The sequence below is a fragment of the Coloeus monedula genome (genome assembly GCF_965178545.1).
Source record: "Coloeus monedula genome assembly, chromosome: 1".
Lineage (NCBI taxonomy): Eukaryota > Metazoa > Chordata > Aves > Passeriformes > Corvidae > Coloeus > Coloeus monedula.
Window position 1 is genome coordinate 130,022,989 of NC_138781.1, and position 288,358 is coordinate 130,311,346.

Below are 288,358 nucleotides of genomic sequence, written 5' to 3' on the forward strand. Positions count from 1 at the left end.
AAGAGAAACCTCTGAGGCTGCATTTTTGTTCCATTCAATCCAACCAGTTTGCTGCCAGGCCAACATGCATGTGACACACTTAAAACCCCTTCAGCCTGTATGCCTGTAGAGGACAGTTCCTGAGTTTAGGAAGATATGGCACAGCTCAATCCTGCTGGCATTTAATTGCCAGCACCCTCTGTAGCAGGTACCACAGTCACCATTCCCACCTGTCTGGCTAACCCCAAACCAAGCACTGGGGCTGCTCATCCCACAGGGCATCCCACCAGGAAATGTCTGACCCAAGGAAGCAAACTTCAGTTCAAAACAGTGGCCCGTGGCTGTGATTGGTAAGGAGCACTGCCCAATCTTCCTCTCATGGAAAAGAAACTGCTCAGCCTCCAGACCTGTCAGCAGGGTTAGATAACATAAATTACTAGAGAAAAATTAAGTGTCAGATAAATGATTTCAGAAACTGAATGTGGCTAGTGCAATTTGGAGAACAGACTTGCCAAGAATATGAGAAGAGGAAAAGCAGTAGAGAGGCCAGAACACCATCAGGTTTAGGAATAACCCAGCATGCCTTGGGCATCTGATGGATCCTCAGCAGCACATGGCCAGACACACTTGTTCATTTCAAGAAAACACATCTAAAGTAGGACCATCACTGTGCTTCTTTTTAAACTTCAGTCACCAGATGCAGATTTCCTTCCACAAGGGCTCAAGGATATCTGCCACCCTTCACAAAGCAAACAACAGTAGATCCTATATGACCTTTTTTCTGGGAGCAACATGTACTTTCCACATCCACCTTTATGTCTGCCCCCAGCTGCATGTCAGTACAGCTGTTGGGAGAGCAGTGGAAGGAAACAGAGAGCCAGGAGAGACCATGGAAGGCAGGGCAGGACCAAGGGGAATCTTCACCTTCTTTGACACTAACATCCCCTCTCTCTTATCTGCCTTAGCTGCAACCCCTCATTCTTCATCCTTAAAAACCTCCTTTGAGTCAGCCAGAGCTGAAGCTTGAGTCAAAAAGCAGCAGGTAGACTTTAGTTTGTGTTAGACTATTGCGGTCCATGGTGGTGGTGATGAGGGTGGCAGTGGCCATGGTACAGGGCTGCCTGAGCCTGGGTGCAGTGAGATCCTGCCAGAGCAGAGCTGAAGCAAATGCCAAAGCTGAAGACAAGAAGGGTGCCAGGAACACGTGAAGCAACTGAAAAGTCTCTTGGGGTAGCTGTCTCCCCTGTTGTAGTCCAGAGGCAGCAGTGGGAGTTGTTCTGGTGTCTGTGGAAGGGAAAAGAGAAAGACAGGAAGGTGAGAAGAAGATCAGCCACACCAACAAGTGGGAAGGAGAAAGGGGCTCTGCATGAGCCATATGACTGCTGAATTTTTCTGTACTTTCTCCCAACTCTTGGCACTGATAAGAGAAATCCTTTTCCAGACCCTGCCAAGCTGACATGCCAATCAAGCTCTTTTCCATCCACATGCTGATATGTGCAATTAAAAGTTTCAGAAAGATCTAGTTAAACTTGATGTAAACCGCAGATTCATATTTTCTACCAACCTCCCACAAAGCCTTTCAAATCTAACCTAAACTTAACTGCCAACTCTCCTGAGATGTTTCTTGATAATGTCTTGTGATAATGGGTGTTTTTCCTAAAGCCCCAGCTCCCAAATGGAAATCATTACACAAGAATCTCAGCTTTCATTAAAAAGTAGATTTCTATCCCTCAGGGCTGTGAAAGAAAGCTCAAAGTTGTGAATCAAGCAAATCATTCTGGCTTAGAAGGCCAAACAAAAGAAGCCAAGGATAACTACTGTGCCCATAGCTCAACACAGCCCCTCGACCAGGACAGCTGGGGCAGTCCTTGCAGGGCCATGACCCCACTCTCAGGTGAACTGCCCTATGGCACCATGCACTGCAAAATAAAGGTGCATGAACTTTTCTTCAGCAGTTGTTGGGTGATTGGGCACCCTCATTATGCCTTATTTTGGAGGGCACAGAGGTAAAAAGAGATTCACCAATAGACGTGCACACACAGGCACACAGGCACACATCCATGTCACATATCAGGCTTGCTGGCGTAGACACAGTCACACCAACATAAAACCCAGATGAATCCATCATCCTCACAATCATCCCACTACAGAGATTGTTCAATTACAATGAGGCTACAAAAATAGCCCAAAGATTCTTAGTTTTCTGATCACACTATTCAGAATAAGCATTACCCAGCAAAAAATGGCAAGTGTTGACATTTTGCCTCCTGACTTTTCTAACTAAATTCCTCCCCAAGTACAAAAAAAGGAGACAGAAAGAAGCAATTTAATCCTCATCCTAATATGAAAATACATTCAAAAGGAGAAGAAAGAACAGAATCTGAAGCTTTTGCTTGGCATTTCTGTCACTCATATATACAGATTTCACTTAGATGCATGGTTAAACTGTTGTATTTTAATTTTTATAGCATAAACATCTGATTTTCCACACAGAAAGAGCTGGTTGTTCCCAGCTCTTTCTGCCAGTGAAGGACAGTGTTTCTTAGAGCAAGGAGATCACTAGCTTTGCTGCCAAGATGCAGTAAAACACAGAGGTAGGGGCTACACTCCTGCCCTGCTCCTGTCTTCTTCAGGACTGAAGTGAACTGCCATAGAAAAGGAGCAGGAAAAGAAATTTTGGATTGCTCAAAAAGGCAAAATGTTTTGTGACCTTTGAAAAAGCACTGCAGAAATGCAGCTGTCTCACGAACAAGCACCAAACACAGCAGCATTAGCAAACCGTGCACTGAGGGGCTCAGCCCGATAGTTTGCTTAGGGAGGAAATTGCTCGTGTAAAGGTTTTCAAAGCTCAGCTCACATGTACACACACCCTGCTCAGAAAAATATATTCTGAGCTTTTTCTCTTAACACTTCTCATTTTCTAAGATAATTGAATGACTCAGTGAACATGGCTGGCATTAAAATCTTGGGGGAGGGAAAAGCAGAGGTAGCAAGCACTAAATCCTCTGCCAAATCCCCTTTTCATAATTTATAGTCTGTCACCAGTTTATCACCGAGAACTGTCCCTCTTTTTCTCATTCTCCAGGCTCCTTTCCCAGTGGACAGTCCATGCCAGCTGTCTCGGCAGCAGGAACGTCCTTTTTTTCCCAAGCCTCGACCTGTGGGAAAATCTTCATTGGCCAGTAATTGATTCCACCCTGCCAGCTCCATTACTTTAGTCTACAGTCAAACTGCCAGCAAGCTGGAGACAGGCAGCCTCAGCCCTCCCCTGCTCCCGCTATTGAACCCGCTCCTGCCCAGCCTGTTGGCTACCGGGGCTCTGAGCTGATGTGTCAGCCCGCCCTGCAATTAGCACTAATCTGAAAATTGGCCTTTGCTAGCAAAGCCAAGCACCTGACAGCTAATTGTTGATGTCAGATTGATGTGCATTTAATATGGAAAGGTTATTTATCAAAGAGTACGGGGTTTTTTTCTGTTGGTCTTGGTTTGTCCCTGGATTGCCACAGGCGCTTACAGCCCACAGACCAATAAAGAACTTATACTTCATTTAACTTAAGGAGCCTTCTAAATACCCTTTTCAAACACTCGGTGTAGGGCAGTTCAGTACTCATCTATTTATAGTGTTTATAAAGAAATCACTGCTAAGCAAGCAATTATTGTTTTTAGTCTCTTTTTTTGGAATCAAAATATTGGGGGGTGAAGAAAGGTTTATAACAGAATAGCAACTGCCGGCCAGCTCTGGGATTAAAAATGAAGTTTTGACTCATCCCCAGAGTCTTGCCAGCCTTTCCTTACACCAGGCTACTTCAATGTTTACAGTATTATTTCTGATTTCCATGACTGTGTGTGTCATAGGAAACACATGGGGAAAAACACAGGTCCTGTTGATTTTAACACAGGTTTTGCCACTCATGACAACAGAGCAGGAACTTCCCTGGCGGTTTTGTGGAGACAAAAGGACATGATCCTTCATGTCCTCATCCTGGCACCAGGTGGCAGAAGGTGAAGTCACGTGCACATGAAAACCCCTCTCACTGCAGTGAAGTTGGCTGACATCTATGTACGTATGTATGTATGTATCTACCTATCTATCTATCTATCCATCCATCCAAGTATTGTAAAATGGGTTCTCTTGATGATGAAAGCTGTAGCTAAATGTTTTCCATGAGTGCCAGGCAATCACTAGACTGAAAACAGGCTGCAGTACAAGCATTACTATTGGGAGCCTGATGCTGCACAGGTTGCCATCTAGCACCTACATAAATAGCCTAAAAAAGCAAATCCATCAGACATTTGAAAAAAATCACATTTTTTCAGACTGGACACATATTTTAGGTCATGATAAAGTTCTGCTAAAAACCAATAAGGCTTTGCAAACGCTTAGAGGAAATTAATATATCCTATGGAGCCTTGGAGGTCAGCAAAGATACTAGCGGTGCATGTAAACCTCTGCCATAGAACCTACTGTAAGAAAAAAAGATGAGGGTTTCAAATGAAGCAAGAGGAAAGACAGCCTCCAGCATGAAAAGCTATGAAAAGTGGTAAATCAGAGGGGACACAAACACAACAACAGTTTGATACAAATCATATTCTGACAGGGGAATGACAAGTACCAGTATGAGTTGTGTGAAGCAATTGCTCATATTCATTCCACAGGTGGAGGAAAACATTGCTTGTATATATCAAACACATCCCCTTTTTGAATGAAGGTAGTCAAGTATGTTACAGTCTCCTGACCTCTAAACTATCTCTAAACTGACTATCTTTTAAAATATGAAAGTATATAATTTGTATTCTTCCACTAATTTCACACCACAAAAATTTAAGTGGAAAGTACCCTACCATGCAGGATCTAGAGAAGGACCTTCACTGCAAAGAAAAACTTTCAAAAGAAAATATTAATTAATTAACGTTTCATCATTCATTAGGCATTGCCTGAATAACAACATCTGTGCTAAGGTAATGACTGGAGCAATGTGTGCAGACAAAGTGGAGGCAACCAACTTACTGGGGCTGGGTGTTGGGGCAGGCAGAAGCTGCTCTCAATACCCAGCATCCAGGAGAGTTGGCAAAGTCCTGCACATCCTGGTAGTCCTCAAACAGATGGACAAAGTTACACCAAACTTTCATCACCATCAGGGCTGCCACTTCACCAGGCCTGCTGTGCTCTGCTCAGGCCAGAAATCACCCCACGTGCTCTGCCTAGCCCTGGGCATGGTGACCCTCTTGGGCGGAAACTCCAGGCCAGTGTGGATTTAGGAAGAGCAGCTTGTGGGCAGAGCTGTGTGTCCCAGTGTCAGAGCTGTGTGCAGGGCAATGGGCCACCAGCAAAGGATGGGTGCATCCTGCACACACCCACCATGGCATGTCCTCCTTCTGGACAAACACTGACTCCAGACACCAAATTCCCCTCCTGGTGCCCTTGCAGCCAATATGGAAACTAAGCAAATGCTTCGTTTCAAATACGTGCTTTAACCCCCTGGGTTGCTCCTTGGTGAGGCTTTAAAGACATGTTGGGAAGTTTTGGCAGCGTTGCTTTCAACTTGGCCAGCAAGGAGATGTTGAAAGTTACACGACTGCATCCACACTGGAGTTCTGAAATGTGTTAATTAAGACATTCTGTTACCAACCCTTTCCTTCCTACGCAAGACAAAACCCACCGGGTGCTAAACGTGCCTGAAATGTTTCGTATGTTTTAAAACTCCCCTGAATATGGATCAATTCTAACACTTTTTATAACGCCTGTATCCTAGCCAAGACAAAGCCTATGACTCCAGTCTGAGTCAAGCACACGTTTAACACCCTCTGCTGAATAGGTCCTAGAAAAGGAGAGAGTTCAAGAAGTCAGGGCAGGATAGCAGCTGAAGAGATGTTTGTCTGAGCTGTTCTTAAAGACTTCCAGTAACAAAAGCTGCACAAGTTCCCTCTGGCAACTTACCCTGCTCCTTCAGTTTCCTTACTGATAGAAATTATTTTATGAAGTCTAATGCAATGCTCTCCTACTGCAATTTAAACCGTCACTACTTTTCTTTCCTGTCTTCCATGGACACGGAGAACACTGCTCCCCACAGCTGATGTGTACTTTCTTGGAGCCCTCTGTATTTTCATTAGTCCAAACAACGCTGATTTGTCAATGCTTCCTCAGAAATGTATCCCAGGTCCCTGAGTACTGTCTTCCTCTGCATTCTCAGCAACTGACCTTTTTGCAGTGCTGAAACTGAAACTGGAACTGTTGCCCCAGTGGAGGCCACACAAGCGTGAGCAGAGGGGAAGGTCCTACCAGGCCATTCTCCTATTACATGTCCCAGTAGGACACCTGCCTTCCCCGCCACAACATGACAAAGCGGAACTGTTCCCCTCTGCAATGCCACTTTGCAGAACTATTGCCTCTCACTTCCTCACTTCACAAGTCAGGAGAGCCACTGGGACCAGGCACTTCCCCACCACCCCTTTGTGCACTGTTTGGGCAGAATTCCTTCAAATCTTCCTATTCCCAAGGGGTAGGCTCTTCTCACCAATCCTTCCTCAATCCAGAAATCTCCTGCTCCCTGCTCTCCCATTGCTTGGTTGGCAAACTTGGGCACCTCTGTGGTAACTGCAGGTGAGTTTCCTTCTAATTCCTCCATGATGAATCCTAAAGGATGGCTCTGGTGAGAGACTGTCCAAGTATCATACTTGTCTGCAATTTACATAACATAAACATTTTTTGGACACCCACCAGCACATGTTCTTCTATGGAGTACAAGAGCTGCTAGCTGAGCAAGAGCTTCAGCAATAAAAAAGGGGGGGAATTTTCATTATATCATTTTCTCTTACTTAAGTATTAATATCACTAGATAATACATATCCCTGTTATCTGGAACAAGGGCTTACTTCTTAGGATATAAAAACTTCTTTCTATCGGATTGGAACACGTCTGTCTTGATCAGCTTGTATCTTGAGATACTTAAAAAAAGAAGGAAAAAAATGCAATTTTAGCAATAGCTAAAATAAGGAAAAGATCTCAGCCTGTCCAGCCAAAACAATAACCTGATGCAGAAGTCAAGTCTATCAGGTAATGCTCAAGGGAACATTTTAAATAAGGAAAAAAGAGTGGAAGTGGGAAAAAAATATCATCATTGTATTCTTATGCAGTAATGTTCCTCCACTAGCATTAACAGCTTATCTCCCCATCTAAGCACTTCTCAATAACAGACTGGGTTTTATGTCGAGTACAGGCTGTACCAAGTCACTAAAACTATTCTATTGTTAAAGATTATATAAAATGGTCAATCAAAGTGTCACTTCTTCCTGCCCATCCCCCAGGCTGCTGCTGCAATAATTCTATATAAAAGCCAAGCGTGAAGGGGGAGCAAAGCACCAAGAGACGGAGAAAATGGCACACAGCAGAGCCAGCAGGCACATGGGACACCCCACCACCACAGAGGGTTGCACTGCAGTGTCACCTAAGCAAAAACATCCAAATAAAAACTTTAGTGAATGTTTCCTTGCAAAAAACCATTTGTGTTTAGCAGTCTGTGTGCCTGCAGAGCTACGGAGCATCTTTCCATGCCTTGTCTGGTACAGTGGGTCCCAGCACAACACAGATGTGGGAGATGAAGCCAGAACAGGCTCAGGAGAAGTCCACTTTTCTAGCATTTCAAATGAGATTCCTAGATAACCATGCTATATCCATGGCTCAGAAATAAGCTGTGTCAGATCAAAAAAATGGAAAACCATGACATTTGGTAACTGAATTTTAAAAGCTGCTTCTTTTGGTGGTGGTGGTGGGTTGGGATTTTTCCCCCCCCAGTAGGTTTTCATACCTATTATAGTGGAATTTTGAAGGGGCTTTCTGAGAAGGCCTAAACTGGTAAAAGGTGGCAGTTTTGAGCTCAGTGTCCAGTGTTCATGTGGGATGGGAAACAGCTCCTCTAAGCTTGAACAATCCCACAGGCATGATGAGCAGCAGGGCTTTGGGGACAAAGTCCTTGTATGCACAAGGGCAAAGTAATTGCTTACACTGAAAGATCAATCCCTAGCATAAAACAATATAATAGATCTCCATCACACCTGCCCTCAGTCATCTCTGTTTCTCAGCACCAGAAGGACACAAAACGGTTGCATCTCACCCTTAATGCTCATATTCCTGGGAAAACTGAGTAGGCTGGAGAACTGCATTCATTTGTCCAGGCTTGAAATAAGCCTTTGTTAAGTATTTGCTTAACATACAAATGCCTTTCACATCTCAAGATAGACAAATCAAGCTTATGTTCTAATTAAGGAAGGGATCAGATGAAGTCCTCCCTCCAGCAGAGATTTTCCAAAATTTTTGCCTGGATTCAGCTGCATATTCTAAGCACATGGATTGACAGGGAGGGGAGATGGGTAACAGAGGGCTTGTGCTATTTGTGAGTTGTGCTAGAGAATACATAAAGAAAAATAATTCCCACTTCTCAAACGCCCTAGAGCTGATTGAGACCAAATACAGTTTGCATCAACAAGAGCAGCAAACCACCAGCATATCTCATTTTCATCTGCTATCCATGGGGGTCCATCATGAGAGCTTTAAAGGAAATCTGCATATCATTGCACCAGGATCCATGTTCTCTCATACACAGCTTGCAGGCACACACAGGCATAGCTGTATCATGTGCTGGCAAGTAACAGAGAAGTTGAGCAAACATACCTGAAATAGCTCTCATACTTAGAGATGCCAAACAGGCTCCTTGCACCATTTCCAGAGGGGATTTTTCCCGAGCTCCCTGCATCCCCCAGCCACTCAAACAACAGTTGTTCCTGTGGGCTTGCTCTCTCACGAAGTCATCAATTACAAGGTGACGACTTGAAGAACAATCATTTGTCACTGCAAGCCAAAATGAGCAGCCCTGCTCCTTTGTGCCCAGTCCTGATGAGGAGCTCCCCCAGGTCCAGGCTTGCTCCAGGGCTGTGTGTGCTCTTGCCCCACTGTCCAGTCCTCTTGCCTCCCCCGCTTCTTTCCTTGTAGCCTGTTCTCCCAGGCTTTTGCAGGGAGTAAAGCTTTCTCTCCTCTTTTCTGCCTCTTCCCCATGCCCAGCTGTGCCACCCATCCTCCCAGGCACTCAGGACGCTGTGATAGGTGAAACAGAGATACAAACACCCCAATCAACATGATTGCTGTGTCTTGGGAGCTTAATCCTGCTACTGTCCCATTGCAAAAGCACCCAAAACTGAAAGCTAGTGCATTCACAAGGAGTTGGTTGATCAACAAAGGAGACTGAGGACCAAACCTGCTTTGCAGAAGAGCCAGGAGGGTTTAGGAAGTAGAGAAAATACCTGAGCAATGCAGAGAGGGTATCTGAGCCATGGTACGGGATGGCTCAGCTAAGGGTGGGGAAGATAGTCTGGAAATGGCACATGAAAAAGAGAGGCTGGGCTGTTATGAATAAGCTTACTGGCAAAGAAGTCTAAGGGATGAGTCAGGGAGCAGATGCTCCTTTGCTTTAGATGTTTCAAACAGGACTGATGATCATACGAGATGCTGCATTGCAGGGCAGTGGGGAGGCCCTGGGCGACAGTCCCCTGCCAGCAAGATGAAGCTGGTGTCCCCATCCCCTGCAGTGGGATTTGTGCCAGGGAACCTCTTCTCCACACACAGCGTCCTGCCTGCCACTGGGGCAACCATCACAACCCCCTCCGGAGACAATTAGACTCCGAAGCCACTGCATTCCCCTGGGATGGAGGCTTCCCTGCATGGCCTGGGGGCAACAGCATATGGGAGTCACCGGGTTTGGCTTTGCAGTTCAGTTAAATAAAAATAAAAGCATGAAAATTCCCAGGTTCCCTCGCGGGGGAGGACAAGGACGGGGACGGCGTTCCCGGTAGCTGCCTAATCGCTCACAGGGCGAAGGCCCCACTCCTGTCAGCACAAACCAGCAATTACGATTAATGGGCTGTGGCAATCGGATCCCAGCACTAACGGAGACAGCAGGTCCCACCATTTGCATGCAGTAAATTATTCAGGCTGTCAGCTGCTCGGATGTGGCTCGGTAATGCTGCGGTTAAACGCCGGCCACATGGCTAATCTGAGGTGTGCCCGCCAGCCCCGCTCTGCGCTGGGGCAGGCAGGACAGCTGTGCCACCGGCACGGCCCCGCAAGCCCCGCGCCAGCCCGGCTGTCACAGCAGGCACATGGCTAAAAGCGTGTCCTTCCGGCGGCAAAAAGCACCAGGAGAGGCTCAACAGTGTTTCACTTAGCTTAAATTTCAAGGGGTTGTGAACCTGGGAATTCGGGGAGGGTTGGATGCCGGAGAGCCAGCTTCAGTGACCAAGCCTACCTGAGCCTCCAGATATGGACATGTTTCTCAGGAATTAAATGAATGGCTGGACTCAAAACTGGAGTATTCCTATACTGAAAACACAGCATCATGTAATAAACTCAGGGCTTGCCACTTAAACCTGGTTTTTATAAAGCCGAAGGTAGTGCTCTAGAAGGACCTCAGTTCAGATGAGCGCCCAGTGAGTACCTGTCATGAGCACCCACAGACCATGACGGATGAACTAGATGTGCACTGCCAACATCCCCTTCTGCCTACCTGGCTGTGAGAAGTGTGTTTTAATGTACCCTCCCTCAGGCAAAAAATAACTAATTCAGAATAACCTTTTAGGGTGGAAAGACTGAACTCTCCGAAGCTCGACTACTTTTTTCTTGGAGCACAGCATGAAGAATAGCAAATGTGGGGCAGAAGGGAAAGGGTTATTTGTAAAGTGATGTGAAAAAAAAAAAAACAAAAAAACAACAACCCACCCCAGGCAGTTATCTACGAGGCAGCTCTTCATCCCTGTTTTCCCACGAAGAGAAGTGATGCCAAGGGACCTGACACAAACACAGCACCAAACTCAGACGGATGAAGTTGTTTCTTCATTAGCACCTCAGTGTGGACAACTGCAGCAAAATCCTGTAATTTACATTCAAATCAGACCTGCTTCATGCAGGGGTCTGCCCACATTCACTGGTGCACAGCCTGAGAAGGGCTGTATTTCATGTCAGGAGCTTGAAATGGTTAAGAGTTGTCCCACGTGGCTCAGTACCCCAGAAACACCTGTACCCTTGCTAAGCACCATCCCCCCCAACAAACATGCTGGGCTGCAGTACTGGCAGCTCTCTTGGGTGCTCTTGGCTTTCTCAAACGTGCAGGTCTTTTAGTGGAAAGGAAACATTTGATTAAGGAATATAAATAGTGACAGGCATTATTCTAAGGAAAACTAAAAAAACCCCAAAACACCATAGATCAGTCCTCAGGCCTTGAGAGTCTGAAATTTAACAATGAAGAGAAATAAAAGAGAGATGGGAAATAGTAATACTCTGTGTGAGCACAGTAGCATAAATGGGTAGGAAAGGCATGATAATGGATAGCAAAACTGAAGCTTAGGAGCACGAGGGCACTTTGCTAAATAAGTACCTACTTCAGAATGTACAGGCAGATCAAGGTGCCCATGTTGTCCTGATCTCTTCAGCACTGAGCTCACATCTGTTTAAAAATGTCTAGGCATATCCCATTCAGTCTGACTGTATTTAGGACAAGTAATTAAGAGTGTGATTGTCAGAAGGTCAAGCTATTTCAGATCTACAAAGACTTAAAATTCATTCAAGAGCTCAAAGGTTTGCACTGAATAGTCCTATTGTGACCAAAGGGCCATGTAGCAGCACAGAAATTTAGGCAGCAGTATGGGTTTTCACACATCAGAGCCATATTTTTATCCTCATTGAGGTCCAAAGTACTTATGCATCTATACACTAGCAGTAAAACAACAGAGTGATCCTTTATGACAGTATGACCATAATCTAACTTGACAAATGCAGTTGTCAGCATCCCTTAAAGTAAATTATAACTACGCCCCCTTGGCTAAATCCTGAGCCCTTTCAAATAACAAAACAAAGAGCTCTCTCCCAAGAGTTGTGTTCTCTGCATTGTATTTTCTGACATGCTTTCCCACCATCAACCTTTCATCCTGTTGAACTAATTTCCATTGTAAGCGGCGTAGGGCAAGGAGGATAACTCCCGTTAACTTCACGCTGGTGAAGTGTGGGCCTGCCTGGAGAAAAGGCAGTAGAGAGGGCAGAGAGCCCTGGCAAGGCTGACCATCAAGTCCCGTGTCCTGCCGAATCAGGCAATACTTACAGACAACTGTGCTTTTCTATAAGGAGCAGGGAAGCTGGGACTAACGACTGGGAAAAGGTCCTCCCCAGCTGCCCATCTTCAGGGCTCACAAGGTGCTATGGTGGTTTGCACCAAGGTGTTTGGTTGCAGCTCTTCCAGCCTGCTGCTCTCACTGCTACCAGCAAGCAAAGTACCCAAAATAAGATCAGAGACATTGAAACTGACCCTTTCACACAAGGGGCTCAGCTGAGCTCTGGATCCTACCACGATGCAGACAAGAGATGCAGCAAGGTCCTGCCAGAAAGCACTGTTGCAGAGGGCCAGCAGCACACTTTTGTCTGTGTAAATGGAAGAAGGAAGCCTTTTTCAGCCTATTTTCTCCCCTCAAAAAACATGTACATTTGTAATCTTTACTGTATACTACACACCTCTCTGGCTTGCACAAGCTTCTGCTCTGCCCAATTTCATGCACCCAAGACTCAATCCTGCTCCAGGAAGACCTCCTGCCCTTTCAAAAGCTCTTAATAAACGTGGAACATTTAATAAGAGCACTTCTTTGTCATGAATACAGGGCCTCTTGGTCTGTGTGTCCCATCTTGGCCTGGTTTTGCCCTCCAGCAAGAGGGAAATGGTAGTGATGCTCTCAGGGACGCTTGGGTGCTTTATCACCAGAAGACTTCCCATGCAACACTATGCCTGCAGGGAGGGTGGATAGAGCCCAAGGTGAGCAGGAGTTTTGTTTGCTTTGTTTCCACGTTGTTCTCTGTAATTTCTTTATCCTAATGTTTTGGGTTTCACCCGAAGGAATTCTTTAGGTGAACCCTGCTTTCTGCATAAACATTAGATCTCAGCTCAGCTTGTGTGGTTACAGTTTTAGAGGGAGAGGAAATTGGGGTCCTACTCACATGCATGGATTACTGCACCAAGAGAATGGCTGAACCTCACAAACCCTGATCCTGGGGTTGCATCCTGCCCCTAACCTATGTCTGGTAGTCTCACCCATGGGCATCCTCTTGCCCCAGTGTTCAGTAGTGCTCTCCTCCTGGAGACAGAAAGGCAACAGCTCCAGCTTGTGCCAGATGCTCTCCCTCCTTCCATCTCCCCAACCCTCTACCTATAAGCACATCTTCCAAAACAAGCAACCAGAATGATTAACTAGCCTTAAACTGAACAAACAGCAGGGTCAAAATCATTTGGGAACTCACCTGGGAGTGAGTTTCTTGGGTGGGAAGTAGCAGAGCAGCTGTGCAAGAGCAGCAGCCCCTCCAAATGGCTTAGCAGGACCCAGGGAGGATGTGTCCATGGCCTTAGCACACTGCATCTCTGTCAAGGTACCCAATATTGACCTTGGAAATCATCTTAGGTAGGGGCCTCTCCTGCTCCCATGCTTCCAGTGTACAGCTTTCAGCAAAAGGACAAAAATCTGGAGGACTCACAGGTTTATCAAGTCATGCCTTAGACCTTGCTGTACACATCAGCCACTCCTATCGCTGCCAAAAGACATGGTGAGAGGTTTTGTCAGACCATCCTGCTTCCAACACGGCCAACTGCTCGTGTGAATGGCAGGAGCAACAAAAGCACTCTGCCGTCCTGCCTGCGTGAGCCCTTGCCCAGCTGGCAGCAGAGCACAGCTCCTGTCCACAGGGTACAAGCAGGAGACAGCAGAAATCCTTCCTCCTCATCCTAGACCTGAGGATAAATAAGACAGCCTGATGGGCCCGGTCACCACTGCCTTTCTCCCATCTGGGATCTCAGACAGACAGTATCCAGACTCAAAGAGGAAATCTTCACCACGTCTCCTAAACACAGCTCACAGCAGAGATCTCAAAGGCATAGACTGCAGCCACCTGGATGTGCCTAACTGCAAGGCTGAGCCCTGATCAAAGCCAGGAAGTATTCAACCAGCCGGCCTGATCCCACACACCATCTCAGGTCTCCTTGGAATCAGTGGTGCTCACAGACACACGACCCTGGGGGGTAAATGTTTACAGCTGCAAGACAGCTTCTTCTCACTGCTGCTTTCAGAGCCTCAGCAGATAGAAAATAGCAGGTGCATTAAGCTCCAAAATAAGATTATAACATGCTGTAAATTAAAGTATGATGAGCTCTTTGTGTTCAGTCAAATAAGGAATGATGCATGGAAAACAACAGGGGCTCACATTCATCTCTGAATGATCATTCACAGGATGCACAACAATACAATTTCACACATAGAAATCAGAGAATGTCTCTGAAATGTAAGATCTGCTCTTCCCGGGTGTATTTTTTTCTTTTTCAGTAAAGATTTCCAATGTGCTGAAACCACTTATAATAATAATTGGGAAAAAAGAGTCTCTGGGAAATTATTGGCATGAACTTTTAGGTCTCTAAATTAAGGCCAGCCTAATTTTCCAATTAGGCAGCTTGATAGGCAAGATGACATGTGCAGAGTAGAAGGGCAGGCTCTAAACGGCATTTTTATGAACATTTCTCATGCCTGCAGCAGCCTTTCTATACCCAACAGCTGAGGAGTGCACTTTCCCATGCCGTCAGGGGTGAGGAGGTTACGACTCCAGCATTGTGCCCCTTGTTTTTCACACAAGAACCCGGCGCGCCGCAGCGCTTGAAAGGGTCCAGCGCCGGAGCCCCCCAGCGCGCTGCCGGCTCCCCGCTGCCCCAGCCCCGCGCCCACCGCCCGGGCAGGCGGCTCGCTTTAACCTCCGCTGGGGCGGGCGGCCGGCAGCGCTAATTGGGACGGGGAGGACCTTTTTCAGAGTCGTTCAGTCGGTAAATGAAACTTCAGCTCCGCGGTGATCCAGCGTGTGCAAAGATGCCACAGCCCGAGGAGCAAAGGGCACGGCAAAGATTTTGAGCTGACGCTGCTCTTTCACAGCTCGAGCTGTCAGGCAGCTGCCTGTCTGCGCTGGCTCCCGGCCGCGCCTCGCCACTGCCCGCCCGGCCGAGGGAAACCCCAGCTCCGGGCTGCACATCCTCCCTAAGCATGCTGAAGAACCAAATACCACTGGGAAGTTAGCAGTGATTTTCTAGGACAAACAGGAACCCAAATCAGTGTGTGAGGCCCTCAGTCACTTAGAGCAAAGCCTGGCCCCCAAGAGGTAATGAAATCACACACCAAAACCTGCTCTTAGGTGAACCCGAGCAAACCATGTCTGGCCTATTCAAAGGTCCTTCTCTGGGTCGAGGAATTCAACAGCTAGACCCGTGCTGGCCTGCCACAAGCCAGAGTAGCTCATGCAAGGGCTTTGGCAGGCAGGCAAGGCAGGAGGTAGCCAGTGACTGCCAGGAGAGGACCATCACCCCTCCTTGAAGGACAGTTGCCAGATGCTTCTGCCAGCCACACTGGTAACACTGCTCATTACTTTGGCTGGCACCAAACTCGGAGCTGGGATAGACATCCTTTCCACACTGTACAGTAGCCTGGACCTATAGAAATCTGTCTCACTGAGCTTATTCTCAGTTTGCCCATACATACAGTAGGAATAAAGAAGGAGGGATGATACCTGCGTTGGAAGTGGGAGAGGGCAGCAGCCACATGCAATAGCCACAGTCTCCCTTAAGACTGCAGGGAAGGCCATGCCAAACAAAGAGCAAACCAGCCTCGAGGACACACAGAAGGTACTGATTTCCACCTTTCCTACTTCTGGAGAACCCCAATGCCCTGCAGTCTTTTAACAACTGGATCCCAAAGTGAAGACTGTACCCTCCTAGCTCAGAAGCAGATCATCTCCAGGTCAGGGCATTCAGAAGCTCTGAGCTTTCAAAAAGTTAGAGAAACAAAAAGAAGCAGTGTTCATCCAGAGTGGCCAAGTAAGATGAAAACAGAATCACAGAATGGTACACGGTCGAAAGGGACTTCTGGAGGTCATCTGGTCCATTCCTCCCTGCTCAAACAGGGCCCCATGGTCCTTGTTGCCCAGGACCATGTCCAGACTTTTTTTTTAAGTATTTCCACCGGGGGAGACTCTGCAACCTCTCTGGGCACCCTGCGCCCATGCTCAGTCACTGTCAGTGTAAAACTTTCCTGATGTTCAGAGGCAACATCCTGTGTTTCAGTGTGTACCCACAGCCTCTGGTCTTGGCACTGGGCACCACTGGTGTCCTCCTTTGGGCCCTTTCTGAAGACAAGAGTGACATTTGCTTTCCTCCAATGCTCAAGCACCTCTCTCAGTCACCATGACCATCCAAAGATGTTCAACATGGTGCTCAGACACTCCTTCATGAGGCAGGTCAGGATGTATACAAACTCTCTTCTCTGATGTGTTTGTTTGTATGTTTTGGTAATTGGCATATTAGACCATGACCTTCAACTTCAGTTAGTTTTGGGGTTTATTTGTATTCAGTTGAGTCATCTTGACAAGAATTGAACAACTCCTCTCCCTGGGAAGAGAAGCATGAAGCCCTTAAAGTTCTTCCCCGTGCTACGGGACTGAGACCGTGAAATAGCACTTAAGTTCCCATATGTGTCATGTCTTAAACACAAACCAGGTTTGAGGTTGAGAAGCTGTGCAAAGATTCAACCAGCGGAGCTGCTGTTGTGTGAAAGACATTAACAGAGCTGGTATTTCAGTAATTCTTTGATTTCTCACAAGTTGGGAGAAAAAAAACATGATTTACTACTTTGAAAGTCAACATTTTAAAATAATTTTTATATGCCACCACTTTCAGAAGCTAACCCAAACTGCAGAGTGACTACAGAACCTACCCCAAGGATGCCTAGGATCCCTTAACCCAGATGGGAAGTGTGACTTTTGGCTGCTCTTGACACGCAGCCTGCTGCAGACAGAAGTTAACAAATGGCAGATTTCCTCATTAGAGCCACCATGCAGTGAGTGCATCAGGGTGCTTAACTCTGATTGAATGAGGCACAACCGAGAAGGCAACAAGAACACTTAGAGGTGTTTAAGATCTTACTCATGTTAGTCTAATGCAGTCATACCAGGGATAATATTTATTTTGGGTTATGGCCAGATGACAATGTAATAGCCCCATTTGGGCAGTCTAGACCCTTCATATGCAATAAACACTTCCCCAGAATGTATAATGTACTAAAAAAACACATGTAGAGTGCATGCTTGTATCTAGTAGAAATGCTCTCTAGCCAAAACAGAAGACTGGAATAGCTTTCCCAGCATTTGGGATTAATGCTGCCAGAGAAAGAGTAAAAAGCTCAAACAATAATTTGCCTGATTTATAAATGTGACAGTATTAAGAAATGAGGAGGAACCCAAACTTTCCAGAATGCCCCAAAGTAAAGTAAAATGTGAAGTATTCTTTTCTTTAGAAACGAGCTCAGTGCCAAAGCTTTGGTGGCAAGATGCTAATTTGTTTTCAATAGGCAGGCCTGATTTCTTCAGTGTTTCCCTTTTTCCCCATTTCATCACCTAAAGGCCTGGAATATGAAAGGGCAGACAAGCCTAGGAGGATTTACGAGATCTTGTTATAGCACATCAGTCATCAAAGGAACATTGAACTCTTCTCATTTTTCTTCCAACTCCACATCATGATAAAGATATTTTTTTCCAAGTATGTATAAAGTGTTTTATGTTCTGTTCATAAAAGGTAGAATTCTAGGACAACTTATTAAAGCCTTCAAAACAGGACAAGAATAAACACAAAAGAGAAATTACTGCTTCAGCTAAAACCCAAACCAGCTTTGATTCAGTTTTTACCAAAGCTAACTTTGCTTATAAGCACATCTGTAAAGCTAGAAAGCACTTCAGACATGCAAGTACATGTGAGGAGTGAGAAGTGGACGTGGGTTAGGGTGAAGTTCACAAGCACTTCAGTTACAAGTCTAAAAAAGGTAAGTGTCCTCCCAGCAGAATGTGTGGAAATATTCCTTGCTTGTGCAGAAAGGAAGATTTGAGCCTGCCCACAGCCATTTGCTGCAGAATCACCCCTACAGAGAGTGCCTGACCAAGTGGGGAGGCAAGGCTGGGATGGCAGCAGCCTCCTCCTTCCTCTACTGAGGATGCATTCCATGCTGCTCTGTGAGCACTCAGCATTACAATTCTGAGTGCAAATTCTACAGCAAGCATGAATTACAACTACTCAAAGTGAATCTGTCATGCTCATCCAAATCTAAGTGAGAAATTGGTCAACTAAGAGAGATGTGGGCAGTATGCAAAGCAAAATATGACAGAAGATAATGAAAGCTCAGTATCTGCTAATGAAGTGGGTTTGTGTTGTTACCTGAAAAATTTCAGAGCAAAAAAAAAATTCAACACTTTCAAAGCTCAAGACTGTTACAGGAAAAAAATAACTTAAATGTCTGAAAAACAGATGAAGAAACAAATGTCTTCTCAGCTGCATAATCAAAAAAAGGTGAGAGAATAAATCCATATGATTTTAGTAATGAACTTTGCTCATCAGGTCTGTGCTTCAGAGAGTAAGACAAAATTCCAAAATTCAGAAGAAAACGCAGCATGGCATGTAGAGAAATTCCTGATTTTGGCAGTCAGAAGAACATAGCTGCAGAACTTGGTTTATACTGCCCTCAGGATTCTCAGCAAAATGATGCATTTCCATTTACAGCTGGAATCTTGGTATGTATAAGTAGCATTCATTTGGTTCATATTAGTTGTACATATATAGAGTGATAAGAGTATTCCAGGCAGTGCTGTGGGCTGGGCACAGTGCCACAGGAGCTGCTGGGCTGGCTTTAGCCTTTCTTTACGTTAGCAGGATTTATGTTAGCAGGAGCAGCTATCCTCTTACCTGCAATAAGAAAGACCTCCAAACAATAATTCAGATTGATACCACTGCCCAAAGCGAGACACACACAAGGCCTCTCAGGGATCTGTACCATGTGGACAAGGAGATTTCACTGTGCACAGCTCTTGTATATACACTTGTGCACATTGCACAGCAGAAAATGCAGAGAGAAGGAGCAAAAGGAATGTGACCATGAAGAAGAAAGGGAACTCCTGGGGACAGGGAGCAACCAGCAGAAAAGTGTCTGCATTTGTAATTTTTCTGTATGGATGGCCCTAGAAATACCTGCTTGCATTATCAATTTCTACTGTGATAAAAGGCTGGAGTAAAAAATAAGGATAGCCTTACAGACACAGGTCATGCAATTGTGCCATCATGGCTGTTCAGCAGCGAACACTGGTGGTTTCTTACTCGGTGTTAAGGACATGTAGTCTCCACATATTCTTGGAATATGCAGGTATTATAGCTATGAAATGCAATTGCAACAACCCACCACAAAGACATTTCAGAATTCCCTGCTCTGCCTTTGCAATTCTGCCTTTGGGAGTTGTACAGAATTGAGGCAACGTGCAATGGGCACAGGCTGCCCCAAAGAGAGACTCCTCCATGGGACAACTCTTGTATGAAGAGTTTGGAGGGCCAATTAATAACTGATGGTCACCAAAGATGGACTGGGACAACAACTGGTTCATCAAAGGCCACAAAGACTAGCAGCAGCCTAAAGCCATTGGAGGTCCAACCGTGCAATTTGTATGACTGGGTCAGTTTATGTCAACCCTTGGGTTTCCAAATAAAACAGTAAGCTGGATTTGAAACAGCAACCACTACAGCCTCCAAAAGCTACTTCTCTAAAGATTATCTGGAGGAAGGTTTGATAAAATCACTATTTGTTACCCTACTGTGAAGTAACTCTTATCCTGCCCAAAACATTAACACATATACTTCCTTCCAGATCACTCTTACTGAAGGTTGACCAAGCATGTAGCATGAGTTACCTTCAACAGAGAGGATTTCTTTGATATTTTAAATCCCTCCTGGCTTCTTAAAAAGGCCTTATTTTCCTACTGTATTGATAGGATAACTCTTTACCTGGAGGCTAACACCCAATGAAATTCATGTCCAAAATCCCCTAATTAAGATCATTGAGATGAATGAGCAAATTAAAGCAACAAAATAAGCTCACATTGCTTGTTTCCTTCCTCTTGCTTGGATCCATACTGATTTCAGAAACAAAATTTCAGTTTGCAAAACTATAAAAGGATCTGCTGGAACATGCCCATTCCTTCAGAATGGTTATGCATTTACTGTGTGATTCCTCCTAGTATTTGGGTAAATAAATACCTTATACTAAAAATATTCTTCTTGACAGATCATGCATAAGATGTGTCTTGGAAACTACCCGTATCAGGTGATGTCAGACATTGGAACAGGCTGCCCAGACAAGTGGTGGAATCACCACCTCTGGAAGTGTTCAAAAAATTTGTAGATGTGGCACTTAAGGACATGGTTTAGTGGTGAAGATGGCAGTGTTGGGTTGACAGCTGGACTCAATGATCATGGAGATCTTTTTCAACTTTAATAATTCTATGATTCTGTCTGCACTGTACCTCTTGGTTCAGTGTTATGAGAGGGCAACAGTAGGAAATGAGTTTTCTTTTGTTTATTTGGTCAAAGGTTTTCTTTTAGCCAGAGGTGTAAGGAATAGTGAAACCACTGTGCCATACGGCTGTGGTTCCAGGTAAAAAGGCACTTCAGCTTTCCTTTTGCTTTTCTTTTTATATTTAAAAAAAAAAAAAAACCAACCACCCAAACCCAAAAAGCTTTTAAAAAATTAAAATGTTTAACCTATAAACAGGTTAAGGCTTTTGTATCCTGTTTTAAACAAATTTTGTTGGACCATATAAAGACTTGGGTGGCAACCTGACCTACCAGCCAGCTGTGATCTAACAGAATTGCTCCCCATTTCTGCACTGATGCCATCTTATCCAAGCAACTCCCAGGTGAAGGCAAGGAAAGGGATGTATGAGCTGTGGCGGCCTGGAACTGGCTCTCTGGTACCCTGCTTCTTTAGGGATCCCTTACCTCCTCTTCCCGTACATGACTGAGACACCTATGTACTCAGTCATGAGAGGCAGAAGGAGCTGCACCACTGCTCACATGGCCTGCTCCAGCAGAAAGATGAGGTGTCTGTGGATTTGGGTAATACACGCTTAAGCCAGTGTGTGTTTTGCTGAATTTTGTGCAGTTTGCTGAATAACATACATCTAAAAGAAACACGGTGTCACTGGGCAGTCACTGCAGACAAACAAGGCATGCTATCTTAACAAATCTCATTTCATTCCAACATTTGGGGAAAATATTTTAAAATTAAACAGGCTTTCTTTTGAAATTGAGTGGTATGAATGGCATTTGCCTCAGCACACCTGCTAGGCACTATGCAGATCACAAATGACTGTGCAGAATTCAGGCTTGGATATACCAGAAATCAAGAGAAATGTTCTCTGATAACAAAAGCTCCAAAAAGATACAGGATATACCATTACATGATTCTTTGGTTGTGTGTTCTAATACCCATTATATTTATCTTAAATATATTTACAGAAAACTAAGACCTACACTTGGCCAACTGCATTAAAACAGCTTCTTTTCATTTTTATGAACCACCAGAGAAAATTTACTAACATGCATTGGAAATGCGAGCTCTGATTAAAGCAAAGAATAATCTCTAGTTCCTCATGCAGATGGAGATAAAAGTTTGACGTACTGTAACAGATATTAAACCCAGTATCTGCAGTAAAACAGCCTGCACTGCAGCTTGGAAATCAGGAATGCTTGATGTTGTTCTGTATGAAAAACCATCCTGCAAGCAGCACCACGACACCAAACTCTGGACCTCCTCCATGGAAGATCAACATTCCTTTGGGATAGTATGATGGACTCTGAAATTCTTTATACAAGAATATGAAAACATTCAGTTAACCTACAAAAGCTCAGTTAACCTTTCACCTTTAAATTGAAAGGCAAAGAGCTAGAAAGATGAGTGAATAAAAATGGAGCAAGAATTAGGTACAATGTGCTTATTGTCTTTTATTGACCTCATTTTTTTACGTAAGTGGACAGAAAATTTTCATTTATTTCCTGAGGAAGTATTTATTTTATGTAATTTGTTATAGAGCACGAAGTGCATCTCTCTGCAGTAAATTTACTCCTTTTGCTTTGTTTGCTTGCTCTCTGCAAGCCCTAAAAGTACTGCATCAGCTTCCAGCAATGTTGTATCACTGGCTGCCCCCAAGAACCTGGACGTCAGTTCAAGATCCAGCAGTCTCAGGCGTACCCGGGTTCCTCTCTGATATTTTCTGTGAAGAAAAGGGGAGAGGGGGAAGAAGGTAAGTTTTGTTAAACAATGGCTCTTGCATCCCCTAAGGCTCTCTCCTCTCTGCAGACCCAAGTAGTAGCCCCACAGAAAACAAAGCGCTGTAATGAAGCCCAACATTGTTGTAATGCATCAGCGCTAAAACTGCTGGGACACACTCTGTACCACCCCAGAGCCAGTCTCTGCTGATACAACCCTGCCCATCGAAGAACAGACACCACCAGCTCTCACTGTGGGAATGCAGGCTCTACAAAAAAGCAGTTTATTATATGGGAAACTGTTTGTGTCTTCCACCAAAATATTTTACTGTATCATCTGCTATCATGACATCAATTACCTGCAGAACAACATATCATCAAAGGGGAGGAAAAGTCATCATTAGCTCACTGGTGACATTGCTATTATCAAAAAGTTTAATGCCAGCTAACCATGGTTTATATTTCCAACCCTGGGCCTCAGGCAAGGAACTTTTCTTGTCTTACCCCCTCATCCAAAGAGTGGGCATCATCTGCAAGATTTTTATTACATATAATTAAAAAGAAACCCCACAACTATTGTAATGAAACATTCTGCCTACAGGCTTGGGTTTTATTGTTTTATGCTCTCTTTTTTGCTTTCCTTTCCCTTTTAAGTCAGAAGATGTGAGCATTCAACATGTTTTTAAAACAGACCCTGTGTTAAGATGGCCATGCCAAATTAGTGAAGATTTTTAAAATAATAGTATGCTTTATAATGCACCTGGAGACCTACTGATTGAAGTTCAGCAATAAAACTGAGAATTATTCTTCTTTTGAAAGTTCAAGTTGTACTTTTTTTTTCCCCAAGTCAAACATAAAGAGCTGAAGATCTAGCAAGCTTGACTACCTCGAGCAAAAGCAAGAGAAAGTTTGAAACATTTTCCAGTTACCAACAGAAAAAAATGTAATAGGGAAGTCTGGTTGCACCATTTCCACCTTGCTCATTTTCACCTCCATCTTGGACAGACAATCTTCTCTGTCTGACAGTTGTTTGCTAGCATGAAGCAAAACTGAACCAGATTTCAACTTTCCTCAGCTCATCAAACCAAGATTCATTTGGAAAATGACACATCTTAAGACAAGATCCTGAACTTGCATTTATGGTGGGTTTTGGGTTTGTTTCATTTTGTTTTCATTTTCTGTCAGTGCTATTTTACATTCGTTTCCCATGCCTCTTGGTTAATCCTGGGTAATACTCGGTATCATCCAGACTGCAAAAGATCTTTTGATACCTCCACACTGAGAAGGTATGGGGGGTACATAGGGTACTCAGTCAGCAAGGGTTCTGCCAACACTTGTCCCAACAAATCCTGTGATGCTCTGCATGAGTCCAGTGGAAATAACACACATTTTCTTGGAAAACATAGAAGTGAAGGCCCTTACCAGTCCAAAATGCAAGTAACCACTGCTGCAGTGAAGAGCATGGCACAGCTGCCAAAGACAGAGCACAGCTTATGTCTGGTTGTTACCTAAATAGCTGGAAAGAATAAATTCTGGCCCTTTCTCTTTGAAATATATGCATTTCAAAACACAACAATTTCACAACTGATGAGAATTATTTATGAAACCTAACGTGCAACATTTCAGTGTTGTGAAATCAAAAGACAATGCGTAAGACCAAAAAAGTGGATGGTATCTTCCAAGATTTTTTAGGCTTATTGAGAAGAGAGTTCCCCAAAAAACATTTTGGGATAAGAAGGAGAATGAAGAGGAAAGCTCCTCATTAAAGTATCTTAAATGAAGACCAGCTGACTAGTAGTTTCAGCTTTTTGGGTATATGGTAGCATGAACCAAACCTTCACCTTACTGACAGCTGCTGGCTGGATGGGTTGCCTTTGCCTCTAACCATGAAGTTATCCTGATCCCTAACAATATCTTCGGCATAAAATATCAGACTTTACTGCCTTTATCAATGTGTGTGTGGGGAGGGATTAGGTTTTGAGAAAGGGAAAAATAAGAGGGAGAGAAGGAAATCTGAGAGGGAAAAATGCCCTGTGGAAACAGAAAAGAAGGAGCAGATACCTTTTAATGAGAAAATAGGAGGCTTGGAAAGACAGAAAAGAAGGGATAAATGTGAAGCATGTGACAAAAAAGCACTGAAAACACTGCAGGTGAATCGTGTAGAAATCTATACAATATAGACTAGAGCCAAGAAGAGGAAAAAGTCACTGAAAAGACTGCATAAAACTATTAAAATCTGACTGACACTTAACTCAGATCTTTGAACTATGCCATTATGTACTGCTTTAAAAAAATCTTAATATATTTTAAACCTAATAAAACTTAAGACTAACACTAGTGGTTCTGGAACAAATTGTAAAGACCAGTCATCCCTCTGCCTTTTTCTCCTCTCTTTCCTCCTACAGGAAAAGCAGCTCACCAGTTACCTAAAGCAAGATGCTGTTCAGAAAACTACCTTCAGGGTCCAGCACTCTTCTACAGAGATCGAACTGAATGAGGTTTAAATTGAATTACAAGTCCTCTCTCTATTTGACAGCACACAATGGGAGAGATATTGAGCTCCATCTTTGTAACTGAAATACAAAATATTATTTTCATCATGCATCAGTTCCTTCTGGGCTGGTTGCTTGACTACAGTGATGTTTTACAAGTGAACAGATGAAACTAATTTTTTCTAATCAAGCCTTTAAAAATACTATTTATAACCAGGGAAGTGCATACGGAAAATCTGTGAAGAAACTACTTCTCATGATTAATGCATCTAATTTTATAGAAAATAAATGAATAAATAAATAATCTTAAGCATGACTCCCCAATTGTACAGTCTGTACAGAACTTTGCTCAGATTTCCAGACATGACTTTAGCATATATTTGTAATGCAAAATCCAAGCAATTGTATTTTCATAAGAAGAATCACAATCTTCAATGCTGCTTCAGTAACTGGAACAGATTCCAGATACTTTAATTGTACTTAACACAATTATTTAAGAAGCTTTTCCAGTCACAGCACATCTGCTTACAAAAAGATCACGATGAACATCTCTTTGAGGAGCTGACACAACTGCCAATTTTTATGAATATAAACATTTGGGTCTGTGACAGATGTTCCCTACAGCTAAAACACTTCAAGAGTATGTAGATTATGTAGAAAAAGCAGAAACATGAACACAACATGCAGTGGTGGTCTATCCACCACATTTTAGAGCAAGAGGAAATGATAGGTTGCTCTATGCATAGTAATCATATTCTATCCACAAAGGTATTTATCCTTAAAACATATAAAACTATCCTATGGTTAAAGCAGAAGCTTAAAGCAGGACCCAGAAACAAAGCAGGCATTTTATTATTTTCAGGAATAGTGGTCTAGGAGACACAGGACACCAGTGTAAAAGGAAAGAAACCTTTTACTTACTCCATTTTGCAAAAGGACTTGCTTTATTTTTAAGTAACAATGCTGGTATTCAAGATCATCTTATCCAAAGACCATCAGCAGATACCATTAACCTTCAGCCAACCCCCAAGCATGGTGTTTCTCAAGGATCCATGTGTTTTCCTCCTACCACTTCCTACTGCCAGGTAAAAGTATTAAATCCACTCAGAAGTAGACAAAGGTGTTTAGTTACATACATAAATGAAGATACAAGATTTCTCTAGAACTTAAAAAAAAAATTTTGCAAGTAGACTCAAAGCTTGATCCACTTCCATAGAATTTATTTACAATAGCTATGAATTTTAACCCTTTGGGTACACAAATTTTGAATGGAAGGACTACACCTAACGCCCACATTCAGAGGTGGGAATCCACCAGCTACTGCTGCTGAGCCATGACCCTTCTCAAGCCAGTGTCCAGAGCACCCACTGAAGCACCACCAGAAACCTTTGCCTGAACTTCAGCCAAGGAACAATGGGTCCCAAAAAGCTTTCTCTGTTTTAAATGTGTACCTGCAGGCTTCTCTCCAACTCTTCTGGAGTGGGCAAAGCACTAGGTACAAGGTGTACCTTCCCTCAAACATCCACTTCCAGAAGATGACGTTTAGTTAAGTTAGAGGCAACCCAAATAACTGCCACAGTGCTATTTGTAGTTTTTGAACTGTCATGGAAAAGAACTAGAAAAAGAAGCAAAATGATAATCCTTTTTCTTATTTGAACCGTAAGTCTGTGCAACCACACATCACGAATGTAACACAGAATGCAAGAGCACAGAGAAAGCACGCAGCATAGCCTTGCTAATGGTGTTAAAGAAATTTTAAAAACAAATACAAAAATTAAAGTTTATGTCCTATTACTACATTCAAAATAGGCTCTATTATCTTTGCATGCAACTATCAAACTACTGTGCCAACTTACAAAAAAGTAGGTCTTCTCTTTGCTAATCACATGAGTAGCACAGTGTGCACTTTCAAACTCAAGCAACTTGGAAGCTTCCTCCTGACTCTGTATATCCCTTCCATTGCCATTTGGTCTCTATGCTGATCCTTCCACTTTTGCATGGAAGCTTTAAATCTCTCAAAATCTTAATGGTAAATTAAAGGGTTTAGCCAAAACTCCCCAAACTCTTCAGTCAAGATTTTAAACTTGTAATTTTAAAGTCATTTTACTATGTGAAAGATATATGAAGGAAAAAAAACCCAATATTTTTACATAATAAAATTGGAGGGGGAGGATATGGCATAACATATTTCAGCTCCTGCTAATTAAGAATGCTGGGGGGGGAAGTGTTTTTTTAACTTAAAAGTCATTCAGGGTTACAGTGAAAGATCTACAAATGGAGTTACCTTGGGAAGTGATGAGCATGTAAAAACACTGAGGCTGTAACTAAAAATGGGGATCCTAATTATACCAATTTCGGCCAAGAAAATGGGACAGTAGTTTTGCAGGTGTGCAATTTCACATGCAAAGGAAGCATCCTTATTGCTAAATGGCATTAAGAACTTTATTCAAACTCTAAATTATAGGTGTAGACATTAAAGCATTTTGTTGAACTATCCAATATTTAAAACTGCATCTGATCACAAATTCGCAAGCAGTCCTTTTTCTATTAAAACTACTCAAGTTATTAGTTTAAAATTTAAGGCAACAAAGCTTCTCTTCTTGGAAACACTGCTACAAAAATAACAACACAATTACAGAAATGGTTGAGTATCACCAGGTCTTCGCTGCTATTTCCCATTCATTTCAAAAGTGCATTCACAGATATCTTCTGTTTTATACTATAAAAATACAGGACTGATATTTTGAGACCAGCCGAATATTTTGGTTCACACACCCCCTACTTTGTTACTGGTTTTCAGTCTCCATTGCCTCCCTTTCAAACAGTAACCTGTGCAATACAAAGCTGAATGAACTTCCTAGGGCTGGCTATGACCACTCTCATCCACTGTCAATTCCTCCATGCCCTCTGTCCCACCCCTCAGGTACGTGCACTTCTAAAAGGAGTAGGAAGGCAACTCTTAAACCTGGGGTTTAATTCCTACACTGAGGGTGTAACTTAGAGAATTTAATTTGACTTTTACATTTTTAGCATCATTATTTTTTAATGTCTCCCAGCACAGTCTAGTGATGGCTTTTGAAAACTGCAATGAAAGGAATCCCTGGATTATCTTCCATACAAAATCAATTAATATAAAACACTCCAAAGACACGGTTAGAGTTGAGCCATGGTACTCTCAGTGAATGCCATCAGAAGTCTTGATGCCTTTCATTTCTGCACTGTGAGAATTGCAAAGTGTGTTTTTCAGATCCATTATTCAAGAGGTTTTATTTCAGTTCCTTAGCACAGTACAGAACAGTTTACAAAATTTGTAAACGTTTCACTTTCTCTTTATTATTATATGAAAGACACCACATTATCAACCTCAGAAAAAATACAAGAGCAGCAAAGGTAGTGAAATAAATTGACCATCACTTTCCCTCCAGATTTTTTGTTCACCATTCTTACCACCACTCAAATCCACTCAAAATCACCCTGTAGCTCCTCATTAGTAATATTGAAATGATAAAGCATCCCCAGAAGCAAAACCAACTCTAACTAACTGCAGACAGAAGCAAAGCCATGCAGCTGGCATGGAATGAAGTTGTGTGCAGAACGATTCATCTTGTTTCTAAAAAATGTTTTGAAGCATTCACAGATGCTGCCTGAGCCCACAATGGTCTCAACTTTATCAGCAAAGGGATGCCCTACAGCTGGCTTAAGGAGCACAGATCTGTATGAGTTTAGTACAGGTCACCCTCTGAAGCCCCACAGCGCAGGAGCTCTGCAAAAGCACAACACTTCCCAGAAACTTCTCCCTCATTGCCAGTGTACACAAAATTCTCATTCAGAAAATATATGGATGAAAAGAGCAGACTGCTGTCAAGCTGAAGGCAGCGCATTTCTATGTAAAAATCTACATCTTGTAAAGTGATTTTTTGCAGCAAAGTACACATTGCACATGTAGTGATGGGGCCAGCAATCCTGCATCCAGCAGGTCCAGACAGTAGTCATAACACACCCTCCCCCTCAGAATGAGCTCCTAGGCAATGCTGGGGCAAAAGGGGCAAATCCCGGTTTTGTACATAGCAGTGATGGCAGAAAGTGGCAGAGGAAGGTACCGTGAATTTTGCACCGAGCAGAACATGGACAGTGAAAGAGACACTGGCAGAGTAGTATCGTGGGGTAGTATCCTGCTGACTGCCTTTCTTTAAAGGCTACTGAAGAGAGGACAAAGAACATGCATAAAACTGAATAACCACATAAAGATCTTGATCTGTTATTAAAAAGATTGAGCTGTCTATACAGAAAGAAAATACTAGTATTAAAAGGTGCTTAACTCTGTCTGGGAAAAACATGTAATAATCAGGAAAGCAAAGTACAACTAATGCAGATGAGAATGACAATTTGCAATAATATTGATGAACCAATACGAAAAAGCTCCAAGCACTGAGACTTTTCAGCCATTGATGGCTTCAGCTGAAGAGATGTCAAAACAGATGTGCTAGTTCAGTTCAGGATAACCTGCTGAAATGTCATGTCTCATGATACAGTGAAGTCCTGAGAGAAGACCTGAAGGTCTCTTTAGGCTTAAATTTTATTCATCCATTATTTATTACCACAGCATCCAGTCATTCAAATAAGGGATGGATGCTCAAAATAGGATTTTCAAGGCATCTCTGTTCTCTGCAATCAAACACTTCACAAAAATGCTCCAAGGTTGCTGGCTACATTCTGTCAGAAAATGCAATCTCGCTTCTTATGTTTCATCAACCCATTACCACTTCAGCTGTATTTGTTTCCTACTCATTTTGTTTTCCTCTTTCCTTGAACTAAGAAAGCAAACATGGTCTCATTTCTTCTGAGCAGTTACTGCTTGTGACACCTGCTTAGTAATTTTTCAGAATATTTTTGCTCCTTGTGCCAAATCCATACTTCTACAAGGAAATAGGCTGCACTCTGCTAGACAGAAGCAGAGATCTAGATACTCTGCTAGATAAAAGCAGATAAAAGCCTCTCATATTATTGGAAGCTTTTAGCAGAATGCTTTAGGAGTGTATGAAATGATTAACTTAAACAACAGCCATTGTCACCTGGTATTTTGGAACAACAGTGCATAAGCAGATCCTATGGCAAACATCATTAAAACCAGCAGGTTTTATGCACCTGAGGAAGTCCAAAGCCAAACCCCACTTTGCACTGACCACCATCTAAAGCAGAAATTTGAAATGAATACTGTCATGGGTTAGCAAGCATAGCTCCGGATTTTCTTGCAAAGAGGTGCTTACAGCTTCCTCTATGACCTAACAAAACCTATCAACTGGCTAGTTTGAATACTGACAATTTTTTAAGCCACTTAAGGAGCTTGACATACTTTTGTGGTCCACATTTAAGAATGGACAAACCCCGGGAAAGCTCTCTCTTGCTTCCAGCCTTGGGACAGGTAACTGGGCTGGGCCCATGTGGGGCCCAGCGGGTCTGGGCTGGGCCCTGCTCAGCCGGGACACAGCCATCCTGGAGCTGTGCAGCCCCGTTCCATCCACAGCCCCCTCCCCTCCCCCCCCCATCCCTGTTACATGCAGACAGCGCAGCCCAACTCCACACCCCCCGCCTCCAGTGTGGCCAAGATTCAGCTGAAGCTGCCCTGTGGCCGGCAAAGATCCTGTGAGCAACAGCGATAAGCGAACTTCAGCTGCAAGGCCCAGGTGAGATTAACTCTTTTAGTGCTGCAAGCTTCCTCCAGAACAGATGAAACCTGCAGACATTAAGTAAAGAAAGAAGAGCTGAAAACCTGAGGGAGGAGAAAGAGGAGATGCTTAAAGCTGAAATTCTGTTGTAAAGCTATGGTGGTGATGGACTACGATATATCAGAGTACCCGTTGCAATTTCATGAAAGCACGCGGGATGGAGCGTTCAAACTGCAATTGTGAGCAAAAGTACCTGTGCTGGAATAAGCAAATACTGAAGCAGCTGTAATTTGATGAGAAGTTTGAACAGGGAGAGATGGAAGTGATGAGGACCCTTTTGCTGCAAATCAGAAGGAGAAAGACCTCTGTTCCTAGAGATGCTCCCAGAGATGAAGATGATGAGGACCCTTTTTCTCCCAGGGAAGGGGCAGGGCCTCTATTCTTAAAGATGAAGATGCTCCCAGAGATGGGTGAGGAGAACCTTTGCTTTTGAACAGCTCATCCTTAAAATGGTACCCCTGTAGCTCAAGATTGGACCCTCGAAAGCCATTGTGGGAAAAGCTGTAAGTTGGGGGAAGGGACTCTCACATGCGAGCAGAGAACCAACCCAGGCGGCTGTCTTGCTGTGACATTGAAGCCATGAGAGAACTTCTTGTGGAGATGTCTCCATAGCATGAGCAAGAGAGACTCCTCTCCCTAAGTGAACTGAAAAAGGTTATTATAGAGGTAGTAAACTGACTGAAAATCTCAAGGGTTGTCTTTTTACATTGTCAGTGGGAGAAGGGAGAAAGGTGGGGGGAGGAGAAGTGTTCTGAAGGGGTTTTTTTTCCTTTCTTTTAGGTCTGTTAATAAACTTCTATTCCTTTAAGATTTGTGCCTGCTTTGCTTTCTCCTAATTCTTATCTCATAGAAGGTAAATAAGTAATGAGAATTTTGGACCAAACCACTACACTAAATTGGTGTTTCCGCCTGGTTTTCAAACTGAACCCGCTACAAATACACAAAAGAGTTTGGGCATATTAGCTAGATGCTGATGTGAAAAACACCATGAAGCACTTGAATATTCCCCCGGACAATTGGAACTTACAGAAGTGATAATGTCACTGCATGTATGGGGAAATGAATTTATTGGGGGAAAAACTACTGAACAGATTGGTACAAGCAGCAGAGCTTGGGAGTCAACCCATCGTTAGGGGGTAAAATATTAGCTCTTAGTTATGCTTATGGAGCTGTTCAAAGCCATAATTTATTGGTCAAGCCTTGGCAGCTTCATTCTGTGGGACCCAAGCGCAGGGACCTTCCCTGTGTCTCCACTGTTGGCTATTGAGATGACAGATAGCTGACTGAAAGTGGCACAGACAGAGGTGAATAAACATGTAAGTTTTCATTCCTACTGCTAAAAGAAGGTAAATGCAAAGCCTGACAGGAATTGTTTATAACTGTCACAGAAAAGCATCAAAAAAGCCATTGTGAAGACACTATCAAGCTCTGCTATTACCATGATATCAATAATCAATGGCATTTGTGTCTGTGACAACAAAAGAATACAGCCAAAAATGTCAAATATTTAAATCTAATTCTGCTCCAGTATGGACATTTAGAGTCTCAGTAGAATTCCTTATTTCTAAATCACTTCTAAAAAGTGACAAGCTTGTCCTCAATTCAAACAAAACCCAAAGCAGACAATATTTAATTACTAGAACAAACAAAAAAATCAATCTTGCTGTAACTTTTGCTACAGTATCTGCAAGAATCAGTTTGCATTCACTAAATCTTTTGGTACAGGATCATTCCTTTTTTTAGGGAAGGAATCCACAGAATAATCTGTGTTTTAAAATGCACTTCATATCACATCAAAGATGAATGCTGTAACCTTTTCTCCATGGCACAGAGAGGTAAGCTTTGACAAATGAAACTTGCAAGAGGTGGCTCCTGTCATCTAAGAACTTGTATCTATAGTCATGTCATCAGTAATTTATGCCAGTTGCTTTCTCAGTCTATAATGTAAAGCATATCCTTTAACTTGAGAGGAAAATCAAAGAAAAAAGAAATCTGAGTCTTTAGACCAAATTTTTGTATTTTTTCCACTGTTTAAACTAAGAAATCAATTATTTTGGTTAAAATATTTCTTTGTAACTTACAAAATGTTAAAAAATAAAGACTACATATTTAAATATATATTTAAAAAATAGCCAATTATTTTACAAAACACTAAAAAACCCCATCGCCCTTTATGCTTACAGGCACCAGAAGCCAGGCAAACTGCTTAAAAGATGAAAGGTAGCCAAGTGGAAAAAACCAAAAAAACAGACTCATGTGAAGTATGCTCTAGCTCACATTCGTCGATCCATCTTTCCACAAGTCATCTTATTGCAATTCCTACCCCTTCTCTTTCCCATGCTGAGACCTTGTATGAGTCAGATACTTTTCATGTACATAGTCCTAAACCTTCAGCCCTCCACAGTTCAAATTCACTTTCCACAATACTATCCTAGTTTTCTTAATAGATGTGGTCTCAAATTTACTCCATTTCTACACCTACTCCATTTCCTAAATCATAACTTCTCCGGCCTCTTGCTGTCTCCCTGAGATCTTAGACCAGGCACTTCCAGTCTTCTTTTTCTATCCCACGAAAAACTATTACATACATTTTCTTGCCCCCTCTTACTTACTGCCTCCTCAACTCATCCTAGTCCCAGCCCATTTATCCAGCAAACCTCACCTTCTTTTCAGTTTCTTACCCCACCACAACTTTCTCTCTCACCAGTACCAACTAAGTTCAGTTGTCTTCTCTTTCTTGCAGTGCCTCTCAGTTTTCTCACTCAGCTGATTCCAGTCCACTCGCACCAGCCATCCTGGCAGGTCTCTTGTAAGGGATTATAAATAGTACATTTTGATAATTCAGACATGGTTCTTATCAAAATTCAAATCAGACTCCCCCTTACTATCTATGGGAACAATGACAATGAATTTAAAAACCTGCCCAGCTTTGGTGCTCAACCCTCAAGCTTTGTACAGCCTGGAGAAGCTGTGACACAGGAGAATCCTCAGCAAACCAGGATAATTGACATACTGTCAGCAGGTTTTTGCAGACACAGCTTCTAACCCTGCTCTGATACTCCCATCTATACTGATGGAAAGTAGTGTCCATGTCCTTTATTTGTATTTAAACCTCATCATAGCCATAATTTGGATTTATTCTTCTCTTGGGAGAGCTGGCTGCAGAAGACATGTAGGGAGGCTAAAATGACTACTTCAGTGGCAGTGAGTGCTGGTAACCATGTTAATGTAAGGGCTGGCATACAAAGACAGACAAAAAAAAAAAAAACAGAAAACAGAGCTGCTGAACAGCTGAAGCAGATACCTGAATTCTCAGTTGCAAGTGAATGCAACAGGAGAGATGCAAAAGGTGCTAAAGATGAGGGAAGGCTGGGCACTAATGGTTTGGAGGCTCAGATGAAGAATGCGCAGGGAGAGAGGGGTCTGGAGGAAATACAGGTTGAGGAATACATCTTTGGAGAATGTGGTGAGGTCTGTAGAGAGAATTGATGGGCTTGAGCGAAAACGAGGAAGAACTAAATGGGATTCTAAGACAAGAGGAGCTGGAGTATCACCTAGTCCCTCTATCAACCAGCTAAGGCCAAGGGAGGACTGCTCCTTCCCAAAGGGCTCCTGAAAAGTACCAGCCTCTTCCCTGAACCTCCCTGTTTGGGAGCCTTTCCTCAACTCTCCTTGTGGCTGTTGGTGCCTGCACAAAGCACTGCCTGTCACATCTGCCCTCTGGCTTGCTCAGTCACTCCTACAGTTCACAGTGGCAAAAGTCAAGTCACATTTACATAACAGCTGGTCTGTAAGATGCAGCATATGCAGATTGCTCAGCCAACTGCAAGACACTCAGCTAAAGATTTTAGCTAAAAATGTCCGACAGTATGGTCTGAAAAAGCTAAAAGAAGATAAAATGGGATCTTGCAGGGAAAAAGTCCCCCTGTAACAACAGATTATAAACCTAACTATTTCCAGTGCTCTCAAACCATCTTGAAGCATCACCAAGTGTGCACACCTGTAACATACGGCTGCATTTCTACACCAGAGAACATTACCCAACATTTTAAGGTCTATCAAATAATACTTCTTGAAGTTTCAATTCCTTGCTAGTGTCCATTTTTATGAATGCCTCAAGAACAATCTCAGCTACTTACATTTTAAATGAACAATATGGACTAACACTGAGGAGACTTTTTGATGAAAAAGAGTTCATGGTGCTCCAGTAAAAGGAACATTTTCAGATTTGGTCAGGAACATTTCTGTGTAGGCTAACACTTGCATTATTCATTCCAATGGCTTTCACAATAAAAGTTTATTCAGAGACAACATGAAAATCTTATTGGGGAATGATGCCATTTTGACACTGTCAGTTTGATTTTCCAGATACAGCAAGGAAGAGTGTGAAGCACAGGGAAGATTCACTTCTCTGCAGAATACTATGCACGTGCCTTTGAGCAGAGCAAATATTTGATGGCTCCACTTTCTGCTAAAAACCCCTAACATATCAACAGATCTTAATCAGAGTCGGGCGAGGGACAGTGTTCAGATGTGTTTCAGATTTTTAAAATATGTCCTTCATGAAACTGTGAAACAGATGAGGAAAACATATAAAGAATATTCATGAAGAACCTGGCGGGTCTAAGGAAGGTGTCACCAGTGAGAAAGGTCACCTAAAAAGCCACTCACCTGTTGCACACAATGATGTCAGGAGTGAGCCCAGATGGCTAAGGGCGGCTTTTAGAAATACTAAATGGAGGGAGAAACCATCCAAAAGAGCATGAAACAAGGTATCACCAGACTATTAAGATTCCAGAAATTACAAAGGTTGACCTAATGTTTGTGGTCAAGGAAATATGGACTATCAGTGAATATAACTATCAAAAGGAACTTTTCAGAAAAAATAGTTTTGGAGGCAATAAAGAAGAAATGAACAGTTGGATAAATCAAAAAACATGCAGGGAAAAATAGCAGTTGCAGGTTGGAAATAGACAGGGAGGGACTTCCAGGGAAATCTAGGAACGAAACCATGCTGCTGGGTACCACATCAGAATGTGTCCTGGCTTCCTAACACCAAAGACAGCAGAAGGACAAGAGGAGTTTCCAAAGAGAATTCTTTTTAGGGGACACTGACACTGAAACAGGAGCATGCTTTACGATTTTAAAAGGGGGAATGAAAGAAGAGGGAAAAGTTTAGAGTAAGTATAATGTATGCAATTCAGTGAAACCGGTGACACAAACAAGAAATAAGCCTCAAAGATGAAAAAAGTTTATTTAAAAATAGTGAAAAATAGCTGTAATCATGCTAGCAGATCTGCATTCAGTACGTGGAGTACACCTGGAAATGAACTAATAACAACTGTCGTGACATTGTACAAGGACAAGAGCCATCTTCCTGATCTACTCGTTTTGGCTTATACCTTTTTCTATAACCACTTTATTGTCTTCTGGTCAATAAAGAACCACTGCTAAGTTTTCATTAAACACAACACACAAACGTGAACTGAGAAAAAATACCAAATAAGGCTGTGGAGGTTTTTTTCCTAGATGTGGAAAGATAGAAGAACTACAGAAACTTAAATTATTACATCTTTCTCCACAATGAGAATACTAGAGATAGATAAAGGTATCTAGGGGAAAAAGGAATGAATAGAGATTCTGTCATTAGAGGAAGCAACTGAGAAATAAAAGAATTAATGGTTGTTATACAGAGCCAGGTAACTTTCCCCTCTACAGTCCCACCTCCAGATTCTTCCTAGAAGCAGCTTCTTCAAGGAATTTTTCACCTATAAGCTCGTTTTTGACCCCATTTTCTCCAACTTAAACTGTGCTATCTTTCAACTGGATCTACATAGGTAGACCTTTCACATCACAGATTTATTATGGGGGTACAAAACTGTCAACCAAAAGAATCAAAGTCATGACAAAATATGTGCATATTTGAAGAATGGAGATAAAAAATAACACGATATGAACAAAAGGAACTTAATCTAGACCTCCAACTTCCAGGTCTGTGTTCCTCTTGCTTGATACCATCAACAAGAGAAGAGCTGGATTCAGAACTTTATCAGCTGTGCCCAAAGAAGAACCATGTTCTCTGGCAGACTTCAGCAAAAGAAACAATTTGAACCCTTTTCTGTATACAAGTTCAGACAAACACTTAATGCTATTAGTTTCTAATTTTACTTAGAAATTAATTTAAAATTTTTAAGCTGTTTTCTTAGACCCTTTATACAGAAAACCCAGAACAGATGTCCTAAAAATAATTTAGGAGGCGGCCTGTATAATATCAGATCTTCGTAACACTAAAAAACGAAGTACAACTGCTCTCTCTCCATAGTCAGAGTACTCTCGTTAGCTGATCACATGCAGCTGCTAAGACTTGTACTCAAGGCAGCAGAGCTGCTACAGATGCCTGGGACAAATCCTGTGACCATCCAAACTATGCCAACCATACCTTGTGTGACTGCTTGCCAAGGAGAGGGTGCTACTAGCCAGGCTTGGCTCAAACAATTCACTGCCCACAAAGCTACTTTAATGTACTGTCTCTACTGGGGTAAAAAACACAGTAATCCAACAATACATTACGATACTTTCCCATCACTGCAGCAATTCCCACCACAGGCAACACTTTGTCTCCAACAAAGAAGCCTCACATTCTGTGCCTGCAAAAAACCCCCTATCCATACTGTAGGGATGCCAAGAGGAACATCTGTGTGCTCAGAAGGACACAAAATTGGCTTTTTGTGTGCGTGTGTGTGTGTGTGCGCCTGGGTGAAAGAGACGGGGGCAGGGAGCTCACAGACAATAGCTTGTGTGACTGCATGGTAAGGAAATGTTCTTTCATTCCCTTCCTCCTTCTTTTAATTTATTTTTTAATCTGAACAAGGGAGTCTAACAGCCACAGCAGTTATCAGCTACTTCCCCAAGCCAAGTGAAAAGGGTTAAGTTTCTCCCACATGACTAGTTCTAGCCTGGATTTATTTTTACCAGAAATAATTTCTTTAGGCATTAAACACATACATTCACATTTCATCAAATAATATGAGGATTCTGGGTCTACTTGTCCCTTTACCATAAATTATTATGACTGTAATAATGAAATTGATGAAATGCTGAACTACAGATAGTAAAATGTCTCCTACATGATGGATGCATTTGTGAGCTTTGATTATTAACAAATTGAAGCTTAAAAAGGAGGAAAAAATAATCAGACAAAAAAAGTACAAATACTATAGCCTTTCTGAATGCTGGGTCAGTCACCTGCAGAGCAGCATAAGAGAATGCAAACCACGAACTTGCACTACCATGAAATTAATGCTGTAAAGCAATAAAAACCAGTTCAGTGGAAGTAAATTATTATAAAAAGTCCCTCTACATAGGGCAAAGACCACCACTTACCAGTAAGCATTTTTATTTTGTTTTTATCAGACCTACTTAATCTACAGTTTAAACAATCCAACAGTTCTTTACTGATGGATTGTCCTGGCCCAGTCTCATTTAAATATGTTCAAGTTCCTGGCTACATTCAAAAGTCAGAAGAAACTGTAAGGTTTTTTTTCCTGGAGCTATGCCTGCTCACGCCACATTCTCCTTTTCTTCCTGCCCATTCTCCAGCTACTCTGTTCCAACATGTGTGGTGCCATCTAATCACCTGACAGAGACCATTAACTCAAACTGCTTCATGCCTCAGTTTTAATGCCAGCACCTCCAAAACTGGAGGATGAGGCCAGGGAATCAATTAGCAGCGACTTATCTGTTTCCCCAAATATTTGTATTTCTTTAACCAAGGGTCTGAAATTACATCCCCTTCCCTCTGAAGGGGAAAATGGAGCCAGGAGATGCAAATCTGGAATAAAACTCAGCCTTTCAATCCTCCTCTCTAAGATTCACCTTGCTAGGAACGTGCTTCAGCAAAACAGGCAGGTTTTGACATACCTGTTACACATCAGACAAAGAATTTTCAGGTAACAGTATGCACTATTATCTTAGTGTGCCTTCTCCAGAGAGAAAACTCAGTTACAGGAGCTCCTACAATTCCTGTCCACAAAGCAAGGGAATAAAACAGTTCTGTCATCTGGGAGAGCTGTCCACAGCATTTTACGCGGGATTTGGCAACATCAGTCTAGCAGTTTAGGAAGCTCAATGCAGAGAGGAATGACTCAGCTGTGCAGAGTTCAGGTCTGGCAGGGCTCCTTGGGTGTAGAATTAGTCCAAACACCTCTGACAGTCTCTTGACTACTCAATCACACAGATCTAAACTGCTTCTCTATGGTGCCAGACCTGATACAGCTGCACTAGCTAGACTCCCACTATCAGGGGCTCCAAGGGGCACAGTGAAAACAGCTTTTCAGAGAGTCAGCTCAGGACAATGAAAAGTTTTTAGCTTATTTAGCCAATCAAGAATGATTACACATTTTTGCACTGGGTTCCACTGTCCAGAAGGCTGTACTGACCCAGGTCTAATGATACCTGAATGGGAAGAGTCAGCTCTAGGTCAGCCAGTATGTCCTGCTGGAGCTCGGGATAAGAATGGCTACAACACAGCACTGCAAAAAACCAGCCCACACCTGGAGGGGCTTGAGGTGAGTGGGCATCAGCATCTGCATGGAACCACCTGGGTGCCCTTCCTAATACCTCCTGTGACAGCTCTGAGATCCTGACAAATTGAATGAACTGGATATCTCCATCCCTATCACCTTGGAAAAGAGGTGACTGCAAAGAACAATGTCCAAACTAGGACTCATTTAGATAAAACACAACTAAATATTTTACTAAAAGTGGAGCACTTACTTGAGCTTACAATGCGTGAAAGAAAAATGTTTCACCTGTTGTGTGCATGAATAAAAATTACCAGAAAATAAAAATAATTGCTTAATACAGAATCTGTGTATGAACAGACAATATATTTTAATTCTCATTTTGCATTTTTCAGTGAAAGTAGTAAGTTTAGCCAAAACCCCCAAAACCACGTAAAATAATGAAGAACAAATGAACAAAGCAGGGAGGCAACATCTCTCATTTGCTGGACTTATTTTCAGAGCAGTAACTCTTTTTTATGAATATAACACATTTCCACTCTACTCTTCATATTTTCCACCAAACTTTAGACATTTTAACTGGAACTCCCCATATAACTTCCTTCACTGCCTCCCTTCTCCTTACCAGCATTTATTTGATATTAAAAATGGCACCAGAAGTTTCTCTGGTGTCGTGGGATACAAGCACTCAGTGAGAACATTTTTCCTAGCGAATGCTCACACCAGCTTCTAGAAGACCAAGGACTTTGGTCTACATCCTGCATTCCTGAACTGGAAAATGGAAGCTGTTAAGATGTTGTCTCATTTTCTCTCTGTTACCTGCAACTGCTGTACATTCTGTATGTTCCTTGATAACATGCAAACAATATTCAAGTCCCCTCCCCATTTTTCTCTGCAGAAGATTCTACTGAACATTTATGTTTATATTTTTAAAAATTAATGAAAAGATATTTCAATAATGTAAAGATTTAAAGAACTTATAAAATCCACTATGCCTTTTTATAGATGCAGGAAACTGTTTTACAGCAAACCAATCATGTGTCTGGTGTGTTCACCTTTAGTTTCTGAGAAGTAAGAATGAATTTTGTATTTTAATAGGTTTCAAAGATGTTCTGGAATAGTAAACTTTATACATTCTGCCAGTGAATTACTGCAGACTTAGAGTGGTGGCACACATGAACCAGAGTGGAAATAATTGTAAAGGAGCCCAGCACATCCACCCATCACCCTTCCATCTACTTCTCCAGGTCACACACACCCTTTTTGTTTTCCATTTTAAACCATTTACCCTGATTTTCTTTCTCAAGCTGCCTTGAAAATCTCACTGCTTAACTTACTACCCCAAAAGACAACAAGCTTTCCCAGTGTTTCATATTGGAGGGGTCTTATTAAAGCAAATGAAAGCCAATGGAATATTCACAGTTTATAAGCCTGGAATAAAATGGGAACCCAAAATGTTGGAAACTAATCTTGTACTAAAGGCAGTCCTCCTTTCAAATGCCAACTTTATACTACAGATTCAGTAATACTAATAAAACAAAGAACAGACTTGTCCCAACCGATTTTCAAATAAGTTCTGCCACTGAAAAGGCACCTGCTTAACACTTCCATCTATCTCAGAAGCTGGAGACTGTGGTTATATTTGTTAGGGAAAGCAACGGAGATCTCAAGACTGCTTCCATACCTTTCACTTGTTAGTCTTTTCTTTCCTGCTATCGCATCCAAGAATTCCAGCTCCTGTTATTGCTTACTTACTGGTGGAACACGGTAAGATGCAATTAATCATGATAACAAAATCCTATTCTTGCTTGTGAGTAAAACTAATTGTAGTACAGTATTTCTTTTCCATCACCTTAGAAGGCGCCTTGCAGCTTTCCCACAGTATCAAGTTCCCAATACATGCGCACACACAGAGCACCGTGGCGATGACTCATTCCAGCTTAACCTACCTTTTCAAACAAACTCCTCCAAACAATGTATTATCTGCATTTTAAATGGCAGGTGAAATTCTACTCTCCCTATAAAAAGCACAGGGAGGTTTATTGTACTCCACACAAGATTTAAGGAAAGTACTGATGGTCCAAGCAATTCGTAATGCTCTTGGGGTGGAAACAATCATTCTGAAAGTTTTCTCACATAGGGAAAAGTAAAAACTACACATAAATGATTTTGCCTATTAATGTGTCAATTCCATTAAAATGTTACCGACTCTGAAAGGATTTACTTGTGCATTTTAAAATATCATGCCTGCAGTAAATCACTTTTGAAGCTAGTGGTGTTAGTTATAACATTAATGACCATACAAAGCAAGAACAGGCATTCAGTCACCCAGGACAAATTCAGTTTCTCTTATACTTGGGAACAAGCTCAGATTACGTGGGTGATAAAACACCCGCAGAGCCCAGAGCAGGGTGGAGCACCAGGAGACAGGTACAGGTTTCGGCTGCTACAGGACTGATCAACAGTACCTGCTCAGCCATTTATCACCTCCAGAAATTTAACCTGCAGCCAGGACACGGTGTATAAGTCCCTGGACACAGAGACACACCTCCAGTGCTGTCACCACCACCGCACCACTACGCTGAGGGACCCAAACCTTAAACTGAACTCCAGTGAGGCTGACACTATTCAGCTCCTTGTTTATGTAACAAGCACACTGCACTTACAGCACGCTGCACTTGCACCCTTTCAGACCCTGTCCTGGCCACATCTTCCTCTGTCCCGTTTCAGCATTGACCACGCTTAGGAAGTTACACGAACCACCAGAAGAAACACAGAAGAAAGCATGCTAGTTAAGGTGAGGTTATTCAACCCCATTACTGATGGATGCACACAAATGACACCAACAAAAACATGACAGTTAAAAGGCCCACTACTTATTCCACATTAGAAATAAAAAGTCTTAAATGGAAAATTTTAAATACTTGGTTTAACTTTCTTTTTACAGTATCTAATCTATTTGTTTTGCCTTTCATAGGCAGAACAGATTCGATCAAATCAAAGCTTCCCGGTAATATGATTGGACAAAACAGGAGCAATTACTGAACCTTAAAGTCTTGCTTTTTGCATAGGAATAATTTTAATTTATGAAATGTAGTTTTGTTTATAATATATAAATAAAACTTAATGTATAAATATACAAAAAATTTAATATCTAAAAAGTCAGCCTTATTTAACATAGGATTTTAGCAACTTGCCACACTTAACACCCAATAAAACAGCAAATAAATGCAAGATTGATAGCTTTGCTTCACCAACTGCAGTAAAAATCAGAAAGAAGCCACACAAGTTTTAGAGTTCAGCTAGCACTGCAATTACTGTTGGGTAAAAACTGAAAATCCCTGTGAGGGGACTTAGATTTGTCTGTGCATTGGATTCTCTGTCCCAAGAGCAATTTTTTGCAGCCAAGAACACAGCAGCATCATTTCTGAGTGGCAGTGAGGGGCCAGCCACTGCAGAGCTGGAGTAATGGTAAGACAGCAGCTACTGTAGCCTTGGTGCTGCAACAGAGACAGCAAAGTGGCTCTGGAAAGTCCAAGGGTTCCCTTCTGCCACCTGAACAGTTAATGCCTCGCACTTGTCTTGTGTAATAATACAGAGAACAGATTTAGCTCCAAATAATTATTTCAGTGGTTTTCTTCTAGCTTTATCAGGCATAATTTGAATGCTGCAGCCTCACTCAGAAAACCAAATTAGTTTTGCTGGAAGGACTGGGGAAGAGACCAAGGTAGTATATAGTGAATGTTCCTGGAATACTGTCATCATAGTCTGCATGTCAAATACATCCTTATTCATCTCTGTGATGTAAAAAGAACAATAACACTTTTGTCATTTGATGGTACAGTACAAGCACCACTCTGATTACAGCCTACATTTTATCTTCATACATAACAATTGTCAAAGTAACAATGGACTAAAAATGTTCTATAGAACTAATAGTTTGTAGAAATTTTTACAAAGTAAAAAAAAAAAAAAAAAAGCCCACATAAAAATGAGGACTAGTGAAATTAAAGAACTTAATATTCAAACAGCTAGGGTTTATCCTTAGTTTATGCTGTGGATGCTGCAAAATAAAACGTTTCACAGCAAACTGCTTTGCACAGTAACTGCGCAGGTTGTGCAGTAATACACAGATTAGCTGTTTGATATCACACACAGGTAACTAAACTGCATCCTCAAAAACAATAAAAATGCTTAGATTTTTCAGAGTAGCAGTGTATTAGTCTGAAAAATGCCATCCTCCAACACATGGCAATGAGACTGCTGTAACTCAAGCTGCTTGAGTGTGTCATACTAAGTAATGGGGAAAAAAGTAAGTTAATAACTCTTAAGTATTTTCAAGACTTATTTCCCGATTTTGATATCTAAAGAGCTTCTATAAAATGACTAACTGATACATTCAATTATAACAATATACCTTCTTAAAGAGTTTCCCTTTCAGGAGTCAAATGGTTTGTGCATGTGTGCACACACAAGTATTAAAGGAGTGACAGATTTTAATTAAACTATAATGTGTGTGTAGGCTCATACCAGATACTGCTATTTGATTGTGGACGCTCACATCTTTTTGGGTTTTGTTCCCTAACATCTTCAAGCTTGAACAGAAAACAATCCAGGTACAAAGCTGTGAGCAGTATTCATTCTTCAGTAAGAAGCACAGATGAGAAAAACAGGAAATTGGAGGGCCAGAAGTTGAGAAACCACAACAAAAACTTATTTCTTGTTAAATAGCGCAAGCCTTCGGTGAGCCAGAAGATATTTACTCAAGTTACAGTTTAGCAAAGCCTGAGAGCAAATTGTTTTAGAGATAAGGTCATATGATTGACCACCTCAGCTTCTTCCAACAATTATCGAGCAAATGGAAATGAATGAGAGCTGACTGAAATGCACAAAATCAAACTGAGGCGGCAGAATCAGTCCCAGGTAATAGTTGTATCAGTAATTCAGCCAAAGGCTTCCCCATCTCACTCCTAATTATTTCATGGTCATTTACAAAAGAAGTTGAGTAAATATACTTTGAGACTGTATTTATGAGCATTTCTCATTCATCTGGGTCACTTACAAGGTAACACAAACTCTTTGATAAACAGTATTTGATAAGCAGCACAAATAAATATTTATTTCAGGAATTTTGAAATGTTTACTGCACTTACTATACTGAAATGCTAGATTTTCTACTGTACTTGCCTCAAAATGTCTCAAAAGCAAGTCTTCTTTAATGACCAGCTACTTTCTAAATACTTGACCAAAATCAGAGAAATTAAAGGTGGGATGAGACATCAAGCCTTATCTTTTACACCAAAGGTGGCTACCCCTGATGAAAAATTAATCTAACTTGTTTTCAAGAAACTTCTGTGAAGGAAAGTTTTTTTACAACCGGCCCTGGGTAAACCCTCTGACAGTTTCACCATCCTAACAGCTAAACTTGTTTACCAAATATCTAAGCTAATTGTATAAGCTAATTGTCTAAATCAAGCCAACTTTTTTCTGCTCTGTGGGGATCTGCTAATCCCTTGCTTTTCCTATTTCACATGTTCTCTGCCCTAGCCCTGGCCACTCCCTCGTTTTCTCCCTATTTGCTCCAACCCCGCCCAGGGACCGCCCCTGGGCCCCTGACAAAACCACCCCGCACTCAGACCTCGTTGTCTCTCCACCTCTGAACACTGCAGGTACAAGATGTGATTAAAGCCATCTCAAACCCTCAAGAGAGATCCTTCTCGACCTTCTTTACCATCCACTGCGTTGTAACGCTGCTGGCTGCCGGAGCCAGATCGTGGGGCTGCCCGAAATGGACTGCAGGATGCGACTGATCGCATGGCCCCAGGAAACCCTCGCTGAGCTCTCAGGGAGCAGCAGCCTGCTAGGCAGAGTCCAGCGGTTACAACACTGTTCTTCCTCCAGCCAACATCAAAAGATATGACTGAATCATCTTCTATACTAGAAATAGGATTCGAATCCATGCATTAATTATTTTCATATTGAAATAATTAAAAAAGAAATTACGAAATAAACTTCCTTTAATACTTCAATAATTCTGGTATTTATGACATGACGGAAAGCTGTAAGAAAGTTCAGGTGGCAAAAAAAGCTTTCAAAAGCTAAAGATAAAAATGAAAAAAGTTTTTCCAACATTTGCAATTCAGCCCCTTAGGTAAACATTCAAGTTTAATTCAACACTGGTGGTTTTACTACTATAGAAGTATAGAATAGAGCAGAAAGAAGAGCCTAACTCTTCTAAATCCCAGTTCAGTTTTCTCTTCTTCCCCTGAGAGGATCAGCACTACTACTAGCTGTTACTCTTGGCACCAGCAGAAATCACCCCATGCAAACTACCCTCTGACAATAAAAGTGGTACTTGATTCTCTAATCATATGACTAACAACTGGCACGGTGATCAAGGGACTGTGAAATGCAAATCATTCTTTTCCTGACCAGGAGAAACAAAACAAGTCTAGAAATTACCATTTCTTCCTCACTATTATCAATCCTTCCTCACTGGGCTGTAAGATGTGGGTTTCTGCTGTTAATGCTCCAGTTGCCTTTGGTCTGGGAGGAGAACAGTAGACACGAAAGACATCCATGTATGTGCCCAAATGTCTGCTGCCTTAGCTCAGTCTACATGGACTATCGAGCAAGTAGCATAAGACACCTCCCTGATGAAGGTCACCCCTCTCAAATTGCAAGGTATTGTCCAGAAGCTGGACAGGATAACACTACATAAAAAAAGGCAATGTACATTCAGAAATGCTTGACACTTTCTGCAGCACAGAAAGGAAAATAAACAACCAGCAAGGGAAAATGACACTGGGTCATTTAATTCCAAGTATTCACAATCTGACAGAATTCAGCAGGACAAGTAACAGGTGATATAGACCACAAGGTATGAGACAAGCTTACTTCGGGAGCACCACAATCACTTTTGCCTACATGGTACAAACAGATGAATACGTTTAACAATTGCTTGCTAATAATGAACTGCCCTGAAGAGTTGCTTTGCTATGGGAACAACCACCCCACATCAAAAGAACCTCATTTGTATATCAAAGGAGAAATTACACTCAATAATAATGTTTCTTTGAATTGGCACCTAAAAATAGTATTAGACAAACTTAACTTTTGGTCTGAAGACTTTTTGAAGGGAGAAGTGATTTTCATTATAGCAAAAAAAAAAAAAAAAGAAAACTTTCACTCGACATACTGCAAATACCATAGGAAAGAACTGAAACTAATTTTAACTATGTGGTGTGAGGAGGTGGGTGTGAAAAAGAGGAAGACTACTTCTTACATGTACTTCAAAACCTCTCAGCAACATCAAAGGCAAAGCATGCCACATTCTTCCAAGAGGTGTTTGTTTACACTCCAAGAGCAGCTTATGGTGCGTAGGACTCCCAATCCCATAGAGGAGTGTGCTCCCGTCAATACTGAGATCCTCTCACGCTTTCCTATTTACTCCTCAAAGACCTCTTTTATTTCACTAGCCCCATATGAAAGCTTGCTACATACTCAAGAGGTGCACAGTCCTGCGCCATTGACGCCTGCTTTGCCCACTCAACAGAATATTAAATATCGCCTTGCTTACTCTCTCTCCACTGCTTTCCTCTTTCCAGAACCACTTTGGTGCACTCCGCAGAATTTTGCTACTGCATTCAACACTGTCCACAAAGTCTGAAGTAGCTCAGTCATGGGCTTTATGTCAGTTACCAATGATGGCATAGCTTTATGTCACACACAGCACTTTCAGGCTTTTCACTAATCCCCATTCTTCTTTTCATCTAAGCCTTATGTTACTCAAGAATTTGACAGGAGGAAGTTTCATATGGACAAGGCCTTCTAAAACCAAGCTGCCACTGGCTGTTGATGCCCAGATGAAATACAGCAGAGTAGAGCTTTCATCTGTCAAAGGCTGCACAAACCATAATGCAGGCTCTCAGTCTTTTTCTCTAAATAAGGGCAGAAATAAGAGCTCAAGGTTCAAACTCAAATGAGTCTTTAAACCCCACAGGAGTGCCCTGAACTAACAGCCAAGTGCTACAAGCAAGGATGGACATGCACGACTTCCCATTTTACCTCTGTGTATGAAAATCACAAAAAGATGTTAAGACTTTCCTGAACAGATACGAACACTAATTCTACAATTAAAGAAGGTAGGGCTACCAGGTTTTAAATTCAGTATAAAACTTTTAACTCACTTGGTTAAATTTAAGCAATATAAACATTTCTGCTGTAGGGAAAATCAAGTCACATGGTGACTTCTGTCACCAGTCTAAACCCATAAAATGCAGAAGAAAGAAATGGTAGGTAACTTCAACATATTCAATTACTTCCATTAATTGTATACACTTCCTAATGAAATCACACAGTTTCGCAGCCCTAAGCAATACAGCTTAGAGATGAAAAGCCAGGCCATACCCTCCTTGTTTTGAAGTCTCTCCACTCCTATGAGCTGTTCCTAGTAGGAAACACCCTTCCTCCAGCTGTAAGGGCAGCTGAGCAGCTGCCTTAATAACCAATGCCAGCTCCACATATTAATACATAAAAGCAGCTGCCTGCCTGCCTATGCAGCTGAAGGAAAAGTGCTGGAGGCACAGGCCAGTATCTAATACTGGCTCTGATTGCAAAGGCAGCTGCTTGGTTCATACAGCTGCAGGAAGAGTGCTAGGTATCAAAGTAAGAGGAGAAATGGAAGATGAAATGGCTCAAGCTGTGTAATCATAAGTCCCAGAATATATAATAGATACTTGCATCCTTAATCTCTGATCCTTAGTTGCCCATTTGTGAACTGGGGTAAATATGGGATAAGTATGCCTCTCTGCTCATAGGATCCTGAAAAATTACATTCATTTGTGACTGTGAAGCATATTAATATAGTGATACCCTACCAATGCCAAGAAGAAATAGGGAATTCTATCTTCTTTGTGAACTATTCAAAGCATGCCATAGCTGTTCATTACATAAATACCATTCCCTCTATGCATTAAACAATATTAAGGACTTCAAAAAATCTAAGATGAAAATGAAGCACTTCTCAGTTCCTGGTGGCTGGTCAGATTTTGAAAACAGCTATAAGGATCTTTGGATTTCTTTTTGAGCATGTTTGTGCATGAGAAAAAGCACACAACACATACAAATTAGAGAAACATGCCCTGTTTCTCTGCTCTGACTCGGTAGGCAGGTGTAGCAGTCTGTATTTACTGCATAACATAAATACTGTATGCAGCTTTTACTGCTTTAGGAAAGACCAATCTCCATCAATATTCTGCAGCTGATGACAAACACTGGACAAGCTATATTCTCAAACTGGTACAGAAATTGCATGTAATTACTAGCACAAGGGGCTTTCTGATCCCCTTCCTTGTTGAAAGTGCAACTACAGGGCTAGCAGAACTGACCAGACTCTTTGAGCTGGAAAGGAAGAAAGGCCACAGAACTGGAAAATAGATGGAGGCATCTAAGAGTCACAGGATCTACGCTGGACTTCAGTATATGAGGCACAAGAATCAGAAGCAGACGGAAATCTGAGGGCAGAAGACAGGATGAGAAACTTAGTACCTCACAGTTTTTTCCTCTTGTGCCACCTCTTAACTTCAGGTCTCATTTCCAGAGTGAGACCAGGGGGATGCTTCTGGGTTAGAAAGTTCTTATTCAGACAAAAAGGACCTCTGTGGGAACCAGCACAGGGCTGGCACAACTGCTAGGTTTCCATGCAGTCAGGCACCTCTGACTCAGTCCCACAGTGTAATCCATAGAACCAACACCATGTCTGCCACAGTTCTCCAGAACACCCCAAACTTCATTTAGCTCAAGATGAGATGACCCACCTTCCTGTGATTCTGGCTTAGTTTCTGAACAAATGTCCAGGAAATCATTGGGAAATTGCCATCTCTATTCTCAACCAGTCATATACAATCACTGGCTGAGAAATGGCATAAATGCAACTTAATAGCTCCCAGGGCTGCTGGCAGAATACAGTGACAGCCAATACCTGTATACTGGCTTATCAGAAACTGGGCCTTTCAAATGTTTCCACAAATCATCAGAAATATTCCATATCCCCTTGGATTATTCCACACAGCGGTATTAAGAAAAGCAATAAATTGATCAAGAAGTTTTTTAGATAAAGAAGTCCTACACTTTTCTTCACATTATTAAAGAAGACAAGGAGAAAAAAAACATAAAGAAAATGAAATATTAAAATATTACTAACTCAATTTTTCTAGGCTTTTGGTGAAGTTTAAAGATCTGAAAATGACACACCAAGAAAATGAACAAAGCTTCTTTACAGATACAGATCCCAGCCTTGGTCACCTGTAACACATTCATCCTCAACTTCATTGCAAAGTCACTACGAACAAGTGAGCATTGCAGGCTGCTGCTGCAGCAACCCATGGCTGTGTGATGACCCATCACATAAACCTCAGGTCCTCCTGTTCATCTGCTCAAAGCAGTCTCATCAGGTCAAGTCCCACAAGGGGCTGGGTTTCTCCCCAGTGCTGATAGCACAGTGTAATACCTCAGAGATGGGCCCTTGCTCAAAGATGCTGTGTAGGAAACATTCATATTCACTTGCCTACTTCCTGCTCAGTAATACTGCTACTGCAGATAAACCAGCACTAACATAAACAGCTGTATACAAGACATCAGCCAGCAGATAACACATCATGCTCATGAGTAACAACTGTCCAAATACAGTTCATTCCCCTGAAAAGCCCACCCCATCAGAATCTCACAAGGAATAGAGACCACGCAGAACTCATGTGGCATAACCAGCACATAGCGTAACCAAAGAAGCTCAGGTGGGCTTTTGTGGTTTCAATCTCCTCCATCCTTCTCTTGCCTTTCAAGTTATATAGTTACATATATCCTCAAACTGAGGCTATAACTATATATACTGCATAAAATGTACATTTAAGTAATTGGTACCATTATGCATGCTTGCAATGTACTGTTTTAATACCAAATAAATTTTTGGTATCAACTCTGGTATCAAATTGAGTGAATTTATGAGGACAGCTCTTCATTGTGCTGCTGGCTGTGTTTTTGTGTTTCAGAACTGAAGCATACAGTAAACAAACCACTCGCACTTCTCATTATAAGCCCAATTATACATAAAACTGTGGTTGATAATTAGTGCTTCCTACTCAATTCTCTGTCATTTGCACAACACACTTAATGAAAGGGAAGACATCAGTGTGTGACATGCCACATTTTTATCAATAGTCTACAAACAAAGGTAAAATTAATTCACTGCCAATAATGTTATCTTCCATTACTCTATTAGACAAGAACTCCCTTGACTCCTCTCTCGTAAATGAAAGATTCTTGTAATTTCTTCCCAAAACAGGAATGGCATTTCCTTCTTTCTGGAATACATCTGTTGCATTGAATGCTAAAATACACTGAAAGAATAGCTGAGGAAATCAAGTAAAAACTTTCAAAATATTTCCAAAGCCAAAGATTCAGAGCAGAAGAGGAATGGCAAGCTACACAAGCTGAAAGACAACATTAACAGGGGCAGCAGGTCAAGGAAGGGGATTCTGCCCCTCTATTTCGCTTCACTGAGACCCTACCTGGAGTACTGCATCCAGCTCTGGGGTCTCCAGCACAAGTGACATGGACCTGCCAGACCAGGGGAGGATCATGAGAATTACCAGAGGGCTGGAACACTTCTACAAAGAAAGGCTCTGAGAGCTGGGGCTGTTCAGCCTGGAGAACAGAAGGCCCCAGGTGAGACCTCATTGCAGCTTTCAACATATAAAGGGGGATTATTGGAGAGATGGGGACAGACTTTGTTTAACAAAGTCTGTAGTGATGGGAAAAGGGCCAAAGGTTTTAAACTGAAAGAGAGGAGATTTAGGTTGAGCATAAGGAAGACATTTATGATGACGGTGGTAAAACACTGAACAGGTTGTCCAGAGTTGTAGATCCAAGGCCAGTTGGATGGGGCTTTGAGCAACCTGCTCTAGTGGAATGTGTCCCTGCCCACGGCAGAGGGGTTCGAACTTGATGGTCTTCAAGGTCCCTTCCAACCCAAACTCCTAACTGAAGACCAGACTCCTAATGTGACAGTCAAAACACACCAGTTCTATGAAAAGGATGACTTCCCACATTCACCCAGAACACCAATGAATGATATGGAAATTTTTAGCACAGTTTAGGGCTTTCTCTAGTTTACTTAGGTTTAGAGAAATAATGGCAAGAATATCCTGCTGTTGGGTACTCTCCTGCTCTCCTAAACACTCTCAATTTGATTACCATCAGACAGGTAGTGGAGTATTGTCTCTACAGTAAAGGAGACACAACAGGAAGAGTGGCTGATGGGGAACTGGAGGATGTACAATATAGGGAAGAAATAAGAACAAAACTCTTCTGCCTATCTCTGAAACAACAGCTGTCAGCAAAATATGCAATCCTAGGTAGCAAAATCTCCTACATGAAGCACTCCCAGGCACACTGCAGAGAGGGGTCAATCCCCAACAACCCAGTACACAGCAATATGCACTCTGTGGAGAACAGTCTTAAGCTGCTGCTTCTCCATTCATAGCATAATTACTGTGCTGCTTCATACAGGTTGTTTTCATTATAGTCTACAAGTGGCAACTCCTGCCTGTACACAGGTTGGGAGAATAATCTGACTTTCCCCATTTTCTTTCCCTAGGTACCATGTGTTTCTACAGATCTCAGGAGGAGCTCAATACTCTTACTAAGCTTTTTCTTTTCTGAAATGAGTTTTAATAGGAACCTTTCCCTACAGACAAGTCTAAAATAGAAAAAGCCCACTAACAATTACAATACACAATGGACAATAGCTACAGGATTTATAGCAAAATCTGCATTTTTAAAAAAAGACATGCAATTCTGTATACATTTGTATCCAAAACACAAGAAAACACCTGTTTACGGGACCATATACAGCATTTCTATCTTAGCATTCAGAAATATTTGTTATATTTGTTAAAACATCAGTCAGTGTTTAGCAACTGGCTGAGGGATGATGAAATAACTACATACTATTATGCAGTACGTTACACATATTAAAATATTAACCCTCCTAGCTTATTCTTAAAAACCTTAAGCCAAAAAACCATTTAAACACTAATGAAGAAGGCAGTGTTGAGTTCTTCTTCTTGCTATAAAGCAGAGGAGAAGAATCCTTCTGACACCCTCCATTACATCACAGTTCTGCAAATTGGTACAAGCAGAGGTAGATGCTTCACTTAACTCCAAGCTGCTCCACAGTCTGACTGCCAGAAAACAGATGCTGGGAAGCCATTGCAACATTTATGCCATTTATCAGAAGAGTCCTTTGCAATTATGATGTGAATCAACAAATTTCAGCCAGGAAGAATAATGTCTCCTGGTTAAAACACAGACATTATAAATTCAGTTACTTCCTGCTCCTGCCAAAAACGTTCATATTCATGAGCATCTTACAGTTTCCACACTGTAATTTTTTTTTTTCATAAAATGGGAATAATAGTTTACTATAGCACTGGGAGATTGAAAAACATGTTTCATTAATATTTACAACATTCCTCTTAAGAACTGCAAAGTCAGCAACAGAAATTAGTAATTTGACATGACAACATGTACAGAGATACATCTTATTGACAGCTATTCGTACAACCTAGGATATGCAATAGGCTGTATTCCCTACAATGTCATCAACCCCTCATATGAGCCTAAAATCACATATAAGAAAGGCTATTTTATTCCACAGATGCACCAAACAGGCAAGGTTTATACGATTTCTATCCCATAAAGTCTACAAATCTTTAATGAAAAGTTAATTGAGCTTTAATAGCAGGAGGGAGGACAAGAAAAAATGACAAAAAGGCCACAGAGTTACTCAGGATGTATTTTAAAAAGTACACATCATGTTAATTCAGAACAATTTAAAAAAAATAAATAAATACAGACTGAGGTTCATTGGGATTATCTATACCATGAGGAAGTTACAAATAAAATTGTAGGGAAAAAAAAAAACATTTCTAACACCAGTCAATAAAAGAAAGTAAGAAAAAAAGTAGAAGACGTGGACAAAAAAAACCCCACCCAATTTGTTCTGCAGTCAGCATAGCTGGGCATATGTTTTTAGGCTTCCTATAAGTGTGTATCCATATATTTCTGCACCACAGTCTCTGCTGGTCTAATGCAACCTAAATATTCAGCAACTCACCCCATAGGCCAGCGAGCTCTCCTTAGGCCCTGGCTCCTTAGCTTTCCTTCTGGTGGGGAAAATGCCCTCACAGAAGCACCACTCTCAGGAGGTTTAGCCGAGTGGAAACAGTGGCTGCAGGTTGTGTCTCGTGCCCGGCCGTGAAACCCAGTGGCTGCTGCCACGTTTCATCTCCTGTGTCCCTGCTCCCACCATGGGCCACACAGCTACACATTTAATGAAAAGGCTTTTAACCTTCAAATGCAGTTTGTTTTCTTACAGAAAGCTTACAAAGGAGGGCATGCTGATCCATTTCATGCACTAAAAGCTATTTGGAAAAGAGTTGGGTTTTCAGGAAGTATTTCTGGGTGCAGTGGAGTCACAGTTTACAGCGAGACACTGCCAGTCCCAAGTGAAAGCAGGAGAGATCCAAGGCTTTTATCTATAACAAACTTGCTCAACTTGGCTTGTGCTCACAGTGCGCTGGCGAGGAGGGCTGGCTCTCCTCGCACAACGGCACTTGTGTCTTCCCAAGGCTCCTCAAGTTCCCACCAAGCTCTTACTCCACAGGAGAGAACAGCAGTGTACTTGTTTGCTTCAACATACTTTTTTATTAGACAAGAAACATTGTTTTCAGGGGATGTCTCAAAAATAATTACATAGAACAAAAGCATCTCTTCACTTCAGGATTACTACCTATGAAAACTTTAAATTTTAACAGTGTAACAGCCTATATAAAAAATTATTCATAATATTTTGGATGCCATCCTTCACCAGCCCCCCTACTACGTCTTCTCCAATTCCAACATATGTTTGTGTCTCTGCTTGAGATAATTTTTGATAGCAGGCAAACTAATTAAACATTCTTTAGAAGCCACAGGGCTGAAGTCACCACGCGGTGACTAAACATTGCAGCTGTCAGGAGAGGCAAAGTGGGTTCCCATCCTAATCCCGCGCTGACCTCGGAGCCGAGCCTGAGAACCTGTCAGAAAGGTGCTCTCACAGCACAAGACAGTGAGCAGCAGCTGCTTATGCTAAGCAGGCTGCAGCCAGTCTTATTTTCCCCTTCTTTTTTTTCTTTTTTTTTCTCCCTTTTATTTTTTTTACTGTCACTCTGGATACGCTGCATGGCACTTGCACATGCACATCCCTGCTCCTGGTGAGAAGGAGCTGTCTGTGAGCTCAGTTTTTGACATGCTCAATCTCAGACTGAGATGAAATCAAATGTCCTCTAGTCAAACTGCAGGCAAAAATCCAGCACCCACCCTGTGCGTGGGATGAGAAGCATCAAAGATACATTTAAAGGCATTTCCAATTAATCCAATTAAATCCAGGTATTGAACAATGTTAATTCTTTTATGCAATTAACAATAGTATTAAGCTTTTTTCCCTTGACAAATAAAGAATATTAATTTGAAAACTCTATGAATAATACAAGCAGAATTCTTTAATCATGCTATATTAGTCACTAAAGCATGAATATGTGGCAGAATATCTAACATATATCCTCAATTTGAAGGTGTGATTTTTAAAAATACAAGGTAGAAAGCACACAGAGAGCAACCATTTAAAAATATTTTAAATATTTAATGCAGATATAATATTAATTCACAATGAAAAACCTGACAAACAACAGATCTAAGAGAGCTGGAAAACCTGAATCACAGAATTAGGGATTCGTTCAAATAAACAAACCTCAGCAATTCAACCAGGTAAAATTACTAAATTCACCTGAGGACAGCTGTGTTCTGCCTGAAGATCAGTAAAGGAGGTGGCTATCAGTGGTGACAACACTGGTCACCACGATTTTATCTCTCTTCATGGCACCTTAGAGCAGCTTAATTTTCTAAGAATACAAATGTGATGACTGTTTATGGACAGCTAATTCTAAAAGCAAGAGACCCAAAGAGGACTGAAGAGACTGAAAAAGGACACTTTTTTGTAGAAGTTACTAAAATACAATCTGAAGAATAACTCAGCACCTCAGTATTACTCAGCACTGCCTCATCAATTCTGCTTCCAGTTCACTGCACAGTCTGTTTCTTGTCACAAGTATCCAAAATCTTCCTTTGGTACCATAAGTCCATCCTTTCATCACTAGTTAAACAACTCATCAAGTCTCCTCCAGTTCAGTCATAGAATCATAAAATGGTTTGAGTTGGAGGGACCTGAAAAATCATCTAGTTCCAAAACCCCTGCTGTGGGCAGGGACACCTTCCACTAAACCAGGCTGCTCAAAGCCCCATCCAACCTGGCTTTGAACACTCCCAGGGACGGGCATCCACAACTTCTCTGGACACCTGTTCCAGTGCCTCACTACCCTCACAGCAAAGAATTTCTTCCTAATAGCTAATGTAAATCCACCCTCCTTGAGCTCAAAGCCATTGACCCTTGTCCTATCAATGCCCTTGTAAAACATCCTTCTACAGCCTTCCTGTAGCCCCCTTTAAGTACTGGAGAGTGCTATAAGGTCTCCTTGGAACCCGCTCTTCTTCAGGCTGAACAATCCCAATTCTCTCAGTCTGTCTTTATAGAAGAGGTGCTCCAGCCCTACAATCATATTCATAACTCTCCTTTAGACCCACTCCAACACGTCCAAGAAACCTTGAATACGTAAGGCAACAATGAACAAGCTTATGTGTTTTCAATCCAACTTCTGCAAATTTGACCCACATATTTCCTGGTTTTGTACTAGTGGGGCATCTTGTGACTGAAGACTTAATATTGGTTTCAGTGAAGAAAAACTTGATTACGGATAGCAAAGTCCTAACTGCACTAAAGTCTCACATAAAATTTAAAGCACTACCTTGTGATATCCAAGACCAAGATACTGAAAAAATGGCATGACTGATAGTGGTCTGAGCTCAGAAACAAATACATCTTAAACTAGCCAAGCAGGGTTACTGCTTTTTTCTGAGGCCATTTTCGACACTCTGCTTTCTTACTGTTTCTCAAAGGTATATGACAAATGTACCTTAAATGACAAAATGGTCAGATCTCCTCTAAGTGCTGGGAATTGAGGAGAGCACTTGAATTCCACTGTTACCTGTGAATAGCATTTCCCTGCTCATTTCTGGGACTGCATCAAACCACCCAAAGATTCAGACTTCTCAACTGTCAGAGAACAGGAGCAAGGTGAGTAACAGGTGCTTAGCAACAGCACCATCATTCTTCCAGGCATTAAGCCACGTTTGAGGAAGCAACAGCTATAAGTTCCTTGGCAAAACAGGTTACCAGAAGTTTATAAAATCTCTCCTGTGATCAGACCTGTGACTTATGAAACAAAGCACTGTATTAGAAGATATTCATCCCTTGACTTAGAGGTATTTCAAGACACGGAGTTTGGATATATAAAAGATCTTCTAGTGGGCAGACTTCTATTATTTAAAGGTATTCTTGACACTGAAGCTTGTGGATTCATTTATTCCCCAATCAAAACTTAAGTCCTCAAGACACAGGCTCTGAAAAGAGTGCCTGCCTACATGAGAATCACCCTGCAGCACACCTCTGTGTTTCAATGAAAGCTGCATTCCTTCAGCTGGGGCTCCTTCTAGGAAACAAACTTAACAAATGAGATACAAATTAAAATCTTTAAAAACAAAATTCCATATGAAACTTGACCCCTGTGAAAAAGAAAGAGAAACAAGAGCAGACTGCCTGTGACAGATGTTAGCCATGCCTCTCACGGCATTACTGGAATGTGCACACGTACGTGGTAATGGGTGCAGGAGATGGGACCTAATAAAATAAAAGTCCACTGACCCTAATCTACACAGGGATGTGAGCAAAACTTTGCTTTTAAACTTCACTGTTAAACTTCCAAGTACAGTTGTTATCATTTTCCATCATACTGAACTAATACTCAAAGTGACTAAAACCTCAAGACAATAGGTTTATAGACTGTGAGCAGCTGAACCGGGATGCACTGACTGTACAACATAAGGCTCACTGCTATGAACAACCCACAAAATACCTATTAAAACTGTGAGAGAAGTTTTAGGCTTGATAACATCAGTGTGCACAGATCAGTTCTTTTAAATAATAAATTTTTCTTGCCACAAGTGAGAATCCTGAATAAGTGCATAAACTGTTTTCAACCAGGGATTTTTAACAGCCTCATTACTATCTGAATTCAAAGATGTTTTTCTCATGAATCAAAATTTTTACTGTAAAAATATATTTTTTTCTTAGAAGTTATCTGATTTATTAAAAAGAATATTATATAATTAATGCTTTCTGCTATGATTAAAGTTGGCTACAAAGCAACCTTCTGCAAAATGCCTAGAAGTTGTACTTTCAAATCAAGAAAAAGGGAGTACCAGAATAGAAGATAGTCTGTTAGGGAAATGGTTGATTGATAAAATGGGGTATGTACTATACTGCCAGCTGCTCCAGGTGTTTGCCTTCAGAGGGAGGCTGTACCACTACCCACATGACTATAGTAGTTTGTCAGTGAATACCTGACAACTTCAAGTCCGGGTAAAACAAAAGCATTCTTACGAGCAGCACTTTGATGATCATATCCTTCTATCAGCTGCAGGATGCAAGAAGCTAAAATAAACTATTCAGGGAGAAGGTAGCCACTCTGCTAGATTGCGTTTGTATGCATTAACTATCAGTTTCTCCAGTCAGAAAGTTTTGAGTATATGTAATATTTTAAGGGGAGAAAAATAACTGATTTGAGGAGGGGGAAAACACAGTATCTGCAGTGGGTCTTTTCAAAATTAAACCTTCTCAAATTTCATTTTCTATTCATTATATTGATTGGCTAATTACATTTTAACCCTCTTCCTGCTCAAACAATAGCAACTCCTTATTTCATTTTCACATAGAAACACAGAAGTGTTCTTGCTCTCCATCTGCTGGCTCTGCAGGAGCAGTTGACCATGACTTCCAGAATACTTTCATTGCTGATAAGGCAGCAAGGAAGAGCAAGGAACAAAATGCAAAGGCTTTATCCTACACCCCTTATTATTACTATTTGATGAAGTTGTGTCTGTAATGAAATGAAAGCAGACATAACAGAACCAGGAATAATCCCAGAATTCATCAGACAGAAAATATGAAGGTGATGACCTGGACTTTATGACTTCAAAGAATCCACTGCTTTAATCATATTTATTTCTTCTGAGTAAATTTACTCCAAACTGGATATCTGTTAAGAATGCTATTTATTTTTATTTACTATAATAATAATTGTGATTATCATTGATTTATATTACTGATATAACATTACTGACCTCACAGGTTATGTTGTGGCATACCCTGGAATCTTTCTACTTGATCCAAGTGTTAATTTAATAGTTGTCTTCAAAATAATCCCACACACAGAGCCCACCACGAGAGCTGCTATCCAATCTCTTATTGACAGTTTCTAGTAACCAGTACACTTAAGTTCTTTTTAAAAGCTAATAGCAATTTAAAAATTGTAGTTATATATTTGCATTCTTGCATGTTTATGAGAGATAGACATACTCCAGCACACAAGCTAACACAAGCTAAAACAGAGCTTTAGAAGATGGACTCACAGACAGGCTGGCTGGGCTAAAGGGGCAGACAGTGATTAAACAAGGTGGTTTCACCTATCCAACAACCTCTGATGTGCAGCATGAGCAAACTTCCAGTGGAGTCAATGGGACTACTCCAAAGAAACTGCTTCTCTGGCTTCCCTAAACATTTCTGTATCACACAACATTGCTCAAGCTGTGGACACGAGTGGCCCAGGTGCCAAGGAAAAGGTTACTTTTAAAGCACACTAGCAATGACTGCCAGCATTCCATTTAGGTTCTTTTAAGTTTTCATGGATCTCATTTCTCACTTGCTGGATTTGCCTCAAATTTCCTTTTCCTCTTTCCCTAGCCCAGGACACTGGTTACCTTGTAATAATGGCAGTCTGTCCAAATGGTGCTCCAAGAGCCACTCCAGCTTCTACAAGGGAAGGAGAGGCAGTCCTCAGATGCACTCCTGCCTCCTTTTTCAGTGGGAAAACTAAGAGAGACTGTGTAACTTGGATTAGATGGATTGGTGCAAGGCTGAAAACAGTCAAACTACAAATCTGTTTACTTGAATTTTGAGAGCATTTCAGAAGGTCTCTTCCATGGAGATCATAAAAAACCCACCCCACACAGAACACCATGCTAAGTTGTCACGGAATAAGAAAGATAATGATCGTATCAATGAGTGGAAATGCTAAAATCAAGCATAAAGTGGTTCATTTTCTCAGTAAAGGGAAATCTTCAGTCAAGTCTCACTGAAATGCAATACTTCAATCTGTGTACAAATTGTCTCCCCTTAAAATCAGTAAGAAGGTTAAACTATTTACATTAATAAAAATACTGCTAATCAGAAAGAGCTACATAAGCACCTCACAGAGTATATAGTGACAAGGATATAAAGTGACTAATGAAATTCTCCACAGGTAAATGTGAAGCAGGTCACATTGAGGGAAAAATATCTAAACTTCATGTGCACACTTTAATACTTTCTATTGCTCAGATAGAGTATTGTGGGGTTACAAGAGACAATTTTAAAGAAAACATTTTTTTCAGACTTTGCTGCAGTGAAAACCCAAATCGAGTATTTGGGTTTACCCAAGAAAAAGAAAGCTAAACCGACAATATTTTATGCTGCTACACAAAATAATGGCTTTAAAAAGTGTCCCCATCCTTGGTCCTCCTGCCTGTGAAAGGATATAGTTAAACTTCCAAGTGTGGAGAGAACAGTGAAAAAATGTCTGTGACTATTCAGCGTCAAAAAGAAAGGAGTGAACAGTGTGACCAGTAGCCCCTGACCCTTGGTAAGCTTCAATTTTGTGTGAGGAACAGGAATGTATTTGAATCTTGAGTCACGGAAAGCTCCAAGTGGGTAAAATTGTTCATTGTTGCTTCTAACGCAGGAATAAGCAGGCATTAAATAAAACTGGCATAATAAGCTAAGAAAAAAATAACTTCATTTATCACATACACTGCAGTACTCTGCCATGAGTTACTGCAGGTGCTGAAACAGTTGACAGAAGTTCAAGGAGTGTTTTACTGGGGCAGGGGAGACCAGTGAAGGGCTATTAACCACAAGAACACTACCTCTTGCTCTGGAAGCCCCTCCAGCTGGAAGGTGAACAAAAGCACTGCACTGTTATTGCCCTGTCTATAAACTTTCCCCAGGCACTGGCTATTGCTGAAGACTGGGCACTGCAAGAGGTATTGCTGTCTTACACAAAATAGGTGGTTTTATGTTCCTCTTTCTGCCACAAGAAGCCACAGGCGACCACAATGAGAAGCTCTGAGGGTAGGCAATCAGCTCCCAGGCAGGCTGGAGGGAGCCGATGCAACAGCTCAGCTGGGAAGTTCTTCCTTTCCTCTCAATTCTGTGTCCTGCATCCACTCAAAACACCTTAAAAACCTCAATTATTTTCAAACATCCCCAGACACAAGTTAAATGGTTATGATTAAAGGGAACTTTACAGTTAGCTTTAAAAGCTACCCTTAAACAAAAGCATTCAAAGACCAGGAATCTCATCACTTACCTGGAAAAAAACTTAGTCATTGAAAAAGGAAAACACAGATGCCCTGGAACCTTTCTGTTGTTCAAACAAAAATGAAAAGCTTCTAAAAATCACTGGTATAAAAATACTGATATAAAAATTAAGTATAAATCTAAACTGAAAGTAAATCAGCAAAAAGGAATGCAACCTTTAATTGGTTTAAATTTTTAAAAACAATTTAAATTTTTTATACTTGTACAACCTCTTTCATTTGAAATAATAAAAACCTAAAGAAGCAACTGAAAAATGCATGATGAACAAACTATTATTCCTTTTAAGTACTTATACCTATTAAAATGCATGCAACTGACTCCGCATTTGTTTTAACACAGTTTAATCAAAACCAAGAGATCCTACATTAAAAAGGTACTTTTGCACTGAATAGTTGTAGGTAAGTGTTTGCCCAGAGCTAACCCTTTATTCTGAGGGAAACCCTAGATACCATACTTCATTCACTGCAAACTCACTGTGACTGACATTCATCTGACATGGCACGAGGTCACGCCCAGCATCAGTACTTCAGTGCATTCAAACATTCTCACAGAGCAGTCTGAAAGGCCACAAGTGTTTTTTGACCAGTGACTCTCTGTCCCGACTTGAGGAAATCACAGATACACCACGATGATGGCAGCTATTGGGCTCCTCCCAGTGAAACAAGGGCAGGTCAATGCCACCTTCCCAACCTGACCCATTTTCATGACATCTACAGACTTGTCCTGCCCAACATTGTCCCACCACCAGGTCTACGAAAGCCTCTCAACAAAATTAAAATCCTCTTGACAAAAGGACAGACTCACTGGTTTCTCAGCTGGAGATGAAGGATGGAGTAAGGAGCTTTATGGATCACAGTCATGGGAAAAGTGAAAAAAGTCATCATGGATCAAAATAATAACACTAATCAAAAATACCCTTTATATTTATCCAGAGAAGTTATTGCTTATTACTTTCTTTTTCTGGGGAAGGGAGGGAGGAGTAGACACACATGATTTTCTTTCTTTATATATAGCTTTTTAACTACAATAACAGCAAGACCTTACTCTGCAGAATCACTGTCTACTATTCGATCCCCATCTCTGCCTATGTCCAACACTTTGCAACTGTACCTTCTGATTCCCAATGGGTTTTTTCAGATGCCTCCTCCAACTTGTCAACTTAATTTTGAAGTCTAAGGCTATATTAAAGTTTAAAGGAACCTCAAACTGGATTAGCAGCCACTCTCAGCTGGACATCACCTCCGTGTTTAATGAGCACATTCAGTATTCCATCACCCTGGTCAATAATGAAAATACTGGCAGCTACCATTAAAAAAGGCAGCATCCTATGGAAGCAAACTTACTGAACCTTTTCATTCAGACAATTACTGCAGTATAATTTTAAAGTGAGTTTCACATGTGTTGTATAGCTCCGGCCCTCCTAGTTTGCTACCAGAAGGCCAGGGAGATGGCACAAAAACATTTATTGATGTCAAGCTTCTGACATTGACTTTTTCCTTTCTGTCCACAAAACATGTTGACATTAAACACTGAGAGTCTGAGTGAAATACATGCTATACACCTAATTTTCAAATAATTTAGCTATGGAATTTTTCACTGTAAATCTTCATTATACATTCAAATTTGTATTTTCTCATGGTAGGTCTTCATTGATCCTCAGCAGTTCTTTCATAAGGCAACTGCTCTCAGACACCTGGGTCAAATCGTTATTTTTACAAGTGTCTAAATACAATTTACATAGATCTTCTACATCCCTTAGAATAAACAAACACACATGCAAACAGTTTACAGAAATATATTTAAGTACTGACTTTGCTCCATTTTTATTTAAAATAATTGCACAAATATTTGAAAAAGCAGACCAGACCATTGACTATCCAATATCTCTCCTAGAAAACATATCCAGAAAATGTAAGCACGCAACTTCTGCAGTAAAATTAACTTGAAAGTAGCTGCATGTACCCAAGACCAGACTGGTCAGAAGAAAACGTATCCATGCTCAAGGATGCTGTAGGAAGGGATAACCCACATCTTCACTAGGCAGGGACACTTCAACTACCCATGGCATACAACCAAGTGGCCACACAAGAAGAGCTGGCTGTCTCAGAGACGTAATGCAGGTGGGTAAACCCAAGAAGCTCAATTCCTTAAATTCCAAACACATACTGGAAAATCTTCCATAGGACTCAGAATTCTTTGCTATCTGTGCTTTCTGTAAAATAAAAGAGATCATCTTTTTCAAGCAGAAGGTGACCCTTCTTCACGCAGAAAGACCTAAGCAGGTCATGTTCTTCACAAAGAAGGTCCTCATCTCAAGCAGTCAGGGCTGTGATTGAATGCTACGGAACACCTCATATTTTTTTCTTTGCAGGGTGGACTATCACTGCCAGAAAGTTGTGATGGGTTCATCTGAGGTGATGCATAATCCCAGGCAAAAAGTCAAACTTGTGAATAGAAAGCATAAAACAAGAGATAGCCTTTCAGAACCATTACCATCTTATTCCAAGTGGGTTTTTATCATGGCAAACTGCAGATTCCAACTCACAGCTGTTTTTCATATTTCTCTATACAGCAAAAACCTAGTTGTACAGGTCCATAATGGTACCCACCAGCCTGATACACACGTAGATAACACTGGCACTGCCACTCTATCTCACTCAATAGGCGAGGTTAGAGACTCCAGAAATGCTCCAGTGAGGTGCTAAAGTAACACATTATTGTTGTGCACACAACTGGCATGGATTAAATGACCATTCAGTGCCTCAATAATTAGCAGGACTTGAACTCAGCCATGACCTGCAAGTCCCCTCTGATGTGATTTACTATGTAACACAGAGCCTGGATGAAGTGAAGTAAACCTCTACCTAGAGATTTAAAGAGACACACAAGTGTGGTTTTGATTCAATCTTGTTATTGATTGTGTCATGGTTTGACGCTGGCCTGACACCAGGCACCCATGAGAGTCGCTTGCTCACCCTCCCCTGCCACAGCTGGGCAGAGGAGAGAGGGAAAATAAAACTAATGAAGGCTTCATTAGTTGGGATAGGGACCAGGAGAAAACACTTCAAGGGCAAAACAGGCTTAACTTTAAAGTTACAAAGTGAATTTATTGCTAACAGAGTCAGAGGAGGATAATGAGAAGTCAAACAAGCCCTTAAAACACCTTTTTTCCCCCAGCCCTTCTCCCTCCTTCCCACCGACAGCACAGGGAGACAGGGCATAGGGGTTTGGTCAGTCCATTACTGGGATTTCCTTCCCCTGTTTCAGCAGTGTTCTCCTGTGAGACTGTGGGGTCCCTCCCACGGGAGACAGTTCTCCGCAAACCTCTCCAACACGGGTCTGCTCTCATGGGTCCGACTGCACCTGCTGCAGCGTGAGCCCCTCCCACGGGCACACAGCTCTCCCAAAACTGCTGTGCCGTGGGTCTCTCTTTCCAAAGCATGCAGTCCTCCAAGGACAGGCTGCTCCAGCCTGGAAGCAAGGGCCCTCTCCCTCTGCTGGGTCTTCCACTGGATCACAGCCTCCTCCAGGCATCCACCTGCTCTGGCAGGGGCACCTCCCCATGGGCTGTGTGTGGATCTCTGCACCTGCTGTGGATCCCCATGGGCTGCAGGGGCACAGCTGCTTCACCATGGTCTGCACCACGGCCTGCAGAGGAACCTCAGCTCTGGGGCTTGGAGCACCTCCTCTGCCTCCTTCTCCACTGACCTTAGTTCACCATGTTGTTTTCCCTCACATGTTCTCACCTCCTCCTCTTCTCTGACTAGAAGCAAAAACTGTGTGACTTTGATTTTCTTCTTAAATATGTCATCACGGAGGCATTACCAACCTCTCTCATTGGCCCAGTTTTGGCCAGCAGCATGTCCATCTGTCAGAGCCAGCAGAGATTGGCTATGCTAGACATGGTGGAAGTTTCCAGGAGCTTCTCACAGGAGCCATCTCTGTGGCCCCCCTGCTACCAAAACCCAGGCCGTGCAAAACCAATACATATTGTTAAATATTAATACCAGTAAAGACTATTTTTGGTACTCTGGTTTTGTATAGTGAGACTGCAATGCATTATTGATGCCGTTGTACCTAAAAGGAGATAATTCTCACGCCTTCACAAACTGAATTTAGATGTTTAATTTTCACTGAAAATCAGTGAGAAATAGAAGAGCTCAATTACTGTTTGTACCTCTGGAAAACCCCTCAAGCTTACAACACATTTTCTTCTTTTTTCATACAAGTATGGGAAATGTCAGCATTCACAGAGATACCAAGGTGCAGTCTTACAAATTCTGGGCTTTTTCGTACATTCTGAAAAGCCTTTCTACACACTTTATGGACACACCAGCTACAGAAGTACCCTACTGTCTCTCTGAATGTGCGTCTCTATAGATACAATGTTATCAGCTCAGTTTTATCCCAAATTCATATCTTTATATTTCTCATTGTAAGATCCAGCAGCCTTGTCCTGAAACTATAAGTAGTTTTACATTTCATTTTTTAGTAACAGATTTGATGTTTTGTTTTACATTTAATCTGCATCATCATCATCCTATGACAATATAGGATTAATCGGGCAACCTGATATTATATTTTTCCTATCAAGACTGTAAATAGGCTATAACCTTGGCAAAGAAGTATCTATTAATAATTCTTAAAAGGAAATCATCCTCATTCTTCAAACACATGCAATAATTCCCAGTTTGAAAAGCATCACCAGAGGTCATCAATGTTTTAAAATCTTCTCAGCCTCAAACTTCAAATTCTCCCATTTTTCTACTTTAAGGCAAGTATTGCACTCAATCCCTTCAGTGTGCAAAACCAGATTTGCTCTGCAGTTTTCATTTGCCTTTCCTTCAGCTGCAGGCCACTACGTGCAGCGAGTGGCTGCAAAAGCTACTTTTATTGACAGGTATCTCCCCCCTCTCCCCATCTCCACATCCTTTCTTTTAAAGTCTACAATGGTGAAGTTGGATGGGAAAATGCTCGGCTGCTTTGTTTCAGGTCTGAGCAGTATCTTGCTTTCCCACAACAGGTAGGCAGAGACAGAGTGTGTTGCTGAATGCAGGAGACTTCGCCAGAGACTCAAACCACCAGTTATTGCTGCTGTCTCAGGCACTGTATATTTCTATTGACCATGGCTCTTTGCCAAGCTCTAATTAAGACACTTCAGTGTGTCAGGGAGTTAACCCTCCACTGCACATACCTTCTCCAGAAGCACCAAGGTATAAGCATCTTCTTCCTAAAAATCCCTGAGCAGCTTTCCTGTTACCTGTGCTGTGCAGTCTCCAAGCCCTTAACATTTTTACCTCACCAATTCCATAAATGAAGATGAATTAATGAGGTAGTTGGCACTATAACTTTTAGCAGCATTTCTAAAAGTGAATATGCATTCCTCCCACACTAATTTGGTGTGTATTGCCATGTATATTTTCCTTCAAAGAAAAATACCTTAATTTGTCAAAGAGCAGAAATTCCTTTAAAAAAAATAAAGCAAGAATAGGCTGTTACAAATTCTTAACTCTCCAAAGAGTTTTTTATTTTATTTTTGAAGGTTGCAGAGCAGCCTTCAAATGTTCTTAATAAGGAAAATGAGGAAATCTGAAGAATCCAGAGCTGCATTTTTATTTTACAAGAGATGAAACATAAGCACAACATTTGCTGATCTATCAATACTATCTATTGGTCTTACACAAAGAACAACTGCCACTGGACTGAATGAGGGGAAGCTGTGACAATAGTCAGAGGGGGTAAAAGGAAACCCATGCTGAGGCTGTTTGCATCTATATTTTATTGTTTGAAAACCCTGTTTAAGCACTGCATCCTGTCTGTACATGGAAATCTTCCCTAATGAAAAGCAGTATGTCAAGTGTGACTGAGAGAAAAACTAAGTTAATTTCATTCTAGTAACTAGAGGGAAAAATCATCTGAACTTGAATATGAGAAATGTCCACCTGCAATAAAACCAACAGGAAAAAGCAAACTGTGTCAACTTTAGTGAGTTACAAAACCAGAAAAAGTAGTTGACTAGCCAGCTGCCCTCATACTGCAGAGTATAAAAGGCATTCGCAATGGAGCCTTTGATTACTTTGCAGAAATAAATCTTGAATTTTACAAAGTATAAACGAGGTAATTTGTAAACTAATCCCACTTCTTTGCTCTTACTGTGCATTAGCCCCAGTGGCAGGAAAACCAGAGCTGTCTTCCAAAGCCATTACTGATCTGATCTCAGTTATGCACAAGTTTTCCCTTTTTGAAATTATTTGCTTCAGACAGCATGTTAACAACTAAAATATCTGATCCTCCCTATAGCTGTGTTTCTCTAAAGCAACACTGAGTTCTTCATTTCAACACATCCAGAACCCTACATATGTTACATGAACATGTTCATAATGTTGTCTCATTATTAGACGATGCTGCACATCACCTACTGGCCTTAGGAACTGAGCTGGTTTTAATTTAGTAAGAATAATTTCAAATGTTTCGTGCTATTTCAGTTTTCTGCTGAGATAAGTGCACTTTTTAAAAAACTGAAGAAAATTTTTGTAAGGAAAATGGCTAACATTCAGCTGGATAGAGTTTACAGAACCATAAAGCCTTTCCCACAGGCTGTATGAAGATAAATCCTGGAAGGAGCAGTGGTGGCAGGAAAGCCTTCATCTATAGGTACTGTACATTCCTATGCTTCTCTGCCATATTTTCTGTATAGCTGTAATCCACAGATGTCATGTATCAGAAAAGGGCTGTCCCACTTGCTGCTATTGGAACATTATTTCCCGAACTCAAAGGGTACGCCCTCAAATACAGTTTTAGAAAGGTCATTTCAGTTTCCATAGAGTTCTTTTGAACTCACAGGGGCAATGCATGCCAAGCATGCTGGATTTTTTTACACATTGGTTATGATATCCTGGGGCCTTTGTTGAAACAAGCCAACTAATTTCTCATAGAAACTTTTTTTCTTTTTGGCTCACACTTCATTCTCCTTCTAAGAAAGGTACATGAACTAAGGCCATTTAGATTATGCCTACAGATGCACCATATGTAAACTGCATAAATATGCATCATATTCAGGGCTGACTTTACAAGTACAACAACTTCAGAAAGAACCTCAGAGCCCACACTGAAGTTATTTTCCACCAAGTGAGGGCCAGGATCTTGAGTACACATATTGCATGTGCAGGTAATCAGTCTTCAGTGCATACCCAAGAAGTCTGTATTTCCGCTCTCTTATTTTGTCTAGAACTATAAGAGTTTTGTCTATAATGCCTTGTTTGCTGAAGCATGAGGCTAAACTATGTATACTATGCAAGACTTCCCCTGATTACATTGATGTTACTACCTTATTGCTCCAAACTACTGAGCCCGTAATAATTCCTACATCTAAGTTTTCAACTTTTCTACATTATGCAGCACCACCTTCCAAACATACAAGAATGCTGAAGTGGTTAATGCCTATTTCAGTAAGTTAGGTGACTTATCTAAAGACAAGTCAACTCTGCCTCTTTGAAAAGTGTATTCTTATAACTCCTTTTGAATTACATAGAGACATTCAGAATTACACCTGAGACATCACAGGATGCACATGACATCAAAACCAGAGTACCCAAATTAAAAGTTTAATCAAGTTTTACTTATTAGGTAACACAGGGAAAAAACCAATTTAACCAGGAAGCTTCTTGATCTCTGCTAAGAATTCTCATTTCAAATTCATCCTGACTTTTCATATTTGAAGTGGAACGGGTTTTCTCAGTTATAGAATTAAAGTGTATTATAGAATTAAAGTATTTTAAGGAGTGTAAGACATTTACAGACCTTTACAGGATAAACCTTCAATCTTGTTTGTCTCCTCTACAGATAATATAGCTGAGGAGAACACTCTTTCAGACAATTGAGTTCTTTAGATTTACACCATTCCTTGGTGTTCCTTTTACACTAAAAAATATCAGTGGATACTGAAAAGGAAATACTCTACTTTGAACACTTATTTTTTTAAGCAGAGAAATGGACAAGGGGTTTAGAAGACAGAGCTACATAAGAGAAAAACAACAAATTCCTAAGACTATTTAGTATTTTTATGAACTTAATACATCTACTGAGGAATGCACAAATAGAATTTTATATATATTTGGAAAAAAATGTGTTGACGCAGAGGCAGCAAAGAGACTGTACATAGTCCTGGTATAGCCTAGAAATGTTGCTAAGAAAATTTATTCTTTCCTACAGCAGTAAGTATTGAAGAGTCACAGAATCAAACAACTGTGAAGATGCAATTTAACTGTCATTTGCTGGTAGATGGACTTGGTCTTTCCCTACTAGTCTCTGCCTGAAAAACATGGTAATGCCAACACATTTCTAGATACACTTGAAATATTTTTGGTTTGCACATTTTAACCTTGCTTTTTCCATAAGAAAGTCAGTCCATTCCCTAGAGGCCTGTAAGGAGTAGAAAAAGGTAGAAATCAAGTAAAAGTCAATCCACAAAAAAAAAAAAAAGAAAAAGAAAAAGCTGATTACATAACAGATGCCTATCCAAGGTAATTTTAGAGATCAACAATACAAACAGGTTCCCTTGAATCTGAGCAGACCATCTTTTTTGCCTCCCTGCTCCATGAGTGAAGAACCAGCTCTCTGCTCTGTAACAGAGGACGTAGCTTTAAAGGAGAACATTTCACTCTTTTGGCAATTACAGTCCTCCCAAAATGTTACAAGATCATATATTGGAAGATTACATCCATATATCTGTACCTATATACTTTTATTGTAACATGTAGTACCTACTCTCCCTGTTACATGACAGTCCACATAGCAACAGCGCTTCAGAATAATTGACTCCTAAGGAGCAGCACTGGGATGCAAATGCAAGGAGAAGCAGATAACCATTCATTCCTGCAAGTGATCCCTTAAAGGAGGGATTTATCAGCTGGCTGCACTCCTCTCCTCCCCTGCACCCAGGGCGGCCCAGCACTGACTGTGCTCCCAGCTTTGATGTGCCATGGAAGTCACCCAGGAGCCTGTAACCCTCTCTCCTAATTTCTATAGTGGTTATTTATCCCACAACTGAAAGTTGCACAGGACAGAAAAGCAGGCTGTTTTAATAATTCTGTATGTTATGTAGACATCTCTTCCCTCTCAGTGGAAAGGGAGAGAGCAGAGGGGGATGAGAAAGAGCATGTGTCAGACTAATTTACATGCAAATACTATGCCCTCAGTTCCAAAGTACATTAAAAGAAGAAACAGTTTCCTAAAATAATTTATGGCCAGGAATGTTTTATCACCCTTGTACACTTACCACTAAATTTTGAAATGCTGGCTTATTGATAATGAAGGTTTGTTATCTGGAAATCCTGGCAACTCTTCCTATGGGGACCAGAACCACTGTAAGTTGCTTGCTTTACCAAAAAAAAAAAAAAGTGGCCGTTTACAGAACTGTTCCGCACAACAGGATGACAGAAGTATTTTGCCACTTCTCCTGATCTAAAACCCTTAAATAATAACAGGTTCTAGAGCCCAGCCAAGCCTGCAGCTATGGGAAAAATCTGATGCATAAGGCAGCAGAGATACCCAAGCAACTGCACTCAGACTTATTTCTGCCTGCTTGGATAAAGTATCCACCTTGTTGACCTGTCAGTCTTGCTAATCCACCTTCTATTTTCAGTTAATATCATTAAAGTTCAGCGCTTGAGAGTCTGGAGGGAGAGGCGAGCACCCCATCCCCTTTTTCCACGGGGCGGTAACCAGATGTCAATGGCTGCAGCTGTGACTACATAATTACCTGTTTGCATGAACGCGGACCGCAGTTTAGATTTAATAGGTCAGACGACAATGCAGCAAAACGCATTTAGCCCACGATTACCCCTTTTCAAACATTCTCTCGCTCGCAACTTCGACCCTGGGAACATTGCGGGCACAGACTCGGGTCAATAAGAAACATTGGCCGGCACAATGGGGGTGGCCTCAAACAGCGCTGTTGACAGACACCGGCACAAAGGCGGTGAATAGAGTCCCCCTCAGTTCTCACACAGAGCGAAGAATGAGTCAGTGTACTGCCGCTTTAGTGCTCTGTTTGTACAGTGTATACAGCTTTTGTCCCCCGCCACTGTTCCACGCTCAATGGGGGCTAAAGAGCCGAGGAAGTGAAGGCGGAAGAATGGCTCCGCGCTCACCCCGGCAGCCAGCGGTGGCTCGCCCTGCGCTGGATGGCTGCAGCAGGAAGCCGGGAGATGCCGGTCACGCGGCTCCCGCCCCACCGCTGCCAGCGCTCACCGCGCTCCTGACCTCGGGAGCGGCCTGCGTGAGATGGCGCTGCTCTGCAGACAGCCTGGCACTTTGAGCGAACGTATTGATCTCCTTCAAAAACACAGTAACGTGCCCTCCCGCCCCTCCCTCCCACCATCACCCAATTCAAGGCTGCCACTTCGACCAAGACCTAAAACTGAGCATGGGATTTGGAATTACAGAAGCCCTATGTCCCTTCAAAAGGTAAATCAAAGACAGTAACAACGGAGTTGTAATTTTAAATCCCCACCGCAAAGGCTTAGCGGAACTGAGAAGAATAACAAGACACCACAGCTGTACGTCTGTATTTCACAAACATTTAGCTTGTGCAAATAATGGGTATGGGAAAATTTAACACATCCATGATATTGCACATGCACCTCTATTATTAGCTATCTATCAGCAGAAAAAAAAAAAAAATCACTTCATGTAGATTATTGCTACTCTTCAAATAATGATTTTTGTCAACTTTCCCTTTATGGAAATGGCACTTCTGTTATTTACATTACCATCCTTGGGAGCATGTTTAAGACACCAAAGTAGCCCTCTAGCACAACATCAGAAGTGTTACCTTCTTCTGCTTGCTATTACAGAATCATCAAATGGCCTGGGTTGGAAGAGACCTTAAAGATTACCTAGTTCCAAACTCCCTGCAGTGAGCAGGGACACCATTCACTATACAATATGCAAAATATGCAGACTTTTTTCTAAGGACTGAAATTTTTGCTTGCAGAGTATTACGATTTTTCAATGGTTAGCATGAAGCTAGTAAGAGAACTAGCAATTGCTCTTTAACTCACGCAGACCATACTACAGATAAAGTCATACATAATGAAGTCAAAGAGAAAGAAATGTTTAGTATGTCTTAAGACTGTGAATTAGTGAAAAAAAAAAAAAAAAAGGAGGAGAAGAAAATTGTATTCTAAAATAAACAAATCCCCGGATTTCCATGAATGGAACACAAATAATATTGTTCATTTTATCACTAATAGCAAAGATAGTAACAGCATGCTCTCTACCGTTCTTTCAATTTTAGTTTTTAAGCTAAAAATACTAGAATGTTACTATGTTAAGCAGCTACAGAAGAAAGCTCCAGAATACTAAAAAAATGATGTGTTTAATGCCAGAAAAAATAATTGAACCCACAAATTGAATGTTTCCTTATGTGTGAGCTAGTCAGAAAGATTTTGGAAGTCTTAAAGTTATGATTTCTATTCTTGGCAAACAAGTTGAGAGCAAGTAACCTTAAAAACTTGTGAACACTTCATCCTCAGATACTTTATTTTAAAACAGCACAAGAATTTCTAGTACTTGTATCTACATAGAGCCTTATTTAAATAAGGCAGACCTGCCTGCTCTGCACACTAGATAACAAGACATATGACTGCACATGAGTATACTGGCACTGACTATGTAAAAGTACAGATGCCAAAGTATGCCTGCAATCTTATCAAGGATCTGATCAATGATGTTCCTGAACAGTTTTTAATTCACTTTAAAGGAGGAAAATCCTCACCTTTCAACTAATATTAGGGTTATTAAATACCTTGCCACAGGAATATTCATAGATCTAAAGGCTGATTAACAAAGCTAGAAGAAGAACTAACATCTAGCATGATTATTTTTTCTTATGTGAATGGAAAATTCTCAGAGAAAGACCTTTCAAATTTGATCTATGGTGCGAAGAAAATGGAGGCAAACTCTACCAATTCTAAATGGGAAGGGATGAGGAGCAGACCAAGAGCTTATGGGTCAGGACAGCAGGGACGAGTGACATTACAGTGGTGGCCTACTCAAGGTCACCTGACCAGGAAGACCAAGAAGATGCAACGTTCACAATCCCTGACCCTCAAGGGGGGACTTCAACCACCCCAATACCTGTTGGAGAGAGAGCACAGCAGGGGATAAGTAATCCAGGAGGCTCCTGCAATGCATTGATGGTAATGTCTGTCTTCAGTGATAGGGGAGCCAAGGAGGAGCAGTCACAGAATCATAGAATGGGTTGGGTTGGAAGCAACCTTAAAGATCAACTAGTTCCAACCCCCCACCGTAGGCAGGGACACCTTCAACTAGACCAGGCTGCTCAGAGGCCCATCCAATCTGGCCTTGAATGCTTCCAGGCATGGAGCATCCACAGCTTTCCAGGGCAACCTCAGTTGTGCCTCACCACCTCAGTGCATCACCACCCTCACAATACAGAATTTTTTCCTTATATCTAATCTAAATCTACTCTCTTTCAATTTGAACATATTCCCCGTTGTCCTGTCACTACATGCTCTTGAAAATAGTCTTGCCCCATCTTTCTTGTAAGTTCCCTTCAAGTACTGGAAGGCTGCATTTAGGTCGCCCTGAAACCTTCTCTTTTCCAGGCTGAACAATCCCAATCATTCCCAAGGTGCTGTGACAGTCCTTGTTATCACCAGCAAGGAGGGGCTTGCAGGAAATGTGAAGCTCAAGGACAGCCAGAGCTGCAGTGACCATGAAACAGTGGAGTTCAAGATCCTTAGGGCAGTGGGAAGGGCACACAGCAAGCTCACTACCCTGGACTTCAGGAGAGCAGACTTTGGCCTGTTCAGAGATCTGCTTGGAAAGGACCATGGGATAAAGCCCTAAGAAGGACCATGGAGAAGTGAAGCCCAAGAAAGCTGGTTAATACTCAAGGATCACTCCGATGAATTTAGGCAAAAACACCAGAAGGCCTAAGTGGATGACCAAGGAGCTCCTGGACAAACTCAAACACAAAAAGGAAGCTTAGAGATGGTGAAAGCAGTGGGACTGAGTGCACCATCAGCAAGTTTTCCAATGACACCATGCTGAGCAGTGCAGTTGACACATTGGGGGGAAGGGATGCCATCCAGGGGGACCTCGACAGGCTTAAGAGATAAGCCCATGTGAACATCACAAACGCCAACAAGGACAAGTGCAAAGTCCTGCACATGGGTCAGGGAAATTCCAAGCACAAGTACAGGCTGGGCAGAAAAGGGATTGAGAGCAGCCCTGAGGAGGGAGTATTGGTTGACAAGACACTCAACATGATCCAGCAATGTGCACTTGCAGCCCAGAAAGCCAACTGTGCTCTGGGCTGCATTAAAAACAGTGTGACCAGGAGGTCAAGGGAGCTGATTCTGCCCTCCTACTCTGTCCTCCTGAGACCCCCACGTGGAGTACTGCATGCAGCTCTTGAGCCCAAAACACAAGAAGGACGTGGACCTGTTGGACTGAGACCAGAGGAAGGTCATGGAAATAATCACAGGATGGTGAGATACTGGACCAGGTTGCCCAGAAAAGCTGTGCATGCCCCATCCCTGGAGGTATGCCCCATCTCTTCAAGGCCCAGCTGGATGGGGCTCTGAGCAACCTGGTCTAGGGAAAAGATGTCCCTGCCCATGGTGGGTGCATTGAAACTACATGACCTTTAATGATCCTTCCAACACAAACCATTCTATGATTCTACAATAAATCACCTCAAACCTCCTTTCTTCATTTTATTTGTTTAAGCTTAAATCACTGCTGAGCAAGTTAGCCTATAAATCTACTCTTGCCATACATTATTCCTTCCCACTCGCTTACTATAGTTTAATTTTAGCTAAGTGCAGCACTGATGTATACTCCAGGCCCAAGCTTAGCATTCTCTTAATACGTCTTGCAGAAGCAGGCAAGTATTTCAGAAACCTCCACATTACAGCAATGCGTGATTCAAGTCAAAGTCCCAGTGGAGGATATTGTATTTGCTGCCACGCATCACTGCTGCTTTGCATCCCCTCCCAGGCTGGCAGCAGCAGCAGCTCTGCCTCCTGCCAAGCAGAGGATCACAGCTTGTTTACTGAGCTGTGTCTGGAGGAAGCGGAGTGCATTTCAGTCTCATCTCCAACAGCCCTGTCAAGCCAGCTGCCAAGAACAGTCTTGAAAGGCTTCAGGGGGAACAAAATCTAGTACTTAGGTGGTAATATACTGGTCTGGCACCAGGGACCCAAAGATGAGCAAGGTGATGCAGGCACTACTCTGAAACATAATCTGAAAGATTAAAACACTTTTAGATGACTTCAAATGAATAAAGTCACTGGAAAAGACATAACTGAACTCCCCAAGTGGAAGGACAGATTAGTAATCAACTTATAATTACCACTGAGATTAGGATCTCTATGTGAATACTTGAAGTTAATGAGTACAAATTGCAGATAAATTACCCTCGTATGCTACCTACATTTCTTTATGATGTATGGAAAAGACCTGAAAGCTCTGACAGGGATTTCATGTTGTAGATCATAATTTTAAAAAACTTTTAGTATTTAAAATAACACTCATTACTTCCAGAAGATTTCAGACAGGTTAAACATGCATGTTGAGCACTTCCATAAAGAAATGCTTTACACAGTTTTATAGGAATTATGAAAATCATTCAGTACTACCTCACTGCCTTTGCAAGGCCTGCTAACTACTCTGAAAATAAAGAACAAGAGGTTTCAGAGGACATGTACGCAATCCTTCATTTCTTCTAATAAGATCATTAATCAAAGAAAAATTGCTTAAGCCTTTTTCCTCTTACCCTACTAATGAAAAGTTACAAAACACTAATAAATTATGGGCATTTTTTGTTGTACCCAATGGTTATTTCTCTGCCTTTAGAGTCATATCTCAATTTCTCGGTTAAGTGGGTACATGCTCTCACAGTGTGACCACATTATGTTCCCTTTTCCATGAGATTAGAGCCTGCCAAGTCTCAAAGCAGATTATTCAAAATACAGCTTCAGTATTTTTCAGAACAATCCCTTCAGTATTTAAAGAATTGGGGGGCTGTTGTTATTTCTCACCCAAGCTGGGTGGCTGGATTTTAAGTTTTTTAGGCAAAAAAAAAATTTTTGTAAAGTGCTAAGACAGGAAAATAGAAAATTTGCCTTTCTTGACAGCTATCACAGAAGGAAAAAGACCTTTGGTTTTGTATTAAAAAATGCTCCATGATTGGTTCTCATCATACTTCACATTTCAGTGTCCATAAATCATGGCTACGTTCAGCAAGTTCACAAAGCAAAAGACATCTGCATCCCTGCTTGGCTGCTATCGTGCCTAAAATGCTGACAGAGCCATGGCAGCAGTGACCACACACAGACTCCAAAATCTATTAAGGCAAGTTTTAACAGCTACTGAATACTCTTAGAACACTTTCCCAACCCCCCCTTTTCCTTTTAAAATATATGGGTCTTTACTTACACTGCAGTTCTTCCAGCACAACAGCAATACCTGCCTAGAATTTTAAATTCTTTCTTGAACATTCTATCTATCTATCTTTATGAAAAATCAGGCAAGCAAATACAACAGCAGGGACAGTGTTACCAGATGCTCCTTACTCAGTAAGGGCATATACATACAACCTAAGTGTTGCTTTAGTACTATTGCCTCTGCTTCTTGCTGCAAAACATTGGATACAAAAATTATACTCATTTGCTATTTCTGTCCTAGCTCCACACAAGTGCACCTGAAAAGAGAGGCAGCAAGAACTGTCAGTTTTGTTAGCATATTAGTGAGCAGAATAGGAGAATAAATTAGTCTTAAATAACACACATGTTATTTAAGATTTAAATGTTTATTTATGTTATTTATTTTTGCCTTTAAGCACCACACATTTTTTAATTCAGAATGGCTGTGCTGCCTAGTAGCAGCAAAGCAGCTGAATACCCTACACAGTTTGGCCACACTCAGTCTTAAAAGCCTTACCTTGCTTTGTAGGAATTTACCTGGTTTTGTGCCCTGGTTGGATAATGGCATCTAAATAGGCTGACAAGGAGTTACAGAAAGCATCAGGGGAAGAAAAGCATCTGTCGGGGGTTTGGTGGGTAGGAGTAACAGAATTAATTTTATCAGTCTTTTGGGCCTATTCCAAGCTGCAGCCAACACCCCCTCTTCCCCCTCGACCAGTGACTTCAAATAAAAACGTGTGACTAAATAAATCATCAATGGCCAGAGACAGCTTTTAAGTATCTCCAAGAACAGACTCCACAACCTCCCTGGGTAACCTGTGCCAGTGCTCAGTCACCCTCACAGTAAAAAGCTCTTTCCTGATGTTCAGAAGGAACTTCCTGTGTGTTAGTGTTCCACTGCCCCTGTCCTGTCACTGCCCCTGTCACTGCGCACTGTTGATAAGAGCCTGGCTCTGTACCCTTTGCCCCCTCACTTGAAGAATTTCTACACATTGATGAAATCCCTCTGAGCCTTCTCTTCTCCAGGCTGAACAGTCCTAGCTCTCTGAGCCTTTCCTCATTAAAGAGATGCTCCAGTCCCTTCAGCATCTTAGGGACCCTTCCCTGCACTGTCTCTTGAACTGCTGTGTCCAGCCCAAAACTGGGCACAGCACTCCAGGTCTGGCCTCACCAGGGCTGAGCGGAGAAGGACTGCATCCTGCCACCTCCTTGCCTAATGCAGCTCAAGACACCATCCAGTTTCTTTGCCATAAAGGCTCACTTCTGCCTCATGTTCAACTTGGGAGTGCACCAGGACCCCACAGGCCTTTTCTGGCAAGCTGCTTTGCATCCCAGTGGCCCCAGTATGTACTGGTTCCTGGACTTGTGCCTTCCCAAGGGAAGGACTTTGCACTTCTCTTGCTGAATTTGATGAGGATCCCATCACACCATTTTTCCTGCCTGCTGAGGTCACTCTGGATGGCAGCACAACCACTCTGTGTAACAACTCCTCCAAGTTTCGCACTCAGTGGCAAACTTGTTCGAGGTACTTTCTTGTCCCATGACTGAGGTCATGAATGAAGATGTTAAACAGGACTGGATCCATTATTGACCACTGGGGCACATGGCTAGTTATTGGCCTCCAGCCTGAGTAATCTTCATATTATACAGCAGACTGAGAGGAATTATCAGTGAAATAATTCTGTAAATCTCCAGCTTCACTAATATCAACAATTTTATCATCATTCTGATACTTAGTGTCTTGGTTCTTGTAGTTACAGTTACACAAGAAGATCAATTGCCATTAAAAAAAGAAGTTGGTTTAATTAAAAATTCCTAATCTGCCAAAAAAAAAAAAAAAAAAAAAATTATGTGAACCCAAAAACTAAGTAATGCAGAAAGACCTAAACCAAAAATTAGAACAACTTTAAAATAATTATTTGTGGGAGGCCTGACTCATACCTTCTAAGAGCTCGAGGTTGATATATATTATCTGCAGTGTTTCCCTAGCTGTATTAATTCCCTTCTCAGACTCACTTACAGAAACTATTCCAGAGGGGTGAATAATTACCACTCCATGGTTATATCATAGCATTAATTTTCCTGAGTAAGATCTATGTTATATGAAGACCCATAATTCACATTTGGTCCCAAACATCATTAATTCAGTTTCTCAACGTAGAAACTAAATAGCTTCTGTCTTTGGGCAAGTCTGCACCTCTCAGAGGATTGCCATGCAGAGCCCACGAGCTAGTTTAGGCCAAACCTGTCTCCCAAAATGAAATCAAAGGCCACATCAGCACAGCTCTGCAGCTCAAGTCATTATGCTGAGAAGAGGGTTTAGCGCACAGTTACACCCAATCTAATAAAAGCAGTTATACTGCTACAATAACCTGGACTGTTTTTTCATCTAACCCTTACCTCTGTTACAGGTACAGGTCAAACCGACCGGACTTTAAGCCAGAAACATCTGCAACGTGCTCTGTGGTTTAGTCAAGTACAGTTCCCTGTACTCCTGAAAAGTACCACATGCTTGTGTAACTGGCATGAACCTACCTCATCCACTTCACCAAGAATCACTGATGAGTGAAACATGTTGGGGAACGCTTTAAGAGTTTTCAATAAAATCCATAATCTTCTGCATCTGGACTGGCTGAGATTCTGTGAGTTTTGTCTAGCTGTTGAGGAAATTAATTACACTTTGCTAGAGGTATTTCAGTGAAACTGTGTGCTAACAGCAAGGCTTTCTCAAAGGTGGGGGGGAAAATTCCTAATATGCTGCACACAGAGATTCAAGTCATTTATTCTCATCAATCTCAGAACAAAATACTAGAAACAATTTTAATTCTTCTGCCAAGTCATGAGTTTATAATTCTAGTTTCTGCAGTTCTTGACAGCTAGCACCTGGATTAAGAGAAAAGAGAGAGTTAACCTACTCATCTCCTACAGACAACACTCAAGCGTTCCAATGCAGAAATAAGTTTCCCAAGCCTTTTTTTTCCTATCGTGTATGTGTGCACGTCCACATATGAGAAAAAGTGTGGCTTAAAGAGTATTTACAGACTCTGACATTGCCAAAAAAGCTCCAGGCCACCTATGGTCTGCTTTGTTCTCCCAAGACGTTTTACACACCATATTCCATCTCTCATTTATCACGATGCCCTGGGAAAATAGAACTGGCAAAACTTTTTTTATCAGTAAATGCTACTAGTTTGTGAAGGTTTTTTCTTCCAAAGGTCATCAGATCTCATAACTCACTGCTACTTTAAACTAATGACAGAAGCAAAAACTAAGAAGAAAAATTGAGTAGCAGGCTCATGTGCACTGCTGCGGCCGTATTCCTAGGTCTGTGTTGTATTTTCTGTACCAAGTGCTGCCCAGGGTGCCTCATTAATATGGATTAGCTGTACTTTGAAAACCAACACCTGTCTCATGGTATCATTACATTAACTAAACTCTAAAGTACCTATCTGGGATGAAAAACTAATAGTGTAGTCCAAAAAAAATGTTTACAGACTTTGGGCTCCAGGAACTTTGGAAGCACTGTCTTGTGTATTACAGAACTGCACAAAGCCAACACCTCCATTTGTGGTTGAAAATAACCACTGAAGAATGATATATAGTGGGTGGCAAAAACAGTCACAATTGTAAAGTAACCAAGCAAATAATAAGCTGTGTCCATAGGGGATAAAAATGCTGTAATTTCCAAAATGCATGCTGCTATAAATAAGTTAGAGGCTATTTGCTGCAGCACACAGACCAAGTTTGCAATCACACAGCTATTCTCCGTGCCTGTTAAAAAAAGCAAGCTGAAATTGTTCGACAGCAGACAGAGTGGCACCACGTGCATTGTTTGGGCTCGGAGCGATGGTGAATTGCGCTATATGGAAGCTTTGTAGAAAAGGCTGCTCCTGCCACCTCCTTGAATTTAGTCCTCTTCAGTATAAATAATAAGGCTTCCTTTTTAAGTTGCAGTGTTGGTATGTGGGAACGGGACAACATCATCAGTCCTGCTTACCATTTCTCCCTGGTATTTGGGCATAGCTGGAGACCAAAGGCTGACCAGAGTGCCAAAACCCAAGTTTGCTGATGACTAGTGAAAACCACCTTGGTCCATGGAGAATTTCAACAGGACATTCTCATAATTTTAATCACAGAATGAGACTGGTTTTCACAATGTGGAGACCAGCTGTCTGGTTATGTTTTCCATAAAAGATACAAACTGGAAGATACTCAGGAAAGTGCATCCGCACACTTCATTTTATACTTCAGCAAATTTGAGCAGGTCATAAGTATTTAACAATTCAAAAATTAAAATACAGTCTAAGTTCGTCTTTCAAAATGCAGAGGAATTTTGCCCTACAATAAGAAGATGCTTATCTGATAGGTAGGACAACTTGGAAGAAGGAGCAGAAAAGTACAGACTGCTTTGATTTCAGATAGCCATTAGTGTTACAAATATCAGGAACATGGCACTGATAGACATAAACCATTTGACATTATAGGCATAAAGGAAATCTCTGTCATATAGACCTAGAAATTCTCCCAAGCTGCTTACTTATGTCACTACTTTTTATTTTTGATAGGCAAGAAATACTTTCCAAACAAATGAAAAACCTAAATAACCAAAAAAAAAATCTTGGCTGATGACAAAAGAATAAAGATAACCTTGTGGGAAAGACCAGGTAAGTGGTCATGTTGACTAAATAAGATTATATTACCAGGTATTTTAGTAAGTTTTCTAATTTCTGCTTTAATTATGCATAAATGAGCAAAAATTTTTTGGAAAACTTTCCAAAAATGTTAGTAGAAAAAACATATCATATACTGCTGCAATACAGCCACCTCTAAAACACGGTAACTGCTTAAAAACACACAACAGGACTGCAAATTCTAACAGTTCAGTAGTAAAATATTGGTAAAAAGCTGAGCAATAATATGCAAGCTGAAACAGACTTAGTAACATGTATAATGCAGAATAGATATAACAATATAAAACTGTAACTAGAAATGTAACTACATTATATTTCTATTGGAAATAATATATTAACAATCAGTATTGAAAAACAGAATAGAGTGAGCCTGGATGGGGTATAAATAGTTACCAATGGAGCACATGAACGAGGCAATGGCAGCAGATGACAGAAGGAGGGAAGATAACACATTTTCTGCAAGAGACAGGACAAAATTTTCACAGTAGCTGTGAAGGAGTGGAGCCTGGAGCCATGTAGGCATGCCTAGGTTGTTATTCTACACTACCTCACGTCACTGCCAGGAGGTGGAGGTAAAGGATTCTTGCTTCCAGGAAGAAGGGCATGGCTTCAGTCGAGAAAAATCATAGCAGGAGGGGAAAACCCTGTCATCGGAGTCCTCAGTAGCATCTTTGCATGTAAATCACCCTCTTTTGTACATTTTTGGTATTAATAGTGTTGCTGTTACTGTTGGCTTTCTTATCTCATTGCTGTTTCCAGTAAATTGTTCTTATCTCAACCCTTAACTTTCACCTTTTTCTCAACTCTATCCGTGGAGCAGGAAGTGGCAAGGGAGGAAGGCAGGGGGAGCAAGCAAGTGGCATCTGGTTGGTTTGGGAGAGTCTTGGGGCAAGGGGGCACTAAATTGGGGAGTGCTGTTCCTAAACCATGACAGAGTGCTTACACATTTTCTCAATCTTCTTATAGGAGTTTTTTTACAGTGTGCATACTAGACAAACCTGTAAGAAAAAGACTGATCTGTTGGGAATGAAAACTGTAAGAGAAGGGAAGCAGGGAAAGGAAGTAACCACTGATTTAATGCCAATAAGCAAACAGCAACAATTTGAACACATAAATACAGTGAGAAAATTCTGTCAACTGTGTCCATTCCCCTCGCTTTCCAAAATTGGGAGTTAAAAAAATGTTCCTCAGTGGACCTGCTTTTCTAAGCAAGACAACATCACAGAAACCAAGAGCAGTTTTACACACCAATCCAGCATCCTGTGCGTTTTATCACTAACTTCAACATGCATAAATAATTTTCAAAAAATCACTAAGTTTCTATAGGTTGCCAGTCTCTTCCACATGACCTGTTTTTTCTGCATCTGCATAAATTTGAAAACAGTACTTGCAAAAGCATCATTTATTGTATCCCTTGTGCTGCTGGTTAGCAATTTCCTTCTTTCCTGTTGAGAATTACATATTACAGATAAGTGCTGTTTTGCTGGCAACGGACAGCAAAAAGGAAGTAGACCACTGTAAAAACAAACATGCACAACTAAACTCAGCATTACTGCAGCAAGACATGTTTTCTTTATATATCACATTAATTGCCCTTTTTTTTTTTTTTTTTTTAGCAGTAATAGTTCCATCAACATTCAAAGCTTGAAAGCTGAAGGATGTGCCAGGCTGGCAGACCAGCACCACTCCAGTCAGCAGCAGTACAGGACAGGGAAGAATACGTACTCTAAGGCGTAAATATTGTTAAACATGAATTTGATAGCTGTGATCCTCCCAGCAAAGAAAGAGCAAAGGCCTTGGGAATGGGAGCTGGATGCTGAATCTCTCAATCAGTACAGTTGTTTGGTCATGATGTATTTTAAAGGAAAGAGTTAGGAAGTTATGATTCCAACATCTCTCTCTAAACCTTTTCATAGTAATATTGCACCATTACATACAAAACAGTCAGGGAAAGGAGGGTTCAGCAAGCAAAGAGTGAAGCAGACACTGACACATCCCCTTGTACAAGGGTCTCTGCTGCACCGAGAGCAGGGTGCTTTGTGTGAGGCAGCTCGTTCTGGTTGAGATGCACTCATTCCAAAAGCATATGCACATGGCATCAAAACAGAATAGGTAACTCCAAACTTACCCTCCAGCTTAACACATGGTGACTGTTTAATACACAAGCTGGAACTAAACCAAACAGTCTTATTGAAATCCTTTCCCAGGAAGAGCACCTCTCTTCATGCACCTCTTTTTCTTTTTTTAGAAAATTGATTTTTTTAATCTTACAAGATCTTTTAAACAGCTTCCCCTATTACTTTTGACTTAAATTTAAGACTGTCTTAATAAAATAAATGTGCTAGAAAACAACCAGCCTTATTCATGTTACCTAATCTAAGAAACCAGATTATTTTAAATTGGATTCCATCCTGGCCTTATCTATAAAATATTTTAAAAATAGAACAAGAAGAGAAGAATTTAAAATGTTTCCCAAATAAAATTCACCCTGGCAGTCATTCAAACAGAGTAAATATTTTGATACAATTTGCAGAAACAGCATTAGGTAATGTTTTATGGTGCTCATTAGGCTGTCAGGTTCTAAATCACAACCAGCATCAAATGATTTCTTCCCTTCTCTATTATTTAAGTTTGGCAAATATGCACTGTATAAAAGGTGTCAAGTAAAATTGCCACAGGATATACTGGAAATCCCTGCACCAGCTGCATACTCAAGCATAAAGGAAGTGTCTTTCTGATCCTACAGCCTGATAATACTGGAGTTGCTGGAGGGTTACAGCAATCTTTGAAAATAAAGCTTCATTACGCTGGCATGGAGAGGTGCAGTTTAATCTTCTTTGGAAGCTGGTCCTGCAATCCTACATTGTAGAAAATTGCTGAAAGCCATTGTGCTTTTGATGGGAATTGGTCATTAACAGTACAGGTGCAGACCATGCAAGAGGCAGTGTTAGCACAACCCCTTCCCATATTTTCTGCTTCTCAGGAATTCTATCTGATAATGACAGAAGCAGGTTTTAACTGCACTTTTTTTGCCATGGATTAAGTTTTTGCTTATTTGGAGATATAGGATACACACTTTCTTCTTTAGGACTTCAATTCCTCTGCGTGTTAAAAGAGAGAAAAAAATATACCACTTTCTTCCCATTGCTGAAAAGGAATCTTACTTTACTACAGACCCTTTATCATTTGCATAAACTTTGGATATTTAACAGAATTGCTGTGCTGTTGGCATAAAATGCAAATTCAATGAAGCATTTAAGTCGAAGGGTATCAAGAAACGCGTTTACTAATTGTAGTATATATTTAATAAGTACAGCATATATTACATGAGATCTTGAAATCATAAGGGTAGTAAATACTTCTGACACAGTAAATAAACCCCAAATAACAAAATTATACTGATATTTATAATCAAATACATCCTTGCCTGACCCCAGTGAGATTTTACCAACAATATGTTTGATCTCCAACTATGCCAATGCATTCTTCCAATCTCAATACCATCAATGCTGACAACAAAATGTATTTTCTGCAATTCTATGAAACAGATTCCCAAAATAAAGGAAAACAATCAAGGAAAACCAAACAAAAATAGCTAGCAGGTTCTTCAAATGTTTATTCAATTCACATTTTCCATTACTGTTCTAAGGTTTCTTTTACTTAAAGTTTGTGGTGTTTTGTTTGGGGTTTTGCTTTGGAGGTTTTGGGTTTTAAAGCTGAAATTTCTTTTAGTAGAACTGAGGGGAAAGAACATATTTATTTAGCTACTTCAAATTTTCCAAGTGAGGGACACTTTTTTTTCCCAGCTGCTTTTTTACCCGAGACAGTCTTTAGGGTGAAATCCTTTCTTATGGCCACATGGTGGTAGCACTACAGGGTCTTTCACTTGGACGTTCCAAGAAATCAGAAGTGTCAGTAATAGGACTGAGCAGTTTAAGAGAACAAGTTTTACAGACAAGAATCTCGTTTCTTGTATTTTACAGACAAGAACCTTTCGTTTCGTTTCAAGTAAACTGTAGCATTTTCAACAAACACAGGACATCATATAAGAAAAAGAAAACTGTATTACAATATCATGAAAATAGTTGAGTTCTGGTAAGCAATAAGCCAAATGACCAAGGAAATATCAAAAACACATGTCCTCAGGAGATACCTCATTACATAAATGGCAAAAGTTTGCTTGCAACTGCAATTTTCTGTAAATTCAGGTAAATTTTAGAAATTCGAATTCAAATGTTCCAATTTCCAATTGGAAAAAGTTGGCACGAATTATTTAAATTATTTGCTTTCGTATTTAATTATTTTTATTTAGAGGATTAGGTCCATATAGCATTTAAACACTTAAGCAGTCTGAGACAAATTCAGGTTTCTGGTCTGAACTGCGGAGAAAATGGATTTGAATCAGTCACCTACCTCTCAAATGAATGCTTTAAGTCAACTAAATATAGAGTAGCAACAGTACCATTTCCACTGCCACAACATCCTCATGCTGTAGATGCTGTCTCTATTATTTTGGGAACTACCATCTTTAGTCCCAAATTTAATTTCATTAAAAATACCCAGGCTATTAAATTCAATCTCTCCACTCCCACTCAAAAGCAGTGAGAAGGAAGTATAAACAAGTTTTATAGGGATCTGCTTGTTTTTATTATTATAAAAGGCAGCCAAAAATATAACTGGCTGAGATCTTCTAATCCCCAGGCTTCTGCTCCCAGTGTTCAGTGGACAACTGACTCTAAAGCACCTGCTCCAGCAAGAGTTTTCCTGGGCCTCATCTTCCCCTGTACCTCTGCAACGTGAACCACAAGGAAAGACATAAGTCATTAAGGGTAAGATGACAGCAGGGAAGGAGGAGACAGATGCCTGCTTGCCTGTGAGCTTTTTAAGGAAGACATCTTTCATTCCTTTCCCCCCAGTTTGTCTTGCCATCCCAGTATGCCAGAGCACCATGACAAAATAAGATAATAACACCACACAAGCAAACAGTGAGTGGAGGGTTCAGCATCCACAAGGTGAGTGAATTGCAGTTAGGGATTTGAAGATAAACACAAAATTGCCCACTCCCCAAACCTGGGAAGAACCATGCAAACAAACATGGGACAAGGTAAAGAGGCTGAACTGGAAGCAAAAAAGGGACATGAGTGAGTGGAGCCTTGCTATGAACCATGCGAGGAGGCAGTTCAGAGCCATGGGCCAAAATTGGAGAGGACACCAAAAGAGACACAGTGGATGTCTGCTATGGGCAGTGTGATCAGAAAGAGGGAGTGGATGAAGATTCATTCAAACAACCAGAAGCCACCTCATGATTGCAGGCCTTGATTGTCACCGGGCACTTCAAATGTCCTGATGTGTGCTCAAGGAGGAACAAATGTGGAGGGCAGTGAGCAGTCAGAGCGAGTACCCTGGTGACATTTTCTTACCAGAGGTACCAGACAAACCAAGTAGGACAGGCTTTCTGCTGGACATGTTACACACAGGCAGACAAGTACTGCTTTGGAATGTGATAGTTGATGTCTGTCTCAGCTGCAGAGACCACCAAGGAGAGCTACATGCTGAAGGAAAGTGAGGAAGGAAAGTGGCAGAAGAGAAATCTGGGCCTCAGGACAGCAGACTTCGGGTTATTCAGGGTAGAGAAGCTGTCCTGTCATGAAAAAGTGCACAGAAGACATCAAAGATCTATAAGGATAAACTCCTCAATGCTTCACAAGGATCTTTCCCAATGTGCAGAACGAGCAGGCCTGGCAGAAGGCTGGTTCAGCTGAACTGGGAGTTTCAGTCTGAACTCTACCACAAAATCAAATGAATGGTCACAGACTGAGACAAATATAGAAACACTCCTCAAGCATGCAAGAATGGGATTGGGAAAGGCAAAGCTTATCTTGATTTAGAATTAGCAAGAGATGCAAACAGCAACAAGGGCTTTATCACTACAGCAGCAGCAATAGACTGAGAAAATCTTTGCCTGCTGCCAAATGGGACGGGCATAAAGGACTCGTTCATCCTGGGACATCAAATACATTTGCTCCGAAAGTCACAGACCTGTCAAAAAAAGAAGCTGAGTATAAAAATGCTCTGATAAAATACCATCAAAGACTTGTACAAAAACGTGTGATTATTTCTGTTAAATCTCTTTTTGTTAAATCAACTATTTCAGAACTGATTATCACAGGAATCATATTTAAAGTTTCAGAAACAGTGATGTTGGAGATTAACAAAGATGCTCCTCCTCTCTTAGGGAAAACAGAGGGAAAAGAGATGGACTAAAATATTCTGATGCTATGAATTCGAAAAGATGATGTTTTGCCTGTGTGTTAAAAAATAAGTGTTAAAGCAACCTGGAGACAAATTAAATAGACAAGAGATCTTTGAATAATACATAATTATACGGTGCTAAAGGCAGTTTAGAAAGCTTATAAATGCTATTTCCACTAGAATTCATTGCTTTCTTATCTTTTAGCTAAATACTGTATTCCCCAGCACAATTGTTCTAGTTCCACCACGGTTGTTTTACTTCAGGACAGAGTGAAACTTGACACCAAAATCTATATCAAATCATCTGCTACAATACGGAATATTTGACCACATTAGCACTGATCATCTGCTATGAAAAGTATTATCACAAATAACATGTAAACTCCCCACTACATCACCTCATGTATATACACTTAGCAGGGATAGCTACTGCCTAAGAAGACTGCTTACACAGGATTGAAGTTCCACATCCACAAAACTCCCAAGTATTTTAATAAACAGTGCTTGACAACTGTTTCCCTTTTCTTCAGTGACTAAACACCCAGTAACTTCCTTTGCTCATCATGTATTGGAATAATATAGATAGCAATAATGTGTAAAGGAATTTGAATTCCAGACAATGATGAGCTATGCAGACCTGTTTATGATCGTACTTTCATGCTGCACAAGAGGTTGACTTCCACAGCTAAACCCCAGAATTCATACAAACTATCGAAGTCCAGTCCAAAAGATGTCCAAGTCCCTTTAGCCAGGCATTTTAGGATGTCATTTACAGATGTCAATCACCTACCATAAGTTTACTACTTACTTGCCATCAACTTCTGGTCTTTTACACACACAGTGAAACTTGCCACCAAAATCTATGTACAGATCATCTTCTACAACATGGAATATTTGACCAATGGCAATTTTATCTTTGGCAGGTCCCATCTGAATTAAAGGAGAGCGTCTCAGCATGGATGCAAAGGATTCAGATCTCTCTGAAGGAACCTACAGATGGATAATAGAAAAGAAAAAAACATTTCACAAAACATGCTGTCTGAAGGAGGATTTAAATTAAAATTTCAACATATAAAAAGGCTTCATTCACTGAATAACAAGTAAAGATTTCACATGTTCATCACATTTTTAGCAAGACTTCTAAGGAGGCATCTGGTACATTTCTCCACCACCAAACATTTTACACATTAAAGGTAAAGCTTTCATTAATTCAGTCAAAGAAAAGCATAAGTGTGCATCTCCTGAAAACATCTGCCAGTTCTACTACTGGTTAGGTAAGTTAATTTAAAAATGCATTCCAAAGGTAGGAGATACTCCCAAAAAGAACACCACTCATCTCTTCATTATCTCCTCAGTGAAAACCAAACCTGAATTAGTACCTTGCAGCTATTCATGCAAGTATTTAATAATGAAAAATACTTAAATCTTTATTTTAAAGAACAAAACCATTTTGCAGAGGCAGCAAGAGTAGAAAGCATGCACAGGATCGAATAATAGAAAAAAAAATTGAACCATCACTTCTCTCATTTTTCACTCTACAAACTCAAAATAACTAAATAAACAAAATGCCAGTTTCTTCTCACAGAACTTTGAGAAATTGTGAGAACATAAATCTTCCTGGTATTCTTCACGGAGTGAAAGATCTCTGTTCTGTAACCTGAGAAAACTTACTATCACAAGCTTACCATCACATGCTAGGTGAAAATACCCAGCTATATTAAAGTGAGACTCAATCTCCCATATGCTGTCCCTGATATCCTAAGTATGACTACTTTTTAAGATTGTCACCTTTGAAATGCAATTAGTAAGAAAAGCCAACATGCTAGGAACAAATGAAAAGGGAAAAGCATTTTGGAAGCAATACATACCCAGAAGTGAATCTAAGGAAATCATTTTATAGATGGCCAAATAGATTTTAAAAATTAGAACCTATTAATTTTCCCTACATTTAGTATAATTATTTGATAATAATTACTTTGTGCAAGATTTCAAACTTTCTGGAACCAGCAGAAGAACTAAACCAAATAATCAAGCAATTAAAGGTTCAGAGCTCTGCTGGCTTCAACAACACCCTTCCCCATCAACTGCTTCAAGTGGATGCTGAAAATCCATCTATATTTGATATGAACAGAGAATAATACCATCATTTTCCACTTGTACTTTTGGAAACTTTTATTCTTGGACAAGTCAAAACAAGAGACAGTTTTGAATTCCAGCTCTGCTGGAAGACACAAACAGCATGGATTGCTCTGAGAGGACAAAGTCTCGGGAATTATAAGTCAGAGATCTGACACCTGGTATATTTGCTGCTTCAGAAACAGGAACTGTTAAATGCAGCATCCCAAGGACAAGGGCTGAAAAACGTGCAACATGTGCATACATGCACACACACCACAAAAAGAAAGCATCTGGCCATGGTAAGCCACAAACAGATCAGTAGGATCTCACACAGGAAAGCTATTATCGTACAGGTTCCAAACCCAGCACTGTTTGAATTTCACAATGCATTCTAAATTCAAATACATGAAAATTAATTACACAGGATGCATTGTAAGTGCGCCAAGAAAAAAAATGAAAAATGCTGGAAACAGTAAGAGGACATATTTAAATGTGATTTATTATATTAATTAAGGGGACAGGAGAAAATTTTAAATCAATGTATAAATCATAAGATTGAAGTAAACATTTCAAAATTAATATCCCCCCAAAATGACTCTCTCTGGGCAGGGGATTACAGATCAATATTCATACTGAAATACCAAAAGCTGTTCCAAGGGAGACTAGGGCACGAAAAAGCACAAAATTCAGAGGTCTTCCACTAAAGGGCAAAGAAAAGAACATGGCAACAACACAAACTCAGGATGACAAGGACTATTATCATATCATCCCAGACTATTTTCAGTCATTTTTCATTGCAAGGTAGACTAATAAAAAAATTGGTCAAAATTAAAAACAAACAAACAAAACAACAATAACCCCACCCCGCCTCCCCAACCCCCAAACAAAAAACCAAACAAAAACACTGACAATGGCAGGATGTTATCATTTGCAGGGTAACAAACATATACTCCACAGCTAAATTCAATCCTTGGATAAAGAGCAGCTTTGTTTTGACACTTCAACAGGAGATGAGGAGGTCCACCTATGGTTTGAACTAATTTAATGCTAGTGGAATCAGACACCACACTAGATGATCCATAACACCAAATGAACTGTCTTTTTTTACATCATGTACATTTACAAATGTACATCATTTGGAAAAAAGCCTGAGCTAGTAGAGAGGATCAAGAGAACTTCTAAGTTTGGTCTGAAGATTTTCCTACACTATCTACACAGATGTCATTAGCAATGACATCTGAACACATTGAGCAACACTGAGATTTTTTTGCTAAGCAATTAATGCATTTCACAGTAAATCGGCAATTATATTCATTAAATGGCATTCACCTCATTCATGTTGCCTTCATACAATGGCAGACTCGGTAGGGCTCTCTAGACTCAAAAAATCTCACAGCACTTCATGAAGATGACTACACTAATATCCTACAGATTTCCTGTTTTCATCACCTAAAAATGGTCCATTCTAGTTAATAATGTCTCTCTTCTTTATTTCCCTGGCAGGAAAAAATACAGATGAAAAATTCTCCCGTGTGCAAACTTGCCTGTGAAATAATCTCTGTACACAACAGACAAATGCTATCTTTACACACTGACAGATGTGCTCATTGCTTACTAGAAACAGATTAAACTAAAATACAGATGATAATGTATGAAGAAATTTTTTGCTGTTCTTCATGATGGACAGTTTTCCAAGAAGCCACCAGGAATCTGTCAGAATTCTGTCACAGGCCTACAAGTCTGCAGTGTTCTCTGTTCTGCATCCTGGAGAGGAACTTCTCAAGAGCACAAATTTTTGTATACAATAATCCTCAAGAGATGCCAATAGTTACTGCCATCAAGGACTCTTTTGTGGACATTCTAGAAACAGAGTGAGAAAAAATGCAGTATTTTCTCCCTTTTTCTGCATAACCTACAGCAGATCTCATTAAAGAGTAATTTTTCTCAAGCATTTAAAAAGATTTAATGACATTTTGAGTGCTTTCCTCTACAACTTCTAAATCTCCTTAACTGGATTCTCCACAGTAGCATTATGGAAAACCAGTAAGACTATACAGTAACAGGGCAACTTTATTAAGCACTCTACTTTTCTGACTCTCAAGGAGTGTTGGCTGTGCAGCTCTGATAGATGATGCATTGATAACATGTCAAGTCACAAAAACTGAAGGTTATTACAAAATTCAGAAGCACAAATGGCACATTCTTTTTCAGTACCTGAAGTATAAAGGCTTTTTTTTTACCCTCTTCCTTCTTAAATGCCAGATCTGTTTGATTTTCCTTCTAACTTCCGGATTTTAAAGGTTTTTTTATAAATATTATACCTATCACTTTCAGTGTGCATAGTTCAATGAAAAAACAGCAGCTCTTTCAGCAACAGAACTCTCCAAGATGATACATATTAACCACGGAGTGGGAAAAGTCATAGATTTAAACCCCAGTAGGATACAAACAAAAGAAGTAACTCCAATGGAGGAATGTAACATAGTATTTCTGGAGCAAAGCCTATGACAGTACAAGCAGGGTGGCCCTATCCCACCCACTGAGCAAAATATCTGAAAACCCAGGCTACGTGCTTTATGTCTGCTTGCAAAGGCAAGTAGAATGCACATTGGAATGTAAGAGATATGGATGAGAAGAGATGGAAGATTGGTAATCTGATTGCTACAATTAAGGGGTGAAAGACATATTAACATCAAGCAGCATGCAACCCTTTGTAACTATCAAACTTGTTTTCCTCAGCACTGTCATCCATAGCTAGACAGACCTTTCTGTCCAAAGTTAATTACACAACAAAATGGAAAAATCAACTTGCAGTGATAAATTAGTGTGATGCCTCAAAGCTAAGGGCCCCAGCAGCTTGGATACCCAAAAAGGGACTGGAAAAGGCCTTGAGCAACCTGAACGAAGTTTAACCTGCTTGGAATAAGGGGTCTGAACAGATAAGCTCCTGACATCACTTTCAACATGTACTATTTTACTTAGGAAAGATGACTGGAGCCTGCTATAAAGAATATTAGAACCAAATATATTAAGCTACCCACTGAACAAGTATATATTGATGAGGTGCTTATTTCAACAAGCAACCTAAAAAATTCCACTATCTATTAGCCCAGCAAACCTTAATTTTCCATACCTTATAACTACTGGAAGTGTGCGCTGTTGCTTAGATATAAACCTAAATCCCAGGATTTTTTTAAGTGTTGAAGGCATTACTAGGGTAACAGCTCATAGTGACTCATGCAGTTTATTTACCAAACTTCTCTCTTTTACTACTTTTTACTTGAATGCAACAAGCTGTATTTAAAACTCCATCAAGCAGAAGAATATCACCTTAAAGACAGCAGGACAGACTCAGACACTATACCACAAAATCTGACATCCAACAGTTAAAGGCCTTCCATCCAGAAGCAGCACAAGTGCTGCCAACTTGAGAACTCTCTGAATTTATCAAAGAATAACCATCAAGCTTTGTTGTCACCAACACAGTTTCCCAGACACTGAGGCTGTCCCAAAACCAGCACTGAATACTCATGAGGAGCACCCAAGAGGACTGACATATGACTACAGTGACTGAAATTTCAACATATAAGCATACCAGCAATTACATCTGAAAGTGTTTTCTCTAGGCCCTGCCTTCTTTTTATGCATTAAACTATTTGTTCTAATAATGATGAGTCCTTATTGAGAAGTTCCATGTATCTTATGCTCGTCTCAGAATACAATCACTCAAACTTCAGGCATCACACCTTTTACTCATCTCAGGGATGAACAGCTCTCAGTCTCCCCTCGACCAAATAAGTTCACGTAACTTCTCTACCTTCAACTTTGAACACGTTCACAACTTAATGCCTAGCAGTGACCAGTGATTGTAGAGTTTTCCCAAAGAAAAAACTCTGCTTCCTGTATTAGTAGGAAAGAAAAGTTTAGGGAAAAAGTATTTTTAAAGTATAAGAGCTGACATTAACATTTATTACTTATTTACTCTAAAAATACAAACAACCACTAGTAAGAGCCTAATCTACATTTCTAAAAAACCAACTAAGCTTTGAATAGTCAGGCTCATTCCACTGTACAGCCATTGTCTACCAAGACAGCATTCCCACTAAACCTGCACAGCCCTCCACACCTTGAGCAGTCACGGACCATTTGTCTCCTCTTCTAGAGTAGTTCTGCACTGGGCAAAACATCCCACACCGCTCACCTTAGGTCTCTATCACTTGTACTTCTACCCAAGGGACAAGACATAATCGTTCTTTTTCTTCCTTCAAATTTTTTAAACCTGTTCCACAGTGTAGATACATCCAAAGATGCAGAAAACACCATCAGTAACCACCTCAGTATACAGCACTAACTACAGTAGGTATTATACAATCTACACCTTTGAAGAAGACTTGTGCCTACCATTATTTTTTCAAACAACACAAACTATAGCTCTGCAGGCCAGGGCTTCACCAACTTGCTTATTATCAACAGATATAACAATAAAGAGGAACAAAATCTGACAAATACTTGTGCTTGCAATATACAGTACATGACCTGCTTGTATTGTGTAGTACATGGAAGAACAGGCTGCCCAGAGAAGCTGTGGATGCCCCATCCCTGGAAGAGCTTAAGGCCAGGTAGAATAGGGCTCTGAACAACCTGGTCTAGTGGAATGCGTCCCTGCCCATGGCAGGAGGATCGGAACTAGATGATCGTTAAGGTTCCTTCCAACTCAGGTCATCCTATGATTCTATGAAATCAGAAGTCTAAGATGAAATATAACTCAGGAGCATCATTTGGACTTGAATATGAACAGTAATGCAAAGACAGGAACCATCTCTTCTCCATCTCTATTCTAGTATTTGACAACCTTTGGAAAAAGTACCAAATTATTGTTACCCTCTTATTTGCCAGTGACATTCATCTTGTGCAGTATTAAGGAAGACAATCTTCAAACTGCCCATTAATATACACCATTCGCACATGGACAACACATACAATAGACATCAGCATGACACCAGTGACTCAAAAATGTATAAGGCTATTTTAGAATTTTTTTGAAGCTCAATGTTTAATTCTGCAATATGTACCAAGGCAAATTTTAAAACACTATTCTTTAAAAACTCCAAATGTTTATGGATAAAACAGACAGGTAAAACTACGAACAGAGTAGAAAATAGGAAGATTGGATTAGGCAGAGCTGTATAAGGATAAACAAGGACACAGGATTTAGCTAGCATACACAAACTAAATACAACAGCCACAAAATTCACCTACTAAGGCCCATAAATAACAGCACATCACCCCACATACAGCACAGGCACAATTATAACCAAAGACAGCATGAACACAGAGTCTATTCTTTTAAAGTCCACTGTCTGTTTTGCATTTATTGTTCCCAGAATACAGCTCTTTTTCCTCCCCAATGAGTGGCCTGAGGTTTTGTTCCATCAAAAAAATATATCAAACAAATGAAGTTTATGCTATTTCCCCACAGATTAAATTTACAACCCAAAGTGGGCAACCACAAAGACAAGGAAGACCTCTTCAGTTTCCTTTAAATAAGAGACTTTTCCACTTTATTCTATACAAAAAGATTAAAGTGAAGAACTGATTTAAACTTCTTGTTAACAAAAGGTTTTGAAGATTAAATACTGAACAAAGCTTAAACAAAAGCAAGATTGGTATTATTTAATGAAACTACTGAAGGGAAATAGTCCAAACAGAAAGCATAAAATGAGGATTTGTGATCCAAAGCAGTAATTTAGGGAAAAATCTAAGATTAATGACTGCAAAGTCACAAAGAAGAGCTTTGAAAGCAGTCAAGGAGAAAACTGGAAGCTGCCCTGCTAGATATTTACAAGATATACAGATATATATAGAAATACATAGATATATATATATATATAAGATATTTATAAAAAGCTTCATATGAATCACTTCCTATGCAACAATTGTTACAAGGCCAAATTTCCATGAAGACAGCACTTGCACACCAGCTAGGATGTTCTGAATTATATAAGGGAATTATTTTAGTTATAAGGATTCTCATCATATTAATTCTCATATTAATTATTTAATATCTACAGGCCAGTAGAAGAAATACCAGTGTAACTAGGAGTTCCAGCAGACACCATATTCCTTCATTTCCTCCCAATCTGAGTAATGATTTGAATTGCACCATCAACGTCAGCAAACTCCAAATTATGTAGGTTTGGAATAAACATAGATAGTATCTGTACCAAACTTTTTAGAGGTAAGTTTTGATAAAAGTAGGAGAGGGGAGAAGAAAACAGAACCACCTTTTAATACAATGTGGTAGTACATAGTGATATTCAAGAAGAACAGTGAGCACTAGTAAGACTTTCCTCCAAAACTTTAACATTTGGAAGGAAAAAAACTTTCAGATGTTATGATTGGAAAAAGCAAGGGAAACAGCTCTGTTCTGCCTGTAAGAGGGAAATTGACTGCTATATTTTCATTCTTTATTAAATTTTTATTGACTTTCAAAAACTTTGCATATTTCAGGTTTTAATTGTTCAGAGTTATTTCTCATCACAATTTTAAAACTACAAGCACCCCTAAAGAACCACCAGAAAGCAAAGCAAACTTCTGCTGTTTCAATCAAAAGAGGAACATCCATACATTCTCCTCAGCACAGCAAAGAAATATGGTTTTATTTTAAAAAGCAAACCAAACAAAACTCTTCAGCCAAAAAAGTTGGAAGTAAGAAGATGAAATGAAGCATTTAACATCCCTTGATGAGAAGCAGTAACTAAGTGTTTTGGCAAAGCATCATTCCAACTTCACTCCAAATCTTAAGATTTTTGGTGGATTTTGGATTTTACTGTCAAAGCCTAATAGTATTTTGTACAAACCTCCTCATGAAAGCCCTGAGTCCTTGTTATTGTTAATACTTCAGGGTTAGGCTTTAAGGAGTATAGGCACCACTCTCCCTGCGAACTTGAAGGTAAAATCTCACAGTGCCTGCTACATACAGTGTGCTGGAATTCTCAAAGTCACACAGAATCACAGAATCACCAGGTTAGAAGAGACCTCTAAGATCATCAAGTCCAACTCATGCCCTAACACCTCAACTAAACCATAGCACCAAATGCCACATCCAATCTTTTTTTAAACACTTCAAGGGATAGTGATTCCATCACCTCCCCGGGCAGACAATTCAGTACTTCACCACTCTTTCCGCGAAAAATTTTTCCTAATATCCAACCTATATATCCCTTGGCGCAGCTTAAGACTGTGTCCTCTCGTTCTGTCACTTGCTGCCTGGAGAAAGAGACCCACCCCCAGCTGACCACAACGACCTTTCAGGAAGTTGTAGAGTGTGATAAGGTCACCTCTGAGTCTCCTTTTCTCACAACAGCTCCAGCTCCCTCAGTCATTCCTCATAGGGCTTGTGTTCCAGGCCCCTCACCAGCCTTGTTGCCCTCCTCTGGACACGCTCAAGCGTCTCAACCTCATTCCTGAACTGAGGGGCCCAGAACTGGACACAGTACTCCAGGTGTGGCCTCACCAGTGCCGAGAACAAGGGAAGAATGACTTCCCTGGTCCGGCTGGCCACACTGTTTTTGATACAGGCCAGGATGCCGTTGGCCTTCTTGGCCACCAGGGCACACTGCTGGGTCATCTACAGTCGGCTGTCGACCAGTACCCCCAGGTCCCTTTCTACATGAGCACCATCCAGCCACACCACCCCCAGCCTGTAATGTTGCCGGGGGTTATGGTGGCCAAAATGCAAGACTCGGCACTTGGACTTACTAAACTTCATCCTACTGGACTCTGCCCATGCCAGCAAACCAGTCCCAGCATACCTATAAGCATGCTGAACTGAACTCTCTGGGGAAGAGCACCTTCTCCCCTGTGGAGCATCTCAGACAGCATGATCTACTCCATAAGCCTTCTTTGCAGCTTGGACAAAACAATCTGACAGTATTTTAAATCTTAGTTGTAAAACAGTGAACTTAGAGCTGCTCTTGCCACTCCATTTGAAATCAGCTAAGCTATAAGCACTGGAATATGAAGACTATCCTACTTTAGTTATCAATTTTGTCCTAAATAAACAACAATAACACTAATAAAAAGCCTCTAGGAAATCCCATTTAGATAGTTACATTAACTGGACATCCAACTGCCCTCATAAGGCTAAAAACACCAAAAGTAACACTGGAAATAAACTCTGATGTTGCTTTCTTACACACACATATTACAGTTGACACTTTTCTCACAGAATGGTTTGGGCTGGAAGGGACCTTAAAGGTACCCAGTCCTAACAGCCTCTGCCATGGGCAGGGACATCTGCCACTGCACCAGCTCAGAGCCCCATCCAACCTGGCCTTGAACACTTCCAGGGATGGGGCATCCACACCTTCCTATTCCAGTGCCTCACCACCCTCACCACTCTTTCTTTTGTCCAGCCAAGATCCACCCTCTTCCAGCTTAAAACCATTGCCCCTTGTCCCATCACTACAGGCCCTACTAATAAAGATTGAGAGAGACCTTTTACTTTATGTTGAAAATACACAGTAAGGTCTTCCCAGAGCCTTCTCTTCTCCAGGCTGAACAACCCCAATTCTCTCAGCCTGTCTTCTTTACAGGAGAGGTGCTTCAGCCCTGCGATCATTTTTCTGGCCTCCTCCGGACTTGCTCCATCTTTCATATAGTGCAGACCCCATAACTGATGGAGTACTCCAGGCAGGATCTCACAAGAGAGCAAAGGGTATTTATCAATTTTTAAGTCCACAAATTTATCTGAAATACACTTGCTGAGGTAAATGCAAAAGTCTCTAGCTGAAATTCAGTGCCTTATGTCAGTCAAAGTCAGTCTAGATGGCCCCTGTGATCACCTCCAGCCTAAAGATCAATAGTTTAAGCTTCAGTTACATAAGTACGTGTTATACTTTCAACAATACAAATACCATGCAAGCCATAAAACCTTCTGGCACATAACTCCTAAAGAAGAAATGTAAGAACTGTACTGCTTTACTGACTTCACATAGGAAGAACTGTAACTAATTAAGAGAGAGGCTACTGCACAAAAGTATCTACAGGGGTATTTTGAAATTCATGTAATGCACAAATAAATTATTTTCACTGAAGAGTATCTTCATTTTCCAACTTGTCCAAAGTACAGTTCTTGTTTACCAATCTTTCTCATCCTAAAAAGAAGAAATATGGAGAGGACTAAACATCAGTTTTACCAAGGACAGGGTTATTCATATTGTCCACAGGGAAGCAAACACAGTTATAGGAAGTTATAAAGGTTGTCATACTTGGCAAAGAGCATTGGAAGATTTTGCTTGGCTACAGACACAAATGTTAAGCCAACTTCCCATAGTGAAATTATACTTTTTTTAAAAGTGTTTAAAATTGTATTTTGATTGCAGATTAGGAAAGGATTACACTTCAATTTTTAAAACAACCAAAGTTTCAACACACTATTCGATATAAATTTATGTTCACTAACAACCTTCCATCAAGGTCCATATTTTGGTACTCACTGTGATGCCTTAGGTTTTAACTTTTATATTTTTCAAATTCTGTACTGCGTAGTGTGTAACTCTGAAGTTTCTTGTAGCCTGTTAATTTCTGCTCACTTGTGCTAGGTAGACATAACAAAGCCTCTCTGGGCCTGCTCTTCAAGGACACCCAGACCATCCTAGGCCCAAAAAGTATAAACCAAAAGGCCTCTAAAGGGGGCAAGTGGAGGGGGATTCCATCATTAAACTGAAGCTTTAATTGGAGAATTAACCCTGATATGCAAATGAGCCAAACTTATAAAAGTGCGAAGAACTTGTGACCTGTTGTCCATCTTGGGGTCCATCTTGGCAGTAGCCTCTGGCTCCCCAGGGGGTACCTTTGGAGGCCTTTCCAATAAATACCTACCTTATTCCCTTACTCCTGTCTAGTCTCTGTTTCTAGGAGGCCTCTTAAGGCATCAACTGCAACGTTGACTGATGAATATAGCATATTCCAAACCTAGTTTAATTTTTGCATACAGAACAACTTCTAATTAAAAATATCTCAGCTGTGCAGAGAACATGATATGTTTGAATGTATGTATTTGTATATACATTGCCCTCACAATAATGAACAATGTAATATTGTGAACTAAGTACATTTTTAAAAGAGATGCAAATAACAATTAACCAAATACATGTAGTACTAAACCAGTAAAATACCATGGTGAAAACTATCTTTGTCTCTCATAATTACACTTTACAAGTAGGATCATGTAGATCTCAAAAGAGAAAAAATATCACAGGAATAGGATTTGTATGCCTAATATTCAACAGGTTTTCCTGAACTGTACTTTTAGTATCAAAACTTCTTTGTTGTCTAGAAATCTCCATTGAAAAAGCCATTTGCAGCTTTTTTCTGTTTGAAGATGGGTATTTCTTAACCTTATCATCGAGATGCAGTATACAAACTGTTCTTCAACTCATGAAAGAGCATTAATTATTCAAAATATTTTGTAAACATATGTAAGTTACCAATGCCTTATTTCATGTTGCTAACTCAAGTGTAGCAGTACTGTTCACAAAACAAATGTCAATTTTTTCAATTAACAGACTAATCTCATATGTCCTACAACAAATACTGTGCTATCAGAGTAAATGCAAATTAAGGTGCTTTTTTTAGACAATTATGGCTATCCCTGCCCATTATCAGAAGAGTCAAAGGTTTACACTATTGCATTTGAGTCTGGGTGTTTTGGTATTATATACAGTGACACGCGTGACTAAAATTTAAAAACATACTTTTTTTTCCTGTGACTCTATGTAACTGAGCATGTGCTTAGGAGGAATAGCATAAAACATTAGAGTACGTCTGGGAAGGAGCAGGTCAGCACAGCTGTATCATGAAAATTAATCATCTGTTGCTTCTGGATCCTTTTTTGAAACTTCTTCATCAATCAGCTGCCCATTTAAAACCAGAAAGTCATATTGCTAACACACTGTAATGCTACCCAAACCACCAAGGCTTACCCAACAACTCTTACAAATGTACAATCTGCTGCACTGGTTGACTCAATACCAGCTTCTTTGTGTTTGTAGTAAAAGGAAGGTTTTTCATTTACCTTCTCCTTTTGACTGGATACACAGCAAAGAAACTGCAAAACAAGACTTTCATAAAGGATTTCAAATGCAGCTTTGAAAATACGCTGTTGACTAGGCAAGTGGATCATTTACTGAACAACGCTGAGCTAAGACTTCATTTCACAACACAAAATAGCACAGAATTTGGTCACAATAAAGCTGCTTATTTTTCTTGAAATTAAGTAACTTCTATATAGAATTTAAAACATGAAGTTCCTTTCAAGGATAACTTTCTAGCACGCAAATAGAACATTAGCATCTAAATCACAGAAAGTAGGTGAACCTACTGCATGGATTATGTCAAAAAGAAAATCTAACCAGATGGGCACACACAGTCCTAAGAACAGCCCGTGGTGTTTTGAACCCAGTACCTGCCTGTGCAGCTTGACTGCTTAGACAGAACTCTGCATCGCTTCTCTGAACAATTACATGTGTGTCCCTGCATTTTAAGCTACCATGCTGGAATGGGACACCGGCAATCCCACACAACTGCACTGTCACAGCTTCAGCCCAACATTTTCTCTATTTATCACTACTCTGCTCTTCCAGGCACTTTTTTTTTCCAGGTTCCTAGGGGACAGAATGCTGTTTCAATAGTCATAATAGGAGAATAACTGGGATCTCCCACAGCAACACCAGCTGTAATTATCCTGTTGATAACAGTAACCACTAGAAAGGATTTCAATTCCTATTTAACTGTTACATTATGGTTACATGCACCTTCTTCCAGATATCTCAGTCAAGCCTAGACAGCTGACATGCACTTTCTTTTCTCCATAATACTGGCAATACCAACACAGTTTAATTTTGGGGATTTCACTCTGACAGCCAGTCATCAAAGGCATATTCCTACCACTCATGGACCTCCAGCAATGCCAAAGCAACCACTTGCCAACCCAGAGCTATCTGGAGTGAGTTCCAGGAAACAACTGCTCCAGAGATGTGATCTTCATCTTCCTCAAGTCAACCAAGGACAGAGGGCCCAGGGCCTTCCCACATGAATTTGTGTCCCCAAGTATACCTTTGTGATAGGCAGCATTGACAGTGTTACTGTACTACAATTAAGTCCTCCAAAGGGGCAGCATGCATCATTCCTCTGCTGTCCAACATCAGAAGTCTTGTCTACTCCATTTCAGAGAGTGTTGCTCCGACACCATGTGAGTTTTACTAATCCTGTCATGCAAGCACTTCTGTCACATGCAAAGCAGGTCAGGTCATCTGACAGACCCAGCTGTGCCTACAGCTGGGACAAACCCAAGTCAGAACAGACAAGTTTTGGTGCGTCAGCCAGAGCATTCACAGGGCAGAACTGCTCCTTCACAGAGGTCAAAAGAAGGACAAACAGGCTCATTCCTACTTTAATACAAACGAGCATTTCGAGCAGATCCCTGAGAGGATGCTGAGAAGGCTGGGACACAGTCCTTATTTAGCACGAACCTGAAAGCACCAGGACGTGTTCACAGCATAGCATGAGCAAACATAACCCAAGTTTCTCAAATGCAGAATTACAATATGGCAAAGCAATCAAGAGAAACTTCCAGGTAAAGACTACTCATTCCAGATCCCGCAAACCCCACAACTGCCCAGTCCCTCTCTCAGTCAGTCAGCAGTTTCCAGCACCTGAATGCTGTTCAGAAGATAATCCACCTAAAAGAGTAACCTCTGTGCCTGGCATATGGGTTTTATTAAAGGTTGTTATATTTGTAATCAAACCAAGAATGTTATTTGTTATTTATTAGCACTAGCAAAGCATTCCAGCCACACAAAAATTACAGGTGTCCTAAGAAATATTACACTATGAAAATTACAAGTGAAAATTGTACTAAATATTAATCAGCATTTTTGCTCTCAAATGACTGCAACTTCAGGAAAATTATCTTCTAAATGCTAACTTAGGTGAGAAGAGAGATTGAGAGAAATATTTCCCATCAATTATTAGCTGAAAATAATTCGGAATGTTTCTTACTATATGATTTCAAAACATCCAGTGTCACATATTATTTTAACCTGAGAATGCCCAGACACTGCACAAGCAAGACAACTACACATTCTTTATAAAGATACCTGTATAGCTGACAGAAACGTAATACATTCCTTTAAAATTGTCACTTTTGTGTTTTAGTTTTTAATTTCTTCCCTAAAACATAAACAGATAAAACAGTTCTTTATATGAGCTATTTAAGTATTTTTGTTTTCTTTTTTAATGAAAACTGGTATTTTATTTTTTACATAGTGACAAGACATTTAAATACACAGATGCCCTTCTCAAACTTACAAATCCTTTCAGCAAAGAATCTGTGGCTAAATTAATTTAAAAATATGTATGTGTGTGGAAGAATAATTAATAATCTCTTTCAGAAATTAGTTATTATAATGTACTGATAGCAATCCAATCCCTTCTATCTGAACTACAGACAATATCAGTTGCGTTTCTTCTTGATAAATGCCTTCCCTTCAAACACAGTATTCACGGAATTAAATAGGAACTTCCCCAGATGTGCCGCTTTTCGTGCCACATCTGGAAACAAGCGGTGCCCTCTGCTGTGCCGGGCGGGGATGTTCACCCAGCCCCCGGCGCAGCATCCCTGCCCGGCTGGGCTCAGCAGGCTGGCCGAGCCAGGGGCTGCAGATCCCTCCTTCTGAGCAAGGACAACTTTCTGCTCGACTAACCAGTCCCTGACACGCACCTGATGGTTGTACCCTGCTGCTCTCTCATAAAAAAAGTCCCAACAGAGCAGCTCATGACACTGTGACACATATAGCAGACTAGCTGCAAAGCTCACATAATGATAGCCCATTTCTACCTAAAAGGACATTTGACAAACTTCACCACTCATATTTTAAACATTTTTAGACTACTTAGTTCACAGTGAAGAAAAAATGTGCACTTATTCTTAATTAGTTACTTTATTCTTACATTTTCTTCGAACTTTGGTAACTGAGCTAATAACACAGCTCAAAAACCATTTATCTATCTGTATCATAAATCACCTGCTTCCTAAAGACAAGGTTTCCTATTTTACTAGGCAAGCAGCTTTAATCCATTAATGAAGGTAACACATAAAGCATTTGGTGTCCTTCTAAAAGATTTTGTTAAGCAATTCCATAGAGAAAAAAAGAACTTTAAACTTTAAACTTTTTATAATGCAAAACTTAAATATAAAAATGAAGAAGGAAAATGCAGTAAGAAGGGAGTTGCCTGCTGTACACAAATATCATGTGGGTCTATCAGGATATTTGGCTTACCAAATTGCTACCTTTTAAACAATTTTAATCAACATTTAAGTGCCTTGTCTGTAAGTTTCCCTATTTACAAAACAGTAACAACAGAACTGTAAACCAAAGGTGAAAGCCAAAACACAAACTCAAACCCTTAAAAAATTACCAGCACAGCAGAGACACCACCAGGCAACTCTGAGGTAAGGTCAGCAGCACACATTGCTGCAAAAAAACTTAAAGAGCTACCTAGGAAAAATATCATCACGCTTTTTGAATCATCTGAAGACAAACACGTATCAACATACCAATTTATCAAGTTTACTTATATTTGCCTAAACTAAGCCACTGCCAACCAAATATCAGCCAGTTCATACAGTTTCAAAAATGAAGGAACAGCTGACATAAGAAACCCATACAGGAACATTATCAAGCCTCTTCCCAAAAGAAAGAGAAACACAAAGAATTCAAACACCTCTGGCTCTTACAGGACGAAGCATAGCAAAAGACAGGCAGCACTTGTGAGCTAAGATAAGGAACACGAGTTTTCCTCTGATTATGTAGCTCAGATAAGGGATGAGCAAGACCACATTCCTCCTGCTTCAAGGAGCAGATCCTGCAGTTGCTGGGTGCCCCAGAAAGGGACTGCAGCTAGAGACACCACACCCCCTCCTGAGGGAAGCATGTTGCTCCACTTAGAAGGATCTTATCAAAAGATCTTCTAAATCTTTGGGTTTTTCCATCAGCATCCAGTGCATCCTCCCACAAGTATTACCCAGCTTTACCAGAGCAGCATCAGGGTTGCTCCCAGCTGTGGAAAGTTTATTTACCAAATAACACACTTTCTAGCAATCAAATATTAGCTAAAAGCAGTGATAATAATTTCAAGAAAACTACACAAAATGAACAGATTTCACTGCAGTCAGATCCCTTTCATTTCCCTCTTGTTTCATGCCACCTTCCACTGCTAACTCATTCTCACCAAAATCCACTCCTTCGTCTGTAGACTCTTCAAAAAGCAATCAGTGAATAAACACTAATCACACTCAAGACTCAGTGAGCACTACCTGGGCTACGAACAGCATGAAGTAGACTCATGATAATCTTCATCTCATTGTTATGCTTTGAACATCACTAGGAACTGCAAAGCAAGCTACTTTCCTTCCTCTGGTTCAAGTGAAAAAGTAAAGCAAAGTGTAGAGAAATTCAGAGTTGTGGTCCAGATACTCATTTTAAAACCCTAGTTTGACTTCTAGTAACGCATTATTTATATTTGTGTATACAGTTTCACTTAAAAATGATGTCAATACAATGTAACATTTGAGTTATTTAAGAAGCTTTAAAGGCTTGATGACAATTCATTTACAGATAAAAAGAGAGTATGTAGATAGAAAATGTTTCCAGCTACTCACTCCAACAGAAAAACAAAAAGGGGGGAAAACTTAACCCCCCAAAAGCCCCAAAGTAGCATTCAGTATCTCCTACAACTACATCAAGTCACTCTGCTCCCAAACTCTTCTGCAGACATCCCCTTGGATGGTTAGGCAAACCTTTAATCTTTGCACAGCCAGCCTTGCTAGTGTGGACTTCCAATGGAAAACAGAATGTTGTAGATTATGCAGTAATTTGGGATATTAGGTCTTTGATTCAGTGACAGGCATTTCCAGTTCTACACCTCCAGTACCAGACCAGTCCCGCCATAATAATTCACAGCTTTAATGTCCATGTCCTACTGAGCGCACTTCAAGTAATCCCAGCCTCAGGTGTGGTCAAACAGAACTGAAAAAGTTACAAAAAGAAGAGTGTCAAGGATAAAGACCAGCATGGAATCACTTCCACCTGAGGAATAATCAGAGGTCAGGGTTTTTCAGCTTGGAGGAGATATTCTGGAATATGTTAGTACACACACAGAGCTTTTTCTTGTTTCCCTACATGTCTGCTAATGGGCACTGTCACAATCTGTGGGGAAAATCAGCATGACAAAACTCAATGCACTGCTAAAGAAAGTGATGGTTATTCACAAAGTCTCTACCTTTATTTTACTACTCACTCTTTCCCAAGTTCCATCCACTCACATTCCCATACCCCCGGATTCCCAACAAGCATCTGGGGAAAAACCATTTGTGTACAACACCGGGAATGAAGGCTGCCAGCTATCAAGGCCTCACCACACCTCTGACATTATTCCTGTTTGACAATGGTGAACTAGGTTTTGGACAAATCTTTTACACCCTTCAGGAGTCAACAGTTGTTGACAAGGTGGTCCTTTGCTTCAGAATTCTACTTAGTGCAGCCTCAATAAATAGCAGACTGCTGCTCACCACCTCTCTCTCTCCATGACTGATTCATGGTGGAGTAACAGGAGAACAAATGGCACATAAGATACGGGATACAATTCTGTAACCCTCCTTGTGCACTACAGGAGCAGGGTCTGCTCTTGATGAATCACTTGCGCTGCAGCTTATCAGAGTGCAGGCCTTGCCAAGCACACCATCCTGATTTTACTGCCAAGGACAGCTTCACAGTGAACTGTGGTTTTTCACATTAATATGCAGCATGCTTTCAACCCTTGTACTGCTGTTTCTTTTGCTGGCTTCACACATGTACAATTCTACAGGTGTTTCACTCATAAAAGCCTTTATATTTCCTCTGGAATACTGGTTTAACAGGTCTTTGATCAGACCCAATAAAATCCTTAAGAAATTTTCCACATCCTCCCTGCCAGCCTGTAAAAGCCAGAATACAGCTTTACCCATGCAGCAGTACCTTGCATTCTACACAACCAAAACTGCTTGCACGCTTTCTACATTACATTTTTGTAGGAGCATGTTAAAAAGAAATATGAGCTGTCCACATTTCTGTAGGTTAGTTATTATGCAGGGTGAAGTGGTGAGAAGAGAGAATAACTAAGTTATTAGGGTTGATCTCTGGAAATCATCCAGTCCAACCCCCCTGCCACGGCAGGGACATCTAGAGCAGATGACACAGGAATGTGTCCAGGTGGGTTTCTGGGTTTCGAATGTCTCCAGAGAGAGAGACTCCACAACCTCCCTGGGCAGTCTGTTCCAGTGCTCTGCCTCCCTCAGTGTAAAGAAGTTTCTTCCTCATGTTGAGGTGGAACTTCTTGTACTTTAGTTTATGGCCACTGCTCTGCATTCTGTCGCTGGGCACCACTGAAAACACTCTGGCACCATCCTCTCCACACCTGCCTTTAAGGTATTTATATATATTGATGAGATCCCCTCTCAGTCCTGTCTTGACCAGACTTAACAGGCCCAGCTCCCGCAGTCTCCCCTCGTAAAAAAGATGCTCCAGACCTCTCATCATCTTTCTAGCCTTCCGCTGGTCCCTCTCCAGAAGCTTCTCGTCTCTTTTGTACCGAAGAGACCAGAACGGGACACAGCATTCCAGATGTGGCCTCACTAGAGCCGAGTAGAGGACGCTGCGTCGGCTCGATCCCCTCGCGCCCTCACCTGCCGGGAGCCAGAGCCCGCGGTGCCGCTGCTCGGGCGCTGCTCCGTTCGCTGCGGGGAAGTCTCGGTGGCCCCTGGCGCGGCCCCGCTGCCCCTGCGGACCACGGGCACCGCCACCCGCCATGCCCGGCCCCACAGCGCCGCCGCCATCGCTGCCCGGGGGCGGTACCTCCACCCCGGGCGCAGGCGCAACGCGCTGAGGCGGACGGCGCCATCTTGAGTGAGGGACGGCGGGCGCCGCACCGCCCCCAGGCGACAGCGACTGCATGAGGGGGACAGAGCGGGAGCTGCGCCAGGGAACGGTGGGTCGCAATCTGGGGGAATTTCTTCACGGCAGAGGTAATTACACATTGCAGTGTGCTGCGCAGGGAGGGGGTGGAGTCACCCTCCCTGGAGGTGTTTAAGGAAGGACTGGACGTGGCACTTCATAGAATAACCTGAGTTGGACAGGACCCACAAGGATCATCGAGTTCAAGCCCTGGTCCTGCACAGGACACCCCAAGAATCACACCATGTGCCCGAGAGCATTGCTCAAACGCTTCGTGAACTCCATCAGGTTTGGTGCTGTGGCCATGGCCCTGGGGAGCCTGTTACAGTGCCCAAACACTGCATGAAAAATCTTGTAATACCCAACCTGAACGTCCCCTGACACAACCTTCTGCCATTCCCTTTTGTGCTCCACTTAGTGGCATGGTCTAGGTGACAAGATGCTGTTTGGTCATAGGTTGGACTCTCTGGTCTCAGAGGTACTTTCCAGCCTAATTGATTCTGTGATTACCACAGTAGCCCTGAAAGCAAAGCTTCAGTGGTCACAGCAGCCCCAAGGCCACCTGCACTTGAGGAAAGGAAGATGTGGGCAGAGGAAGATGCAGCAGAAGCTCCTGGGAGTGTAATAATGTGTTATAATAAAAGGACTGCCATGTGGCCTTAAAAAAATTAAAAGCCTTCCTTCAGAATACAGAAAGCTCAGCTCTGGACTAGATGGCCTTTCTCTTTGTCAGTTAGATAAATAAATAAAAGCCCCATCCAGTAAGGATCATGTTCCAGAAGAACCTGTCCTACGCGGTACTGACCCAGAAGAGGAAGAGCTACATTCTCTCTATACCATTCAGTTCTCTGTTCCTTTGTTAAGGCGGAGCTGGCAAGGGGCTGAAGGAACATGTCAACCCATTTTCTGAACTTCACGCTGTAACCAGAGCAGTTTAATTTTATGTCGTGGCAGAGCATTGGAACAGGCTGCCCAGGAAGGTCGTGGATTCTCACTCTCTGGAGACATTCAAAACCCACCTGGACACCTTCCTGTGTAACCTGTTCCAGAGGTGACCCTGCCTCAGCAGGGAGTTTGGACTAGATGAACTCCAGAGGTCCCTTATAACCCTAACAATTCTGTGATTTTGTAATTTTATGTAGGCCACTAGAAGGCAACCTAGGCTCAGTCTTCTCTGGAAATGCCAAGCTCAGCCATGTAGATTATTCCCCCCCGTACTGTGGTTTGTATCAGCACTGCTTTGAACCAAACTTAAAGGACTGTTTCAATTAGAAATAAAATTTCCTTACTTGTTTACATTATCCTCCGTGTTCACAGGACAATAAATTCCTCACATACAGATTTTTATTAAGCTTCTCACATGTAATTAAGCATACATTCTATATCTGACATGCTAGCAAGGTTGTCAGGAGCCAACTTTTTTCCCTCCAGACACCTGTGTCTGCAGTTGAAGTTTCATGGATTTCACACAAATGTAGCAAAACTTGTTTCCAGTTCAAAGCATGGTGATAAAACGTTCTAACCATGTGGCAGAAACACACGAAACACAAGAAATTTGAGGAATACAGCAGACAAAACAAGGTGTAGGAGGGCAGATCTTTTAAGAGAGCTATGCTGACTGATGACACTGTGTACCTCTCAAAACAGACTTCTGGAGTCAGGAACAGGGGTGTTGCTTGAGGTACAGGCCTTAAATACATAAAAAAGAGTAAGACAGGGTAGCAGATGTTTTCAGGGTTCAGCCTGCAAGGGAAACAACATTAGGATTTAGGAGCAATTCTCTTGATGACTGAAAAAGAACAACTTCCAGGGTCAGGCTTATTCTTCCAGTCCATGCTTTGTTAGTGTGAATGTGACACCACCACATGTGAATGAAGATGAATCTATTTGTGACTGGTCAAATGTTCAGAAGAGTGTTATCTTACCACAGTGACATCCTGTACAAAAAACAAGACTGAAAATGTTATGGTGACTGAACCAAACCAGCACTATGAGACATCTTGCATTGGTCAGAAGTTTCCTAGGTGGACAATGCATGGACAGATGGGTAAGTTTTAGATGTTCTGTATTACCTATCCACGCCTGCTGTATGAGGAGCACACTCATAAGACAATACATTCCTACCCATGTGTGATCCTGCTATAACTTGTGTAAAGCCTGCTGAAACTGAAGTCCTTTCTTTAGCTGGGAGTGATCCTTCCTCCTTGTCCAGTGTCCTAGTCCAGTGTCCCTTGCAGGCAACACTCAACTGAAACAATCACAAGGGAGCCAAGTAACAAGCTTCAGTTTGGCAGCAGCAGTAGATTGATAAGGATTAAGTTGAGCAGTAGTTACAGATTGAAGAGAAATTATGTATCCACAGTATCTGTACAATATAATTCACTTCTCAAAAGAGTTTTTTTTTTTCATTGCTATATTTTAAAGGTTGCCTTCAAATTACAGGTAAGTCCTTTAAATGCTTGAAAGGCATAGAAATTCCCCTTCCCACACAAAACTCCAAACAATGTATTTTAGTTTCAAAAATATTTTGAACCCACAAACAAGCTTGGTATCAGTTAATTGGGTAAAATAACTACGTGCTAAATAAAAGCACATCTGGTGGAAAGAGCGCAGAGAATGTTACAAGTGTGCTTGGTTTTTGCTTGCAGCATCTGGCAGTGGGTAGCAGGACGGAGGTAGAAATCTCAGTGGGTCTCTTCCTCTGTCTGTTCTGCAATAGTTTCTGTGGCACTGGCATTGGCAGCAGAGTTGAGAACTTCTCCAAAGTCTCCCCCAGCAGGTTTGCTTCCTCCAACTTTAGACTAGAAGACAGAGAGAGCCCCAACATAGCACAGTAGTTACTTGGCATGCCAAACATGCTTAACTGTACAAAACCAGTACCTCTGCATGAGTTTAATAACTCTCTTCAACAAAGCAGCTTTTCCAGGTCTAAGAGACCTCCACAATATTCTGAAAACAAATCCGTACGTATCTGGCAGCAAACACTCACCAGCAGATTAGTTCTTCTAAAGGCATCCTCCTGTATGAGGTGCAGGCAGCCCATTACTTTATTTGCAAATCATTAGGCAGAGAAACCACTTCCACAGTACTTAAAAAGTTGTTCATCTAAGCAGCTCTTCAACAGTTTACCAGTAACTAAAAAACAGGCTGCCCAGAATCTACTTGAGTCTTTTCTCCACATCCACAGCTCTAGAATCACCAAGGTGTTTTAGTAATTCTTACCTTTAGGTTTTCAACTTTTTCCTCAAAGGATTTGAAAGTAGGAGAATTTCTAGGAAAATAAAAAAAAAGGAAGCACGGAATTAAAACCACATCTAGTTAACCTATAAATATCACAAATCAGGCAGACAGTTGCTTTTTCCCAACAGCAACATGAGATTTGTCTGGGGCTCTTTCCCTTAAAGATAGCCTAAAAATAGTTTACATCTGGACCCCCCAACTACTACAAAATTAAAATTCAAACATACTCAAATTGCAAGCTCACTTTCATCTTTGGCAACTAAACACTGTCAGGTCCAGCAACAGGATCCTTCATATCAACATGGAAGGGAGAACTAGCAAGTATTTTAGATTTGGCTTATTATTCCCAGTGATTTCAAACAGGTTTCTGGCTTAAAGCACTTGTTCAGAAAAATCTTAGTCCTCACTTCTGGTTAGCCTAATAAATTATTACTGAAGAAAGCTCATCAACGTTTTTTCACTTTTTATAAGAAAACTAGTTCAGTTTACTTTGCTACATGTTCACTTAATAAAACATGGTTCACAGTGGCATTTTCTGCTAACATGTTAAATTTAAGCAAGACTCCCCCTTGCCTTTAAGTGCCAAAGGCAGCTGTAATTACAAATGGTAAGTTCTGCATACAAAGAGCAGGACAGTTTGGGATTTCCAGTGCTGAGGGCTGGTGTATAATTCATTAGGGTCAGAAGAGTGGCTTAATGCTCCAAATAGCTGTCACTGCCATGTGCAAATTTGTGCAACATTTTGTACACTTTTTCTGCCTTTATGTAGGATGGAAAATGCTTGCCTTCAGTGGACCGGGACTAAGGATTGATGGACTCAAAAATGTATTATATAAATATTAAAGACAAGGGTGTTTTTCAAAAGAAGTCTACAGCTTCCCTTCGCTTGGCGTTTGTGTAGGTCACTCACACTTAGCAGCACTCTTTTCCTTGGGAAAGCACACAGTGATACATGCATCAAACCAGACTCTCTCAGGAGATGGAGGGACACAGTGCCAAGCAAGAGGAGAGAAAAGGCAAGCACCCCAGATCACCAAGAGACTTTTTGTGAAACCACAGGGGCTTTTTTACTCACTTTCATTTTCAAAAACATATGCCAAGCTACTGCCTTTTAAACTTGGAATCACTTAGTAGCATTACATTTTAACAGACAGGGAAAAGCTGTTACAGTTTTCCAAACAGCAGGGAAATGTCACATTCCAGCTGTTTGATAACCCCCTCTGTTAAGCAGAAATAAAACAAATTTTATCCTATATGTACAGGAAATCCACTACAAAGCTGGGTGGGGTTTTGGGGTTTTTTTTAAAACTATGTTAGCTGACTTAAGTTCACTTTGACTTGATTCCACACATGAAAATAAATAAACCAAACAGCTGGATTATGCATACATTACCTCATAATAGGCATACTAATTGAATGTTGTATGGAGCGTATACTAAATGCCAGCATTAAGAGAAAAGAAAGCGAAAAGTTAGTTTAAGTATTACATTGAGAAGAAATTGGCTTAGAGAGCTGACTTCTGTAGACTACCTTTGGTAGACAGCCAAACAGTCTTACAGAGTCTTAGATAGTAACTGCTTGGATTTGCTTTCTTAAATTGCTTAGCCATGCACACACACACACAAGTACACCAGAGCAAAAGCTGCAGCAACCTTTTTCTCTTTTAGAAAGATTCAAGTGCCATGCTTCTTAGTACTTGGTTCTGCTTAGCTGCAACAGTCTGTCTACACCTTGAGCTTCTCAAGCAACAGGAGTCATGCTGCATTTACAGTTTTGCCGATAGCAAGTAGCAAACACTTGAGAGATCAATCAACTAATCTTCCTACTGAAAGAATTATCCCTACCTCCAGAAGGCTTCCATTTCAATTCAGTGTTAAGTTTTTTATGCTCATCGATACAAATTATCTACTCATCAATATACATTATCCAACAAAAGCAGTCACATCAGTCAGTATTCAAGGTCAGGTTTATGCTGGTAGCAGGGATAAAGTCCTAGTCCTGTGTTCTGAAATTCATGGAGGATTTCTGTAACCTGCCAGTGTTCCTATACAGTTACTGTTTGTCTAGCAAGAACACACATCTACTCCTAGAAGGTGACTGGATATAGATTAAGGAGCTCCCAAATAACCTCAAGACCTGCCATCAAATTTAGTTCCATATAGAAAATGCCTGTTTACTGTCAATACAAACAAGCCTTATATGTTAAATGTTTCTTATCAAATACCACAACAGTAACTTAGAATTATTACAAGTGATGATCTCAGTTTTTCATACCTATATATGGAATGTCAAAGTTTGTCTAGGCTTTATGACATCTTTTAAGAGAATCCTTTCTAGGTAGTTGCTGGAGGAGGACAGGAGGAAAGGGAGACAACACTCTCATAAGATGTACCTCCAAACTTTCAATTAGCATCTCAGCACCATCAATGGAAGATACATTCACAGAAGAAAAAAAGTTCTATGTTTATTGCGGAACGAGTTTTAAGAGATTCTTTCTGAGGGCTCATCAATAAAATACCATGATAGAATAAAACAACACGCACAAAAAGTTCCCCTAAGGTTGGGATCCCTTAAGGCAGATGCACAAATATGGTTGATTTGTAGTTACAGCATACTGGGAACCAGATACACAAGGCTACAGTAATGTACAGCTATGTTTCATCTATTTCCCCAACCTCATTTCTCCTGTGTTTCATTCTTATGGATGGTCTGGCTTCTACAGGCTTCTCCAGAACACAGAGAAGCTGACTGTCTTCTGGACTGTAATTTATATTCCTCACTGTGATGTGGATTACTACAAGTTCTGGGCTTGCTACATAGCAGGTTTTATTACAGAATTGCACCGACACTAACTAGTCAATGCTCAGCCAGTTCCCCTCACGCTACAAGAAGTTTCTCCCTGAAATAAGATTAAGGCTAAAGAGGATTAAATACATATATTTACAAACTGTAGAACTGTGCACTATGAAAAACAACCTATAGTGTATTGCAGATATTTTAACAGGTGTCTACAGAAGTTTCATTTAGTCTCAAAAATCATTTAATAAAAGAACTATTCATGCATTCATGACGAATTTACTTGCTATTGTACAACACACTTCTGTATACACTCAGTATCCATTTTGCAAAATGACACCATAAAGTATTATATAGTTTTATCACACAATGATCTGGTTTGCAAAAGAACTGAATTAGATAAATGCAGTTGATTATTTTTTTAACATAAATCACCTGTTCTTCAAATAGTGCAAAGAGGCACAGTTAAGCCTTGAACAGCTTTATGAAGAAAAGAACTTGTATTTCTTTTCCCAAATAACAATGCCACACTAAAGCATTCACTGAACTAGGCCATCAAGTTGGGCAGTTTGAAAAAGAGAAGCCCTCTTTGCAATGCTCAAAAGCAAATCCCTAGCTTAAAAAAGACAGTAAATAAAAAAGGCACAGCAAGCTGCTCTCTTTCCATATTTTGCATTGCATTAAAGTTTTATTATCCTTTACACAATAATTTTTTAAAGCTACTCCTTTGCATAACATTTTGAAAAGGCATAAGGAGGTGTGCCAGTCACTGCCTAGAAAACACGGCCTAACATACACAGTAGCTAGTTACTTTTGTTAGTAGTTAAATTTCCAGCTGATATGCTGGTAAGTTATAGTATTTAGGAATCCAAGATCATAGATCAGACTTCTAAAGCAAACAAAGAAAGTTATTCTGCAATCCCAGAGCGAGGCAAAGATGGACTTTCCTTCATTATATGGATGCAGAGCAGGAGGAGCCAAGTGCAAAGTCAGGACTGCTCAGAAGCTACATCTTGGTACTACTATTGTTTTGCACAGAATACTGATGTTGCCTACACAAGGAAGGTTAGCTCATCAAAACTTCAACAAATTCTTACAAAGAGAATAAAGGTATTAAGAGAAACCTAAGAAGGAACAACGTTCATTTTCATCATAAAAAGCAGAGGAAACAAATACAAAAAGGAAGCAAAAATATACTGACATTGCACTACCAGTTCTCCCCTCCTCTCCATTGCAGTAGCTTCCAAAATCACAGCTCCAGCAGCTGCCTCACTCCCTTTTGCAGCTTCCTATTAAATCACTTTGCAGCGCACGAATGAAAACCTGCATGTGATGTTTGCTGCATGGAATATGTAGAAATAATCCAACATGGAAGAAATCACACCATTACAGCTGAGAAGTACCTCAACTAAAACAATGCAAGGGAAAGTGAAGCCACAATGAAGCCAATATAAGAGTTTAAGAATAAAAATGCACCTGCATATTCACTATTGGTTCAAATAAGTAACAGGCCCATCAGCTATCATTTCCAGACAGAATTTAGGCATCTAAACCTTTCTGAAGCTCAGACTTGCCCTTGAGTAGTCATATAACCTTGGGACCTGAATTCACTGGCTGAATTCCAGATGAATTCAGTTCTTATGAAAAACAAAACAACTTAAAGACTTTTAATCTCTTGTTTCAAGTGCAACTAAGATCTTCAACAGCACTAATTCTTCACACTTTTGTTTTGTTTTCTAAACCCAGCTACTCCTGAATTTATAACAATACTTTGCATTTCCATTACCATGATTCTCCCTGAGCAGGACACCAACAGTGCAGACTTCTCTGGTACTGTTACATTCCCTTCCAGTGGCCCAGTTTCTGATAAAGAGTACTCAACACCCACAGAGCCACTAACTGGAGTAATTAGGACACTCTTAAGGTATTCCTGAAGTGGAAGACAGCTCTGAGTCTGTGCTTGTCCTTGTCCAGTGCAATAGTCTAATACTAATTGGGGAACACCATAGTCTTAAGGTAGAAAAGTGACTCCTGTTAAGTGAGCAGCTGAGCCCTGCATCCAAAACTAACAGAGAAGTCTTCCAGGTTCCCATTGTCTCACTGATGCTAAAGGGGACATATTTCAGACTGGCTGCTATTCTCATACCTGATCAAACTGAGCTCACTTCAGAGTCTGAGTTCTCATCCTGTGATCATCCTTCTCATCCTGAGCATTCTGTGCCTCTGCCCATCTCCTCCCCTGGGACAACAGCTCCCAGTTAGTACTCTAGGAGCCAGATCCCAACATCTTTATAGAGATCCTACTGCTGTCTTTAGCTCCTTAGTGGGGGAGTACAGAAAAGATTAAGTCAGGCTCAGGTGTGCATAGATGGGTTGAGAGGCAATGGACAGAAGTTGTTACACAGGATTTTTAACTGCTGAAAACACTGAGTATTTGCTTAGATCAAAGGTAATGTAGATGAAGTAACTAAAATACTGGCGCTGCTAAAGTAATCAACTCAAGGACTGTTTCACTGGACAAACTATGAACAAAGAATGTATAAACTATTTTACATTTAGACTCTAGTAATTTAGTTAGAGTCACAATGCTGAACAGCCATTGTAATAGACACAAAAAGGGGGAAATCTCTACTCTGCCATGGCACAAACATTGTACAGACAAAGGAGGAATCCTGCATGCCATTGACCTCAACACCATATTCTGTCTCTTGACAAAAAACCTTGCAGAATCATTTTAGTGGATTTCTTTCCCACAAGGAAGAGAGACTAATTAATTATCATGTATACTCAAGATTTCATGTTCTGAGATAGTTACCAGGTGAACATGAAGAAACACCTTCCCTGACATTAACTAACACTGGAGAAAAGAAGAAATTACCTTTTACAGACAAAACTTTAATTAAAAATTTTAATCGAGACAGTCTGACTACATGCTTAGTTTCCGAAGCAATTCTTGTGCCCACCTTACCTAAAGGAATGTGAAAATGCCTGTAGTCTGCACAATGCCAGAGTAAGCATTAAAGAGAGAAAGGAAGTTCTGATAAATCTGAAGAAAAATAAGTAACTGTGTAGCTGTACTCAAAGTGTTTACTCACTAGACTTCAAAAAGCAAGAGGTTAATGGCATCACTTTCGAACGGCTGATTTTATTACACTGCTTCCAAAGCAGCAATATTCTGTGAGAACGTGTGAATTTCTATTTGCCCAATAATTGAAAAATAAGTTTAAAAACAACAAATTACCTGTGGAGATGAATAATTGCATAGGCTCCAGTACTAAGAATTATATAATCAAGGAATTGTAAGTTGAGCATCTGATTGTATTGCATCCAGCAGGACTTTTGCAAGCAGCTCAATATGGTTCTAAAAATGACTGTCAGACTTACCTAATGTGTATGAAGGGCTGTGTCATTTGGCACAAAGTCAAAACATGTTGCATGCCAACAGTAGTTAAGAATTAAAAAGTGCCAATAGTCTCTTTAAAATGTAATAAAATCAAGCCACTTCTATGAGGCAGAACAGCTTAGAAATAAATAAATCACACCTGGAAGGAATCGACACACAAAACAAAAAACCCAAACAAACAAACAAACAAAAACCAAAAATAACAACCAAAAAAAAAGCCAAACAAGAAAATACAAAGAGTTAAAGATACTACTTGTTTAAATATAATATTCCACAAGCTGAAAAAGAGAGCAGAAATGCTCGTGCTATGTATATCCCACAGAGGCAGGCAGAGACTGCCACCTGCAATCACACCAGAAAAGTAAGAGCAGCAGGGGAGGTAGTAGCACACATTGCTTCTCTCGCCTACGTAAAATACACACCACAGAACTGCTCAGCATCAGTGAGGACATACAAGCAGATTTTGCAGCAAGTCTCTTACCTCCCCTAAAACAGTTGCTGAAGGCTCTGCATAGATTAGCTTTTAGAAGCACTAGGTATGTTAATAGCATAAATTTATTGCAGTGATTACCCACTTAAATAAAAAATGCAATTACTTGGGAAAAGGTAAAGAAACCTACCTGACATCTTCAAATTTCTTGGTTATGACTGAACCAACAGAAGAAAAAGCAGCAGAAGCCTTCTGACCAGCCTGAGACAGGGTTTCTGATGTTCTCTTGTATCTGCATTCAAAAAAAACATGTAGTTTTTAGTTATTTTAATAGAACACATAAGGAACCTTTTAGCGTGTGTATATTCGTATCAAATGCAGAGGTACACTTCAGCTTTTGGGTCTAATGGAAAACCTGATTAAGGCATTATTTTGAGCCTTTGCAGTCCCTTCTGGCTACAGCATCTCTGCCACCTCTGACTTCAGACCTGGTTCACCAACATGCAACTACACTACCCCACCCCTAGAACAGATGCTATCTGCTATTGTAGGATTTAGTAAAATATAAAGTAAACTCACACAGAAAACACCCCAATCAACAAAAAAAAAAAAACCAACCAAACTCAAAAAACACAAAAGAAAACAAAACACCAAAAAACAACACCATGTGCACACACACTGAAAAAGGTCTATTTTTTGTGCTGAGTGTCTAAATTCTTGTACCACACAGTTCTGTCAATAAAATTCACCATAAAAAGTTTGAGGTACATCTTGTTACATTCTGTGTAGTCATTAGTTGCAGAAGGTAGCTTGCTCTAGACCTTAAGCTAACACTTGTGTTTGGCAAGAACAGTAACTGTGACTTCATACTCTTCCTGCATGGGCTCAGTTTACAACAATTTCTGAGGGTGGAAAAGAAGGATATTCTGTTGGACTTAGGACACCTTGGTATCTCAGATCTATCAGACAAAAAAAATGTGTTAGAATAGCCCGTATTTTGGTAATTCTTCCTTCACATGAGATATGGCTAGCAGTGTTCTTCTTTAAAAAAATAATCTGTGTTAATTTACCCAGAGAAGTTTTAATACAACTTAACTTTGTGTTATTTATACTCATTTCACAAGAACAGAGTGTTTAGACATGACACAAGATCTAAACAGTTTTCAACAGTCTAAACAATCATCATAAGCTGGTACATACGCTGTGGTTGATGTAACGTCTTGCCAGCTTTTGGTAATGTTCTGCCTTAGTTCCTGTAGTGAGTTAATTCCCAGCTTTCTCTTGATTTCTGCTAGATGCTTCTCTTTGGCAGCTAGCACTTGTGAGAGCGTCTGGATTTCCTCTTCCACCTGTGGCAGGAGAGTTGTTAAAAAGTGGTAAACAGTTAACAAGCAATATACCCAACCATTTAACTATGTATTTCTTTTAAAGCATCTAGTAGACATCAGTAATGGGAGGGCTAACAGAGGTTTTTAACATTGCCTCACAGTCATTCCTAAATACAAAAAGAGAAATGTAACATAGATTACAAGAGCTAGTGAGAAAGTAAACTACTTGCAGCTAGCTCTGTTACTGGAATATGTACAAGGAAGTTGCTAACTAGAAGACTGCACAGTTAGAAATCATTAAAGGTTGAAGATTAGTCAAACCCGAGACAATGGCCAAGCCTGTATTCTACTTCCACGTCAGAGGAGATACCAGTGTGTGACCAGTATCAGGAAGCTGAGCATGTCTGATCCATACACAAATTTTGTCTCCTTGCTTCACCAGAAAGGTCCTTTTGTGGCTTAAGCCAGCACCTGTTGACTGGATCCAGCCACAGGAGTGCCTTCCCCAGAGCAGGTGTGGAAATGGTGACAGACTGAGCAGTCAAAACCCACACAAACATAAAACAAACACATAGCACCTGCTCTAGAAAACCATATTGTTTGTGTATTTCCTTCTTTATTCAGATGGTCACTTAAGCTTCTCCTAGAAACATGACCAGAGATGTCAGCACAGTTCTGCAGTGCCATTCTGTGAGCTATATAGAAGTGACAGAGGTACTAAAGCCATGTGTACAAAGGCAAGGGCATACCTCCAATCCTGCTTCCTCATCCAGGAAAGATCACCCTAGTTTAGAGTATTAGGCTGCCCACTCATTTAAGCTCCTTACAGCTCCTCATTGTACTCCTTACAGTATCTTCAGTGCACCTTTGTTTTGGATATCTGTCCGAAGTCCAGCGTGACATATCCTAGCAGACCAGCCTACCCTCACTATATTTGGCATGAAATGATACTCAGGACTGCCAAATACAGGAATGTATTACATGTGCTTACTTCACAGCTAACCTTTGTTCGCCAACCTTAGGCTTAAGTTAGTGTCTTTCATAATGGTCCTAAAGTCCCACAGAGCTACTAAAGAAAAAAGACTGGCTGCTTAACAAGGCTTGACTTTGGCATGTATCAGGCTTGAATATTTGCATGTCTGTCCTTCAAAGAATGCTACTTTTTCTCACTCTTAAAAATACTCTGTTATGGACAAGAATAGTAACATGGTTAGACACTAGCAATACAGTGCCTACACAGATACTACTACAAAGCATTCTTCATGAAAGAAACAGCTTTAGCTACTCCACACCAGTTGAGACAAAACTTGGGGTTTGGCTTCCAAGAACGTTCTCTTTGACTGCTTATTTACCCCTTTCTCACTCGAGGAAAAAATAAAAAGGTTAGGTACTTATGTATCTTGGTTTAAGATCTGTACATTCAGCACTCACAGCTGAATTTCCCATCACTAGAACTGGCTGTTCTTTTCTCCTTGACACCCTTCCTTTCTGTGCAATACACAGAAGTGCCAGCTTTAGACACTCACAGAATAACTATGCAAAGCATTAACTGTATGTTCAAAGATAACATTATCCCAGATTTTCATTATCAAAACAAGTTTAAGAGCTATTTGCAAAAGAATTACCTTGGCAAGCTCTTTTCTTAGCTCATCCTGTTCTTCTTCTGAGAGTGTTTCTGCCATACCGACTGTAGCAGCAGCATCCTCTCCAACCTCAGGTATAGAGTCACTCCTCAGCAGCCCTTGAGATGAATAAAAGTTATTCAGATTATCACGTCTGCCAAGCAGCAGCTAACATTAGCACACAGCTCTTTTGTGCCAGTGCACAAAAAAAACTTGTGAGAGAACACCAAAGTCATGCTTCCCAACTACAGGGAGGAAACCAAAGGCATTTTATATTTCATTCTATCAAGCTGTATTAAAACTCAATATACTGACAACTGCTGCACTAATAGGAGACTGGAAACCTGTTAAGAACAACACATCCCACTACTCTGTGAGAGAAACCAAGGCACAGAATGCTACGTCCCAACCAGTGTTTCCTACACAACCCTGCCCAGGAGTCTGTGCACACTCCGGTATCTCATCCATCTGGCACAGAAACTCCAGAAGCGCTGGAGATGCTCAAGGCCAATGCAGAGGCTCCCTCCTTTACTAGTCTCTGGATCAGATTTTAAAGTGTCCATTCTGAGCACACTGGGTGCAGCCATGAGCAAGGTTAACAACAGTTGCAGTGGAGGAAACTACTGCACTGCAAGTATGAACTCTTCCTCTGTACCCTGCTTGACCTCTCTGTCCCTAGTAACTGGGACCACTGTGGCTAGAAGGTTGCAGGTATCATGGAACTAGAAGTAAACTGCTGGTTTACATCTGGACCTTAAGACAGATGGGAAGCCCAGAGACAGAGCTCAGGAACAAAAGGCTGTTGCTTCAAAGCAGGGGACTGCTGAGAAGGGACTGATAACAATGTGCATCCACTCATACTGCTGCCTCTTCCCCTTCCAAATCCAGAAACCAAAACTCTGCTAAATTCCTATATAAAACACAAATATCCCTATGATCTTCCTCTACTTTTGCTCTCAGGGCTTCAGGGAAAAGAAGGAGGACGATATTATCTGTATTACTTTGATGCACTCACTCTAATGATTCATCTTTTCTTAGTCCTTAGTTCTTGCAGTAAGATAATTTTAAACACCTTTTAATGCAACAGAATTTCCAGCAAAAGATTTCCCATTTTGAATCTTTGTAGCTGACACTTAAACATAAAGTTTGCCAAAATCAAGGAATTCTGTTCTAATTGCAGAGAGACCAGTTTGCAGGGAGACTGCATGCTGGAATGGTTGTGGATTCCCAGAACTAATTCTCTATGCAAGAGGTAAAACAGCTTTACAGAAGTTAAATAAAAATCTTAAAATACAAGAGGAAATAAATCAGGATTGTTTGTTAATAAGGAGCGAGGAAGAGTGTGTGTAAATATGTACATAAATACATCATTCATCTAAGTTGAAGACACATTAAGTAACATTTCCTATTAATCACTACAGTAATTAACCATCCAACCAATAAAATTCCATTCTCATTTCAGCAGCTTCTGCTGGCACTCCATACTATCCTTTGGTCTGGGAATCAAAAACTCATTAATCACCACTATGATTTTGCTGTGAGGTTTCATATCAAACAGCTACCTCACAATCAGCTGAAAAGTCAGGGGGAAAAAAGATTATGTGAGTCTGTAATTAGTTGTAGGCATTGTATAAAACAGGCTCCTAGCAGCTGTCAAGCTGAAAAAAAGAAGAAACTTTGTTCTTGATCAAATTACTGAACTCAGGTAAAGCTCAGTTCCTCAAATTCTTTCCAAAACAGTATGTTGTCTGCCTGTACTTGTGTCCAGAACACTTGCCTTCTAGAAGCACACTGCTACATGGACAGAACTTTTGTAAATGCTGTTACCACAGAGTGCACTGAGAAGGAAGCCTACAGAAAGAAAATTAAACCTCATTCTGCATTTATTCATGAGATCTGTGCCACGTTTTCCCTGAGATTTACATGTGTCTTCTGCACAATCAGAATGTAGGTCCTGTGAGTTTCCCAATATGCTATTTTCTGTCAGTTCTTTGGGCAAGAACTTCGAAGTTCTAATGCCCAAACCAAAGCACAGCACTACAGCACCTCAAACAAAGGATTATGGCTCATGTCTCACAATCAGATAGATAACTTTTGTTTTATACATCAACATATTTCCTTAGCAGTTAAGAATGCCATACCTTTTCTGTCCAATAGCTATTTAACCTCTTAATTACATATACCTATCCTGAAGGAAAACTAACAATTTGAACTCCATTTCTCCCTGATACCCTACAACTCCCCCGTATGTTCACCTACGACTCCTGACCTTGCTCTCATCTGCGGCCCTTCGGGGACCACTTGCTTGCCATCACAAAGCCACTTCAGAAAGTTTGCAAGTACCACGCTGGTTCCAAGAGCATTAGCACAACCAGCTGGAAGTCTGTTCAATCTGATCATGAGGAGTCATCTGGATTAAATCACCAAATAGATCAAGTGAATCCACCAGTAAGAAAACGTGCTGGATTGTCTCCTGCAGCAACAGCTTCTGTCTGGGGAATGTACCTTCTCTTTTGAAAACTCATTTTTTAAGATTGTTCTCTTCTTGCCTACCAAATGGAATTTAAAGCACAATGCTAAGAAGCAAGGGAATGATATCTCCTCCCCTTCACATTCCTAGAGTTTTTAGGGTATCACTGCTACTCAGAGTGCTCCATACCTCACCCTGCACATCTGACCATTCCTTCCTCTCCTCGCCTCCTGATTTCCTCCCATTTACTACTTTTTTGAGCTCCACATGAAGTATGCTAATGATTTCCCATCACTCTTCATTCTGGCACCTCCACTCTCTCTCCCTGTCAATGCTCATCTCCCTGTTTCCTTTGCTCCTATTCCTCAGTTCAATACCTACAGGACACAGGGTTCATCCATGCTATGGGCAAGGCTGTGTTGGGCCGTCTGACCAAGGAGCACTTGTCTACACAGCTAGCAACCCACACACCTCCACAATGGGGTGGTTACAACACAAATGTATCCCATAAACTAGGGCTGACAGCCAGTAGGATCCTGGCTTTGAAAAAACTTCCTAAGGAGACATGCACAGCCCACCTTAGATCTTTCTATGGGGTGTAGGGCAAGAAACCAGGAAATCAGTAGTCAGCCAACAGATGGAAATGCTTTGACTCAAACTATTACTAAGAGACTATTTCTCATTTGTGGTCTTTTCTTGCCAACAGGACTGTTGCTATTATTATTTTAAATTGTTATGTAAAATCATTATAACTTTCAACTTGTTACCTTTTGTTATCTTAGTTGTCTTGCATCATTAGAGTTGTGAAGGACTTAAAATTCAGTCATTTGGTACTCTGTTATAACCAAGTTTAACTGAACATTTCATGTCTCTTAAACAGAATAAAAAATCTATTTGGGGGAAAAAATTGTAAAGACTTAGATAGCATTGAGAAAACTTACCTAGCTTTAAGGTCAGTTTTTAGGTCTGTATTTCTAAGATTAACATATTATCCCAGCAGTTTATTAGATCTACTTAAATGAACCAAATAAAGACACGAGCAAGTTAGTTGATTAGGACTTCATGGATCACAATCAGGGAAATGGCACTTAAGTCCCTATTATTCTGCCAGGGTAGGCAAAGCATCAGAGTAATTCAATTAACACTCAGCTTTTCTGATTTGGGGTTTGCTTTGGCCAGTTTCAATCCAAGTTCATGCTCTATTTTGACCAGAAATTCCTACCTCCCTGGCCTGAATTCAGAGATCAGTAGCAAACAGGAGCAGTTTAAGGAAGTATTTGTCATTTCAGATGAGCAGCCTTGGGGTGGGGGCAGGTTAACCTCCACAAAGCTTTTTTTTACACCGACATGTTCTGCATGCGACACTCAGAATGAGCATTGTGGTTATCACTATACAGTTGGCAAAGCTAAAGAAAAAAGGTTCTTGTTATAGTTCAGGAGAACAAGCTGTTGCTAGGTTATAAGACCACTCCAACATTTGAGTAACATACAGTACTACAGAGCATATTTATTCTTCAGTATATAAGAAAGATCAGATTTAAGTGCTTCCCATTTATCTCAGTGAAGAAGCCAAAGTGAGACATATTTCTTCAACCTGGGGGAGCAAATTCTTGAGCTTCTTCCAAATGCTAATTAGATATTCATTCAAAGCAAATGAAAAAGAAAACAAAGCCCAGCAAAGGCTGGTGGTAATGGTGATGCATCATCACCTGACACAGAGAGATGCTTCCCCTCTCCTTTAGAAGAGCTGGGAGATGCAATAATTGCAGAAGTGAAAGCTGACCAGTATTTCCCAGTAGCCCCTGGCTCATCAAGTTCACAGAGAGGGTTGTTACAGTTCACACAGAGGTTCCCCAAGAGATGCATGTTTCTTTAAAATTTTAAGTAACAAGCCCATCAAAAAAAAAAAAAGTTAACACCTGTGTAACTGTTTTGCCATACCTGAAGTAGGTCTAAGATTTCTTTATTTAAAATCACTTTGGAAAATCACATCTGGCAGCAAGGAAGGGAAAGGAATGACAGTAAAACCAGACTAAGATGTGTTGGGAGGCACAGCTATAGGTGTTCTGTACAACAGAACAGATTACCAGCTAGAAACTCATAGGGTTAAGCACTAGACAGATGCCACTGCAGCACAGCACAGGGCAGCCCCAGTGAAGTTAGTATCTGCAGGTAGAAGGTTTGAAGCATTTTAAATGCTAGGTAGAATGGAGTAAAGGTTTTAGAGGGCATTTTTGTTAATCAGTGAGATTTTCAGTATTATGGCAAAATCAGACTTTAGACTATCCAGAGCTCTGAAGTCCTAGTAAAAATGCAATTTCTACCTCCCCCCTCAATAAATCTAATAGTCAAGCTAGGCAAGTTATTCCAATCTTGAAGAAGTTGCCGTTTTTGTTCCTAATTGTTTCTGCCACTTCATTTTCCCTCAAAATGCCTTTCTACTGAAGAAATAACAAATAATGTAAAGCTGGTAAATGCCTAACACATGAGATATTACCTACACAACACACTGAAGCTAATACACTTACGAAAACTAACAGAAGGCCAACTTTCATAGATTTTTAATTTGAGAAGTTTTACAGATATTATTGCTAAACATTTCATGTAGAGATTTTAAGAAAGGAAGAGAAGGAAGTTACCAGACTTTGTCAGTGTAGGTGATCCAGGTGGAGAAAGGTTTATGCTAGGCGACAAGTAAAGATAATTTCTGTTCACTCCAGCATTGAAATCAAAGGGCGATTTGTAATCCTCATATAGATCCATGCCAGACAGTTCAGAGCGCGCAGCCATCCTCCTCTTCCACCAAAGCATTCATCTTTGAATGGTGACCCAGACAGCAGGATTCAGAAACCCTCCATTTCTTCACATGACACTCACTGTGCCTCCTCAGAGAATTCAGCTCTGCTACATATGATAGAGCCGTCTAGCAAGTGATTTCTTAGCCATCTTGTAGCTGCTGCTGTTTACATGGCACAAAGTTATGTTCCTGTAAATTTGTAACTGAGACTGTACTTAAACAGACCGTTCCTTTAACAAACATTCACAGTGCACCACTCATGGCTTCTGCAAGAGCCTTGGTGCTCTGCAGAACTGCATCAACTATTTTCAATCGTTTAAATATAAAAAGGTCAGCTGACTGCAGCTACACCAGGATATCCTTAATCTTCTAGGACACAAAAGGATTACTAGCCGTAATCTATCCTATATACCATCTGTGTTGGACTTTTTCCTCTGATTAATGGAAAATTCTGTGTGCATAGCTACTTCTCCAGCTGCTTCCACCAGTGTAATAACCACTAGTGAGAATGCAGTCTCTGCTGCCCAGGTATCACACTGTAGTGTGAGTTCAGAATAGGAGAGAGCAGCACTCCTCTCTGAAGGCTGGGCTATAAACACCACCTAGGTTTATTGATGAACGTTCTAAAGTGCATTACGATTTTTGCTCATGAGGCTAAACATATCTGGGTCTGATGAGTTTTGAGGTTTGGTTTTTTTTTGGGGGGGGGGGGGTATTAAATATTTACGAAGTGCACTGCCCTATGTCCTTGGTGCTTCAACCAGCATTATTTAGAGCAGCCAGTAATGGCAGGAACCGGTAATGCATCGCCTGAAATGTATTTATGTTTTGACACATATACCATAAAGAAAGATCAACTTACATAAGCCATCTGACTTCATGCCAGGCCTTTAAGATTCAACCCTGGGAAGCAGAACTGCTTCTTACCTAAAAGAGGCACTCAGCACAGCTTTGCAGCACTTCACTACTTACTTTCTTTTTTTTTAATTTTTATTTCAAGATCAGCTTCTTTCACTGAAAACACAAGCTTACTAGCAATGTAGATCACCTTTCTAGCTAAGCAATACTTCCTCCCAAACCCCACACCTTCACCTGGGATCCTCACTGCAGTCTGCACACAGAGGAGCATAATCAAATGGAAGTTAATCTTTTCCTGCACGGTAAGGACAGAGCTGATCAGACATTATTCCAGAGAAGTGAAGGAGCCTTGCAGCATACCAAAGTCAAATCTGAGCAAAGTATTCCCTGGGCATACGAGAAGAAAGCACATCCCTTCTGGAATTTTAACTTCCCATTTCCACTGCAGTCAGTCAGTGGGCACAGGAACAGACCTTACAGCTAATTAAAGAGCAGCTCCTTTAGGCTACAGACCTCCGTTCGCTTCTGGTGCAGAGTACCTGCAGGCTCACAACAATGAAAGTTGCTGGAGCCTGAAACACAGGCCTCTGCTATTTTCCAAACCCACTGAAAAGAAGAAAATAGAATGTCCCTTTGCATTTCTGACACATGGCTGTGACGTGTGCCAGAAATACTGCAAAGTTCACCTGGCAAAGGTCAAAGCTTTGGTCACTGATTCTAGTGAAAGCATCCAGAGGCAGCAGAGAACTGTAACACAGCTACAGTAATAATATACTCTATTAACCAAGTCTGTTAATATGAATACCTACAGATTGTGCTTCGCAGCTTTCCCTCGTGTAACTCAGCAGTCAGGGGCTGCCTTCTGTGCAAAAGGCTCAGGCAGTAGTTGTACTAACTGGGTTAGGCAAAATGACAAGTTATCAGGTGTGGCACACGAAGAGCTGGGTGTTTTCTGCCATCACTCTCCCGACACAGAGAGAGAGAGAGAAGAGGAGGCTACACCCTAGGACTTTTTTCCAACCCTAGATAATAATTCAGTTTAACACCAGTCAGTGCTATCTGGCTACAACTAGCTATTATAGCAAAAAGAATCCCTTATGAAAAATCTGTTGATTCCTGCTAACAATCAAAAATACCATTTCCTAGGCATTTCCTGGAGCAAACATTATGTTTTTGTCTTTTACAGGAAATTCCTTACATTCAGATTTACCCCTTACCATCCATTTTAAAAAATCTGGTATTCTTCCTACATCTTTATAGCACAAAAGGTGGTTTCATGTCCCTAGAGACGTTTGGATTGCCAGTCTCAACCACCAGCCTGGCCTGCCACCCCTACAGACAGAAGCGTGTATGGGCCAAACTCTTCAACATATCTTCAGCGTAGTCAGAGACACATACAGGACATGTCCCACTGCTGGAATATACACTTGGCTTACAGGGAAGATTTGCTCAATAACAAATCTAAGCCTCCACCTGAGAAGCTGAATTCTGCTTTTGTTCTGGCTTACGCATAGCCTGAGCACAAGACCAGAAGTCATCCAAGACAATCTCTAGTTTTTAGAAATATTACAGAAATATTACTGTCCTAAGGTCATTGCCAAGAGAAGGATATCATGCAAGCGCTCCTTACTTCAAGTTACCCTCCTTGCTCAGATTAATCTCAATTATAGTGGCCATACAGATGGGTTGCTACAGCACCTCCCAAACACATCACCTAAACACATCAGCCTCCTGCTCTCTTACCCGCTAGAGTTTACAGGAGTGTTTCTCCTCACTTGTTCTCAGGTACAAATCCTACCTGGTGAGGAACGAAGCTGTTTTGCTGAACAAGCTTCTTCCTCATCACTTAGGGAAGTTTGATGGTCTTCACACTGAAGTACAAGTCAATCCATCTGTAGAGAAAGGACAGCAGTCCACCCTTCCAAACCTGCTGAAGGACAACTTGTAGGCCATCATCCCTAACTCATCCACTTCAGGATCTAGTTTTGAGAGATCCCCTGCCAGCCATAACAACCATTTTATCTGCTTCTTCCCCAGTAGTTCCTAAGCACATCCAGAGATTCAGGGCAGAGCAAGGCAGCACTCACCCTATACTGCCTAAGGCCAGTCTGAAGAAGATAGGTTCTGCTAGCTGTGGTGCATTTGGAGGAGGAATGAATCTCTCTCCAAGGGATTTTCCAAATTCAAATGGTGGCCCAAGGAAACAAAGCAGGATGGGTATGACAAACAGCGCTTCACAGAACAAAAAAGTAAGGTTTTGCTCTGCAGTGTGAAGCTTTTGGACCAGTTTAGCAGCTCTTGATAGTCACAGCAATCAAGATTTCTCTACACTATGAAAACAGGCTCATTATGAGGCCTTGCTAAAGGGCCCTCCCATGACCAAATTATCCTGCTGTACGGGCAGGATGGACATGAAGCTGGCTGAAGGTGGAATTGAGGCTGTAGAGCCATACCCTAATAGATGGACGCTGCCTTCCCAGGGCAAGACACACACATTTCAGAGCCGAAACTTAAGTTTAGGCTTCTGTTACATGGCTTAGAGTAGTTACTGTGTATCCTTGAGTATCTCTGCTCTTTTCCCTGCATTGTAAATTCAGTTTTACTGTGTACCTTGGTTGTTACTGCAGATACCAGATGCAAGGCAGCACCTGCAAAGATATTGAAGCCTAAAGAAGGAGCTGTTCCAAAGACAAGTAGCAGCGGGGTTTTGCTTACTATGCAAGAGATTAAAACTGAAGATTTTGCTATTCCAGAACAAGCACTCATTGCCCTTAACACCTGAAGATAACGAAGAGGTTAGTACTTAAGTCATCTATGCCATTTTAGAAGCTGGTGTCTGAGAGACTGGCACGAGGTAGATACCTTCTGTCAAGGATGCTTGAACCAATTACTGACAAGTTCAACTGAATGTCACAAAACGGCTCAGGAAGGCTTGGCAAGCCTCAGCAAAGCATTACCATCACAATTCCCACCATTAATCATGTTGTAATCTCCTCTGTTAAGGTTACAGAGTGTACTTAAAGCTTTCCCAGGTAACTATTTAGCATTAACAATCAGTACAGACTGTGCACCTCATGAATCATAAGGGAGGGAACTCCCTCCACAGCTAGAAAAGCTGTTGAATTTGAGCAAACACTTTTCACCAGGTATTTGCCTGCTTAGTCTCAGGCATGGTTCTTTCTTCAGCTAGCCCCTGCTACCCAGGTCTGCAGCTTCCTCCTTAACCCAAAGCTCTAGCAACAATTTAAGCAAGGCAATATAGTATTAAAGCACTTCTACCTTGATGGCAAGGCTAAGATGTTATGGTAGCCTTGCAGAGAAGCTGCTTTTCCCACATATAGGTCTAGCAGAACAATAGTCTGTTCATACATGGAAACATTAGATCCCTCCTTCCCTACAGAAACCAAACCCTGATCAAGTATGAATGAGTATCACCTCTGGGCTTTGAAGAAACTGAGCTATGTATTCAGTAGTGTTTCATACAGTTAAACTCAGGAAAGGCTACCACTCATGCCTCAGGATTGGAGGAGTGCAGAAACTACCCTAAGATGATCTAAACAGTACTTTGGAAAAAGCTATCAAAATAACCAATCCACAAGATCTACTCTGAGTTCTGCTGTTACATAGGCACCTTCACCACATTGAACACCCCGTGTTTGTGTCTTGATTATACCCAGAGCTGCCAAACTTGTGCATCACAGCTCATACTTTTGGCAAGGCTATCATGACTCCAGCACTTAAGCAAGCAAAAGAAAATGGGGCAAATGAGGGGAAGACTTTGTTGATAAAGAGGGGAAAGAGGTGCAAGAAGCACTTGCTCTTTGGGGGGCACAGCAAAAAAGATTCAGACTCTTATTTCAAGGTTGCCTGTTAAGATTCAACTGCCTTCTCAGCCTATACTTGGTTTGAATTTCATCTTCAGTCTGCTAAGAGGCAAGATTAACAAGAGGCCTTCCAGTGAGTGTGTCTGGGGCAAAGACTTCCAGCCAGGCAGTCTTTCACCACCCCCATCTTTCCCAGGTAGATCCCAATCAGGCAGCAACAGTCAGGCTCCTCTCCCCACTCCAACAGAGTTTTATATGGCATAAGCCATTTTAAGAGCCATAAAGCTACTTAAGCATCTTAAGCCAATCTAGATTCTGTAGCATCAACTTGATCTTCAAAATCTTGCCAGTTTACAGACAAGTAAAGCCTTTCAGCACCTGATCTGAGACCTTAAAACTGCATTAAGAGAAAAAGATATTGTGAAACAATAAGACAGAAGCCCGAAGACTAAACAAGCCTGAAATTTGTATATTAATTCCCACACTGTGCTCTCTCCCCTTCCTTTAACAGCAGACACTTCTTCCAGTCCCCTGAGATTTGTGCAGGATATGAACGGAGCTGCACAGCTACAGCAATTCCTGAACAGCACCACTATAGGCTTCTGCAGCCCCGTTAGCAATGGTCAGCAGAATGTTGCTGAAGGGGTTAAGTATCTGCTGTCTTCTAGCAGGGTACAACTCAACACCACAATATTAATCTCAGTACTTCAGCCTCCCCCGCATGCTTTCTCTGGACAAGCTCTGCTTATACAACTACATCATTCAGTAAGGTTTTTTGTACAGAAATATCTTCTCCAGAATTTTCTTTAGCCTAAGTGCTGCCTTCACTTACTCTTATTAAAACAAACAAACAAAAAACCCAAAGAAAAAACCACCAACAACAACCACCACTTCTTAGAATGATCAGTATTCTGCCAAGACATACCTCCCTGCAACACAAACACTTTCAAATGTTACAGGTGAGGATCACAGGCTGCCAGTATTGCTCTTCTCTTAAACCAAAGTCTCAGCCCACAGTATTTCAGACAGCTGACGCATGTCTTGGCGAAAGCAGCAGTTCTCTTCTCTCAATCCAATTATAAACTCAGACTAATTTCCTGAGCTCTTGTGAGGGAGTAGATCCACACTCCAGCATATTCTGCCACTAGATGAGCTGATACTACAGTAAAATACTTAACCCATTCATATCAGACAAAATTCTCTATATTTGCAAACATTCTCTACTACCTTATAAATGTTTCAGCACTTAGAAAATTAGGCAGAAACCCCTGATTTATGACAAAGTTGTGTGTCTCAAACAGTGCTCTAAGCAATCACGTTTCCCAGCTCCAGCAGTAACAGGTAAAAAGCTTTCTGACTTATGGAAAGGGTCCAGGCCAAAGGACAGAGTAGCACCCCAGAACCAGTGATCAGAGTTTGCATTGACTTTGGAAAAGTCAGATCAAACCCTACAAACACAGAGGGGCACTTCCAAGTGAGATTAACAGAGTCAAAGCATTGTCAGGTAGATTTTAGTTATTTAGTTATTTTAGATTCAGTTATTTAGTTATTTTACTTCAGCCACTTATCCCAGTTATGCTGCATTCTCTATAGACTCCAATCCTTCAGGCAAGAGACTGACCCTGTCAAAAATGTGAAGAAACAGTGCTGAGCTGCAGCTAGATGTTAGTTGGAAAAGATTAGGAAGAAAAGACTGCAGTGCAGAAATGCTATTGTTTCAAGCAAAGTTTTAGTATGGAACCTCACAATCTAACTAAGTTTTACTTGAGTGACTCTGATTGGAGTGACTCCCTGCCTCCCTCGTAGGACAAGTCTGTTTTTCTGCACTCTTAAAGCAAACCTCCCTCTTTTAACACAGAATCCCAGAGCCTCCATTTCTGAAAAGCAGCTCCAGAAAAGTCTGCCAGGTACCAGGTCGCAACACGAAATCAACACTGAGGTTTTAAGAACAAAGCAAATTTGATTATGCATTAAGCTGAATCACATATTGTGATATCTGAAAAAGAATCATCCAAAAAAGCACCATCTGTAGTCTTAGCAGTACCTTAATAATACCGACAAAATCTTCAGTGTTTGTGGTACACAGCAGCTCCCACCATGTAATTACCAAGTTCATGCCTGCATCTGGCGTGGCACAGAAAGTCCATCATTTACTATAAAGGGCAGAAGTACGGAAGCAACCAAGCAGCACACAATTTGATGCAAGCAACACGGGTTTAGGGTAAGTACTTCACAAAATCCATCCTTGAAGATATTCAAAAGCTATCTGGACGTGGTCCACAGACACGGATATCAAGGACCAGTCATCTTTAATATCTTTATCAATGACACAGAGTGGCATCAACTGCACCTTCAGCAAGTTTGTAGATGACACAAAGCTGAGCTGTGCAGGTGACACATCAGAAGGACAGGATGCCATCCAGAAGACCTGGGCAAATTCAAGAAGTGGGCCCATGAGAACCTCATCAAGTTCAACAGGTCCAAGCGCAAGGTGCTGCACCCAGGTCAGGGCAGTCCCAGATACAAGTACAGGCTGGGAGAGGTCCTTGAGAGCAGCCCTGCAGAGGAGGACTTGGGTGGATAAAAAGCTGGACATGAGCCACCAGTGTGTGCTTACAGCCCAGAAGGCCAAATGCACCCTGGGCTGCATTGACAGCTGAGTGGCCAGCAGGTCAAAGGAGGTGATTCTCCACCCTTACACTGCCCTTGTGAGACACCACCTAAAGCACTGCATCCAGCTCTGGAGTTCTCAGCAAAGAAGGACATTGACCTGCTAGAGCCGGTCCAGAGAAAGGCCACAAAGATGATCTCTCAATGAGACATCCTACAAAGGCAGGCTGAGAAAATTGGGGTTGTTCAGCCTGAAGAAGACTCCAGGGAGGCCTCACTGAGGCTTTTCAGTACCTAAAGGGGACTTGAAAAAGAGGAAGAACAACTTTCTACACAGGTAGATAGTGACAGGACAAGGGGGAACAGTTTCAAACTAAAAGAGGAGAAATTTACATTAGACATTAGTAAGGAATTCTTTTCTCAGAGGGTGGTGAGGCACTGAACAGGTGACCCAGAAGTGGTAGATGCCCCATCCCTGGAAGTGTTTGAGGCCAGCTTGGATGGGCCCTGAGCAACCTGATCTAGTTAGCAGGTGGCATCCCTGCCCATGCCTGGGGGGTTGGAACTGGATGAGCTCTAAGGTCCCTTCCAACTCAAACCTTCTGTGATATGGTCCTGGGCAACCAGCTCCAGGTGGCCCTGCCCTAACAGGGGTTGAACCTCCAGAGGTCTTTCCCACTTCAACCATTCTGTGATTAACACAATGGCTGTAATAAGTCACAGGCAGCTCCCCCAGATTCTCCAAGGATCTTCCAGGGACCTCTCATCTTCAGGAACCCAAGGGGTCCTGGCACCTTGTCTTAGGGAAGGTCTGTGGCCTGTCCTTCATCTTGTGAAGCAGATTTGTAAGTATCTACCTGCTGACAAAAAATAAAGTTCAGTTTTCTCCCACACTTTCTAAACTGAGGTATGGACAGAGACTTCACGGGAGACTTTTCACTTCCACACATCTCCCCAGTGTACAGGAGTATTATGACAGCTGACAAGCAAAGCAGATGCCTTTGCAGCAGTAGAGACTACCTTGGTTTCTGGTAAGACACTACAGGAAAAAGGTAGCTGACCAGTTGGGACAGATTCTGGGAGGGGAAAAAAGTCTCCTGTATTTTCATAAAAGGGACAGACTTACACTTTGTTCACTAAGTGAATAAGCAAGCAACTTTTTGGGCTTGACATGTGACTCTAGACACAGAAGCAGCTCTTGGCAAGTACAAAAGCCATCTACTTCCCCCGACACCCCTTCTTCAGGAGGGAAGTGCCTCTGCAGCAGGAAGAGTTCACTCTTGTACAGAAAGAAAAAGCTGAAGTAGACAAATAAACTACCAGTGTCACTGAGCTAAAGCTGCCTTTCAGCAGGAACCTGTCCTCCTTTTACCCTTTATCAATTGCATGAGCCCAAGAAAACTAGGCTCAAGTTAAGTCATTGAATCCCCTTCTCCAACTCCTCAATTTATTTTTCATCCATTCCAGTGCAGTTTCCTTTACTCCTCCAGCAACTCTCTCTAGAGCATGCTCTCAGGTTCCCCTAGCAAAGCTCCTCAGTCCAGAGGAATGCTGACACAAAAGCTTCCAAACACATGTCAGTTCATCTACAGATGTCAGCTTGCCCTTCAGTAGCACTGGGAGAGTCACTTCTGCACTCAGGGCACAGTAATTTTTAGCACAACCACACAAATTTCCTCACAAATAGTCAGAGGACAGTAATCTCCAGGTGGGCTTCCACAAAGGATGCACACAACACCAAGAGGAGTGACATTTTTAGAAGCACTGCTAATTTTACCACACACAGGTTACTGGTTGTATGGTTAAGGTGCACTCCTGCTGTAGCCTGGCACCTTATTCAGCTATCCATGATAAAGATCAGCTGTTTGCTTAGCAATAATGGCAAACCACCAGTTTTTTTCCCTTCTTAGGACTTGACTAAGTAAGTTTACGATTTTGACTTCTGCTGTCAAACAAGTGTAATTGCATAAAATTTTAAGTACAATTTCTCAAACACGGCCAACTGCAAGTAGCAAGCTGTATAGAAATCCTATTAACATTTTTGCTCTTGGCTTATCTGAGAGCATACTGTGAAGTATCTGTGAAACTGTAAAACTCTGCCTAGTCAGCAGCAGCAGTGCACTAGTATGGTAAATACACAGACATATATGCCCCAGAAATGTCTCAGGTCATAAGAACCTGCTCCTGATCCCTCTTCTTCAACCAGTCAATTTACACCTTTAAACCAGTAATGGGTTATGCTACAAACCCTTCAGAGAACCAGGCTGACCACAAGGTACCTAAAAGCTGGCAGTAGACACCAAGCCAGTTACAGCTTTTCCAAGCAGCTAAGCCCAAAATGAAGACAAGCCCTGATTATGCATCTAGATTTCTCACACTGCAGCATTTCAGTGCGCCCTCCCAAACTTAAGAAAGTAAGACCTAACAAAGGAGTGTTAATGGCACACCACCAGATTGCTGGTATGAAGTACCTGTGCAGCAGTTCACTATTACTGGGAATCTCTCACTTGAAAACCCAGAATAAGTTGTTTTGTTTTCCCTGCAGCATCAAACGAGATACATTACCTACTCCTTTATAGTCCAGCACTTTACCAGTCACGCACTCAACTGTGTGGTGCTTGAAGTGTCCTGTTCCAGATGGAGTGTGGCTGCTGCTTGCCCATACTGCTAAATTCCATATCCAGCTGGGCAGCACCAATTCCTACAGCGCTTCCAAACTGATTCAGAGCAATAGCTATCACTACTTAAAGGATCTTGGACACATCCTGCCAGGGCTGCAAATTGGACAAACTCAGGACGTCAGCTTGAATACTTCTGCACTGCTCTTAATCTCATTTAAGAGATGAGGGAGAATCCTGCAACTGTGCATGCAGCAACCAGCAGCAATTCATTAACAAACCAACTGCAATGACCAGCTTTTTTTCCTAATATAATGCAGATAATGCACCTACCTTTAGAATATTATGACCACTGAAGTTGCCATTATATTAGTAAGTACTCTGAGATTTTATCCGATTGATATGTCCTTGACTGACTTTTAATGCTGCTTGAGCAGAGTAAATCCTGTTAAGAGACATTTGCCCCTACTCCAAGTCACACTAGGACAGTAAATTAAATGAAACTGTTAGCCTAGAGAGATACTGCTGTCACATAAATCAACAGACAATCATAAAACACTGATCACTCCAAAAGCTGAAGGTGGCAAAGAAAAGGGTCAAGAAAGCTTGTCCAGTGATGATTCCACAAAACGATATAAAGTTTTAAAGGACTTCCAGGCCCAAGAAAACTTGAGCATACCCAGTTCCATCAGATCAGACTTTGGACAGAGATGCCACTTTTTGCTGCTGGGTGACATTACAGGCAACATGTATTTCCTTTTTTAACAACCTATGCAGGTTCAGATCCCAAAAGTACTAATCTCTCAAGATCTCCAAGCAATATTAATATATTTATGCACAATCTAGTTGTGTCCCAGTCCATTCTACCAAAAGGGAAGTTTTCCTAAATATCAGCATGCTTGGATAAGCATCCAGGTTCCTCATTTATATTTTGCAACAAAGTAAGTCAAATGAATTTAACCACTCATTTTACTGAAATATATGATAGTGAACAAAACTGGAAAGACCTATCTAATGAACACAAAGGCAGGCATTTTTCCTGATTCTGGTGCAGATGACACAATGGAAACTACAGCGGGAAGAAAGAAGTGCAGGTTTGAAGGACCAAATTTTGAGGTATTTTGAGGTTCATCTCCAAAAGAGAGGAGGGGGAGGGAAGCGGTGTTTTTTAGTTTTATGTGGTTTTGGTAGTTTGTGGTTTTTTTGTGTTGGGGCTTGTGGTTGGGTAATTTTTGGTAAAGAAAGCACGCCTCCACTGATTTTAGAGAGTAGCTGCTCCAGAACTGCACTGTTCCACAAGTTGCCTCCTCCCAGTGTTTGACCTGGAACAGAACATCAGTGCGAACTCCAAGAATAAAGCTTTACACTGCTAAGTGAAGTCTAAGTTTAGCATCACTCCCTATTGCACAAGCTAATCCACCACACAGCCTGTTTCACCACTGTAAATGTCAAGCAAAAAAATACATATATTCATAGGCATTCTGAGTACTGGTCATGCTCTAGTTTAATGGATCCGTTCTGTTTAACAGATTAATCTGGTAAACTTTTCAAACTTTATGGTTAAGGACTGCTCTAGCTGGTACCCAGTAGGTTATTGTTACATCAGGTTTGGCACACTACAGCTCGGCCATCAGCACAAAAAAAACATTCCGAATAACTCAGAGCTTCAAGAGCTATGAATAATGCAACCCACAGTTTTTCATTCTGGTAAAAACTGTATCAGGATGTTGAAGAGGTGAAAGTCGAAACACTGCCGTGCGTACTGCTAGTCCTCAGTTGTCAATCCACAAGTGTGTCCTGTAGCAGGGAGCTGTGATACAGCATTATTACTAAGAAGCCATCACATCCCTCAGAAATGCTGCTGGCACCACCTTGCATGAAGGGAAAACAAGGCCTCTCCAGTAACATTACCTTGGAGCAGGAAAACTAGAGAAGTTACTTTATTTGACACTAGCTCTATCCTTAATTTATCAGTTTTCCCTCCGAAAAATATTTAAAAGTTTTCTCAGCTCCTCTCAACAACACACAGAGGTCTTGCTTTGACTTTTGTATCCCTCTTCTCATATTCTCACTTTCTCAAAAGATGCTTTTTAATAGGAAGATACTCTTCAATGGGGATGGGAGGGAAGTACACTTATGGGATTCACCAAGGTGAAGTTTTGCTCTTGAATTGTAAATAAGAAACAGAAGCATATTAAAGACTTCACACATCAGTGTGCTAAAACAGAATAAGAAGACTGTCCATTCACTCCAGTAAGGCTCTCCCTGTTGCCATTTATCCCAAAAACACTTCCTCACCACAGCAGGAAGTACTCAGCAGGTTGCTCTGCTGACTCCATTAACACTCAAGTTGTTTTCCTTCTTATACAATCTCGAAAAATCTGTCATGCCAAAAAATCTGCACAGTGACAGGCACAGAAGCCAATCGAAACCACTCAGCTTCAAAGCATCAACTCCAACAGGTTTGACTTGGTACCATTCAGAAATATGCAGAAACTAATTCTCCCTGCTCATCACTGCTCATGGACCATAGTACTCATGTTCATCTACAATTCACACTCAAAGAAAGCAAAGCAGGGTGCCCCAAATACCCTTTAAGGGTGGTGTAAACTTTCCCAGTTAAAGATTTGGTCAGTATCTGTGTTTTACCATAGAATGGTTGGGGTTGGAAGGGAGCTTTAAAGGTCATCTCGTTCCAGTTCCCCTGCTAGGGACATCTTCAACTAGATCAGGTTGCTCGAAGCCCTGTCCAATGCTTCCATTGGACCTTCCAAATGTCCAGTGGACCACCTAAAACCTCCAATATTTTGAGGAATCAGGCATCCACCACCTCTCTGGGCAACCTGTTCCAGTGTTTCACCACCCTCAATGTAAAAAATTTCTCTATATCTAGTCTGAATCTACCCTCCTCCAGCTTAAAACCATTACCCCTTGTCCTATCACAACAGGCCCTGCTAAAAAGTCTGTCCCCATCTTTTTATAAGCCCCCTTTAACTACTGAAAGGCTGCAATAAGATTTCCCTGAAGCCTTCTTTTCTCCAGGCTGAACAACCTCATCTCTCTCAGCCTTTCCTCATACAATAGGTGTTCCATCCCTCCAATGATTTTCATGGCTCTCCTTTGAACCTGCTTCAACAGGCCCAAGTTTTTCCTGTTCTAGGGACCACAGAACGGGACACAATACTCCAGGTGGGATCCCATGAGATCCAAGAAGATCCCTGACCTGTTGGCCACTATTGCTTTTGATGAGGACCAGGATGTGTTACCGCTTTCTGGGCTGGAAGTGCGCACTGTTGACCCATGTCCAGCTTTTCATCCACCAGCACCAGTCCAAGTTCTTCTCTACAGGGCTGCTCTCAATCCCTTCATTCCCCCAGCCTGTACTGACACTGCAGGTTGCCTTAACCCAGAATAATTTATAGGAACAAATTACACACTTAAGAGTGTGAACAACTTGCAGCTCAGAAGTTGGTGTTTTAAGCAATGCACCAAGAGGGGTGTATTAGAAGGGGTGCAGAAGGCTCACCTACCATTGCAGCTGTGCTCTGAGAGCACCAACCACCTTTCCAGTAGGATTGCTGGACTGTTAAAACCAAGTCCTCAAAACCACATTTGAACATAAACAAGTACCCCCATACATACACCATAAAAACCATGCAACTCCTGCATCTTTACAGAAGTGCTCTGTATTGTCCAACCAACCCAATCAGTGGGCAGTTGGTGCAGCCCTGCACCAACATACAATACATGCAGCCCTGCACACCTGCAGTACATGCAGCAGCTCTCTGGTACTTGTTAGGTGCCTGGTGAGCTGCTGGCTTTTTCGTCCTTTGATATTAAACATAGTTAAACAAGTTTATATTGAACAGCAGCACCGATTGCTGGAACTGAGTAATCAAGAATGCACTTGCAGTAGACTGATTTCTTTGGAAAAAGTCAACTGTTGGAGACACCACAGTCCAAAACCGATTCTTCCCCCTACAATATTTAGAGATTCCTCCAGAAAACCAAAAACAACTAAGTTGACTGAGTATTTAAAGATTAACCTGAAGGACAGGAAAGCAAGATTTGTTTGCATCTAAAAACCAAGGCTATATTCAAAAAGAGACATTCAGCCACTGAATTTTACTTTTCCAAAGAAGTGTACTACTACCTGCTTAGTGTTCACACTAGTTCTGCTACATAAAGTGTTAATGAGATCGATGTACAAAGCTCAAGCAGCAGTTGACAAAGTACAGACAGGTGTCTCTGTTGTACCTCAGCATTTACTACAAGTGCACTAAGAAATTCAAATGTATTTTAGGGAAGGTTAGTATTTAAGACTGATTGCTATAAACAGTTATTTAAATGGTAGCAGTGACTGTTTATTCCTTCATCAGAATTTTCAGACAAGGAGATTTAGAGTGGGTGTCTAAAACACACCTTTACTGCAGTTAAGGACTGCTTTATTGGAGAAAATAACAGTAATATTTCAGCGTCTTCCCCTCCTTCCAAATTACTGCACTTAAATCATATGACAGTAGCAGTCAGCTAGAAGTGCAGTAGAGCTTTTGGCAGTTAAACTACATAAACAACTTCTATGACACACAGGATCCCCCCAACACATCCTAATCTGGTTTTGGGATACATCCCCCCAGCCCAAGCTTGGGGCTGAGGTCCCCACACACCCTGGACCAGGAGCTGGTGTGAAAAGATAGTGTGCAGGGATCCAACTGTGGCCTGAGACCTGGAAGAAGTAGGGAGCCAGACCCACAATGTGCTCAGTCTTGCTCAACAAGAAGATCAGGGATGAACACCTGCTTGGCAAGCAGCAGCACAACACCATTTCAGACAATGGCAAGCTGGGGTTGTGGCCTTCTCCAGACAGTTCTCTTTGGGGTCCTCTGCAGGAGGTTCTGTTCCCTGTTCCTTCAAGTGTCTCCAGAGATGGTGACAGGCCACATGGCAATGCTCTGAACACAGCAGGTGGACCCACCCCTTTCTTGAAGGCCCATACAGACATACTTGGGATACCAGAGCTGCAGAGCACCTGAAGAGTCTGCCCAGGCAGCAGACACAAAGGCTTGTCACAACTCAGAGCACAAGAAGGTAAAACATAACTCCCACACAGGCACCAGAGCAGTCTTAAGAGAAAGACAAGAAGTCATTTCAGGTCTTTCCTTTTGCTCCAGAACAAACTCGCTGTTAAAAAAACAGTTTTGGAGCACAACACTGCAAATAGCTTGTTGAGGAGATGAAGCAGAGCATGAATGGTGCTTTTCAGAGCTCATAGCTCCAAGCAAAGCACACTGCAGTAAAACAGCCTGTTTTCCTTCTGCCAAGACTGTGACATCTGGCAACAGGAAAGTCAATATTTAAAGCAGGCTCCATTCCTACCCCATGCCTAGGCTGGTACTACTTCTGATGCTCCTCATCCCTGAATGCACGTCAGCTGCTCAGCAAAACCTCTTCAGGGACTGCCTGGCGCAGATTTTTTTGGTGCTATGGAAACAGCCTGCACAGCGCGTGTGATCCGCTCACGCACACTGAGGCCTGTCTGTGTGCAGGCACAGAACTAACCTCTGCCAGCAGTCATCAAAGCACACCGAGCAGTCAGCAAGTCAAAAACAGTGATTGATCTGGGGGCTTTCTGCTCCGCCTTCAGCCTGCTTCTCAAGACTCCTCAGATGTAGGCAAAACACTTCTGAGATGTGCTGAAGGGACTTCTCTTCTGCAGAACAATACAGACACTAGAGAGAAAGGTGCACTCCAGCCAGTGTGAGCTGTGCCCATTTCATAACCCTGACCCTTCATTTGAGTAGGAAGTACTGGTTCCCACTTAAAGGACAGCTGCTTTAAAGATGCTTATAGACAAGTCCTTGCACAGTTCCATTCCCAGGAACCTGTGTGAGGAAAAGCAAGGGACACATCAGGACTCCGATACACTCTGCAGAGACTACAAGGTATCAGAAGATGCAAGTTCAGTGAAATTGCCTTCTTCAAAGGCAGCCCGTCCTGGCAGCAGCTGCAAATGTCCAATACTGTATGTTATTCCCAGGGACTGGATTGCTGTAGAACACTGCAATGAACATCAGACAGAGATGACTCGAGTGGAAGCATAAGGGGAGTTTCTTTCAAATTCTGCTATCCTGATCAAATTAACCAAGACTTTCTAATGTCATGATGTGATACACATTTAGGCAGAGAACAGAGAGGTAAGTAGGATCACTTCTTGCTCATCTTGGGACCCCTGCTAATAGTTTAATTAGAGTACTTTAGGCAAAAAGCAAACAATGCCAAACAGACACAAGCAACATTCCCAATGCTACACAGCTTTGCCAGCCTAAAGAGCAGTTAAGAAACATTACTTACACAGCTTTGTTTTCAACCTTTTTGAGGTTTTTCTCATGAACCAACATCACAGCCAAGCATGGGCTCTAATCCTAGCAAAGCACAGGAGGAGCACCTGTCTGAAAACACCAACTCCAGCCCAGGTCGCCTCCCTTGGCACATCTTTTCATCTCTATCCAAGGGTTAGGGGGTTCTGATGAAGCGCCACTTCCCTCTAGCTGCTAGACAAGGGAAAGCAAAACAGGAAAAATACCTGCTGTTCTGCCTCTGCTTGCCTCACCCACCACCCCAAGCAAGCTGCAGGTGCTCCCCAGCCTCTTTGTTACTCCACAGTACAACACTGCCATTGCTAGTGACAGGACATAAGCTTTGAGCCGAGCTTGCAAGGCCCCAGGACTAGAGACTTGTCAGGCTTGCTCTGTCTCAACCCTTCTTGATTTGCCTGCAGCTTTGTTTTACTTGGCCTGTCTCCGAGCAGAGACACAGGGTGTGAGAATACAGGCATGGTACAAGTAAGAGGGCACAGGGCTGACAATGGAGATCCCACAGCTGTAAGAAAGTCACCAGTGGAGATGTGCAGTTGGACAAAACTATCTTATAACATAGATAACAGAGAGCAAAGGAATATCTAACATATATAAAAGGCACTTTATATAATAGATTTGGATGTAACATGGAGCTTGCAAAGCAATGAAAGAAAGATCTGTAAAAACTAAACAGAACAGAAGGATTCCAGTGGATCCCACAGTGAGGAAGAAACCACCAATATCCTACTCCTCCCAGAAATGGAGTCACAATATGACAACTTGCTCTAATAACCCTGCCACCACCAAAATGATACTAACAGCCCCAGAAGCCAGGGGAAGGATGAGTAAGACACCAAGAAAAAGGTATAGAAACTAAGTTTGTATGTTACCTTTATTATTACTACAGCTTCATCTGCATAATAGTCTTTCTAAACTAATTCTTTAAGTAGATTGTTAACATTTCAATTACACAATAAACAGGTTTTCTTTCCATGTACTCACACAAAGTGTGCTTCCTCTTTATCTATGAAGTTTTCAAGCACAGCACACATTTGTTGTTCTGCTGGGAGGCTACCAGCAGGAGAGGGGCAGTTCAGAAGCCTGTCACTCCAAACCACATGTGGCACAGCACATTCCTATAGACCTCAGTTCTAGAGAAAAGGGAGCATTCCAGGCTTGGCCAAGGCAGCATCTGCTGGGCCACTCCACTGTCAGTCAGTATCCAAGGACACTTATTGCTCTCATACCCTGGAATAGAGAAGTCAGCTTGCAAAACAGGAAAGCTGCCTCTTTCAGTGACAGTATTCACACCACAACAGAACTGCTGCTTTCCCTCTAGATAGCATCAATCCACCCCTTTCTGCTCAGAAGCAAGTAACAGCACAATGAGCATTTTTCCACACACCAGCATTTGCTGGCAGCCAGTGCTGTGCTGCTCCCCCCAGCACACCCAGGGACAAGTGGCTGCAGACTCATGCAGCTGACTGCCACCACTTGTACTTGCACTAGCAGAAAATCCATACAGCCATCTACACCTCTGCCAGAAATAAGTGTTCTCATAGCAGGGCAAGGATGCTCCAGACCAGTTAGCCTGGCTCATGGTATCATCCTGCCAAATGGCCAAAGCCAACACACAGCTACATATTCTTTCACTTCTGCTCCTTTAACCAGAGGAAGAGGAGGAAGACGAGTAAGAAGAAATGGCGGGAGTGACACTGAACCTTCAGAAGAGATCCAGATTAGAAAGTTCTGGGTAGCTGGTCTGTTACTGCAGCCCTTTTCAAAAGAGAAGGCTTTCAGTAGAAAGCCTGTCTTCTAACACAAGGTTTTTGAGTGAAGGTTCCAAATCACTCCGGCTAACACACCCAAATAAGAGCAATTTTGAAGACAGTCACTACATTTAACAGGAGAGAAAGCTGTCCCTCTGGAGACTTAAATTGAAGCTGACACAAAGTGACAGTGTTGGCTGAACAAGTGCATTTCAATTTAGTACTTAATCTCACTTAATGCTTGCTTTCCCTTTCAGTCACCCTTTGTTTGACATTTTTCTGCTTACTCACTGCAGGATATCCAAAGAACAAGGGTAAACACCTCCCTTCCTCCACACAGCAAATCTCAAATCAGAAGTGCCCATATTACAAAGGCTCCAGTGGAGGCAAGAGCAGGGTCATCATCCTCCTACCTGGAGGTGAACATCTCGTAAAAGCACAAAAACCCCACACTCACCAGGTGTCTGCGGTACAGGTCTCAGCAAATGACACTGCTGCTCTCTCCTATTAAACTAAGAAGGGAGGAGTTTGGGTTATTTTCTTTTGAAAATTGGTCAAGAAAACATTGGCTTTCAAGAAGACTCCCTGCACTGTGTCTGCTGCCATGGAAACGTCACTTTTTGAAGAGATACAGCACATAACCTCCCTTACCTGCAGCAATGTCCAGCACCCTCAGGAATCAGCAATCCACAGACAGCTCTCTGATATTACACGGAAACTCTAGTCCCTCATCCTCCTGCAAGACTTCTCGGTACCAGCTGAGGGACTCCCTGCCAATAAAAACTGCCAGGACACCTTCCTGTTAAAGGAGCAAATAGTTGTGAAGAAAGAGGACAAAGCCTCCCCAGCCTTTACAACATTCAGGTCAGCCAAAGCAGCTTTTGGGATGTCCTCACCCAGCAGGGTCAGTGCATGGCAGAAAGCATCAGAAGCCCCAACACTCACTTCCGTCATCACCCAGCTCCTTCTGGGACTATACTAACAGCTGGCTCACAAAGCAGAGGTTGTTAGTCAAAGGCTCCTGTATTCAGCAGCTGTAGAAGACAAGAGGAAAAAATGTACATACAAGATAGACAGGAGCATGAATAGAGATACGAATGAGATAAAAATGAATAGAGATAACATTCCCAAGGCAGAGTAGTGCACTGTGTGGTTACTGACAGCCCCTGCAGATGGAAGGGGCTGTGCTCTGCAGCCTCCAGGCACAGCTCACAGCAGCTCAATAGCACTCGTGCCCAGGCCAGGAGAGGTGTTAACATATGGCAGCCAACTGTCAGCCATGAAAACCAGCTGTTCCCACTTTACCCACAAAGCACACAGATCAAGCAGAGCAAGGTGCTTGCTCAGCCTGCACCAGCACAGTCTCACACCAAAGCCAAGGTGCGGTGCTTTATTTCAGGCCAGCAACGTCAGCCTGAGCCTCCAAGGCCTCCCATTGCTTTGGAGGGCATTTGCAGTGGGAGAAAGAGGAACCCATGGGCTGCTTCTAAGTATGGGAAACTGGAACAAAAAGGAATTGCATCAGTTTCATGTCGGATTTTAAAAGCCCCGAGCAGTTACAGCTTGACCTCATTGGAGGATCAAAGAACATAGATCCTTAGCTAAGCTTTCCCTGCGCCAAAATGTCCGAGAGCAGACCTTACTCTGGCTGAGTGAAAGACTGTACTGACTGCTTGTGACAGTGTTCATTGTAGGGAACAGGGAAAAACATCCATGCATACCACAAGCCACAGATTCCTTCCACAGTTGGGCCACTGGGCTGGCCCCCTCCTCCATATCCTACTGAAGTGGGTGTGAGCAAGAATGAAGAGTTCAAGTTACCCTTCAATGCTCAAGCACTGCAGGGAGGCAGAACAGCTGACACTGCTCCAGCCTCCAGCTGCCCACCCAACAGTTGTGCATCAGCTGCTCCAGCATCCCTCCAACACAGCGCACAGATCCCCCACATTTCCATACCTCATTCATGCACTGGCTGAGAGAGGAATAACTGACATTATGCCACCCCATCAAGTCAGGACCCTCAGCCTGAGTCAGAACAAGATTTCAACCCCCCCAATACAGTTTTTCATGCAAAAGAAATGAGGGCATGCTGCTGTTCAAGGGACCTACTCGTGTAAGTCTTCTGATATTTTTGTCATCTTCAAGTCACCATTACAGACACTCAGCTCAGTGAAATTATTCTTCCTTTGCAGTTCCCACAACAGCTGTCCACTTGTATTTACTTACAAGTGTTTGATTTCACAATTGCACATTAAGTGAAAAAAAAAAATCATACCTACAGTACTGCAAGTACCTAGTGATAAGAAAACAAATAAAGCAGTAGGAAAAGGTGCAGCTTTGTCCAATGGGACAATGGGGGAAATGTTATCCTACTGCCAGCAACAAGTTCTTTCTGCACAAAAAAATAACATTAAAGTCCATTCTGTCAGCCCCAAAAAGTGCAAGTCAAGGCTCTAGGAAAAGAAAGGCTTACATAGTCTCTCAAGAAATCAAATGTAGTGTTTTGGGACTCCTTTTAAGTGCCACAAAAGCCTGAAGATTTTGAAAGACACCAGGTTACATAAGTGAAGTGTTGCTGAAGCATAAGAGGAACACCTGAACAAAACATCAGAGATGGATCATTACTATATAACTGTGCTGTGGTGCATGTGCTCGTGAGACTGCTCACTGGCACAATCCACTGTAGGGGCAGCTTCATCCATATTCTTCCACTGGTAAACTGTATGAGCACTAACAGTAACAGTGGCAAGCCAGAGAGAGACTCTTCTTGCAAGCATAATCAGGTGTAGTTGTGGTTTCACTTTTTTTGGGGGGGAGGGAGGAGGGGAGTAGGGAGGCAGAGGGGACAGCAGCATCTTTGTGAAAGCACAACTGCAGTTATTAATCTGTTCAGCATCTAAGTCCATACAGTGAATCAGATTTTTGTTCATGACAAGTTAAAGCAAAGCAACAGAACAAGGGACTCCTCATCTCAGGATAGTATTATATCCATTTGGCTTGAGCCAACACTACTGCTTTGGCACCTGTAATCACAGAGCAAGAGGCTCCGAGCCTTTGGAGTGCACCGAGAATCACACGGAGCCACAGAGCCAGTCCAAATATCCCTTTGCTGAAAACAAAGACATTTCACGTGAAAAGTTGCTCGCTCAGTGGCTCTGATCCTGCTGGTGGTAGGCTAGGAACAACTTTTTAAGGACTGCTGCCAAACCTGACTGCTCGAGAGAGGAGAGACTTCAGCACATTCTACACCTGGAACATTAGCCTTGTCTAGTTTGGCTGCAGTCTTAACCATAATCTAGATTTTCTTCCTACCTCCTAACTTTTGCTGTCTGAGAAAGCTGTCATCTTAACAACAGAATGTGCAACCTCTGACTTGCAATTTTAAGCAACTTAATTTCTGATTAAAAGAGGCAATCCAAGCCAGCCCCAGAGACAGGACCTGGCAGCCTGGACTTTAACCACATACATTGGCTTTAGTGAGTAATAATATTGTATCATCGAGCAGAGTTGCCAATGCAAGCACTCCAGTTTGCCAAGGAAAGTGGTCTTTGAAGTCTAACTGGCAAGGTATTAGAAGCCATTAATTAACTGGCACAAGTATGTTGACTATCCTAGATTTTCCCATTGGACCTGCATATCTCCCCCTCAGCATGAACAGAAAACAGCATAATCACTCCAAAAAGAAGGCAGAAGAAGGTATTGCACCATGTTTGCTCTGTAACAGTCCCTTACATCACACTAGGTACACTATTCCGATAAACATCCTGAAGTGCAATACCCTCTTTGTAGGAAGTCATTTATAACAAAAGTGAGTAAAATAACAAAACAAACCTCTAGTAAGTGTCAGGACTGTCACTACAGTTTTTCAAAAGTTCATGTTATTTTACCCTCTTTTTCCATCAGAAGTTGTTCAAGACCCTGCAGTTGCAATAAGGACCTTTGCTTTTTTATAGATGAGCCTCAAGAATTTTGGGACAAATATTGACATCGGTTTTAATGCTCCTGCAGTCGGAATTAAAATTCTGATCGGACTGACAGTTGTGCTATTTTCTGGCACAATACTGTTTGTTAGTACCTAAAACCAGGGTTTGGTGGTTGTTTTCTTTCCTTTTTTTTTTTTGTCGTTGATTGGTTTGGGTTTTTTTTTTTATTTAATAGACACAGGACTTCAAAATGGTTGAAGGAAACTCCCTGAGGAGGTTCAGCCCCTCACCAGATTATACCTTCTGGTCAGGCAAAGATGCCTTGACCTTTTCTCTAGGTACAGAGAAACTCAGAAGTCATTGTTAATTGTACAAGTATACTATACAAGTCTCGAAACACTTAACTGTGTGTTTTGGCTGTGTGTAACTGGGAGCAAATCAAGGCTGGTGCCCAGACCAGCTCACCTGGCAGAGCACAGAGCTTGACCGTGGCAGAGTCAGGGGTACATTCCCAGAAGCTCGAGCCCCTCCAACACTTCAGCCGCCACAACTGCACGCTTCCTGCCATCCCCAGCATGACAAGCAGGAAAACCCTGAATGAAATCAGCCCAAGGGCACAGACACAGAGCTAACCAAGCAGCCCTGCCAGCTTACTGCAGGTAACTTAGTGACCCCAGCCTGCCTTACTTCGTCTAGTGGAAAGCAGCTGGCGTGTAGTTCAGTACCACACCATATAAAAGGTTCCAACTGATCTATGAATGGGTTAGATAAATGTAATACACCTCTGTGGGATAAGCTTATACAGCAAGAGAACGTGCTTTGCCAGCCTTCGGGTCAGTTTTCATCAGAGCACCAACTGCTCTCTTTGACAAGCAGTCCCAAGGTTTTTGGCTTTCAATAAACCATAAAGTTTTAGGAAGAGTGTTGCAACCATGGCAGGTAGGACAACAGTCTTCCCAGGCAAAATGCACACCAGTGAAGCGTCACAGAGGCGCCAGCCCTGCTGCCGCTCAGGGGCCGAGAGGCAGCTGCCCAAACGGAGCTGCCAGCTGCGGGGCAACCCTGGGCTGGAGAGAATTAAAAGGGAACAAACCCTGCGAACAGCGCTGGTCAATCAAAAGTTGCACACTCGTAAAATGGAAGAGCTTTACTTTTACCGCAGGGCGCAAGCAGAAAGTTTATTCTGCCCACGAAGCGCCGCGGGAAGGCCGGGATGCGCTGCCCGTGCATCCGCGCCTGGGGGGCCCGGCAGCCGCCCCGTGCTCCGCCGCCCGGCCCCGGTTCCGCCTTTCCCGAGCCGACGGCCGGCGCAGCCTTGCCCAGGCCGGGGCGAGCCTCTTCCGCACCGCCCCGACGCCCAGCGCTGCCCGGCCCGGCAGGGCAGGGCTGGGCAGGGCAGGGCAGGTCCGGGCCGAGCAGCCAAGGGCTGCGAGAGCCACCGCCGTCCCCGCCGCCCCAGCGCCAACGCCAGCACCGCCACCCGCCCGGGGCGCAGCGGCAGCGCCCACCCCCCGCTCTACCTTGGTCCCTCGGGGGCTCCATGGCGGCCCCGCGCCCGTCCCGGTGCCCGTCGCGGCTGCCCCGGCCCGGCTCGGCTCGACGCCCGCCCCCGCCGGCGCCTGGCTGGCAGCGGAGGCGCCGCCCGTGCCCGCGGGGCGGGGCCGCCGCCCGTCACTCAGCGGCGCGTCCCGCCCAGGTGAGCGAGCACCGCCGGCCCCGGCCCGCGCAGGTGAGCAGCCGCCGAGCCTGCCCCTCGGTCAGCCCCTCACCGCCTGTATCCTGGCTCCCGGGCAGCGCCAGGGTCTGCAGTGCTGCTGCACCTCGGAGCTGCGTGCCCCAGGCCGGTGCTGCCTTGTGCTGGCTGACATCTCCTGGCACCGGCTCGGTGCGGAGACGCACAACCAACCTGCTGCCCGCAGCTGGTGCGACGGGCAGGAGGAAGCTACCGCCGAAGAGATCCAGCTCACAGAATCAGTTAGGTTGGAAAAGACCTCTGAGATCATCCAGTCCAACCTATGACCAAACACCAGCTTGTCAACTAGACCATAGCACTAAGTGCCAAATCCCGTCTTTACTTAAACACCCGCAGGGACGCTGACTCCGCCACCCCCCTGGGCAGCCCATTCTCATGTCTAATCACCATTTCAGCGAAAAAGTTCTTCCTAATGTCCAACCTAAACCACCCTTAGCAGAGCTTAAGACTGTCTTCTCTTGTCCTGTTACTGGTTGCCTGGGACAAGAGGCAGATCTCCACCTGGCTACAACTTCCTTTCAGGTAGTTGTAGGGAGTGATCAGATCACCCCTGAGCCTCCCTTTCTCCAGGCTAAACAACCCTAGTTTCTTCAGCCACCCCTCACAAGAATTGTGCTCCAGACCCTTCACCACCTTGTGTCCTTCTCTGGACATGCTCCAACACCTTTGAGCTGCTGTGGAATCTTCTTTCTGTTTGTATATCGAAATATACCCACCCACACAAATTGTACTGCATTACGGAAGTTAAACTGTGATTTTGTATTCACTTTAGAGATTGCCCTGCAAGACTCATCAGCATTTCCACCCGGCAAGCTGGTCGTGGCTGCTTTAAACAGACTTCAGCAGCTGAAAAGAAAACCAACAACTGTCCTATCTGCAATCCTAGCTACAATCATACCTCTTTCTATGAAAATATCATTAAGTGCAGAGAAGTTTTCATTATGCACTTTGATCAGCAGGCTGCCTTACCGAGAGTATTAAGCTACCAAATAGATCCTTTGCTTCACCCTTTTCAAATCCCTGGCCTTGACATCTATGGATTTGATTGTTTGAAAAGATCAATGTTTGTGCAGAATGGGTGGCAGGGCCTCCATGGCAGGGCTGTGTGAATAGCCAAATTGTTCCCAGTGTTCAGCATGCATGGTCACATGCTAAAGCAGAGCACAATAGAGAGTCATGAGGTGCCAACTCAGGATGTCCTTGCTTTGGATAACAAAGAGCAGCAGCAAATCCAGGTAGTTTTTCAATCTACAAGGCAGCTGAGGAACGTGAGCTTTTGCTAGGGTAAGGGAAAGTGAGTTTATAGGATATGCATACTTGCAGCAGGAGGTTGTTAGAGTGGTATCATAAAAATAGGAAGTCAATCAGAATATATCCCTCAATGTTTATATTTTTCCCCAAATATATGACTCTCAACACAAACTCATCCCACATATCTCAGATATGTTTTATGACTGTTTCAAAAAGTAAATTCAAATAGATATTTGAAAGGGTACAACTGCTTTTATTTTTTAAAAAAATAGATTTTTTTCCCCACAGTACTCCACTTGAAGTCCCAAGCTTTCCCACTGACCAGCTGATATGCGATCCATCATCTGTAATCACAGTGGAAGAATATCAGTAGCAATAAAATTTGCCCTCCTTTGCAGGTACTTTTCACTAGCAGCAGCCCTGGGGGTTCTTAAATGCCTGTCAAGAACCAACTTGCAGGGCAGTGAAGCTGTCAGCATCTCACTGCCTCTTGCAGGGGAAGGGATATTTCACTAGCACATCCGAAAAAGCAAGAGCTAGCCGTCAGGAAAGGACTACTACCTGTACAGCTGATTCAGTACCCTCTGCTAGCGACACTGCCACCAGCCCACCTGAGTCTGAGTGGAGCGGAGCACTGCTGATTCGCTGACCCACCCAGCTGGGGAATGCTCTGTTCAATGCAAGTGTAGCCTGAATGCACAGTCTTGCTCCCAGTTTGCTGAACTCAGTGTCTAATCTTAGAAATTCCCCCTTCCCAGGCCTGCTAGGATACTCTGCTGTTCAATTTCCCTAGCAGCTGTGGCCCTCTCAAAGTAGTAATGGGCCTACATGTGATATTAGATCCCAACCATGTCCCTAGATGTCCTGCCCAGAAAAATTTTAGATGTGAGACGCTCAAAACCCCCCATTTCCAAATACAGTGATGTATTGCCTTTTCACACATTGCCCTGATTAGCAAGGAGATGGAATTGTTGTAACAAGCATCTGTTACTCAAACCAAAGCCTGTTAAATGTTGAATATTGCCTACGGGCTCCAATTATAATCACAGAACATAAACACATGAACTAAGAAAAGACTGAATCTGTCCTGAAGGTCCCGTTGTGTCTATGAAAAAGGACAGAAGTGTAGGACAATGGGACTAGGAGTATACTGAGCTCAGTGCCTGTGACTTCTTGTTTCCTCTGATCAGTTATAAAAATAAAAACAAACACGTACCTGTATAGCAGCCTGGTCTAGTGGAAGGTACCCTTGTCCATGGCAGGGGGGGTGGAACTAGATGGTCTTTAAGGTCCCTTCCAACCCAAGCCATTCTATGATTCTATAGAAGGCAAGCCTATTAGAACTTTGAACCACCTAAATACAGGACTTGAAAATACTTTGTCCTGAGTGGTACTGGGCCTGTCCTGTGCAAGGGTTGTTTATTGCCAGGGAATACGAGCAGAGCAGCAAACACAGAAGCACCTCACATTATGGCTGTGTGCCAAATTTCATTTCCCACTCACAACCCTGGAGCCTTCCCAGCGCTCTGCCATATTGATAGGCTTGGTCTCCCGCTGTGGAGTCAGAGCCCAGTTTTAAAATACATTCCCCCTAGATCAGCTGTTTATTGAAAATAACTGTCAAGGCAGTCAGAAATGAACATAAGCCAAGGTTTCACAGAATTAATACTGCCAAGGTCATTGAAGAATATATGCTTAAGAGTACCAATTTATTTGCGGGTTTTTTTCAAAATGCAGCAGAAGAGCACCATTGGCTTGGCTTCTTTCAGGAGCCTAGAATGATTTTGTTGAGCTAAACCTCAGTTCAATTACCTCTTCTAGGCAGAGAATTAAGCTCTTAGCTCCCATAAACCTGCCCCAGGCTCAGGGGGAAGCACTCTGCCACAGGTTAGGGTCAGTTTCAGAAATTGAAATGGTTCCAGTGCATATAAAAAAAGTTCACAAAAGAGTGTGATATTCAATTTTAGTGAGAGAAGAGCCTTGTTGCTCAGTTGTGTTCGTCGAAGCACATTTATAAATATTCATTGTGATGTAGCTAAGCACAGAGGGTTTTTTTTCCTCCCCACACAACAGCCCTGAGGGCAGAGTGGAATGCACACTGTTCTCTGGCTCACCTCATACCCCCTTCCTCATAACCTCTGGCTTGGGCATTCTCTTGCAACATGTAAAAAATCAGAACCCTTTTAGCAGAGGACACATATGTGTTCTGAACCACCAGAAAAGCAGGTAAATAAAAACTGTAATGAACCTATATTTACCATATGCCAAGTGAATATCACTGGGATATTAGTGGAAGGAAAACAGACAAGTAAGCACACTCCCTCCCTCTGTGTTATTGTCTGATGCACCAAACATAACCCAGAAAGCATGTACTGTATCAAAGTCCTGGCAGCCAAAGAGGTACATACATTGGATCAGAAATGGTATGCAATATGTCACACCTGAGGAAGCATTAAAAGTCCCTAAAATCAGATCTGCCTATGCCAAATTAACTGTACCATCAAAAAGAGACACTGAACATGTAAGAACCTTTTTAGGCCAGCATCAGCTGACTCACAAATCAAAGAGTTTGTAGTTTTGACTCATTTATTTCTTGCTAAAACTCTTTTGTGGAAATAAATCCTTCACACCTCTTAGTGTCTATAGGTCAAGGTCATACCTGGGTAGCCACTGGGATAGATAAGCAGATGCCTAGTGGAGTTCTAAAATTCCATGGGCTCCCACCTCACCACAAGCAAAGTGCAGCATGTTGCTGAAAATATCTGTGGATGCCTTCCCACCTCTTTAAATGACTGAGCGTCTCCAAGCCCAAGGCCACTTTTGAAACCAATCCTGAACTGGTTAAATGCTGAACACCCTGCAGTTCTAAGCATTTGAGTGAGAATACGTTAAGGACAGGGTTGTTGGAGATGCCTCCAAAAGAACTTGGAGGTCTTCAGCTGAGTAGACCACCATAGAGAAGCCTCCATGAGCATTCCACAGTGGTCAGCTAGCTGTGAGACTGTTATTTGTCCAGTGCCAAATCCCAAAATCCTTACAGGAACTAAACCTTCCATCAAAGGACCAAACTTCAACTGCCTGCATGAACTTGTTGCCTGTAACTAATCTGAGTGGGTGCATACAAAAGACTGTTAGCTGGGAGTTTGTGCCTCCCACCTATAGCAGCTCTTGACAGCCACTGTGTACAGATGCTGGTAAATGTGGATAAAAGGACTTGGGGTGGGACGTAAAAATTTTAAATAAATAAATAAATAAATAAATAATTCAAATCCCGTGTTAAATGTGCTACAGAGGCACTAGAGGGAGGGCTAGAGCACCTCATGAGTTTGGAATTTGCCGGTCTCGGTTATTTCATTATTTCCCAATGAAGGAAGAGTACCTACGTGCTTATTCTAATTAAGTCACCCAAATCTCCTAACACATCTTATTTTACATGAGATACAAGAAATTGAGCATAGATGTGCACACAGATGCATGAATGCTGTAAATGTATATCTCTGAATACCTTAAATTTCTCTTTCCCCCCTCTCCCCACCCCTGCTACTTTCAGTTGTGAGCAGAAGAAATGTTTCTAACTTCTCATTACCTATTTGCCTTGTACCACAACTAATATTTGATAGCATTTGCTCAATTATAGCTCCAGGAATGATGTGATGAATTGCTCTCAAGCCTTCTAGCTGTTTCCAGTTATGACACAAATATATCGATTGGGGAGCACAGTCTTTTCTTTTTACCACACGTCATCATCTGCAGCAAGCTTTATTGCTGTAGTAAATTATACTGTAGATAAAGCTTTAGCTAAACTAAATCCATGTCAATTAACTGCTGCTAATTAGTTAGTCACAATTATTCTATTTCAGAAAAGAGATAAAATTGAACATTTTCACATTCTAAAATTATTCTGGGAATTAAATGAGGTCATGTCTTCAGTAACTCATTACTAAATTATTTTTAGGGGTGCAGTGCTGTATAGTTACTACATGGTAATTAAGAGCCAGAGGATCTAGGTTTAAATTGTAGTTAATTTTCAGTATGCTCTTGTGAGATGACTATGTACTACCAGCTCCACTTTTTTACTCATAAACCATAACACAAGTATTATTTATTATTTTTAGAAGCACACCAAAAAAAATAAAGTGGATCTGGGGCCAGAAGAGATATGTAGGAATGCAATTACAAGGTTACAAGGGAGGAAAAAAAAAGCAATGATCAAATTAACTAAAATTGCTGCAAATTGTTCATGTATTTTACAGGCAGAAGAAGACTAATGCGAAAGCTTGCTCTCTTGCATAACAGAAGCCATGGGACTCCAGCCTTTCGAGTTCCCTCAGACATTTTTGCCTTACCCATTTAACAAACAAGAAGTCAAGGCTCATAGTTCCTCGATAATGTAGCATCTAGCCTCTTGAGGAGACATAATCTGTGTTTCAGGCTTCTAAGTATATAGCTGTTTTCCTTGACAAGGCATTCCACTGAGATAGAAAATGTAAAGGAAAATAAGAGCGAAAAATTAGACTAAAACACAGAGATTAAACTTTCATTCATCTCATCAATATTTTACTCGTAACACTGTCTACTCCCTGCTGCCATTATTAGAATGAGTAGGCAGTTCCATTACAGTCTCACTTAGAAATGTTTCCAAGAAGAGATGCACAAATCAAATATAACTCATGCAAGTTAGTTTTTCCTCCAGACTCTTGTGAAGCCAACAATGCTACGTCTTAACATGGTTCCTACCTGATCTTATAAAGCTCACTTTGAAACTCCTTGCAAAAATCATGCCTTGAAATTTCCCCCAAAAAGACAGACCATACTTTCAATTTCAGCCACAACAAAACAGATAAAGCAAGTCTCCTCCCTTCTTTTCCCACAACATATCTATTTGTTTAAAAGCAGCACAGAGTTTATCCAGTTTCTCAGTGAGCCTAAACATCCACCAGAACTTTTCAAAAATGGGGCAGCCACTTCTCTGCCCATCAGCAGCAGCAAGGAGGCACAGATGTGGTTCTGTGAAGTCAGACATCAGTCAGTCCCCAGCCCAAGTGGGTTTTAGTTTTAGGTTTTTCCCTTCAAAAAGAAAATGACTGTACTTGTTTCATTTGCAACAGCCTGTAGGTTTTGTGTCTGAATTATGCATTGCTGCATGTGCTAAAGGCAAGTATGAGGGCATTCTTGATTGTCCATGCATTCGCTGAGGCTTGTGCATGTAAGCTGCAATAAAGCCACACCGCTGGCTGATGGCAAGCAGGGCACATGCAGTTATCTGACCACTAACCTAAAGGAGAATTTATGCCTCTTAAAGCAGTACCCTGCCCTCCTACAGCACTAGCTGGGCCACATATAGGTGTTTACACCTTCATTCCAAAGTTGCATCTCTCGGCTCCTTCTTGACCTCAGGCTGTGCTCAGTTCGTGCTTTGAGAATTTCAGTCTCAGTTCTCACTGAAGCAGCAGCAGCTCTCCAGATCAATATATAAATGTGAACTGGGTGAGTATCTGTGAAACTCCTGTGCCTGAGAAATTCCCCCTTCTCTTCCAAAATCGTAATTTTTCATTACACATTCTTCATTCTCATTACTTCACTAAATAAATAGTCTGAGTTTCTGATATGAATCTGACTAATAGCTAAACTTGGTTTCAGTATAGATTCTGCTTCCTCCATGGTAGCAGAGGCTGTTAAGTGTTCCTAGTGTGCCCTTGGCAAGATGGCTTTCCTTTGTGACTTTGGGGGAAAGTCATTCCAGGCATGTCAATGTACCTACCCCACTGCAGGGCAGCACCCCACAATGAAACCCAGAATTTTGGTCACAGCCTTGTGCTTTTAAATCTCTTCCAGGTGGGTCCATTGAGCTCCTGGCTCAAAGCAGGGACGTGTTACATTTAATGACACTCTGCACTGCAGTAAGGGGTGCTACAAGGGCAAACTCCTAATCCATTCTGTAAAGCCCTGGGAGAATGCAAAACACAAGAGGAGGTTTCAGGAAACAGATGATTGCCTGTTTTTCCTTCTTCTGCTGAAAGGATTTGTATGTACTCCCACTCAAAACCAGAAATCAATGCATGACAACCCCCCTACACTCAAAGAGATCTCTAGGTGCTGTAGTTCTAAGGCATACTAGAGTATGCAAGTTCAAAAGCTGTAAGGCAGCATGTCCTGCAATTCACAGGTTCGTGATAATTAATCGTTTAATCGAGGTCTTCAGAGGAGCTTTATGAGCAATATGTTGGTTTGCTGAAGAAAAGAAGCATGTGAAGGGGTTTTTTGCTCAACGTGGAGCCAGACCCTGCTTTTCTGGGTGAAAAACTAATATTTGTGGCTGTTGTCTCTGTTCCATTTTTATTTCTCTTGTGATTATGGCACATAATGATATCTTCAGTGTACATTCAACTTAATGTATTATCTACTGCTGTCAACATAAAATAGCCTAGGACGAGGCCCACAGTTTCTTTTACAGTTCTTATACGGTTTATCCTTAGGGTTAATAAAGTAAATCACTATGTGGCTCTGTATCTCCAGCATTAAGAGAAAATACCACAGATAACACAGCTTCTGTGTACCAAGACACAGTCAGAGTCAAGTCACTGGTGTGAAGTTTTCAGTGTTCTCAAAACAGAAAATGAGAGGGGAGTATAACTTGTATCTTGAAGAGATTAAAGACATGCCACACATTCTTTTTCCGTATTGAGCAGAGCAGTAAAAAAGAGGTTTGTCTAATTGTGAAAAAATAATTAACATTTGAAGATGTATCCTTCTCCTGTGAGGAAGCTTGATTTTGTGCAGAGTATTTCTTTCAAACTAAAGTCTCTAAGTGCCTTGAAGTATTAAATATGTCAGCTGAAGAACTAAATAATAAATAAGGGCAGGGGAAGACAGAGCTTTTAGAAAAGCTTCCTCTGTCTCTAAGTGGTCATTTCTTTCATTTTTAAAGAGGATGTACACTGCTTCTGCTCAGCCCTGCTCCCCTCCCACAAAAAAAACCCAAACCAAAACCAAAGCAACAATCCTCTCGAATTGGCTGATGATAAGTACTCCACCTATTTACGTGCTCCATCTCTCTGCACAAAAGCGTGTGATGAGAGAAGGTGTGGATGTTTAGGAAGTCAGTTTACACATGGATGATTTCCTTGGCTTTTACTCGCCTGAACTGCCTGACTCTTCCAGAGACCCATTTGTGTAGCAGCTGCCACCTTGCTGCCATTGCGCTGTCTCACTATCCTCGGACAACATTTGGAAGGTGCATGTAATTATTTATCAAGCCAGGGAAAATGCCAGCACCCTCCATGTGATGTTTATGAGCTTCCCCCAGAGCACCTCCAGGCGCTGTGCAATGCATTTTTACAGGGCTGTAGTTCAGCAGTCTGGTCTGCTGACAGTGAATTCCCTTCTTGCTTCTTCATGCATTGCTTGCAGCCCCCCAGCCTGCAAACCCTATGGATCCTTCACCCCCATGAGAACAGGAAGAAAGGAGGGAACAGCAGACCAGGGAGCACAACCAACCCTTAAGACAGCAGCTGGAGGAAGATATTCCGAGGTGGCATTGCCAGAGAGATAAAAAGACAAAGCTCCAACAGCCTTCCTTTCTCATGTGGATACTAAAAAGCTAGAAGCAGAGGAATTTTCCAGCTTCTGTGGCATCCTGTGAAGTTTTCCTTCCTAATGCAAGCTAGCTGAAAGCAGTATAGAGGTTTTTGAAAACCAAGACTTTATCTCACAGGTGCAAACTTGTTATGCACAGTCTTGCTATGGTACACTAAAGAAAATATTTTGAAATGGGTGTCATAGCATTCCACCAATCACTCTGAGAGGTGGATGGTCAAGCAACCAATAGCCTTAGCCACTCTTGTGAACCAAGTTATATAAACGAGTTTGTAATTAATTAAATAATTCCTTTTTATTCCTGCACTTGGACTTGTGTCGTTCTTTACGCCATCCTCGGTACAACAGCGACATTCTCATAAAGATTCTTACATGGCTTGCCTTTATGCACCTTGTCTTTTCTTCCTTACAGTCAACAGAACTATAAATACTAAAAGGAATTAGCAAGAATGTGCCCTTTCACAGCCTTAATGGACGTGTGTGTGCTGGGTATGTAAGCAGTGGTAAGTGGCCATACTCCAGCCTCCTTATTGCCACTGCTGAAGACAAGATAAAGCCTCCAAAATTATGAAAATGGTTTTTAAAATAGCATTTGATATAATTCTGATTCTTTTGACTCTCTTTTCCCATCAAGAAGCTTGAGGGAACTTCATGCCCTCAGACTCACCTTTCTGCCTTCTGGGCAGTTCTAATGACACAGTACTGTCCTCATCTAGATCATGTCAAAAAGCTGGAGTCAAAACAGCTTAATTAATGCTACTTCATAAAGAAAAGAGAAAAAATGGACGTGAATAGCATACATAATCAAGAACTGGGAGACAGTGAGACTTGGAGAAAAACCACCAAATATTACACTTACACATCAAGATGCCGGACCTGCTAATCACAAATCTGATGTCTTGTGCTCAGAACTCGTTTTCCAAACCCATTAGTTGCTATTTTTGTATATCACTCCTACAAGATTATTTCTATTATCTCTACTGGCAAAACAATTCCAAATGCAAATGGAAAGGCCCAGTCAATCACATTGTGTCTTTAGTTGTGATGCTGCAATAAACAGAGACTTGTTTACTGTTTAATTGTTTATTAATATTATATATTATATATATACATATACACTTACATGAAGCTTTAGAGCACAAAGCTCTTATGAGGGGCAGCTGAGGAAACTGAGATTGTTTAGCCTGGAGAAAAGGAGGCTCAGAAAGGATCTTATCACACTCTACTCTTTCTGCCTGAAAGGAGGTGGTAGTGAGTGTCTTCTCTCAAGTAACAAGAGACAGAACGAGAGGAAGTGGCCTCAAGATGCACCAGGAGAGGTTTGGATTGGTTATTAGGAAAAATTTCTTCACTGAAAGGGTTATGAAGCATTGGAACAGGCTGCCCAGGAAAGTGACTGATTCATTATCCCTGGAGGTATTTATAAGATGTGACACTTGTGGACAGGGTTTAGTGGTGACCTTGGTGATGTTAGGTTAATGATTGGGATTGATGATGTTAAGGGTCTTTCCAATCTAAGTGATTCTGTGATCCTGTTCTATGGTGCTGTGGAACTCTATTGCTGTCCATCACCCTGTTGTGTCAAGGCAGGCTGAAGGACCTGCTGTGCCAATTGCTGCAGCTACTCCAGGCCAGCTCTGCAGTACCTAACTCTGGGATTTCCAGTAATGTAGCTGTACAGCGAGGAATTGAATTGCAGGTTGCAATCTAGCCATGGAGCAGCAGAAATATAGACTGCAGATGAGCCCTGTGCTTGCACAGCTACACATAATCAGATCCTGAACTAGTCAGCATGTACCTCCACAAGACATGGCTTTAATGGTGAGTCCAGTATGCAAAGAGGTGTCTTTGCTTGTCATGAGGTGCACACCACAATGGGAGATATCTGAATAATCTCCACAGAGTATACCACAACTGAGTCCAGAGCTGATAATCTCCACAGAGTACGTAACGATTGAGTTCAGAGATGAGTTTATAACTCAGATCAATCTGACAGCACTTATTCACATGAAAAATTAAGTGAAAATACTGGTTCTAAATATTTGCTTAGATTTTGAGATATCCATCTGGATGGTAACACCTCTCATACAGCTTGAGAATTCATGAGTCCTGTGCCCAGGAACCCAGGAACACCCACAAACCAGGAGGGGTGGATTTGAGCTTCAGGGCCCCCATTCCCTTCTCTTACAGCTGGTGTGGTATCCTTATAGCAAAGGCAACAGGGGAAACAGAGACCTTTTGCTTATATGACATTGCTTTGCCAGAACGTCATGGGGATATTTACATGTGACATTGTGTGACAGCTGAATAATGCTTTTAATAAAAACATAACCCAGTCAGTGTCTTCAGCCTGCTGACTCTGCTTTTCATAACACGCTTTATCAATGTCAGGAAGCTGTCAAAAGCTGTAAATGGTGCTGAAGGAAAGTGCTAACGTCATTCCTAGAGCCTCTGATCTGCATAATGAGAAAATATTAACACAGAGATATTAACACAGGATATTGCTTGTTCTAAAGGTGCAAGGGTTTTAACTTAACTGAAGCGTTTAGAAAATGTGAACAGATTTTTCAACCAGCATGGATCAGTGTAGTTGATATTGACTTCAGCTTAGACAAGCTGACTTCTACTGAGGATACAATATAAATATTGACAGATCTGCTATTATTCATTGGAAATAATGAGCTGGGCAGAAACAGCTTCAGCATGTGGCCACACAAGGCAATTCAGTTTCACCTGGGTTTTGAATTGAAGGCAATATTAGAGAATGTGGTTAAATCATTCTCTGGAAAGCCTAAGAATGAGTCAGGGTGCTATGAGGAGCACAGTGCTGCTCCCTGTCAGCACAGCCAGCAAAGCTGAGCCCTCCCTGACAAGGGGCCAGGATGCTGAGAAGCCAGGGCAGGATTAGGTCCAGGGCAGCAACTGGCATCAGACACAGATGGGTGGTCACTAAGCAAGTCTGTAGAAGCAGGACATGTACAAGGGCAAGTCAGGAAGCTGAGCTGGAGGAGTCTGACCCAGTCAGGGTCAGAACCACAGCAGCAGCAGCCAGGGCACAGACATCACTGCAGCACAGGTGGGGCCAGGGGTAAAGCCTCAGCTAAAAAGAGCTGCCAGGAGGCAGGAGGGCAGGCCTGTGCTTCTGTGTTTCTTCACAGCAGCCCTTAACAGTGGAGGCTGGTTGACCTTGGACACAGACAGCTGTGCTCCAGAAGGGGATTTGCCCAGGCTCCTGGCAAGGAGGTTCCATTTTTCCATCCCTGTTTAGAAATACAATTTTCTCCACTTTCTCCTACTCTCTTTGACAGATAGCAGTCAGAACTGCATCTCATTAGTATGAATCAAAATTTTCACAAGTCTTCAGCGGGCTAATCATTGAGTGACTTCACAATAAAAGAAGAAAGCAAGTGTATTTTAATTTTAAGAACACATCTGGGGGATTAGAAGACAAGTTTAGATAGAAGAGCTTTTTAACCTACTGCTTGCTCTTTGCAGGGAGTATGAAAACCCGAGGGGGGTTATCCCTGTAAATAAAATAATCCATCTAGAGGAACAGGTCCATCCTTGGTGAAAAATCACACAAAACACATGTTATTGGTACTATTGCTCCCATTACCAAGCACTTCTACCATTTTCAGGGGATTGTGCTGATAACGTGGCTTTAATGTCAAGTAAGGATGGGTATCTCAGGTAGGCTTGAAGTGGATGGGTGGCCTGGCAGCTTCCCTTGCCAGGATCAGCTCTGCACACCAGTGCTGGGTCAGGATCCAGCAGCACTGGATGAAAGTGCCTATGGAGCAAGCTCTCCTTCCTCATTCTTCTGTACAAATGCTGATGCCTCTGAAAAGAGAAAAAGTCTGATTAATGTAGTTGCTTTCGTTTTATTAATGTCATGCTATGTACAGGCATAAATATGTGTGGTGATAAGAAGCAGTAATGGAGAAGGCAATGGGCACATCGAGAGCCAGAGGGAGGATATGAGGATCAGTTACAGTATTAAATATACAAACTTTTCAGTGCTTGTCATATTACTTAGATATTTGGAGGTGAGCAGTCACATGTTGGAGATGGAGCATAAGTTAGGTTTAAAGAAAGGGAAAATTAGAGAGTGTGCATAAACAGACAGGGAAATCCTGACCCAGAGGTTAATTCTGATGTTTCATTGGAGTCCTCACCGGTGGAGTAAGTTCTCAGTGTCTGCCTTGGGAAGAGGGAACTGCCTGACTGCTTGTGGATTCCCTGCTGAACCAGCAGGAATAGATCACTTATCTGCTTCTGAGGATGGAAAGAGACATTTACAGGGATCAGATCCCACCAGAGAGCATTGAAGCAACCACTGTCAAAGAATTTGGACTTGAAATGACTGAATGTCCAGGGCTCTTCTTTTCTAGACATGGCAGTGGACATATGGTTTGCGATGGAATGGGAGATCAGGAAAACTAGTGACATTTTTCTCCATCTTCATTCAACACATTGCTAAGATCTAATAACAGATACCCACTAACAGCTCTTTCTCAGCAGCAGCGGGTACAACCTGAAGCCTGGATGCTGCTGTTCAATGCTCAGGACCTCCGGGTATCCTACATCTGTGTAAGTCAAGATCAGTATTTGGTACAAGCTGGTTTTTTCCATGGGGCAGGAGGGAACTGCAAAGTTTTAGCTGTAAAGTAATACAGCTCAGGAGTATTTCAGGAATAAATATTTGAAAAGTTACCTGCAATGATGAGTGCAAGAGTATCCAATCATTCAGCTTTGGACATTCACTGAGTTAGGCCTGTATTTCTATGTGCAAAGCCTAACAAACTGACTATGTATATTTATTGACCTAGCAGCTTCCATTCCATGAGTCGGTAAATTGTTGTGGGAAATGAGCAGCTTGAACTTTTCTGAACTCCCACATACTGGTTGCTCTAAGCAAGATCCAAATATGGCAAAGAGGCTTATCACTGCTGCAATCTCACATGCAGAATACATGAAGAAAAAAAAGGCAACAGTATGTGTGGAGGGAAATTTTCACAATTAGGGAACCTCAAAATAGGCTGCTGGCCCTGAATTTGCCAGAATGGACAATCAAATGGATTGAATAAAAGGCAAATAATGCACAGTAATAGTGTCCCATGTTTCCATCTTCACCCAGAACAGATGTTTTTCTAGCTCATAGCAGGAAATAATGGTCCTGAAGCGAGAAAAAAGGGAGACGGGAAAGCAAAACTCTTAGTGGTAAAGCTGCTGTAGATGCTGCTCTTGCTTGCAGATGGATGGTCCTCTCCAAAACTCTCAGAGCAAATCTGGCTAAGAATTCACTTTGACTCATTCATGACAAATTTCAAAGAAACCAGCTCTTTATTAAATTCAGGGGGATTGGATAATCTCATGCTTTGAACTTGACCTATCCTATTCTGGATGTCCTGCATTCCTTACTCTGGGTTACAGGAAGCTAAAGTTCCTTTTTCAAGCTCTTGGAAAGAGGATTGACATGGGATGAAGTCAAATCTCATGCAAAGGCCCCAAGGACCAAATGTCAAGCCACCAGTTCCTCAGCTGAAGAGAGTTAAAAGAAGAAGGCATCCTAGTCAAACGATTACTAAGGAGTAACACTTTGTTCAAGCCACTGAAAGGATTCCTGACTGCCGAATCCCTCTCTTTACTTGACCTGAATACACACATATTCCTTCTTTGAATACTTTATGCTGTTCTGGCTTGTAGCATGCATTCCACTACTCTGCCCTGGTTTGAATGTTGTTTTCCTATGTCATTTGGAACAGTCTCAAGAAAGAAAATATAAGAAAGATATTCTTAAAGGAAAGAAAAATTAGCAAAATGGGCATTTCCATCCCTAGTATCTGGGGCAACAGATGAGGTGGTGAAAAATATGCCTGCAGGGCAACGTTCTGCTCTGATCACCCTTGTGCCCACCAGAGACAGTTCTAATTTACAGCACTGAGTATCATGCACTATGGAGCTACACTTTGTTAATTTATTATTATCCCTCACCTTAGTCTGGTGTATAAATCAGGACAACAGGCAAGTGTGTAGCACCAGCTGTAGATTGCTCTGTCCCAGCAAGCAGAGTTAGATCAGGAGGTTGAAATATGAAAGAACCTTCATATGTCAGTTTAAAAAGCTCCCACATCTTCTGTGTTAAAATATCACATCAGCCCACTAGCAGTCTTTCAGAGAAAAGGTAGAAACAAAATGGAGAGAGTGAAAGTTTGATAAATAAACTATTTTCAGTTTTTAGTCTCTTTTATTAGGATGAGATAAAGAAAGCAGTTCCGAATTTTTGGCCAGCCACTTTGTGAATGATAACACTGAGTCAAAAAGAGAAAGCTTTTTTGTTTGATTGGTTTTGGTTTTAACAACTCTATGCTGCATTTGTCTGCAGAGTGATTAAGCCCTCCCTTTGCCGTTCAACACGCAAATGGCCAGAAACCAGCATTTCCATCATGAGTTTCATTTCTTCCTGGATTAGGTTTTTGCCATGTATCAGTTGGCTCACCCCTGTAGGAGCATTAATCATTTACATTGAGCAGCTAAAATAAGCAATGTGAATTACACTTGAGCTGTTCCTATTTAAGTACTGTCTGTGAGGATTCATACTTTTCATGTCTTGAACAGGAGTTTTACCTATGATTTCAAACCAGGTGTGTCTCAGACATGGCAAAGTGGCCCAGAGATCACGTGGGGATCTCAGAAAAGTGTGCAAAACCTGTTCTTCTAGATGCCTACCTGCATCTGTGGAATGATAAGGCAACGTGTAAATAAGTTACAGGGTTTTCAGGTAGAATTGTACTGTAAGAAAACACTGCCTTGCTGGGGGAACTGTTCCTGGATGTTTCCTTCAATATGTGAGGAATCAAAAGAAAACACTGAGAACTGCAGAATCATCTTTGTGCACAACTGGTGTGCAGTCATGTACAGAATCTCTTTCAGTTTATGTAGGGTGCAGGCTCTGTCCACCCGTAGGAGGCTATATCAGCCCCCCACATGGTGCCCAGGGTGGACAAATTATCATACATATTTAAAAGGCTTTCCTCCTCTTTTGGGAAAGATGAAAACAGGAGGTCCTGCAACACAGTATGCACAAAGGAAGTATTTCACAGAGGTACCAATCAATAAATGATGAATTGCTCTGGGCATATCTCAACCATAGCAACTGTGCTCATCTGATGTGAAGGCTTTGCTTCACATCAGTGAAAGCAGCATGGACAAAGTGTGTGGGAGCCATGCAGTAAGGCTGGGGGTAGGCATGTAGTAGAGAGCAAAATAAGTAGAGAATGGGATATGTTCAAGAATTTTTGCCCACGCTAATAATAGTAATAGTAATGGTAAAAGAGCCTGCTTACACATAAGGCTTACTAACTGCTCTAGGGCAGGTGGGATAGTGAGTAGAGTGCAGCATAAGTTGTCAAATATACCTAAAAAATGTGGTTCGTTTCTGGCCTTTGGACACCACTGGTATAATACATACAAAACCGTTTGTCTGTCTTGGGCAACGTGCTAAAAATCCCAAGCCTAAGGGTTTGAAAAATCAGTTGCTTCTTCACTGCTAAAATCTCAGTCCATTACCATTAATTTAATCATCTGCTTGTGTGTAGCTGGATGCAGACATTCCTTTATATCCCCATAACGACTTCCTAACTATTCATTTTCAGGTGATGGGCAGGCAATAAACACCTATCCACAGGTCGCTGACTGATTTAACTAGGTTCTAGGTTAAAAAATTACAAGATTGCATTGCCAGTAAATCTTCATCCTGCAGTCCCTTGCGCAGATGTTTGGAGCAAGAGTAGCATCCAGTGGTCAAAATGTTAATTACATTATATGAGGGCACTACATGCTGGAAGCACCTTAACAGCTCCAGCTTTCTTGCAACAAAAGAAAAGCAGGTGACTGCAAGCCTTGAAAATTCAGGGTCATGCTTACATTGCACAAAGGAAACTTACAGAGTAACACATCTGTCTGCCTACAAGGTTGGTGTGTGTTTCTCCTGCTCATGCCAAGTGAGATCTACTGACCTTTAAGTTTGTAAATGCTAAGACTGAGGACTTTCTGGATGGATGGATGGATGGATGGATGGATGGATGGATGGATGGATGGATGGATGGATGGATGGATGGATGTTGCTGCATATGGATACCACGCAGCAGGTCACGTTCTAAGGAAAGAGGGAGGAAGGCGAGTGGGGAGGAAGGTGCTGTGACCTTGTTCTGACATCTGTGGAATGAAGCCTTGAGCACAGGACACTGCAGAGTAACTGTGCTTGCAGTGCTGTGACTTGTCCTTGGCTCAAGGACCTCAGGCACCAGGCACAGCTGAAAGCAGCAGGGCTCTCTCCTGGAGATAGGATGCCAGCACTGCAGGGGGGGGAATAGGTGGAGTTTGACTCATAATCAAGGGAGATAGGAGAGGGGATGTCCTTAGGGGAGGGCAGCACCTACCTGATTATTGGTGAGGGCAGTTGGAGCTGTGGAGGTGGAATCTGCCTTCCTCCCCCGCCAATGCTCTTATCTTCACCTGGCCTTGGGAGTGAGAAATAGGGTCAAAAGTTGAGTCACACACTGAGAGGACAAGCCTTGCTTGTGCTTTGTGGACTACAAGAAAAAAGTGATCTCAGATAAAGGCTCTGCATGTGCTCAAGGGCATGGGGAAAGGAGGTGAATTTCTTGCTCTCATCCAGGAGGAGAGGCTTCATTAATCACACTGCAAGTGAGGGAGCTGCCAGGTGTTCGTGGGGGAGCACTGGGTTTAATCCTCCTAGCAACACAGGTACCATCCAGAGAACAGGGAGCATACTGTCCAATAAGGAAAACCAGGCTGTGAAGACTACTAGACCAGGATGTCAGAAATTTAGCAAGTGATAACTTAAGTTAGACATCTAGGGCTAATTTTTTCCCCCTGGAATTGCAAGAAATGATAAAAGTTAAAATAAATAAATAAATAAGAAGTTGGTTTTAGGAGGGCTAATATTCATGTCCTTGTGCTGTGTCAGCACCATAGATGAAAGATCCCAGGAACAAACCTGGATGCAGCTTTATTGGTGTGCACAGAGCTCTTTCCTGGACAAGGCGCTGTGGTCTCCCCAGCACCAAGAGACTTGTTTTGCTGCATTTCTGTGGTCTTTCAGTCCACCATTAATCTGTGACCTTGAGGCAGTAAAACTTGTCTGGGGCAGTTAATAATTCTCACTGCTCCCACGCAAGCATTAGCCAAGGTAGAGGAAAACCAGCTGCCTGACTTTCATTTCCTTCCTGCTTTGCTAACAGCATAAATGCTGCAGCTCTAATGCAGAACCACACTTGCCCGAAGTGCTGGAGAGAGGAATTCTCCCTCATCATCTTTCCTTCTGTGTGTGTCTCCCCACAAAAATACTGCAAAAAGGTCAGATAGTAAGGCATATGCAGGGAGAGTTCACCCCAAGGGCAAGAATGTTACTTAATTCCAGGCTACCTTGCATGCCTGGGTGGATGTACTTGCAAAATTGTTTCCTTCAGGTTCACACTATCTGACGTGAGATAGAGCACCTCCACTAGAAAAACCTTTTACGGAAGAGCTTCTCACTGCTTTCCTAGGAAGGCATTGTGGATTTTCCATCATGTATGTGCTTGGTGCAATGATGTCTCTGTGTTACGCTGAGCTCTGCATGCTGCAGCACTGCTCAGCAGGTCTTGGTGGGGTACATGACAGAGGCAACTTCACATCAGTTTTTGGGACAAATTGAAGGGCTCTCCTCTCCCCACCCCACCTGACTGCTCAGGTAGGCTGTGACGCTTTCACACGGCCAGCAGATGGCTGTGGGCATGGCAGCTCTACATGCTGTGATGGTGTTAGGGCGCTAAATGACGCTGATTGTATCTCAAGATCTCTCAGGTATTTTTTCCAAGGGAGAATGAACATCACAGAGCAGGTAGATGTTGAGTACAGGGCCGTGTGAACCTCCACCATGGGGGTTTGTCCTCACAGTGTGGGAGCCCAAAGCACCATAACCTCTTCTGCCTGATGCATGGTAACCTAACCAGCCTTCCTGCTCTTATCCTGGGATAGGAGTACACCGTCCTTTCCAGCAAAAAACAATGAAGCCTTCTACTGCCTCACAGAGCAAAACTTGTTTAACTCTCCTCCCTGAAGACAAGACTGAAAGTGCCTAGGAAGATGGGCTGTATGTAGCATGTATTAAGAAAACAGACCGGTATCTGTTTCAGGTCATAATTTGCACTGCATCCTGCCTGCATAGGAAAGCAAAGAAGAGGACTTTGCCTTGGTTGGAACATGAAGATTCAATTATTTTCCAGAGGTCTTGATGTCCCTTCTGAAAACCTGACCATGCGGGACACATTATATGGGATGCACACACCCCACTGTTGCACCACATTTGATTGTGGTACCAACTATCAGTGCAGCCTGTTGTGCTTTTGGTGGCCTGTGACTATTAAGTGCTGGGGTACAAGACCAAGGTAGGTTCATAATCCATACAAAGGCTGTCCTGAAAATGCTTTGGGAATTCTCCATGAGAAACCCAAAGTGTTCACAGAAATATTCCTATACATAAACAGCATGCAATTAAAGTATCCCTAAAGTGCATGTACTAAAAAAAAGCAAACAGCAGTAAATATGATAACATGTACACTGTGGAGATGTTTAAAAATTACTGAATAAAGTTGATTTAGACTGAGACCATGGAAGTTTGGGAGAGGGCTTGCAGTCACAGTGGGCACATTTTCCCTTTGAGGCCATGCAGAAATCTCTTGTGCTGGGAGCAGCGTGGCTCAAAGGGATAGCAAGAGTAGGCTCATTCCATGTTGCTTATCTGTGGTAACAGTGCAAAAAAATCTGATTATATCCCATTCTGGAAAGCTGTGTCCCAAGGACACTGCACATATATGTAAGACCCTAGGGGCAGTGATTCCTTTTCAGATATTCCTCTCAGGTTTCATGGTATGCTGATACAGGAAAGCACCCTGGCATGAGGATCTGGTATCTAATAGGCTGCATACTGGCTGCCTGCTGCTTTGCATTGTATTGATTCTTGGCAGAGGCTGTACTGGTTCTTGGCTGCAGGACTAGAAGCCTAATTAGCAGCATAAGCAAGGGAGGTCTGAGGGATCATCCGGGTGAGAGCAAAGACAGGCAAAGGGGTGCTAGGTGTTTGTACCCTGCAAGCCTTCTTGCCTGTTAGACACCATACTCTGAACCAGCACAGACCATGCACCTGTGAGCAATCATCAGAAGCAGGCAGGTGCAGTGCCAGCACTCCTCACACTGCAGCCTCCTGCCAGTGTGCTCAGCCAAGGGCAGCATGGGCACCTCTCCCCACCTAGCAAAAAGGAAGACCTGACTGAGAGCACCTTGCTACAGCCCTCTCTGAATCTGAACTACATTTTATCTCCCTTGTGGCCATGATCAGATTCCTCATCCAGTCATCAGTCCTGTTTTGCAAGCAGTTCCAGAGTCAGAGGCCTCTGTGGCTTTGCTTTGCAATGCGCTCATTCCTTGTACTTTGCTTGTTACCACAATAAGACCAGCAGTAAATGTAATGTTGCATAAGAAAGGCCCCACTATCAAAAGCCTCTTAGCACAATAGCATTTTTGTAGAAAGCAAAATAACTTGCTAAGATCTGTGAAGCTAATAAACTAACCCAGGCTTTCTACACTGATTTCCTACAGTGATTCCCAGCACAACCAAACAGCACGATTCACACTCTTTTGTCTGTAAACACATTCAAGGCCATTTGACTAGAGTGAGGTGTGGGCATGCAGGCTGATTTGTTTAGTGTTTCCCAGCTGTCCTTGAGCTTCTCAGCTATGTCTGAGATAGAGTATGTTTCACTCTGGGGTCTCATGCCGAAGTCCTGCTGCAGGGAAGCAAGGACTGGTTTTATCTCACACCTCTGCAAGCCCTTTTTCCAGACTTGTTTTGGGCACCTGCAGATGTAACCAGAGTAACCTGGGGGTGCAAAGTGATGCAGGAAAACACCTGGAGTTGAACCAAATGTTGTGGTTTATAGGTTAGGGGCAAGATAAGTGTTTTCACTTTCTCCAATGTAAAATTATGCCCAAACCCAAGAGCAATAAAATCTCTTGTCAGGTCTTCAATTCCACTTGTGTCCGGACACTGTTTTAACATACCTCTGCCCCTGAAATGCAGAATTCTTTGGTGCAAACAAAGCAGGTTTAAAGGTGAGCCCCAAGGCCTGCAGGTGGGGCAGTAGAACTATTGCATAATAGCATCAGACCTTCCTAATACCTTCAAATTCCTGCATATCCTAAATACAGCTGCAAAATAGAGCTCCCCACCCACACTGGAGAGTAGCTGCAGTTTCATGAGAAATATGGCCAACTAATACTAGAGAAAGAAGAGCCAGAGGAGAAGCACTAGGTGCTAATATTAAAAATACTTTCCTAATATACATACTTTATCTGAAAAACTTGAAAATAACATTTTATTTCTTCAAAGTTTAAATTTGTCCCTAAAGTAGTCATGGGAATGCAGCACGAAGGTTCTCTTGCTGCTTGTGATTCAAAACAAAGTGTAGTTGTTCAAAAGCTTTGGACCAGCCCAGGATTTATAATACTTGTAAAGCTGGTTCAACTAGACTGGCAGAAGGTCAAGGTCCTGCTTTTAGAACCCAAATTTGAGTGTTACCCTGCACAAAGACATTCTTCCTTCAAGAAAGACTCTGTAGTGCAGACTAAGGCTGCTGCTTTTGGTTTTACAGGGAGACACTTTGTGACTGTGTGTGCAGTTAAATGTACCTGGCAGGATTTCACACCCTTCTATTTTCCAGGTCATCTGTCCCGCAGGGAAAAGAAATTAAGGGGGCAGGGAACCTAATGGCAGAGACTGACAAAATCATAGTTGATGCAGAAAATAAAAGCAGATAGTAACTTTCTCTTAGAACACAAAAAATCACAAGGCATGAAACAAAATAGCTAAAGTAGTGGAAAGCACTTGTTAGCACCGTACACCATTAAGCTGTAAAGCTCCTTGTCACAGGACACCAGCAGTCTGGAAAGCTGTTATAAGTTGAGAGACCAATTGGACAAAAAAGGAAGAAAATCCATCACGTACTGTTTGATATTAATCACCCCTTCTATCTAAGGTGGTCACAACTTGCAAATGGCTGTAGACCAGAAAAATATTTTATATAATATCTCTGTTTTTTCCCTGGGTTTTTATTCCACCTTCTGTACCTGCTGTTGTTCAGTCTCTTGCCTCATGTGAAGAAGGTATTGAAATGAGGATCAAAAGATCAAACCTTTAAAATTATAGAATTACAGAGCTTGAACACAAGCATCCTCAACAGTAGCTGTTGCTCTCTCTCAGTGAGCTGCAGAGAACTACCCCCTTCCACTGGCCACTGTTAACAGTTTCCCCTTCTAGGAGGTCCAGCTCTAGAAATATTAAATATCCTATTCTCATTCCACCCAAAAAAGGGAAAAGCTGAATCATGGCAATGTACAGTAGATGACAAACACTGGGAAATCTTTTATTTCCTTTCCCTTTTTTATTTTCTAATTGACTGAAATATCCTAATTTCCTGAAATATGCAGCTATGTCTCCAAATAATTTAAATCCTTTAACTGTCGTTTGGGCTTTTTTGGAAGAGAGAGTAAAGACTCATGCTAATTGTCTGCACTCTTCTCCACCACGCCCTTGTTGCTGTGTTCACGGACATTTGGAGTTGAGAAGGAAGGAAAGTGAGGATGGCATGTTGTCACTGTCATACATACAGGGCATGTTGTCTGTATCTCTAAAAGAGGGAAAGAATTACTCTAAGTGCCATTGGAATCTCTAAGATTTTATTACCCTTGGCTAACCTCATGCTCTTTCCAAGACTAGTCCTTGTTTGTTTGGCAGAATAGTCCTACATCCCTCGGAAGCAGGATGCTGCTGTGCTCCTCAGTGCAGTGCCAGCTCAATTACATCTGGCTGCCTTGCAGATGTACCCCAAGACCAAGCAAAACTGGGCCCTTATTGTACATAATCTTGATGCTAAAACTAAATCCCACAACAACTGGTAGCCTATTGTTTTCAGCCCTTGGTTCATGTAGGTACCTCTAAGAGGAGAATTTGAGTGTTTGGAGCACTGAAGAAGGGATGCATGAACTTTCAGTTTGGTTCAGGATGGCTGTGCAAAACCCATGGTGTATTTTATCAGACTGGTGATTTCAGCTGGTCTCTGTTGGTTGCCATGGATGTGGTCACTCTCCCTGTTCTCCACAGTCATTCAAAGCTTGGGAGACTCCCCACCACGGGGGTGCCACACGTGCAGAGAACATTGCCCAGCTCATCCCCTCGGCATGGGCAGATGTTGAAGCTGGCAGAAGAGCAGACCAAAGGGCCACATCCCTGGCTATCAGAGTAGGGTTAAAATCTCCCCTCATCTTCCTGCAGAGATGGAACATAGCCCCACCACAACCTCCCTTTCTCAGGGACCTGCTCCCTAGCACGGCTCTGGCAGCACTTAAGCAAGATGTAGCTCAAGGCAGACTTTGGCTCAGGATCTATTTTTGTCCCTGCTCCTCTTCAAGAATATAATCTGTTAAATTAAATCAAACATTTTCTCCTGAATAAACAAACCACTACATACTTTCCTTTTGCTCCAAACAAGCTTTTAATTACAAGAGAAGAGGGCTTGGCAACTCCAGCTAAAGATGGCCCCTGAGCAAGAAAACAAGCAAGTAAAGAAAAGAGCTCTGCAGAAGGTTATCTTTATAAAATGGACTACTTTTAACCTAATTTTGAGATTAAGTTTATGTATAAAGTACCGAAATAGCAGAGCAGAGAATAATGAATATTCTGAGGTTAGCAATACCACACTTGGAAATTAAAAATTATAACTAAAATGAAGCAGGGGAGGAACCTCAGAGGACCTGATGAAGCCCACCACACAAGCCCCCAGCCTTTGAAATACCACCAGATCAATAGCTGCATGAGAAGAACATCAGTGCTCTTCGAGAAGGCTGGGATTTTTCCAGGTTCACTTTTTGTTGGGTTTCTCTTGGAGTTGGGGGTTTTTTTGGGGGGTGGTGGAGGGGGGAGGGGAAGTATTGGGTTTTTTTGGTTGGTTGGTTGGTCAGTCGGTTTTAGGGTTTTTTTCCAAAAAATGCCAGATGTACATATAGATTTTTTTGCTTTAAGTAGCTCTTACAAGGCAAGGAGACTTGCTTTGCATTTTTGAAATTCTCTAGAAAGTGTTCCAATGACTAGTGTTTTCTTTAAAGCTTCCAGGAATTGTTTGGTTGTAAGGAATTTAAACCTTTGGTTTACAATAATATTTTAAAGAACAAAAATCTCCTTCATATTTGAGAAAGCCTGAAAATGTGAAGTCTCAGCCACCAGAGTTAAGAATTTTAAATAAAGACACAGTATTTCATTCTGTTTCTCAAAATGCCTGTGCTAATTTTCAGAGTAATGAGTTTGGGGTTTCAACCATATTTTATTTGAACTTAAAATGAAGTTATTTACAAATTCTATTTGAAAATTACTTTATACTTTTCCAACAGAGGAATCTATTAAAAATAATAGAACTTAGAAGAATGTTTCACAAAATAATGAAGGAAAACTTACCATTTAAATGTGTCTCACAGAATCTGTGATATAACTCTTCCAATATGTATTCTTAAGAACTGAATTATTTTCAAAGGCAACAGAAACTCAGTAGCTCTGCCACTATAGGGAACAATATTTTCCTTTGTTAGGGAGCAATATTCTCAGATTTTTCATCAGATCTTCTTTGGAAAGCCTTTTTAGTTTAAGCTCAATCCTGCACACTACTGACTCGGCCAGGCTCATTCCCTTTTGGAAAAATAAACCAAATCATCACTGGCTCCAGCTGCCATCATTTCCCCAAACTACTTACTGGGAAAAAGGTCTTAAAATTATGACAGTGGGTTCCAGTTAAGTTGTTTTTCAACTTAAGATTGTTGTTCAAATCAAATGTTTTATGTTTATGGGTAAGACTTTTTGTCTTGTAAAATAGGTGAAAGCAACCAAATGGATGATGATGCACTCCTGATAATAGATGCAGTAGTAGAGAAGGAAAAACCGAAATTATTTTGGGATGTTCCAAAATGCTACAGCAGAATTGGTACAGCCAGCCACAAGATGAACCAAAACATAACACAAGCTAATTTAAAGCTTGAAACAGTGCTTTAAAATGTGTGGGTCTGTGTGAAAGAGAAACAAGAGGAAATAGGACTGAAGCACTTTTTGAAACACTTAAAATAAAGGTGATTCTCTAATTTTGCCTGCCAGAGATAAGAAAGCATTTCATGACTTAATTAACCTACCCTTCCCATGGAAACTATCACACTGTAAAACTGCCACAGCTGCCTATGAAGCATTCCCAAAGTCCCAGGAGTGGTGCCAGCAGGGCTGGGGAGTCCTGGGACCCTGTCCAGCCCTGCCAGGCCAGGCAGGGGCAGGCAGCCAGGGGCAACAAGGGAGACTGGGCAGGAAAGAGGAATGAAAGTCCTGCAGGGAGTGAGGGCAGCAGGGAGAAAGGAGAAGGAAATGTAGCAAGTCCAAATGCATAAATAAATGACGTGGGTTGATGTAAAGGGGGGTAGTGCAGGCACCACACTGCAGCTGATGTTGCTCCAGTTCCTTGTTTACATTTTCATTCACCTTAGGCTGACAGTATGCATTTGCTTTTATTACAGCACTTGAAATAACTGGAAAAATAAGCAACCTTGTGCTTCAGAATAATCCTTCTCTCCCCCAAATATTGTCCCTATTATATTTCCACAGTAAGAGATCTCTGACACCTCTACTGCAGGAATTCTGTGTGTCAATATCTCCCCCATCATTCATCCTCCCTTCACTCCTGCTAACCCTAACCTGCTTCTGAGGGCTCCTCTGCCTCAGGCTGCTGACAGGGGTTGAGCAGTGCCCGCACCAAAGGTCTGTGGGTCCTGCACCACCCCGGAGGCTCCCAGGACAAGGAAAGAAAAGGAAAGGTCCAATGGGTGCCAGCTGGACCCACTGTCTCCAGGTCAGATGGGGAGGAACCACCTGCCAACCTATGATGTACTCATCGGGACTGGAAGAAAGAACTGAAAAATTTCAAGAGGAACAGTAAAACAATGTAAAAATCCCAGAGAAGATGAAGGAAAAAAATCACCAAAGCCCTGAGGGCATTCACAGCCCTGCCTGACCCTGTCAGCCACACTGGGCTTCCCAACCTGCTGGGGCCCAGGACCCCACATCAGCTCCCCAGGCTGTCAGCCACTGCCCCAGCAGCCCTCCAGCCCCCCACAGCCCTGCCCTCCTTGGCCATGTGTCCCACCAAGCCATGCCCATGCCCCAGCCTGTCTCCATCCCCAGGGATGTGCTCCCACTGCATGGCTCCTGGCTAGGGCAGTGGGATGGGCCCAGCCTAGTGAGTGGGTGGATTATAAAGTCCCCCATGAGGATGACGCTTTTCACCGTTTTCCTCTGGGATGTGACGAAATCTGCCATCCCAGCGGCACCGAGGTGACCGAGACAAACGGGGGCTTTGGCCAAGTCCTTCAGGACAATCTGAAATTCAAGGGCTGAGCACCTGTTTTGCTTCTTCCCCTGCCTCCCGTTGTTCTCTCTGAATCCCTTGTCCTGTGGATCACATCTGTCCTCTGGTGAAAACAAAGCTAAAAGTTCTGTCCCTTCTGGGTCTGTTTTTTTTTGCATGGAAATAGAATTGCACTTTAGCTACAGCAGTGGAGCCCTAGATGTTTTTTACTTTTCCTCCTTATGTATCCTAAAGGAATGTTCATTCTTATAATTAACCCTCCTGAAGGCCATGCCAAAGAAGGTTTTAATATTTTTTTGTGGTTTGGAAGAAATTTGAATGTGGTTCAAATAAATGTGCTAGTAAATACTTCAGATGATCCATTCTAGCTGCCTGTTTACAGGCTTTTTAACAACAAGTTGAAGGTGCATAATGATGGTTATTACCCTAGGAATAAGCAGGCTCTCCTCTCCATGTTCTCAATTCACTGTAAATACCTTCAGCTGTAGCAGGATCCTGTTTCTGCCTTGGACACTGTGTCCCATTTATCCCATAAATTTAAGCCAGCAGAGCATGCCTGAGAGATTTGGAAGGTACCATACTGAGGTCTGACAGAGGGTGAAAGAGCAGGGATATCCAAAAGAGCACTAACACCCTCCTGAGCAAGTGTCTGGGCACCTCAGAAGAGGTTGCTAAAGGAATGTAAGAAGAATGCTGCTCTGCTCTATCTCTTCTTCCTTGTTTGAATTCTTCCCCTCTTTCATCAGCAGTATCTCAACTCCAAATATTTTTCTTCTTAACAACACCTTTTCAATGGGCATTTTTTCCCCAAAACCACAGTATGCTTTCTTTGACAACAAAAGCCCTTAGTTTCTCTAGGCAGGATTAGGAAAGATGCAGCTTAAATTATCAAAAGGGCTATTTCATTAGCACAGCTAATACTGGTTTCCGTATTCAAATACACTACAAGGTAATTGTCATTACCCCTTTAAATCCACACAGTTTTCAAAGATGAAAGTGTATAAATAAATTTGGGTCTGTTCTTGTTTTACACTTTCAGCCACAGCTATGCTGACACAGTGCTGCTGATCATTTCATGTCGTGTCATTTCATGGCCTTGCTACTCTATCCCATTAATGATTTTTTTTAAATTTCCTGTTTCCCAGGAGAATGCAGAGCCTGGCTCTCTAGCCTTTCCTGCAGTGTAAAGGGAAGTTCTTTCCCTTCCAAGTTCATGTGCTCTAAAAGCAAACTTCTGCAATATTTAAAGCAAAGGTCTCAGGGAACAGACTGCAGCCTCCTCACCAGCTGTAATTAATCCCTGAAGCAAATCACATCCTGCACAAATACAAAGATGATACAACTGAAGACCACACCTGGTGAGCACGAAGGAACCCCAGTTAAGAATGAACAAGCAATGGAAAGGTGGTGGGTGTCTTTTGTGACATCCAGAGATGGAGGGAATGTGGACAATTCTGCCAAAGGGCTTTCAGCTGTACCTTTAGGACTGACTTAAAAGCTTTCCCTTTGTGTATCTATAGACATTACATAATTTCCCTTTGGTGCCCAAGCTCTAAAATGCTCCAGTAACTCTACAGCAAACTGGAGGGCATAGTGGAGATATGGCCCTCATCAGTGCCAGCTGCCCAGCTCCCTCATCAACTTGGTTGGATGTGGTTTCACACTGTAGGTGATGTCTCAACACAGCTAAAGCCTCACCATGCTCTGTCTTAGGCAGCTTTGCTCATTTCTGGGTTTACATGCTCTTGAGCACATTTCAATCTGCTTTCCCCTTCCCATTGCACTGTGCTCCTTTTCAAAGCGATACTTGTGGACAGAGAAGCCTTGAAAAGGATGAACCCAGAGTAGCAGAAAGGTTCCCTGCAGAAATCAGAGGCAAAGGCTAAAGAAAAGGCAAGCTATAGCCTATATCTCGTTAAGGCACAGTGTACTCAGATTTCAGAAAGACTGTTTTTGAAGTGGCAGGTAGTTTAAAGGTCGGCCTGCTCAGCCACAGGACTTCCAAGCAATTAGAGATGTAGTTGAATTTGAGCTGTACATGCTATGAGAACTTCCCCACCACTTCTAATTTTCTGAAGCTGGATAAATCCTCTCAGAACTCTGTGTTTGCAGAGGCTTTTGGCTTTGCACAACGATTTAACTGTGTTTGCCCCTGTTTTATCTTCTGTTTGTTTGTGCAATATTTTAATGGCTTTGACTTTGTGACTTTCAGGCATCTAAAGTGCTACAGCAGATGGGAACAATAACATTTTCATTAGAAAGCCTTGCCAATTTGGGTTTTAATTCAGGTTTTTCCAGCTGCTGCTCTGTGGTCCCATGACTGAAATGTACGTCCAATGCATTTTCTTTTAGATTTTATTTTTTCTTGGGCAAAAACAAGAAGACAAATCCCACACTTTCATTTTGTGCCCAATCTGGGCCTTTGAGACCCCGTGTACAACCACAATAATGTACCTTTAGAAAGGTAGCTCCTGTGTAAGGGCACACTAAGGGCCCACCAGTGTGCCTGCTTCCTCAAGGATATGAACACCCAAGCTTTGGAATCTGCCTCTTTGCTTGCAGAGCAACGAGCCATGCAGTATCATCAATATAAAGCTCCCCAGCCTTAGTCTTGGAGCCTGCAAAGTGGGTTCTCTCCAGAGACTTACAGCTTGAAGCCATAGTACAGGGTCTAGGCATGCTTTGTTCAGTAGAAATATTCTGATCCCAGGCTGGTCTGATACCGCAGTGCCCTGGCTGCCAGAGAGTCTGAGCTGATGGACAGGAATCCCAGGACTGGATGACTTCCGCTACCATGATTCATTTTTAAGACATTCAAGCTAAAATGTCTCCAGTACTACCTCACAGGTCCAGCTTCAAGGAGGTATCCTGAACATCCAGTTTATTCAGGCCTCCCTTGGCTTCTATATTAAAAAAAGTTTGCTGAGTAGCAAGTCCCTTTTCATGTAAGTAAGGGGTAATCGAAGGGTTATCTTGCCAGCATAGCTGCTACTAGTTTTCCAAACAAAATGAGTTGCACCAAGCAAACTACTTTTCTGGCTAATATAACCTCAAAAATTGCAAAGCTCCCCAGCCCAACTACATTTATTGGGTATTATTTGTCCATATCTCCACCAGTAGCATAAGAGTGATAAACATGAAAACAGCAGACGCAGACTTCAAGCAAGTCTTGATGTGTTTTGCATATTCCTGAAAATTCTCTGTAAATTCTTCCCATTTGTAACAGCAGATATTGTACTGAAGGGAAGAAGTGCAAAAACTGGGCAAGCACATCGAGCTTCATCTCTTTGTGCTTAACCTGGGTACCAGTAAACATCCTTTTTCTTTTTTTTTAAGCTGCTAGCTAATACTCTCTCACACAAGCAGGTATCTTGGTAAATTTTTCACAGGTGATAGTAAACCATGTTTTGCATTTATGGATTATTTATTTAGGGTTTTTTTGCAAACAGTTGCTTTATAGCAACTCATCTTTTTAGCACAGGTTAACATTTCATAAATATAGAACTGCAGAGATTCCCCTCTCAAATTCTACCTGAAAAAAACCAATTTAAAATCATTCAACTGAAGACAGTGGCAAGTCTGAGACTAAAGCTCAAGTAACAACTGGAAACAAATTAATCAGCATGGTCAGCATATTCTTCAGCATTTTTGTACAAGTAACACAGCTGTAGTAAACCTGGCCCTGGCATTCATCAGTGTTCTTGTTGTTTTGTCCCATATTCCGTGGCAGTATCTGCTAGTAATGCATTAACAGAAATCACCTTCCCAGGGCATGGAAACACTTTTTTTAGCCCCTGACATTATAAACATATCTTGAATCAATAGAGCTGGCCACCTACTGCGAGAATCGGAAATACTGTGGAAGGTAATTGCTTCACAGCAAATGACTTCACATAATTTGATAGTCTCTAGGTCTCAGGCATTATTCTTGCTGTTAATCCGTTGTGATTTATTATCCATTTCTACTCCATTTATCATCACATTATTGTTCCAAGGTTTTTCCTGGTCTTTGCTTCTCAGAGCCCAGTTGCACATTTCATTGCTGGCAGTTTAAAACAAGAATAAAATAGATTAAACAGTTGAAATGCTGCACCCAACAATTAAGTTTCACTTGTACTGTGTCTGTAGGGTGTCCTGGGCAGTCCAATCTTTACATTTTTCATTTCTTGTGGTAAGTCAAGAAGAGTATGTCAATAACACTCCCCTTTCTGGAGTTACAATGATTAGATTTCACTTCACCTCCAAATCTAGCTGCCAATACACAGCACTGTGCCTTTTCATTGTGCAGCTGACATTTATTGACCATGAGTCAGAATGTTTGGACAATATACAGTTATCCAGTACTTGTGTTTTCCAAGCTTCTTGGGGTTTAAGGTTTGTCAGATTCAACCCCTTCTGGACAGTAGATAAAAACAGTGCTGGCTGATGTGCATTTCCTTCTGCTCTGTTTTAACATTTTCATTCTGTTAATATTTCTCTAGGATGACCCTGCTTGAGAGAGGCTGGACCAGGTGACCCACTGTGGTACCTTCCAACCTTATCCATTACTTGATTCTGTGATTCCTAAGTGAGAGATGCGGGTGAGAGCCCTCGGGTGAGGAGTGGGAAGAGTGGCCACAGAGCAAATTCCTCCACAGCTTGTCCAGTGCTGTAACTGGGTTCTATGCATACCCATGGGGAGCAGGCAGGACAGCCCCAAAATATCTCTTTGCTGGAACTGTCTGTCCAGAATTCCATCACAATACTTTCACAAATACTTCCACAACTGTGAGTGCTGCATGTGAAATAAAACTTTGTGTAAACGGGGAGGAGAGAGGGCTTCTCTGTGCCAGGATAGCAAGGATCAGCACTAGGACCTGGAATAATGCTCTTTTTTTGCCCCAAAGTCTACAGTGCTTCTGCTGGATTGTTTTATAGGTGGTAAGTCACAGGGTGCAGATGACAGCTCAAAGCTAAGTAACCTCTGATGAGGCTCCTCCTGTTTGCCTATAAATAAAACTGAGATATCTGGAGCTGAGCTGCATGAAGGCTAAGAACAGAAGGAGGCAGCATTTCCACCAGGTTGGGCTATATGACCCTCAAAGCTGCAGGATGGTACTCTTCATCACTACCAAAGCACAAGCAGAATTCCAGCCTATGAGTGATTTGAGTAGTGAGGATCATTTACCACCCTGGATGATCATATGGTAGGTGGACTACTCTCTAGGTTACTTAGTGGATTACCTCTAAAGTTACAGGAGGAGAAGGCATCTTCTCTCTTGGTCCTGCAGCATGGCAGGAGGTTTGTCAGGCTGATGCTTCACTCCCTTCCTAGTAAATACAGTTCTCCTTGTGCTATACACGGGCTCCTGGCCTATGTTTAGAAATCTGTGGCCATTAAAGATGCCCAGAAAGATAGGCAGGCGTTTGTTTGTACAGAAATTCTTTCTGCATAAATGACACCTTTGTTCCAGCCAACAGTTCAACAAAAAGCTTGCCTGTGCTTTACACGCTTGACATTTCTTGTGGCTAAAGCCCATTTTACATGGTAGTAATACATCATCAGGAAAGTACTGAGCTTTTTTTGCTTGACCTTCTGTAGTTCCTGTTCCCATTTTTAGAAGCAACTTCAAATGTTGCTGTTGGTTATGTTCCATTTATATTCGATCTGTTCCTCAAGTCACTGTTGTCACTCATACTGCTAACTATGGAACTGAGAATTATCATCTGTTTTCAATGAAAGCACGTTTTCAGTCTCCTTACCTATTACTTATTAACTGGAATTTCAGCATTACCTGCAACACACAGGGGGTTTTTTGCATCTTTACTCATTACATGGTATATGCAAGCTGCAATCTACTGCTCAAAAAGGGATTTTCCTGTAGTGTAGCCAAAAATAATTTGTGATTTCTGTGGATTTTGGGTAAAGCTCATATCTCTTTCTGGTAAAACTGTGACATAACAATCACCAGCAACCATAGAGCTGCATCCACGACCTCAGATGTCCCTATGGCTTTGCTTTCTATCCCTTTTTGAAGTAAATGGTGTCACAGCCATGATGTCACCACTTTCTGTTAGGATGGGCAGAATTTCCTCTCTCTTTTTCCTCTCATTCCTAAGCCAGAGGTGTGAACCTGATGGAAGAACTCTTTCTCTAGGCCTGCCTGGCAAGAGCTGGTCTTGTCACAACTTCTTGTCTGCAGGCTTGATACAACTGCCCATTTTCCTGAGGGATGAGGATCTGAGGTGACAGTTTCATTACTCAGAGACCTCCAACTGGCAGGCAAGTCTGCCTCTAAACATAGCATTTTGTATCCTCTGCTACAGTCATTCTTTTGCCATAAATGTACCATTAATCAGGGTGTTATAAAAGGGTTCCATTTATGTTAAAAACTGGAGATTTGTTGCTGCACCTACCAGAGGTTCCTATGGAGCAGCAAACACTATCACTGTCCTTGTGGACACAGTCTGAATGGTCAGTGGGTCTCCATAGAGGACCCTGTAGAAAATAGGACCTCCATCAATTGTATTCAAACAGATCTGTTTCCTCAGAGCTCATCTACATCAAAGAGGAAGATCCTGTTTAAGTGTGTGCGTCCTGGCTCCTTCTCCAACCCCCATTTTACTTGTCCCCCTTCCAGGTGGTGAGCAGGCTTGGAGAGTTGTGCTATTGGTGTAAGAGTCCATCCCACTTCCAGCAGACAAGAGATTGTTACTAGGAACTCTTCCCTGTTGGACTCTCAGGGGGTCAGTAAAGCACAAAGCTGAAAGTCACTATGACAAGCTCTGACCATAGGAATTTGACCCAGCTGGCTTTTACACCTCTAACTACATGAATACAGTTAAGGAAAGAAAGGTCTGGAAACAACTGCCTTGGAGACATCTGTGGGGAAAAGGACATCTGGTCTTGAGACAGACTACCTTGGGCAAAACCCAGGTAAAACTTCCTAGGTTCAATCTCACTGAAAGTTATTATATCATGTGGGCATGACTTTTAGTTTTCTTTGAAACATCTGGGGTTTTCCCAAGATAACCTACTCATGGCCAAACGCCGAGGGGTGTTACCCTGAAAGTGAACAGGCAGTGATATTCCTTTAGACCATGTTGTATTTTGACTGAATTATGTCAGTAACAGTTTGCTGAGCCTGAAACTAAAATACATTTTGCTGGGGCTTGTCAAGAAAGCTTTTACCCAGCATATGGTTTGCACAGTCACCCCTGAAATAACCTGAGCCACGTGAATATTGCGGATGCATGGCTCTGGCCTGTATGTTTGAACAAAGTTTTAATTTTCTTCATGTTTTCTGAGTGCCAAGATCTTGGTAGCTCTGCAGAGCGATAGCTCGGCACAGCAAATGGAAGTGCACCTAAGGAATCCCCCTGCTGATGACTAGTGTTGTGAGCAATCATGAGTCATATCTGTAGTGCTCGGAGAGGTCAACCTGAGGGTGCTGCTGGAGAAGCACTGAACTGCAGCTCCTGGGCAAATCCCATGCTCTTTGGCGTGACACTTTTCTCATAAGTCTTTGCAAGCTGCCCTGCAAGGCCCTTCTGGTATCATCTCCTCCACTGCTCTGCCTGACTCATACCATACACATGGAGTGATGTATGGGTGGGCATTGTACACCAAGTCCTTACAGAAATGCAGGGGAGATAAAGGTGATCCCCCTTCCTGGCAAGGAGCTAGATGTCTGGAGTTCCAGTGCAGTGCCCACAAAACCTGAACACATTTGTGTTGACCTACATGTCAGCTACAGAGGGCATCCACCTCAGAAGGTCAGCCTAAATTGTAGTCTGTACAGATCAGGACGCTCCAGATTTCCTGTATGGAACAAGATCTTACCTCAGGCATTCATAGGAATGTGGCACAGGTATGAGCAGGATAAAGTATGTTTGCAGTACAGTTTTGGTACGGCATAGTTCCCCTCACCGTCTCTAGTTCTGGATAAATGCTCCCAGGGGTGTTTAAAGAATTTGTTTGGTTTTTTTTATTTTCTAAGCACAGAAGACTTTGACCAAAGAGACCACAGTGTGAGCGTATTACAGATACCTCCATGAAGGAGTGAGTGAGTATGCAGCAAGAAGTGGGTGCCCTGTGGCAGTAACAGTGGCAGTGACAGGGAGCTGGCAGCAGGCTGGCTGGCACTGTGCCACCTTGGCAGGCATGAGGACAACAGGGCAATTCTGCAAGGGCTGTCCCAACTGATCCCTTGAAGCCTTGACCACTTGGTTGGCAGACTGCGTTCAAGCTACAGCCCCTGGAAATTCCCTGGCAGCCCACCCTAAAGGATGCAATACCTGTCTTGTTACCTGCCTTCAAAAGCTGGTTGTGCAGAACTGCAGGGTAAGGCTTTGCAGGATCTAAGGCTGGGAAGTAGCCAAAGACAGCCCCTGGTGGGAGGCAGGAACTTTTAAGTGGGTATGGCATGGCTGATCATGGACTCCAAAGGGTCCTGCTTTGTTTGTCTCCAAGACTTTAACTTGTCATCCTAAAGCAACCTGTCCTGAACTGTATTTCTGATGTGTTCTCACATCCCCATTTGGGAGTGCTCAGCCTGGGACTCACACAGCTCCACGTGGATCCCATGGGAATTCTCCAGCATCACATCTTGGGATGGAGGACAGAGCCACGGGGCAAACACGTGGACTGGAGCAGCAGGAGTAGGTAGGGCCCACATATCACAGCCAAGTGCCCTTGTGCTGTTTCCCTTGCTTGTGCACAGTGCACTTGGGAATGTGCATTCACAGCTCTGCTGGTGCTTGTACAAAAACAAGGGGCAAGCCAGGCCTGCCTCCCGTGCTGGATAGGGAACAGGAAGAGATGGTGGAGGGAACAGCTAAGCAGGCACAAGCCTCAGTATGTGTGGCAGATGCAGAGGAATGAAATGGTGTTAAGCTTATGCAAACACACACGGAGCTCGCCATCTAGGGAACGAGATGGTTGGTGTCAACACCAAGCACTAACAGAGCCCAAATCTGCATAGCAGCTATCTGCCAGGAAAACAGCATTTTGGGGTTCAGTTACCAGTGTTGGAGCTTTTAAGCAAGGAAAGACATGCAGTGTTTGATAACCATGGAGGAGGCATGAGCTACAGAGATTACAGGTGGTACAGTTTATTGCTCACTGGACAGTTTCCTGCTTCTCAGTGCACAGGACTGAGGTAAGCTTTGATGGGGGACATCTTACAGTTGTTCCAAGATGACCTTGGTGTGAGGTTCTCCTCCAACACTCAGGAAACCCTGCTCAGGTCCCTACCATACTTTTTGTGGATTCTATTTCTTGTGAGGTAACACAGTTATGCCTGTGGGAGAGCCCAGTTTCCTGCCTGTGCCATGAAGTTGTATTACACAGCAGGTGTATTATGGCACCTGAAAATAGTGACCTCCAAGTGATATTAAAGGTCAAGACCACATAAACTGCCCGAAAGCTTAGCCTCAAAGACACTGCAGCAGGAGGATCATGGGGATGCTCTAAACAGGCTGAGGCCAGTCCTTTGCCATCACAGCAACTACATCATCTAAGTCCCTGCACAAATACAGCAAGCTTACTCCTAAATTAGCTAGATTTCTGTTCCCGCCTTTCTGTTGTAAAAGGCCATTGTAAAACACGTTAAATGCCATGCACCCTGGAAAACCAACCCAAACAAACTCAACCTTCAACAGGAAACTCAGTGTATCTCCCATGGTTTGCTGAAAGTAACCTTTAGGACTACACCTCCAGCATCCTGCCTGCCCAGGGAAATGTCATTTGTGAGGAGCTACAGGAGGATCATTGTCACAGAAAGCTTTCCCGTTGGCTGTGCTCCAAGGCTTTAAAACTGAGATCTTCCTTTAGATCAGTGACACTGTAGGAATACACAATTGGCTTCAGAAGCACTGACAGAGTGCTCAGCTGACCCTGTAACTGCAGTGCAGCTTCTCACACCTTGCTGCTTTGCTGCTTCCTGTTCACTGAAGACAATCCTGGGCCTGGATATGCATCAGAAACCACCATTTTAAGAGCTAAGATGTTGATTAGAGGTGGGTTGGTTAACCAGACTTGTCACTTCCCAGGGGCATGGGACCCTCCTCCATCTGTATTCCTGTACCTGAAGTGCCAGGTACAAAACAGCCGATGCAGCAGGAGCTGGCCGTCCAAACATGCTCCTATTATAGAACTGCTTTGTTTCAGTCGGCCAGTACCCAACAGCACTGTGGGTTTATTTCTAGCAAGAGGAGAAGATTATGTGAGTAAGGTTATTCTTGGTTGTGCAGTCCTGTTTGTTTACAGGGAAGTGCATGCATGCCTATGTCCCCCAAACAACCTGGAAATGAACAGCGCACAGTTGTGCTGCTCACTCTCTTCAAGGCAGCTTTTCCTCTCAGCTCTGCTTGCCCAAATTTTCTGTCTCCAGGAGATCTGTCCCAGGACGACTCTCTCCATTACTTGTCCTTGTTTTTCCTGGCTTCCAGCCTCTAAAATGCTTTCAGCAGCCAGCATGCTTTCCTCAGCATTTGCAACCCATTCCAGCAGGCCAGGTTTTAGTTCCTGATGCACTTATATGCAATGTATTATGTAAGTTCCTATCATTTTGAGCTGTCGTGGCCCTCAGAGGCTGTTTTACTCTTTCCATTTGACTTGGAGAAATCCTCCATAGATTATCCACTGTTCTTAACGAGGTCTCCATCTTTTGCCTATAGAAGGCTATTTGATTTCAAATTTAAATAGCCTATACTAGAGCAGTAAGATAGACTTTAGATCACTTGTGTGAATTAAAAAACAGATCCAGCAGTACTCATGAGAAATTTTACAGTGGAAAATTATTTGAAATAAGCAGAAGTTTGTATTGCTGCATACTAATTATTCTGTACTTCCCCCTGTGTTGTTAACATGCAGTGAGATCAAGGAGGTTTCAGTTCGGAAACTTCAGGTGCCCTGAAGTTACATTAATTGCAACCTGCTTCATTTCCATAGCTCTGCTTAAGTGAGGAAATTCCTAATTTCAGGAGTCGCTTCCATTTTCTTTCCTATTTATCCTGTCACAAACACCTAGAGTGTTGCTTCAGAGCACGTTGTGGTGTAGCTCTGCCTTGACAGTGGAGAACAACTCAGCCTAACACTGAAGTGCCTGCGTTTGAGAAATCAGGTTCTCCACAGCAGCACCTCCATGAGGGACAACCTCTGCTCTGAGCACACCCTACACACCCACAGGATGGGCTCCCAACAAAGACATTCCTGCTCCATCTCACTGAGCGTGATTCTTCATGCGGGAAATGGCAGCTGGGACAGAGAGGGGAGGACCTGCCAGATGGGCAACAGGAGCATTCTGAGACACAAATCCCCTACGTACCCCTGATCCTCTGAGTTAGGGAGGCACTGGGTTATGTAGTGTATTAATAGTGCTAATCATGGTCACAGACAATCATATCTGGGTATTTAAGAAATACCTGCCTGTAATGATGCAGGGTAGTTGGGATTTGCCACAAATCTGCTCTCTCACATGCAGCTGTGTTACCAGGTTGTCAGGAGAGTTCAAAGTGTGAATGATTATGCAGCTAAGGGGAAGTGAAGCAGACACATATTGAACTTTTAAAGACGTTTTTCTTACAAATCAATGAAGTGCTGGTTCTCACTTTTATTTCCATAATCAGGTGACTTTTTTTTCACTAAGTGTCAGCTGTCTGCTAATATTTGATTTGCACTTTACAAAGATAGATTTTTTTTTCATATGATTTCCGGAGAGGCAGCTGAATGCTGGTGAAGGTGAGAGTTAGCTGTAGGCCAGGAGTAAATGGGAATCAGACAAATATTTCAGTCCAAGCAACCTGCAGTGACCTGAGAGAAGGGCTCTCTTTGCACCACAAGAAATGCAGCATTATAGGGAGTATCAGCAGAGTGAAACAGCTCATGCTAAAAGCCTGACATCTACACTAGGTGCCTTTTAGGAGGGTTACTTAAGACCAGCTTGTCTGGTCCAGTGGACTGAGCACTCACTTGTGGTTCACACACATCACAAATGGGCTCCTGGAGAATCTCATGGCTTAATTTAATCTGAAAGGAGTCGAGCTTACAGACTCCAAGCATGCAACGCCAGATGCAGTAAGTGGGGACCACTGGACAATTTGTTTCAAAAGCACATTCCTTAACTAAAACACTAATGTTGACAAGCAAAAAGACTGCTTGAAATAGATTAAATTTAGACTAGATGAAGGCAAGTTTTCTGTGTGATGTGTAGGAACAAAGAAACTGTAGGTTCACAATAAATTGCAGCTGACAAAACAACCCCAGCAAATAAGTATGCAGTTTTTTCTTCTTTCTGCATCCTTCTCCTTCTTCCCTGGTACACCACAAAGGAAGCTGGGGTGCTTAGCTCTGCATTCTGTATGCAGGAGAAAGAAGCCAGCCATCTAGAAATTAGATATTGCAATACAACCCTACAGGAACTAATAATAAGCATTTTTAGTTTAAATTAAATATTACTCACCTCATAATTTAAATAGGGGAGAGCCACATTTTGCCTTCAGTAGAATACATAGTGGAGCAAAATTTATTCTATAAATATTTAAATAAATGACATTCATTAAATTAGTTTTGCTCTCAGTCTTTCTATTTACTTTTATTTGCTATCAAAAGCTGCATTATGATTTCAGCTCATTTCTTCCCTGGAGGCTGTAGCCACAATAATATTGTTTGATGTAAATAGGCTGTGGTGACTGAATTTTTTAGTCCAGTAAGCATATTGCTTGGAACATGCTGCTCTCTCCCATGGTCCAAAAAACTGTGAAGGGATGACTCATAACTAACAACTGCTACTGATCTCATTTCCCTTACTCGAACTCCACAGTTTATGTACAGTTCTGTGCATGAATGTGCCTCCAGTCTTGCCCTATTCAGCCTTAGTTGTAAAGAAGGGAGTTTCTTTCCTTTCTTTTAGTGGACTGGTGCACATATTACTAATTTAATGTTCATTTACAGGGACATAATGGAAGTTTTAAGTTCAGTTTATCCCACAGCAACTGCATGTGGTATTTTTAGAACTACTTTCTAAGCATTTTTAAGATAGATGGCCAGGTGGACTTGCACCAGCCCAGACTTTAAGGAGCTATTTATATTATGCATTACCCACTCTGAACCACTTGTCTGTGCATAAAGATCTCTGCATGTGACACACTTCCTTCCTGGGGTGTAACTAGACTGCTGTTGTGGTCTTCCCCTGCTAAAATCAGCCACAAAGATTTTTGTGCTGCAATAATCCTTCTGTGTTCGTGTCTATTTTAGTGGTACTCCCGTTGCCTCCTCCCCTGCACGTGTGCCCCGGGGTCACTGCGGCAGAAGCCACGGCGCTGTGCCAACGTCAGCACAAATGCTGACACATGCAAGTGCACTCTCCTGCCTCAGGGATGAGCATACTGGATCTCATCTTCTCCCTTGCCCTGTGTTTCTGCATTGTGTTTCCTCTTGGAGCCACCCAGAGGGCCTCAGAAAAGGAGGTGATGCAGGGAGCTGCATGATCCCCCCTACAGACACTGGAATTTTTGAGAGAAGCAGTAAAGAGACTGGCCAAGCAAGACTGTAATTGGACTAATAACCCAAGGCTACAAATATGACTTGGGAACCTGAAGGGAAGACTACTTATGGTTCAGCCCACACTAAGCACTGGGCTGGATTTATTGACATGAGTCACACACACTAATCCTCACCTCAAGGCTTTCATTTGGCACCCAGCTCTTGCTTTTCAATCTCTATTGTCATCCTTCAGCTAAGCAGTTATTTTCCATCAAGAGTTCAGTAAAATCTTTACCAAAAGTTTTCCTTATCTAAGAGAAGGTGAACAGGTTCTCTTAGAATAAGACTATTAGGCAGTGCTCCTTATATCACATTGTTCACCATGCCAACAAGACTAGCCAGTAGGAGAAAGAAATGAAAATTCAGACATTTTTTAGGCAAGCTACATTAATATTATTAAATCCACTACAGGACTAACTAGGCTTTGACAGAAAGTATTTTACTATTTACACCAGTTTTTACTGATGAGGTCCAAGGTTTTGTACAGGAGAGAAGTCATCAAAATATAGTTTCAACAAGTTATTCCACACAAGCAAACTCATGAGAAGGTCACAGACTTTATTAATGCAATGACATTTGTAATTTCATGGAATCATAGAACATTTTGGGTTGGAAGTGAGCTTTAAAGGTCCTCTAGTCCAACCCCTTCTGCAATGTTCAGGGAAATCTTCAACTAGACCAGGTTGCTCAGAGCCGCATCCAGTCTGGCCATGAATATTTCCAGGGATGGATCATCCACAACTTCTCTAGGCAACCTGTTCCAGTGCCTCACCACCTGCATTACAAAACAACAACAACAACAACAAAAGAAACAAACAAAAAAAATTAATTTTTCCCTTATATCTGGCCTAAATCTACCATCTTTGACTTTAAAATCCTTAGCCCTTGTCCTGTCACAACAGGACATGCTAAAAAGTCTGTCCCCATCTTTCTTATAAGCTTCCTTTTATGTACTGAAAGGCTGCAGTGAGGTGTCCCTGGAGTTTTGTCTTCTCCAAGCTGAACAACCCCAACTCTCTCAGCCCTTCCTCATAGGAATGGTGTTCAAGCATTCCAGTCATTTTTGTGGCCCTCCTCTGGACTTGCTCCAACAAGTCGTTTGTGCAGCAGGATGCAGCACTACAGGTGGGGTCCCACAAGACTGAAGTAGAGGGGCAGAACCACCTCCCTTGACCTGCTGGCCAGGGTTCTTTGGATGTGCTATGGCTTTTTGGGCTGCGAGTGCACACTGTTGGCTCGCACCCAGCTTTTCATCCACCAGCACCAGCACATTCTTCTTAGCAGGGCTGCCATCAATCTGTTCAGCCCCCAGCAACCAGGGGCTGCCCTGACCCAGATTCAGAGCCTTGTACCTGGCCTGGTTGTCTCTTTTGAATTTCACATGGGGCCACTCCTCAGGCTCATTCAGGTCCCTCTGGATGGCATCCCAGCTCTCAGGTGTGTCCATTTATGGCATAACTCTCCATGACAGTAGCTCCAAGAGTTGACAGATTGTGAGTAGCAGCTTGCAATTCTGCGTTCCCACATAGTAGGGGTCACACACATAGTGGGGATCGTGCTACGTGCTGACCCTGTGGTATTCGTGCAGGTTTGCATAAAAATGGTACCTTCACTGCCTGTCATGCCAAGCCTTCACCAGAATCATGTCTCACCACATCAGTCTTCTTCTACTTCAAGATTAACTTGGTGGTGAAACACGCAGAAAGTTGTCAGAAAGGAAACATGGAGGGAATATTTCAGAGGAAGGAGAGGACAGAAAAAGCCACACTGTATTCTGCAATAGTCCCAAGCTGGCCTTGAGCCCAAGCTCATCTTCTGTCCCTGCTCATGGAGACAAACCTATTACTTACACAGAAGCTAACACAGGCCCAGCTCAAGGGCAAAACCCAAATGCATACCCATTTCAAGGGCATCCTAGGCTGGGAACACTGTTTACATCTGTATTAGTAAATTAAATGTGCTGGGAACTGTCTCATTGAGGGAAGGGGAGAGGAGGGCACAGGAGGGGAGAGGAGGGCAGGGGAGGACAGGAGGCAGGAAGGGGGACCTAAAAAGACCTAATGCACTAAAAACTGTGCTACAACCAATATTTAAAAGATTAAAGAGAACTGGCATGAAGTTCATGCTTTAGACAAATACTTGCAGAGGTTGTGGTGAGAGCTCATTGCAGGAAATGGAGCAGGGGAAGCCATGCTTTAAAGATTCAAGATGCTATTAGAAGAGATTTCCCTGTCTCATGATGTTTATTAAATATCCAATTTTAGACTAGTGATAAGGTCAGACATTAGTACCCAGCTCCTATGTTAATATTTAATATTATTGACCCCCATTCTCATGTTTCAGGGGAACATGCTGGAAACTGTCTCAAAAATTACATGGGGATGTGGTACATAAATATAGGGAAAGATTAGCTGTAGCACTAATTCCTTTGTTGCCTGAAACTAGATTCATTTTCTTTTCATCTGCAGCTTAGTAGGTCCTATGGGGTATGACAAATATTTATTCTCAGCATAGCATTTTGCTGCACAAACAGAAAGGTTGTGGCTGTTTCTCGATGCTCCCTGGCTGCTGCTTCTGTGGTGGTGCCATTCAGTGCAAACAAAGAGAGGAGCAGGGGGAGCATTCATTTCAGTCAGCACTGCCAGTTCACAGCATCAACTTTTTTCTCCTGAGCAACAATACCCCAATGCCAAACATGGACCTTGTGATGCCCCTTTAAACTGTTCTGTAGCCAAAAAAAGAGAACGTTATCTGGCAGCACAGCTTCATTTACCGATGAATTAATGAATACAGCATTACAGATATCTGATTACTGTTAGATAAATGTGATAGTGATAACAGATTATACACATAATCTGTCCCATGCTACTGCCATTTGCTGCAGTTAGCCTCAACATGTGGATACTAAATGACTGATCACTGCATCTGCTGATGGTTAAAATCCAAACCTTTTGAAAATATGTAAAAGAGAGTTCAATGCCTATGTTTAAAGGGGGAGAAGCACACTTGAAGATCGTGGACACCAGCTGGGGAGAAGTGGACAGCTTGTGAGTCAAGACCTCTGTCAGCCACATGTGAAAAAACTATGAAGATGAGAGCTTCAAGAAACTATGGACATGAGAAAAATTTATCGTTACAGTATTCGTGTATTTTTACAGATTCTAACCTCAGAAAGTCAGAACAAAGAAGAGTAAGTAGTGAATTTTAGCATGACAAAATAATCTTGGAGGTTACATGTGTTATCAGTGATCTGCAATAGGTCATTCACAAGAGCTGAGGTGCCAACATTTGCCAAGTAGCTAATTTTGTAGGTTGGTTGACCTCAGATAGGACTGATTTCTAAATGAGCTGGGACACCTGCATGAATCACAGGATGAGGAGAAGCTGGAACAAATTCCAGAATTGTAATAAAATAATGTGCAAGTATTCAGCTGAATATGGTACTTAAAACCAAGGCATAGGGGTAGCTTTCCAAAACAACATCCTCTCTCTGCAGGACAGATGCCTTATACACAGGTTATAGACACTTCTAGGGTGACACTGTTTCTTTTTAGTGCTTATTTTGTGCAGGATTGAGGGAGGTTATGCTCCATATTTGAAGCCCCAAATCATTATTATGAGATAGCACATAACAGAAGGGAGGACATTTTCCTTGCATGCCTTCAACACTTCTCACTATACTTGGATGTGAAGTCACCATTCTCAGGAGGGGAACTTTTTCAGGCACATAGTTTCTCTGAATAATACTGCTAATCATTATACTAAATATATAAAAACAACAACACATATATTATAATAATTATTCTTTCTCATTATATAATAACATACTAAATATGTTATTATGAATGTTAATATGTTATATGGTAATTACACTATTACACTATTAATTTGTTATAATACTACTGAGAATAATATTAATGAAAATAAATATAACAAGAAAAATGAAGCAAAAATAGCTTTTCTCTCATCTATGCTGATTCATTTCATCTTCTTTGTTCTAGACAGAGAACAGTGTTACCTGAGCCCTGTATCCTTATTCTCCCTTCTGCCTTCCAAACCGTGGAGTTTGAAGGTTGAAGTCAGCTCTTACAAAATGCAAATGGAGCTTAGGGAAATGCTGCTACTCCTACTGTAGCTCCCCTGCAGATCCAGGCAGATGCAATGAGGTCACAACCAGTAGTCAGAGCACGTAGTTTGTCCTCATTTCTTTAGCATTGGATCATCTCTACACCAGCACAGAGGAGCAGATATGGGGTCCCAGCGGCATGCCACTAACTAGGAGATGCTGCTCATCTGGGAGCATCTCCACATCTCCAGCTTCCATAGGAAATCTTGGTGGCTGCTTCCAGGATCGCTCAGATAAACAGCAGGCACTCTGGGGTCAGCAATTCCCTGGCTTAGCAGAGCAGCTGCCTGTGTCCTAGCAGCGAGCTCCCGTGCCTCGTGTGAGTCAGAGCCACGGGCTTCCACACGCTTGGACACAAGCATGCGCTACTGCTCCTACCTTGGAAATCCCTAGTACTTTAGAAAATACCCAGATCTGGTGTCTCCAGCCTGTGATTTTACATCACCTCCCTCTTTTTACTTTTTTAACAGTTATCTTGGAAGCAACTGATAAGATGGGAATCTCAGCTTCCTTTGAATCACTGAATCACTTTGTCTTCACTTCATAAAGAGTGTGAAACGTGATATCAAAAGGCTTAAAAAAAAAAACCCAAAAAACCAAATAAGCTCAGAAGGTCTTAACATTTGCCAGAGCCTGAGAGAGAGCAGAGCTGGGTCTAGGTGGATACATGCGTGTGCATTTGTGCGTGAATGTACGTGTGCCTGTGTGTGCGTAAGTAAGTGAAGGTGTGTGGGGGTGTGGTAAGCACTATTTACAGGCAAAGAGCCCCCACCCGGTTTTAATCAACAGCCATTGTCACCCCCTGAAGGCCTGCAAAGTGCTCCACGATTTGCCCGCTCTCCAGGGCTGCCTGCTCCCTGCAGAACTACAGCTCCCTGGTTCCTTCTCACTCAGGTGAGTGCTGATAACACCTTGTGGGCAATTGCAAGTTAAACGCATGTAAGAGAAAAAGACAAAGCCTACCGCTGATAGCAGATAAAATCGCCACATACACTTAACCCGGCTAACCTTATCTTGTAATCTTAAATTAGCAGAGTTCAATCTAATTAAGTGCTCACATGGAAGAAACCCAAGTTGTGGTGTGACTAGTCAGCCTGAAGGCTCTTCTAACCGCAGCACTGATACGGCTCTGCTCTTATGGGGTCTGAGAGAAGACACAATTCGTGCCCCAAATGGTTTGCAAGCTAAAGCCTGATCTCCTCGCAGAAAGGTGGGTGGGCACACATTTTATAGATGCGGTTTGCATCTTGAAAAATTAATATCTGATGGGTTATTTCAACTTTTGAAACAAAATCGGCATATGCTTGAGCCTTTTTTGCTGTTACTAGCTGCATTAATTATGCCAGGACTGTTGCCTAATACAGTTACACTGATAAGTTATATTACACCTCAATCAGAAATTCCTATAGAAGATAAGACCTAGGGAATCAAAGTACATTGAAGTTTATACCTTGATTTATTTATTTATACCCTGAAGTTTATCAGCAGCGGAGTAGTTGCTAAATTGCTGTTGTGGATTTGTCAGATATGCTCAAGAACCAGTAAAAATTGTAATATTAGAAGATTCGGATCCCAAAGCTGCAACCCAGTAAATTCAACAGCCAACAACACCCAGGAGAGTATTGTCTCTAGCTTTTGCATCTGCTGATATTACTTCCCACTCCATATAGCTGGATGCCCCCTTGTATCCAGACGGGTCTTTTATGCACATCTACAGCACGGCCTTGAAGTTGTACAGCTGGATCTCACCATCACCATGCTCCAGTCAATAGATTTATACCTGCACAGATGGACATAGCAAGCCTGTTGAACACAGCCGTCTTGTGGTATCAGTGAAGTTACCTGCCCCTTACTATTTTTCATCTAAAATTTAACTGAAGCCTCTTGAACGTGGTGTGCACCTCAGTTCCTTGTGTCCAGGTCTGAAGATGGCAGAGATAGTGAGAATTAGCACAAACTGTAGGAGAGCGTGTCCCGAGTAGGCCAGTGTGTGTGAGTTGCAGCCTGTGCTGGTGAGGTCGTGCGCAGTGCAGCACCAGAGCTCAGCTGACAGATTGCTGGTCCTTGCTGCGTGCTCCATGCAGAGCACAAGCCCCAGGGAGCCTGGGGAACTCAGCTGGAAGGAGAGCAAGCTGGGGAGGAGAAGGAGCTCTTGTACTTTGCTCCGTTTGCCTGGGAGGAGAGACCTGCAAAGGAAATACCAACCAGCTCCTTCATTCCTTCATTTGAACAAACCTCAAAAAAGAAGGAAAAAAAAGTGGCTTGGATAGCAGATACTGCCTCCCACGCTGGTTCCTCTCAGCTACTAAGAGAGGGGGGAGTTGGGAAGCACGAACAAGCATCTGGTCTTCCTGATTGTCATCTGACCCATGAATTTAAAAGCCTGTGAAATTCATCGGTGGGAGGGTTTCTCCCAGGGAGCTGTGCAGCATTCCTGGGAACAAAGAACAGCTCAACACCCAAAGCAGCTCACCTGCAGAACTTCTCAGATATTCATATCCCTAAGGAGGCCTGAACATGACATTTTTTCTGCTCCTTTTGTCCACCATTTGGGATGCCACAGCCCAGAAGATCAAAGCCCTCTGCCTCAAGCCTATTTTATAAAATCCCTTCCTACACACCCTGTCATGACTGGCTGCCAAGCCTCATGTCAGAGAAGATTTTGGTACCTGTGGGCTGCTGAAGACCCTCAGGGCTCTGAGCACCTCCTGCACTCAAAGGCAGCAGTGTTGCTGCCAAGGTCAGTCCTGTTTCCCACACACAGCCCTACAGAAGTGGGTTTCAGCCATGGACATGAAGCTGGCTGAGCTGAACTATACCCATTGGAGCTGCTGGAGTGTCCACTGCACATCTCCAGTGGGCTTCAGCACCCACACTGAGCTGCAGAAGGGAAGGGGACAGCCAGGTGAGAGATGCAAGAGACAGAGTAGTGGTGCCTGGTCACAGTTAGAGCTGAGTTTTAGATTTACCACACCATGGTTAAAATAAACAGCTAGCGCCAACGCTCAACACATTGAAATCCATTATGGTCTATTATTAAACAAAATCAAGCATGAGGTGCTGGCCACAGTCATAAGCTGGTCCACAGTCTTGACAGGTTGCAGTTAAGCATGCTGTGATAACCCAGAAACCCTTCAGCCCTTGGCCATCACACATGGCCAGTGAGCGCAGACCTGGGGCTCCTGGGCAGGGCTTCCAGCTCACTTGCATGTTACGTGACAGGCTGCCTTCAGCCACGTGCTCTGTCAGTCTCCCCATTGCCCTCCGTCCTCTGACATCACAGGGATCTGGAGATCCCCAGTGCTTCCAACAGCTGCCCATTTATCATGGATGAGCACTGTTACTGCCATGAGAGGCTCTCGTTGCTTCTCAGCAATGTGAAGCTGAGGAGAATCATGCCCTGGCAAAGCAGCAAATGTGTTAGAAGGCAAGAAATTAAGACCCAGCCAGGGGATATCGCACAGTTTGTGCTGCAGACCAGCTGCTTTGTTTGGCATGTAATAACTTGGGATAAACCCTTAGAAACTGTAGTATCACAAAGAAGATCCAAGGGGGAGTCAGAACCCAGATAAATTAGGCTTACATTAAGCAGACTGACCTCCAAACAAAGGCAAATTAAGCACTTGCAGAGAGCTGGGGACTACCTATGCCAGTTTCAGAAGGCCAGATGCTTTTGGCAGATGCAGCCTGACTCTGCTTCCAGAAACAAGAGCAGTAATACTCAGTGGTGTGTATAATGCTGCAAAGCCTGAACTGATTCCAGTGATGAATTATTTCCTCCCCCATCATAAAAAAGAGTGACAAAAATTATCAGTCCAGAACACACAGGTAGGTAACTCTCAGTGTAGTGTTACTGAAAAGTAGAAAACAATATCAAATCCAACAATCATATTACAGGCAAAGAAGAAATAAAAGCCTAGTAGAAGAATGTCATGTACTGTAAGTGGATTCAACAGAAACTGGAGATTTGCAGTCTAACTCCAGACATGCTACTGAAGTTTTCTTTGAAAAGGCTGTGCAGTTAGATGTAAAATCATGTGGGCTGCTCCTCTGCCCTCCCCAGGGCAGATAAGCAATCAAATAAATGCATTTATCTGAGCGATCTGTTAATCCTCTGCATAAATAACATTTCACCATGCAAGTTATATTGGGCTTAGTGTTCCTTGAGCATTGAGAAGCTTAGCAAAGTAGTTCAGTCTTTATCCTATGAGCACAACCACAAAATCCAATCCATGTTTGCATGTCCTAAGGTTACCCAGGAGACAGGGATAAGGGCTGTCTTTGGTCCCTCTCTGCACAAAATGAAGTGCTCCAGTCTACCTGAATCTCTGCTTCACGGTAGAAAGGAGTAGGTGAAGAGAGCCTGGCACAGGGTTTGAGGCAGACAAAAGATGTACATTCACTTTTCCTTAGGTTAGCAGGAATATTCATGAGGATCTCTTTCTTCCAAAGCCAAGAAGCTCTCCAGTTTGTTCTTTCAGCATTCTAAGTCTGGAGTGGCAGATCCCTGCACAGCTGCTGGTTAGAGGAGGTTGAAGGCTGGCTCAGGGGAAGCAAATGCCCTTAAGGGCTCTGTGCTGGAGTCAGAGAGGCAAAACTTTACTGGGAAAAGGTAAGCAGAACCCTTCCAGAAATGCTGCCAAACCTGAAAACTCAGAGCATACTTCACAGAGCATACCTGCCAGGCACAAGGTGCTGCTCATGCTGGCTGAAGAGTTTGGAAGGTGAATAAAGAGGGTGGTCCTGCTGGGATGCAGAAGGGTTTTCTGAGAACTGGCCACCTTGCAGCTGTGGACCTTCCTGGCTCTTTTCATGCTCTTTCCTACAGGTGCACAGGTTCTGAAACAAGGAGCTTTAAATCTAACAGCAAAAAGCTGCTAGATGAACATTCCTAATAACAATTTTGACTCAAAATTTGGAACATATCAAGAATTTATTCACCATAGACATGTTCAAAGAAACAACAATTTTCAGACATTTATATACCCAATAACATCCAAGATTTTTTTATAGATGCTCCCAAAAGTCCACCCAGTTTACTGCATGGTGGTATCGGTGTTTTGTTTCTTTAATTACTGCCAGGATACCTCATCTATCTTTGTTTAATGGATAACTCAAGTGTTATCCAGCTAAACAGTGCTTTATTAAATTTGCTGTCCTGGTTAGACAACTACTATTGATTAAGTTTCCTGGGGTGTACAAGACTACCGAGTGGCTCCCTTGCTGCATCTGCAATATATTAATCAAGTTTTCTGGGGTGTACAGGCCTTTCATTCCTTAACTTCCTCATAGTATCTTTCTTGTTCTATAACATCTAATTTATCTCTAGTTATATGATAACCATGAAACAATTCTTTATTGAATTTTGTTCTTCAACTATGGATTAAGTTCTCTAAGGAGCAGGTGTCCATGGAGTTCCTTTCTACAGGTGCAGTGAGGTAATTTCTCAGTTTTCTACTGACACTTAGCCAACACAAATCTAAATCAAAACCGGCTAAAATAACACATTCAAACATTCCTTAAATAATTAAACATAGGTCATTACAAATTTTTTAAGGAATCACAGAACTCCTGGCTAATTAAGATACAACTCGCTGTCAGTTCCTTCTGGATACAGGACTTCACCAGGAAAGAAAAGGTCACTGGCTGAATCTGAGGCCAGTCACAAAGGTTTTATTTGGAAGCACCTTTCTCCTCACTGACCCTCACACAGTGTTGGTAATTTTTGAGCTTTGTATTGGAGGGGCCTGGTTTTGCAAGGGGAGCTGCAAAGCCCTGGAAGGAAAAGGAGCTGCCAGAATCTAGAAGTGCTCTGACATGTGCTTCCTCAAATACTGAGCTTTTAATATTGGAAAAGGAATTTGGTGAGTGAGGCTGGTAGAGAAGCTGGGGGGAGAAGGAAAAGGTAAAAGAGTTTTTCCCTATAAGCCGCATTGTATGCTGGTAAAGTCATGGCCTCAGGTGTTACCCAGAAAGGAGAAGTTGAAATCTGATAGTCACTCGTGGTGTCCTGAATGTGAAGTCAAAAAAGCCATCCAGAGCAAGGCCGAATAGCAGCACTCACTGCTGGGGACAGTGGGGAGGCACAGACCAGCCCTTTGCTGAAAGCACCGTGCACATGCTATCCCACACAGCCACTGCAAAACACCCACACTTTCTGTGAGGAACGACAGCACACAGAAAGCACCGAGCCGAAAAGGGAAGAGCATAGTGGCTTCGAGAACTCATCTCCTGAGCTTGTCCTGAGACATGTATGCTGCATGTGATGGCCCTGAAAGGCTGAATGAGCTCTAAGCAGCTGTTTGGTAAATCGGTTCTCCCCTGAGGGCACACTCAGTGGTGTGGCTCTGGCAATCAAGGGCTACTCTCCCACCTTCCTCGGCTGAGGACATTATCATCAGCATCTCAGTAGGGAGTGGGTCCTCCTCTGAAGAAAAAAAACTTGGCTTTGATAGTATGGTCTGGACTAATCTTCCTCTGTCAGGGAACTGGTTTTGTTATCACTGCGTTCTTAAATACCATCGTCTTAATCACAGCAATATTGTATGTCCTTGTTTTAAATACTTGTACAAAAAGAAAATTATTTTCTAGAAGTCAGAATCTGATACCAAGTTTATGAAAAGATGTAGTCAAAAGCTTGTCAGATACTATATATCTGGCACCGATTAAGAAATGTTATTTGGAGCTACCAAAGGTAATTGGAGATAAAAATAATCTTTATTGCAGTTTTATAAATGAGGTAACTGAGGCACAGAAAAATTCAGTGACTTGTTCAGGACTGTATGGAAAGCCTTGGCCATGGCTAGGAGCAGTTTACTACCTCCAGTCCCAAGCCTTTTAGCTGTGTGTCTTCACTACTTTTTCCTGACAAAAACTCAACCTCTGTTGCAGATGAGAAAACTGTGAGAACAACTTCAGGAGGTTCCTTGTAAGCAGCAAACTAATGAATCTTGCTTTTCCTGTGGATTTGCACCCTGAAAGCTCAAATGCTCATCCTTAGCAGACTCCAATGATACCAACACCCTCCCTCACAGCTCCCCCCAGCACCTGCTTGTCTCCCTGGACCCAGACACAGCCCGGGCATCTCTGCTACTGTGGGAGAGCTTCTGGTGGTGACCGTCCTCTTGAGGAAGGAGGTGACTTTGGGTCTCTCTCATTTACACAGCAGCTGACCTTCATGGAAAACCTTACAAGGTCAGCGGTGTCTTTTCAAGTCCTTCTTTGAAATGCAGTTGGGCAGGTTCAACAGTCACTGGGACATCACAGTTTCTCCAGGGAAGCAGGCTAAAGCTTGAGCTAAAGTGCCTGCCACTGTCTGGAGCTGAGGGAAGCACCGTGAATTTTCCTGTTCAGCAAGCTGGCAAGGGGAACTTGATTGTTTTGGAAATAATCATGGAAACATAGAATGCCTGGGTTGGAAGATTCCTTGAAGATCATGTAGTTCCAAGCCATGGGCAAGGACAGCTTTCACTAGACCAGGTTGCTCAGAGCCCCATCCAACCTGGCCTTGAGCACTCCCAGGGATGTGAAATACTCTAGTTTCTTAGTACTCACCCTGCTTATCTTCCAGGAAATCCCAGCAAGGATTACGGTGCTGCTTTGTGGATGTTCCTCAGCAGCTTGCCATCTCCCCACTGAGCATGTCACTGCTGGAGGCCATAAAGCCATGACTACCCTCAGCCACAGGCTAGTGGCCGTGTGACCAAGTGCCATCTTATTCTGGTACAGAACTTGGGGCAAACTACTAGCCACCATAAGGTTTTCTGCTCAGATTTGTAGGAGTGGCACTCAAGTACACTGCCAACCAGGATTTAATATAAGTAATTAAAAGACTTAATTGTACAGCTGTTTTCACTGCTATTCATAGATTGTCTTGTTTACTGGCTGTCTTTTTTCCTCATGCATCATCCTATGTGGATAATTACGTATCAGCCTGCCTGATGCAGGGAGCACAGCACAGCGTAGCCCTGGCTGGTGTGAAAGAACCAGAACATTTAAACCAAGCCATACAGCTTGAGAAAGAAGCCTCAGAGTCCATCTTATTGCATCAGCACCACTGCCCCTTTCTGACTTCATCAGACTGAAAACAGTGCACTGTCTAGTGCAGTCCAACAGTAGAGACTATGACAACACTTCAGACATGTTTTCTGAAAAATGAGAAACTTCTTTCCTTAGCAAAAATCCACATTTTCTTTTGCACACTTCAGTAGCGACAGTGATTGCAATAGCTGGTGGGGGAAAGTCAATTGCCAAAATCTTGTAAAACTTTAAAACAGAAAACTGTGACCTGGCATCGGTGAAGCTGGGAGAGATGGAGCAAAATCCATACACAGATGTCAACTACAGAACAACCATGAGATATTTGTTAGTATTATCTGTACTTACCATCACATTCTCTGATATCTTCTTTCTCTGTGAAAATGTGAAGTGAGCATGGAAAAGAAAACCATGATCACAGGATGTATCTACTGAGGTGTACTTGGGAGACAAAGTGGAATGTGAACACCAAACTGTAACGTTTTGCCACAATCTTCTAAAATCTCAAATATGACTCTTTTCACCTGTACAGCCTGTAAGGCTTTATCTCTTGATCTTCTTTTTTATCTCTTTATCTTCTTTTTTATCTCTTTATCTCACTTTTACTATTTTTCATTGTTTCCTGATTTATTCTTTCACTGTGCTCTCTTGCCTCCCCTCTTTCACCCTCATGGCCCCAGTGCACTGCAGGCTGTCGTCCCCACCAAATGGTGCTAATCCTCACCTCCCACTCTACCTGCAGGAGTAGGAAGCAGGACACCCAAAAGGGACAGGTTTAGAAATGAGATTCAGAGAACAGAAAGCTCAGAGGAAGCCTCTGCTTTGGGCTGAGTGGGATCCCTGACACAGGAGAGTGCTGTACACTGCAACAGTGTTGTTGCACTGCAATAAGGCAAAGAAGGTGCATTGACTCCTCCTTTTGACAAACACCTTTCTGAGTGAACATGTGATAGGGTTGCCTATGATAGAAGGGGTTAGTTGACTGACAAAGGCAGTCCTTTCCCAGATGTGTGTTTCATTGCTACCTTATCATCACCACACATGGATTTGCAGTCTGGGACTTCACCACGGGAAAAACAAAACCTTAGGAGTCATTACTCTTCTAGAGCTTTAAACTAACCTTTTGAATTGCACCCATCAGTAGAGCAGAAATCTAAGCCCTAGAATTACACAGTCATCCTAAACTGTGCTATCATAGCTGGGAAGGGAGAACTAGTCTGCACCAGACCTCTTTTCAAGGTGCACTTCAACAACACTCAAACTTGAAGACACTGTACCATCTAGACCCAGAGAGAACTAAATTGTGGTTGAATACAGTAAAGCTCGCCCTGCTGGAGATGGCTCCAATCCCTTGCCCAATCATAGCAGCCTCAAGAGATCCTGAAGGATTCAGCAGGATCCATTATCTGTCATCTGTTTCAAGGGTAATCTCAGTAGATGTCTTTGAAAGGCATTTCATACAGAATCAGCTTCATTGCATGACTCCCCTTTTAGTTGCTTTGGGTCACTTGTAGTTCATCCCTGTCATCCATGTGTCTGTCTCAGCCATGTGCATGCCAATGAATGGAAAGACAATGCTGGATTGATTATCTTCTGCACGACGGTGACACAATGCCCTGTCAGCCTCACTGCCTCACTTGAGATCGCAAACAGGCTCAGTGAGCACTTACATGTGTCAGGCAGATAAACAGTTGTATCTGCCTGGTGAGAGGATGAAAACCATGGAGGCTCATTCCCTACTACTGGCAAGTGGCACTCATGGCACTCGGTGTTCAGCTCTAAGAGCTTTTTCCAGCACAGTGTTTATTACTGAGTAACTCTTACCCCACCTGAGAATGCCCAGAGTTACCCATGGAAACTGCCAGTCGCCTCTGGCACACCTTAGAATGGGTTGTTAATGCCCTGCACTGTTGTCCAGCCCACTGCCCTGGAGTTTTTTCATCTCAGAAATAGATGGATTGAGGATATCTGATATCTTTCCACTTGGAAAAACAGGCTGTACTAAAAGTAGAAGCAAATTCTTAGGATGCTGTTTCTAATTAGTGTTTCAAGATGCTATTGTTTGGGTTTTTTCATAAAACTTTCACCAGATGTGGCTTCTTTCTTAGATACTCCTTTCTCATATTTCCTTCTTAGAAAATTAGGTGTCATTTAGCCACAGTTTGTGGTTAAATATTTGTTTCCATTTCCTTTTGTTTAATAAATGTATTAGTTTGTAATCCCATTTGGGTGATTTTGTTTTCTCTTTTGCAAAAGAAAGTGGAAAGAAGCAGGATGACACTGAAATGCATCTCTCTATGACTGTTTCTTTTATTCCTATTTACTTACCTTCCTCAAAGTTTAAAAAAACTGGGATAAAGTGATTTTTTGCATACCATTTGCCTTTGTTTTTCCCTCTTTTTTGTTTTCTTTTTTTTTTTCCTTCAGTTTTATACTTCCTCACCACCCACAAGAGACATGTAAATAAGACATCACCAAAAAGCTTCTTTTTGCTTAGGCAGCTTGAACTCTTTCAAACTGAATTTAGCATAGTTTTTGCTAATGTGTCTTGTGAACAGAGGTTGTTCTACCAATACAGAATTTAAAGGCAAGATATTTTTGATGGTTAGCAAGCATGGAGATTGCACAGCTCTCCTTTCTCTTTCACCCTCTGTAGTCATGTGCAGAAATCCATGACTTTTGTTCATTCACTGGTCAAAGATTCACTGGATAACAATTTACTGTTCATGAATCTTTAAGCCATTTGCTGCCACTTACTGGATAACTAGACATCCTGCTTCAAAAAAAGGGGGGAAAAAAAGAATCAGAAGTGGTCTTACAGTGAAATTCAAAGTAGGCATCCCCTTAAGCCCGTGCCAGTGTAAGAAAAAAGTCAAGGGCAAAATGAACATTAAAGTTGTTCCACTCACTGGAGACCGGGTTCTTCGTTAATGAGTTACAGCTATAAAATGCCTGTGAACTGCACCGCCCCATTTTACTTCCTCCTCCTCTGCCCTGCTCCATACTGGCTGCACAAATCTCTTGGGAGTGGGAGCAGGCAACTGGAATACCAAAGTGAAAGGAAATTTAATGCATTTGCAGAAGAGTTGGAGATAAAGTAGCACCTACCAGGAAGAGAGGATATATTTTCCTACCTTTTTCATTTTATTTCCATGTGATTTTATTTCCTGAGGATACTAGGTACTGATAGTGTGGCTATTTCCTTAATGAAATGAGAAGTTAATTTTTTTAGCTGTATTTGGAGAGTTTTGCCATTAAAAAAGAGTTGCCATTAAAAAAGAGATGGATAAAAGAACATTAGAAGCCACAAAGCCAAATATTTACAAATAATAGCTAGGACTAAAAGGATAGAAATAAGAGATTGCCTTTACACTATGCTCTATTCTTTAGTCACACAAGAACATACTATTTTGCCGGAATTGCTGCCCAGCTGGGAGCAGGAGGGTGAGGTACATGAACATTTGGTCTATCCTCAGTTTTAAGTCCCTCTTTCCTTGCCTACTACACACTAGTGAGACCCTGTTCTGAAGGCAGAATTATTAATTTGTTCCCAGGCTGTCCTGAAGAAGCGTTATCCCATTATCCAAGTACAACACAACCCCAAATTAATTCATTTTTCGCATTGCCTCAAAGAGAATTGCTGTGAATTTCTCATTTCACAGCTGACAGCTGAGATGCAATCAGAGATGTCCACAATATTTTCATGAAGGAAGCAGCCAGCTCTCAAGCAGGCAGTCTGGCAGAGTGAAACACGACCAGTAGCCACTTCGGAGAAGCCTGATTTTAGCAGCTTGTCCAAAATTTCCGTGACAGAGCCAAAGACAGAGCACAGTTCTGCATTGCAACACCTGTTTTCTTGGCTATGCCTCAACTCCCTGGATAACATGGCCAGGGTCCAACAGCTTCCATCAGTCACTAAACCTGATCCATCCCCAAAACAAGTCTATGATGTCCATCAGTTGAGATGGGAACTCAGGACAATAACAAGTGATCAAATATTTAACACTTCCAGACTGGATATCACTAGCCAGATTTTGAGGCTGGAATATAAAAACTTCAGCTGCCTGGAAACCTTCCTGACAGGCCAGGAGATGCCAGATCCTGCTTTCTGGAGAAAAAAGCCCATTGAACTGGACAAGCAGGGAAGATCTTAAGCCAGTTCAATTTCCTCAGGTCATTCCCATTTATGACCACCTTTTAATGAAATACGAAATAAAAAGACTGTGATATGGAAAAAAGATGACTTTGCTGTTCAATGTTTCCTGTTGCACAGAGGGGTTTAAGGTACAGGAAAAGATCCTTCACCCTCATGGTGTGACCAGTAACCAACCCATTCCTCTATACTGCTTTCTGACTTTTGCACCAATTCTCATTTCTAATAATTATGTTTTGTTGTTTTAGCAGCAGAAAATGTTGAGAAATGGAGAAATGAGAAATCTTGCTTGTCATCAGGGTCACCGTGTAACACCAAAGCTGTCTCTAGTTCGATGAACACACAATTTACCTAAGGACAGTGTTAAGAAACTGCAAAAAGCAAAGCCTTCTGAAGCTGAAGGAAGTGTAAACTAACACAGGCTAAACTTCTCCCAGGCTGGTTTACATCCCTCACCTCCATAAAGTGGAGAAGCCTTCAGAAGTGGGGCATCACCAGCAAAGTAGCCTTCAGGGCAATCATACTGAATTTATTCATTAATTGTTTCATTTATTCATTGTATAGCCTTTTTTTAAGGAAAAACCCAACCATGTGTTGTTTTGCTGGTGCTGTGCACATGGTGGCTGTGGACCAGCTAAGGAGCGGTGCCCCAGCTCTCTTCCACTGCCTTCACAGCTCCAAGAAAGAGCTTATCCAAGGAGCAGGGGGTGTCTTCTGCCTCACCTGCATTGCCTGCACAGGCAGGAAGGCAGGGAGGAATGCTGCACTGTGGCTTGGAAACAGGAGATGGGGAGATAGCAGCAGCTGCCCATGAGTTCGTGGGGTAAGGGAGCTCCCTTTTCCTCAGTCCTTGGCATCTAAGTGAGGACAGCCTGGGCTTTGAATACACTTTACTCAGGGTGGCTGTTTGGAGGGGAAAATTTCCATGTTCACTGAGGAGAGAAGCGGTGTTTGAGCTTTTCCTGAGGGCACAGCTGTTTTTAACATAGCTGCTGGCCTGGTTCTGGTAATAAAATGGAGTAGGTCTTGCAACATGACAAGTTTTATTGTCTGTTGGCTGCAAAGAAAGTGGCACACTTTCTACTCACTATGTGGGATGCTGCATTTTGTGCCTTCCTTTACACTGACCTCACTCACAGTATGATCAGAACACTATGAAAAAAAATTTTAAAAATCCAAACACTCAGCCCTCCTAAATCATTTTCTATTTACATTTTTTGCTACTTTTAAAAGTAAATCTTGAGGGAAAAATCTGCAGCTGTACTGAGGTTTAGCTTTTCCTTCTGCCAAGGATGTAGCAGAAAAATTGCTCCTAGTGGGGAGAGGCCTTGGTGTCCAAGGGGAACAATATGTCCATTGTGACTCCCCCTCTGACATTTCCTTAGGAAGTGAGTACTGCCAGCAGATGCCAAAGGTAAACCCTACCATATGCCTGACACCACATCCACCTGGTTAACATATTAGGATCAAAACAGAAGAGACAGCACATACTAATGTACAGACATCCAAAGACAGAAAAAAGCATAAGGAACAACTTAATGGTTAGGAGTATCTCTGTGCATCGGCTATGTTTAAATTTCAGATTAATATGCAACTGCAGTAGCACAGAGGCTCAGGGATCACAGGAAGGATGCATTACCTACAGAAATCACATGCAGTACTGGTGTTTAGAAGCCCAAGGGAGTCGGTTTCTGCAGTGGTATCGCACATGCCACAAGAAACTATTTCAAAACCACATGAGGTCTGACACCACAGCCTGTCCTCCTGCAGCTCAGGCACCAGTGTGAGTGTCGGGCTTTATTAAAACTGCAGACATCAAACTGGCTGCCATGTCTGTCCAACTGTGTTTAAAACCCCCCTGGCAGAAGAAGGTCAGCACAAACGAGGTTGGATACAGCTCTGGCTATGGATGTGCTTTGAGCTCCAGATGCAACTTGCTGCAAAGCCAGAAGCCGATGCATTCAAGGCTGAGCTTAAAAGCCAGATGAAAGACAGATTCAGCCTTTTAGCTGCTGCAGTTTAGTGTGCAGCCAACAGGACTCGGACTCAAAGCTGTGGTCTGAAAGAGGCGCCGCTGGCTGGCTGAGCATGGCTGGTCTGTGCAGAGCAGCACATCTGTGCAACCAGAGCCGGCAGACGGGCACTGCTGTGGACACTGGGAGCCAGGACACAGACACCTGCCATCCCCAAGGCCTCCAGACTTCTGAATGTGGCCCTGGGTTTCCCTGTACCTGGGACATTAGGTGAAGGAGAAATTTTACAGAAACAGGACAGCAATGTGTTTTGTTAACCTGTATGACTGAGAAGGGAGTGTTTGTCTCATATTTTCTACTTGAGATAACAGCTTTCCTCCAGCAACTGCTTTCCTTTAGCTCTAGGTGGATTGGTTTGACTGTAACAAGCAAAATATAAACAGACGTTATCCTTTCTCAAAACTGTCTTCTTCTGCCTTTTTGAACCTGGGGATTCTGCCTTTCAAAACTTTTTCCACAACTAGTGCATATTCTCTTTTGTACAAATACTGGTGCATATATATGCACGTGTGTCCAAACACACAAATGCTCACACACATATACATGCACATATTCCCTATAGCCTTCACTGAACAGCAAATGCTAGTTCTTTAATACTTGTGTATATAATGTCCTGTGTACTGTTACAGCTCATTATTGATGACATATTAATCTTGATTTGCTTAGATTAGATTTTCAAATTCCTCTTCTTCGTAATTTCTTTTAAAATACCAATAAATGTCCAAAATGCAGTGGGAACGTTGCATGGATCTTCCTCTATTCCTTTCAGTTCCTTTACAGGAGTAAAATATCTTTGAAATGCTTGAAATATTTCAGATTTCGCTTGCTATTTGTTGCTCTCTCCTTTTTTTTTATTTTGCCCAAGACTAATTCCATTTCGATTGTCTTCCATAAAAAAGAAGATCCATCAGAATTAATTTTTTAAAATTAATGTCTGATTATGCATATTTCCTCAATTCATTCATATGAAATAATTAATTGATTATTTCTACAAGTCAGCAATTAATGAAAAAAATTTGCTAGCATTACAAATCTGAAAATTGATACATTGATTGACCAACAGGTCACACACCATTTCAGTATTCTCCTACCTGAGCCTTTACACTGAGAATCAGATTTCTTCTCTGAGAATCATATTTCTACCGTAGATTTATTACACTTTTTGCAAACATTCTTGTCAGGATAGATCTACTTTTTCAGTTATTTATAGGCCTCAGATTTCAAAGGGAAACATGCAAGACAAATAGGCAGCTATTAATTTAGGAATTGTCTCCTCGGCAAATGTTGGTCAGTCATTTTTCTTTTACAAGAATTTGTATTTAAAAATAGAAGCAAAATAACAAACTAAATTTATATCAGAATTCAGATATTACAAAGACAATGCTTTGTAATTTCTTTTAATTCTCAAGGCAAGAATATGATCGTGGTGATTTTTTTGTAGGTTTGTGTCTCTAAATCTTTTTACAAACATGTTTTAACACAGAACATCCAGCTGACCACCACTGGCTCGCATTCCCTCGTGTCCTTGATCTTGATGTTTCCTACTGATAAATCATTTCCACTGTGGGACTCTGAAAGCACCCCTGGGTGCTCCAGCTTAGGCAGAGTCTCTGAGGCCACATCAGTGTACAGAGATGGGACTGGGGTGTCCTTACTCCTTGGGCAGTCCCAGCTGCCTTGCTGCATATCAGGCAGCCCTCCTGACTCCGGCTAAGGGTATGTTTGCACAAGGACTCCTTAAGTTCCTCCTTCTACAGGTGACTCAGATGACAGGAATTCAGCCTTACCATAATTCATGCTCAGTTGCCTTTATAACTTGTCCCTTAATTAACTGATGCATGCAAGAAACCTGTTCTCCTAGCTATTCAAAAAGTGGCTATGCAACATTAATCCATGGACTTCTACTGTATCAACAGTCACCAGCACAAATTATTTCAGCTACCTGACTTGGATCATTTTGAATAGAAGCAAAGTCCCTGTGCATAAAGAAACATTGTTTCAGGCCAGCCTTTCCTATGAACACAACTACAGATTTAACGCCAATTTAAGACATTTCCCAAAATGTTATGAGACACTGAAGTCTCTCTGCATCCTGAGACGATGAGCAGTTATCTCAAAGAACAAACAGTTCAATTTTCTAGAGCTGAACTTCTGGGACTATTTACTAAAACATGTAGCCCAACCCAAAACAGTGAGTATTGATACACCCAGATAATAAACCTGGGTCTCCTCCTTCAGGACTAGATTCCTCCTCTCCTCCCAACCTCTGCCTTTTTACAGCGCCAATGAATATTGTTAACCACACATCATGGTTAATTCTAGAAATGACTGCATTTCACTTATGAAAACCACGCAATTTTATAGTTTTATGTTATCTTTTATTCTATGACAGAGCCTGACCGGCCTGTCTGCTCCCCACCCCATGCACTGTTCCCTGCTGCCCTCGCAGTTGTGCCAAGAATGCCTGTGTGCCCGGCAAACCGGATCAGTGAGCCCATCTTTTAACTGGCTTAAAAGAGCTCCAAAAAAAAATTCAAAACAAAACACATCTAGGGCTGCACTGCTCACAAAGAAAATGTAACATGAAACTACAGTCTCCCTCAACCACTCCCTCAAAATAGTCTCAGTTCTTTGATGAATAAAATACACTGAGTTTTCTCACTGCGGCTGTTTTAATTCTAGTTCAGGATGGAAAATGTCAGCACATCAGGTTTTTATAAAAGAACAGAAAATCCATTTCCTTTTTGGGGTCAATTAAACAACTGGTGTTCTTTCAAAGCAGCAAAACAATATTTTTAATGGCAAAGAAATGAAAATAGTGATTCTTAGTGGTATTCTTCAACCCTATACATATTTTTCTCTCTTTCCTTTTTCCTTTCTTTTGTTTATCTTGTGGAGGGAAAGGAAAGTTTGAAAACATGCAAGCTCCCTATCAGACCTGCCTTATCTCATCTCGAGGGTTTCCTTGTCTTGGGCAGAGCTGAAGCCAAGCGGAAGCCACGTGCCTCCAGCCACTCCCTTGCTGCCTCCTGAGCAAACTGGGAGAGGAATGCTGGCATCTCACAAAGAACCAAGCACAGAAAGGCCTGAAAATCTTCTCACCTGCCATCAGTGTGACTCCCTGCATCAGAGGAACAGCTCTCTCCTCTTTTGGCTGAAAAATTTCCTTCAAGTCTCTAAAATAATCACAGCTTAACTCCGCATCTCTGTCCTCCAGAATGTCCCAGTTACAGGCCCTCTCTCCCAGCCTCCAGTACATTCTACCCCCTCCACAGAACTGTATGTCCCTTTACCCACTCACCAGAGACCACCAGGCACCAGGATATCCACTCACCCACTCCACCTGCAGCCAGAACCCTCGAAAATAACCACAAACCCCGGTCATTGCTCACCCAGCCCCTAGGCAGAGAACAGAAAACACAGAAATGCCAGATGCTGCACATACCCAGACCCTCCATACATCCACTGGTCACTCAGGATATTCAGCATCCCTGATTGGAACCAATTCCCACTTGCTCTGCCAAACTTCATGACTTTGGGCAGCCAGTTGCCTGCCATGGCTCTGAAAAGATATACTGCAACCAGAGGCACGGGTTCATATGAGCAGTTTGCAAATCTGCACATTAGTTCATTCCAAAATGTTTGTAAGACATCAGATGTGGAGCTGTGAAGGATTTAGCAGCCAGAGAAGCAATGACAGCCTGCCTCTGCTGACAGCTGGAGCTGGCTGCTGGACCAAGGACACAGCTTTGGCCATCTTCATTCTGACCCTGATGCCTCCTCAGGTGTGGACAAAGCTTTTGGGTGGGAGTGAAGCCCAGCACAGGGAAGGGGCAAGTAGGATACGCCAAAGTCCAAAGGGGAGTGCACTGGGCTTTGTTTTGCTCTAATTCAGGCATGCTGAACTTGGTTTTCCATGGTTGTGATCCTCCAAAGATGCCTTCGCTCCGCCTGGTTCTGTGTAAGGAAAAAAAGAGACCCAAAGTTCAAGCTTTTCAATGTGTATCCCAGAACGAGGACTTCTGCATGAAATTGACAGAGTTTGAAAGTACATCAACATGGAAACGAGGACCTTTTACCTTCCAGCAAGAAAAAAACAACTTCCAGAGAAATATTTAACTGCCTTTGCCTTCAGACAGCCATTCCAATGCGCATCAGGATGTGCTTATTTTGGCAAGACTCTCCTAAACTGAGCTGTTTTGTGTGTGGTTAGGAGTGTCGGATGCATGCTCAGTAATTTGCTAGTGGCTGCTTGTGGTAGGTAGTTCTTGGGAAGAGGCAGACTAGACAGCCAAAATGTAGGTCACCAGTGGGTGGAGTTCACAACCCCCAGCTCTGCTGCAGTCTGTATGCAGCAGTTACTTCTCCCACAGAATTTGAAATTAGCGACGAAGCCTGAAAGCTGGGCCACTAACTGTAAGTCCTTAGGATGATAATTTAGTTGGTTAGTCATTTGTGTATGATGGTGTTTAATGTCCAGTCTGTTCCTGGATTATCTGTTAGCTAGGAGAACTTCCATGTGCAAGGACACAGGTGTTACTCTACAGTGTTTAAATGTGCGTGGGCATTTGTAGTTAAGAAACAAAACAAATTTTGATAACACAGTTGAAAGCCATTCGTCACATTTTCAAAGTGTCTCCTTCCTATCACGCTCATGGAAGTTCAGAGCAATCTTTTGGCTCCTCAGCTCCGATGGCCACTCAACTGGCAGGGCTTTGCAGCAATGATGGGTGAGAGCCATGGGGTCTCAGTTGTCTGGCCAAGCATTCAGCAAGAGCAGTCAAGGGAGAGCACTAGTTTCTCAAATGACCCTTTAAAATCAGCTCTATGCAGCATTGTGCCAGTCTTTATTCTTCCTGCTGTATGTATTTCAGGAAAAAAAAAAATCAACCCCTCAAACCTTAAAAACTTTTCTAAACAAGAAGCCAGATCAACACACCCTTTTATGTTTGCACACGCTCCATAGCTGCCTTAACTCCAGGCTAAACCACTGCTGTATATCTGCATAATCTTAAAGCTTAGCAAATTAGGAAATAAATATATATGCATGCATTTGAAATAGCACATTCTCCTCCAGGCTTTATCTCTCTGTAACTGCTGAAATTGTCTGACAGGGATATTCCTTGCAGTCTTATCACATGGATCTGTGGTGAAAAGGTTTCGGCAGTTTGCAGTGCAGATGTACCATCAGGACTGTCACTGGAATACTTTGGAGGGATTTGTAAAAACCAGCTGTCCCTGCAGGAGATTGCTGGAGGAGCAGGGGCCTCCTCTGCATGTACTCTGCACAGACATGGGGTTCCTGCATATAGACCTCTGATTCATCGAATATCAGACTTACTGCCTAAAAACCAGTTGCTTCAGTCATCTCTGCCAACAGGAAAACAGACCAGGCTAGTTGGAAAGTGGCCTGAGTGATGTCTCTGGGAGGTGTGCTGGTAGGGCTCATGAAACAAAGCTGATGAGGATATCTGCTGCTGGAAGTTTTAAACAAGCAAGACTTTAGTTCTGACCAAGTCATGTAAGCAAAAGCTTTGGCCATACTGCTTCACATTTGTAGTCTGTTATCCTGTGGGAAAAGGGTTAAGGATTATAGATAAATGTATTTCATATAAAGCAAGCACTACTGGCACCACCAGCAGCCCTACATCAGGATACATTCCAATGTGTATGCCTGTCCTTGCTGCTGACTGTGAATGGTCTGAATTAGGCACAATCACCTATCAGAACAGTCCCTTTGAGGGGCAGGGATGTGCAGTTCATGAGACCAAATATGGAAATAAACTAGGGATGACATGCCCTGCATAGGCTAGCCAGAGAGGGCACCTAAGAAATTTACAGGTGAAAACACAGGTGTCCCAGAAGAGTAGATACAGCGGGATGAAGCAGGTTTGCTGTCACTTGCATCCAGGTGGTCAAATTCCACCTGGGCTGCACATTAGGCATCTGATTGCTTTTCTGGATTGGGCTGTATAGAGAATTTACACGGGAAATCTGATGTAGAGTAGGAGATCTATCTCTGATTTTCCAACTCCCCGTTCAGTGCCTTAACCACAGGTGCCACCTCCTGCAGTGGCTCTGAGCTCATAGGGATGCTGGAGTCCTTCCAAATTAGCAGCGATACCGGAACGGAAATGGCCCTTTCAGCACAAAATAAACACCAGTAGTCCATAAATGCTAATGATACAATTTAAATGTCTCTGTGCTTGGTGAATTCAGCCTCTCACCTACAAATGCTGGCATCTGAAGTTTCTTTTGTCTAAGATCAAACACTGATTACTTTAATGGGCTTTGTCTCAGTAATCTATTTTAACAGTATGGTTAATATCTGACAATTATGCTAGATTAGCATCAAAGCCTAATGGAAAGACTGAGGTAAATTCACAACAGTCACCATGTATTTCAACATTAAGTTGTTTGCTGTCTAAGAAAGGTTTTCTATTACAAATAAGTATGTTACTATTAATGCTGCTGTATAGCATCCAGGAGTAGCAGATGGGCCCTTTGCTACTTCCAATGTCAAGTAACTAAACCACACAAAAGTTAAGGTTTTAAATGTAAAAAATCTTAAAAAAAAAAAGATGGATTTAAAAAAGGAAAAAATTGCAAAGTTCTGCCTCTTCTTGCCTCCCCATCATGATCCCAGCCTTTGTAGTTGCCCTGCCTCTCCATTCAGTACATAAATGGCCAGCTGAGGATTGAAGCCAACAGGATCAGATTTCATAGGATGCTCTGGTATCTAAGGAATGATGGAAGGGTGAGACAAGATACAGAAAGGAATTTAAACCTCATTGAAAAATTACAAGAAAGAAGATCTTCAGCCTGAGAACACACAGTGTGAAAAAAGAGGATACACAGATTTTATTCTTATATGCATGCTCCACAAAAATGACATTCATTGAAATACATCATTAAAGATGACCCCAAAAGTTCAAGGCTCCTTAACTAATGATGGTTCTGCCTCACAAACTGCAGGCACAATTTCCATTGAACTGTGACAATACACATGGGATATTTTAAGCAGAATATTCCATAGGACAGTTTTTAAAAAAAGCATTTTCAACTGTTTCCACTGCTTGTATTTAATGAAAGGCTAAGCAGGAATCATAGCTGTGTGTACGGATACTGAAGCCCAGGACAGTGGCCAAAGCAAGGATTTCCACTTCTGTTTTATGATGTTTTGATCAGTACAGAGACCTGTAATTTTTCTGTGTTAGTCACTAGTGATCAAATCCCACAGTACAGGGACAGAAGAGATCTTTGACCTGCTGTTTATCACGATTTTAAATAAGCTATTTAACAAAAGCAATTCTATCACATCACTAATGGAGGATTTCCAGTGTGCATTGATGCCTTTTGGCATTCAACCTGTGGCTTCTAGACTCTCAGTGTGATGATTCAGCTGTTACTGGGGTCAGTGCTGCTAAGGCTGCCACATTTCACCTGCTTCATAAGTGGATTTCACAGAGCCACAGAATCACAGACATCTTCCATTGCAACCCCCTGCTTAAAGCAGTCGCCTAGAACTGTTTTTCCAGGACAATGCCTTTTTGGGGTTTGAACACCTCCAAGGAAAGTCTCCACAGTCTCTCTGGGCAGTCTGTGCCAGGGTTTGATCTTCCTCACAGTAAAGAAAGTTCTTTTTTATATTTAAACAGAGTTTTTTGTATTTCAATTTGTGCCTATTTCCTCTTGCCTTTTCACTGGATACTACTCATGAGAGTCTGACTCTGTTATTTGTTCTTGTGTCCTTTTATTATATTTTATGTCATAATACAGCATAATACGTCATAATGTTATGATGTGAATATAAGACATGTTACTATCTTTCCTGTCATATTATTATGTCTTTGTTATATTCCCCCATCAGGTGTTTCTCTATGTTGATAAGCCTCACCCATTTATTTACACAATTTGTTTGCTTTCTCCCTATGCCTTTGGTGGTTTCTTCAGTGCTGGCCCTAACTCCAGCATGCACTTGACCTCAAGGCCCACCCTTTCTCCTTAAAGTCACTTGAGTGCATTAATGCTTCATGAAACAGCAGTACTGTCCTTACAAACACATTGCATGATCAAATTACAGGAATGACATGGTGAATAAGAAAATGCTGTTTTAGCTAAGTTTCTTCTTCTGCTCACACTGAGGCCCATATGCCTTATAAGTGCAGAAAAGGAAACTGTCTTCTCCTTTTGGCAAGTCCTGTAAGAAAGATTCTGTGGGAAGGACAAAAACAAGAGGTGGATTATAGATGCCACTTCATCATAATTTCAAGCACTTGGCCCTGGGAAGCAATCCAATCCATGTGACATATTGCTCAGATGCTCTGTACAATCACTGCAGAGTAATCGAGTTCAGACACTTCCCCCTCTTCTCTGACACCATACCACAGGGACTGTGTGCACCCCAGCAGCAGCTCAGTCTGCTTGGGTGTGCTGTTTACTTCCTTCACAAACAACAAACAGAACGTGGGACAAAGTCATGCCCCTTGATCCGTTTGGAATCATGGCCACAGAGCCTCCTCCAAGGACAGGTGCCAGGAAGAACACAGCTGAAACTTACACAGTTACTGTCATTGAAAGTGTAGGAGCTAGAGGCTGTGTTTTTAAGAACCTGTGTAGTCCACAGACTGAAGCTCATGTCAGAAAAGAGCTTTGAGCAGCTGGGCAGGACCCTCTGGGGAGCATGCTCATGGCTGACCTTTGGAAGCCAGGCAGCAATTGAAGTCTGTGGGACCAGTAAAAGCTGGTCAGAGGGGTGCTCATGATAGCCTGGAAGCTGGGTTGCTTTGCTTATGGCAAAGTAGAACTGATGTTCAGGTGCTGCTTTCTGCATCAGACTACTTACCATGGGATAAAAGATTGCTTCTTCTCTGCCACTGACATGATGTCCTGCTCTCCAAACATATCAATCTTTTAAAAACTGACAGCAGTCTCAAATCCCCACCTCCAGCTGTCACTGCTTTGGCTGTGAAGCTTCCTGGCACTGTACTTGAGAGGCTTCTCTGCCTTCTTCTGATCCCAAGAGCTTTATAAGCTGCATTGACTCAGTAAACTCGAGCTATTTAAAACTACTGATGCTTGGATGGTAAATTCAGGCACTTAGAAAATAATAGATCTGTGCAATTGCAGTTTTGTTCTCTTCTAAATTCATTTTGTGCTGTCCTATCAGTGAGAACATGAGTTATTTGCTTTAATTGTGGTTCTGACATTAAAATCAGCACCATCCTAAGCATGCACAGAGGAGAAATAATTACAGTGGCACAAGCGTAAAATAATTTCCTTGTCTAAGCACTTGTCTTTGTAATCTAATAACAGTGAACCAGTCTTCCTCCCACCCTTCCTCTGTCACTCCTCTAATTTCTCTTTTCCTTCCTCTCTCCTTCTCTTCCTTCCCATCCATAGCACCTCTCACTACTGAAATATCAGCAGCATTTGTAGCTCTGAACCTTGTATATTGTATATTGAACTGAGATTAAAGACTGGCAGTAACTACCAAGAAGGAAAGCTACACCCTTAAAGCCATAGAGAGTTTGCAGAGCCCCAGATCAAGAGCAAAGGAGTGTCACTGTAAAGTCTGATCTGATTCTCCTTCTCCCATGTGCAAACATCAGAAAACTGCTGCTGTACGTGTTGCTGCTGACACACACTGTAATTAGGTAGTAGGGCCACAGACCACATCCATGGTTAGTCTGTCGACTTCTTTCTGCTTAGGAATTGAAGAGTGAAAAGAAGGATTGGTGTCTCCAGTATCATTTTATTCTTGAAGAAACCCTAAAATAGGAGCATGTGTGCTGAGTGAAGGAGGTAACCTAAAATACCTCTCTCAAACTTCAGGGTTTTTTCCCCTCAAAATACAGTCTGATTGTCTTTGTTCTGCATTAAAAAATGTCAATGCTTTATGCTTGGAGAAGGAACACATATTCAGTTGACAACATGTGATTTTCATCAGTAAAGACATTCCTGAACACTTATTTTCCTGAGTAAATAGGTTAGCTAGTTTGACTTACAATTAAGTACATACAGTTGGACTATTAAGTACCTTCCTATCTCAAAATCTGTGGGCGATACTACAGGCTAAAACCTAAGATCTGTGGAGCAGCTTGGAAACAACCCACAATTATAACAGTATAAAAAAGAAATATTGATAGAAAAACAATGTGGACCTTAAGTCCACTCTTGGTTACATTCATTATCTCATTTCTTCCCCAACAGGTTGCATTTGTAGTGTACTAATGAGTCCTGTATCTTGAGGATTCTTATTTCTTGATTGGCTGTCTTGTATAGATAAAATACAGTTCATGGTACACATCGTTGCCAGCTGTTTGATTCAGCCATCAGGATCCGAAGTCACTAGGGAGGATCTCATGACCACTCAAATTCATTTCTCTCCTCTCCCTGGTAACTTACTTATACTGGGTTATGCAGGAAAATAATTTTGTATCGAGACATATATCCTCGTATTAAGTGTGGTCAAAGCAGGCAGTAGGCTGAAAGAAGGTGATGGCAGGGACATGCAGACATAGAGGTGATCACACAAATTTGCTTCCCTTGAGATGGTGGCGAGTTGCATTTTGCATGCTGGTAGAGAAACAGATGGGAAAAAAATCAGATAGGCTTGGCATTTGATTGCTCCTTTTCTTCCAGGCCTGTCACACCCAGCAGTGACTCCACGGGGTGCTATTTCCTCTGGGAGGGCTCCTGATGCCAGCTGAAATGCCTCACAGCTATCTGACAAAAGGTGTTGAAGTGGTGCAAAATCCTTCTGCCAGTTCAAGTATGCTCAAAAGAAGTTTGAAGGAGCGGTTTTGTCCCTAAAGGCTTTCTTTTTTATTCTTTCTTGGGTTTTTTTTGTTGTTTTTTTTTTTCCTGATCAGATGTGATCTGTCCTTGTCCAGATGGCATTAACATTACTATCCTGGGTAATTCAACTGAAAAACAATCATAAGTCCACAGCAAACCTGGGTTAGGGTAGTTAGTGGGTGGTTATCCACAGTCTTAACCAGAGCAGACCTATGTCCTGACATACTCTAAGAACTCAGAGAACTCAGAAGTCACAAGAAATAAGATCTTATTCCAAGCTCTTCCAACAATTCCCACCTTCACCTTTGGCAGGTTGCTGGATCTCTTTGTACCCATCTTCTAACCAGAAAAATGGGAATAATATTTACTTTTCCATGTAATGAGGTAGGAAGCTTTGCTACATGTACATGTGCAAAGAGCTCTTAGCTCCTCAGTATTAACTCACATCTATTAATCTGTTCAGGAGCATTTTGTTAGTCTCAAGAGTTGCAAAAATTTTTGCTTCTGCTGTTACCTGTGTGGGACTAGCTCAGGATTAACTCTCCTGAAGTTAGTAATAAAACCAGAATGAGTAAATACAGAATCAAAGCCTCCCAGTAATGAAACACCCCAGACTCACTCTCACAGGAGCTGAACTTTCTTGAGCCATTTTCAGAATCTTTACAAACTCCTGTGACAAAGGACAACTGTTTCATGTTTTCACTCCTTTGGGAACTTGTACAGATCTAACACTGCTGAATCTGACCTGTTTCTCAAGTTGAGAGCTCAATTGTCTAACCTGGAGAGTGGTTAGTTTTCCAGTCTGGGTGTTTTACTCCCATGCACAGACACTTTAATCACATTAGAGAACATGTAATCTACAGTAAGAAATGTGAACAATAAATGTTACACAGTGAGTTCAGGCAAATCCAGGAAATTACAGTGAAAGTGGTATTAATGGGCTTTTATGTTTTCCCCAATGACTTATAGAACCTGTGTCCTGGGGTGCACCAGGCACAGCATCACCAGCTGGGCAAAAGAGGGGATTGTCCTGCTCTGCTTTGCACTGGTGTGGCCTCACTTTGAATATCATGTGCAGTTTTGGGCACCACAATGTAACAGTGTAAGGCTATTGGAGAGTGTCCAAAGGAGGGCCATGAAGATGGTGACGGGACTTGAAAGGAAGCCAAATGAAGAGGGGATGAAGACACTTGGTCTGTTCAGCCTGGAGGAGACTGAGGGGAGACCTCATTGCAGTCTGCAACTTCCTTGTGAGGGCCAAAGGAGGGGCAGGCACTGATCTCTTCTCTCTGGTGACTAGTAACAGGACCTGAGGGAATGGCCTGAAGCTGTGTCAGGGGAGGTTTAGGTTGGATATTAGAAAAAGGTTTTTCACCCATTGGGTGTTTGGGCACTGGAACAGGAACCCCAGGGAAGTGGTCCCAGCACCAAGCCTGACAGAGTTCAAGAAGTGTTTGGACAATGCTCTCAGGCACGTGGTGTGATGTGCAGGGGATGGTGCTGTGCAGGGCCAGGAGCTGGGATTGGTGATCCTGGTGGGTCCCTTCCAGCCCAGTTTATTCTGTGATTCTATGAAGAATCTTTCACACCATTTACTGCTCATGAAGACCACAACTGAATGCATCCAACCATCTCTAGCATATCTGCTTGAGCCAGCTATTGCTGAGTGATGGAGACTGTTTCAAACATAGAGTCAGTCCTTCCTTGACTGCACAATGCACCAGCTCTAACATCTTCTCTGTCCATGTAACTGTGCTGTCTGAAGCCAGGCAGCCCTGTTGCACTTCCCAGGTTTCATATGCTGCCTTTATCATCCAAAACAGGCTTGGCAGAATACTGTTGTAATGCATTTAGCCTCTCAACATGAGGAAGACGTAAAACTTCAGATTTAGCTGCAGCTATATTACATTGCCTCAGAGAGCTGAAACATAGTAAGTAAATCTCATTAAATGGTTACTACTGCTTACAGATCTTGAATAGTTTGTTGGGTTTTGTTTCACTTTAATGTGTACTAAATTCTCTGTGTAACATTCTTCTGTCTTTTGTAGACTTCCAGGACAGCCTGAAATTCAGTAAAAATGTCTCTGTTCTGGTGCAAGGTGGATTTCTTTTTAAAGCATGCATTATCTTCTGGGTAAAAAGCCCCCAGATAGTCTGTACCTCTGGACTCAGTACGTCAGAAAGAATTCCTCAGGGCATGCAAGAGGAAGGATGCAGCTCCAGAGCATGGATGCATGCAGAGCAACCATGCCCACATAACAAGGACAGCAAACTTTGAGGGTGAATGATACCAAATCGCTTTGAGAAAAGACTGTAGCCTTTGGCTACTGTGACCAATCCAAACCTGTTGGGGCAAAAAATGGTTCCAGCAGAGCCCTATGCTGTCCCTCTGTATAAGTGGCCACAGCACTAAGGACAGAAGACAGCAAGCCAGTCATTTAGGAAGAATTTAGCTCCAAATCCCAGGTGGGGATCCTGGCTTCTGCGCAGCTCAGAGACCACTGCCGTAGCAACGCTGACAGCATTTTATGCAGCTTCTGCTGCTGCCAAGAATTTAGATTGCAAACTACTTTTCTCTCATCCTCCCTCAGCTACAACCCAGTCTTGGCTCCTTCTGCACAGCGGCTGCCAGGACATTGATCTGCAGGACCCTGAGCTCCCCCTCCCCTCCAATGCCCCACCTTGCTCTGGTGCCTGTGCACAGGCTCCCACTACCATCACCACACCCAGCCCCCCATTTTACCTGGAGGGGGGAAATGAATGTGGGGAACACGAGGTTCCTCCACCTGGCCGTGGCTGCGCTGTGGCAGAGCACAGATCATCCCCTTAGTGCTGCCCTGGACACCCCAGAATCGTTGCCTTATAAAGACCATTTTGTCTGTGGCTCACGCTCATGCCCTGTATACATAAAGAGAAATTGAAATGTTCCAGGCTCTGCTGTCGTCTTCTAAGCAAAGCAGTAATATATGGCCTTGCAACTCCTTCTCACCAAATCCACTGTGGGGGTTGAGTCCCTGTCTTCAGCCACCGTGCTGGCCAGGGTGGCACCAGCCTGGTGAGCCAACTGCCCCTGGGACCCCCTGGGATGGCTTTGCTCAGCCTTGATCATTACCAAAGATGTTTTTCCCTAAGATGACTGTTGGCTGAGGGTCTTTGTAAGAAAAGGTCTCAAATTCTTGGTACTGTATTGCCTTTGCAACACATAGGCCATTTTTACAGCCCTGTTAACAACCACTTTGTCAGCTACTTGGTATTAAAACTGTACAGTTTGCTGAAATGAACTGTAGTGGAAGATTACCTCCAAATCTCAGCCAGGACAGTTCACAACTTTCCACTTAAAAAACTGCAAGAATGCAGAAGACCAGAGTTTCACCCTCAGCAGCTCAGCACGTATTTCAAGGCAAAAGAAGGGCAGCACAGCAGGTGGTTGGATATGCTGGACCTCAAATTATAACTCACTAGAACAGCTCAGAGCAGCAAAATGGCTGCTGCTACTGAGAGAAATGAATCTGGCATAATTTTTCTTCAAAACAGTGTCACAACTGAGGCTGTGGCACAGGGCAGTGGGATCGGGTAGCCCTCACCCCCCTTCTGTCATTACAGGGGAAAATCAGGCTCGAGGGCCTTATGTTTTTCCAGTCAGAAAGATCTTGAAACTCTTCCTTTATTTACAGGAACTCTGGGCAACACCTGTTTTGTACACAAGAATGTGTGTCTACTGGTGGTAAAGAAATCCCTCTGTCCTATCGATCTGTTGCCATTCACTCCAGACAAGAAAACCTTGTGAAGTGTGTGACCTAAACCTCTCTCTAAGCAGAGATTCAGAGTAAATATGTATTATTTCCTTAGATTTATTGCTTTTGTATGCCAGCATACATCCTGTGCTCAGTTCTAATTATACAAGTAGTGACCTCTTCTATTTACAGAAGGGGAAGCTGATCAGGCAAACATTTCTTTTTTTTCCCTGTTTCACTACAGGAGCCCTTCTGACACAAATATGCTAAAAGGTTTTATATCAGCTGATTTATGTTGAAAGCCCAGCTTTAGCTTCAGGCTTGTGTTAACAGATTCTTATTGAAGCCGTTCTTGTTAGCCTATCAACACTGTATTTCCTCAGCAAAGATGTTTGACAGCAAACCCTGCTGTAACTTCCCATATGATCCTTTCTGTCATTTCCAGGCAAGTCTGGGACAGATACCTGCCATACAGAGAAGTGGGGGAACAAAGGCCATCACAGCTCACCACACCTTCCTGTTTTACTTTTGCTTTACCAGGCTAGTGGGGGTTTTAGTGCCTGTCCTTAGTTAGGCTGAGATTTGGCCACCAACAATTTACAAGAGTATGTAGTGACAGGACAGGGGAAATGGATTCAAACTGAAAGAGTAGGTTTAGATTAGAGGTTAGGAAGGAATTCTTTACTGTGAGGGTGGTGAGGCGCTGGAACAGGTTGTCCAGAGAAGCTGTGGGCTCCCCATCCCTAGAAATGTTCAGGGAAGGTTGGACAGGGCTCTGAGCAAACTGGTCTAGTGGGAGGTGTCCCTGCCCATGGCAGGGGGTTGGAACCAGATGGTCCCTTCCAACACAAGTGTTTCTATGTTTCTGTGATCTGCCACCCATTCCCTAGCATGTGAGAGGTGAGCAGGACAGTCCATTAGGATCCACCTCCTCTCAGATGGCAGCCGGAGAGCGGAGAGGATAGACCAGCAATGCAGATGTAGGGAGAGAAGATCTTGACATGACATACCCTCAAATACACTACAGACCTACAAATACTGAATTTTGAATAAAAACATATATATTATATATGTAATATTTCTTTAAGATATATGTGTATACATACAGACACACATGCAAACATAGAAGAGTCAACACTTTAAGGCCATTTACAACAGATTAGCTACTTCTTGGTTCAGTGCCCTCAGAAGATCTATGTCATCTGTAGCAATATGGAGAGAATCAAGACAAAAACAAAAAAGCTCTTGACTTAAACCTGGATTTAAATTTTTTTCTCCACAAAGCAGGCATGTGTGCACTGCAGCCTGACAAAAGACCCAGAGCAAATTCTGAAGGACAAAGGAGATAAACAAATGGCAGTTTAAATTAGCAAACCACAGATTGATACACAGCATATGCAGCTAGAGCAAAAGTGAAAGCTTAGGGAGAGGCTTCACAAGCAAGAAGATTGTTTTGCCAGAAGCAGGATAAAGACTTGCCTGCAGCCTGGAAACAGGCTCAGATCAGCAGCAACCAGCTCCCCACAGCTGCTATATTTACAAGACTAAAATTATTTTCTGCCAAAACTTCAGGCAGGTTGTTCTGGTATCTGCAGTTACAGTCCAGAGTTTGCAAAGAAAATCTAGGTGTGCTGACTCTAGACTACTAATATAATATAGAGTGTGGGAAAACAGTTATTTTGAGAAAGAAATGCTTGTAGTCGTTTCAGCAAGTGGGAAGGGTTGAAAAACATGGATTTATTAATAGAGACTCAATTCAGTTGCATAAATAAGTAATTTACTGCCCTCAGAGTGTCCTATGAGTTCTGCCTGCCATATCTACTCCTCCAGTAGGGCATGGCTGACCCCATGCTTTATCCATCAGTGCATGTGGATGTCTCATATTCCAGTTAGGACATTCTGGGTACCAGCAAAATTACCCTGATTCCTTGGTTTCAGGAGTGGAGCACTCACCACAGCCAGACAGGCCCATGAGGACAAGTAAAAACAGTACTAAATACAAGTATAGAAATTATGGGGGAAAAACCCCACAAATTTACAAGAAGCAGATGAATAGAAAATGGATAAAATTTTGCTACTACCAAGTGTTACTCGGAAAAAGTTAGAGCAAAGATCAGAATCCGATGTTGTGTAAGGTTCTAGAAAAAGTATTTGTACTGATGTATGCAGATTTGTCCCTTGGTCACAACCTGGGCTCAGAGAGCTGTGATGGGAGGCACAAGCCCCAGCTGGAGGCCAGTCACTGGGGGTACCCCAGGGGTCCTGGGGTACCTGCTCTAGCTGACCCTGCTTTGACCACACAGTTTGCAGAGAGGCTGTCTGGTCTGTGATTGCATGTGGAAAAAATTTACTTGCTGTCTCTAAGTTATGATTTCTTCTATCCAGAAACATGACACAGCTGATGAGCATATAATCGACGTCATAGTCAAGGTATTTGCCAGAAATAGCACACTGATAATGGCAGTGGTAGACAATGGACCACAGCTTACAAGTTTAAGAGTCAAAGCCTTTGCAAATCATGCAAACATTTTACTTCAAATGCAGGATATTCACTGTGCGAGTATACTGCAGATAGTAGTGCTACAACAGCTAACTATTTAAATGGCTTATAGCGTACAGATTTTAGGGAAGCCAGATGTTTTGTGAAAAATAATGAAAAATATGTAGAAGAGCTCATGTGAATGATAGAAAATAGAAGAAAACTCAAGTGCTAACAGCCTATAAAATAGCCGTAAGAAAATCTGGAGTGAGTTATATCAGAGGAATGTCTGTGAAGGGAGGAAAAGAGAGGGAACATAACCACACAGAGAAAGCTTCATCAGTGCAGGTCATGGAGACAGACTAGTTGGAAATGTAAGATGGGATGTATGAATAAAAGATATGATCTAGCTAAGGGAAAGGTGGACATAAGCAGCCCATGACAGATGGCAACAGCTGAAAGATTGAGAAGGATATGAATAAAGGAGAAATTCATTTAAGGGAGTACTCTAAAGAAAATGCAATCACATCTTCAGTAAAATATTTTGAAAGAAAGTCTGGCTCAGGGGGATTTCTGAAAGGAAATGCCATAGAAGAAAGATTGAAAACTGTGAAGACTCTAACCTGAAGAGGAAGCAAGGAAGATTACACAATGATTGTTCAGCCTATGACAGATTCTTGGAGAAAGGAAGAAATCATCTTCCCACTGGGTGAAGAAGATAAAGGCAAGACAGAAAAGATTCAGATACACATGCAAAAATAAAGTTGATTTTTTTTCAAGGGTAAGACTCTGAAAATAGGAAAGGTGTAGAAGAACTTGTTCAGGGAGAAGAAAAACTGTCACAAGACACATGTCCAGGTTCATCTTTGCATTTGAACTGAGATGGCCACAAAACTGAGAAGGTGTCTGGGGAGTATCTCAAACACTGGAGCAGCTGGGACACAGGAATCACTTCCTAACAAAGATCTTTTAGCCAGGATCCCTTGCAGGGGACAGACTGAGACTGTTACACTGACTCAGCTTGCAGAAGACTTTATTAGAATTTTGCTGGATATGGGACCAGGACAACCCACTAAAACATAAAGGACAAATTCTTTGACGAAGGCTATAAACAGAACAAGAGATCAGACAGAAAAAAAAGAATAACGGTTAAAAATGCAACAAAATGCATGTGCACAACAGAAGACTGAAAATGAAAGACCTTGGAAAAGAGTGGAAGAAAGGTAGAAACAATTTTGTGAAGATAACAAACATCACTGTTAGCAATGTTGGTATTCCTATCTTCATTAGCCAAAAATAAAAGCCAAAACCAAACCTACAAAGATGGATTTGATTTGAAGAATTAGGCACTCTGGTGAAGCCTGGACTTTCTCCAGCTCCATTCAACAGCCGAAGGTGTGAGCAAGATGAAAAGCAGAAACCAGTCAATGCTAAGGAGTGTCACAGATGCCAGAATGTGAAACAAGAGGACTGAAGACAAAGAATTACAGCAATAAGACAGACAAAGTCTATAACCAGCTACTCTGTCTACCCTAGGGCACCACGTTATTTGCAGGAAATCCTAGGACAAGGATGTTGAGGGACAATTTCATACAGAAATTTTTCCAGTCTGTGATACCATCTGAGTTGAACCACAAGTGGTCTGATTCAATGGCCAAAACTCTTCTTGAGAGACATGGCACTCTGCTTGGGACCCCGCATGCCACACATGCCCAGTGGAGACTAGATGCTGGATGCCACAGATAAAATATTATTTGCCAGCTGTGCTGAAGCCATTCTGCAAGAGCCCACAGCAAAAAAAAAAAAAAGGAAAAGAAAGTGAGGGGAAGATATTACAGCAGCTAGAGCATATTAGTTGTTGTGAGAAATCTTGTCTACCCTCGCTGACCCCAAGGCAGAAGGTTCCAAGTCCATCAGTGTTTGCTGACACACTCTGCAAGCTCATCACTCCTCTATTCTCCCTGCATGGATCCAGGCAGGAAACGGATCTGTTCCTGCATGTTGCTATCCTGGTATCTCATAAGGATTTAAATCAGACATCCAGGACAGGAAGAGGATGTGTCAGCAATGACACCTGACCTCTGAAGGCAAGTCAAATGGGTTTGCTGGTAATGTGACAGATTGAAGACATCAGATGGAGGTTGTGAGATTTTTGTCCATGCTAATTCCCAGCTGTGGTGTAGGGTCATTACCTCAGAGAAGTGCAGTTCCACTGTACTGATAATTTGACAGAGTTAACAGCATCTTCAGAACTTATAGGCAAACCATGTAATTCAATAATCTAACGTTGGAGGAGTCTGCTAGGAACACCTTCCCAGCTCAAGAGCACATTGCTGTTGCTGCCTGGAAGGTTGGCAAGTCAGATATGGGTACTACAGTGAAACATCAGTCACTTTTTAAAGACATGGGGCTGAAAACTTGCTGTAAACGATGTAAACAGCAACATGTGTGCTTTATCCCATGATACAGACTGGGTCATTGAATGATAACATCAGAGTAACTTTGTGAGTCCACATGCCAAGTGATGAAGGTACTTCACATTCAGTGGGATCAAAGTGCAGCTGAGACATTGCCTGTTTAAGTCTTGGCCTGTTTTCAGCAATGTCAATATCTACCCATACTTCATGCCATTGAATGTACAATTGGAACAGGACACTCAGATTTGCAATTTTATTCTTCCTGAACCTAACAGTAGGACCATACTAAGAGCTATTTAATGTCAACAACGATGCCCAAGGATATGTGTATTTGGAGGGGAAGGGGAGCAGGGAGTAGCTAAGGGGTCTGCTGTCCTCTTCTTCCCATGAGCACTGCTGGTTTAACATGCTCTTCAGGCCATGAAATACTAGAATGTTCTGTGCCTGTGCTTCCAGCTCCAACAACAGCTGTGCTTAGCTGCAGTTCAAGGTACTCAGTCTGCATCTGTGTCTATTGGGTTGCACACATCAGCCAAAAGCCTCCTGGTAATAAGTGCAAAACCACCTTTGCTGAGAGATGGAGGAACAAGAGTAGGAAACTTTGCATGTTTTTAATTGCTTGTCTAACTTGACAATATGATTTCCTTTTAAGATGAGGGTAAAGGCCAAATTGATATTAGATTTGCAGGAACATTCAGCAATGACTGAATGTCCAGAAGTCTGAGGCAAAATCTGCATTGTGTAAAATCCTACTAATACGGAGGGTCATTTGCAGATTGGTTATGAAAAATAGAATTTTGATTAGATTTTCAGCAGCACTTATGGGTTACTGTAGTTCATTGTAGGTAGTTCTGTCTTGAGAACATTGCACAAGCACCAATTAATTAATTCACTTGAAAGAGTAGAAAAATTCATCAAGCACATTTGTAAATCAAGGAATGTAACCAAATAAGGCTAGTGGTGATGTTTTGGCCAAGAATTTCAGAAAAAAAAAAGAAAGAAAGAAGACATGTTTCTGTAACAGCACTTTGAGCAATATGGTAACTCTCAATAATATTCACTGATTTCTTCAGGCACACTTCTAGAAATACTAGAAAGTCATACTTTTTCTAATCACAAATCTTTCAGTCTACTTGCCATCATACCACAGCTTATTTTTTACTTTAACCTTTTACTTTCAAAGTTAACAGTTTCTCAGAAATAAGGTTTAATATATTCAAGATTCAAATAGTTCATACCAACAGAGTTAATCCTGCATTTTTGTTTTCCCACATGAACATTTGTTTGTGCCTTCTATGTCTGTTGTAGATTTAAAATATTGGCTTTGATACAAAACATGCATTATTTATAAAAGAGTGGACAAGAGGCAAGTTGCTAGTATACTTCCTGAGCTATTACACATCATGTTATGGAAATGTTACTAAAATGCCCTATTTTGTACTCAGATCAGCTTCAGAAGCATTTAATACCAGAGAAAAGCTAAGTGATAGGTTTATGCAAAACTTGTAAAGGAAGATCTTGTTTTGCATCAAGCTAAATTCAGACTCCCCTTCCATCAGGAAATTGGGAAGTGTCATTATTCCTTTTCATCCTGTTTTATGATCCCAAAGACAGTTGACATTCCTGCATTTCCTACATGAAAAAAACACTTAGTAATCACCAAGGATAAGACTTCAGCAACAGGCAAGACATAAACTTGTTCAAGTGGGTTTAGAGGAGGCCACGAAGATGATCAGAGGGCTGGGGCACCTCTCCCATGCAGACAGACTGAGAGAGCTGGGGTTGTTCAGTCTGGAAGAGAGAAGGTTCTGGGGACACCTTAATGTGGCTTTTCAATGCTTAGAAGTGGCTTACAAAAAAACGTTGGTGAGATACTTTTCAGCAGAGTCTATGAGTGACAGGAGGAGAGGCAACATTTCTGAACTGAGAGAAGTCTAGATCAGATACCATGAAACACTTTGTTATGATGAGCGTGATGAGACGCTTGAACGGGTTGCCCAGAGAAGTTGTGAACTCCCCCATGTCTGGAAATGTTCAAGGCCAGGTTGGATGGGGGTTTGAGCAACCTGGTCTAGTGTAAAATGTGCCTGACCATGGCAGGGGGGTTGGACAATTTTTAAGGTCCCTTCCAGCCCAAATCGCTCTGTGATTCTCTGAATCTATTAACATACAAATTCTGCCACTGTTTTATCTACTGTTATACTGGTCAAAAAAGTTGTTTGTATTTTCCACCAATCATTATTCTTCTGTACTCAAATATATCAATAGCTGTATTCAACTTTTTAAAGGTCGTGTTTCAAGGTACTTCCTGGAGAAGCACAGGACATTAATTCCAAAGCTTTAGGTTAGGAAACATCACGGTAGAAAATCACATTGAAACAATGCTAAAAATCTTTGCTTCCAGTCATCTCAGTGTTAAACTGCCATTTTCCATTGCAGTCTAACTCCATAGTTAGAAAGAGTTTGTTGTTTTAAGTAAATTTGTCCCATTCTTTCCCACTGGCAGAGCAAGCTGGTCAAACTACATCTTTCATAACATACCAGCCAGGGCAGTCAGAGGGAGAACCCTGTGCTGCAGCAAGAGATGTCATTTCTGAGGAACGCCAGCCAAATAGACATAGCATCACAAAGTAAAAAATTGCCTCTAAAATTTCAATTTTTTTCCCCAGAAAGTACATTTTCCAATGTAGAACAGAAGTTTCTAGCCAGCCCTAATTGCTTCAAAAACCTAGACTGCTTTCTTGTCATAATCAGGAAAGCATCGGATGAAGTACGAAGTTAGTCTCTTCCCATTCCTGCATGCATCTGGAAAACAGATTCTGGATAAATGACTTGTATATAAACGAGGTGGGAGCATGCAACCTGTGTTTTCTAGTACTTTCCCTTGTGCAAAGGGCACAGGAGCAGAGAAATTCTTGACTCCAGCTTCATCCCACCTCATGCAGTACCTAGGGGAGTTAGCCAGGCAGCAAAGATGAAATAAATGTCACCCTTAGTTAAGACAGTACTGTACCTCCAGGAAGGCTGGGATTCACTGTCCTGTGTATTAACTCAATTTACAACTCAGAATACTGATTTGAACCAATTTTGGAAGCAAGCAATTTAAAGGTTGATCTATATTTAAAGCTGTGCCAACAAAGCAATCCAGCTGTACTGAAATATTACCCAAGAAAGCCTCTTGAAGTGAATTCAAGAAATTAGGTTCTTTTACAGCCAGACACAGCTAGAGTCAATGATTTATAGTAATTTACTCATGGTTCTACAGTCAGGATGCCACTGTGGAAGGAAGAAAACAATAAAAAAATCAAAAACAAGTAGTACCCAATTAAAAATTGAATATGTAATGCCTGTTGACCTGAAATGAACATTTAATTCACACTGGTGCCGTTTTAAAATTAAGTAGAAACAGCAATAGATTCTCGGTTTTCTATCACACGCTAGTCTATTCACGTTCTCACCTCATTGCAGCAACATCCAATTGCTTTCCAGTAGTGCATTAAGCAACACCTCCTTTGTTCTCTCTTCCTCTGCCCCAGGGGAGACGTTTGTAGGATGATTCGCTTTGATAATTTGGATGCTTCTCTTTAATGTATATGTTGCAATGTATTTATGTCATAAAGGCAGGTTAAAGAACGTTGTTTACATTTGGATGATGATGTTTGCAATTGTCTTAGCTCCTGAGGGAATTAATTCCATAGTCTTGGACCAGGCTTTAAAAGTTTTTAACCATCTGCATTAAGGAGGTACTTCAAGGCTAAGGGTAAATTTTTTTTTCCTTCATTTTTGTCATGTTTTTTCTTCTTGAGTTTTAGCCCATCTTCTAGATAACTGGTTTTGAAAGTGAGGTGTGTAGACTCAAGGGGTGTGCAAGATAATCCACTGGGGTACAGCAAGAAAATATATTCTGTACCATTAATAAATAAATGAATGAATTTTATCTTTAGCTTATCCTTCTTTAATTTTCATTTTGTCTATGTTTTCTAATGTACATAATATATCACAATGACATTAGATATTTCTAATTTATAAATGAAAAATACAAATAATATTGGGGATGCATGCTCAACATTTTTTTAGTGATGGGGGTACACTACCAAAACAGTTTGAGACCACTGTTCTAGAGAGCAGTCCCCTAATGATAGTGCATCCTAATAACATTGAGATCCCAAATTTTTATCAGTATTACATAAGTCAATGTAAAAACCCCACTAATCTGTCAAGCATGCTTAAAAAACTGCTGCTGTTGTGGAGAGTTGCAGCAACCTTCCTATACCACATGGATTTCCCTGGTGCCAAAAATCCCCAGCAGAAATAGAGTGTAGCTGTGCTCTAACCAAGAGGTGTAAGAAATATGAGAATAGAGCACAACAGATCTGCCAACACAGGAGTTTCTTGGCCAGGAATGATTAAACATTGCTGCCTTTATGAGCTGCTTTTTGGGTACCAGCACAAAACCCAGAACTGCTCCCAAACTGTAACCTGAACAGTTTGGTTTGGGTTTGTGCATTTGCACCAAGGAAACTGCAGTGGACATGTGAATTCTTCAGAATAATTTCTCTGAGGACCTCTTCTGTCTTCCAGAGACTTCTGACTCAAGAGCTGATACCTTTATGTCATGTCCTTGAAAACACAATGGAGCTGCTGATATGAGTGTTGATGTGGTTGGGTGACCTGTGGTAAGTGCATTAGCATTAGCACCTGGTTTTGGAAATGTAGCCTCCCTAGATTAAATCAAATTATTACAAAGGTGCTAACTGTAATTTTGAAAATCCACACGCACAGATGTGTCTGCAAGACTTTTTTTGAAGTAGCCACTTTGATTTAATCTCAATACTACTATGTCTTCACCCATTCTCTGGCATACAAAAACAATTAAATATTTTCAAGTTTACTCACACCTTCCAGAAAAGCCTAGTAGTTATACTGAGGTAAGGCTGAAGTTTTCCTGACTAAACCAGGTTTTCACAAAGCATCAGAGTTCACACTTTAGCAATACTATAAAAATGGGGGAATGTGGGAGGGGAGGAGTTCCTATGGAAAATGAGAGATGCCTTTCTGAAACGCCCATTTAGCAACAATGTTCCCCACAGGACAAAAAGCTGTTAAGATGTAGTAGATTAAGACAACTGCTGGTCCATACCACAAAGAGGAGGAAGAGGAGGAAAAAAAAGGATGTTGAGCAAGAACACTTCGGGCGGCACCCAAGGTGCAGATGCTTCTGAGACACTCTGGGTCCATGCCATAGTGAAGGGAACAGCCACCAATATTCAGGCAACACTTTCCCAGGCCTTAAAGAGAGTGTCCAATATATCAGCGAGCATTTCTACTAGGATTCTGATTCAGACATAGGAATGCATTAGGTGTAAGGTCATCAACACTGTATGTGGGAACCTCTTGCAGCACTGTGTGTGGAGAGAAATGTTTTGGCAGAGCAAAAGCAGTCAGCATTGCTGCAGAGTCCTTCCCTTGCTTGCGTTAGCTTGCTTTGGGAAAAACAAAAAGAAAAGGGAGCATTAGCTCAGGGAATGGCTGGTGAAGTGGGCAGGGGACATTCCTAAGGACAAAATGGAGTGTCAGGGTCTTGAGCCCACTCCCATCTTCCTGGGGGTTTGGCTGTCTGGGCTCAGGGCCAACTCAGAGACACTGCACATGGTGACCTTGAGGAAAACTCTTACCTAAAGCAAAGCAGGGTGGCTTCAGCCAGGGCTGCCCCTCCTTCTCCTGGAACCTGCTTCAAAGTTGATTCTCTTTACTTTTCTCCTCCCTTTGGTCCCTGCCTGTGTTACACTGCAGTGGCACTGCAGCCATGCCTGTGCATTGCCTGCCAGACTGCCAAAGGAAAATATTTAGATGACTGTGTCTGGCATTGGCAACAGCAGAAATTGCAACATCCTATAATGAGTTCGGCAGTAATAACCTTGAGTGCTAACCCTGTTCCTTACTGACCTGCAATTATCATCTTTCCTGGCAGATTTCACTCAATTTTAGGAATTTTGGTTTAAATTTGATTTTCTGAGTGATTAAAGCTATCCTATATACAATATTCTAAGGAATAATTTTAATTCCCTCCAGCAAATACAGTTATAATTATGGTTGCTGTATAGAATGGCAGGATTAGCAAAGTGTGCCAACAATTAATCGGTTTGTGTAGTTTCTTTATCTCCTCCCAAGAAAGGAATCCACAAACACTGTCCTACAAGAAGGACATTTTAATAAGCAGAATTTTCAAGTTTCACTCCTGTTCAAATTTGTGTGGACTAACTCCACTCAGCTGAGACACTGCAGCCCACGATAACTGTTAATAACTGCTGGGTAATTAATGTGAGGAAGGCTAAATGGAGATACATGCCTTCTGTGAACTTCAGTAACTTAAGATAGAGAGTACCACTGGCCCACTAGCAGATTCAGAAGTAGGAAAAATGTGTAAGATTATCCGGAAAAACAAGAGTTGGATAGTTGCAGAAAAAGAGAGGGATACATTGGATTACCCAAAGTCAGCAGTCAGAGTGTTAGGAAGAGGCTGTAACCTGACTGAAGGAGCACTGATCAAAGTCACAGGGAAAATGCAGTTGTTTAAGTACCCAGAAGGATATCATTCCCTTCCTGATTAGAGTGTATCTTTGACAGCTCATTCCCTGCCTGATAAAGCACATCCATCCAAGCTGCAGACTGAAAAATACAGGACTACTATGGAGGCCCACCAAAAAACCAAAAGACATGAAAGAACAAAAATGTACTATTTTTCCAGTCAAGCAAAGGTTGAAAACCAGATGCTTTCAGAACTGACTGCCATTCAGAACAGACACCTAACCCAGACAGACAAAAGGATCAGAAACCTGTGAATAAGACAGAATAACAAATCTTAGGTATAAACATGTTAAATTACTTTAAAAGGGGTCGAAGCTAAGAGAAAATGCCTTGCATTTGAGAAGTCTAAACTGGTCATAGCTGTAGCCATAGGAATAAAAAAAAAAAAATCCCTTCATCATCTGAGCAGTTGGCCACAATGAGTGAGCAGATTTCGACCTCCTGCAGCACACTTCAGATCAGGTCTTTCAGTCCTACTTCAGAAAAATATTGATTTTTTTAGCAAAATCCTATATTCTTTCTTCATGGAAGCACATGAAAACATACCTATCTAGAGGTAAAGACACGTTCAAGTACTTCACTGGAAAAAAAAATTAGGCTGCAGGTGACTGAAACAAATAGCAGTGCTGTCCTTGTGTAGAATAAAAAAATGGAAAAAAGAAACAACAAAAACCAGTCATGTGAAGCTACAATATTAAGATCAGACTACGCAGAATTTTCCAAAAGAAGTGATAGTTAGTAGTCATAATAACAACAGTGGTGGATAAAGCACAATCTCTTCTTAAGGATGTTTAGAAACTCCAACATGAAAATACAAGAAAATAGAATCTAAAGAGATTAGGAAAAAACAGTGTGGGGGATCCATGAAAGAAGGGAAGCATCCCATGGGCCTTTCAGGCAAGCTGATAGTGCAGCTAGAGGAGAAGACTCTACACCTGGAAAGAGGGTGGTAAGGACAGCTCTTCACAGCCAGGCAGACAAAACTCCTCTCAGAAGCCTGTGGGCAACTGGACCCCTCTAGGTTTAAGAGTAACAGGAAGTCATTCACATGACCATGAGAAAATGTACAAGCTGGAAATGAAGGCTGGAGCCCCCTCACTGGATGTGAACTTTCCTCAGTAGTGTAAAATCAGTGTAACACAGCCCCAGAACAGACTGTCCCTTGGCTGAGGGGCAGCACTGCCACCCTGCATCCAGGTGCTGCCTGTGCATCCAGCATCCTTGACGGGAACAGCTCAGGTTCAGGATAAGGAAATGATGCATTTAATTTTGCAAGACTAATCATTGATATTCACCCATTAGACCTTCTGACATAATCTGTTGAATAAGATAGCTTTAACACTCTGGATGCTTTCAAATTGTTTTGTATTGCCAGAGTGGCACAAATCACTTACTATGAAAGAGATTTAAGCCAGGAATGTGTAACAGAAAAGGCACAGACCTGTTCAGAAGAGCTACAATAGCCACGGCGCAGACAGGAGTAAGTCATGCGCTGGCACCCAGCTCGCAGACAGGTGTGCCGGCTGCTCTGTGACATTATCATTCTTCCAGTTGTTTCCTACCACTCCTCTGCCGAGAGTTTCCACCCCCGCAGCTCTGTTGGCAGAAGGAATTAAGTGAGCACTCCCTCGTGTGCTTCCAACAAGTCAGATGGATTAGTCAACAAAGAGGGTTTAAACCAACCTGCTCACTTTGCCTGAAGCAAATGAAAGTGCTCTTAAACAAACCTTTTTACCAGCTGAGCTATGGCAGCACTAACTGAGCACCAGAGGGGAAGCATGTGGGTACAAACTGGCAAAACCTGCAAGTGGCACAGCTACATCTGGAACACACTCTTTGTCCAGAGCTTTATTAGTAAGCACAAGTTATAACATCTTACACACACAACACCTGTCCACATGTATATTTTATTCTTCAGCAAATACAAAGTTAATGCAATTACACTGAAAATTCTTCCACCATGGGCTAAGTTAAGGTACATTATCTCATGTTCCTTGGGTACTAAGAGCATGCAAGGGAACAGGTACCAGACAATGGATGGTTAGCTTTCATTCATAATACCTTCCTAACCTTCCTTCACAGGCCACAGTGTGTGACTGTGCAAAATTGAGTAATTGACCTGAAAAAGGTTGTGATTTACTTTTCCAAATATCACTTACAAGGTAATTCCAAGAGAAATTATTGCACAAGCTCAATTTGAATTCAGTTTGAAACAGCTGCCAATTTAGTCCAAACATTCTACTGACACTACCTATGTGAGAGTTTCTACTGTTAGAAATCACACTTTCAAGTCTTCTCCAATTGTAATCTGGAAGCAAGGATTGCAAAATGACCCTATATGCCTGTGCCAGGTTGGACAGCAATGAAATTCCAGCACACACAAGTCTTCACAAGGCATTCAGTGCTCCCTAGGCAGCTGAACACGTGCCATCAAAATCTACTTTGGTATGTGTACTTCAGTGGCACCTGAGCACACAGCATAAGCAGAACTGCATACTAAGGATGGCATCAAGGTTTCTGACTTCCTCATTAGCTTCAACTGTTGTATTCTCTTCCTGGTACTTGTTCTGTGGAGCAGCACAGTTCAAACTACACAGTGACAGCTTATGCTATTTATTTTCTGCTATGATCTATTTTTCCACCTCTGGGGTATCAGGAAAAATGTGCACTTGTTCCTGTTCTGGTAATAAGACTCCAATTCCAACACATTCATGTCCTGTGTGATCCCCACAGCAGAGAAATGCTTTGCTTGAGAGACAAGAGCACCTTCTCTCCTATCAGTGAACTTTCAGCTTCCAAAATCCCTCAATATGCAGGAATATTTGAACTGAAACTTTCACATGCCCAGGAATATAGACTTCAATAACACAAAAATCATGTTAGTGAGCCTTGAAAGTTCTTTGAAAGAAATCTTGAACCTTCCTTACTGAATATCCAATGCAGAGATGTACTCTAGGGTTAGGACAACAATCCATCGGTTTCAGAAGATATCTTGGAAGAATCAGCCTCATCATGAAAGTGTTTCTTAGGTCACAGCAGGAATTTCAAGACAGAAGTCATTCCAGTTATAATGTGCTATTATTATCAGTAGCATGTTGTTTAAAATGCTTATGATTGGTACACACTGGAATGGCATGATGTTTCCGTGGCATGGTCTATTTCTCACTCATTTCTGTAAGAGTTAGATACTCTCCTCAGCTGCAACCAATGGAGACACTGGATATGTGTAACAAGCTCACTGGCCATGGTAGGGTCCTTGGAACTGTGTGATACTTAAGGTTCTTTCAACAAAATCATTCTGTGATTCTACATGTAACACACAGGAATCAATCATGCAAGTGTGAGAATTTAATCCTCAGAGTCTTGCACAACAGGTTTTATCATCTATAAGCAAAAGATCCTACGCTTTTGTGTGGGAGTTGGCAATTTGTTCACTGAAAACCTAATTCAGCACACGATACAAACACACATTTAAAAGTTTTGGTAGAATGAACTTTAAATAGTATTAAATATTAAATACATTAGTGATTATATTCACCCACAAAGGAGTTTTATAAACCATTCTCCCCAGATATATATACAGCTGGAGTGATGAACAGGATTTCATGTGATGCTCACTCCCTTTTCACAGCATTATGACCCTTTATTTTTTAATACTGGACAATACAAGAATAATGCCTTCCTAGACTGTGTCCCCTGCACAAAGTAATACCAGTGCCTGGCAGTTGCATAGTCATATTTGGATTTTTCTAGATTTGGAGCAAAATGCCACACTGCAGTAGTGTATATAGCATTAAGGTATCAATTATTAATTCTGTTGTCTTGTATGAGGCACTGGCTTTTCATTTGCAGGAAGCTGAATCAGTTTATGATTCTTTCCAATTGAACAGTGGAAGATTTCTACATCTTTCTGTAACGCAGGAGAAAGAAGCAGAAAGAACCAAAGGACTATCAGAGACATAAGCTAAGGAAACTCCATGTTGTGTCTGAAGAATTAGATTTCAGGCTGAATAAAACTGCATTTTCCATCTACAGTACTAGGACAGTTAACCTCTAAAGATTTCTTACCTACACTGTCCCATCAAAGAGTGGGAAAGCAAAGATACCCTGGCTGTTGTCCAAATGTATGGACTTTGGCAGTAAACACTACTGAGTTTCAAGAGAGTGTGGGTGAAAAAGATATGTTAAAAAATTACCAGGAGGTGTATATCAATGGTTATTTTTTACTTATGAGCCTTAGTATCATGTGGGTTTGACAGGGGAACTGAAAAGTTGAAGAAGAAACTGCAATATTGTTACAAAATCAATGCATTTTTGCTACAGCATCTCAGGATGCTTTTTGAAATATTTTGTCATACTATGAACACAATAGAAAACTGCATTTGCAGCAAAGCAGTCTGAAAATGAGAATTTCTGCCATGAAGTTTAAGTGGTTTGCACATTTTGGCAAATTACTCAGCAACAAAAAGAGTGTCATGCAAAAGTTAAGATTACCTAGGGAAACCTGTGTCTGCGAAGACAGTGAAATGCAATTAATAAACAGACCAATGCAATCTCGATTCTAGTGTGACAGAGCCATTATAGAACAATTAAATTAGCAACAATGATTCAGTTATGTTCCCTTTTCTGAGAGCACGCACAGTGGTGGAATCCCTCATAGTGAACTGACAACAAAGGCATGATGAGACCATTTGGGAGCAGCTCTTGCAAAAGGTCAACACTCTGGGAGAGTCTGAGAGGGTGTCCCTGAGAAACTTACTGTAACTTTAAGGTTGGCCCTGCTTTGAACTGAGTGAACTCCAGAGGCTTCCTCCAATCTAAATCATTTTATGATACTGTATCGATTCTTTACCACTCGAGATTACCTGCTGCAATCGAGTAACACCTACTTGCACTTCAGAACAGAAGCCCTACAGCTCGTTACCCTACCATTCTTCCTGTGTACTTGGCAGGTCATTCCTGGATGGCCACGGAGCAGGTTTTTAACAGACCAGTCCAGGCTGTACTTAATGTTCCCAGAGATCGCAAGCAGTCTGCTCTGTAAACGTGAATCCCAGCAGGGATTTTTTCCTGCAAACTTTCTGTATACACTCACTCCAATCTGCACTGATTTAAACATATAGTGAGGAAGAATCTACACCACTAAATATTTCTTTAAAAACAATATAAAATGGGTAAGAAATTCTAACGTAGGTATGGGCTGAGTTAGCTGACAAATGCTGACAGGTGAGAGTCAAGTACCACAGGAATGCAAAATTATGGATACTTCACAAAACTGAAAACTTTATGAAGTGCAGGTCTGTTTTGTGTTGTATGGAGGCTGTATCATGGGAACCCTCTGCTTGAATGGACCTAGACCTGAATCATTACCTCCACCCTGTGCCCCAGTGAGGCACGGCAAATCGAAAAGTTATTTTATCTCTCATCATTCCTCTGTCCCCTTTCCTAGATTTAGAACACTTTTGCTCCTCTCCTGGAAATCTGATACTGTCTTCTATACTTTCTCTGTTTCTCCACAACTGACTCTCCTCTCCCCTCCCTGCAGAATTTTAGAAAGACTTTCTTAATTTTCCCAGAATATAAATTAATTTTCTACCAAATATCTCCTTTTCCAAAGCAATTCTGTGGAAGAAGGAAATAATTACTGTTTATAGAATTTTTACAGTATTCTTGCAAAGTCTTTGCAAAAGCTTAAGGGCAGCTGTCCCAGACCCCCGCGTTATTTCCAGGCCAAGACACAGAGGGGTGTATTTTTTTGCCACTGAATATATGTATGAGCATTACACGACACTGACAACACTGCGCTTCTTCAGCTGGAAGACTCCATCACTGTCCCTCTCTTAAGATACTTTGTTATCTGCAGTACTGGACCTGACTAAATGTTCTTCACAGTGGGTGGATGGGCTGTGACTGATGAACAGTGCCGGCACAGCACCGAGGCCTCTTCTGTTTCTTACTCTGTTGCCCCAGAGAAAAGACTGGGGGTGCCAAACGGGGGGGAGGTGACACAACTAAACCAAGGACAGCAGTGTTCCATGCTGCATAACATTGTGCTCCAGGGCAGAGCACAGAGGAGTGTTTAGGGAAATTAACCATCTTTTTCTTGGGAACGGGCTGGGCATCTTCTTGAGAACTGGCATACCCCTGGAGAGTGGACAGTGACTGCCTGAGCACTTTTTCTGGCTTCCCTCTCTCTCAGTTTTTCACATACCAAGCAATTCTGTAACTTGACCTATGAGTTTCCTTGCTCTTCTTTTTCTGTTTCCCCCCACACTGGGCGTGGGGGAGAAGTGAGCAAGTGGCGGTGTAGTGAACAGGTTGCCCACAGAGATCGTGGAGTTTCCCTGTTACTCAAGAACCGTCTGGAAGCAACCCTGAGCCATGTGCTCTAGGCTGACCCTGCTTGAGCAGGGAGGTTGGACCGGATGACCCCCTGTGGTCCCTCCCAGCTCGTCCTATTCTGTGATTCTGTGCAGCCCGGCGGGGTCGCCCCACAGCACCTGCCCATGGTGCTCCCGACTGCTCCCGTTCCCGTTCCCGCTCCCGTTCCCGCCCGGCGGCGTTACCGCGCGCGCCGCGCCTCGCGCCTTACGCCCGGCAGAGGGACCCGCCCCGCCGGCACGTGCGGGGAGCGCTCGCGCCGCCCCGCGCGCCTATAACGGTACCGCCGCTCCCCGGCCCCGGGGAGGCTCGGCCGCTGCCCCTCGGGACCCGCGGTGACCCCCTTCCCCCCCTGCTTCCGGCAGCGGAGCGGGCGGGCGGCGGCCCCTCGGCGCGGGCAGATGTGGGGGAAGGAAAGGAGGGACGGAGGGGGTCGACCCCGTCGCCCCCCCCCCCCCGCCCCACATTGGGCGGGGCGGGGCGGGGCGGGCGGCGCGTGACGCGGCGCGGCCGCAGCGCGCGCCCGCCCCCCGCCGGCCCCCCCGTCCCTCCTGCCCGCCCCCCGCTCGCGCCCCCCCTCCCCTCTCCTCCCCTGCGGCGGCGGCGGGCGGCGGCCGCGGTGCATTGTGGGCAGCCCGTTGTTCATTTGCCACCCGACCCGATCCGGGGCCTGTCGGGACGGAAGCGCCGCCGCCGCCGAGCGATCGAGCGGGATCCATTGTGGGCAGCCCCGCGCCCGCCGCGATCCAGGCCGGACTCGGGGGAGCGGGGAGCGAGCGGCCGGACTTCGCTTCTCTCGGCCGCCGCCCCCGCGCGGCAGCCGGGCGCCTCCTTCCCCCGCCCCGTTCCCGCGGCGGACGGAGCGCTCGGCCGGGCGGGGGGCGCGGGGCGCGCCCGCCATGTTCGCGGAGATAAACCGGCGGACGCTCGCGTTCCGCGGCGGCGGCCTCGTCACCCCCGCGGCGGCCGCCTCGGCGGCGGGGACCGAGGCCTGGGAGCGGCAGGACCCCGAGGCGCTGAACGGGCGCGGGGCGGACGAAGAGGCGGAGCTGGAGGGGCTGGAGGCCGAGGAGCTGGAGGCCACCACCGCCGAGGAGAAGGAGCTGCTGCTGCCTCAGGACGCGGCGTCGCCCCCCGCCGCCGCCGCCGGCCCCATGTTCGCCGAGAGGAACCGCCGGACTCTGGCCTTCCGCGGCGGCGGGGGGCTCCTGGCCGCCCACCCCGCCGCCAACAATGGCTGCGAGGCCGCGGCCTGGCCGCGGAAGCACTTCAATGGGCGGGGGGCGGACGAAGAGATGGAGCTGGAGGGCGCGGAGGGACTGGAGACGGAGGGGCTGCTGGAGGGCAAGGAGCTGGTCCAGGACGGGGGCTCGCTGAGTGACAGCAGCGACGACGAGGAGGACGGCGAAGGGGGCAGCCTGGGGGACGGCAGTGGCGCCGAGGGCGGCAGCTGTAGCAGCAGCCGGCGGTCGGGGGGCGACGGCGGGGATGAGGCGGAGGGCAGCGGCGAGGGGGAGAGCATCCGGCATTTCCCGCTGGCCAGGCCCAAGTCCCTGCTGCAGAAGCTGCACATCTCCTTTCAGGGCTCCTGGCTCAAGGAGTTCCCGTGGCTCTACTACTGCCAGGAGACCGGCCTCATGTCCTGCGCCTGGTGCACCGCGGCCGCCGCCGCCGCCGCGCCCCCCGAGCTGATCATGTCCGGCGCGCCCCTACCCGGGGGGCACGACGAGCTCTGCAAGGGCACCCGCAACTACAAGCGCACCCTGCTCTTGAGGCACCACCTTTCCGCCGAGCATCGCCTCAACGAGCCCGGCAGCGCCGAGCAGGTACGGCACAGCACGGCACGGGACGGGGAGGGGGCGGCGGGGAGGGAGGGGCAATCCCGGCCTCCCCTTTCGCATCGGTGAGGTTTTCCTGTGCCCACGTGCGTGAACTTCTCTAAATGACTGCTCGTGGTTGTTGTTGCTCGGCGGGCTGGGCACGCCGCAGTGCTCTCGCTTGCCGTGTCCGGAGCGGGAGACGAGCCCCATCTGGGATTTGGGGTGACTCTCCCTCTGGATGCGGGCAGGCACACAAACGCAGCACGAGCTGTTTTTCGGGGCTGTACTCCGTTCCCGTTATCCGTCCGGCGCTGGCGGGTACCGCTTTCATTAGTTCATCTGTTTATCTCGTGAAGATAAACCGGCGATGTGGGAAAAAAGTTGCGTACGAATCCCAGTGTCACAGCACTGATTTAAATACGCTCGTTACAACTTCCTCCTGCGGTACAGGCGGAGGGAGGCCAGTGTCCGGCCGGCGACCGCTTGTGAAATGGGGACTCGGAGGCGTGAAATTGGAATTGCTCTGCCGTGCTTAGCGGTGTGGCCCCGGTTCACTAATCGGATAACTCTGTGTACTCAAGTTCTTCACGTTGAAATCTTTTTTTCCCCGATTGCGTTACTTTAGATTGAGTTGCTGAGCAAGAAGTCTGCAATCGCTTGGTGTGTGTTAGAGATAAACATGTGGTTTCCTGAAAGCCGTGTTACTATGCCAGCGTCGCTCTAACGCTATAGGAGTAGTGAAACTCTTCACGTTCCCCGCTGAACTTCAAATCACTGTGTTTCTTGGCTGCTTTCACGAATGAGGCAGGGCTTGCCCTAGAATATATGGGGATGGAAAGCCCCTAAAGAATACTTGTGTTGAATCCACAGCCTTCTGCAGCCTTTTCCGCTAGGGATGCCTGCGCTACTGAAGTTCGCTCGATCGCCTCGCTGGCGTTCAACTTACTTGCGGGTATTAGCTAGTATTGCTTCAGGTTAGGCTAGTCCTTGAATTGTTAGGCTGTTAGCCGGAATTAATTGATCAGTCACTCAGTTTTTCTGGATTTAGAATTCAGTTTTAATTAAAACACCCACCTTGGCTGGATAGCTTTATTTGGAGTTTGAAATACAATGCGATAGTTGGATTGAGGTTATTGCTTGAGCACTCTAAGGAGCTCAGGGTACCTTGGACAAGAGCTGCTAGTCAAATGTTCGAGCAGGATATCAGGATTACAGGATGACTGATAAAACGTTAGGTGAACGATAGTTTTCTTAGAACTACTTGGAAAATGTATGCAAGTTTTATGTGAAGCTATTACAGGACTGGAAGGGAAACCTTATGGTGCACAAATACTGGTTATCCAAAATATTAGTTTTGGATTTACAAATGCAACATTCACCTTCAAGATGATTAATACTACCTTTTCAGTGAGTGTAGTTTTGTAGCAGCTACTGTTACAGATGTTTCATGGTAGTAGGTCGTCTTACTAGTTTTCTCCAGTCTTCTGGGGTTTGCTATTCACTCTGCAGTGTTTCAGCCAAATTTGCTTTCAATTAGTTGTTTCTAATTAAGAAACTTTCATTCTTAGTTTCTGTTACTTCTTCATATCTTTGAAAATGTTCCACTTTTGCATAATGCTATTGCAGCATATTCTTTACCATCTTGTTGCTTAGTTTCTAACTTTGAGTTGTGAATGATTACTCTGTAGAAGTTATGTTCTGTCACTGTGTAGCCTCCTCTGTTGGTGGATGCTGCTAATCCCTGCCACACTTGGAAGCTTCTCACTCTGTTTTACCTGTATTTAAACAAAAAGCTATTCCAAGCATTTTTCCCTACTCAGTTTATTTTTGTTTTCTTTCTGTCCACTTATCCTCAGTCTTTTGTAAAACTGTTAAATACCGGGAGGGTGGACGGGAGGACAGAATATTGGCTTGTTATCACAGTAGCCTACAAGTTAATGTAAGTGTTTATTTGAAGACCTTTCATTGTCATGGGAATATTTGTAAAAATGAATCTCTGCTTTTATACCACTGATAGTTTAAGAAAAAATTGTAGTAACTGTAATAATAAATGAAACAGTAGGATAGATGAGTCAGTGGTTCTTCTGCACTGTATTAAAGATAAGGTTGGGACAAAGGTAGCTGTACAGAGATTGGTTTTTTTTCAGGTGGAAAACATTGCTTTGTGCATCCCTCTGCAATTAGATTTCCGTTAAAAACTTCTCACAAGTTTGCAGTTTTTCAGGAGTCAGTGTAGTTTTCTTTGTGGTGTACTTTCATGTTACAGCTGCTTTATCAAAAACCTGATTAAGAATCTCTGTTTTCTTTCCCTTCTATGTTTAATTTCCGTATCCTTTCATACTCTTAATGGCACTTGAATTTCTTTTGATACATATGTTTAAATTAATACCAAAACAATAGCTCTATTTTTTTCTTAATGCCGTGATACCAGATACTTGGAACAACAGTAGGTAATTTGTACCCTGACCGTATTTCCAACATACATAATGAGGCAGCAAAGCCGTTTAGATTTAATGAAACTTGGGAGAGATCTTTCAGCCTTTTTGTTGGAGACAGCACACATGTATTATGGACTTGACAAGCCTCAACTGCGGGGCATGTTTAGCAGCTGCTAATAAACATATGGCATAGTGCCACCACTCAAGCGCAGAAAGGAAATTGTAGGTGTTAAGACAGTAAAGCAGTGGAAATTTCTATAGGTCTGTTGGATATTACACTCGTGAAGAAATGAGTGATGATTTTGGTTTATTTTTGGGATACATTTAATTTGGAATGCCAAAATACATCACAAGTGGTTGCAGCTGCTGTAATTCAAGGGTATTGAGCTGTCAGCCGATGCTTCTTTCTAAGAGCAAAGCCTTGAATATTTTTCTATTCTAGTTTTTAAAATAATTTTTCTCCATATTAAAGCTTAAGGAAATCTATCATCAGCTTGAAACTACCTTTGTTTTTTGTAGTAAACAGACTATTGTGTTGCAAGAATCTTAAGAAATGGATGTTTACTGGGAAATCATGGGAAAATATTTTAATTCTTTGATGAATTTGGATCCATAAGATGCAGATTTATTGGCTGCTGGGGGTTCCTCCTCTCAAACCATCATCTTAAAACATTTTCTCTCTGGACATAGTTTAAAGCTAAGCTTTGGAAATACTGCCAGAAAAGCTTTCTCCAGCCTAACAGGCATGTTGGTTTAAAGCAGAAGCTCTCCAAAAGGAGGAAGGCCTTTGATGTGTTATTTTTTCCATGCGAACTGGAATTGTTTGCATTATGTGAGCAGTGATGAATGGAAGTCATGCTTCAGATGTAAGAGTTACATTACAGTGTTCTAAGTTAACTTCTTGACTTACTCTTAGCAGAGCAAAGAAGTTGAGGAGGACGTCAGGCCTCAGAGTAAAGACTATCACTTACTGTATTTTCCTGTAGTGTTTTTACTAAACCTCAAACTACTCAATTTGATATTAGGCAATGAATGAAACAATTTAAAATTGCTGAGTTGTCTGTGAGCAATGCTGTGTGTGTACAATGACAGTGGAGCATCGTGTGCAGCTGATGGGACCATATTTTGAGATCATTTTGCTCTGTAGCTGCACAGATTAAGAAGCTACTGGTAGCTTACTTTGTTAAAAGATCCAATTAATCTGGGGGCACAGGGAACTGCTGTAGAGCAAGATGTGGTAGTGGAGAATTAAAAAATGTGGCATAACTACTTTTCATATACATGCAGCTGAGATGGAATCTGTGGTTATATTGGTTTGGGTTTTCTTTTAATTCTTCCTGCTCTCACTGTTCTTCCTCCCAGGGACAGAGTATGCTGATGGAACAGTAGGAGAAAGAAAACTTAACAAACTAAATGTCTAGTAGCAGTTTTTGATCATCTGTTTCTGCTCCTGTTTGCTTTTGGGCAAGGTTTATTAATGAATTATACATATAAAACAGTAATTTATCTTTTTGTGTATTCAGAAAAGTCTAACTATTTGAAACTGAGCACAATGTTAGTTTCCTTGAGCTTGTCCTGTTCTCAGGAACCAAAAGCCACTCACTGTAAATATCAATTTATTTATGGTCCCAGCTTGATTGGGTACTTATACTTGCTCAGTTAAAATGTGCTCTGTCTCTATTATTTAATCAGACATTTGTCAAAAGAAAAGAACTGCTGCAGGTTGTTTTTTAAATTTTATGCAGTGTTTAATATGCTCTCAAGAATGAAATTGGCAGCTATCATAGCATCTACCTAACATTTACTGTGTGAGGTGCAAGTCACTGATGATTGACAAGTGTGACAACACTTTAGGGTACCATAATTTTCATCTTAATCTGATCCAGTGTCAGTAATTGGTGTTTTGAAACTATGCAGTGCTCCGTAGCTGAAGTGACAGGAAGCTAGTCCAGAACCCAAATCTGCTGAGAATTTAGAGTGACGGATTTAGCTGTCCCACATTTGGGGCAAACTGTTTCACAACCTTAATCTGAGGGAGTACTTGGGGTGTGTCAGAAAGTACACAGAAAAAATTAAGATGAGGTTGGGCAAAGATCTATTGCTTGTTTTCACATAAAAGCCTAATTGCTTTTATTTCTTCCTCTTCAATGAAGTGTTTTTCTGAGAAGGGTAGAGATTCAGAAGCAACTTGAATGTGACAGCAAACTGAAATTTCTCTGCAGGAGATACTGAAATGGCACAGTTTCTCTTTTGGTTATACCGGGCCTTATTTGCTGCTTATAGATGTAAATACCATTTTAGATATAGATACAGCTTCAGTTGTCATTCCAGTGGGGTTTTAAATTGAGGTGAGGTGATTTAATCCACTAATTTCTGTGTGGTGGAAAGTGACTTTTTTAATCTATGTAGCTGGTTTCTGCCGTAGTCTCAAATTAAGGGTAGTACTTTCCTGCAATGTGTGTTTTAGTCCCAGCATAGATTATGGGCTCATGACAGTGCTAACATTACCTTTTTAATACTGATGTTGATGTATAATGTTGAGGCAGGTGAGCTTTAACAACACCTCCAGCTCCCGAATCAGTGAGGTGTTTTAGATGATGAGAGAAGAAAATAATGATTTGGCTTGGAGCTATCCAGTTTTGCTAGGGAAGAAGAGAGAATCTTGGAGATGTAGTATGAAACAGACTGTCTTTGTTGCTGCTCTTGATGGCAGCATATGTCAACCCCATATAAGTATGGTCTCAAATACGCCAGTCTGTGTTTTCTGCTTTCTCCTAGCTGCTGCCATCATTATCCTAGCTGCTGAATCATCATTGTCTAAACATGAGTTAGAAGTCTTCTATGTGCTCTAAAATCCAGTTCAGATCTCTTGACCTCTCCCTGACTGAACTAATCTTTAATAATGAATTACTTCTTGGTGTTGGATTGTATGAAAAGATCAGGTTTTAGCAAAATTCTGAAGCCATGTTTGAGATCCCATTGTAAAAAGGTGGTGTGTGCATGATAAGTATGTGCCAGTGTTGCTACTGGAAAGTTTGTGAGGCTTATTTCAAGAAAGTCTCAGTTAGGTATTGTAATGGAAGTTTATGTCGAGGGGTTTTTTGTCATCTGCAGTATTTTGCCTGCTTGTCATGTGATACACTGTTTAATCCTAGACCTTTGTTAAAAAACAAAGGATAAACGCTTAATTTGTCAAACTATAAGAAATATCTTTGCTGTTATATCTACTTTAGAAATATGTTTCCTTTAAAACATTCAGGACAGATTGGGACATACAGGCCTAATCTATGTATTCGTATCTCAGCATGAAGAAAATGCTGAATCACATATCAGGATTCTGCTTAATTGTTTAAGTGGAGATTTCTGGAGAAGAACAAGGGGTTGGATATGTAAGAATCATCTAGTTAAATCTTTGGAAAGAGAGACTCCTGAATCTTTAATGTATGTGGGTTAGGAATAACAAGCACTTCACACTCAACTGTGTATTTACTTACTTTTGGCTGAAATTTCCCTTCCTTTGCCCTGAAGGCAAATCTTCTAGTTCTCTTTGAAACAAACTTGGGGGTGGGAGGTGCAGAATGAGAGCATGGTTTTTAGTTTTCAGAAATATCTTGTTAATTATATATTCCTGTCTGCCTTTGCAACCAAGAACATAAATAACAAAAAAATAGTTTGATTAAAATTGTCTCCTTTCGTTTATTTTCATATCCTTATTACAGTCCTGAAGAACTAAGGACAGTATTCATTAAGAGCTAATTATGTTTGTGGGTTTTTTTTAATTGCAGGAGGCAGAGTTACCATCAGAACTGAATAATGAAGGATACTGTGATTTTAACAGCAGGCCAAATGAGAACTCTTACTGCTATCAGCTCCTGCAAGAGCTCAACGAGCAGAGGAAGAAAGGCATTCTTTGTGATGTTAATATTGTGGTGAGTGGGAGGGTCTTCAGAGCTCACAAGAACATCCTGGTTGCAGGCAGCCGCTTCTTTAAGACTCTGTATTGCTTTACAAACAAAGAAAGCCGTAACCAAACCACTGTTACCTATTTAGATGTTGTTGCTGTTCAAGGTTTTTCTGTCATCTTGGACTTCTTATATTCTGGTAACCTCGTGCTTACGAGCCAAAACGCCATTGAAGTGATGTCGGTGGCCAGCTACCTTCAGATGACGGAGGTTGTCCAGTCCTGCCGCAACTTCATTAAAGATGCCTTAAACATAAGTATAAAATCGGAAGCTCCAGAGACTGTTGTAGTGGATTACAACAGAAGATCTGTTAGTAGGGATGGTTTATCTCCAAGGGATCAAAAAGTTGCCAGCTTCTGGGCAACACGAAACCTTACCAACTTGGCAAGTAGCATAAAAACTGAGAATGATCCCTACCCTATTGATGAGGGCCAAATGGAAAGCTACCAAATGAATGACTGCAGTTGGGTCCAGGACAGCTCACCCGAAATGGCTGAAAATGAATCTCAAGGTGAGGGAAAAGTTTTCGTGTGGAATGACATGGGTGCACAGGGACAATCAGTTCAAGAACCTGGAAAAGCAAGAAGGAAAAACCAAACTGCAAAGAGATTTATTTATAATATACCACCTAATACAGAAGAGAACTCTGAAGATTGCTCGGTGTTGCAGCCATCAGTCCCATATCCAGAAGAAGATTTGTCGTTTATTAAAGAAGAAGCAGGTAAATATTGCTTAATGACAGTTATGTCATTTGAAAATTAAAGTATTGAATGAAGTACCTGACTTTGTAACTTTTGTAAAGGTATGTTGGATTGGATTAGTAAAGTCAGCACACCGTTCAGGTTACTAAATCGGTAATCTGATTCTCTGCCTTGGGGCACAGCAGCGGATCATCAGCTAGAGAAGAGAATGGCTGTGCCATACAGTATGTAATGTGCTGTTTGCATTTGACACTTGAAATGGGGATCCTCAGCAGCTGGTAGAAACTACAATTCTTACATTTGTACTTAATCTGTGGCAACTATTCGGCACAAAATCAAGGACTGATAACTGGTGGCTAGTGTTAGCTGATTGTACAGACAGCAAGGGCCTTTGTAATTTCCTTCCCTCCACTAGCAAAAGATCTTTCTGGTAATCTTCACCTGAGTCACCCAGAAACGTTCTGCTGATTCTTATTGTTGGGATATGTGGGAAGCTACAAAATAGAGTAATCCTGGCTACTATAATAGAAACACTTACAACAGGTTTGTGAAACATTAGCAAGAGATGCCATAATACTAGACATATACTAGAAGGGAATATATTTTTGTTGAACTATGCTTTAAACAAATCCTGAGAGCGATAGAATTGATAGGATTTTTTTTTCCTTAAGGATACATGGTTAATGTAAATGGTAGAATAAGATTAAATATCTGTTTGCTAAACAAATACAGTCACACAAAGAATTATAAGCAGCAGAATGTTCATAGTGTAATTGTCATTTGGGGCAATGTAATTAAGTTCAGTTTTTTATTTTTTTATTATTATGCTGTATGAATAGCTGATGTATGCATTTGAGGTACTGTCATTTACCTGCCTCACTTTTTGATGAATTAATAGTTTTGAAAACTTACTGCAATTTAGGAGCCAAATTAGGGGTGGATTTGAGGTACAGCAGAGCAACGTTCTTTAGATGTGTCTTGTTTCTAAAGCAGTTTAAAATGTATGCCTGCTTCAAACACCAAGGAACTGTGGATGTCCTGTCTCCTCCAGGGGCCTTGCTCTGCTCCTGCCTGCAGGGCTGGGGACACAGGCGAGCAGTGGTCCCACAGGGAGCATGTGGGGACTCATGGCTGTGCTGTGCGGTGCCAGTGGTGCCTGGGCACCGCAGTGACATGTGCCAGTGCAGAGCTGTGCAGGCTGGGACTGGAGATGTGTTTCTCCAGTACAAGAGACCTTCATGTGCTTAGTGAGTAGTGTGGCACAACAGCGCAGCTCTGGAGGAGCAGCTGTACTGAGGAGCACTTCTGCAAATGCTTCAGGGGCGTTACTTATCTCTGGTCTTCATCTCTGAACTCTGGGTAGGTCTGCTTTAGCTTTACTTGGGAGTGTGTGCTTCTGAAGTGAATTTCCTGTACTTCTCTTACTGGCTAAGCTTTGTTAGACTGCCCAGGATTCCTTCTGGCTGAACTGACAATAGAGACTGTGTTTCAGGAACATGCCAGTTGCTAATAGGCCTCAGGTCCACAGCACCAGGTTAGATCTAGCCTAAGTGAAGCATGTGGATAGTGGGGGATGTTGAGTCCTCAGCACCCACACAAAAATTTTGCCTGTGCTGGGCTACACTACTTGCTCTAGTTGCAGTGCCGTGAAAAAGGACCCAATAGAAGGTCTGGAGCAAGAGCTGAGGAAATGTGTATTAGCTGCACAAATACCAAATTTCTGACACAATTTAGCATATGATTTCTGTTGATGATTTATATGGGGTAAATATTCAATACTCTTTTACTGATGGAAATACAGAGACTGTGTCTACTGTACGATGGCACCAACAACAGATATAAATACTTGTTTGGATGCTGTGGAATTTTGCACATATGCTGTGAAGATTTCTTGGAGAAATAATGGAGGACATGGATAGTGCAGTATGTTTAGTCCTTGTTCTTTTTTTTTTTTTTTTTTTTTTTTTTGACAGAAGCACCAATGTTTCCAGTAACTTGTTATGGTAAAGAATTAGATTACAAAATACATCCATATAGCATCTTGATGTAAAGAACTATATTGGAGACAGAGCATACTGAATATGTGTTGTGGTGTCTGTCAAAAACCATTGAAAGCTCTGTGACTGCAGACTGAAGTTTATTTTATTGAGTCTAAAATACTAGTCACCTAGTAATCTCCTTGGTATTTTCAGAGCGCAGTATATATGTTCCCAAGTACATAAGTACATTTTCTGCCAGTGTTAGAAGTCTTTTGGAAGCCATATCTAGTATTTTTGTAATAATGCCTTTACTAAGTTCTTGCATGCCTGCATATTGTTTGAAACAAGAAGAGCAACTGAAGTAGGGCTTGGTATAGCTTACTTTTCAGCCACAGTCTGTGCTTCACCTTTTGGTATTCTTTCTCTTGTACTTGTGGCTCTTTTGCTTTGCTTTGTGGATAGATTCGACTGTTAAACACTGTTCTTTTAACTGCTCCCTCTATGCCAAAGAAAGGGTGGAAGAGGGAGGAGTGGAGAGTTGGAAGAATGTCAAGAATGAGTTGTAGAGTAACCTGCAGGTTATACAGTAACTTTCTAGTTTTGGATTAAATTTCTTATGGGGATGAAAAGCTACCAAAAATAATAGGCACTGAGAGGTAAAAATGGATAAGAAAATGTCATCTGGAATAGATATAAGACAATTCTATAAGAAGAAAAATAAAGAATAGTAGATTCTTATGTTCAGAGCTAAGGAGCATGCTGTCCCATTGGTTGCTAAAAGGGAAACAACGACCTTCTACTGTTGTGCTTTGTCATGTTCTGATGGGGATAACATCAGTGGTTATGAGCTGTCAGTTACGTGCAGAGTGAGTTTCTGTGCCCTTGATTTAGGTTTGGGTTGGTCTGATGCTTTTGTGATGGGAAATAAATACTGTAGATATGTGGAAGAGAAGCCTATTTCAGAACACTCTTCTCACTACAAAAATTTATCCCTGAAGCCACTCTTCAAATTTTATAGTAAATGAATTTTCCAGCTGGTTACCAGCAGTAAGCAGCAGTCCAGTTACCAGCTAGGTAAGTATTAGATAATAAACAGTAAGAGCTTTCTGAAGCATCTGCTACCCCTCTTGTTCCAGTAAAGCAAATATGTTAAACTGCTCCTTGCTGAATGTGAGTCTTTCTACATGTATCCATAAGGATGTCAGCTGCTTCATCTTCCTCTCACCCTGTGTTGCCAGTTAGTTTATATTTAACACCTTCCCTGTAAAAGTAGCACTTTGGTGAGCTTTAAAAAAGCTCCATAAAGTTAGGATGGTTTTGAAATTTCTTGTACTGTCTTACATTTATATTTATTTACATTTTACTTAAGCTTTCAAGACGTCTCCAGTTTTAGCTATATTAAAGTAACTGTTTATCTAAAACACTGAATGTTACCACCTATCACAGTATTTCCCCCCTAGCTGATAATCTGCTAAAAAGTCTTTACTATTTACAGCCATCATGCATCCTACCAATTAACCATTTACCATGGTGAAAATAACCATGCTTTCAGTCAGCATTTCACAGTGTTATAGTGAGTTTTAAAAGTTCATAAAAGCTCAGTGAACATAATTCATCATATTCTTAATGTCTGTTCACAGGGTTGTTTTGTCAATTTTCATCACTTCTTGGATGTCTTTCATCTGGGCCTGTTTTTTTTTTTTTTCTTTTTTTATACAAATGTCCTATCCTCAGACTTCAGAACACAGCTGTGAGGTGTTGCTTATGCTTTCTGGAACTGACCGTGTTGATTTTTGCAGAGACTTGCATGCAATATCCCAATAGCTTTATGAAGCTACAAGTGTATAATTTGTTATTGTGATTTTCAGGCTGGATAATGCTGTCATGTACATGTGGTGGGGATGGGGAAAAGGACAAGAAGTGCAAGATTAAAACAGCCCTTGGTGAAACAAGAGGGTTCCTGACTGATTTTGTTGGGGTTCTTAAGGAATTTAATTCAGCTTGCTGTAGAAACAACTACTTTTCAGAAGGATACAAACAGCAGCTAAACTTGCTTACAAAAAATGTAGTGCTGGTCACAGCTTCTTTCATGGTACAGGGGAGGAGCATAACACAACTTAATTAGGACTTTGCAATAAAGACAGTTATCTTTGTATTTGAAGAAATCAAGGTCGATGGACTTATCAGGACACACATATATATATTTCTTGTAGGAATAAGCCCCACTTGACTGTGTAACAAAACAAAAAAGAATTGTGTATTTTTCCTGCTTTTCCATGGTACTACAACCCTCAGTCAGATTTTGTTTAGACCTCAAGCTGATACCCTGATTAAAAGATTTAAGTTCCTTGGTGGACCTTTAACCACTTTATTTTCCCCATTCCCTATGTAGTCTGGTATTGAAGATGTCATAGGTTTTTAGAAGTCCTCTGATAACACTGCAACATCTAAGGGTTAGCCTCTTCCTACCTCTCCAAGGGAGGATCCCAAAGACAAGCAGATCCTCACATTCTCCCTACTACTCTAGGCAATGTTTTGTGTATTGCTGTTGTCAATTTGCTTTTTGTTTTCTTTTTTGTGAATGGGTTGGGGAAGAAGGTTTTGTGGTGTCTACAGATCTTCTCTGCCTGAAAATCCTTTTGAGTTCCAGTGCGATGCATTCACTTACTGGAAAAATACCAATCTGAAGTGCTGATTTTTTTCATTTGTGAAATACTGACAATGATGAACATCTAAATAAAAATGGTTCATGAGAACAATTAACACACAAATAAATGGTCTGCATGAGGAAAGTTCCTTATTTTCTTGTGTTTAACTGGTGTAGTTGTTGGATGAGATCAGCAAAATAGCTTTCACTTTCTTGGGAAGGGATTTTTCAGGGAAGGTATGGTAATCAAGTTGAAAAGCAAGTCTATAATGTATTTGGCATCAGTTGGTGGTCTTCTGTCAGGGTTAGTTGATGCTAGATCTGACTCCATAGTCAATGCAAGATACCACTTTTTCATGAATGAAAAATTGAGAGCAGTTGGGAGTAATAGAGTAAGAGTAAGACTGTGTTGGCGAAATATCTTAAGTATGTCCAAGCCCTCTGTTGCAAGAGGCAGTTGAGCAGTAATGTGCTTCCAGAATAAGCCTTTTCAGAAGAAGCAAGGTTAAAGATGTGAAGAATACTCTGGGAACAAAGGGAGTGGAAGATACTTTCTTTTCCCCACCGTCTTAGTGTGTCAGTCTCCGCAGTGCTGTTTCCTCTGTCATGTTACCTAACATAAGCAGCAAATCCAGCTCTCTAATAGCAATCCAGATTGTATCAGTAGATTACCACTGCTTTCTTTACAATCCTTGAAAGCTATGGCCTAATCGCTTGTCCTGTCTACTTTCTGTCTTTTTTAATTGATCTGGATGAGCAGTCAATGTCAGAAAACGTAGTGAAAAAATAGTATTTCTTTTTCTCTTATTTTGGCACTATTTCCAGTGCTAATATATGTAAAGAAAACAGAAGTTAAGTTCACTACAGACAGCTGTATCTAATGAAAGTTTTGTATCTTTTCCCTCAGCACACCATATGTCTGTGTCCTCTTCTATAAGACCTGTTCAGTGGCTTCTGTCAGTAAACTTCTCATTATTTTCTGTATCATCTCTTACTCAGTAATGTCTCCTTTTCTGCCCCCCAAATCAGCATATTTCTAGTTGTAGAAAAAGAGCAAAACCTGTCAAGCTAGGGGTGTTTCTAGTTTAGACATGTTTTCTCTTTCTGGTGGTGTACCCCTACCTCTTGTCTTCAAAACTGAAAATCATTGTATCTGGCTTCTGGTTATCCTTTTTCCTGAGAACAAATGCAGTAGAACATAAAATGGTTTTGAAAGCTTTGTTAGTGGCATAAGAGCCTACACAACCACTTCATTTTATTTCACACTGTCCTTATCTCTTCTCAAATCAACATAGTGTGAATTTTAGTGCTGATAGTTAATAAGCTTCTTTGAATTCTGTTTTATTTCTTATTATTTTGGCTTTGCTTGTTGCTGACTTCTATTAAAGATCAGATTACTGATAGCCTTTTATCCATGCAGGCTGGAAGAATGGGTAAATGTTTGAGGATAATTGGCAGGCTGGAAGAATGGGTAAATGTTTGAGGATAATTGACATTTGAGTTATTAACTTATGCCTATTAGAAATCAACTAAAGTGTAAAAAGGTAACATTAGATCAGAGAAAAGTTGTGGTCAGATGGCTTGGTCTGGAGACACAGAATATTATTGCTTCTAATTAGCTCCCCCCCCCACCCCCAAAGATCTGCCTTACCTGTCCCCGTTTACAATCCACCCCCAGTCTACCAGTACGACTGCATCCATAGTTGCTTCCAGCCTCCTATCAAGGTCATCTGGCTTTAAGTTGACTGGAACAGGTCAGATGATGATTGTCTAGTTTTGCAAGCAGGTTTCAGGGGGCAGTAGCCTGCGTGAGAGGAGAAATGGGAGAAGGTATTCTGAGCCCCAGGGCTCTGTAACGTGTTCTGGAAACCTACCTGACTGTAGGCTCTATGTCTGGCTGGGGAAGGTGGTAGAGGCTAGGTATTGCACTTCCAGCTTCCAGACAGTGTGTAATTCAAGTCTATCCTGTTTGGATGAGCAATTAAGACACTACAGATGCCTTTTTCATGGTTTTGTTTTGAACACATTAAATGTGTGCTTAATCTAGAAAGCAGGTTTTCTAGGTCAATGAATTATTCTAGGAATAAGCATTAGGTTTAATTATTATCTGCTTAGTCATGTGCTATGCAGAGAGTGAAGTGCGCGTAGCAACCTCTTATCTCTTGTGGTATCTGTGCTGATGTTCTTTCATGTTGTAGTGAGTCTTCCCTTCCAATTGGAGGTTGAAAGATTTAGTAGCTATTACCTACACTAGATGACAGCTCTTAAATCTGTTTGGCTCTCTGCTGAGTCTTGTGCTAAGATCTAGAACTATGCAGGGGTTTGAGCTCCTAAGTTTTCTCAAACTTAAATACCAGCTGTGTGCATAAGGGTTCCTAGTGAAATTTAATTTGTGTTCTCTTAAATACAGAAGAACTGTCAAAGTGACAGTGTTATAAATGTGTTCAGTTTGTTCCAACTCTTAGTTATGGTCAATCTTTAGTGTATGCTTATTCTGAAGGAACCTGTACAATTTTGCCTGTACACAGCATAGCGTTACATCTGTGTGCATTAAAGACTTGGTCTACTGATCTTCCAGATATTCATCCTATAAGGGGGGAAAGTGATTAAAATATTTTATTACTGACTGACCTTTAGCTGTTCAACTACATTCAGCTACAGTTCTAGTGCAGGGACAAAAATCTATAAAGACAGGATCTAATACTTTAAACATTGTAGTAGTTTTATTTTTTTCCTCTGCTAGATCCTGAAGTCTGCTTTAATTTGGAGGCTTTTAGCCTTAAGATCAAGTCATCTTTGCTCTTACCCAGACTGTACAACACTGCTTCCTCACTAATCCTTTCTTGTGTATTACAGAAGGAAGTCTTCCTCCTCACCTCAAAGGAATGTGTAGTTGGCATGTCTATAGGGTATCTGTGTTCTGTTCCTTGAGCTGTTGAGATGCCATTGCTGGAGTCCATCACTCCAAATTAGTATAAGGAGTTCTTGCCTCTTTTGGACATAACAGCTATTAGAGTCAGTAATTTAAAAAATTTTCCTCACTGCTTTGTTTCTTAAAGGAGAGGGAGATTTATTCCCTTCCCTCTTCTTTCTTTTTGTACCAAAATAGGTAGTTAGATGTGCTAAAATACTGCTATTTCTATTCATTCACTCAAGCTTTGCTTTTTAAAAGCTCTGATGGAATGCCTAGTTTGGCAGTAATGATCCTGCTTTGCTTGTTGTTTGCCATTGTCTAATGGATAGGATAGAATTATAAGCTTCCTACTTGCTAAGTGATATCCTTTTGAACTGTTGTCTTACGTTGCAGACCAAATCACTGCTGCCAATAGTAATGCTGCCTGAGCAGTAAATGAAACTACTGTGTCTCATGCTGTGAGAATTTGTAATCTGTACTTTTTTCCAGTAAAACTGCAAGTTGGAAGTGTTTAAATATGCAGCTTGCCACAAGCTGCATGAAATGCCGGTTTAGCCTAAGAGAATTTCCTTTCCCAAAAAAATCCTTAGAATGAACAGTGTAGGGATAAAAATAAGTCTTTGGACTATTAAAATGTATAGTTTCAGGCTTGAAAGCAAGAATGCATCTCCTCAAGACTTTTCACAGTGGTGACATTGGGAATCCAGTGTGAGGACCCGACTACCATCTAGAAAAATAGAAGGAAATCTGCCAGTTACCACTGCAGTTTGTTTATTTAACAGCTGTTTGCCTGTGAGGAAAGTAATGGATTTATGAGTTCATGTTTTCCAACAAACTCCTGTCTTGGGGATTGGGGGGAACATTGATTTGCACTTGCCAGAAGAAGTTTTTGCCCAACAAATACGATTTTGTCAAATTCTTAGTGCAGCTTTATTGTGTACTATTTATAGTTCTCTTCTCTGTGCTCTGTAATAGTGATTCCATGTTCACTGAAGCAATTCTTACTTGTTATAAAGTATACAAAGGTCTTTTTGAGGCATTGTTCACTTCTGAATAGTTTTATTTTTTTAAAGAGGAAAAAAGGGTGCAAAGACAGCATGAACTGCAGAAGATCTTGTCTTAAGAGCAAATGTAAATATGCGAACTAGTCTTTTAAGCTCTTATATTCCGAGTAATTGTGGTCTTTTGAATTGATGTGGTTATAGAGTAATAGAGATGATTATTCAGAAAAGGATTTAGACATAGCTAAATATAGTAGGATAGACACAGTAGGATACTTTATATAAATAAAGGTGCCTGTGACAGTCTGGGTGAAGTCATTGCATGAAGCAGTTGTAAAGAGAATCCAGTGGAAAACCTTTCAGCCCCCCCTCCTGATGATAGTAAGGGAATACCTATCCTTACCATCAAAGTCCCTGTAGTATGAAAAGGGCTTTGAATTTTTCTCAGGATGGGGAGAAGAAATGGTGCTGTGGAGAGTAGTTCAAAGGCCTCATTTCATTGAAATTAGGAATGCAGTTATTTCTTAGTTTTAGTATTGAATACTATGTGAAAAAATACTATAATTGCTGTTTTAAGGTCAGAAAAATTTTTGTCACAGTTTGAAAAGGATATATATTTTGCTAAACAGATTAGATTAGACTGATTAGAACTCAGGAAGCTAAAGTAAGACTGTGTTTTTAATAGCTACTTCAAGTGACTTCAAGTACGGATTGCTGCCGGGTACTTCAAATGACTTCAAGTACGGATTGCTGCCGGGTACTTCAAGTGACTTCAAGTATGGACTGCTACCGGGTACTTCAAGTGATTTTAAGTATGGACTGCTGCCAGAATCTTGGCCAAAAGAAGCTTGGGAAAATGGTAAGTGTATCTGGTGGAGAGTAGGTTCAGTTTTTTCCTCTGATAGGGGTTCTCTATCTTTTGTATCACTGGTTATAATATTTGATTCATTTGTTTAGAGGGTTATGAGGTTATTTATGTAAACATTTAATCTTCTTCCATATCATTTCCCTTTGTGGATCATACTTCCTTGGAGGGAGGAAAAGGAATTCAAATGTATGGAAGAGTAAAAACAGAATGTGATTTATATCAGTTCTTGTTTTGTGATTGAGTGTGAAGATACCTGAGGTCTTTAGTGACCTGATAGCATCCCCCCCCCCCGCCCCTTTACTAAGGTAAATGCAGATAAATGGCCCTTGAAATTTAACACTTTGATGGTGAAGATACAGAATTAAATATAATTTTAACAGGAAATCTCAGCACATGTCTTGCTACTAAAAATAAAAATTTCATTGCAATAAATGTTTTTAGTTCACTGCAGCTATAATTAAGCCTTCTTCTGTCAGTTCAAGCAAGCAATTATCTGTAATTATTTTTCTGTCTGAAAACATACTGAAAACACCACCGTATCTAAAACAATTGTTGCTAGTTCCTTAAATACATAAAGTCTTCAGTAAAAAGAAGGTATCAAGAACTGGGTAATAGTAATGCTTACCTCTTTTCTTTAACTTTGAGCTGTTAGTGGGATGTGGCTTATGGTTTGTTTTAAGTATTTTGGGGTTTACAGTAGAAGAAATTTGGTTATCAGGAGGTGAAATTTGCTGGCAGTTAAGAAATTAGAACCTGGGTCTTTGGTCTGCCTTTTCTTAAATCATTAAATTATGTATCTTAGAGCCCTGATGTCTGCCTGTGTAGGACTTACTTTATTCCATGTAAGCCATTTTGTGACATTATGTTGACATGTAGCTCACATGAGTGCTTTAATATACCAATGTAAACTTGTGAATGTTAGCAAAATGTAACTTCCATCTTATGATGGCTTTTGAAGCTCAAAGGAGGCAGCTCTAGATACAGGCCTACAGACATGTGCACGCATCTCACAGTTACTTATGTTTTCTTCCTGCCAGCCTGAACATTAGAAACTCTTGCACATAATCACACAGCCTTAGCCAGTGCTTTTTGGATGCTTCTAGATGGTTATGATGATGATGATCATAAATTCTCACCTGTAATAAGCTGAGTCAATGTGCTCTTATCAAAACTGTCCTTGTAGTCCTGTGTGGACTTTTCCACATCACAGTATCCTTGTGTTGTTCTTTTTCACACAGTAGTAGGCAGCTGTATGAAACCTGTTTTACATATATCCTTTGAGCAAACTATGTAAAGAATTCTCCTCCATCATAAGGAAGAAGTGAGAAATTGGTACTTCCAGAAGGTTTTTCTGCTCTTTTTATTTTTTTACTATTAGATCAAAGTAGAAAATAGGTAAAGTCTGAACCAGTAACTTCCTTTTTGAGAGTTTCAGAATTTTGCTACCTCTTAGTGTTCTACTCCTTTTATCAATATTTGTTCTCACTTAGTTATACTTTTCTTTTTATTGATTTATCAAGTCAGACCTTGGCAGAAAGTTCCTGCATGTAATTCTAAATAGAATATTGGGAGAGAAGATTGTGACTGTTTAAATGCTGCAGAGTTAGGGTTTCTAATCCAGAAGAAAGTGTTTTCTGGTATAACTGACCTCTAGGAAAATGGAACATTGGTAAATTGTAGTTAACTTACTCCAGTTTATGAAATAAGACTTCTGGTAAAAATGGTGGTAAAAATGCCTTGGTTACAAGTAGGTATTTTTCTAGTAGGACTGTACATGGAGAACTTACAGCATTTGTGATTTCTGCAGGCAGGCATTGTCCTGATTTGGCTGATGAAAAGTCATCTGTTTTGCTTTATTGTTTCAGCACCTGTTTATTTTTGTGAACCAGGCAGAACATACTGAAATATTTTTTGTGTGTATTTCATCATCTGTTCTCCTGATGGCTTCTTATCTTGCAGGTGATTCCTCTGCTTTAATCATGAACAAGTTGAAGTGTCCACACTGTAATTATGTAGCCAAATACAGAAGAACACTAAAGAGACACTTGCTCATTCACACAGGCGTGAGATCTTTCAGTTGTGACATCTGTGGGAAGCTGTTTACACGAAGAGAGCATGTAAAGAGACATTCCTTGGTAGGTAATCTCAAGTGTTCATGTATATGTATGCACATGTATGAGTGGGGTTTTATAGGGTTTTTCAGGTATTTTGGTAGTTGGAAGAAACTGTTCTCTGATTTGACATAATGCAAATTGTCCCATCTTAATCTGAAATGGATGAAGATAAACATCTCTTTGTGATAACTGTACCTCTTGTTTCCTTAATGGAAAATGCAGTGTCAATGAAGACAGTCATTTCAAGATTATTTTGAAAGTGATGTGATAAAGGGATGCAGTGTATGTAAGTATTCTGTAGACAATGAAAAGCAGTTTTGGCTTAGCTTTACTGCAGTAAAACAGCACATCTTGGTCTATAATGCTGCATCACCATTTTCTGTGAGGACACCCTGTTAATTCAGCAATTGCACAATGTCTTGGGGTAGTTCTGAAATGTTTATTTCACAACTAGACAAAACTATAGTATAGTATCTGCTTTAAGATTAGGAAAGAATGAAAAATATCTGATGCAGAAAGTAAACATCTGTCTGACTTGCATTCTACCGGTATCATAACCAGCAGTTCACCTAACCCTGTCCTGTGCAAGTTGCATCACTCAGAATTTGACTTGAATACTTGTTTTGCTGAGGATCCAGAGAAAGTATTCTCTGTCTTGGATATTTTGTAGGTACTTTGTATCTAGTCTGTAAGGAAAATAAGACTTCATTGTAATATATACTGTATAAATTCCAAGGTGTGTTTTAGGGCAGTAATAAAAGCAAGATCATATGGTGGTGAGAAAGTAATAACACTTCTCCAAGCTGTGATTTTAAAAACCCCCTCATTTTGCAAGACAAGTTTTGTAGATAGGAAAGGTTAGTACATGGAGTGGGGTAAATTCCACTTCTCCAAGGTGCTGCTGCTGGGTTGGGGCAACCCTCAGTATCTCTACAGGCTGCTGGATGAACATGTCGAGAGCAGCTCTGCCGGGAAGAACTGGGGGTGCTGGTGGGTGAGAGGCTGGACATGAGCTGCCAATGTGCTCTCTCATCCTAGAAAGCCAAATGTATCCTGGACTGCATCAAAAGCAGCATGGCCAGCAGGGTGAGGAAGGGCATTCTGCCCCTCATGAGACCTCCCCCACCTGGAGCACTGTATCCAGCTCTGGGGTCCCCAAAACAGGAAGGACGTGGAACTGTTGGAGCTACTCCAGAGGAGTGCTTTGAAAAGGACTGGAGGGATGGATCATTTCTCATGTGGAGAAAGGCTGAGAGAATTGGGGCGTTACTGCCTCATTGATGGCCATGTTCCTTGTGGCTCACTAGAGAAAACAGCAGCAGTGGGAGTTAGTTGGTCTGCCCGGAAGAGTAGAGTGGGACTTTAGTTTTCTGTCCTGCAGTATCTGACCTGGACTTGTAGCTGAAAGTTTTTTTTCCTCCACAAAAGGAGATGAAGTCAGACAGTGTGAAAATAGTTGTAGAGTGAGCACAGTGCAGTTCTATGTTTTCACTTAAGTGTCCTTTCCCTGAAGTCAGAACACTTCTTTTTTTCTGTTTTTTTTTTTTTTCTTCCCCTCCCTTCCACTTTCAGTTCAACAAATCTCAAACATTCTGCCTTGTGTGAAGTATTATCACAGCTAGTCTAGAGGCTGAGGAAAACACATGTATCAGCTGTACAGATTATACAGCAGAGCTGAAATAACTATTTGTATCTTGACCTAATTTCTATTTCCCCTCATCTGGGTGGTAATTTCTCTTTTATCTAAAATTGCAACTTTTTCAATGGGACTTCAGATGAGATATTTAAGCACATAATTGTAATCTGTTGTGGGAACACTAGATGGAAGGAGGTCTCCAACTTAATTTTTTCCTAGATAATAATAACTAATATACATGTTTGCTGAATTCAGTTACTTGTACAAACAACATACTTAAAAATTCAGAATCAAAATTCATGGTTAGTCAACAACAGCCTTCTAATTTTACACACAGATTCAAATACAGGACAAAAATTTTACCAAAGGAACCTGGAAAGTTGATGTTGATTTTGATTTTGTTGGGAAGGAGAAATTGTGGAAGAAGAATTTTTCTTTTTGAATTCTTGAATTTAATAACTCTTGCTTGTTCTTAGTATTTCTAGGATGTAAAATTGTAAAAGCAATTTTCTAAACAAGTTGTTATCTTGTGTGCAATGTAAGGGTTTACGCTGCTCTCATTGCTTCTGAGTCTTGTTCTGTACCCTGAGGAGTCGAGAACTGAACACTCACCTGCGTACAGAGCAGGTGACCTGCTGAGCTCCAAGGAGGTCGTTTGGTTGTGGGCAGTAGCTCATGACTGTTGAGGAGTACATATGTAGATCTCCAGTAGTCCTTCCTTATTCTAAACAGAGCTGGGTATCTTTTGGGAAAGTTACAAGTAGGAATTTTTATATTAATAATTGTTACTGTTATTATTAATAGTTTTCTAGTACTATATGCAAATGTTACCTGATATGCCTATATTCAGCTGGTAAAATTTCTCTTCCACAGGTGCATAAAAAGGATAAAAAGTATAAGTGTATGGTGTGCAAGAAGATTTTCATGCTAGCAGCCAGCGTTGGAATAAGACATGGATCACGACGTTATGGAGTTTGTGTAGACTGTGCAGATAAATCTCAACCTGGAGGGCAAGAGGGAGCAGACCAGGTGCAGGACACAGATTTCCCTAGGGATGAAGAATACGAAGAAAATGAAGTGGGAGAAGGTGATGAGGAGCTTGGTGATGATGTAGAAGAACAGAATGACCAGTCTCGATGGGATGAAGCCGGGGAAGTTTGTATGCCTTTAGATGACTGACAGAGCATATGACTTCAGGGTGCTGCAAATGGACACTGTATGGATTGACTGTTTGAATTTTTGGACTGAAGGCTTGCGAAATATGGTACAGGCTGGATGGTAGTTATGTTGCTGTGAAAATGTAGGGTCAAAGCCTTATAGCAAAAAAAGGATTATTAATTTTTTTATTATATTTGCACAGGACTGTACAGCATACAACCATTTGGTTGAATTATACAGAGTCCTCACATCTACAGTCAGTTATCAAAAGAAAAATGTATTTTTTATTATTTATAGGCTATAGCTACTTGGGTCCTATTCAGACATAGTAGTAACTGTAATTATGTTACACATTCATGTATCTGTTAACATGAATGAAGAAAATTGCAACTTTGTATGGAAATACAAAGACAGCTTTCCCAAATCCACTCGTACTTTTGTCAGTGAGTCAGTGAAGCTAATTTGGGCTAGTGGCTCTTGTTTTCCACAAGCATGTCTTTGCCATACAAACCTTACCTCTCCCGTAATCTGATAGGTGAAAGCCAATCATTTAAATATTTGTCACAGATATTGCCAACACCATATTGAAATTTGGGTTGAAAACTTTTGGCTCTGTGCTGGCAGGTGCTATGGGTGATAAGCACTGGAGAAGTTGTTAATGGCATTAATTTAGTGTCTGTTTTTAAAGAAGGTTGTTGTTGATTCATCAGTTTCAAAATGATAATGCAGAAGAAATGACCAGTAATGAAAATAATAGACTGATCAGAGCATGGGTAACTCTTGTGCCACTTAATCAAAAGAGACAGTCATTCTAAAAGATATCTGATGTAATAATGTTTCTTCCCTCTTCTAAGGCCCCCCTTCTCTCAAAATTTTTTGGTTTCCCTGGTGTATACCTCAGTCCCACAGAATAAAAATACAAGGAATGGAGAAAGTGTCATATTAAAACAACTTTTTGGTCTATAATTTCTTACTTGTCCATTTTTTGGCTTGTTTATGTGATATGAATTGGACACTAGGCTATTGTGCCCATCGTTCATCATTGAACACAAACTTTTTTTTATTCTTTTGTACTTCATGGGTTATTGTTAGTATTTAATGTAAACAAATTACATTTAACTTGCTCATTTGCTGGAATTTTTTTAAAGAAAAACAAAAAATCCAAAGCAAAATAATGCTCTTTGAGTTGTCTACTTTTCAGGAGGATATGCTCCTATGCTCTTTGTTTCAGATTTTCTAGGAGGCATTGAAACTTGAATTTTCGTAGCCACCTGGATCTTTTTTTTCCTAAGCTTGTAATATTGTACCAATGATTTCAGGCCCCTTTCATAGGGAGGGGAGGGCATTACACCTTCACCTTAAACTCCTCTGTGTTGTTTAGCCTAAGGCAAGTGAATTCAGGCAATCATTGGAACAGTAAGTCTGATGTACTGTTATGTCACAGTGAGTAAATATGCAGAGCATTTGTCATGACACATAGCTAGGCCAGTGTGACAGTACTGTATAAAAAACAATTGAGGGTCACCATATTTTTCAACTTTGTTTAATTTTAAAATGAGTATATTTTTTCCTATTTTATATCAGGTAACTAAATTATGGTAGTTGTGTGGATAACTTTGAATTATGCTTTGATGGACAGAATCTTACTGGTGCTCCATCTGATCAAAGTTGGTATGTATTTAAAGAGACAAGCTTTACTGTTGTCCATAGAACAGTAACATAATGTTAAGACATTGTTTTTGCTGATTGAAACTGAGATGATAAGTTTGAACTACAGTTATATGGGAATTAAAATGCTTTTTTTTAATCATCCACTTGTTTCATTGGTAGTTTCCACATCATTGTAAACCTGACATGAATAGTTTTTTTGGGGAGGGTGGGGAGGGCGGGATGCCTTTTTTTACACTGAAGAATACATTTTATTCTCATTGTTCTAGACTGAAATGAGTAATGTGTAATTCTGGTGGGGTCCAAAGTAGAAATTAGTTGGGCAAAGATATGAATGAAAAAGTATTTTAAACGTTAAAGTAATGTTCTGCTTTGTGAATATGTAAGTATAGCATAAAGATTTTTCCATCCCATTTATCCCTTTTAAAACCATAGTTTACAATTGGTAGATCTGTCTATATATATAAATATATATATATATATCTGAAATTCACCTAAATCTGCTTTATTAGAATACTGCTCACTTAATGCTTAGAAACTGGACCTGGCTCTACATTCTTAATGTATTTTCCTTTTTTTTCTTTTTTTTTTTTTTTTCCCTTTTGTTTTGTTGGGATTTTTTTCCTCAAGGTATGAACTTATTCTCTTGGAACTGAATCTCCTTTTACTACTTAAATCATTTATGTATATCTGGTAAATTATGACCAAATTTGTTGTTAGACTGCATTACAGTAAATTGAAATATACACTTGGTACACTACAGAATTGTTGTGCTTTTGTTCTGGTTCTATTTGGAAAAGCAGGCTTTAGTAGACATTTGTGTTATTTATAACTATTCAGTTATTATTCACTGGCCTTAATATTCTGTTGCATTGTGACAATCATAATTTCCTTGGTAAAGTTCAGTTGCTTGCTTTTAGAAGTTGCATGTAATTGCCCATGGTAGGTTGGAGAGAGAGGGATGACTGTCTTTAGCAAGTGGTGTGAAATACTTCAGTGAAGGTCCACTGTTCCTGTCTTGGAGAACCATAAGAATTCAGATGCTGTCTGCAGTCTGGCTTTTCTGAGTTGTTTTATTTAGAAGTTATTTTAAATATGTTAGCTTGGTTGGGTAGTTCTAAATTAATAAAACGAAATTTCTGAAGAATAAATTTTTGAGGGACAGCTCAAGTTCTATCACTATTATAAGAACTAGGAAGAGATTTCTCTTTGTGCAAGAAATTCTTTCCCTCAAGAAGTGCTGAAGTTACGCTGTAGTAACACGGCAGTGGCTTTTGTCTGTTTTGAGATTTTTTTTCCTTTTTTAAAAGACGACTAATGCCCTTAAAATGTTGTTTTTATCAAATGAAAAGACACCCAGTCTTTCTTTCTGTCCTCTGATGAAATAATTCTCAAACCAAATGTCTGCGATTTGTGTATTTAGGCAATGCCACACAAGTAGTTTTATGAAAAGAATCATGTCTGTTATTAAAACAAATGAAGTTTGTCTGATGTTGAGATTCCCCCTTTGTGGGTTTTTGTTTGCTTTCTGATCTCTTCAAGCAGTGGTGGGTATCTTTAGAGATAATCATACAGAGCACTTACTGGCAGGGCACTGTGATGCAGGACAAAATCAAATTAATAAGTAAGTTCACTTCAGATTCACAGTTAGAAGTCTTGGTCAAAGTAGGCATGATGTCAGGAAGACACACAACATAAAATGTGTTTGTCTATGCCAATGTTACTATAGTGCACTAGAAAGCATTTTTCAATTGCAATGACAGATGCATCTTGCAGGGAAAATGGCATTTTCCAATTACTTAGACAAATTTTGTAGTTCAGCTTGCAAACAGATCCTCTAGTAAAATAGTTTTTGCTGTGAAACCAGTTTTGAAAACCAGAAGTTGCATTCAGTTGTCAGTGTGCATCCCAAGAAGTACGAGTTGCAGTTACTGGTTCCCATAGTGTACACCTGGTTTTTGAGATGTGTAGCCTTCTGCAAATGCAATTTTCACATATCACTACATGTCCCTCTTTTTCTATCACTTCATTTATCAACTGAAGAAAAGTTGGTGGCCTGGACACTGGCATGAGGTCTGCTCCTAGTTGTGGGTCACAGCAGTAATGCTGTTAGCAGAAGATGCTTTCCTAGCCTCGCTTTAAGTTGGTAAGGCTTTTAATAGGATTTGCTTTAATGAGGCCAATCGGTTGTTAGCTTGCTTTTAAGTTTTGTTTCCCTTGATTTTTCTCATTCTTGCCACCCACTAACATAAGTCTCCCACCTATTGCGAAATACTTTTGTAGTCTGCTGATTCCACGTAGATGCAAAATTCACTTTTGGAAGTACTGTACCTTGTTTGGTGTTCCTTGTTTACTTTGTTGTATTTAAATGGCTTTAGAAACTGAAATGAAAGCAAAACAATTGACATCACCACCAGCCCAAAAATCTTGTGCCAAAAGAGAGTGAAAAAGGAGCAAAATGTGGAGTGCAATGTGATAAGAAAAAGGCTGTTTGATTTGCATTGTTACAATTCCTCTGGTTTGTTACTTGAATGTTTTGGACAGTTCACTGTACTTTTCTCCAGCACTATGTGGTGGCCACCTTCTGATGAAGAAGCTATGCAAGAAGCCCACTTCTGAGTTTATTCACTGTCTTCAGAATGTGGTTCAGGCTCTGCAGAAGTAGTAGCACTGAGTAGCTTTCTGTAGATACTTTACTGTAGACCCTTCTGTTAGCATCCCTCTTCACTGTGTGATCTGTTACCCAGTTTTTATTTGATACACGTTTGCTCCTTTGCCTTTTATACGTTTTAATAGTGCATTACTGTGCATCACTGAACAGTATGGTAAAGGTTAAATATCGACACAATGGATAAAAAGAAAGAAGTTGGTTTTCATTTAGTACCTTTTAACAAACCTGTAATAAAATAATTCATTTGTTATAAAGAAAACACAGGTTTGAAATCCAGGGGAAGGGGTGTTGCTGAGCAGAACCCTTTAACATTGAAGATTCCATGTATAATTCACCATAGGTTTTAAAAATACTTTTATGTGGGGGAAAAAAACGTAAAACTACCCTAGACTTAGTCTTATGACTTAATCTTGAAAATAAAATTGGCTTATCAAGTGCTTTGTATTTTACATTATTGCAGTTTGAAGTGAACGTTTAAAATAAGCTACACAATGTTTCTTACCTGAATCAATTTGGATTAGCCACTGCAGGATACTGATATAAGTAACTTCTCACTAACATTTTGGTATGTAAACATAATTTCAAGACTTCTAATACTATGTGCACCAGTCTTTAAGTTACCATGTTGCAAATAAATTCAAGAAATAACCATTTTATTCTATCTATTTTTCTGTGCCTTGCCTCCTCATCCTCCACAAGTAGATGCAGAGAGATTTCTTTGGATGGCTAAGTGTTAACATTCAATACTAAAAAATAAAATCCAACTTGCTGCAAATAATTTCTGCTTCTGACATAATATAGAATTTATAGAAAATAGCTGTTATTTTAAGCTGTATTTTTAAACGTCTCTCATAATAAGGCAGTTTTAGACATACATTATCATGCCAACTTTCAGATGACCAGTTTCTAAAAAGCAGAATCCAGATGAGGTGGTTATACCTAAAACTGGATTTTAGACAAACTGCAATGCAAGGCTGAGCAGGTCACGGATGGGGTACTTCAGCCCCAGTCTAGTGCACAGCAGAAGGTTTGGATCCCCTCAGAGATGCAGAAGTACTGTGTGTCGCCAAAAGCCTTCCCTTGCTGTTTTGTTCCCTCCCTCCAGCTCCACCAACATGAGAATTTTGGAGCAAGTGCTTTCAGCTGGGTTTATCAAAAGCTTCTTGACTGAATAATGCTGGATATGTGTTTAAACTGGTGCTTTGGCTTCTGTTATCTTCTAAATGTGGGTTATTTTTGGTAGGCTCTACACAAGAGAGTTTCTTCAGTTAGAATATGATCAGCCCTTTGGTTCTTTGAAGGATTTCAACACTTCAAAATTTTCTGTTTGCCCTGTAGAGAAAGCTTTATGTTTGATACCCTGGACAGACAAGTCTCCATATCTGTCTTGGCCAGGATACCAGGGGTTACTGAAGACCAAAGGTCTCTGTCTAATTAGCTTTTCCTATTCCCTGGATCTGCACACTGCACATCTGATTGTATCTAGAGCATGTGAGGAAATGGTCTTGTGGGGGACTATAGCTCCAGTTTGGGAAGAGCCTGGAAAATAACTTCTAGGCCACTGAACAAACTTCAGCATTATTTTTGATTATCTGAATGGTGTTTCTCAGAGAACTGTGTTTAGACTTGAATATATTTTAAGCTTATTAATTTAGTACAGTAATGTGATTTTCTTTTTTGTTAAATGTATATGAACTATTATGTTTTGTCTAAATATGTTAGGAAAAGAGCTTCAGATTCCACAGAACAGTGTTAACTTTGTAGCTAGAAAGGAGAAGCAGCCGAACAAGTATGTTTGTTAAAATTCAGCAAATTCAATCTAATTAGATAAGAATTAACACTGGGACAGCAAGGAGCTGTAGAAGATGAACTGCAAAGTCAGAGGGATTGTGGTGGAAAAGACAGTGCTTCATGAATGTAGCAGCTTTGTTAATGGGCCTGAAGTCTGGGTGCATTCAGTGAGGACCAGAAAAGGTGCTTATCTTGCAGCAGGCTCAGTTGGTGGTGCTGTAAAACCCTTAACACTTGAAATGCTGGCCTTTAAAGGATGGACCTAACATGAAACTTCGAAGTAGTCAGCCTCACTTTAGCTTGGAAATGCAATCAGGGTTAACTGTTGAGAGATACCGAGCTTATGCTGAGAAACACACCAAATTATTTTCACATCAAATGAAGAAGGTCTTTTTGAGCATGCAAGTGATTATACCACTTCAATGCATTTATTTCCCAAAATAATGCTGTAGAGGCATCGTATTAGTCCAGTTCCTTCAAAGATTTTATTGATAATGCCAAAACTGTCAGCTTGACAAGAAATGGTAGCTGCATCCCACTTCTATAAACTTAAGATGCCTCTAGATTGGAAGGGTTGTTTTTATGAGTCAGTGTGTGCTGCATTCTCCTGAGATACTGTCTGCATAGGTTGTATCTTGTTCAAACTAGCCTTAAGTTCCTCCTCCTGGGTTTAGGTTGCAAATGTTATCAGTGAAGAAGTGTCACAAAATAAATATTACCTGGGAATGTTTTTCTTTCACGTTGCTGAAATGTAGGAAATAAATTTCTGAAGCATTGCTTTAATTGAAAGATTCATTAAGTAACTATTTTCCTTTAGAAATGCTGCTTTAGTGAGTGACCTGCATGTGGTCTTTAGATGTTGTCATGCCATCTTTCTGCATGCACTTGGAGATCACACTACTGAGGTCATAGGATATACTCTTAACATGTCTATACATTTTTATCATCTTTCTCAGTAATCAAGGTAGTTGGAAGTGAGGAGTGGGAAGGTTTATCTCTAACCTTTGAGTAATTGGAATTCAGGGAAATGCTTGCTTTTAAACCTTACTGAGACTTGATTTGCCAAGATGTTTCTAAGCTGCATTGGATATTTTATATTACTCTGGCTAAGTTTGCAAAAATTGCCATTGCCATTTTCAGTCATAGTTTTTTCAGAACTATTGGATTTATCCCAAAGTAATCTTTCCTGTGATACCTCTAAGATAATTTGTAACTATGGAGGATCTACTCGCTTTCCAGAAACAGGAAGATATGAATTTATAATGTTTACCAAGAAGTGGCCAGTAGCTTTCTGTTGAAAATTATTCTGCCTTGGATTCCTCCTTGAACAGTGTTTTTTGTCTGGAAGATGTGGAAAGTGGCATGGTGACCATGGTATACTCATAGGGCTAAAATCCCCCTTGTAATCTACAAAAAAGGCGTATATATTTTCACACTGGAAGCAGACTTCCCTTGGAATTTCTTACACCTTGCTCTGAAGCATTTTAGTTTTGAAGCAGGCACAGTATCATGAAGACTAGACAGTCTGAACGTGTAATTTGGTGCTCACACACCATTTAAATTAATCAAAGTATGATCTCATAATGCTGAGCACATCTTAAGTGCAGTTGTCGCTATTTCTGCTGCTTTTATAACTGTAGCTATTGAAGTGGTGTATCTGATCACAACATTTGACAGGACTCTTTAAAGCTGTTTTGTTGCCTTTTGTGCTGTGGCCTGCTAGGTGATGTTAGGAGGTTATTTTGCCCTGCGTGTGTCATTTCCCCAAGTAGATCATTGTCTTTTCATAAAGCTCTCACGAAGCAATGAGAAAGTTACTCTTCAAGAGCTAAAGTACTGGAGTACCTGTGTAAATCTGTGCTGTTTAATGAGAATTATTGGAAGTTCCTGTTCTTTGATGTAGGTTTAGAAAAGAATCTAAAACTGAATGTGGTTTTAAGTTACCACATCAAATGATTTAACTTTGGAGTTTATTCATAGTGATGGATGATGACTCATTTCTTTATCATCACAGGATAAAATCTCAAACAACTGTTCTCTCAGAAATACTTCTACCTGTTCATCTTGCACCAGATAATTTTCTTTCTTTTTTTTCTTCTTACTTGCTGTAATGCTTCAATTGAGCACATAATTATCTTTTCTGCCCTTCTGTGAGCTGGCTCTGAAGTGATTGTGTCTCTAGATCTGTTGCCTTATTTCCTTGCTGGAGATGCAAAAATGCTGGAAATGAGTTCCTGTAGGAAGAACCTCAGTGGAGTTAGGGAGATCTGGGTCTGTTCAACCTCAGCTGATAGTTGAAAAAACCACGTGATGGAAAAAGAATAATGAAAATATTTAATATAAGTATCCTCTATGCATTTTGTTGTGATGCTGCCTTGCTTTTACTGATGTTAATGAAGATCATTGGCTTTCCCCACACCTCCTACTGAAGGTAGAACAGTTATAGTAAATCCTTAGTGACTGCATTATGGACATTGGCCAAACAATTCTGCTTGTAAATTGTCTGCAAACTTGAGGTATCCTGAATATTGCTAGCATTCAATAACATTTCTTTATAAGCAAAGTGTTCGTAAGAAAACAAACAGTAACTTTTAATTTTGGATTTGGTGCCACTGTTCTACAATATTTTAGGTTATGCATCTTAAAATGCAGTTAGGGGTTTTTTTTGTCACCAGTTTTTGGAGCTATATTGCACTACCTGTAAATTACTGCACCAGGTCATTTCTAAAAGTATTTCTATAACTTGATATTGGGCTCTCAAAGCAACATGTTTAATATCAACAAGAAACCTCCTGATTGCTGGATCCAACATGGAGCCTGCTGGGTCGTTCTTGCATAAAGAATGGCAGGGAACAACTGCAAGTATCATAGGAGAGGGAATCCTCAGCTTTGACACAGCAGGGAGGAGGACCCCTGCTTTTTAGAGTTCCTTTCACAGTAAAACTACATGGAATTAGATTTATGTACTTTGGAAGGCGGAAGGACTGAGTCAGCCCTGTTGGAATTTGAACTTTTGTGCTAGGGCGCTTCGATGATTCAAAGTCTGAGCTCACACTGCGCCCCTTTTAACAGTATATAAGAGAAATATATTTAACAATATATATCTTAGTGCATTGGAGCAGTAAGTCTGCAACCTGGTGTTGCTATGTGCAGGTCACATTTTGGGTTTATTGTGACTTCAATTCCCAACTTAAAGGTTAATTATTTTGTCTAATGGTGTTAATTGAGCATTTCAGAATCCACTGTTTGCTACTCTGTATGTATTCAGTGTTGAATGAAATTGATATATAAAAGATAAAATATGCAGTACATTTTCACATGCAACAGGGCTTTGTTTTTCATCTTGCAGTTATTAGATAATCAAGCTGGAGCTCAGGTTGTGTCCCTTTGCTCCTGCGAGGACTCTAGATCAGGATTTCCCTTTGAAATGCAGCTGCTCTCCACCGCTTTCAGCTGCTTTTCCTGTATCAAATCAAACATCAAATTTCTCATACCATGTTTAGTTTTATTTGGTAAGCACACAGTTTGAAACTTGGTATATTTTACACTCTACATAACTTCTGTCAAGAAAAGAAAAAAGCAAGCTGTGTGTTGTTTTTCAGGTGCTGAAATAGAGCTTGTTCCTGAACATCTGACTTCTCTGTGTTCAGAATGGCCAAAGGAATATCTTATTAATGCATGCAATATTAATTTAATGCCAACTTTGCCTTGAAGTCATGTCTTGTGGTTCCATGCTGAGGTGTGTGTCCTCAGGCACAGTTGTAATAATGAATAAAACATGGTATAGAATGCAGTTGTATTAAAAAAGTGCAGCAGATTTTTTGGGCAAGTGAAGTGGAAGAAATCAAGGTGTTGCTAAAGCTGAGGCTGCTGGAACACAAACATCACCAGCCTTGTGACATGGAGAGCTTTTCTGAAATCTTGGTCAGGTCTGTGTTTGCTCTCTGCTGAGAAGCAATGCTCATCCTCTGTAGTGTGTGGCTTTCTCCTGGGCATCATCTCGAGGGACAAAAGGCAAGTGCACCAGGCATCCAATATTCTCCCCAGGGAAGAGGGTTTTTCTTTTGAACTTGCTGTCATTTGGCTTGCACCCTTCTTTGAATAGTGTGGGGCAGGGTATGATAATGTTGAGGCTTCAGATATTTAGTAAACTCTCTCATGAGAAGTGGTTTATGTTCAGCTTTTTAAATTTGACACCAAGCTCTCCCTTACTTTTCAATAGAGATGACACCTTATGTGGGTGATAGGGGTAACAGGCACAGTACTGACAGATTTTGTGTCAGGTCTGCAGTAATCTTGCTCCTTGCCAATTTTAGCAGAGTTGGTGACTGATGTGGTTGATTTGTTGGTATTCCATATTTTGCTGTTATCAGCCAAAAGCAAGGGGCACAGATGCAATTTCTGATTTAAGTCCTTTTTATGATGTTTGCTGGCTAAGCTGCCAGTGCTAATAAGCTACTTTACTCTTAAGCTTTATCAGTTTGCTACTATTGTTGTTAAAGCCAAGGAAAGTAGAAATCAGCCTTGTCACATCATTACAATGTAAAACAAATACTGGAGTTGGCACAGATACCATGAAAAGGGCAACTCTGCTGTTACTTGGATCTAGCTTGTTTAGAAGTTACTGTACTCAGACATCTCCTTTCAGAATAACAAAAATTGATTCCTGAAGATTTATCCATGCCAAGTTTCTCATGTAGTTGTGACCACTCTTTTTTTTTTATTTCCAGCAAAGTGTAAAACAATTACAACCATTTTTTCTAGTCTTCTTTTCCCACCCCCTTATTTTCTTTGACCTGTCTTCAGAACTTTTTTGGCTTCCTTACTAAGTATATAAATTCAAATGATGTATTGTTCTGAAATACTGCATGAACCACAATCTCATTAAACTTGCAAACTGATATTTGGATCTAATTTTTTCACCTTGCAAAAGGGGTCTGCAAATAATAGCTCAGTTTAAAAAAACCCAACAACCAACAACAAAAACCCCCCCCCAATATAACAACCTCCCCCAAGGGTTGGGAATTTTTGTTCATGTTTTTGAATATCTTGGGCACTATCTGCCTGTTAATAACTCCTATCCAAAGGGATGAGGAGGCAAAGAGGATTGCTTTCCAGGTTCTTTCTGCAGCTGAAGAATACTTGACTGCCTAAAACTGGTGCTGGGAGAAACAATGACGATCTTCCATCCAGATCCTATTAGAACTGCACGCACCCCCAGTGCTCATCGTCATTTCCCTGGGCTGTTTCTGGGATGACAAGAGAGACCAGAGGACTTGAGCTGTCCTGTAGTTCCTTCAGAGTCAAGGTGCAGACATTTCGACTTGTTCAGTGTATGTTTGGACAAAGAGGAGGTGCTGCTGTCCAGCGCAATCAGTCAAAGCCAAAGTAACTGCACCGAGGTCCTGAGTTAGTTTAGATCAGGAGGCCACTCCTGAAGGAGAGCTCTCCATCACCCCACTTACCCACCTGTAGTCTTTATTGCACAGCTCCCCAAACACTTCACTGAATTCCTTTTGGACAAAATTAATTGAAGACATACTTCAGGAGTGTTCCTGATATGCTCCAACCACAAATGCTTCCCTGTCTGTAGGACCAAATTAAAGCTAATTAAAGGAAAAATTTCCTTGAAATTTGCATAGACTGGACAACTGTTTACACATTTGCTTTTATGGGATCTCAGAACTAAGAGGCATAGGCAAATGCTGCTACCCTAGAGCTGTGCTGCTTTTGCTTTCATCAACTCTACCAAAGACCAGAATGAGGACATAGAATTTCTTAACTTCCAAAATAATTACTGAAAAAAAGCAACTTACAAACCATGATAACTACTGGCAGTTTTTCCTACCCAAGTTCTTGAGCAGTGTGATGCTTCACAGGCTGGGAGTGAGAGGAGTATTTCTCTTCCTGCTGATGAATCAGTACCTGCAATCTTGCACGTCCTCATTTATTTTGTCTTGCTTCAGTATCCTGCTGTGGCTTAGGAGTTTTTTTTAATGAAGCTGAAACCAACAAAATGTCTTTAAATGTTAAAATCTTTACATTTCATTTTAGAACTGTTTGGTGCAGCACAGTGTCTTTACTGGAAGCAGTGACTAACTAAGGTAGGGGGAGTCAGTGGTGATAGCAGGATTAGTTCTAAGTTGTGGATGTGGTTTTTTGTGGCTTATTTCTAACATGGTATGGGGGAAGAACTCACAAGCACTGTCCTAGAGCTTTTCAGGAAACTATGCATGGGGTGTTGTAATGCTTCTGGTCTCATAGGGACTTCCACTATTCCTCTGGAAAACACTAGGGATAAAATTGTTTGCTTTTGCTTGGTTTGCTGAGCATATTGCTGAAGAAGGCTGTCTGGGCAACAGATATTGCCACAATGGAAACCCTCACTTGGCCCTTTTCTGTGGCTGTATGGTAAATACTACTTGGAATTGCACTGACTGAACATGGGATCCAATTGTGGTACTTCCTTGTGCCCTGCATTGTAATTTTGCTTGAGAGAGAGCAGCACAAGCAATGTCCAGGTGAGTCATGTACGCACAAGGAGCTGTCTGGAGTGGCCTGAGTGCCTGTTCTGTGTTCTGCTGTCTAAAACAGACCAGTTTGGGGAAGGTGGACAGAAACAATTGCAAAATTAATTGTAGGCACAGAGCTAAAGCTGATGAAACTCAGCAGCTCTTTAGGCCCCTGATTGGACCTACCTAGAATCCCTTTTTTTTCCTTTTAAATAAATCTCTCAAAGAAAAGCCAAGTAACCATTTTATGTCCAGTCCCTTCGATAAATTACCATTTCTCAAACTAAGTAATTTCCTCCTTATTCTGGGAGTTGCAAGGTTGGGTCCTAGAAAGGACAACAAATTACTTAAGGTATTATGACAAATTGTCACTTAACACAAGGCAGTGCATTTCTATAGTGCAGAACTTGTTCAGAAGCCTTCTCCTGTCTCTCTGTCACATTAAGTGCTCACAATAACACTGATTGTAATCTTCCTTCAGTCTGATTAAATCTTCATCACACTTGTACGAGCTACATTTTGACAGGCAATTATTAATGTTTATGAAGCATGTTGAGAATGAAAAAGATGATTGGTAATGTGAGGAGCTAAGCTATACTTGAATGTTCTTGTGCCCAGTTGCTCGAAGTACAATTGTGCGTGCTCATAACAAGGGTTAGCTTGAAAACCAGCCCTCTAATTATCGTGGTGTCACAAAAATCACTAATCAAACTCTCACTGATCATGCAAAGTGGGAAACTTCATCAACCAGGTTTCATAGACATATTTTAAACGTGTTGGGCACCTTCCAGAGATCAGATTGATTGTACTGGGATAATGCAAAGCGGGCAGCAATCACCCTGAGGGAGGGTGGAATGCCTACAGCTGTAGGAAGCAAGTTGCCACCTTTTTCCAGGCCAAGAGAGTGAGGCTGGGAGGGAGCAGGAACAAAAGAATGGCTTTGGGGTGCAGGATTCAAAACAGTCTGGGTTTGTTCCTACCTGCACAGTATTAATGGGTACAATTTAAAGATAACATCCCCCCCTGCAACTGTCTTCCTTCCTTTTTAATAGCCGTTACAATATGCCACAATGTGTTTCAGTCAGGGAAATGATGAGGTGCCCTTTCCCAGCTGATGTGGCCCATCTGTTAGGTGTGAGTCAAAGTGGTGAACAGATGTTGAATTAATTGTGGATGTTGAATTAATTGTGGAAGTGTCGGTTACCCACCAGGATCAAAAGTGTTTGCCCTCCAAAAGATGCTGGGCTAGGGTGAAACTTGGATTAAGCAGGACAAACAGAATTTTTGCTTCTCACAAATGGTCCTGATGCAAATACAGGGGATGAATTTCCATCCCATATTTGATTGTGGCAGTTGGTGAGTGTCCTGCTGTTGCTATGTTTTCAGGGAAGAGTGGTCTGAGTTCTGAGTTCCTATGCCATAGTCCCTGCCCTGCAGCCTACTCCAGCAAAAGGCATACCCAGTTAAGCCTCAGTGGCTTAGTTCAGTTATGCAGGTCTGGATGTGATAGCGGTCGATCTTTCTGCCTGCATGAAAAATCATTTTAGTTATATATATAAGTGAACATATATAAGTTGTTCTGTGATTCCCACATAAGCTAGTGAAGGGTGTCTGTCAGTGTAAAGCAGCAACAGCCAGGAGCAGCACATACAAAGAGATGTTCTGAAAACAACCACCTCGATTTTGAGCAGTTTCACATCACAATGGAATTGGAACACTCCAGTTTCTCTGGTCATGCACAATCTTACACAGATTTACTGTTCTTATCAGTTACTCTTGATAATTGGCAAATCCAAAGCAAGTATTTAATTCTGGATCATTAATTTCAGCTTCTTAAAATGTGATTTCTTTAATTTGAAGAGGCTTAGCCAAATGTTTCATTAAATCTGACAAGTTTATAGGCCCTGATTCTTCAAAGCTCTTGAGTGTTACCTTAAACGTCTTCAAACCTTCAGGTCTTAATTTATGTAAGTATCTGGGGGGCTGATCCAGTGATACTGATCACTGATGATGCTAAGACAGTGGCCAGTCCAAAAGAAATTTACTGCATAGCCTTAAATGCTGAACTCCTATTGAAATGTTTACTACCTCAAGTCACACAGAGTCTTGGGGATTGCTTGATAGTCCTAAGGGTTTGCAAAGACTTTAATATAGTACAGGAAAAAAAAATCTAGCCTAAAAGATAATCACAGGAATCAGTCAAATGATGCAGGGAAGACCTTCACTCTCCATGTGCTTTCTAACTAGGCTGGCTGGTAGACCTTAGATTGAACATCCTATTTCCAGCTCGTAACAATCCATGAAAATTAATTTAGGAATTGTGGTAAAGAAATAACCTAACTTTATTTTTGAAAAGAGAGATGCCATGTACTTTTGGTTTTGTTTGATAGTTGATTTTTTTTGTGTAGTTTTTGCTAATATTTTCTGTATTTGTGAAATGCCTTGAAAGGAAATTCCAACCATCTTCAGCCATGTAGCATCTTTCATTAGAGAATGAAAGCATTTGTGCAAAACATTTGGTCATCCTGATAGCTGTTGCACAGATTCTAATCTGTGTTCTTTAGACTGGCACAAAGAATTCTCAAATTAAATTTTTATTAAATTGTTGTATCGGATGGCCCTTTGGAAAATGAGATGGAGGGAAAGAAAAAGTGTTTGCAATGAAATTAGAATGTGTTAAAGAATGTTAGAGAGCCTTCTTTTAAGTTGCTTTTAGAGTTAATTTTAATTGAACAATTAGTTCTTTTTTTCAGAGATAAGTATCTTCCTGAAATCCCACTCTATTCCCTTACAAGCATCTCCTCAGAGCCCATTTGTTTTAGATGCTTGTCAAGAAGTGAAGTAGGAATAGTAGCTTTGATTTTCAGGAACCTGCATGGACCCAGCTGTAAGTGTCTAAATGAAGAAGAAGCAAGATCCAGTCCTTTGTCCTTCACCTTTCTTTTATAAATTACCATGGTGAAATTACCAAAAAGTCCATTTATCTTTACTTTTTTACCAGATGCCAGTATTGATTTTAAAGCTCCCCATGTTGTGGAATCACACTGTTGTGATCCTCTCTGCAGTGCTCTCTTGTACTCTCCGGTCCCCGTTGCTTCCAGGGAAATGTGGCGTATCCCGTGTTGCTCCCACGCCCGTATCCATGCAACTGCCTTTGGCTACTGCTGAAGAGTGTGGCACTCCTTCAGCTGCTCCTCAGAGGACTTGTGTTCCAGACCCTTCACCAGCTTTACTGCCCTTCTTTGGAAACACAACTAGTTCAAATAGTGTCTCTTCTCTGTACTTAATTATCTTACTTAATATACACATACATATTCTTAAATAAAAGTTATCCTCTGATGAACAAAACACCTTTTTGGTGGCCCCAGGTAAGGTCTGTCTCCAGAATGGTGTTTAAATTATTGACAGACATTTTCACAGTTCGATTTTTCTGTCCCTAAAACCTTTGTGCGCCTGTCATTCTTTCTAAGTGTTAGCTGGATGTTATTTCTGACTGCTGCTGCTAAGATGAAAATCAAAAATAAAAATTCTATGTGTTTCTCTGAGCTGTGCCAGCAGGAGAGTCATCAAAGCTTCTTCCTCCTGGAAACAGGCCAGACGTTCTAACAAACAATAAACTTAAGTAAAAAGAAGAAAGAGAAAGCATGCAGGCAACATTTTTTAGCTAAAGGAAAAAGAATCTGATTGCATGTGCTGGGAAGACTGAAAGAGTTACATTTAATTAGAATTGGAGAATGTGGCAGCTACTCTTAATTTATGATGATGCATATGAAACATGCACAATCTCTCCCCTTAACACAGGCATGCTTTTCCACCCAATCAAAGGCACATGCAAGATTTATGTCAGCACTGGATTGATTTCACCCAGGTTGTCTACGTTCACCTCATCCATTTCACACGTCTGCTTTAAAACATGATAAACCTAACCCAGGAACTGCTTATGCTTTCTTAATGGCTATAAAAGAAACCCTTTTCCCACGAAGGGAGCTCGTGCTCAGTCCAGATGCTTGATTTCAGATGTTTGAGGGTACTTCACTTGGCCTTCTTCTGCTGGTCAGGTAGGTGGGTGGGTGACCTACGGCTCCTGCATGTGTCGGCCAGTCCCATCTGGGTGTTTGAAGAACTGAAAATCTGAATCGATTCCATAGGATGGAGTTTGGCTTGATGGCCAGGAAGCCAGAGCATCAGGACCTTGAAAGGCCTGGAAAAGGTCTGTTGCTAGCTAAGTGCTGGTATGTACAGTGGTGCTCCAACCTGCTCTCTGCTGAGAGAAACAGGGTTTGTTAAGTATACAAGGATGCATGGAAAAGCCATTCCACTGTAGTCTTCACAAATCCAGAAAACTCCACATTTTTTTTAGCTACTTGGGCCAAAGAATAACTTACCTATCCTTTATCCTAATTCTTCATTTCACAAAACAATGTGGTATAACAACTCTCATGTGTGTATGAGTTAGCCATGGCAAATTGTGCCACAGAAAATCAGGCAATGCTACGTCTGCCAAAGAAATCCTCAGACTGGAATCCAGTTCTTTATATCAGAACTTCCTTAGAAGTGGCTGCTGCTTATGATTAGATTCTTAACACTGGTGTGCAGAAAGTAGCATAGTATTTTATTGTGGGCAAAGCTGTATTATTTACCTTTGCTAGATCCATAGAGTATAAAAATTAAAGGGAGTCAGGCGTTAAGCAAAAGCTCAGTGAAACAAACTAGTGCTGACATATACAGATAATGTCAACTGATAGCTTTTTGGCATTATGAATTGTTTTATAATTAGGTAATTAAAGCAAGTCTGTACAAACTTCAGCTTTCAGGAAGCTGTAAAGATACATGTAGCTGTAAAACTATATTTAGCCATTAATTTCTTGTCAAGTCTGTTATACTATCTCATAAAATGTCTAATAAAGAACCTTAAATATGCACAGTCTCATGCATTTCTCCTAGAAACTGAGATATGTAACAGTGCAGTCCTAGAATACCAAAGTACAATTGTAAAAATATATATAACTCTTTGCTCTTCCTTCCTCTTCAAGCTGAAGTTGTTATTACAGCTTTCATCTTTTAAAGGCAGGAGAGCACTTAAGTCCCACCAGAAGCCAGTCCCACTGACTTGGCTGATACCGTGCAAAAATGTCAAGCTTTTTAAGCAGGTTCTCTAGACTGAGAACTAAAACTGCTGGTTACTGTTCCATTGCTAGAAAATAAACCCTAAGACTTCACAGGGAAAACAGATGTTATTTGAACCAGCACAGGGTCTTTCCTCTGGGTCTTGTAGAACCAAGTAGGTATTGTACAATATACACATAGTTCAGGACAGACATGGAGGAGCTGACGATGAATGAAGGCACAACAGCAGATTCATAGTAAAAAATAATCAGAATAAAAGCTTATACAACAGGCTTAAAGCTAGGATGTCAGTTTAACTCTCAGTTGAACTTGGAAGTCAATGAAATTTTGTACTGGTAGCCTGAAGATTAATTTTAGTCCTGTACATCTGAATTTTCAATTATCTGTCCAGTGGACCCAGGTTCTTTTAAAAATATGCAAACTAACTTGAAAAAAACTCTTGCATTTTTTCAGTGACTAATGGTGAAGGGTTCTTTGCACACTACTTTTAGTTTCAATCAACTGACATTTTTCACAGAATCAGGCAGCAGAAGTTGTATAGAACAGACAGATCTGTCATGAACATCTTTTGTGCTGGGTATTTCTCTAAGATTGAATAAACTAAATGGAGGAATTTATGTAAAACTAAACTGTATTAGAACAAACTGACATATTGTGGATGCAAAAAGGGCTGAACTGACTGATATGAAAATTTTCTCAGTTTTGAGTTATGGGGTTTTTTGTGGGGCTGAACACTGTTGCTGAACAGTCCATACTGCAACAGTCAGTCCCTGCCACTACACTTGGTGTACAGTGAACCTACAAAGATGTAGGTTGCCCCAGCCTCATGCTTGCTTTATTAAAAGTGCTTGACTATCCAATACATCTGATCACGATGCATTTGACTGCTCACAGAAGTAAAAACTGTAGAATTTCTAGGGACATATTCATTACTAATCTAACCTGAATTTATCCTATTTGCAGCTGCTAACACCTGAAAAAAACTGTGATACAGAAAAATGAAACAAAATGGGTAAGACTTTGGCAAACTGAATGCTGCCAATATCGATTGCTTTGCATCTTGCTTTATACAAGCAGTTTTCCTTCACTGGGAAAATACTTCTGGCAATTAAATGAACCTCAAGGTGCTTTGGGGGCTGGCACAATTTTACTTCCTTTGTTTCTCTCATGCTTTATTTATGACCTGCCAAGTGCTTGTAAAAGAAAAGCCAGGGCTCACTCTCTCAGCATTTCACAAGGCTTTTTAATTATTGGAGCAAAGCTTGAACCTTAATAGCATGCTTTTCTCTCTAAGTTTTAGGTACCATAAAAAAAGCAAAATAAGTGGAAATATTGGTATCTGAAATGCTTTTCTCTTTCCTATCTGTGTTGTTATAAAGATGTATCAACAGTGACAAGAGGTTGTGGTCATCACCAAACCTGGATGAAGGTCTCAGTTTTCTTAGTGCATGTGTTAATCATTTGCATAAAGCTATGTACAGTCATTGGAGCTTCCGATGTATAATTCTTTAAAAAAGGACTGGTCATATTAGTTCCACTGCAAACTCCATCAGAACTTCCGTTTCAATTTTATAATTTATTTTCTGAATTAGACATCACAACGGTGAGTTTAAAATAGTCTGCCCCTTGTGTGCACCTCTCTTGTCTGTTAACCATCTTGTCCCCATCTCAAAGGACAGCATGTGTTCTGCTGATGAGATAAAAATTCAGTTTTAAGAAGGTTTAGATTGTCTTTTGTCTAAATGAGATGTGAAGAGATTTGGAAAACAGTGGCATTCTAGGCAAGAGAAGTCATAAATTGCCTAAACGTTTATGTCTTGACACTTCAACTTTTAGGTGGCCAGAACTGGAATTGTTTGCCTATCAGCTTCCATTTCCCAGTCACAGAATAGATTTGCTGTAGATGGTGGAAGGAGAAAACTTGAGGTTTATCATGTACTTTGACACTGGTACTGGCATGCTCTGCAGAACAAATACCAAACTCTTACAGCGAGGGATTTAAAAGTGCATTTGGAGATCCAAGCCCTTACCTGTGTCTTTGGTAACATTTCTTTCATCTGTTTTAATCCACTCAACCCAGAGGTAGTTGAAACAGCAACCTGGTCTAGTGAAAGGTGACCTTGCCCATGGCAAGGGGCTTGGAATGAGATGATCTTTCAAGTCTCTTCCAACCCAAACAATTCTGTGATTCTGTGATTTTCTGTGTATGGGCCTATTGACACCCCACAGTAAGGAGGGAATCAGCCACGCTGGTTTTAGCTAACTCTGCAGAATGGCACTGAGACCAGCCTGGTGCCTCCTGCAGTGAATTTATGGGACTCTTGAGCACAATAATTTCCTCCTCACAAGCCATTTTTAGCACATTCTCTGTCCTGATTGCAAAGTAAATACAGTATGTTGCTTGTGACTGTTGATTTGCTTTCAGATTTTAGTATTGTGACTGGTAGGCTCCAGAATGTTGGCCAAATCAAGGATAGGTTTTTTTGCAGTCAATTCTTAGTATTTTATTTCGGGTTTTTATGTTCCTGCATGCAGACACAGACACAATTTTCTTTTCTCAAGCATGGGGAATGACAGTCCTGCTTTAAATTCAAAGAAACATATGGGCTCATATGCCTAATGTAACAGCTCTACAGCATAATTATATTACATGCAGACCAGACGATACAGGTTTTTTTCCTTTAAGGTGGCTTTATACTGGAGGAGGACAAATGATACCTGAAATTACCAGGAATTAGACATATGTTACAAGTTGTGAGCTATGTAGCAAATTGTAAGCAATAACCGATTTAGCAATGACAGCTACATCTCCAAACTTTCTCTTCTAATGGGTTAGTAATGGTTTAATGCTTTGGTTTCAGGCTTTTAGGCTCTCAGTGTCCAACATGAAGAAAAAATTGGGCCAATACATGTGACTGATGGAATCACAAAATGGAGTTGGGAGACACAAAGCTCTATTCGGGACCATGGCAGAGCACTCTAGCATTGAAACTGCTATGAGCACACTAGGTCACATTCAAAGTAGAAAATAAATGTAACTGGGACCAGACTGAGGGCAAATCTCTACATCCTCCAGAATTTTTCCTGAGTGTGATAGATTGCAATATATTTTTCCCACTTGCATCTCAGGAAAAGGGAGGGAATGAATTCTACTGGGCTGTTTCATCTGAGGGAGTGGAAGTTCACTGTGTACACTTGGATGAAAGTTTTTACTCTCAGATTCTTTGCAGAATAATAGCTTTGTAGCCAGAACTGTAACAGTTCCTTGAATAAATGAGGCCAGTCAGGCTGGAGGGACTGGAGGTGACTGTACAGCTTTGTCAAAGTGGTTGGGGAGGAGGGTGCAGAGTAGCAGAGGGCAGCCACCAGAGAACCAACGTCTCGAGGGGAAAGAGGCCCCTATCAGTGAGCTGTGGAGTCACACTTCAGAGATTTAATACAACAGGGAGCTGTAAGTACTTAGAATTAAAAAATTACCTTCATCTACTGCAAGTCTTGCTCTGCATGAGTGGTGGGTTTTGGCTGGATGCTGGTAGCCTTTTTGGCCTGCTTTCATTATAAATTACTGTTCAGGAATTGTTGGCTTGTCCATAAAGCAGTACGGATTTGTTTTTTCCAAAGATCATGTGATAACTGGAATCACATACCAGCTGTAATTTCCTTACTTCTGGCTAGAACATAATATTTTGACACAGCAATTAATTTGGATACCTACTGTTCTCATCTTGCGACAAACAGACCACCACGCACTGGTTCTGAGCTCTCTGTCTTGTTTAAGTAATGCACAATAGTAAGATCCCAGCTTCTGTGGGTTTGTTGCATCTCACTTTATAATAGGTTTTCTTTCTGAAGAACTGGGTTGCAGGAATAGAGAGACTGCAGTAAAACAGAACTTTGGTAAAGAAAAAAAGCCCCAAACAATCCCTCCTAGTACTTGCACAGTGCTTGGAAAATGTGAGTCAGGTCCACTCTCAAGTTCAGAAACCAGAAAGCAAATAAAAGAACCTAACAATGTTGCCCAAAATAAATAACCACAGTGTGGAGGCACCTAACTGGGGGATGTGTGGAGGAGAAGTTACTCATTTTTTTTAATCCTCAAGCTTGGCACATCTGCCACAAACTAAACAAACAAATTGTTATTGGAGTCAGGAAGGGACAACTAATGTAAAACAGGCTGAGACACAAATTAGTAGTCATGGTAATCTGTCACAGGTGAGTGCTCCTCAAAGAAGTGACTTGAAATGCCAAACAAACCTTCTACTGAAATCCTGGGAATCTGTTTATCCAACCACTTTATTTTAATCTAAGAATCAGCTACAGCTACTATGAAAAATGCATATAGAGGAATATAAGCACTTGAAACTGTTGTAAAATTAATTCATAAACTTCCTTCCATGGTTTCTCTGCCATCATAGTGCCTGTGCAGCCATGTGCAGCACTCAGGCACAGTAAGTCAGGCCTCCCTAAATCAGAAGCCATGAAATCTTTAAGCATTGCTTTTTCCTTTCTAAATTCCAGTGTTTTATGGAATACAATTCTTTCTCTTTGCAACCATTCGAATTATCAGTGGCAAAGAAAATAAAAGGCTAAATTCTTGCATAATCTTTGTTCCAACGATGGAGTTTGTGGTTTTATGGGGAAAAAACCCACTCGTGGTGCAAGACTAAGGATAAAACAATGACAGCTGGTAACAAGTAAATGGGCTCATCTAAATGCTTTCAGCCTCATGACAACTGAGCAACTTAGTCAAAATTTGTCAGGAAATGTCATATTATTTCTTTATATTTGTCCCATGGGTTAGTGCTTGTAACATTTCAATATCAAGATGGTACTTTAGGCTAAAGAAGGTGATCATACGAACACTGAGCAAACTGTTAAGTAGATGTCAGAATGACTGGCTCAAACCAACAAAAGATTAACACTCCTAACTTAGACCGAAAGAGTAGACCTAATAGAGACACAAATATGTGCTCTGAAAATAACTGTGCGGGGGCTATTTCCGGAGGGCTTGAGGAACATTATGACAGTAAGTTTGTTCTTACAGTTCAGCCAGCCTTAATCATCACCTCGCATTTCTCACTTCAGATTACAACTGTCTAAAAAATTACTTCTGTCTAAAGTGCTGATAAACTTGGAAAACAATGTGGTGGGTTGACACTGGCTGGATGCCAGTTGCTCATCAAGGCTGCTCTAACACTCCACTCCTCACCTGGAAAGGGAAGAAAAAAATATAACAAAAGGCTCATGGGTTGAGAGAAGGACAGGGAGAGATCACCTGCCGGGTACCATGATGGGCAGAACAGACCTGCCCTGGGGACATTTGTTTAATTTGTTGTCAATCAAATCAGAGTAGGACAATGAGAAATAAAAACTAGATCTTAACATGCCTTAAACTGCCCACCCCCCCACCCCCTTCATCGGCTTAACTTTATTCCCATTTTTCTCTCCCTCCTCTCTCCCAGAAGCGCAGAGGGATGGGAACGGGGGTTGAGGTCAGTTCATCAAACATTGTCTCTGCCACTTAATCCTCAGGGAGAGGACTCCTCTCATTCTTCCCCTGCTCCAGCATGGAATCCTTCCCATGGGAGACAGTCCTTCACCAACTTCTCCAATATGGGTCTTTCCCATGGACTGCAGCTCTTCATGAGCTGCTCCAGCGTGGGTTCCCCCCAGGGTCACAAGTCCTTCCTGAAAACCTGCTCCAGTGTGGGCTCCTCTCTTCACAGGGCCACAGGAGCCTGCTCCAGTGCAGGTTTCCCATGGGGTCACAGCCTCCTTCGGGCATCCACCTGCTCTGGTTTGTGTCTCCTCCATGGGCTGTGGGTGGATCTCTGCATCCCCATGGTCCTCCATGGGCTGCAGGGGCACAGCTCCTTCACCATGGTCTGTTCCGTGGACTGCAGAGGAATCTCAGCTCCAGTGCCTGGAGCACCTCCTCCCCCTCCTGTGCTGACCTCGGTGTCTGCAAAGCTGCTTCTCTCACATATTCTCACTCCTCTCTCCCAACTGAACTTGCTGTTTCGGCATTTTTTCATTTTCTAAAATACATTACCCTAGCAGTGCTACCACCATTGCTGATGGGCTCAGCCTTGGTCAGTGGCGGGTCCAAGATCAGCTCACTTGGACAAGGGGAAGCTTCTGGCATCTTCTCATAGAAGCCACCTCTGTAGCCTCCCTTCTACCAAAAACTTGCTGCACAAACCTAATACAGCCCTTATTTTGTGAGAAATACTCTGTTCAGGCCCACATTGATTTGATCAGAATTCGATGAATAGTGCGACTTTACACTTCTTTCTTAGGTGTGAAACTGAAACGAGTCTCAGAGGCTTTTTTGAATCTTCGTAACCTGTGCTGTTTGGGTATAAGAACAAAGCCCATTTATTTGGTGCCTGAACAGTCTTAACACAGCAAATATCTTAGCAAATCTTTATTTAGATTTAATTGCAGCAGAATCTAATTAACAGTTGTATATTACAGACTTGAAAGTCTCTGATCTCTTCGAAAATCTCCAATACTGCCAAAACTGCAAACTCATAAAAACAAGGAGACTGATCTACATTGAGAGATTTTTGCACTAAAGTAATTTATGGAATTTCTTTGAAAGGAAAATAATAGCTGTAATTAAAAACTAGCAGAAACACAAAAGTGATTAGAGGGCCAAATCTATGAGAAAGCATGAAATATTGGAAGAACTAGTAATTATGAGACTTGCCAAGTCTAAGCAGCAGAATACTTCAGTATCAGTTAGATACTGCAGGTATCTTCATGCTGTCATAAGGAGGAATCTAGGAAACATATTTATATTTTAACTACAGAGTTCTAAAGGCAAAACAGTGCCCCTAGCATGGGTGGGTACAGCCCTGCTCTGCCTGGCTGCCAAGTGATGAAGGGAGCCTGTGGGCTCTGAGTAATGTGAGGCTGTAGCTTATTTTTCACATTTCTCTGCAGCAGTACAGACACTCTTTGGTTCACTTGATCTGATGAAAAAGAAGGAAGGGAAGGGAAGGGAAGGGAAGGGAAGGGAAGGGAAGGGAAGGGAAGGGAAGGGAAGGGAAGGGAAGGGAAGGGAAGGGAAGGGAAGGGAAGGGAAGGGAAGGGAAGGGAAGGGAAGGGAAGGGAAGGGAAGGGAAGGGAAGGGAAGGGAAGGGAAGGGAAGGGAAGGGAAGGGAAGGGAAGGGAAGGGAAGGGAAGGGAAGGGAAGGGAAGGGAAGGGAAGGGAAGGGAAGGGAAGGGAAGGGAAGGGAAGGGAAGGGAAGGGAAGGGAAGGGAAGGGAAGGGAAGGGAAGGGAAGGGAAGGGAAGGGAAGGAGAGGTTGCAATACTCCACTGAAGAGGAGAGCAGAAAGGGCCAAGGTCACCTACAATTTTCATAGAATCACAGAATCATAGAATCATTTACCTTGGAAAAGTCCTCCAAGCTAATTGAGTCCAAAATTTCACCAGACACCACCATGCCAACTAAACCATAGCACTAAGTGCTAGTCATTTCTTGAACACTTTCAGGGATGGTTACTCTACTACTTCCAGAGATGGCAACTCTACCACTTGCCTGGGCTGCCTGATCCAGAGCTTAAAACACTTTATCAGTAAAGAAATTCCTGCTGATGTCCAACCTGAACCTCCCTGGTTATGACTGAGGTTATGCCCTCATGTCCTGTTGCTGGTTACATCAGAGTAGAGATCAACCCCCACTTGGCTACAACCTTCTTCTAGGCAGTTGTAGAGAGTGATAAGGTCTCCCCTTGAGCCTTTTTTT

At 41.8% G+C, this 288,358-nt stretch overlaps 2 protein-coding genes across 5 annotated transcripts; one reads left to right on the forward strand and one right to left on the reverse strand.

The window, feature by feature from the left end:
* Nucleotides 1-21,891: 21,891 nt before the first annotated feature.
* Nucleotides 21,892-148,811, reverse strand: LOC309571226 (tumor protein D52-like; the record flags this gene model as incomplete). 4 transcript variants are annotated; one of them, XM_082278531.1, is made up of 8 exons in its annotated part: nt 109,632-109,967; nt 110,389-110,437; nt 111,800-111,841; nt 116,171-116,197; nt 117,226-117,327; nt 118,236-118,384; nt 119,989-120,104; nt 125,095-125,266. In XM_082278531.1, 8 exons carry the CDS (start codon nt 125,264-125,266, stop codon nt 109,851-109,853), a joined length of 774 nt encoding a protein of 257 aa, XP_082134657.1. In that variant the 3' UTR covers nt 109,632-109,850. The 4 variants fall into 4 exon arrangements, with proteins under 4 accessions (XP_082134660.1, XP_082134657.1, XP_082134658.1 ...); XM_082278534.1 differs by lacking the exons at nt 109,632-109,967; nt 111,800-111,841; nt 116,171-116,197; nt 125,095-125,266 and adding exons at nt 21,892-22,168; nt 87,801-87,982; nt 148,731-148,811; XM_082278532.1 differs by lacking the exon at nt 116,171-116,197 and having other exon boundaries at nt 125,095-125,218.
* A 91,684-nt stretch (nt 148,812-240,495) lies between these two features.
* ZBTB10 (zinc finger and BTB domain containing 10) lies at nt 240,496-264,636 on the forward strand (the record flags this gene model as incomplete). The annotated part of the gene is made up of 5 exons (XM_082280760.1): nt 240,496-241,422; nt 247,640-248,537; nt 257,744-257,917; nt 259,886-260,061; nt 262,550-264,636. 5 exons carry the CDS (start codon nt 240,496-240,498, stop codon nt 262,853-262,855), a joined length of 2,481 nt encoding a protein of 826 aa, XP_082136886.1. The 3' UTR covers nt 262,856-264,636.
* Nucleotides 264,637-288,358: the final 23,722 nt, after the last annotated feature.